Here is a 205,851-nt window from a genome sequence, read left to right as displayed (position 1 = left end):
AATGCGTATTTCTGTTAACATGGTGATTTGTATGAATTCGACCGCAGGCACTAATTTCTATCAGTAACATGGGAAACTGAACACAACATCCTCTCCTACCCCCAATTAACACAATGCTACTTATTCTCGCGGTTCAAACTCCAACCCTCGATGTTTCCATACTAACTTCTGAAGGTACACACTCCCGGTTAATTCTCGCTGTTCTAAATCTAATCCCTCGATGATTCCGTAATAATTTTCCAAGGCTATTAGTTCCCGTTTACTTCCGGATGAAAACAGACAATGAGTAACAAAACAGTTCCAAATAAAATTAACATGTAGTATATTTTGTCTCAGGAGAATTTGGAAAATAAAATTTTGATGCATCTTTTCTACTAATCTGTATACGTATGCGCAGAGATCATAATTCTTACGTCAGTTGCAAAGACGAAGAGATAGGGGCCCCGAGTGGCCGAGTGTTCTAAAGAGCTCTCCGTTACGGATCATTGCCATCTCACCTCTGTCTGCGTGGGTTCGTGTCTCGGATTCAGCCAATGTGGGTATGTGAGAAAGCTTGCCAGTAGCTTCTCGGTGGTTCTTTCTGGGGTTTTCCTGGGTTCTTCCTCCACCATTAATACTGGCCGCCATGTATAGCCTATCGTGTGCTGAAAAATGGCATTAAACCCTACAACAACAACAACAACGAAGAGATATCACTAATGTCAGAGTTGAAGAGAAGAAGGAGATTCGAATAGTAGCCTTTTGGAGAAAAATCATTACTACCAAAAGAGTTCAGCACTGTATAAATAATAATAATAATAATAATAATGAGGACTTTGTATAGCGCCTAATCTTTAGAAGCTCTAAGCGCTTTACAACATTAGACAACACCTATAACATAAAAAACATATAATGATATGATTACAAAAAAACAAACACCATGAAATTAGAAAGCATGAAATCATGCTGAAAATATTTAAGGTAGGAAACATTATTAGGTCTTTAAGTTTGTTCTTGCAGTCGAAATAAGTGAGTTTTAAGAGCACTCTAAGCGCTTTACAACATTAGACAACACCTATAACATAAAAAGAGTACAACTGTGTCTTTGTGTCTAAGTTCAGCGGGCAATTCAGAAAAATAGGTTCATACACGGGGAAAGTTGACTACACCCCGGCCAATCTTGTATTCGCTAGTTACAGCCTGCGGTATGGAAATTTGTACCGATGCTTGTAAAGATTCATTGACAGAATGAACTCATCATTGAAGCAATCACGATTTAGTCGCGCGCAGTACGTATTCTACCGGAAATGTTCTCACTATGTTAAGGTATACAATACACGGAGAAGCCCTGAATAAAAGTGATCATTATAGGGCTCACGGTACTATTTCAGTTCCCACAGTATACCTATGCAAACATGATATTAAAAATTCAGTAGTTTTAAATTTCTGATTACTCATGATCAAACCTATATTTATCAGTATGTATGAAACCTGGATGTCAGATTCTATGTAGAGAAAAGGATATGAGCCACGGCATTTTCTGGACCTGCATGTGTTTGAAACATGTGCTTTCAATTCCGCACCAAAGAGTCAGGTGCTGATTTCAGTAATGAGTGTTTCAAACTCAGAACTGTTAAAGGAATGCAATTCCATCAAGAAAACAATGTCTATTATTTACTTTACAACTAGGATAAGGTCTCAAAAGATTCTTTTTCCTGCAAAATAACTTTCATTATCACCCAATCTTAGCTATCCAAACTCATATATACTCTATTTTATGTTCACCCATTTCCAGGCTGGTTCCCATTTTTCCATACAATTAGTACCGTGTGTCCTATAAAGAATCAGCAAGGCACACGTACTTAAATTGTATATGGGGGAAAGGCTTCTTCTTTGGGTGATGTAAGTTGTGAGCGACAAAATGCGCAGACGTTATACTAAAATTAGTACGGAAACATCAAGGTGTTGGGTTTAAAACCGCGAAAGTTAGTTTCCTTGTGTTAATTGGGAGCGGGTGGGTGTTATCGTTAGCATCTCCTTTTTTAGTGATAATAACTAGTGAATGAATTCAACGTCTAATTTTTGTTGTTGCTGTTGGGGGTGGGGCTGAACGGCGGATAGTCATATTAAGTTAAAACTCCAATGTGCGTTTTGTTACGTATCATATTAAGATGTTAACTCATTTTCATGAATTCTTTTTTCGTAGGGTAGGAAAACTTTGAAAGACCTATTCCTCGGATTGTAAGTAAGGTCAAGGTCGTCATCTCTCTGGGTGATTATGTTTCTCCACTCATCTGTGCCGTATTTTGCTTATCTTTTCGTTTTTGCAGTTGTTGTTTGACAAGGAACTCTACAGTTCAATTCATTAAAAATATATTAGTATATTCTTCTTTAATTTTCTAGTGTGTTATTTCCTTGTAAACTCCCAAATTCTTTATGAAGAAAAAAGTGAGAATTGCACTATCTTGTGTTCGGATCATTTCTGTTGAGATATGACATGGCCTAATTACATGTATAAATTCATCCGCACCAGAGCGTTTATCTTCTATCTGTTATCTTGCAACATTTTTGAAGCAGAAAAAAATCGAGAAATATAGACATATTCCTATCTTGGTATTGGCACATGGGTTCATTATAGAATATTCTACAATCTGCAAGTGGTTGATATGAGCTAAGGTCGTGCAACCACTCTAAGTGAAGCAACTAAATCTGGTCACGGTTTAACTTGTAGTTCCTGAACCCCTTGATGGGATAATAGTGCTTGCTGCTAGGATTCATCTGCACTATTGAGGTCCAAGGTTCTATAATGATTAATTTCTCGGTGATTATTTACAATCACTCATCTGTTATGAAAACTGCAAACCAGTCCCTGTTATCGTCAAGTTCATGTGATCTTGAGTTTGAAGCATGCGACGTTTTGTCTATTACATTCTCATAGGAATGACATGTGGCATATCCATTCCCCCGAGCAAATACAACTGGGAAGCACAGGTTTTCATGTCTTTTAACGCCATAACGACGCTTTCCCTATAAATTGAAGAGTGGTTTCATTGGTTTATGATATTATATCATTTTCTTAGGTAATTGTAATACTAAGATGACGTCACGTTTGAAGTACACATGGAAATCAGTGGACTGTTTGAAACACGCCGTCTGCTTCAGAAGCAGTGTTTCATTATATCCCGTTGTGCTTTAAAACTAATTTGGGTTTGAATGACTACATAAAATAAGTACAGAAAAAATGTTGAGCTCTGGAGAGCTGTCTTTGTAAATTCGTTTGTACAAAGTTTTTTTTTCCGAAATGTATCAGAAATCTATAAAACATTTTCTAGACCCTCTTGTCTCAAAGATCTACGCTAGACTGGTTGAGATCAAAGGTTTCATTCGCAAGTTGCTATTTTATAAAAATAATGTGCGCGCAACAAGGCGCTAAATGTGTTCCTCAGACCATTTAGCATTACATGACTGAAGACTTGAAACGTTCTATATTTGTGCCATTGCAAAAAATAAAATAGATATCTACACTAAAATGCCACGCGTGTATATGGGTACGATGTATCATGGAACTGAATGGAAGGGGGGCTGCGGAGGCGGATAAGATAAAAATTCTTTATTCCGGACTGCATATTTAAATTAAAATGTAAATATAAAATAAAGGTATATTAGTCATCAAAGATCATATATATCTCATGAACAAATATACGGACACATCTATAACAATGGACAGTGTCCATCGTTGTTAAGAATGAAATTATTGAAGACATTTAAAGAGTAATGTTTGTTCCATCAATCTATAATCCGAGAATAATAAACATATGTCCTATTTCCACGGAGGTTTCAACATTTCTTACTATTGGATATTCCGGTCAACATTGAAAACACATACTTTCTCATTACTTCTTTCAAACTGAATACTCTGGAGTTTACAACTAAACTACGTCATTGTAGTTTACCACTAACTACGTCATTATAGTTTACCACTAAACTACGTTATTGTAGTTTACCATTAAACTACGTTATTGTAGTTTACACTAACTACGTCATTATAGTGTACCACTAAACTACGTCATTGTAGTTTACCACTACGTCATTGTAGTTTACCACTAAAATACGTCATTGTAGTTTACCACTAACTACGTTATTGTAGTTTACACTAACTACGTCATTATAGTGTACCACTAAACTACGTCATTGTAGTTTACCACTACGTCATTGTAGTTAGTGTACCACTAAACTACGTCATTGTAGTTTATCACTACGTCATTGTAGTTTACCACTAAAATACGTCATTGTAGTTTACCACTAACTACGTCATTGTAGTTTACCACTAAACTACGTCATTGTAGTTTACCACTAACTACATCATTATAGTTTACCACTAAAATACGTTATTGTAAACTAACTACGTAGTTTACCACTAAAATACGTTATTGTAAACTAACTACGTCATTGTAGTTTAGCACTAAACTACGTCTTTGTAGTTTACCACTAAAATACGTCATTATAGTTGACTACTACGTCATTGTAGTGTACCACTAAACTACGTCATTGTAGTTAACAATTAAACTACTTCATTGTAGTTGACCACTAAAAGACGTCATTGTAGTTCCCACTAACTACGTCATTGTAGTTTCCCACTAAACTACGTCATTGTGGTTTGCCACTAAAATACGTCATTGTAGTTAACCACTAAACTACATCATTGTCAAAGTAGGATTCAGCCGAATCAATAAACGAGAATACTGAGTTTGCGATGTTTGAAACTGAAATACACTGCCTAACATCTGATGTTGTTGTTGTTGTTGTAGGGTTTATTAAACAAGATGGCCGCTATCGCGTGAAGAGTAGTTTCAGTACTGTGGCAAGGGCGATATGCAGATTGTACATTGCTAAAAAGACTGTTTGAATTTAGATGAGATACAAGCTGGGATAGAACAACCTTTTCTAAGATTTTTTTATATGAATGGGAGATTAGAAACTAGGCGGTAGATCTTTAAATCGTTATGGTCTAGTGTTGATTTCTTCAGCAGAGGCTTTACAATGGCAGTTTTAACGCACATTGGAGTTTTAACTTAATATGACCATCCGCCATTCAGCCCCACCCCAACAGCAACAACAACAATTAGACATTGAATTCATTCACTTGTTATTATCACTAAAAACGGAGATGCTAACCGGCTTGAAGCAAATGTTCCGTTTTTTAGTGCCGTTTTCATGATATTTGTGCTTGTTGCCTGTTTTCATCTTCGTTATTGTGTTCATTATGTATTGGCTGTTAAATTCGTATCTGTTTCTTCATCTCCTTGTTTTGGAAACGAGAACAATTAGACTTTTTCTCAGCTGTCTTGCTCCACTGTGTTTAAACAAACCGCCATCACGTGATACTCGCCAGTCAACCCGTTTATGCTACGATGGACCCTCATTAATTGCTTTAAATGATCACTCCTTGGCTCTCCACACTACATTGTGCTCTAGACTAAACGAACTGGGACTATATTCATCATTACCTAAATGTAAACAGAAGCGAAAAAAAAAAAAAAAACGTTGTTTCAAAGCTGGCCGGCTTAGAACAGGAAGAAGAATCCCAGTTATCTCCCTTATTTCGGCACAACCATTTAAAAACAATTCGGCCGTTAATTTACATAACCTAATTCAAATCCCTATTAATTCGTCAACCTTTGTGTCAACTATCCAAGACATACCTCTGCGCATTGCATTGTTCAATGCCCAGTCAGTAGGACCACTGGAAAAGCGTACAGAAATAGTTAATTTTATCAACGACCAGAATGTTGACATATTTTTCCTGACAGAAACATGGCTAAAAACATCAGGCGATGAGCCCAAGTGTGCGGATCTAACACCCACTGGTTACTCCATCAAGTCGATCCCCCGTAATTCTCGCGGAGGTGGAATTGCTGTCATCACAAAGAACTCCATGATAAAACGTCTTAACTACACCACAACATTCAATTTCGACCATACATCGTTTGAACTAGTCCAAACCACACTCACACTGGAGCACAGGTCAGTCCATTTTTTCTGCCTATACCGCCCACCTCCTAGAAAAAAAAAACAAGCTGGCTGACTCTCTCTTTTTGGAGCAGTTTCCGAATCTCCTGGACTATGGAAATTCGATAGGTGGCAACCTGAATATTCTTGGAGATTTCAACTTTCACTTTGACTGTCCCGGAAGCTCAAATACATCAAAACTCATAGATTCCATTAATGTTTTCAACCTCAAACAGTCAGTTAACCCACCCACCCATAAACATGGTTACATTTTAGACTGGATTCTTCATAGACCTGATGATAACATTCTACGGTCCCATGGTATCCCATGACCTTGCATCAGATCACCTCTGCATTATATGCCATCTTGACGTATGGCCCTCCACCTTTATCTGCTACTAAGAGAAACCTCCGTATGATAAATAGAACCAAACTAATGCACAACATCCAAGCTAACCTAACAACTTGCTTACCTCCTACCGCAGAACAACTCGATAACTTTCTCGTTCATTGCTTGACAAACATGCCCCAGCTACCAAGTGCAGAGTATCAATTCAAAAGTGTTCTCCATGGTATAACAGTGTTAGGGACCAGCTTCGCACTGCTAAAAGGGACCGCCGTAAAGCTGAGAGGCTCTGGCTTTCCACCAGACTCACTATTCGAAAGCAAATCTATGAAGTCGCTAAGAAGAATGTCACAAATATAGTCCATGCAGCGAAATCAGCCCACTACACTACTAAGATTATGGAAAGTTTCAGCTGCAAAGAGCTCTTCGAGATTACTAACAAGCTAATGTCAAGGAACAAATCAACACCACTTCCAACTACCTTCTCTCCAGTCGACCTTCCGGACATGTTTGCAAATTTCTTCCGTAACAAAGTACAAACCATTAGAAATAAGCTTGACACCACAATTTCAATTGACTCGTCGTCACCTTACAGTTGGGATACAGAATTTGAGCGGCAACCATTAGCAGCATTTGAACCTGTCTCTATGGATTTCATATGTACAATTCCGATGAAGAGTGCACCAAAGTCATGTGAACTTGATCCAATTCCAACATCACTACTGCTTGAGTGCTTAGATCCAGTATTGCCTTCACTAACTGATGTTATTAATACCTCTCTCTCATCCGGGGAATTCCCATCATTTTTCAAAACTTCCGTTGTAAAGCCTCTGCTGAAGAAACCACCACTAGACCAGAACGATTTAAAGAACTACCGCCCAGTTTCTGATCTCCCATTCATATAAAAAAATCTTAGAAAAGGTTGTTCTATCCCATCTTGTATCTCATCTAAATTCAAACAGTCTTTTTAGCAATGTACAGTCTGCATATCGCCCTTGCCACAGTACTGAAAGTACTCTTCTAAAAGTAGTTAATGACATTCTCTCTGCGTTGGATAGCGGAAAGATTACAGTCCTCACCCTCCTTGATTTGTCTGCAGCATTTGACACAATAGACCATGATATATTACTTCACCGTCTCCAGCATGTATTTGGCATTCATGATACAGCCTTACTGTGGTTCAAGTCCTACTTGGTCAACAGGACACAAATTGTATCTGCAAATGGAATACACTCCAGCCCAGTTGATCTATGTTGTTGTGTTCCACAGGGGTCTGTTGTTGGACCTGTTCTCTTCATTCTGTACACTCACTCGCTCTCAAGTGTCATAGATCATCATCCAGTGTATCACCAATTGTACGCTGATGACACCCAAATATACAAATCTAGCCACCCAACTGAAGTTGATGCTACCATCCAAAGGTGTAGAGAGGTGCATTTCTGATGTGAAATCATGGATGACATGTAACAAGCTGCAGATGAATGATGATAACACTGAGGCCATTCTGATCACAACACAAAGACTTTCTCATTCACATCCTTTACCTCAAACAATAAATATCAGCAACGCCAACATTAAATTCACACAATCAGTACGAAACCTAGGTGTTACTCTGGACAGTACTCTCACATTGCACCAACATGTCATGAACATATGCAAGGCTGCATATCTTGAGGTGAGACGCATCAGCTCCGTTCGCAAACATCTTTCAGTTGATGCCACTAAAACAATTGTGTGTTCATTAGTTTTTTTCAAGACTGGACTATTGTAACTCAATTTTGTCTGGTTCATCTCAATATCTACTCCAGAAACTTCAAAAAGTTTAAAACACAGCTGCTCGGATCATACTTAGAGTACCACGATCAGAGCACACCTCCCCGCTGCTCTGTACCCTACACTGGCTATCCATTCGATCCAGAATCAAACACAAAATTTGTTCTTTGTGCTACGTTTCACTGTCGGACTCTAGTCCAACATACCTATCCGACCTCACCCATATGTACACACCAGCAAGATACTTACGCTCCTCTTCTGTCAATCGTATACTCATTATTCCCACTATGAAAACAATGTCATATGGACAGCGTTCTTTTGCATACCAGGGCCCAGCAACGTGGAATGAATTGCCCACTGAACTTAGACACAAAGACACATTAATCACATTCAAGAGGGCTCTCAAAACTCACTTATTTCGACTGCAAGAACAAACTTAAAGACCTAATAAAGTTTCCTACCTGAAGTATTCTCAGCATGTTTTTTATTTTTTAATGTTTTTCTAATTTCATGGTGTTTGTTTTTGTAATAATATTATTATATGTTTTTTTATCCTATAGGTGTTGTCTAATGTTGTAAAGCGCTTAGAGCTTCTAAAAATTAGGCGCTATACAAAGTTCTCGTTATTATTATTATTATTATTATTATTATTATTAACGCCATTTTTCAGCACACGATATACATGGCGGCCAGTATCAGTGGTGGAGGATGAACCCGGGAAATCCCCGGAAAGAACCACCGACCCTCGAGAAGTTACTGGCAAGCTTTCTCACATACCCACATTGGCTGAATCAGAGACTCGAACCTACGCAGACAGAGGTGAGATGGCAGTGATCCGTAACGGAGAGCCCTTTAGACCACTAGGCCACTCGGGGCCCCTCCTAACATCTAACATTGTATTTCTCATACTGTTAAATGTAAAGTGAAATTCTGGTACACAAGAATTATTAATACATAAACAGAAGATTTAATTCGTATTTCTGCTGCATAAATTCGTACTAACTCACTCTTACAAGTAATGCTATTAAAAACGTGTCTTACACGTCATTAACGAGAACATATGACATATTAATTATGAAAAGTTATCTTATTTAGGATTACCCATTAAGCACACTAAGCACGTACACAGGGCACCATCCCAACAGTGGCACCAACAAAATTCAAATTAATTGTTGATGATAAAATTGAATTTAAGATATATGACCATTTCAATCTGTATGTATGAGAATTCTGATTTCAAATGATGACAACACTGGTATTTTCACACCTTTATAGCTTTTAATATTGTTATTTTTAGTTTCACATTTTGTAGGAAGGGAGGGGGCATCATACTATTTTCAGTGCTTAGGGCCCTGGAAGACCTTAATCAGGCACTGCTTTCATTACACTATCGGAACCCAGTGTAAGTGATATGGGCTTTAATTACACTATCGGAGCCCAATGTACGTGGTATGGGCTTTCATTACACTATCGGAGCCCATTGTATGTGTTATGAGCTTTCATTACACTATCGGAGCCCAGTGTACGTGGTATGGGCTTTCATTACACTATCGGAGCCCAATGTACGTGGTTTGGGCTTTCATTACACTTTTGGAGCCCAATGTACGTGGTTTGGGCTTTCATTACACTACATGGACTCAATATACAGGGTATAAACTTTCATTACACCATACGGGCCCAATATTCGGGGTGTAGATGTTAAATATCAAAAATCTCAAACAGTAATCAAGATAGTTCATTTCCATTGTTGCCTGATTCGGTTGAGTTCTTTCATCATTGCCTAACTGGTTGAGTTTTTAATTCTTTTATTATCGCCTAATTAGGTTGACATGTTTTTATTATTGCCTAATTAGGTTGACATGTTTTTATTATTGCCTAATTAGGTTGAGATGTTTTTATTATCGCCTAATTAGGTTGACATGTTTTTATTATTGCCTAATTAGGTTGAGATGTTTTTATTATTGCCTAATTAGGTTGAGAGGTTTTTATTATTGCCTAAATTAGGTTAAGTTATTTAGCATCACTTGCAGATTATGTTCATTTTTTAACCTGGCATCATGGCCTCCCATGATGCTTCGCACACGACCTCAGGCGCGCACTGTTGAACGGCTGATTCCGGTGGAGAAATTCAAGATGGCGGAAATAATACAAAAATGCATTGGAAATAAAAAAAATAGCATTTAATCAGTTAATTCCACCTTTGTCACCGCCGGTATTTTCGTTGACCCAGTCAAAACTATGTCAGTTCAAGACGTTCTGAGTATTTTATTTAAGTGTCACTTTGTAATAATGTTATTTTGCGGGGTTTTGGGTGGACTTTCTTGTTTCTCTGAGTTTGGGATGGGGGTGAGGGTATTTTATTTAAGTGTCACTTTGCAATAATGTTATTTTGCGGGTTTTTGGGTGGACTCCCTTGTTTCCCTGAGTTTGGGATGGGGGTGAGGGTACAATGAGATGTTGCGCAATTGTATGGCTGTGCTTTAATTGTGTCAGAGATGCCTGATTTAAAAGAAAGTTTGAGGGACTGTGTTTTGCTGTTAATTTATATTAAATATCAGAATGTTCTAGTATACCGACTTTCCTGTTGCATACTTGAATTAAAAGATGCATTTGTTGAACAGATAATGGGATCGGGGTGAGTGTGCTTATGATGGTAATGCAATAGATACCAAATTATGCAATCAGATAAAAAGAGCTTCCCATTTTCTCTATTTCTATTTATCTAATTTGGAAAAATAATATTTTCCCAGTGTCTATGTCATAGCCATGGCTGGAAATCTGGATTACCCCGGCATCTGTATTAATATTGCTTACAATACACGCTTAGAGATTATATCTGTATTAATATTGCTTACAATACACGCTTAGAGATTATATCTGTATTAATATTGCTTACAATACACGCTTAGAGATTATATCTGTATTAATATTGCTTACAATACACGCTTAGAGATTATATCTGTATTAATATTGCTTACAATACACGCTTAGAGATTATATCTGTATCGTATATCACTGGTTTGTTTTGACACAGAAATTGTTAGATTTATGTAGCAAGTAACTAAGCGATGTTAAAATTGTTAAAAAAATATATGTTCTGTTATGAGTTAGATGCTAGGTTTATTATGTTTTTACCGAATACTGCTCTCAGGTAGAAGCTAGGTTTATTATGTTTTTACTGAACGCTGCTGTCAGGTAGATGTTAGGTTTATTATGTTTTTACTGAACACTGCTGTCAGGTAAATGTTAGGTTTATTATGTTTTTACTGAACACTGCTGTAAGGTATATACTAAGTTTATTATGTTTTTACTGAACACTGCTGTCAGGTAGATGTTAGGTTTATTATGTTTTTACTGAACACTGCTGTAAGGTAGATGTTAGGTTTATTTTGTTTTTACCGAACACTGCTGTCAGGTAGATGATAGGTTTATTATGTTTTGACTGAACGCTGATGTCAGGTAGATGATAGGTTTATTAAGTTTTTTGCTAAACACTGCTGTCAGGTAAATGTTAGGTTTATTATGTTTCTTACTGAACACTGCTGTCAGGTAAATGTTAGGTTTATTATGTTTTTACTGAACACTGCTGTCAGGTAGGTGTTAGGTTTATTATGTTTTTACTGAACACTGCTGTCAGGTAAATGTTAATTTTTATTATGTTTTTACTGAACACTGCTGTAAGGTAGATGTTAGGTATATTATGTCTTTGCTGAACACTGCTGTAATGTAGATGTTAGGTTTATTACGTCTTTGCTGAACACTGCTGTCAGGTAGATGTTAGGTATATTATGTCTTTGCTGAACACTGCTGTAAGGTAGATGCTGGGTTTATTATGTCTTTGCTGAACACTGCTGTAAGGTAGATGCTAGGTTTATTACGTCTTTGCTGAACACTGCTGTAATGTAGATGTTAGGTTTATTACGCCTTTGCTGAACACTGCTGTAAGGTAGATGCTAGGTTTATTACGTCTTTGCTGAACACTGAGGAACTTAAGAGATTTTAAAAAGAAATAACCCGTCTTGGAACTTAACCATATTTTCCTTTTTAATGTAGTCAGGCATTAATGATATTTAGACTTCGATATCAATAATACTTGATGTAAAGCAATGTTAACAGTTTTATGCAATTTTGTACAAGGAAAATATTGTATATTGCAGACAGATCACACATATGCCAAATGTACCAATACAGTTACACCATGCCACAACCTGAATGAACACATGCTTCTCTTAGTGCAAATTTATTAATTGCTATCAAATAAGATATACCATAAATGCATCAACTGAAGTACGAGAGCTTCCAAAGACTTAAGGTGCAATTTTCAAAGAAATGTCCAGGGTTTAACCTTCTGTTTACGTATAGATTGAAATGTATAACTGGTCAAATATGCAGGAATCTTAGGTTGTCTATCACCTATTAGAACTGCTGGTTCTTGGAGTCTGACAATGCAAGAGTATATCACAATACTACTAATGCAGCTCTGAGAATTTTCAAGTACGTGCAACTAGTGCCTAATGCTCAGTTCACTGCTTTATTTATTGCTTGTTGTTAAAAAGTGTGTAGCTTATCTTTATGGAACTACCGCTAAATGCGTACCAAAAGGCTACCAATGCATCATACATGCCAAACGGAGGATGTTATCCTCTTTGCGATATTAAAGTGTGTACTTCAATGTTATCAAAATCACTTAACATGAATCCATTTTCCAGTTTTTGCAGGTGCGACAATTTACGTATACAAACACATATATCATGCAAAAAGTATTTTAAAAAATGTAGGCATACCTTATCAAACTATAGCTCAAATAAACGTTGTTACTACCAAGAAAGGTTTCCGAATTCTTGTAATGATCTTTTCACTTCGAGGGTATACCATACACGAAATAAATATTTTTTAAACTAAACAGGTGTTTAATGCTTTGAAGCATACTTATTCCTTTTTTATTGCTTATTTACTTGTAAATTCTTGCCAGCAAAGATTCTGATCAATCACTCTGTACCAAAAATCGTGTTGCATATAAATGCAATACGAACCAAATTCCACTCATTCAAATAATGGGTCTCTGGCACACAGAGAAGCAAAATGCATAGCTATCCGATTTCTCATTCATTCACCGTACGCTCAACACACACACAATGTACGAAAATACTATACTGCATAGTGACAAGTTAAACAAACACTCAACACTCAGCTTCTTTAATTGACAAACTTGTGAAAAATGCAACAACATTGGTGACACAACTGGAAATAACTGATTTATTGCTATTCCTTTATTGTCAATGCATTTAGGTATTACTTCGGCCATTTTAATTTTCACCACCGGTGTCGGTCGTTCAACGCTGCGTTTGCATCATGGGAGGCATGCGTACAAGGTTTCTAAGTTCGTTTGCGATATCAAAGAGTCTCACACCTTACATGTATTATGTGTAGTTTCATATTTTTGAGGTGACAAAATGTTAACATAACACTTTATCTGATTCTGATTGGTCCAGATAAGTCCGTGAAATTCTTGCGCAGTATTCTCATTATTGTTTGACTCCGATGGTGAGTAAATATTCCTTACCCCGCCTTCTGGAACTTTTTGTTTTTATTATTACTTTTCACATTTTGGCCGCAATATTTTTAAAGAAAATATTGCCAAAAGGGAATTGTGGAAAACATCACGTCTTCCTGAATATGGCCCATTGACATCAGATTTGCAAAAGCTGATCATTATGCTACTCGTTTCATATAGTCAAATGATAATTTCCACGTGACATCATAGCTGGAATTCAACCAACCACACAGCGCTATATGACTCGTTTGGGTGGGTGATTGTCTTAGTTTTTATCGTTTTACACCTTTGTCGTTGATCGGAAAGAATATTCTTTTAAGCCTGATAATTTTGTTTTAAAACGAAATACTTTTAACCAATACCATGTTGAAATGTATTCCCAAGATTTTCCAAGATTCATTCGGAGAAATACTATGATGACTAATTTAAACACTTGTAAGGCAAGATGAAGGATAAGACCGAAGTATACCACATGTTTTCCCCTACTGGAACCGGGCTTCAAACCAGTTGTAGCGCGTATGTCCAATTTATCACTAGTAAATCGTTACTCATTTCAGAACCTCTATATATGGCCTAATTAGGCTGATGGACAATCTGTTAACATCGCTCATCGAGCGATGTTGACAGTCAGTAGAGATCACATCAGTCTGCTGATGAAGTCCTTAGCGTAATGACGAAAGCTTCATGTTAGCTTTCTCATGTGTGTGTAATTGAAAAATTAAATACATTGTCAAATATATATATATATATATATATATATATATATATATATATATATATATATATATATATATATATATGTTATAACAACTTCACGTTTTATTTTTCATCTTGTAAGTACGTCATTCTTACGATAACTTGGAAGGATGTATCTTCAAAATACTTTTGATTTCTGTATATTTACATATTTATTTTTTACCGTTTATTTTGTAGCACTTGTCTTTTCATTTGGAAGGGTTTATCTTCCAAAATAGTTTGCGCAGTTCCTTGTACTTACATATTCACCGCTCCGGTGGCCTAGTGGTTAGAGCGTCCGCCTCGGATGCGGGAGGTCGTGGGTTCGATCCCCGGCCGAGTCATACCAAAGATTTACAAAAACGGTACTAACAGCTGCCTCGCTTGGCGCTCAGCATTAATAGGTTAGTGGTGGGACTGGTTGGCCTGGTGTCAGAATAATGTTACTGGGAGGGACATCATGCTACATGTCTGCGGCATGATGCCCCAGTGATAGACATCACTTTAAATTGCCACATTGCAGACATCGTAGCGATATGACTGAATTTGTTTTAAAGCTACGTTAAAAATCCAAATCACATCACTATACGTACATATGTAAAGCTATCCTTCAGTTAGTCGTCATTATGCTGATGTGCCATTAGACCCTAATACCACATAAATCCATCTACCCCACAACTCCGTTTGTACATGGATGGGTGACATCATTATGCAGTAGGGTTACTGACCCGCGTCGCTTATGTTAGAGACTAGTCCTGTCCATTTTCCGCCTTCACTGTTTTCAGAGTGTATGACTCTAGTCATTACAGCGTGTTATAATTTCAAAGAGAACATTCGGGAGTACCTGAAGAATGGGTGTAGGTTAAGTTCATAATGTAGAAGACACACTATGCAGTAAGAAAAGGAAGTTGACAAGAAATTATGTGCTCCAAGTGCAAAAGTTAAAAGTACGGTAATATGATACAATTTAGTAAAATAACTTTCTAGCTGTTTGGTTATAGGTGCTGAGAAGGTACGTTTGTGTTTGGATGGCATTGGGAAGTTCACACTGTAGACGCGAAATACCTGGTTTATGAAGGCTGAGCCTTGTGTTTTTCAGACATTATAATGTAATCACCCATTCAAGATTGGTGAGTTTGTTTTGTATACAAAGTATCTGAACTATTCAATAAAAAAAGGAGTTAGTCAGGTGCATTTACTTCTGTATTTGTCTGAACAGAAAGTGCCGATGTTTGTTTGATTATGGCATGCGGAGCAATCGTCGACTGATATTCCTTTTCTCTCGAATCGACCAAACGGAAATAAGGTCTTATTGTGCCTCCGCTTCCATATTTACCTCCTAAATGTGAGAAGTTTTGAAGCAATAAAATCATTTGTGTCATACTCCTTACACAATCAAACCATTTGTAACACATTCTTTACCCAATAAAATCATTTCTGCCGTACTCATTATCCAATCAAATCATTTGTAACACATTCTTTACTCAATCAAATCATTGGTGCCATACTCTTTACCCAAGCTGTCCACATCATAGCATTACATGAAAATGTTGGCACCCATCTATGGTATCTTCGATCAAAATGTGATATATATATATATATATATATATATATATATATATATATATATATATATATATATATATATATATATATATCTTCGATTTTTTTAAGCTTTACTTCAGACTGTTTCATTATCGTAGATAGCTTTTCTTCTCTGTGCAAAAATAAAAAGAAATGTATTATTCTACACCTATCCTTTTTTCCGAGAAATAAGTTTATTTAAGGAAAGGGAAAAAAAGAAAAGGGAAAAATTTACCCAAGGAATTCAATATTGGATCATCACTTAAAGTTTGAAAGCATGATGTAATTGTTTCACTAGGTTTTTGTTGTTTTGTTATTGCTTTTTACTTGTTGATGTATTGTTGTTGTTTTGTTATTGCTTTTTACTTGTTGATGTATTGTTGTTGCTTTGTTATTGCTTTTTACTTGTTGATGTATTGTTGTTGTTTTGTTGTTTGGTGGGTTTTTTTCGGGGCAGTGGGGTTGCACTGGTGTCGGATATTGTGTTAGCATCTTACGTTCCTTCTCGATACGTTGCGGGTTAAGGCTGCTCAGACCTGAAGGCCTCAATCCGACGTGAAAAGTAAGCTCGTTTATTGTAATCACTTTGTCAGACGCGAAAGTCAGAACCAGATGCGATGACTTATTATAATATGTGCCGATGTTACTGATTTCGTTATCGTTTATGATTCAATTTTACTAAAGCGTCATAATTTATCGATGTGATAATGAATAAAGTATGTGATTTGAAACATCGCCGCATCTATTTGTAAAATGCCTTTCCTAGTCAATATCTGTAATGGATTGAGAGATCTTTTTTTTATTTGTTCAGTGTCCTGTGGTTTCATGAAACTGTATACACGAAATCATGCTTGGAAAAAATTGTCTTTTGTATTCAATACAGTATGTAAACCCGTTAATCTCGTAACAAGAAAACTTACATTTTCTCATCAGGTAAAATATGTTAGCAGTGCAATGGCGACCCTAGTCCGATAAATCCCCCCTCCCCCATCCGTGTTGATACCGATGGACGATAAGTGGGTCAGATGTCCTCTGTTCATTAATGTGTGTAATTTTGCTACTTGCAAATCTTTCCGGAACAAATCTGCGTACTCTTTAGACACATACCGGTGATTGGTAACAGCCGTATCTAGCGCGAAATTCACAATGGCCACGGGACAGATGGTTGTGTTATTTCACATGAATTTAGAAGCTACCAAACATAGGATTTGCTCCGGAAATATAATGCATATAAGATCAAAAGAACCTTTTAGCCGACGGTAGCTCCACAGATGCGAGTAATACCGGTAAGTGTATAAAATGTACACCGATGCGTGCAGTTAAAAATGTTGCAGACTTTCGCAGCCATTAATGAATAGGCGATATCAGCCCTTAAACCGATAATCAATATCATCACGGGGGAGGGACTGATTTATCGTGCTATTGCCACCCATTTCCCTCGTGTGAAGAAGTTCGATAACAGCGTATCTATCCTAAAAATTTAAATAAGATTTGAAACAGCGGAATATTTTCGAAATGTTGTAGAGAGCACACATGATTGTTGTTCGAATCTCGTACTAATACGAAAGCCCGAGAAAAAAATGTTATATAGTGATAATGTATCCATCTGTTAAGTACATGTGAATTGGTTGCGAATGAAGATAAATCTGAGATGGACAACTTTATCCCATTTTGAACATTTGAAAATAATCCTTTTTGCTTCGGAAATGTATATCTAAAAATATGTCTGAAAATTTGTTTTCATTTGTTTGGCAATTGGACTAAAATGATTTGCCCAAAGACATGCCAAGGTAGCTAACCCAGGCTGGTCCTATGGTAGGACGGCATGCTAGCCACTGAGTCAATCGAAGGTTTAAATGGTCCTATGGCAGGACGGCATGCTAGCCACTGAGTCAATCGAAGGTTTAAATGGTCCTATGGTAGGAAGGCATGCTAGCCACTGAGTCAATCGAAGGTTTAAATGGTCCTATGGTAGGACGGCATGCTAGCCACTGAGTCAATCGAAGGTTTAAATGGTCCTATGGTAGGACGGCATGCTAGCCACTGAGTCAATCGAAGGTTTAAATGGTCCTATGGTAGGACGGCATGCTAGCCACTGAGTCAGTCGAAGGTTTAAATGGTCCTATGGCAGGACGGCATGCTAGCCACTGAGTCAATCGAAGGTTTAAATGGTCCTATGGTAGGACGGCATGCTAGCCACTGAGTCAGTCGAAGGTTTAAATGGTCCTATGGCAGGACGGCATGCTAGCCACTGAGTCAATCGAAGGTTTAAATGGTCCTATGGTAGGAAGGCATGCTAGCCACTGAGTCAATCGAAGGTTTAAATGGTCCTATGGTAGGAAGGCATGCTAGCCACTGAGTCAATCGAAGGTTTAAAAAAGGTGCTTAGAAATGATAATAATAACATGCTTCCTGGGAAAACAAGATTTCTTCCGATTTTGTATTAAATTGTAAATTCGGTTTGAAAATTAGACCACCCAAGGGCGTGGGATTTTGTTGCATTAGGGCAATATGTAAATTTATTTTAAAGGTTCCAACACATAAACTTTTTCCAACGATAATGTGTAGGTTTCGAATGTATACATACATACATACATACATACATACATACATACATACATACAGACATGCATACATACATACATACGGTCGACGTGAGTTTTGTTCGATTTTTTCAAGTTAAAACGATCTTGGAAAGAATTAAGAAGATTAATCAACACTTTGAAGTAAGTGTGAAGTACGCATTTGTTTAGTTTCGGCTAGTATTTATCTATGATTTAATAAAACCACGCGAAGTTTCCCGCCAGAGCGGACAATACCGACTCTTGATAGTGAGAAATACAGGAAACTACTTTGTAGGAAATATCGGATCTCTGAAACGTTCGATCAGGGGAGATGTGATAGCTCATTTGGTTAACTCAATTGCTTAAACGTCGCACTGATAATCAAAGTCAAAAACAAAAACAGTAACATTTGCCCTTGTTTCGGTCAATTTTTTTTATAGACAAAATGACTTTTTGTGGTTAAATTTTATATAGTGTAAAACTGTTTGTATTTGTATCGTCTGCGAAGCCTAGATATGGCACGGGCGTTGTTTTGGTTCTTCCAATGATGGTCAAACTTAGTTTACTATGCAGATAGTCAAGAGTCTTTAAACATTTTCATTTACAGTCATGGAAGATTTTGGATACGTGTATTGATAATAATTGATAATATGAGTTTTCGTCGCTGCCAAAACAGGATTGCATTGTCTAAAATATTTGCTTTGGTAATAATTAAACTATCATTGCATGTAGTCGCATTTCTTTAACGCTGGAGAAGGCAAAAATATCTCAGTTTAAACTTTCCGATATTTTTCAAATTAATCACTTCGTTATTGCTTTGTAGGACAACAAAATAAATGTAATTGATGTGGTATTGCCAAGATTTACTTCCTTTAATCTTTTTTATTCAAGTTCGTTTCTTTCATAATATCATCTACTATTTACAACATCGAAATAGTTATTATCTTTACTATAAGTGAGTGAAGAAATATAATATTGATTTATATTGCTTTGCTTCTCATGCTTGTTTATTATTATTATTATTATTATTATTATTATTATCATTATTATTATTATTATTACAAAAGCAACCTTAAATCCATTGGAGAGAGAGAGAGAGAGAGAGAGAGAGAGAGAAAGAGACTGAGAGAGAGAGAGAGAGAGAGAGAGAGAGAGAGAGTCCTCCAGATTTAGACGAAAGCGTGCTTCTTATTATCCAGTAGAAAATGAATAAACGAGACAGATTCCCAGTAATCTACCTCATGTTAAGGAAACAATCTGATGAACTGGACCCCCTCCACGATATTGTATAGATAAATGCACGGGATGCACCTGGTCTATTGATTATAGTGGTACGGCATATAACAGAATCAAACTTCAACTCAAATTGACTTCTCAAAATAACTTAATTTCTATCTTAGTGACACATGAAACTTACAAGTAAAGTCACTTGATGCCCCTGAAACGTTTATTAAATAGAAGCATATTGTTATTCACATTTGGATAGGTAAGAACTGATCTGGAACTACAGTGGTCAATCAGTCAAAAGTTTATGACCAAATGCATCATGTATGCGTTGCACAAAAAGGAAGTCTAAATGGTTTATGCCCAGAATGCAAGAGCAACTATGCGTACTTCCTTTAGCACGATGTCTTAGACGGGAGAAACTGTATTTGCAAGTTTGAGCAAAGATAATGAGAAATATAACCTCTCCAGAAACGAGTTTCGGTACGAACTCGTTTAAAATACGTTCAACTGCAAACAACATAGAACCTGATCGGCCATAGCGTGACGTATAATGAAGATCGGGGTCTTTGATATGTGTTCTACTAATTACTCCTAACAAAACTGCTTATACTCCGATCTCTTCCGGTGAATTATGTGACAGCAAATCTGTGTAATCTGCAGTTGGACTTGTAAGTTAGTACCTATGGTACAAGCTGTAGACACTCCGTTGGATGTAACAAAATCACGGACAAATTAAAACTTAAATTGGACATTGGAAATTCTCATACTTTTGTGTCAGATATTCTGTTGTTTAATGACAGGGAATTTGCGATCTTTTCTCTCTCCTCACATAAGGCAATATCACCGACAATAATTTGTCCCCAAAAGATAAAACTCAGATATGGCAGCATACGGGAAACATCCGCACCTTTAAAACAAATACTATGGCTGATATGTGTAAAACAAAGAAGCTAATTCTAACATCTGTTGCAAATTTATATATGCAAATTTATAAATGCAAATGAAACATAACATATCCATCTGAACGAACTTCTTTGGGAAATCCAGAAAAGTACTGGATTTTCTATTGGAGCTCAACAAACCTTGAGATTTGTGTACCAAACTCCTGGTTTCCGACCAATATAGACTGACTTGTCAAATATAATTAATACAGTTTATTTTATTGCAGTAGTATAGATGATCAAACGCTTAGAAGTATGCTAACAGTCTCATAAACGCCAGTGAAATTCTGCTTTTTCACGGAGTCTAATGGAATTCTGGAAGGTTGTGGGTTGTGGGGCACTCACATCTGTTTTTACAGTTGGAACGAGAGAGAGAGAGAGAGAGAGAGAGAGAGAGAGTATGTACGCTGTAACAATGAAATACCACGAGAAGTATTTATTTTTCTTTAAAAGGAAACGAGGCTTGTATGTATGTATCACATACAAATACATATGTATTGACGGAGTGATTGAATTACAAAACCCCCCGAGTGTGTCCGCTACACAATTTTGTTCTATGCCATTTTTTGGCTATTCACAATCACCTTTGCATATTGATAAGCTGATTTCGTTTCTATTTTTCTTCACATTGATTAAACCAATACAATACACCCTTATGATTTAAACATGAAAGATGGTTTTAATGATGAAAGTAGAGCACTACAAACACTTGGTTAGCTACGCTATTCACATGAACTCTTAGCCATTCACATCCCGGCGCATGGAAATTAATGTGGAATAGAAACTAAGCACAGTGACGAACCAACAAGAGGCAATTAACATATTTTAATGTATTTACATTTGAACTAAATCATTATTCTGCTTTAGGAACAGTACCACCGCTCATAAAACACACACACTCTCTCTCTCTCTCTCTCTCTCTCTCTCTCTCTCTCTCTCTCTTTGGTTTGACTAAACTTTTACACTCATTCATAAGTCCAGAGGCATCGTGGGATGACACAAACGAAAATCTTTTACGCTCGTCATTTCAAAGATTTTAGCCATACGATGGAGACAGAGAGAGAGAGAGAGAGAGAGAGAGAGAGAGGGGGAAGAGACAGAGTTTTTGTGTGACTTGAATTTGTAACGTAGCTTTAAATTTTTTCATTCATGTCGCTACGATGTCTGCAATATGGCAGTTTATAGTGACGACTAGCACTGGGGCATCATGCTGCAGACATGTAGCATGATGTCCCACACAGTCACATTATTCTGACACCAGGCCGACCAGTCCTAACACTAACCTCATAATGCTGAGCGCCTAGCGAGGCAGCTGTTAGTACCATTTTTATAAGTCTTTGGTTTGACTCGGCCGGGGAACAAACCGACGACCTCCATCATCCAAGGCGGACGTTGTAACCACTAGGCCACCGGAGCGGTTCGTCTTTTCATAGATTCATTTTCGCCCGTATCTTGCAACGATGGTCGAGAGAGAGAGAGAGGTGCGGGCTGTCTTTGGAAATTGTCACATTTATTTAATAATATTCTAATTTTAGAACGTTGTAATAGGTTTAAGAAACAACACCACCAACAACAAAACATTAAATACATCATAGTATATGTACCACGTAACCGAGAAATTTACAGTTTAATGTCGACAGGTTTGCAACTTTGTATCATTGATTATATAAACACTATAGATAAATCCCAAGGAAAGCGCACACATACCGTTTCGACGAACCATATTCTCGTAGGTTACTTGGTGTCAGTTCATTTTCAAGGTTTTCATCCAGCCCAAATTCTTTTTCTGTCTCAGTCCAGATTTCTGCGTATTTTGTCCCTTATGCATGAGAGAGGAGGGGCAGTGTAAAGCAGAAAGCATTGCAATGAAATCGTGTATCATATTAAATTCATTTAGAAAACGGAGATTATTAATACTTTTTATTGTTCTTTTCATACGTCACTAGTTAATAATGAGAGGACAGCACACAGTTGCAAGAGCGACGTTACAATAATGTTTATATATGCGTATTAATGCGCCATGGGAGGATCACAATTTGATATACAATAGTATTGTCATATCAAAATTTCTATATGCCAACACTTTAAAAGCCATATATAAACATGCACACAAGCACACACAAAGCAATCGAATACGTATATCAATAATCACACAGAGAAAGCAAACAAGAGACTAACAAGAAGGAATGAAGTTTGCAACAAGACCATTCATTCTTTCTTGGAATTCTATGTGGCAATGTGTTTTACTCGCTAATTAAGGAAGCACTTAGCGTCATTGACATCTGGAATGAAACACAGTGAGTGTCTTACACAAGAATTTTCATGCATATTGATAGTTAATTCCAAAATAACGGAAGCAGATTCATCAATTCCTAAGTACGACATTCGTAGAATTTTCTATAAAATATTTGCAAAGCTTCAATGGGTTCGCATGTACTGCTGTGTTTCTACGAGTGGTTTATAATATATCAGAAATACACATCAATGAAAGAGCCATATTTTGCAGTATGGTATCTGCGGTTGGTTCAACACCTTTTGGTACGATAAGAAACTTTTTTTTTATATAAAACTGGTAGCTGTCTACACGAGTTTGAAAAAGGTCGGACTGAAAACTGACAAATGGTGGACTTCTTGCTTTCCTCCAAACAACTGTGACAAAAGAGCATCCCCGAATATCCAATGAGTTACTGAACTGTACAAACCAGTCTAGTTTACAGGCATAAAGTCGCAGAAGTTGCCTTGCCTGGCAGATTCTTTCGTACTCAGACGATCATGGATGGGGAAATTATGGTGTAAACGCAGTTGCGTAAGCTTTGTTGTTGTTGTTTATTTTACAACGTGCGTTTCATGCCTAAATGCTATAGCAAAAATGATCCGTTTGGACAATGCAGATGGCACAGATGAAAAAGTCACTGTTTAAACCAGAGATCTCATGTTACATCTTAATATGAGTCTAATTTGACGACGATATCCAACAAAAGCCATTGACTATGAGATTTGAAGATACCAAAACACCCATTTGTTATGTTGTTACGAAACATTTTTGATTTGTTCCATCCATACATGACGTCAATTAGCGTCATTCTCATGTTGTCGTTGGTTGGTTTTGGCCTTTCTCTTTAGCTAAAGAAAATAAGCTAAAATGTCAAATTTTATTTAATCTACCTACCTTGGACAAGAAACACTACGTCACAAATATCCGTGTTTTATAACCTATAACATATTGTGTCGCCTCCTGAACAGAGCTGAAAATCACTGGTAAATACACGAGAATCCTGAAACAATCAGAAATAGGCCGCAGATCTTTTCTGTAATTAGTGTGCCACGTTACAATGATGTGGCAGTTCCTGGTCATGGCAGGAATCAAACCAGCAATATTCTGGTTGCAAATCTGGCGTCTTAACCACTATGCCAACGTTCCCAATGAGTAATTCTATTTTGATGACGGGTCAGTTTTTACTATGATGGACAACAATGATTAAAACATTCGCTACGTGTACAAGAGAGCGCCTACTATATTGAAACGCAACGAAATAGCAACATCATGACAGTAACGTTGATTATTAGTCTAATTTTGACAGCAAAAGTGTTCGTAAATTAACGAATTGCTTTCCAGTGTAAACTGATGTATATCACTTTAAATTATTGCAATAAAAGATAACATCAATCGCCTAAGTATTGAAAAAATGTCCACTGTACTCTGATACCTTCTATGACGTTTCTACCGTATGCCGTGGTGACTCTAGCCCGAACCTTTCTTTGTACGCTTGGTTTACAGCATTAAATTTGATTCCTATTTTAAAATACGGAGCACTTCTTGTGTACACAGGATTATCTGCGGAATAATCTACATGGATAAGCTGTACACGGTCTTTTAACGGATTTTAATTGTGCTAATTCTTACTTTCATGGGGTTGTAAGTACGCTTGGAATTACAAAAATTTTAATTACCTCGAGTTAGGTTTACGATCTTAGATTTAATGTTGGCTTGATCATATGCATTTTCTTTAACAGAACTTACTTACCACGCTGGAGAAATTATTTCCAAATTTAAAAACCATCAATTTCGCTACTGCATAGAGTGATGAATAAGTGACTGCGGGCTATGAACATCACAATAAGCTTTTTGTCTGCAAATAGCTCGCACATCGAGTATGGCGTCCTTGTCGACTAATAAGGTGTATGAACTTACAGAGAGAAATAACACGAGAAGAATTTCCAGACGTGAAGCATGCGCGTGAAAATGCTTCTGATAGACAGGTTAATAAATGGAAAGACTTGTTCCCAAATCATTACAATTTTAGTCCGACTGGTATGCTGTCCGTCGTTAGATGTCCGTCCATCCGTTAGCAAACGTTTGCGAAAGCTACTCCTCCTAACCTGCTTGCAGGATTGCTACGAAATTTTACAAACACGTTCATCGCATCGTTTAGTTGGTCCTAGGTGAAATGGCACAGTTTGCACGCCTACTGTGGCGGCTACATCCGCCATCTTGAAAATCTTGTGATGGCTACTCCTCTGGAATGGATGGTCATATCACTTGAAAAAAGAACTTCATACGAAGCACGGTTGGTCCTAAAGGTTGCGCTCAACATATTGTATTTCTGACGGAGTGACAGTTATAAGTCGAAGTTGTTTGCATTTGCAATGTGACTTTTGGAATACCTGTATTCTACTTTCATATACTGGGACAGAAAGTCATTTATATTTTGTACTTGTGCAATCGTGCATGGTCTAAACACAGAGCTAATCCGCCTGTCTGCTTCCATGGGCTCGAAAAATCAGTCTGAACTAGTCGAAAGTAAACTGTCTTTATTAGCAGGTATTAAAATATGTAACTATCGGCTTGTTTTTGTGTCAGTTTACCTTTGAAGTCCAGAAAGTGAAAATGTCCCAGTGGAGCAAGCAGTGTTTTGATAGGTGCACATTTGAAGTAAGGCCAATTTGTATACTCTGTAACCCAACTTACACCAACCAATCATACACCAGAAATAAAGAGAAATGAAAGTTCTTTTACCAAGACCTAAGTCATGCAAGATTTGTTTTTTTTTTTTAAAAAGCCAGGATAACCAGTGAGGAAAAGATGGGAAATTCTTTCTCTTTAAAAACTAAACCCTAAACGAAAGTTTTGCCAGTTTTATGTCCAATATGGCCACTATGACAACCATTTTGTAAATTTTTCTACCTCAATTCCACCTTAATAGATAGTCATATCAACACGGAAAAATAATGTCTTAAGTGGTATGATGTATAGTTAGTCCGAAATGAAAATGTTACTGATATTGGGTCCAGTATGGCAGCCACAATTATGTTACAGCTGCTTCTTCTACATGTATGTTTATATCAATATGGGGTTTTCCCTTTAAGACTTCTTATGATGTAAAGTTGGTCCTGAGTAACAAAACATGGTGCTGATCTGATATTCAATATTGTCGCCACATAGAGGCCATCTTGAAACTTTTTATATCACTACAAATCCTGAGTGGATGGTAGTCGAATCTACGGGATATTTACTATATCTGCTAAGTCCTATATGAAAATGACGTACATCTGTTATGCAATTATGATTACCTGGTCGAAATCAAAATGGCGCTGGCTTGTGGTATAATATGGTAACCATATTGGTCAGCTTGAACATGTTGTTATCATTTTGTTATTATTACTTCTCCTGAATGAAAGGGTCATATTAGCATGGGGATTTCAGTAACAGACTTCCGATAATATTGTGTTGATCTTAAATTATATTGGTGCTAATCTGACGTCCAGTATTGGGCCCATCATGAAAATCTTGTTTTAAAGGGAATGTCATTTTGTCGTGGGACTTGGTCCTACATGAAAATGACTAATCCTCAATATGGCCACCATTGTGGCCTTCTTTCAAATATTGTTATCTCTACTCTCAAATGGGTAGCTATATCAACATGGGGTTTTCACCAATAGATTTCAGATGGTTCTAAATGAAAATGGTGTCAGTCGTAAATCCAAAATGGCTGCCGTGACAGCAGTCGTGAAATTCTTGTTGTCACTACTATTCCTGAAGGAACGGCTATTATGACACGGAGATTTGATCAGAAGTCTCTTTATGATGTCTATATGAAAATGGTCTTAAGTAAAAATGGTGCCAATGTGGCATTCAATATGTCCAGCATAGGAGCTAACTTTAACATCTTTTTAACGTCGACGAATATCAGAGATGGTTTCATCATTCAGCTAATAAAAGGAAGAAATTGTTTTATCTTGAATGGAAGAGCGCTAGCCCACTCAAAATACACTTGTTTAAAACCTTGTTTATATTAAAATCGTCCAAAATATATCGTCTGTGCGTATGTGCATGTGTAAAATTGGCAATATTATGTAGAAATATTACACAGATCCCAGAATCTCTTTAGAATTGTAGATTAAGATGATATTTGTATCATCTCAGAATTGATTAAGAATTGTAGATTAACCGGATATTTGAAGAATCTGATTCATTACCTAGGATCGCAGATCGACACTGAGTACAAAAAGACTCGTAGTGCGTTTGCTGTAAAATATATTGTTTGTTAATTTCCGAGATTTTCAGGTTCCATCTCATTTAAAGATGGTATAAATCTTACCGCCATTAGGAACCTTTCGGTCCATTCATGCCTACAAAAACAGAGATCATTTGAAACCTATCGGTTGATTCATGCGTACAATGATAGCGGCTATTCGGAATCTTTCGGTCTATTGACGAGTATAATTATAGAGGTTATTCGAAACCTTTAGGTTGATTCATGCATACAATGACGGCAGACAGTCCTGACTACTTTATAAGCATCAATAATATCTTAGTTGTTTCGGACTTATTCTTTTGATAGACGATTGTCTGAGTGAAGTGACATTACAATGGTTTCTTTTTTTACGAAAACCACTGGGAAGATGCAAATATGTTAAGCATAAATATATTCATATATATTAAATATATTCATCATGTCACATCAGTTTAAGAGCCCGGCCATTTAATTTTCGGGACGCGGGAGCATGAGTATTCCTTGCGACCAATATATTTTTGATTTTCTCTGCAGAGAGGTCGTTTTTTAACTTGTTGCACAAATCAGATCAAGAGTTGTTTTTCTCTTAGGGTCAGGAAACCTTCCCCACCCACATTTTATTTTATTTTTATTTTTAACGTAGTCTTAATGTTTTAAGTGCCGTTTACACATTCCATCAAACGATCCTAATTATGAGTTAAGGAAAAAGTCTGCAACTCACCTGAAACATCGTCAAAACAACGAAGTGAAATTTAAGAGACTCGCGTCTGTTAAGCAGGTTGCAACCTCTTAGCATATGAACCCAATATTTCAGCCGGTAATTAAATTACATTGCACAATGGCTCATTTGGATTAGATGTTAGTGCTGAGACCTGCATTAGTTACGAAAAATATGTAAGAAATTGTTTGCCAAATCCATGCCCATCCCCTTTTTTGTACGAAGGTTTTTTTTATTTGTAAGCAACAAGCGAACCTATGTGTGTCCATTTACAAAGATTTTGTAAGAACTAGGCAATCGCCATTTAAAAACATTTTGTTCATGATGCAAGACGGGTTGCAGTGATAACTGCTGCAGAAATATGGACCTAAAAGTTGAGAATTTGAACTTTGTACACGAGTCATTAAATACTTATCCTTATACTCACTTGTAAGTCTAATCCGACTGTAAAATGAACCGCTCCAGATTTTCCGTCGTATAATATACCGGCAGATCTGGTTCTATGCAGTTTGTTAGGAGTAATCAGTAGAACCAACAAACAAAAAAAAACATAGACCCTGATCTGCAAGCGCATTATGCAACGGCAGATAAGGGTCTATTTTGTTTGCAAATTTACACGACTTCTAAGAAAACATATCCTGCAACTCGTTTTTAACTATTTTCATACACCAGGTTAGAGCGTCTGCCTAGGATGCGGTCGTGGGTTCGATCCGCAACCGAGTCGTACGAAAGACTTATAAAAATGGTACTTACCAGCTGCCTCGCTTGGCGCTCAGCATTAAGAGGTTAGTGTTAGGACTGGTCAGCCTGGTTAGGGTAATATAACTGGGTGGGACATCATGCTACATGTCTGCGGCGTTAAACTGCCACACATCAAACATCGTATCGATATGACTGAAAAATTGGTAAAGTTACGTTAAAAATCAAAATCACACACACACACACACACACACACACACACACACACAAAACTTTGTCACAATAACATCGAAAGAGTAAATATCAAAATATATTTATTTACATACATGTTTTATAATGAATTATATGTAACGTGCACTACTGTTTCCACTTGATATACGTTTTCAGTCTAGTCCCATCCTTAGCACCATGTAGAAAGCAATGATATATAAAGTCCACACAGGTACACACAATTCTGATGGGTTCACCTAGGCGCCGATATAAGAATGATAACAATCAAGATTCTAAAGCATTCTCCAGAGAAAGACTGCTGCAAACATTAGGCCTAAAGTTATGCATGTTTTATGGCTATAAGATTTGTCCGTTTATCGCATACAAAGTCACAGATGCAGAAGAAAAACCAATTTACTCGGCACTATTTATTTTTCGTATTTGAACCGGACTTTGCACTTTGAAAGGAACGAATTTGTACAACGGACTGGCATAATAAAAGATTTCTTTATGGGCGTATGGCTAAATTAGCTACAAAAAAAGAGATAAAAATGAACCTGGAGACTTGATAATTTACCTACAACTAGAAATATGCGTAACAACAGGCAATTTTTTCAAACATATTTTACATTTTTTTCCCGGTAATTTGTGGCAATTTATTAGAACGCACATTGCCAAAATTAATGTCTCGACTGAGATGTCGGATTGAGTATAGGTTCCTATTTGTTGTGATCTGGTTACAGGAATTGCAACAGTGTCATGAGATACGTTGCAGACTAAAGTACAGAAATAAGGGGAACATCATTTTTACCCCATATTAGTTGATATATATATATATATATATATATATATATATATATATATATATATATATATATATGCAAAAATATTACATTAGAAAAGAGATGGGTATTTTAGTCGAAGGTATCATGACATATTCCCTTGATTATCGCATGTTTGAAAAATTTGTTTAGGAAGATAAAGGTTCTATCTGGAATGCTTTCCACAGTCTGAAAATCTGGAAGGTTAATTTTGTATTATATCTAGAACTCTATACACCGAGGGAAATATTTAAAGCAAAAAATATGCACTTATTCTTCCGAATCGCAACTGCCGACACCGACGTGAAGCCGTTTTTCTTATGTCGAGACGAGTATGAAAAAATATTTTTGTAAAATTAGTTTCCTAATCAAAACCATTATTTGTTGACAATATGTATGTTTTTTTTAATCCGCATCACATAACAGGTTAGGAATAGTTAATTTTTGCGGGCATTTTTCTGGAAGTATGTTTTATTTAAAGTTTTAAACGTATTTCAAAAACTTCGCTTGCCATATAAAAACTAGGATCTCTGAACGCTTTACTCTCAGATATCAGTCGTTTACTTGAATACTTTGTGAAAGAAAATCTTGCCTAATTATTCACAATTTTTCTGTTCTTTAATTTTGCAGTCTAGCTGGTAACACTTGTTTTTCATACTACACACACACACACACACACACACACACACACACACATATATATATATGTATAGATATATTATCACAATTGACTTCGTGCTGACATGTACTTCAAGACCCATTTCATATATTTTACAATCTACTTCATGTTGACATGTACTTTAAGACCCTTTTCATATAGCTTACAATCTACTTCGTGCTGACATGTACTCTAAGACACATTTCATACGTATTTTACAATCTACTTCGTGTTGACATGTACTCGGAGACGATTTCATACATTCTACCATCTACTTCGCACTGACATGTACTCTAAGACCATTTTCATACATTCTACAATCTACTTTGTGTTTACATGTACTCTAAGACCAATTTCATATATTTTACAATCTACTTCATGTTGACATGTACTTTAAGACCCTTTTCATATATTTTACAATCTGCTTCGTGCCGACATGTACTCTAAGACCCATTTCATATATATTTTACAATCTACTTCATGTTGACATGTACTTTAAGACCCTTTTCATATATTTTACAATCTACTTCGTGATGACATGTATTTGATGACCTATTTCATAGATATTTTACAATCTATTTCGTGCTGACATGTGCTACAAAGCCCATTTCATAAATATTTTACAATCTACTTCGTGCTGACATGTACTCTTAGACCCATTTCATGTATATTTTGCAATCTACTTCGTCTTAACATGTACTTTAAGGCCCATTTCATATATATTTTACAATCTACTTCGTGCTGACATGTACCTTAAGGCCCATTTCATGTATATTTTACAATCTACTTCGTCCTGACATGTACTTTAAGGCCCATTTCATGTTTATTTTACAATCTACTTCGTCCTGACATGTACTTTAAGGCCCATTTCATGTCTATTTTACAATCTACTTCGTCCTGACATGTACTGTAAGGCCCTTTTCATGTATATTTTACAATCTACTTCGTCCTGACATGTACTGTAAGGCCCTTTTCATGTATATTTTACAATCTACTTCGTCCTGACATGTACTGTAAGGCCCTTTTCATGTATATTTTACAATCTACTTCGTCCTGACATGTACTTTAAAGCCCATTTCATGTATATTTTGCAATCTACTTCGTCCTGGCATGTACTTTATTTTACAATCTACTTCGTCCTGACATGTACTTTAAAGCCCATTTCATGTATATTTTGCAATCTACTTCGTCCTGGCATGTACTTTATTTTACAATCTACTTCGTCCTGACATGTACTGTAAGGCCCTTTTCATGTATATTTTGCAATCTACTTCGTCCTGACATGTACTGTAAGGCCCTTTTCATGTATATTTTGCAATCTACTTCGTCCTGACATGTACTTTAAGGCCCATTTCATGTATATTTTGCAATCTACTTCGTCCTAACATGTACTGCAAGACCTGTTTCATATATATTTTACAATATACTTCGTGCTGACATGCACTTTAAGGCCCATTTCATATATATTTTACAATCTACTTCGTCCTAACATGTACTTGAAGGCCCATTTCATGTATATTTTACAATCTACTTCGTCCTAACATGTACTGTAAGGCCCTTTTCATGTATATTTTGCAATCTACTTCGTCCTGACATGTACTTTAAGGCCCATTTCATGTATATTTTGCAATCTACTTCGTCCTAACATGTACTGCAAGACCTGTTTCATATATATTTTACAATATACTTCGTGCTGACATGTACTTTAAGGCCCATTTCATATATATTTTACAATCTACTTCGTCCTAACATGTACTTGAAGGCCCATTTCATGTATATTTTGCAATCTACTTCGTCCTGACATGTACTGCAAGATCTGTTTCATATATATTTTACAATATACTTCGTGCTGACATGTACTTTAAGGCCCATTTCATATATATTTTACAATCTACTTCGTGCTGACATGTACTTTAAGGCCCATTTCTTATATATTTTACAATCTACTTCATGCTGACATGTTCTTTACGACCAATTCAATACACATTTTGCAATTTACTTCGTCCTGACATGCACGCTAAGACCCGTTTCATTTATATATTTAATCGCATTCAAGCAGTTCATGTTCGCCCTATTATCCTCAAATAACTGCAGAACTCGCCCATTTTGTGAATTAAACATATGCTCTGTTTTGGCACAGTTTCATTCTTGAATTAAGACAAAAAATCCCACAGATTTGTATTATCTGCCGTTCTCTCGGCGAGAGTCTAATTCCGGGGGAACAAAGCGGTTTTTAATTCCAGGCTCTTGTGTAATTGGAAACTAGAGAACCTGACTAACACGGCACATCTGATGTCTGGTTTGAATTATCCGAGAACGAGTTTTTAAAATGCCCTTCAGATTTCCTGTGATATGTAGGTGTCAAAGCTTACCCTTGTCCATACAATATATTTCTCCACGACATTGGAAGTGGCATATGGTGCTGTCCTTGTTCGTCTGTCTGTCCCTACGTTAACCACGGGTAGGATTTGCGTCTAGGTTTTTACTGGTTATAGATTTTGCAACTCTTAGCGTAAATGCATCTCATAGAAAATCGACCGCTTTCCAACTGTACTTCATCTTTCAGGCACTATGGTTAAGGTGCTATCCGATGCACTGTTCATGAACTTTCGTGTATGGGTGTGCCTTGGTGAGTAAAAGACTAGGAACATACTTTCTAGTAGAATTCTTTGCTTAGTTGCGAAAACTACCCAGCGCTTATACGCGTTAGAAATCAATGCAGAAAGTACAGACTGGTATAAATTTACACTGGGAGTTCAAGATTGGTACAAATTTAGATCACGAGTACAGACTGGTACAAAGTTACGCAATGAGTACAGACTGGTACAAAGTTACGCAATAAGTACAGACTGGTACAAAGTTACGCAATGAGTACAGACTGATACAAAGTTACGCAATGAGTACAGACTGGTACAAATTTACGCCGTGAGTCAAATTTCTACTGATAGAGCTTGTTTTACAAATCGAAAGGAGTTCTATGCTACTGATATAGACTCAATATATCGGACCACACATATAACGAGCAGGGCATAGTATAGCAATACGTAAATCAGCACTGACGATGCAAAGCAACGATTGGTCTAAGTTCTTCACTGTTCGGTAAAAGTGATTTGTGCGGTTAAATTGATATTACTTCCCCGCTATTTATTTTGGAGCATCTAGTGCATGTTTGCTTATACCACATGCACAACTTTTTCATAAGAGATAATGCTTGTCATCGTTCTATACATGTTTCTCGATATGGTCGCTAGCAGACAATCGTTTGCCCATTTTACCTGAACAATGGGCAACCTGGCAGATTATCCTATATGCGACCGGTAGAATTTACACTTACGTGAAGGGACAGATACTACCATGGTTCTATCATTCCTTTATATACATTGTGCCACCTACTCAGTATGTAAATTTGTTGTGTGGTAAAACCGAATCAGGGACGAAATATTTTTTGTATACCTTATACATCCACCCACACAACCCGTCAGTCGAATCATACTAGAACATACATAGACCCAGACACTATTTTCAATTCTTTTGGCTCATTTATTATTCTAATCAGTTGCTTCCAATTATGTCAAGAAATACCCATATCCACTCAAGATGGTATTTGAACATATAAATACGAATTTTATCTACAGGGAAGAGTGCTTTTTCAACACGTGTGGTATCTAATTTGTATCAACCGTTCTTTACCCCCTCCCCCAATTAACTTGTCCACTATATACGTGCCACTTTTAATTTAAAAAAATTGTTATTTATTCTCAAAAACATTTTGTTAGCTTGAAATATTAGTACTTTCTTTACAATATTAGCATAATATCTGATCACCAATTACACTGAAACACCTTTCCTCCACCAGATCCCTATTGGTTGACGATTCACATGTGACTATATTAATTAACCAATCGGCAGGCAGTATTTCCCATTTATCCAGATACAATCTTTCTCTTTATATTGCGGCTGCGATTGATGAAGTTGGTGTAGGTAAGAATTAAACATGTTAAACATGCACATAACATACTTATATTGTGCCAAGCGGCCGATGAAAAAGAATACACTGTCAAATGTTATCAAAGAATTCGTGATGGTTTTTGATAGTTACGCACTGTGGCACCTCGATAAAAAAGACAGACGGATAACACTGTTGAATGTTGAAGGCAATGAGATCATGCGTTGCGTCTTGCTGCGATCTGCATGGTATCCTTACATGGCTATCTTAGATATCCGCATAAATGTTCTCAGCTTATGTATTAATCTATTACGAATAGAATATTGACACTTTGGGTCATTTTAGGTTAAGAGAAACAGAAAAATAGACTGAGAAAATAAGCAAGCGGTTACTGCACGATGGAAGCTCCTCTACGTCGTCATGGTAAAATAAAAGTCAAAAGAAAGTGAATATTTTAACAGGTGGTCGTTTACGCTGGGTAAGGCATAACTTTTTCGATAATATTCTAAATTGTAATTGTACAGTTTATTTCATGTAAATTATATCAAGTGAAATCAGTGAATGATTTTCCATTAGGCAGACCTGGCAGTTGGATAGGGCTGCAGATTTTAAAGAATAAAAATCTGGGATTTTAGAAAAAGTACATTTTGCAGAAAAAGAAACTAGTGCTAATTTATGCCATTATTCAAAGGCTTTGACGATATTTAAAGGATTTGTTTTGTGTAGTTTGGAGTGAAGGCGGCAACCGCAGTCGGGACATTTGATATGATTCAACTTTTTCCAGTTTTCTAGTCTTGTACATAGTTATGTTGAATAGAATCCACATTTCAAGAAATGTTCTTCTTCTGCAGTCCAAAACAATACAAGCAGAATGTTTACAGCACACTCACGCCATGGCTGTATGGACATTAATCATTTGTTTTAACAGGTCTAGCTCTAAGGTCTATGTAGTAAGATAGAGCAGCAGGCATTTGTGTTTATGCAAATTAGTTAAATGATTATTTACAGGACTTATAATTAGTTTTAGATTTTGAAAATGCTGATGATATTAGAGACAAGATATTAGATTCAGTGTATCTAATTAGCCAGAGTACCTTATATATATATATATATATATATATATATATATATATATATATATATATATATATATATATATATATATATATATATATATATATATATTGTCCCTTGAATCTTGACATTTTCCAGCCCTTTCACATAAACTAAATTTATTTAATATTTATATTTTGAGGAAGAGGTTGAAAGTGAGTGTGAGTCTGATCAGATATATTATAATCATGTATATGTTTTCAAATCGACTTCTAGACCACTCATTAGGGAGATATCAAATGTTTATATATACAGAGGCAGAAGATAACCCGATCCGTAACTTTTAGACAATATTTGGTGGCTACAAATCCAAAAGCACCAGACCCAGCTACACGAAGTGGCAACGATAAGTAAAAACAACACCATGTTAAGCACATGACATAACCATAGGGTACCGCTCCTTGGACAAAAAACAACTTAATTAGGATATTAACAAAAGCCAACAAAACGTACACATTTATCTGTTTGAAAATCAAGCGTGAGACGAACAGTTTACTTTTGGAAATAATAAAATTCTTCAAAATTTCAAAAATGTCATACCCTGGACCACATGAGCCACCAGAAGAGGGCAAGGCGCCACCCACACCGGTCCCAGCTCCTCCTTTTCCACCGCCTGACATGAACTACTAACAGTGTGCTGGGAACACATTAAAACGGTATGTGGGTGCTATGCACCCCCACGGTGACTAATTAACAAGCATGTCATACATGCATTAAAACGCAAGTGGATTTGCAGCCTGGTAAACCACTTGAACCCCAAACTGATGCTACCTCTACAGTCTTCGGGGAAATTAAATAGTGCGCTGTGCGTACATTAATTACTAGTAAATGGTCAGTTGGTCGCACACAATGGTAATTTAAATAAGTAAGTATGGCTAGTGCGAGCTTTTGAATTTGTATTTGGTACAGTGAAAAGAAACTTTAAAGAAATATGTAGATTTGACATTTGTTTGTTCGCTCTGCCAGCTAATTCCCCGATGCAGCTGTCGCCTACCCTACATAGCTATAACACAACTCTGACAGTGCGCATCGGTGGTAAAACAATAAATACGTCAGTGAGTGAAATAATATGCCCATATGTGCTATTTAAGAATTTAACTTATTTTACGGAATTCTCAGAGTCATGAAACGTGAAAATCGAATACACACCATGTATGAATAGACTAGAGATGACCTCAGGCACATTATGTTCTCGACTTTCAAGCAGATCGTTCATGCGTGAGTTGTACTTGAATTCGTGCATAGCCTTATTCGACTGTCTAGCAAGTCGTTCATAGTGTGTACTCGATTTTCAAGCCTTAAAGACATGAATATTGTATAGCTTTAAGTTTAGTTCTTATAATTTCAAACAATTATGAACGTAATAATTAATCTCGATCAATAAACAAGAAAACTATATTTAACCGTTGTTCACAAATATTATCAATGCACACTAAAAGGGTGCATGAATACATAAGTAGCTCCCTTTGGTGCTAAGAATTAATAACTACATCGCATTGTGCCAATTTCTTTGTATCCAATCCAAACGCTTGTTACAAATGCAAGGTAACATTTGCACTTACAAAGAGTCGTACATGCTACAGTTTATTAACCTTCATGCTATTTATAGCATATGACCTATGTCTGTTCTCAGTTTGATCGGTATTGCATATTACATGTCTGTTCTCAGTTTGATCGCTGCTACCATTTTATCCCATACTTATAATGATCTTCTAAGAATGGAATATAATAAACACTGGCTTCAGAGATGCAAAATGCTGTTTGTATCTTTCGATGTATTTGATCGACATGTCGGTTATTGGCGTTTTCGTGCACATCATTTATCTTTAAACAACTCACTTAAAAGAATTTTATTTGGTTGTGACGTTTGGCAGATTCCTTCTTGTCTATAATTTTTGCTAGGAAGTATTTGTTATCAGCGGGTGATATCTGCGTTTGATATCAGCGGGTGTATCTGCGTTTGATATCAGCGGGTGTATCTGTGTTTGATAGCAGTGGGGGGATATCTGCATGTAATATTTGCTAGCTTTATGCTAGAACTTCAACTCCATGAACAAAGTGCTGGTTTAGATTGTGTTCTTTTTCATTTACAATAGGGCGATATTTCATCAAACACGCACGTCTAGGCGATAAATAATACTCATTAAAGCTAGAGGCAAAATAGTCGCATTCAGTTTTCTAAAGTCAGAGGTTTTATGTTAGTAGTTGTCAAGTTCCAAAGTGATGGCCGTATCGTTTTATTTAAAAAATGATAATATGAAAGAATATTCTGCGTCAGTGTCAGCAAAGGCAGCATCGTATCCACCAGACTGTATGGCTTCCATACGCTTCCCTCTGCATATAATAGTGAAATTAGGACAATATTTCGGCGATTCCGAAAACAATACTTCATGACTTGAGAGGTACGGGTAAATGTATTTTATTCAAATTATGAGGACTAAGCGATCGGAACTCTTAAAATTTTTGGACCCCCCAAAAATCTACCTTGGAAAACGCTTCGATGGAGTTATGCAGCTTAAGAAGTGTGAAATGGTCGAATACGCAGTCGTAATTCTCCCAAGCCAAGTATTTTGTTCTTTTGAATAAATTAAGGCATGTAAACAAAAACTTTAGGAGAAAATTACCTCAGTTTATAAGGGGGCCCCGAGTGGCCGAGTGGTCTAAAGCGCTCACCGTTACGGATCACTGCCATCTCACCTCTGTCTGCGTGAGTTCGATTCTCAGGCTCGGCTAACGTTGGTACGTGAGAAAGTCTGCCAGTAGCTTCTCGTGGGTCGGTGGTTCTTCCCGGGGTTTTCCAGGGTTCTTCCTCCACAAATTATGCTGGCCGCCATGTATAGCCTATCTTGTGCTGAAAATGGCGTTAAACCCTATAACAACAACAACAACAACCTCAGTTTATACGGTCTTTAGGCCAGAGTTTGTTCGGATTTGGCAATTAGAGCAGGTCTATCTAAGTCGATGGCAGCTGTCAATAAAGCAGCTGGTGGTTGTGGCAGTAAGGCCACGGCATAAGCTAAACTATCGGCATTTACAGAATTAACCTAAGAGAACAGAAATCTGTAGTGATAAAAAATCCATTACCCACAAAGATTTTGTAGCAAAAAAAGGATTTTATTGTTGAGTAGAAACCTTTATACTAGATAAAGCTGACATTAGGAAACAAAGAAATGACCTTTGTTTGCACTGAAGGTCAGTAGTTATTGGGACCGGTAAAGTCGAATGGAAAAGTACACATGGCGGTACTATCTGATTGTGTCTATTAAAGAAATTAACGTCATTCATGACTTCCAAGAACTTGAAAATCGAACTTACACTGCGTGGATGATCGTCGTGAAACGAACACAGGTTGTATATAGTTTGTCATCGATTTTCAGGTTCAAGACTTCATCAGTCATTTCAAGTATGAATTTTAATTTGCATACTTACAAACAATTATGAAAATATTGATGAATCTCTTATAATTAATAACAAAATAGCAAAAGTATAGTTTAGCCATTGTTTCCAAATACTGTCAAAGCAAACAGGAAGAGCACATGATTACAAAAGTATTTATTTCTGTTGTTATGAACTAATACTTGTGTCGGATGTGGAGCGTGATTTTCTAGATGGGGTGTACACATAGGGTGAGGTCAGATAGGTATAATGGACTGAAGCCAGGCAACGAACTGTAGCATAGTGGACAGATTTTGTGTTTGATTTTGGATTGAACGGGTAGCCAGTGAACGCTACAGACCAGAGGAAGATGTGCTCAGTTCTTTGTATTCTAAGATGATTCAAGCAGCTGCGTTTTTAACTTTTTGAAGCTTCTGTAGTTGATGCTGAGAAAAGATGAGATGAGAAGAGCTTATGAGTTGGCATGTTGTCCTTCGTTGAAAATTACCATGAAACTTTACACACACATCAATGCCCTGGTCTCCTTGGTTCAAAATGAAAATTCTCCCGCCCGGACATCCATTATGGCCACCACAGCTGCAACATCTACCATTTTGATAAGTCTTTTGTATGACTCGGCCGGGGTTCGAACCCGCAATCTCCCACATCTAGGTCACGGAACGTCGCAGGTAAAACTGAAAACCAGTGCATATATACTGGATACAGTATGTAATATACTTGCTGTTGTAACGGCTGTTGTAACGGCTACAGTGCAAGTAAACGGAGACGTAGTCACAGTGACGGAATTATCTGCATCAATGACGTCATTACTCGTCCAGGTATTTTTCCAACAATGATTATGTAAGTTTAGACTGTTGTAGTTAACGCACCTTACATATGACACTGTTATAGCTTATAGCATTCCACTGTCCCTTTTATCCATTGTATGTCTCATTGGATCGTGTCAGTCAAAAACAAAAAAAAAAAACAAACAAATGTTTCTTCAAAATAATTACAGTTTGATATACCCGAGTTGGCAAACAATCACAACCTGAAAACGTGATTATATTATATCAAAATAATTTTCATACTGTTTCACTGAGGGAATACTATATTAAGTTGGGATTACTATGTACAACAAGTTTTTGATCTTGTCTCCTTACTTGTAAAGCGGACTGGTTAGAGGTACTGATGGATTACGGTAGATTATCAAAAAATATTAACCCAGAGCATTGCAAGTCATCTTGCTTTTCGTTACATATTCCATTACCGACCACACACCCCGCCCGTACGCATGCCAATCCCCAGAGTGTGACCTAAGTTGGTAATTTGACAAAATCCGTCACATGAACGATGCGCCCGTGTCCAATGAGAGCATAAATTACGTTTGCTCAGAAAATGTTTGAAAATGAAATTGTATTTGAAATTTGTACATATTGAATTTGTAAATCCCTCGTAGGGACCCCAGGGGTTGGAGCTGATCATGATATTCTATCTCGCAAAATGGTCACACAGAGAAAACATTGTTACAACGTTTAGTGAAAATCCATCGAACGGTTTAATAGTGAGTGAGTACGGGACTATCCGGTGGAGTATTTAGCAAAATTCTCAGCTTTTCTTAAAAGTCGGAATATAGCAAGCTCACATTTGCTTTTCCTTTTTTTTCTTTTATATTCCTCAAACACGCATAATTGCACGAGGCCCTTTTCTAACACTCACTGTGCTTAATACATTAATTGTTCGAGTCGGATGAATGATTACTGTGAATTCAAACACAATTGCCAATATAACGGGCATGCTGAATGGTTAACGGTCATAATATACGGTAGCAAAAACAAACCCTACACTGTAAAAATCTTGCACACCTTTGGTACGTCATGACATCCTGTGACAAAGTACCACTATAACGTCACGATTTCTAGTGACTAACTACGACGAAGAATAACATTTTCTGCTTTTGTTTGACCAAACTTTGCCCGAGACTGTTAGAATGGGGATAACAGTCCTACCGTTTGAGGATACGATAACGTTTCATGGCGGCTGTAACATCGCAAATTGAATTTTCCGTCTCCGCTGACTTAAAAAAAAAAAAACGGTGAAACCAGAACAAATGTCTTCAATGCTAAGGCTGTTAAACCATATATAATATTCTTGGTTATTATCTTTTTAAGATCATGATCATTTGAAGATCAATATACTAGAAATTAGTGTTTTTATTTTAAAATAAAGATATATTCAAAGTGACAGCCGATTCAGGCTTGTTGACTGATAAATATTCCTTTATCGAAATATTCGTTTTTCAGTTGATCCATCATTCACGGATCTCTTATGATGAAAATCAATAAGTCAGTTTTTCTTACTTGTTTGATTGGATATCAACAAAATGACCTTCACATTATTGCGTTTACAACGTTTCCATTGCACTGTTTGTCATGATAATTACATTTTGTACGTCTGTACACATGGATATGATTAATTCCTCTTAACCCCTGAACCAGCCAGGTTTCCCTACCTTAAGAAAGAACAACCTTCACGTCAACTGAATTTTGAGATCTAGACAAAGATAAATAAAGTGTAAATTTGTATGTATACATGTATTGTCGAAAGTCTATTGCACTGACAAAGTTAAACAACGTTCTAATTTTGATTCAATAGTCCCAGAGCAAAAATAAAAACGAATGTCACCATCATTCCACTATACTAAATTATGAATGACTCGAGTGTAGTTCAACAGCATTGAGTAACTACATCAGCTTTTTAAAAAAAAATAAAAAGTACTGTTTACAAGGCCTGACAGCATGACCCCATTAATTTTGAGCAAGTAAATAAATTTCATATTTGGATGGCTCTATAACTTCTAGCTGTTGATGGCAGACGTGGAAATTCCTGTAAAATGGATGCCATTTGTACAAGTCATCGTGAGTAGTTTTACGCAGTGCATTATGAGTATGGCCGGTACTGATTTTGTCTGTGTAAAAGTATTCATTGATTTATGTGGTGAAATAGTTAAGTTATAATATGGTACCAGTTTGACCCACAAAGACTTCCAAAAATTACCAACGACTTGAAAAGGTGGTGCCAAGTTAAACAGGAATTTCTGTGTCTGCCATCATATGTCAGAAACTATACGTCTGACTTAAAATGACATTAATTTGCTTGCTGAAAATAATTGGGCTGACTTAAAATGAAATTAATTTGCTCGCTCAAAATAAATTAGTTTTTGCTATGTCAAGGTTTGTACTTATCGTTTTTCATTTAATGAAGATTTGTATTCTTCAGATGTCTCGTAGATATACATAATCGGTAAATCATCTTTCTGACTTAGGCAACGTCATCTTGATCATGCATGCAGTATAAATATCCCGTCATGTAGACGGCAGCGTAATAGTTCCAGTTCGTCCTGACCACTCGGTACCATAGATTCAGAACAAGACGTGATCTCGTTTGCTATTTTTTGAAATAATTTTATAGACATAATATCGATTGCTCTTGTTTGACATTGTTATAGCCTGAAATATGGGTGTTTCTACCAACTTCATGCATGACTTCTATATCTTGGTCTTATCTTCGTACCGTGATTAAGACTCTAGTCTGAAGTACATGTATTTCTACCAAGTTGATGCATGACTTCTGTATCTAGGTCTTATCTTCGGATCGTGATTAAGACTCTAATCTGAAATATAGGTGTTTCTACCAAGTTGAAGCATGAACTTCTGTATCTAGGTCTTATCTTCGTACCGTGAGGAATTATAGCACTCTCGATAACCTGGTGTATTAAAGGTGTTATAGGAACCTCCTCATCCTGGTGTATTAAACTCGTTATAACACTCAACATACTGGTATATTAAAGCGTCATTGCACTCTCAAGATCCCATTTGTATTTAACGCGCTATAGAACTCTGTGCATTCTGGCGTATTAAAGACGGTATAATGATCTCGATATCCCGGTGTTTTAAAAGCGTTAATGTATTCTCTGCTTCCTGATGTAATAAAGACGTTATAGCAGTCTGAATATTCAGGTGTATTAAAAACTATATCGCATTCTCAATACTCAGGTGTATTAAGACGTTATGGCACTTTCGATATCCTGGTATATTCAAGACCGTATAGCACTTTCAGCATCCTTGTGTATTAAAGGTGTTATGTCACTCTTAGCTTCCTGGTGTATTAAAATAATGATAGCACTACCAATATCCTGATGTATTAAAGCCTTAGTTTTGGCGTTAGGGTAAATAAGCCAGATTTTGACATACGTGACCGTTTTGTTTTTCTTTCCCCCAATGTCATTTGGACCTACCGAACGGAAAGACGGCCGCCATATTGTGGATAGTAATAGTTAAAATATAAATAAATGTTCCAACAAGCGGAGCAAGGAAACTTCCCACGACAGCAGATGACCAGCAATGACAATACTATACAAAAAAATAGTTTCGTGAACATATTTGAACCAATCAGACTCTCATAAAGTCATGTTAACATCGTGACATAGGAAAAATATTAAACTGCAAAAACTGTATGTTGTCTAGTTTCTCCTAATGAAAATGATGCAAATTGATTATCAACCTGGTCACCATGCCCGCCATCTTGAAAATATTATTTTCTCATATCAACATTGTGTTTTCACCGGTAGACTTATGATACCTTATTAGCCCTAAATGAAAATGGTGTCTGTAGTACATCCAATATGGTTGCCACGACGAATGCGTTTGAAAATCTTGCTGTCACAAAATTAAAATGGTACCAATCTGACATCAAATATGTCCACCAAAGCAGGTAAGTTTAAAATCTTGTTATTGCTGAAGAATATCAGAGATGATGGTTCCAACATGTAGCAGTTAAAGGGACGAAATGGTCTTATCTTGAATTCCTCAAAATTCGTTTTGCCCAGTAGAGCGCCAATCTCTTCGAGGGTCTCTTGTTCAGAGCTGAAAATCAACTGGAAAAAAAAACAATTGATATCAATGAAATGTTGATATTTTGCAAGAAAATCAACTTGAAGTTTGGTGGTTGAGGTTACAAAGCACAAGCTTCATCACCAGCGATACAGGGTACACTTGCATGGCACAAATATTCATTGTGTGTGCAATATGGTGCACATTCATGGCAATAGTGTGCACTGTGGGAGTAACTGGGCGCAGTAACGTACTAACGGGGCGGGACGGGGCGGGCGGGGCAGTTGTCCCGGGCACCAAAACCACGGGCGCCAGAGGTCATAGGGCTCCAAAACCCCTTTGGGCCTCAACCATCGTCCCGGCGCAACTTAGTACGCCACTGACTGGATATATCATTCTCATCGGATAATAAACCTTTTATGGCGCGCCATTAAGAAATATTTTTTTTTTCTAGTTTCAAATCAGATTGCTTGTCAACATGTATATTGTCATTAATGGTTTTGTTTCTCCATCTCACGCTTTAGTATGCTTCACGGCATGCCAAGATCATATCGATCTTGACACATCCGTAAACATCGAGGCATTTCTATATTTATGTACATTGAAACATTTATGTATTTATGTACATTGAAACAGATCCTGCTCTACGTGTTGTATGAAACATCTCAGGAACAAAGTCTTGATAGTGCTGGCGTTCTCAATGTTTTGATATGCAGTTTAATTGCTTAGTTGGTTTACGCTTGTAATTAAGATGTCGACTGTACTCATGCCAGTTCTTAATATATATCCAGTGGAAAAGCGGAAATTTATCTGGTGTCTCGATAGCACGTCACTGAAAACAAAAGTTTGGCCACCAGGCAAACCTTGATGATCTAGGTTTGATTCCACCTATTCCAGATATATTCGTTCTTATGTCATTATTTGCACATGTATGAGCGCTTGTTTTCTCAGATATTTTTGTTGTTGTTGCTCTTTTATTGAATTGCCGTTTCTGGCAAAGTTGTTATTCTCTGCACTGTATCCTAAAGGGATGTCTCTCAAAAGTCGAACACGTTTGGAGTATCCAATCTGTGACTGGTAAGAATCACTACCCGGTAATGAGCATGGTGTACAGAACTTCCCGTAGCACAAACAATGTAGCCGTGCATACAAAACGCCGACATAAATGAAAGCTGGTATTTTGCGAATATGGTTAACTTTCGTGGACTAAAACGACCACTTATTCATTCGTCCATCGGTACCGTATTTATTACCTTGTCCGTCTACTTTACAAGTGTCCGAATGAAACATGTCATCTTTATCACACACACACACACACACACACACACACACACACAGATGTTTCTAATATCATAATTGTTTGGTGTTTTACGGCACAGCATTTCAAGTGGACTGTTAAGTGCCGATGCAATAGGAGTATAGCATCTTCTCTCTAAGCGCTCAGCATTAAGAGGTTAGTGGTAGGACTGGTCGGCCTGGTGTCAGAATAATGTGACTGGGTGGGACATCATGCCACATGTCTGCGGCATGATGCCCCGGTGCTAGACATCACTTTAAACTGCCACAATGCAAACTTCGTAGCTATATGACTGAAATGTTTTTAAAGCTACGTTAAAAATCCGAATCACACACACACACACACACACACACACACACACACACACACATCATCATCATCATCATCATCATCTTGCTACGCGAGACACCACGGTAGCCAACTCGCGCAGATACAATGGTAGGATTCGAACATAAACAAATTTCGTTGCACGTCCTACGTCCTGCATGCTATTATGCAACCGCGGATCTTGCCTCCATTATTGGCTTCTAACGATGCAGGAAGGCCTGTCAGAATAAATGCGCATCTGCGCAGAATTATAGCGGATTAATGAGCACGTGGATTAATGCGCATCTAGTGGACTAGTGGATTAATGAGCATCTGGATTAATAAGCATCCAATGGATTGATGCGCATCTAGTGGGCTAATGAGCATCTAGTGCCGTGGTTCGCAAAGAGGGCGCCACCGCCCGCTTGGGGGCGGTGAACTTACCGAAGGGAATGCTAATGATGACTAATGCTTTTACGGTATAAGGTAGGGGGCGCTGAGATTAACCGGGGGGGGGGGGGCAAAAAGTTTGGGAACCTCTGATCTAGTGGATTAATGAGCATCTGCATTAATGACCAGCTAGTGAATTAATGATAATCTAGTTAATTTGTGAGCATCTAGTGGACAAATCTAGTTTCTGAAGCACGGGATTATGCCCCTATTTTACCCACCTGCGAGATCAGAGTATCTGGATGTGAACTGCAAAGAGAAACTTGATGATGATGTACCAAATAGAAAAAAATCTTTGATTTTCTGAGGGAATGCGGTTTATATACAAAATTAACAATATGTTGTAAAGACTGTACATACAGTACCTTTATTTCACACGTTTCGACAAAATTTGTATTGATATACTAAGGTATGTAAGGAGCTAAAACAAATTCAGTACGTAGATGAACTTATCTCTTAAATAAGAGACTATAATGAATATAAAGCGAAAAAGAATTGAATAATGTACATGTACCCATTAACACAATTCACTGCACATCTGTTTGTAACTGACAGCTCTTTTCTTAATTGTCTATTGCTTAAGCATTCTATAAATAGTGGCTACTTGAACCACTAAAATAAATGTCTTCCACTTAGCTCCGAAGCTTTCATCTTGTCGTTACATAAATCAACATTTGTTACTGCTTGGTTCAATTGGATGCATCACATTGCTGCAAGAAAGGCAACCCATCTGTATCAGTTCGAGTGTATAGCTCGAATAACTGCATCAGACCACTATTAATTTTCCTATATATTCCACGGAACATTTTATCCATGTTCAGCTCGGAACAAAATCAAACAAAGATTCCAAGGAGGTACATCACCATTGCAGCCTTATTACACACAAAACTTGACAGTCAGACAAACTTACATTTAACAGCTGATCAACATTTACTGGATTAATTAGAACACAAACCTGTGACCACATCACGTACTTACTCTGCCTTTGCATTGTGATTGCAACCAAGAAAAGAATGCATCTCAGGATAATTGTTTCCCAATTATACCATGGTAAAAATAGTTTCCCTTCTGGAAGACTTCACGATGACCGTCGAAATCAAAGAAATCCTCTAAATTTATATATTAATTACTAAGCCGGTTGCTGACCGAGAAGTTATTTCATCCTGGTCTGACCTCAAACAAACAAATCTGGTTAACGCCGCCAGAAGCATGGAAACAATGAAGCAATTGATTCTGCATTTGAATCTCCATTAGAAACAAGAAGGTACTTGCTGAATATGGCACAGATAAGGAGGGTTTCCAATAGAGTTCAAGGACTCACTGTATTAATGATAGAGAATAATGGGAACCAGTCTAGAAATGGCTGGAGATACAATAGAATATTTATGGGTTTGGCTAGCCAAGATTGGTTGATAATGAAAGTAAGTTTTGAAGAAAAGTATTCTTTTAAAAGCTTATTCTAGTTGTAACTGAGAAAATGAGACATTGTTTTAATGATTTAATTTCAGTTCCTTTACAGACTTTAGGTTGAAAGAGACATTACTGAAATCAGCACCTGATTCTTTGGTGCGGTATTGAAAGCACATGTTTCAAACAGATGTCGGTCCAGAAAATGCCGCTGGTCATAACGTTTTCTCTACACAGAAGCTGCCATCACGGATTTGTCTATACTGATAAACATACGTTTGTTCATAGACTCAGAAATGTTAAGTTACTGAATTTTTATTATCATGGCGTTTGCATATGTTTACTATGGGACATGAATTATTACATCGAGTCCTTGAGGATAGTAGTTGTTGTTGTTGTTGTTGTAGGGTTTAACGCCATTTTTCAGCACACGATAGGCTATACATGGCGGCCAGTATTAATGGTGGAGGAAGAACCCGGGAAAACCCTGGAAAGAACCACCGACCCAGGAGAAGCTACTGGCAAGCTTTTTCACATACCCACATTGGCTGAATCTGAAACTCGAATCCACGAATACAGAGGTGACATGGCAGTGATCCGTATCGGAGAGCGCTTTATACCACTCGGCCATTCGGGGCCCCTGGGGATAGTATAATAGCCTCTTATTCTAAGCCACCAAATGTAACTAAAGAAAGATTTACTGCACAAGTACTCTATATCATGTTTCGTCGAGTCTTCGATGGAGTAATGTATAATTTTATGGGGTGCACGAACAACTGTGACAATGTTGGAAATGAAGTAAATCAAAAATATCAGGGGCATTTTTCATTTTTTCGCTTATGTAACTGTTGATTTCTATCATTAGTAATTTAATATATGACACATTGGCGCTCACAAGGAAATCAATTCTCAAAAATACCTCTTGGATGTTATACACTTATATGGCCCTTTCAACGACCCAATGATTCAATATCCGGGCGCTATTTTCTTGGTACAAACAATCTCAAAGTTGTAAGCAATCACGATACTGTAATTAACGAAGCCCGCACGGCCAAGTCAGCTTGTGGTATTATCTTTCGTTCATTGTCGGTCCGTACGTCAACAATTGCATGTTACACTCCTGAGGACATATATCTGGTCTAATTTTGATCAAACATTAAATGTTGGCTTATATTACCAGGATCTAGGAGGAATTTAATCATGAACGCGATCCACCCCATATGAAAAGGGTGTTCTTGCATCTGTTTACCTAAGATTGTTATTACTCCAGAGGCCATAGTTTCTGATGCGATTTTAATTAAACATGTAATATAGGTTTATGTCAGATGAATTTAATAACGAGTCCACACACGTTAATGATGGGATCTTGTATTTGATTGGCCAAGATCGTTACCACTCTGGATGCCATATTTCCGATCCAGTTTTGACCATACTAACAAAATGCACTTATATCAGCAAGATTTTGCTCGAGCTTGTTAACGGGCAAGCACACACGCATATTAATGCTGTGATCTTTCACGTGACTGGCGGAGTTTAATTTCCGATCAGGTTTTGATCAAATTTGATAAATGATTTTAAATCCGCAAGATCTCAGATTCTCAGCTAGATGCAACTTTGAACTATATCCAAGCATAATAAAAATTAATCTTTCATCAGACTGGCTGAGATTGGCATCAGTTTGGCGACTAAATATTTGACCAGATTTTGACTAAACTTGGCTGTAAGCGACCCACGGTCCACTTTCAGATCAGCATCGTTTCTATTTAGGACCAGCTATACATTATTGGAAGTCTTTAGTGAAAACTCCATGCTGATACGACCATCCATGTAGGAGCAGCAGCAATAAGATTTTGATGATGGTCACTGTGATGGACATACTGGACATCAGATCATCCAGGCCATTTTTTATTTAGGACCAACCAGAAACCACAGAAAGTCTTTTAGTGAAAAACCCATGCTGATATGACCATCCGATCAGGAAGAGTAGCAAAAACAAGATGTTCAACATGACTGCCTTGATGGCCATAATGGACCTTGCATCAAGAGGTTTGTGGGTTGGCGGATTGTACCTTCTTTCAAAGTGTCCGCTTAATTTGGTTCTCGTTATCTAGAGGTTGACCGCCCTCGATGTTATTGCCCGGTTCGAGTAAATATAAATATAAATGGTGAAACTTATAGGTGGAATAGATAGAGATCTGAGCAGATATATAGAAAAGACCAACACGAGCCCCCGTACATGTAAACAACAATTTAATCAATTACATAGAACAACTGTGAGAATTCAATACATCAGGAATATACTCTGCTTCTAGAAAGAAAAGCTTTCACCGAATTACCAAAACACATTTAAATAAAGTAGCCGATCTGTTTTACTGATAGATTTAGTTCATCATAGGATCGAGCGAACAATCGAAGTCAATGCCTTGTACAATTGCATAACATGCTTCTCCGGTTCACTCCACTTCCACTGTAGCTGTTCCTTCGACTTCCCTCTGTCTTGCCTCTTTCGGCCCTCAACTATGTGCGTAGCACGTAGATTCACAGATACCTGGATCTCAGGATAATACGTCTCACTATACGTTTCAGAATACGTCTCACCGATAATACGTCACAGGATACGTCTCGGAATACATCTCAGAGATAATACGTCACAGGATACGTCTCAGAATACGTCTCAGAGATAATACGTCTCAGAATATGTCTCAGAGATAATACGTCAGAGGAGCTATTTTCTCCCTTTTAATAGATAAATAGAGACAACCTAAATTTTCTGTTGTTTATGATACAGGGGTTTGCATTATCCCCTCTCGTTATCAGATCTTATTGTCGGTGCTAAACAGATGTCAAGGCTATCAGTCGGCCCCACATGTCTTATAACGACCCTAGTTCGTTTAATGGCTAATTCATCGCGCATTAACATCACATGAGGCATAACGGTTCCGAGCCAGCCTCAATTTACACAAATGAATGAATGAAATACATTGTATGCCTTACTACGTCATGTTCAGCGAATACATACATTCAAGTCTATACATACATGAAATCACGCTTCATTGCTTAAGAACGTTAATTTCAGTCAATACAAACCCAACCTTAATCATCCCTGAAATCTTCTAAATTTGGTGAATTCACGCGGATTCTAGTTACTCACATTAACTAATGTAATGCATGAAATTCTTAGAACCTAATTCCTATGCAAACAAGACGACAAATTCAGACAATTCCTCAAACGTATCTAAAAGATTAATGTACGACTTCATATGCATAAACTCAACACAGATATACTTCATAAAGCAAATTGATATACGAATGTAGCAGATATATTCATGCAAATATAAGTAAATAAATTCAGCAAAGCATTATATATGGGCATCAACAAATTACATGGAATGGTCACAAATACCTTTGAGCTTTTAACGTTCCTCGCTTCTACCGCCAAATTTGTTCGTCGGTTTTCCTCGATAACAGTCCTCTTGGACCACAGTTTTACGATAGAATTTCTCCCAAATTTACCCTCCCAGTCTTGCTACACTTGTAAAATCTTAGACTGATGTGAATTTCGATGAAGACAATATTTAATACCCAACGAGTTTCGTGTGAAAGATGTGCCCTTGATTTAGCGTAACCGATCAGAATCAAATATATCTGCCGCCTTTTTCCCCGAGGCGCCAAAGACGTAGTCAGCTTGACCTTGTAGTTTGAGTAACATTTTTCTGGAATCTTTCAATTCTGACATTTACACTATGGAATCGAAGTTAGCTTTTGTCTCCACCAGTCTTCTGTTGGCTAAATAAACGAATACTTAATTAAGAATAAAATTCTCCCCTCGAAAAGACATTACCGATCATGGCAGTATGGCGATTTGATACGCGCATGGCTCCATAAATATAATTAATTGTTCTCTTTCCCAAGTTAATGTGTACTTCATAGATCGCCAGAAATGTTCCCCTTCATATTGGTAGAGAGGCTTTTTATTTCCAAGGTATCCAATAAGTTCTATTTCATCTTCCACGCATATTCACGAGAGACGGTATTTAAGAATCGACTTTAATTAAGGGTGATAAATGGTCTGGTATGATTAACATGTTGGAATGATTTTATTATGAGACAGACCTTGGCATCTTGGTTAGTTGATAGTGCATCTGATTGACGGAGGTTTTCGCCATTTTTCAGAGAATGTTATTATTGGATTTTGATCAAGCTTGATACATATGCTTATATCATTAATAGGTTGAATTGATTTGATTATTAGCGAGATCCACGCACATAATTGAGATGAGCTTGCATACGATTGGATGAGATTGCATATAAGAGATGAGCTTGCATACGATTGGATGAGATTGCATATAAGAGATGAACTTGCATACGAATCGGATAAGCCTTTCCACACTTATGCAGCTCTATTTCTAAACATTATGGTTACACTATATCAGTTATGATATTGAGTGAGTTTGAGGATCGCACTGTACCAATTAAGATATTGAGTGAGTTTGAGGATCACACTATGCCAGTTAAAATATTGAGTGAGTTTGAGTTTCATACTATACCAATTAAGATATTGAGTGAGTTTCAGGATCACACTATACCAATTAAGATATTGAGTGAGTTTGAGGATCGCACTATACCAGTTAAGATATTGAGTAAGTTTGAGGATCACACTATACCAGTTAAGATATTGAGTGAGTTTCAGGATCACACTATACCAATTAAGATATTGAGTGAGTTTCAGGATCACACTATACCAATTAAGATATTGAGTGAGTTTGAGGATCGCACTATACCAGTTAAGATATTGAGTGAGTTTGAGGATCACACTATACCAGTTAAGATATTGAGTGAGTTTGAGGATCACACTATACCAATTAAGATATTGAGTGAGTCTGAGGATCACACTATATCAATTAAGATATTGAGTGAGTTTGAGGATCGCACTATACCAATTAAGATATCGAGTGAGTTTGAGGATCGCACTATACCAGTTAAGATATTGAGTGAGTTTGAGGATCGCACTATACCAGTTAAGATATTGAGTGAGTTTGAGGATCACACTATACCAGTTAAGATACTGAGTGAGTTTGAGGATCACACTATACTAATTTAGATATTGACTGAGTTTGAGGATCACACTATCTAATTTAGATATTGAGTGAGTTTGATTATAACCAAGATCTTCGTATATTTATGAGGTGGTGTTTTTTGTGTTTTTGGTTTAACGCCATTTTCTACGCATATCATTTATACGCGTATGCATAGCGGTCAGTAAACCGGTGGAGGAATAATCCGGGAAAACCCCGGTAAGAACCACCAACCTCAGGGGAATTAATAGCAAGCTTTTTCACATACCCACATTGGCCGAGCCTGAGACTCTAACAGACGTGGATAGAGGTGAAATGGTACTTCATGTAGACCCTCTAGTATTCACTTAAGCAGACGCCACTCAAAACATGCCGAAAATAAGAATTCCAAACAACCATGGTGGGGTTCAAGTATTTACTTTTAAAACTAGTTTTATCCACAAAATATTCTGTAAAATAATAGTGACCGAACTTCATAAACTGTTTCTGTTCTATATTCTTTCACCCATACAACATTATATGACTCTCACACTCATCGACAAAAGAACACATTTTCGGAAGGGGGGGGGGGAACTTGCTCAAAAGTAGCTCTCTCTGTCAACATAGCCATAATCATGCCTGAAAACGATTAAGAATTCGGGCATTTATTGAAAACCACAAATTAAGTGACAATGGAAATTTGGATACAGTACTTGATACATCTTGCCGATGCGAAACAGTCACGTTTGAATTCAGAAATGAACAAAAAATAAAGAAACAAAATTAATACAAGTAATTTCACAATCATTGATATATTTAGTTTAAAGATGCTATTCTCTGAAATCTGTTGGATGTGACCTTTCTGTGACTGAATCGCTCCGGTGGCCTAGTGGTTAGAGCGTCCGCATCTGGGTTCCATCCCCAGCCGAGTCATAACAAAGGCTCACAGAAATGATACTAACAGTTGCCTTGCTTTGGGCTTAGTATTAAGAGGTTAGTGTTAGGACTGGTTGGCCTGGTGTCAGGATAATGTGACTGGGTGGGACATCATGCTACATGTCTGCGGCATGATGCTCCAGTGCTAGACATCACTATAAACTGCCACGCTGATGCATCGTAACGATATAACTGAAAAATTGTGAAAGCTACGTTAAAAATCCAAATCACACACACACACACACACACACACACACACACACCTTTCTGTGATGTGTATACACCCAATCATTGTTCACGGTATAAATTCGCGCAAGAAATATATTAATGAAAATACAAATATATTATTTTAGTTTGAAAACAGACAATAGTTTTACAGAATACACAACATTTTTAAGCATTATTTGTGCAAGCTATATTTGTAAGAGGTCGCTGTCCTAAAATATTGTCCATTTCGAATCTTCTTTTTATCGAGGTAAGCCGTCAATCTTGTCGGTACAGCACAGGGGAATAACTCCATGCAAATCGACGGTTTTTGCCTTTTCACTCGTGAAGAGGAATTTTGGTCACGGAGTGGCACCACTTGTTTATACAATGTTTCCAACACCAGTTGTGAAATATTTCTTTACATCTACTCAAAGCTATTCTCTGTTGTTAACCGAAATATATTACCAATCTTTTTTATGCTTTCAAACATTAAGTCAATAGAGAACATTCTTCTTCTTAACTTTTAGAAATAGTTCAATGGTTCTATTTTGCTTTGTGTACTTCCTAATGTGAAAGAGTTCTCACCCAGTTTCAAGCGAATTCCGTCTTTTTACGCAGTATCACTCAGTCGATGCATTTCAGAGACGGATTGTTTTTAGAAAAGAAACAAAGTTTTTCCGATTGCAGATATTTTAAACAGGTGGTTAGCATTGTGTATAGTCATCGACGCGATGGCCGCAGAAAGATGCTGGAGAATGACTTTTCCGCACGTAAATTGTATCACACTATAATTGAATATTATTATATCTTATGCCAAATAAAAAAGTCGTGTGGTTCAGGTTACCCGACCGAACCTATTTTGTTCCTGCCGACCCTACCTTTCTGGGCGAAACAAACACAATTTGAAGAAAAAAAGAAACAAACTATTTCGGATGAAAATAATTAGAAAAGGGTTGCAAATACGTTCGAAGTTAAATTTAGGATGCTAATGACGCTTTGTTTTGTAGTTCATGCTTCATTTAGATCCGTCCGAACCAAAACAAACTACAAGGATTTTTAAAAAATAATGGCGTTTGTACCGATTTACCTACCATTATCTTTTTTCAGTGTAACGAGAACCACACATTTTATTTTTAAATTTGGTCTTATCGTATAATCTAATAATTCGCCAGTATGAGGGGAAGAAATTCAGCCAGTTTGACTGATTTGAAAGCCTTAACATTAGTTTAAATTAGCACGACAAAATACTTTGAGATCATCATGAAACGTTTCTCACATTTGGACTACAAAATACTTTGAAATCATCATTAAACGTTTCTCACATTTCGACTACAAAAGGTACTTATCCCGCTTTAAATTGTCTATCCAAATCCTTCTGAAATGAACCTCAGCACGCCTTTTATAAACAATATTCCTCCGCCATTTATCAAACCATAAAACTTAGGAATCTTACGAGTGGCAATTTTCAAATAAACGGTCGCTGATGATAAAACTTGCATGAAAGACCCTATCCAAATTACTGGTTTAAGAAGATCTATTTTGTTTACGCCATTATTTGACATGAATTTATAAACCACATTTCTAAAAGCGTAATGACAACCTAAAGATACAGGTTTTAATAAGAAAGTTAGATACAGGTTGCCAAACACTAGTTTTAGAAACATTGAAGTTTTAGTTCCTTTAAGTTCCTTTGATAAGCCTTCTTAATCTTGTACTGCACTTTTAAACTAATGTACAGTTATCGACTGTGGAAGCTTACAGAGATAGCTGACTGATTTTTGCACTTGCATTACTGTTTGTAGCTATTTATCTTCACGAAGACTGTCATTCAATATACTTAGAGAATTTCCAGTGTGATAAATTCCTGGTAATATCATTTGCACCAGCAGTTGTCCAAGGCCATGGAATAACAAGACGAGAGAAAATAAGAAGACAGTCAATGAAAAAATAATTTACATTTAAATTTTTTTTTTTTAAAGTGCTCTACTCCGTAACGCAAGGGTTCGGTGCTGGTATAACTGTGTTATGTACTAAGGTAGGATGCGTTACCAATCGTCGATTTAACACATTTCATATCATGACTATTTTCTCACTTACATGCATCACTTAACTTATATGGAAGTTGCTTGAGGAAAAGCATTTCTGATTAGACCTTTCTGGTTGAAGTATCTCTTACCTGAAAACCACAGATTAAGGATTTGCCAAGACAGTTACAGTTAACATAGTCGCATTATCTTGGCAGATTATAAAACCAGATTTTAGATGAAAATCGATATAATACCAACAATTCCATATGTAAGGCACGAAATGTAACTTTATGAAAATGTTTAATCACAAAGCATTAAAACATAAAATATAAAAAACACCAATGAATAGGGTTGAATACAAAACAAATCTTCATTAAATGAAAAACGATAATTACTATCTTTCGTTAGATACCACATTTCGTGGATTTGGAATAACGAGCATTCTCTGATAACAAAAGTGCCCTTTCAGAGACCTATGAGTTTGAATAGTGTAGAAAATGTAACTCTTCTCAAAAGAAAAACACGAAAATTTATATTCACGATAAAGATAATATAAAAGATAATGATAGTATTACGTTCATTTTTAATATTATATTAATACTAATTTTAATAATTTGCAAACTGAATAATTTATTGTATGCAAATGCAAAGGATGTCTCGAAAGAAACATGTTATCCAGATCAGAACATCGCTCGGCTACTTCCGTCAGGTCGTGAAATAACCTCGGGAGTAGTTTGTAGGAATATACATCATTTTGATGTGTTTGGTGATTCGCCCCTGACATAGTGCAACATATGTGTTGAGAGTAAAGACTGAGATTGTTCCGAATGTGGTTTTCGCCGCCATATCGTTCTATGAGGAGGAAAGTATTTCAAAACATGGTTCTCAAAGGCGACGAATTACATCCGAGGTTTCTTTTTCAACTAGAAGGAAAATGCAAAGCTTGTTCTGATTGAAGTTATTCGTTACTATTTGGCCTTAGGGTTCGCTCTAAAGATAGTATTTACACAGGGGAGAGTGACAGGTGTAAGGTGAAGTTTTTTGCATTTGCAACGTACACAGTGGAGAGAATGTTTGCCACACCTCTACGTTACTTTCATCTACGATGGCTGAAATTTCTTTGAGTCTCGTGCTTGCAGAAAATGTATCTGTTCTAAGCACACAGCTAACTAAAACGACTTTTCCCATGTACTCATAAAAAATCCCGAATTAGTCTAAAGTGACAATGTTTGGCAGTTATTAAAATAGGGAAAACAAATTTTGCCACACTAGACAATACCAACTTCTCAGAGTACAGTGAATGAAATTAAACCATTTAAAAGTAATAAAGTTATCGGCTCTTTTTATTTTTTACAATTTACTTCTGAAATCCAGGAAGTGAAAAGGACCAAACGGTGTTAGCAGTGCTTTAAGATGTGCACACCTGAAGCAAGGTCACGCTGTATACTCTATTGCCTTAATTACACTCGTCAATCACACACCAAAATAAAGGGATCTCAAGGTTCTAAGATATACAATATATTTTTTAATAAACCGTACAACCAGTGAGAAAGCATGTGAAATTCTTTTGTCTTTAAAAATTTAACCCCATATACGAAACTGTAGGGTGCCACCATACTGACAAACCAATAACACAGGTCTATAACTAGTCAAATCTGTCTCCCGACTTGTCAGTAAGCTACGTCATTCGCGCGGCAGCGACGTCATTCCGATAACGGCTAGTCTGTTAAGTCCCTGCTGAACTGCAGTGATTGACCTGGTACCCTCACATCGACAAGGTGTATCACGGAGAAGAAAGTAAAGAGAACTTGTACTTTTATCACTAAGATTGAGGATTGGTCTCACGAGAACTTGTGTGAAGCAACTGGTGACGAACATAAGATATAAATACCTGATAGAATGTGTTAGATGTTTTTTGCTATTTGTTTTTTGAATCCATACATTGTGATACCACATGCTTTGTTTCAGTAGCATATGTCAATGTGGTCATGTATGCTTATTTATAAAAAATAAATTAAATATTAATTATTGTTCCAAAATTTAATACTAAAATAGATTAACTACTGTCTATTCAGTCCTGGTTGCTAAATGCCCTGGACCTAAAATGTCACTTTCAAAAAATTGCTGACATAAAATTTATCGATCGCTATGGAGTTTTACATCGGTTGCCAGGTACTAAACTGGGTCAGAAAAAGATGACGTCGGACCTATCGTAACATGTAAAAAAATACACATTTGTTTTCAACACACGCTGCATCTATTGTGACATCACAGCGCGCGACATTCAGTCGTGTTTGTACTGGAAAACACCTTTAGACTGACCTCATCCAAAAATGTCTACCTTATTTGATATTGATTTTGCTGTATGTACTTCTTGGAGTGTGTAAAAAATGGCTTCAAATGAATATAGATGTAAAAGGATCCATTTCAAGTGAAAAATTGCCAGTTAAAGGTATGTATAATCAAATTCTGAAAATGGCACTCATTACTCGAATAGACGGTCCAGAGCGTCTGCATGACCTATATGACTTTTAAAAGAAATAAATACTAGCATCCACTTTTATGTAACATATTATGGAAGGAAACACTTTTTTTTACCGATGTTGGTTATTCGGTGACGTCTGATGTGTTGACCACAAGACCGTTAGAATTGTTTATCCTCACATCCACGTATTGAAATAAAAAAATATTTTAGCTTTAAAAGAAACAAAACAAAAATCTGATGACACCATCACTGATCAACATACGTTTGATGTTAATATGACACGTCCACCCCATGTCAATATAACGCGTCCACCCCATGTCAATATAACACGTCCACCCCATGTTAATATGACACTTCCACCCCATGTCAATATAACACGTCCACCCCACGTTAATATGACACGTCCACCCCATGTCAATATAACGCGTCCACCCCATGTCAATATAACACATCCACCCCATGTCAGTATAACACGTCCACTCCATATTAATATGACACGTCCACTCATTTAAACTCAATGAGGTAAGCACACATACATACATACATACATACATACATACATCCATACATCCATACATACATACATACACACATGCATACACACATATAAAACATACATACATTTATCACGCACGCACACACACACATGCACACACATACACAAAAACACACACTTTTATATATATATAGACTGATGTACTGACATTTATATATTCCAAGTGGACTATCTGTGCCGTAGAGACTCGGGGGGTTGGGGGGGGGAGGGTGTAGATAAGCAACGATACCTGACAGATTATGACAGTAACATGCTGTTAACTTCGTCTGTATAAGAAGTACAAACACAAAAAGCGTTTACTGTCGACTATTAGTACATGCGATTGCTTGGTTCACCTCGCTACAGTAATATAAGACGATTTGTTTATCCCTTGGATATGGTACACGTAGTCTTTATATTCTGTCAGTACCTTACTTCCAATAAAAATTAAAATACCCACTTTTACAATTTTACTATAAAAATCCGAGAAATCCCCCACCCCAAAAAAATAACCCAAGAAAAAGACAAAAACAACAAAATATTAACAACAACACAAAGAAACTTACAAACGATAGACAACACTTAACAAAACGGACTGTAAAAAGATGGCCGGTTAATATACATTCATATTTGTAGCTACTGGTTCAAAAGAACTGAGGCAAAGTGAAAGCAAAGATGTCGTTGAACAATGATTGTGGTATTTAAATACTGGTTTTCTGTGCCTTCTAATTCATATCATTCTCTTCATTGTCGATGCACATTTGTAAGCATTAAGCTATGGAACAACACCGTCTGCCATAACAGGGAACGATGTCTTTCCGTTATGTCAAGTTTTCAAGCGTGAAGTAGGATAGAAAGATGTAAGTTCAAACCTGACCATGTCTGTAAAATTTGGTGTCAATAAATAGATAGATACAAACTCATACTTATTTCTTTAGATTGATTATGCAAAGGTTAGGTTATTTGCTGTCTAAAGTTTATATTGTCAATTTAAACTCACTTGCATTTTGACATAATTTTGAAAACGGCGCGTTAAAAGAAACACCCAATCAAATATGTTTCTCTACGTTTTGACATGACGGTCTTCTTCTTGGGGCAACAGAAAAGAACCTACACAAACACACACACGCACACACATATAGTGACACTCGCAGATAACAAATATTTACATTTTGACACGAAGAATCAAAATTATTTAAAATAATGAAACATTCCAAATTTAAGAAGCAGGATAAAACAATAGAAGAATTACACACACATGTCTAAAAATAGATCAAGCATCTGTGTGTAAGACAAAAATGGTCGTAATTTTATGAGTTCATATTTTTGCATTTATTTTGTTTTCCTCACCTAATTTCATCCAGTGTTTAAACTGTTTTGTCTTATCCTCTGATCGACAGAAAATTCATTACTTTCATGGACATTAAGTTTTGTGGTTGTGCGAAACATTGATATATTCGTCATACAAAGTCGTCAGTTGGGGCATGGGGTCTATTTGTTGGCACTAAAGCATCGTCATTTTTTTGTGACGTTAACTTCGTGATTGTAAGCAGCCATGAAATCTACGAAAGTTCGTATCCCATGAAGGAATTTAAGTACTGTACGCAGACATATCTATATGCCCCTATGCATTCAGATATTCAACTGCATTTAAGTTCTTGATCTTTAAACGATACCAAAATCATTTTTGAACGCCTCTATCTTATAAGTGAATTTTTGGCACACAGCGTCATTCTGTAGTAAAGCAAAGCATAGAAGCGTGTGATATTCACTAGATTCATGTCAGAAGTCCATCTCAACAGGAAGAGAACCGTCTCTAGTATATACTTGTATTATATAGGCTGATAGGAAAGAAGTGATTGCGAAAAACTTCACACGCTACGGTCAAGTTTCGGAACCACTCACTGCCTTGCATAACGACCGTCCGTCCATAACCAACTCGGTAGTTTTCCACCTTAAATTCCGGTTTCTTCCCGTGTATGAGTTCCGCAGTGTTTTGTAGAACAACGTGATGTATAAATTCCTTTGTTAACAAAAATACAAAGTCTATTAATTATATTCGTGTTGGAAGTGCCATAAACACCCACTAAAGAAAGAATTGTTCTCCTTAATGAACATTATGTTGCGCTAGAAAATCAGGATAATTTATGCCAGGAGTTGAATGATTGTTTCAGCCGTAACATCAACTGATTACGTTCCGGTATAAAATTCAGATTTTAAAATTCCGGAAAAATGAGAATGTACACTCGTCTCTAGTTTTATTATGTAGTAACCAAACTATCCGTATGTAGAAAAAACTATTCTCTAATCAGGGCCAAGTTCTAATTCTGCGTGCTGGCATAATTTTCCTACTGGATCTACTCCAGCCGAGAGCTGAGCCCATACACGATATAACCTTAATTTAGCCGTTTTGGTCCTGAAAACAGCTCGTGCCTGGATTGGCGACTTTGTGAAGAAAAATAACTTATTTGGCATGAAACAATCAGATCTTTTAAACAAACCCAAGGTCTAAAAAAAATTAGGACTTTTTTATACGCCCATTTCTTGTGTTCGACTCCAGGGATCGAGACGATGTATATACATCTTATATATCTAACAATGGGTTTTATATTGCATTCGGAAGAACTGAGTATATTTAAGCGTTTACACCAAAACATAAGTAAGGTGGATATCTCGGATGGCGACATAAGGCTGTATCGCCAATATGCTTCGGGTTATATAGCCCACCCACCGGCGTATGAATACTAACAACAAGCAGTGGCATTGCATATACTCTTATTTATGACCTGGGTTTTATCAGCTGCTACATAGATACATTTGAAAGCTTTTGTTCATTTGTAAATTTAGTGCTCAAACAGTAGCGTATTAACTAAGGTGGAAGGCGGACAGGGTGGTTGCCCATAGCACCAGATGTCTTGGGGCGCCTAAAATTGAATAGCAGGAAAATTGTTGGCGGGGCTATCATCGTCGCCACGGGCACTATTTACCCTTCGTACGCCACTGGCCCCAAACCACTTTCTTTTCGTTTTTAAATGAAGCACGCCAAAGGAAAAATCTATATCCTCGAACTATGCTGGTCTAAGTGCGGATAAAACAATACCTTTTTCCTTAATGTATGCCCAGAAAAATGAAGCACGTGCAAGAGCTTGCATAAGACAGTGGAAGCAAGTCTAGCATTAATATGACGTATGAGCAGTTAAGCTGGTAAACCAATCACAAACATCCGCGAGGGTGTAAAGAATATAAAGTTTTGTGCTTAAAACTAAATATGAAAATTGGTTTAGAGAATAATCCTCCTTATATATAAATATAGCAACGTGGAATGAATTGCCCACTGAACTTAGACACAAAGACACAGTGATCACATTCAAGAGGGCTCTCAAAACTCACTTATTTCAACTGCAAGACCTAATAATCGTAGCATTATATGTTTTATAGGTGTTGTCTAATGTTGTAAAGCGCTTAGAGCTTATAAAGATTAGGCGCTATACAAAGTCCTCATTATTATTATTATTATTATTATTATAATATATCATCCCGACAAAGTAAGCATGAGAAAATATTTAACATATTTGTCCTCAAATTTGATCGTCTTTTGGATATTTGTTCTGTTTTTAATCTCTATTGCTAGGGTCCGTCGAACCAATTGTAGCTTCAAAACCTGAAATCCTGACCAGTTTTCCAGACTAGCTGGGTTACAATACGTTGAGTTATGAGAGGAAAGCAATTTTTTAATATGTTCTCAGCTGATGACTATCTTTGCCTTGCCGGCGTATAGGGTTTACTTGTAGCTGTATAGTATAAACATCATGGCCCTTGTAGACATTCATGACAGTATGAACGGTATGGCCCTTGTACACATTCATGACAGTATGAACGGCATGACCTTGTACAAATTCATGACAGTATGAATGGCATGGCCCTTGTACACATTCATGACAGTATAAACGGCATGGCCTTATAGCGTGACACCACTTTCTTTTTACGAAACAGTATCCTCAATTTCTTTATTGGCAACACTTTGCTATTGGCGAGCTTGAATTATCCCTACTATCTGTAACAAAAACCCTATTTGTACTGGCTAGCTTGCTAATTATCTCCACTTTCTTATCGGCAACCCGGTTTGATATTAGCCAACCTGCTTATTATGCTTACTGCCTTGATCGGCAACCCTGTTTGATATTAGCACGCTTTTAACCTCAGATTGCACCTGCCGACAATCATGTAGCAAAACCACCAACCTATTGGCCGCAAATCGATGAAAGGGGAGAGAAGAAGAAGAAGAAGAAGAGAGAGAGGATTAATGTTTAAACAGCCCGCGCGCGTACGTGTCATTTACTATACCTTGCAAAAAAGCATGAAAATTGAAATAAAGAGATCCAGACACACAACGCACCGTTTTTTCTTTTTACAGATGACTTCAGGCCTAAGGACTAGATAATGTTCATTTTATCTTTGTCATCATTAATTGGTCACGTAATTAGCATAATATGCAAATTCATTTCCTTTTTCAAAATTGAACACTTATTTATAGTTATTGGTGTCTGATACGTATAAGGAACACATATGACGAAACTAATTTGTCTTGATTGTTAAAAACAGATACTATTTTTGCATATCAGACCATCAATCAAAGAACCAGTTACTCAATCAGTTAATCTTATCCCACTACGGTTCCATCTATCTATGGCTACAGTAGTAGGCTAAGGAAACGCGGGGTCATGAATTGGATCATTTTGGCGGGCCCCGCTGTGAGCATGGCACTCGGAAATAAACGTTTAAACAAGTTTTATATGATATTGAACTTTTTAAAAAAATGTACAAATGAAAAATATTGAGAATGTTTGCGAACTACAAAGCGTTCCTACGAAAGCAATTTATTTTAACAGGAAATGAATGTGAAATGATATGATACAAAAGTGATGTCCTGTGGATGTCTACATGATAAATACTGCCAACTAAAACACGTGTGCAGCTTCTCGCTTGAAGTAAACGTAATTTTATTCACGTCTGTTTAAAATATTATCTACTTTCATTATTAAATTATATTACTGATCTCAGGAAGCACCTTTTTCACACGCACGCACGCGCACACACACACACACACACACACACACACACACACACACACACACACACACATATATATATATATATATATATATATATATATATATATATATATATACACACACACACACACACACATGTGTGTGTATGTGTGTGCGTGTGTGTATGTGTATAATTAAGATTTATGAACTTGACAAGTAGAGAAGTATTTAAAATAAGTAATTATGTAATCTGTAGATATCAAACTGATGTATCAATATTCTGCTTGTTACATCTCTTTTAGCCACAGAATATAATTACCGTGAAAATCGACCGCTCCGGCCTCGGATGCGGGAGGTCGGTGGTTTGATCCCCTGTCGAGCCATACCAAAGACTTATAAAAATGGTACTTACAGCTTCCTCACTTGTCGTTCAGTATTAAGGGGTCAGTGTTAGGACTGGTCGGCCTGGTGTCAGGATAATGTGACTGGGTGGGGCATCATGCTACATGTCTGCGGCATGATGCACAGTGCTAGATATCACTATAAACTGCCACATTGCAGACATCGTAGCGATAAGACTGAAAAATTGTTAAAGCTACTTTAAAAATCCAAATCACATCACATCACACTATGAAAATTACAGGACGGATCGAAAAAGGTCACGCTTATCTGAATTGAATTACAAGAACAAACTCCGACATGTAAGTAGTGAAGTGGGGCACCCTACGTACAATGGAAATTCCACTCAAAACACCCCTGGGTCACTCTACGTACAATGGAAATTTAACATGGCGAAAAATCGTGGGTCACTCTACGTACAAGGGGAATTTAACATGGGAATAAATCGTGGGTCACTCTACGTACAAGGGGAATTTAACATGGGAATAAATCGTGGGTCAATCTAGCGTCAAGGGAAATTGAATATAGGATTTTTTTAAAAAATAAAAAAAATAAAAAATTTTTTTTAAAAAAGGGGTAGGCAATTCAAAGACTATCTCTTTTCGAGATATATGGGGGCCCTGAAAAGGGCCTTTGGGTTTTCTTCTTCTAATTTCTTCTTTTCCTCCACCAACTTCTTATTTTATCTCCAACACTCTTTCTCTTCTTTTTTTTCTCCTTCTCTTCTTTCTTCTCTTCCTCCTCCTCCTCTTCTTTCTTCCTCTTCTCATTTTCCTCTTCTTTTTCAATTTTTTCGTTCCATGTTCTTATTCTTATCTTTTCCTCTTCATCCTCCTTCTCCTCCTTTATTTCTTTCAACAGATCACTGATGATTACCTTCATTTTTCGTAAATTGTTTATCTCCATCTTCACTCGATGGGGACTATATGAATAGTGATCCTCGTTTAGGTTAACCAACATTTGCTCTATCATTCCTAAATTGTCGAGGACGTTTTGCAATTTTTCCATTTTGTCCATTTGGTTAGAAGCCATCTTCTTTGTATTCTTTGCAGAATGGTTTGAACAACGAGCACTGTGGCTTCTTATACGAAAAGCGCGAACGTGAAGGAAAACATCCCCCTAAAACATAAAATGGATCTTACCTAGATGATGACCCAACATCGCGCGAACGTGAAGGAAAACATCCCCCTACTTTCTCATTTCATATAATAAAACCCTAACTATGCTCTTCACATACGCTAAGAAACCCATAATCTACTATTCACACTAACATACCTTAGCTCTTACAAACACAAACACACAAACACACAAACTCATACCCTCACACTATCTAAAATAAGAGTTAGTGTTTATATACACACTACTCTACCTACACACATTGGCAAATTAATAGTTATTTCTTTTCTAGAGTATTGTGTAGCCCTGAAAAGGGCTGTTTTTGTTTGGAACTTCATGGACACCTGGTTAATGGTGGCACCTTCCAGGCCTGGCGCCACATACACATCTTATCCCCCAGTTACTTTTTACCTTTTGGGGGGAGAGAGCAGAGGCAGGATATGTCGCTTCAGAATCCCAATTTTCGCTCTCTGGGATTTTGAAATTTCTTCTCTCCTTTTCCTCCTCCTCTTCTTTGTTTCTTCTTTCCTCTTTATATCTTCTTTCTTCTTCTTTATATCTTCTCTCCTCCTCTTCTTTGTTTCTTCTTTCCTCCTCTCTTATCCTTCCCTCCTCGACAATGGCTTCCGCGGCCAGTTCATTTAATATGCGCCTGGCATATTCCAGATGCACATGAAGCTCCAACAGTTTCTCAAGTCTCGTGTTCATTTTTTGGTGTTGATCAATCAACAAGGGTAGCTGGACTGCCGAACGAGTTTCAATTTATACTGAAAGCGCGGACGTGAAGGAAAACATCCCCCTAATAACATAAAATTCATCTTACCTAGATCATGACCAAGAAACAACAACAACGCGCGGACCTAAAAGAAACACTCACTCACTTTTTTATGCTACCCATCACTATTTTAAAATTTTTTTATAAATCACTTCAATAGACTATCCACATACGCAAAGCAATTCAATCTAACTCCAAATATACACCTCAAACACTAAGAAAATATATCATTTTAATCTACTATCCACACCAATTTACTTTAGCTCTTACTAACACTAACACACCAACACATACCCTCACATTTTTAAAAAGAGTTAGTGTTTATTTTCACACTACTCTACCTACACACACACACACATTGGCAAATCAATCGTTACTTCTTTTCTAGAGTATTGGGGTAGCCCTGAAAAGGGCTGTTTTTTTGTTTGCTATGGCATTCTTTTTTTAGTTTCTAAGAATGCGATGTCCTCTGAGGATAGACTTTCTGGCGATAGGTCTGCTTCTTCGGAAAGAGAAGAAGAACTCTTTGGTGTCGATACGGCAATCGACAAAGCCTCTGTCAGGTTCAGGTTGCTGCTGCTGTTGTTGTTGTTGTTGTTGCTGTTTTTGAAGTCTGTACTTCTCTGTCCATTCTTCTTTCTCCCTGTTCACTTCTTCTCTGAAGAGCTCTTCTATCAGGTCTTCAGTGATTTTTAACATTCTCACATTCTCTATTTCTTCTGGCTTCGGTATCAGACTGTGTCTGACCCTATGCAAATTCACGTAGGCTTCGTTGAGCTTAGCTAGTTTGGAGCACATCTTCTTAGGAGGATGAGTCGACAATGGATGGTTAGACTGGAAACAACCCCGGTTCTTAAAGTGAAAGCGCGGACGTGAAGGAAAACATCCCCCACACGGTTTTCGAGTCGCAACGTTCAGTGATTGTCATGAGAGGGATAGTAAGAAATGAAAGAGCATCAATTCAACATTCTTATAGCTAAACGAAAGACAAAGGCATTTTTTCAAAACACAACATTTTTTATTCAAAAATCACTTAACACTAAACAACAACATTTCTAACATTTTTAACAATAATCCAACACTATAACATCAAATAATTTTTTCAAATCACAAACTTTTTTTCTCAATTACAATCTACTTTAAACAAGGCTGACAACGTTGTGAATGAAATTGTGATTTCCACTGTTGGAAATCATTAGGCCATTGATGGACACTACGTTTCCTAGCTTGAGACAAAAGATAAGCATAATGGTCACAAAACCATCGATCTACTTTCACATCATTTCTAGCAGAAGAACGAGGATCGAAATGAGTCACTAAATGTTCTAAGGAATAGCCCAGGCTGCGATGATGCAGAAAATACACACAGTACTGTCCACACACCAAGGAATCTGTGCCTTGTAATTTCACGTTATTGAATCGGGTGGTTTGAGCATTTCTTCTCATAAAGTCGATGATATCGTCTTCCAAAGGGGGCAATCCGTACGAATCGAAATATTCCACACATCCTTCTTGAGGAAAGTAGACGGCTACCCAGTGGGTTCCTGGGAGATGACTTTCGTCCGTGTTGATCACGTAAGCTTGATGGTCTTTAGGTTTGCGATGAGGGAGTTCATCTTTAGCACAGACGACAGGATTCCAAGAAGCCGTATACGAACTATGGTTCAAAAGGTAATAAAGTTCCCAGGTATCCATTGATTTGTGTTTTTTTTCTTCTTCACAGGTAATAATAAGTCGTCAATTCGATCCTGACTTTTTGCTTGAAAATGTCTGACGAATAAACGGTTATTCGTTCTGTTTCCTCACTCTGATTCAGGAGAGCTTCGATACGATGGATCTCTTGAGTGGTTAATGGTGGACAAGAATGTTCACGCAAGTCTTTATACCACTGGTGCAACACGTCTTTGTTTGAGATGAGACTCCAAGCTTCGTCCAGATACTCGTCCAATTTTTCTTCTTGACTCAACATCAGGCATTTATCGTGTTGAATTTGACTGGGATGATCGTTTTGACATCCATAACAATTTTTCTTGATCAATTCCGTCATTTTGTCGACCAAGTGTTTGGCAAAACAGGAGACTAAATGGGCTTCTTGTTCTGGCCATCTCGACTTCATCATGACAATTTCTTCGTCTTTGTCTTGGGATTCTCCTTCCACGGTCTCCTCACATTTCATGTCCAAAGTTTCTTCACTAGGTAAAGAGGGATAACAGTCTTCCATGGCTTCTAGTAATCTAGAATGACTTCTCTCAAACTGTTGATTTCTATCGTATTGTCAAATTCTGCATACAGGATCACGTTCAACGTTGGATCAGCAGGGTCTCGATTTGCAAACTGAATTTCCACACGAATCTGGCCAGATTTTATAGGGTGGAAATGTCCCTCGTCGCTGCCTTGGTCTGGAGTGAAATCGAAAGCCCACAAAGCGTAGCCTCCTGCATAATCTTCGTACGTAATACCGTGACTGGTATTGGTTCCTAACTGTCCGGTGGCTTCGTACAGGGACAAGTACGATCTCAAGTAATTGTTCTGGGCAAAGTTAGGCTCAAAGGGTCGTGTACACAAGGTCTTGCCGTCACGACTGACTTCGATTTTGGACACGTTAGAGTGTCGAAACTCAAAAGGATTTTCGTTGTGAAGTCCATTGAAAGCTGAATTCCTGACGATACCAACGATCAAACGCTTGGGTAACTGTCCTTGGAACAGATGATCTTCGATCATGGATCGCTGTCCAACAGGAATGGTGAACGTTTTCACTTCCACACGTCGTATGGGATACTTGGCGGTCGTTCTGCTCAACGTCTGACTGATGTCGTTTCCCACTTTAGGTAACACTTCCACACGGCGTACGTAAAGTCTGGCTTCTTGGATAACAGTTTTGTATTCGTTGGCATGGGCCATCAAATCGAAAGCGGCAGTGCTACGATTCAGTCTCAGGCGAATATCAACTCCGTTCAGTAAATACTTTTCTTGTAACCACATGTCCAAATGCAAACGATCCATCAGTTCTAAACTACGTCCTTGCAAAATTTTAGTTCTACGTGTGTTAAACCCCACATTGTGAGGATTGTCATCTTCTGTCAGGGCTGTGTCGCTAAACGTGCCTGCACCTGCCGTGTCAGGTTTCCATACCACGCAAGCATCCAGATGAGTATTCTTGGCTTCTTTTCCGTACGTCAAGAGATTTTCCAAGTAGGCACGATACGGGTAAGTATCCATGCTGCTGCTGACCAGTTTGTTATTCAAGTACAAGTCCACTTCGCTGAACAAGGAATGCATGAAATTGTTGACGGGCGCTACCCTATCATTGGCTCCAGGATTGGTGTTGTCAGTTTTGATCACTTTGACTTTCAAATACAGGTAACTGCTATTCAGATCGATGTAATCTTCGGGTTGTCCTTTGATTTCGAACTCGATGGGAGCGGAATCCGTCAAAGAGGAGACGGGATGAAATTCCACCCACTGGGATTCTTGCATCGTCATCATGGTGGGGGGCATGGCAAACATATCCAGTTCCGTCTTGGAACAAGCACATGACTCTCGGTGCATCATTTTTTCTGTGTCTCAATAATCGAAAACGTCTAAGTCTCGAACGGTTCTTCTTTTCTTGGCTTTTCTAGCTTGAAGTCTGGTGAAAGGGTGTTTTCTTCGTCGTCTCTTTCTGCCTTGTCCTTGCTGAATGCCTGACTCGGTAGCGTGCAGGGCATTTATAGGTGTGTCTCGTCGGCCTAAAATGTCTTTACCCGTTTGCAGCAGGACATTTTTGCCTGCCCTCATGAAGGCTTCTTTAGGGTTTTGTTTGTCGATGATGACGTTTTGGAGAAATTCTTTGCCTTGCGTCAGTGCCGCATCTTTCAAGGCGTGCAATCCGCGTGTCACCATCGGTTTCAACACCGGGGCCACCGAACGAAAGGCCGATTTTAACATATCTCCTAAACCGTGTCCTCGCTGTCGTGCAACCCCTTGGTACACTGGATACATGACTTGCTTACGAATCGTGAGAGAACCGTTTTCGAAAATGGAGTTTCACCGTGACTTTTCCTTTGGTGAATGGAATATTTTGTCCCAAATCTCCTTTTATAGTAATGTTGACCGTGTCCAAATACGACTTGCTGACTGGCAAATAGTGAGGATGGACAAATTCGCGGTGAACGTGGTAAGTGTTTCCACCTTCCTCGTCAGCGTTTGCGGCAGAATCCACTTTGAAAGGAATGACACGCAGTAACGGTACGGAGGTGTGTCCCACCACGTTATACTCCACCGCATCGGAGTACACGAACATCAAATTCAGTCCTTGGTTCAGTTCTACTGGGGTACGAAACAACTTGCTAAAAGACTCGTTGTCGTAAACGATGGGTAATTCGTTGTTCTTGAGTATGCTCATTCTCAGGTTCATGTCTCCGCCCAACATGTCAAACAATTCAGGACAAAATAAAATGGACATGATTTTACTCCGCTCAAATCTCATCGAGAAGCGACGAGCTACTTTGTGGTACTCCATGGTGACACTTATTTTGGCATGCTCCAAAGCTTTCCCAAACACGCCATTAAACTTGGCAGATATGACGTTGACCAAATGTTGACCACTGAAATAATAACCTGGGGGAATGAAAAAGTGGTAGGTCCATTTTTGAGTTTTCTCATTATAGATTTTATTGTCATACATGACTTTCTTATTCAACTCCTGTTGCAATGACTCGTCATGAACTTCCACATGAAAAAAATTTTGATTGGGAAGGACATTGAGGACTTGGGTTGGGTGAATGATTTCCACTAAAGCCACTTCCCAATGGGCTTCGTGATCTAAGGGGATGGCCTGAGGTAATTTGGCCGTGTAACAGCACAACGTGTTGTGGGGAAACACCTCCATGGAACTGTCACTGGGTAAGGTTAAGTAAAATTGGTTTTGGTGACTCATAATTCCAGAGTTCTGTGGCTGTCCGAGGGAATATTAGTGGATGTCAGAGGTGTGTCTCCACCCAAAATGGGGTTCTGGTTGTTGTTGGAGTGGTGACTGGCACTGGCACTGGACACAACGTTCCCGTTCGAGGAGAATTTCAGGGAGGGATTGGGAAGCAGGTAACCGATGCAACTGCTCAATAAAATGGTCCACAATTGTTTGTCTCCTTGTTGCAAACTCAAATTGGCGATGGCTGCCCCGATGACACAATACACCACGAAGATTTGGCAGAAAAAGACGATTTGCGTTTTAGGCACACGTTCTCCACACCACACCCACAAGGGTTGTTTTTGTAAATCTTGCACAGAAGAACTAGGGGAAGAAGGACTGGTCGACGTAGCTGCGTCTGCTGCTGTTGTGTGAAAGGGCATGATGGTCACTTCTTCTTTTTATAGTCGATGACTTGCGAAGCGTCGATCCAAGAATCGAAACTGGGTGGATATCCTTTCCAACGTACTTTGACTTCTTTGACACGTCGTTTGCCAACTTTACGGGTTCTGCGTTCGAGAATGCTTTCGATGTCGTACACGTCGTCTTCTTTTTTGGTGACACGTTGTAACTCGGGCAAATAAAACGTTCCTTTGAGTACTTCTCCGTTCATGTCTTCCAATTTATAGACGGCAGGATGACGGCCATGCACTCGTCCAGTGACGCGAAACAATTCGGTCGTCCAGTTAGGTAAGTAACCTTTGTCGAAAGTGCGTTTGGTTTTGCCAATGCGCACCCAATCTCCTACGGTCAACTCTCCACTTTTCTTGGGGACAGCCCTCGTCGGGGACGTACCAAACAGACGCTCAAACACCAGCACTTCGTTGTCGGGAGTCACGTCTTGCGGGGCACGTCCGATGCTTCGATGGTAAGATTGGTTGTACGCTTGCACTAGGTGCGGTAAGATGTCGATGTACTTCAGAGTGTGGTGATGCGTAAAATATTTCCACATGCGTTCTTTCAAAGTACGTTGAAAACGTTCCACGATGCTGGCTTTGGTTTCGGGATTCTCGGTGGTAAAAAAATGAATGTCACGTTTCTTTAATTCTTTTTGGAAAGCTTGGTTCAGAAATTCGGTGCCTTTGTCCGTTTGCCATCGAAGAGGGCGACGACCGCTTTGTTTCAACACCCGTTGCAGGGCTCGCACTAACTCGCTGCTCGATTTGGAAGTCAAGGGCACGACCCAGGCAAATTTGGAAAAGACGTCGATGACACAAAACAAATATTTGTAGCCGCGATTGTAGCTGGCCAAATGAGAGACATCGGCTAAATCGGCTTGCCATTGATGATCGATGCCTTCCACTCGGGTGCGACTTCTGGCAAACTTGCGTCGAATGGGTTTGTGTAAAGTGTAGGTAGCTTGTTCTTGTAACCATCGTTGCACTTGAGGTAAACGGAGACTTTTCAGTCGAGTTTTGGCAGCACGATACAATTTTTGAACTCCTGCGTAACCTGCAGGATGCGAGGGATCGTAGTAAATGCTGGCTAAGACTTTTTCCATTTTTTGTGTTGGTTGATGTGTTAATAAGGCACCCACTCTTGGAAGAGGCTACTCTTTTTCTCTTGGGGTATTTTCTTGGATTGCAAGGCTTTGCGTGTGCGACCAGCAATAGGTGTCGAAGAGGAGGAGGATGTCTGTGCAGGGGATATCGGTTCTTGTTTCACTTCTGTCTTCACTTTCTTTTTCTCTTGTGATGAAGAAGGGGTGGCCATCATCTTTTTAATCCATCCAATTCTGGAGGTAGGTGGTGTTGTTAACTTGCGTACTTTTTCTGGTGGAGTTAGAAACCCTTCCTCTTCTTCTTCTCCTTTTTCTGTCTTGACCACTGGTACTGGTACTGGTACTGGTACTGGTGATGGTGCTGGACTTTTCATCAAGGTCTTAAAATCTTTCAGAGTGGGTAGAGCTGTTTCGTCTAAAGCTTTCTGGTGAAAGAGTTGCAATCGTTGCAAGAGTTGACCGTACTTTTGCGATTTTTCTGTTTCGGACAAATCTTGGCGATCCATCAAGGACTGCAATTCGTGTTGTAACTGGGACATTTCGCTCAAATTGGGATTGGGAGGTAAATGCGGGGTGCGTTGTTCTTGCCACCGATGGTATTCCATCCATCGTTTGTAAGGCACTAAAGCTAGTTTTCGTCCTTCCATGGGGTTGTCAGGGATGAATTCTGAGATCTTGGGACTTCCGAAGGCCTTTTTATCTTGCTCCCATCAGTCCTCCCAACATGGTTCCCAAGACTCCTTTTAGTATGGGGCCTAACAAGAGAGGTAAAATGCCTCCACGTTGGACCAACATCTTCTTTTTTGACGAATGGGAATTTTCTTTTGAACCATTTTCCGAAGAACGTGACGATGTTTGCCTAAGCATTGTTTCTGGTGTTTGGACAAAGGGATCGTGCCTTTCAAAACGTTCAAACAACATTCGCACACGGTATCGATGACCTCTTTGGAGGCCGTTTGAATGAGTTTTTTTCGTAGGGGTGGAGAAGCTTTGGACAGGACAGATAACAGGTCCCCATGTTTGGCTAAACGTGGTGGCAGTCCTTTCCTTTTTTTTCCTTGGGGTTTTCTGGAGGGTGACATTTTTGCTTGTGGGTTCCGGGACATTCACCGAACAGACACTAACGTCGATGACTTAACGCACACCCTTTTATCTTTTTTTTCTGGGACTATCGCTTTGTCATAAAGGTGACAATGTTTTTCCGAAAATCGCCAAGGAATCCTCCCCTTTGTTGACGCCTCTTTTTCTTGGAACGACTGTGTCTTTTTTTAGGGTAACGTCGATGCTTGGCTAAGCGCTTTGTCGGATGACGCGTCTGCCTTTGTCTCTTTCTTTTGTGGCTTCTTGGAGGTGACATCTTTTACAAGTTCACTGATACCCCCGACTTGGTCACAGGTCTTTTTATACTGGAACTCGTCGCCACTGATTGTCTTTACGTTTTATCAGTTTGAGGACAGGCATGACACGTCGTGCAGGGGTACGTAACGGACTAAATCGAGCCAGTTCTTGCTTGGACAAATCCAGTAAACTTTGTAACATGCCCGATCTTTCATGGACTTTGATTTTGGGAGAAGGTACTTTGTGAGCAGCAGCCACTGCCGCTAAATTGGAAGGTCCTGCCACTGGGGAAGTTCTTTTGGGGGTCATCAACGGAGAAGTTCTTGGTGTGATCAACGTCTCCAAGTACTCTTCAGTTCCTGGTGACATCAACGGAGAAGTGGACAAACGTGAGGCTGCCGGAGACGCTGTGGCAGGTCGTGGCTTGCGAGTGTAAGGTTGCGTCCTGGCCGAAGTGCCTCTCTTGCGACTAGTTTTCTTCTTCTTCTGTGGACTTTTCTTTTTCTGGGGACTTTTTCTCTGTTTCTTTTTCTGGGGGCTTCTTTTCTTTTTCCGGGGTGATGGTGGTGGTGTCTGGTAAGAGGAGGGTCCTGCCACTGGAGAAGTTATTCTTCTTGGGGACTTGGTCTTTTTCTTTTTCTTCTTGGGGCTTCGTTGGACTTTTGTCTTGGGGATAACTTTGGGGGCATTAGGATCCCATCTTAAGAGTGAGCGAATGATGACCCCTCCTAGAGTACCGCTCCCTCCAGGTTTCAAAATGATTTGTTTTTTGGTTTGAGTGTCGATGCGGGGATCGGCCAGTTGGACCAAAGCGACTTTGTTTCGATCGAAAAAGCGTTGGGTTTGATGAGGAATCTGAATGATTCCTTGGAGTAATTGACGTGCCGTCACCGTGAACCATCGTAAGACTTCTTTGAGACTAGCTTCTAAGACACGAGCTCGTGTTTGTGGATCTTTTTCTCGGCTGATGCCATACAAGGCACGAATCAATTTGACGGGAAGATGTGACTGAAGGGACGTCATGTTCACACTGTGTGAGACAGACGAAAAAGGGTCTGAGGTTTTTATAGATTTTTTTCATGGGAGGAGTGAAATGAAGTCGAGGACGGAGACGTGTACAGGACAGGCCCTCCGTCTTGGCACCAGTGGTGAAACAAGTGGGTACGAAATCGCAAATCCTCGGGAGTCGTAGGTTTCAAATCGACGAGTAAATAGGCGTGTGGCGTTTGAGTGGCATCGTCGTACGCCTGAGTCAGCCAAGGCGTTCCTAACTGTTTGGCTAAGACTTGCACTTGCGATTTATCTCGAGGGCTTTTAAACAAGACCACGTAATGCGCATTGAGACTGATGGTGCGATGGGCTTTACTTTGTTGAAACAAATTTTGGGTGATGTAAACGACACTGGCATTACGGTGATGCCCTTTGCGCGTGAACCACAATTTAATTTCTTCTTCGTCTTCTCCTAACATGTCGTCGAAAATGACCAAATGGGTTAGACGGGAGTCAGAGACGATGCCATCGTCTTCTTTAGGAATGCCTTCCACAAACACGATGGAATCGCCTTGACTTTCTCGCAAGAGGTTGTACGCCGATTGCCACTCTTTGTAACACCACACGATCCGTTGAGGGGGTCGATCGATCAAATGATGTTTATGTTCGATCAAACGTTTGACGAATTCGGTTTTGCCTGAACCGCTAGGTCCAGCAATGAGCATGTTAAAGGGATGGCGAAGATACAAAGCCTCCCAACTGGCACGATCTAAGTGTTCGTCGATGACTTTGACAGTAGAGGAAGAGGGAGCAGAGACAGCAGAGGTAGCCATGGCATGAGAAATGTCACTTGTGACACGAAAAAACAAACAAGACAAGAGTTTATATACTTTTTCAGAACACGTTTATTGAATGTTTCAAATATGAACACGAAAGACAAAAATACATACAACCCAAATAGTGATGTACAGGAATATAAAACACAGCAAAGCGATCAAAGTGGAATATAAACAAGTGTCTGTACAACATGTTTTGGTTAACCAAGATGTCCTAGGGACAGTGTGTAATGTTCTTACAGTCTCTACATGAGGTATTGTCACACAAGTGTCCTCCCGGAATGACCTTTCAGGCATGTCCATGACAGTCCTGTCCTGAAGCGAGTGGTTGTTCTCGGTGACGGGTTCTTCTGGCACCGTCACTAACACGGGTTGAAAAGTAACTTTTTTCCTTGAACAACTCTTGTGCATACTGGGCCACTTCTTGGGTCCAAGCCTCAAAACCCCCCTTTTTCCAATCACGAACATCTGTCCAATGAGGGTGTAAGTCACAAGCTACACACACATCGTCATACACGTCTTGGGTCGCTAAAAGTTGACGAATCTTTTTTTCCTGTTGAGGTCGAGAAGTATCCAGATGAAAACGCAAGGCTTTGAACAAAAGGAGTTTTTCGTGACCATTTAAGGCCATGGAGGTGGTAAGTACTGATCGTAAAGAGTCCACAAAGAATCGGCTGGTAAACGAAATCCCAGAAAACAAGTCACTAAGACACACACCACTTGTCGTCCAAAATTGAATGGATATAGTTCTTGTAATAATTGATGGTAATGATCCACGGTTTGAATATGGTCATTGAGTTCCTTCCACGGAATCTGTTGGATGACATGTGACATAAACCGTGGCATGGCAGCCTGTTTTTATATTCTCTTTTTTTCGGATGCAATAGACGTACTTTCTAGCCAGAGATCTTCGTTCTCCAGTAGGGAATCTAAATCTTGCATACTGTAACCGAAACGTCAGAGTTCGTTTAGGTGTTTCCTCTTCCTCTAAGTAGATTCCACGTAAAATATGTTGGTAATCCTTTAACTTGTCTTCCTCAATGTATTGCTGTAGGTGAATCTCGAAGTAACCATAATTATGAACATGTCGATCATTAGCGACCTCAAAGTGTTGAACAATGTCTGACCATTGAAAGAATTTCTGACGAATCAGTTCTTTTATACCATTCAAGTACCAGTGGTTAAAGATCTGGTGACGTATCGGATGCAATTGTTCTTTACGTTTCACTTGTATTTTCACCAGCTCTCGGTAAATGCGTTCTCTCAACTCCACAGGCAAAGCACGAATGTTCTCTTGTAAAGTATCCATGAATAGGTCATACTAAATCCTCTTTGGTCTGACACAAGAAATGTACTCTTTGCACAAACATGGTTTCACTTCAGTGTCGAATTTAAATCGTTGAGTCACTAATCTACACATTACAATTCGTTCAGAAGTTTCCTCTTTCACCAAGTTGACATTGTGTTCAAAAACTTTGTAATTCGTTAACTCTTCCTCTGGAATTCGATGCAATACGTTTACAATGTAGTAACTACAATCGTCCATACCAAACCATTCCTTTTTATAACCAGAAGGTCGTTGATCAATGTCTGTCCAATGGAACACTTTCAATTGAATCAGTCCTTGTATAGCCTTCAGGTACCAGTGGTTCAAACACCGGTGACGTATCGGATGCAATTGTTCTTTACGTTTCACTTGTATTTTGACCAGCTCTCGGTAAATGCGTTCTCTCAACTCCACAGGCAAAGCACGAATGTTCTCTTGTAAAGTATCCATGAACAAATGATTATGGTAAGAAGTTACTTCAATGTCTCGGTCCCACTAAAGGTAAGTAATGACAATTCGGTGACCATCGAGCATGTTCAACGAAGGCCGAATCTTGCGGTTCCCAGTGGTGAAGTGACACACCGCAACTGAAGCACTTGACTTTATCTCCTTCGCCCAAGTAGAAAAATCCGGCTCTGGCTAATTCTTCGGGGGTCGGTCCTCCCAGATACTTTGGCCATTTTCCTTTGAACGATTGAAGACGATTTTCAAAGTCGCAGTATTCCGACGAACGCACAGGAAACGAATATTCGTTTTTCACAGGTTCGTTTCGATGAGGGTTGAGTGAAATGGGTAGGAGTTTGCTCAGGGCTGGATGACATCCGTAGGGAGGTAAACGTGAAGGTCGACATTCCCCTTTAAAACGAAACCCAGTAAAATGTCCAAGAGGACGAGCAGCATCGCTTTCGCATCCCACAGGTTTGACACGCACAGCATCACTTTCCATGACAGGGGTAGGGGCACTAAAGTTCCCATGATGCTTTACGGCATCGCTCAGGTCACAAGGTACAGCATCGGTCCCATCGCAAGGCTCACAATCGCACTCGTCTGCAAACTCCGTTACGCAATTACAATGGTAACCACATGGACAATCGCAGTTTCCTTCCGGACATTTTCCGTCACAATGCATGGGTCTTATCCATCCAATATTAGTCACACTAGAGGAAGATACAACTTTTTTACAATCCCCAAACTGGAACGATGTCTCTTTCAAAGTATTCATCTTGTTTGCTCGGTCTTGGTAGTCACAATGAACTATCGATCTTGCCTAGGGTTCCTTTTTTATATACAGACCAATACCGACGTGACCGTACGGTAAGGTGAAATGATTGGGAAGTCGAACTCGCTTCTGGTATACAATTTGATAGACTTTTTCCAAGGGTCGACTGACGATGTGGTGAGTGGGTAAACGTACAATTTTGTTCGGTTGATAGGTGGTCACTTTAAAGTTTCCATCCTCTCCCGATTGCAAGGCTTCTTTCAATACCCCAAAGTTGACCACTCGACTGGTACGATAATTCAGAGTCAGTCCTTTCACTTTGCACGTCGTGTGCACTTCTCCTTGTTTGTCACGGTATTCGTAGCCGTAATTTTTGGGACCGCCACTGACGAAACTTAGAATCTTGTCGTCGGGATGTTCGTCTGTCCAGGCTCCTAAACGGTCTCCTTCGATGTTAGGGTGATGTTGAATCGGGTGATGGATGTAAATGCAACTGTCCGTGTCAAAGTACAGGACGCGTTCCCCTAACAGTTCTAAAGCTTCGTACAATTTTAAGCGAGCATGGGCTGTCACGTAAGCCGCAATGATGACATTTCCAAAAGGGTCGTCTTGTACAAAGTCCAGATCTTCTTCGTAATTGACCAAGATCAAATTCTCTCGAACGACGTCCACGTGTTTCATGTATTTGGTTTTGTCGTGAATCATCTGGAAGTAGCGGGAAGGTTCTGTCAAATATTCCGTCTTGGGTAAACACGGTCGTTGTGCCATTTTACCCCACAAGCAATTTAACATCACTTTGGCAAACGATCGCCTGCCTTCGTTTTTCTCGATGTGGTCTAAAGTGATACCTTCTTGTTCGTAATATTTCTCTTTGAATTTTATTTGGTCTTGGGGAGTGTGACACCAGGAAGGATAGCCGCTGGCTTCTTGCTTCAGTTTCAAAAAGGCATCCACGTAGTCTGCGAAAATGCCTTTCTGCGTGGGGTCACCCTTGCGGTACTGTTGTGTCTTGGGAAAGTGGCAAATTTCGTACACTTCTAACAGTTGGTATCCCATGTCCAGAGCTTTGAACAATTCCACGCTGACCCAGGTTCCCGTCAAGGCCCGTTCTTCCTGGCTGTGCTGACAAGGCTGGTCTTGGTTGCACGTTTCGGCACAAGTACGGCACAAGGGAAACATCAGTTTGCCTTGACAATGGTGAGGTAAGACGGGATGGTATAGGTTCGTGGGAGGCAAAACTTTGCACTTGATCAAGCCTTCGTATTGTCGAATGTTTTTCAGGTCGATGTGTTCCGTCAGCAATTGCGGGTGCCCTACGGGAAAGCGACAATATTTGCACACGTAGGGATACAGCGAACACACGTCCAAGTATTTGATTTCTTCTCCTTTCTCTTCGTCGGCTTGGTACAGCAAACAGGTGGCATTGGTCCTTCCTCCGTACAAACTATCCCTCGGGTTCAGCGGGTCCATGAACTGGTAACTTTCCACGAGACGTTTAAACTCGGGATCGGTTTTCATACGGTGATCGTACTCGTGTTCCCACATTTCCACCACTTGGTATCCTTCCTGTTCTAACTTTAGGCGTCGCTGACAAGTGTCCTGGTACAAGTCTTCCATGGTTCGTTGCAAAAACTGATTTTTAGTACCACGGTCAGGGTAACAGACGGGACATCCGTGAAATAAGCAACCGTTAAACTCGTACACGATCTTGGGGTTTTCTAAGTCCCAGCCATCGACCGAATATGTTCCGATGGTCTTTTCGCCCCCTCCGTTGCGGGCATGCTGAATCCACTTGTCTTCCTTGTCGCACAAGTAATGTAACCAACGTAGGGCTTTGACCGAGTACTGACGTTTGACAAAGTGGGTCGTTTGAGGACTGATGACAGCCACGGTGTTTTCAGGCATGAATCGTTGTCGATACACTAAGGAACACGCTTTGGCAATGGTGCAAGCTTCTTTCAAAGGATCGACCCCTCCGTGTTCCATGAACAGTTCTCGAAATTTTCCACAGCAACGCCGTAAAATGTCCACGTCGGAACGACAATACTTTAGCATTTCTTCCTGAAAGTCGAAAGGGTCCGAAGCGTGAGCCTGGTACCAAGCGTAGAAAGCTTCTCGTTGTTCGGTACGCATGTTGTCGGGGTCGTAATAGTGAGCCTCAGGTAAATGGGGTAGAACGGCGTGTTGATTGGCTTCCGTATTGAAAAAGTGTGGAAAGTACCCTTTAGCCATTTCTGTCATTCCAAACGTTTTAGGCATTCGACTCAAAGGCATGGCCAAATAGCTCATCGAATCTTTAAACTGTACTTGTCCCACTTGCATGAAAATGATTTTGGCTCCGTTCAAAGTCACTTTAGGACGCTCGGTGCCTTGTTCCGTATAGTACCTCAAAAGAAACTGTCCATCGTATCCGGAGAAATTGTGAGCCATCACCGTGGCATGACGATGACAATCTCCGTAACGTTCGATGTCCTCTTGGCTCCACGTCTTGTCGATGGGGTCTAAGACCCATCGAGCAAAATCGGCTAACGTGTTCGGTCCCCGAAAGATTTTTTCACGTCCTCCAGGAATCTTGCTGCAGTGAGGGCAATGACTGAAGATAGGTTCTTGAATGCACTTCTCGCACGCTCGATGAGCCACGCAAAAATTAGGAATGTGAATGCCGGTCTCTTGCATGCATTCGAAATCGAAAAAGATGAAATTGCCTTTCTTCTTGTGACCGTCCTCTTTCTCTGGTGAGGGTTGGTATTTTTGCACGTAGCATTGGTGTTCCAAGTCCACGATGTGGTGACAAATGTGACATTTTTTCTTTCCTCGACATACGTGTGCCTTGGCATTATTGGTAAGTATGCCTTGTCCACACGCGGGGCACAATCTCAGCAGTTGACAAGCGCATTTCTTCTGTGAACCTTGCGTCTTCAAATGTTGTTGGTAACAGGTAGGGCTGACAAACGTGCGCAGACAAGTTGAACAAGGCACTGGTTCTTCGCTCAGACAGGGTGGAGAGGCCAAACATCCTGAGCATTTCCATCCACAATGTTTGTGTTGCTCTCGATTATTATAACCATAGTCACATTTCTCACAATAATAAACATATCTCAGGAATCCAGTGATACTGGTAATGGTATCGAAATGGTCATCGTGATGATAAAGGTGAATGTATTTTCCGTCCTTAAAATCTTGGCCTCGAAACAATAGAGGCCCGCGCATTTCTTGAGGGTGCACTTTCAAGGTGTATCGTGGAGCTAGGACATCTTGCAATTTTTGCATCTCGGGAATGCCACAAGGTGTGTCTTTGGGCAGTCCGGCTTGTTGTAACAGGAGTTCTGCTTCGTTTCGTTGTTTGGCTCGGTCGGAACGTTGAATAGTGTTCCAGGTTCTTTTCCATTCTACCGTGTCGTTCTTGTTGGCATAGGTTCGTCCCACCACGATGGCACGGGCTAAACACATCTGGTCATGAGGGTTGTTAATTCGGACGAGACTCGTTTTGGTGTTGCGAAGGTCGTCCACCAATAACATCTTTTTGCGTCCAGTCCCTTGAGGAGGAGAGACGTGGGTCATGTCCAGTGTGGCTTTACCATCGGTGATGTCAAACTGATCATTAGATTGTTGTACGTGTTGAATCTTGTCCATGACTTTGGAAGCAGTTAATTCTGCAGGGGTGCTAAACTCGATCCAAACAGGGGATTTCAAACCGTCGTGTTGTATGGAAAGTCTCAAGCGATCGTCTTCTTTGGGTTGACATTGTCGCTTGAGTGCAGTGAGCAAAGAATCCCACACCTCGGTGATGAACCCTTCTGCTTTCTCTAACGGCACTTCAGCCTTGAAATCTTTAAACTTCACCGTGTATTTGTAAGCCGTGGTTCTAAATTTTCTAGAGGAGCGCTTTTCCGTCTCTCGAATGGAATAGTAATTTTTAGGGTTAACTAAGGGTGATGAACTTGGTTTAGAGGGTTCGGATTCTGGTTCACTCATGTCCTCTTCAAAATCACTGGCATGAATTTGTGCCAAGATCTCAGCCCTGGTACGAGGCGATAGATCACGTTTCTGCCTCTTACTTTCTTCTTCTTTCTTCTCGAATGAATGGGATCGTTTCATCTTGAAAGCAAAAAGTCAAATGACTCAAGTTCAAACACCATAAACTACTTTATAGTCATAGCAGACCAGCGTATATAAAAGGGTGTGTGCCTTGTCCTTTCACTATTCATTTCACTCTCGAGCCGAGCACAACGATGGAAGAGACTGACCAGATGGAACGTTTCGTCAGAGCTTTGCGAGGGGTCATTAGAAAATTCTCTTCAGACCAGCCTACGGACTACTCTCCTTCCTTTAGAGATAAAAGTCAAGATACTTGCTATATCTGTCAGAAGAAAGGGCATTGGTCTTCAGAGTGTCCAGACCGTCAAAAAAGAAAAAAAACAGGGGATAAAAGAGACAAAAGTCAAGATACCTGTTATTATTGTAAAGAAAAAGGACATTGGTCTCCAGATTGCCCAAAAGAGAAACAAGAGGAGTCAGAAGAAGAGAGGAATTCTTCAGAAGAAGAGAGGGATTCTTCAGAGGAAGAGAGGGATTCTTCTGAGGAAGAAAGAAGACAGGTGAAGAAAAAGAAACAGGAGAAAAAAAGAAGAAGGGAAGAAAGCGAGGAGGAAGAAGAGGAAAAGAGTGTGACGGTGAAGAAATTCAAAAAACAGAGAGACTAAACAAGGAGAAAAGAAGAAATTAATGAACTTTTTATTAAAGTGTTGTGTTATAAATTGTGAATTGGATTGTAAAAAATGGAGAAAAGAATAAATGAATGATATAAGGTAAGTGTCTTTGAGTTGTGATTTTAAAATAAGAAGCTACACTCACGCACTCATACACAGACACGTATTAAAAGGGTAACATGGGTGAGTTTTTTTTGAGTTATTGGCAAATTGAAATTGTATTTCTTTTCGAGAAATGTGGGTGGCCCTGAAAAGGGCCTTTTTTCTTCATGGTGTAGGGGTGAGTTTAAGCAATCAATTTTAACTGCCTTAAGCCTTTGCCACGGCCAAGGCCTACTTCTGGACTGCGTAATGTTGATGATAATGATTGGGTTGAAATCACTAAGGGTGGTACGGTAGGCTTAGTCACAGGGTTGACATGTTTGGCTCGGGAAGGTCGTATTCTCTTCGGTCGTGATAAAGAAGTCTGATGCATTTGTTTCAGACTTCTTAACTCCGCTAAAATGTCCAACAGTACCGTGACCGTTTGATTTTCACCCTCTTGTTTCTTTGCTGCTACTTCTTCTTGCTGTTGTTGCTGTTGTTTTTTTCTTACCTCTTCTTCTTGTTGCTGTTGCTGTAGGAGAAAAGTCTGTTCCGCTTCCTTTTGTCGTTGTATAAATTTCTCCAATTCTTCTTTCTGTCTCTGTCTAAAATTCTCCACTTGCGGTAATGAAGAAAGTAACGAAGGTTCCGGAACAAATTCTTGCGAGGAGAGAAAATCCACAAAATCCCAATTCACCTCTTCTGAAAGTAAGTCCGGGTTCCCTTGGGCAGTCTCCCCTGCTGGTGCACCCCACTGGATCGTTTTCTGAGTTTCCGTCATGTTGAATCACTGTCACATAGATTGACTGCACACAAGCGCTAGCGAATCTATATTGACTACGTGACGTCACAGACTGCTCTCTTCGGATTGGATGCGAGCTGACTGAATTCTGTAACGCGTGTTCGGATTGGTAAATGAACTCAATCCGTTTCAATCCTTCCTCCGCCTATAAATAAGTGCCGTTCAATGCATTGATTCACCTGTTCTCGTCGCTTCAAGATGTGGACTACAGTTGAGTCATCCACCCTTGTGTCTTCCATGATGTTTCGGACAGACTTGCTCATGTATGTCCGATCGAAGTGGACCGTTGTCCACAGGACAAACACCAGCCTGTGGATACGTAGGATCTACGTCGAAAGACAAGGATGCCTGAAAAGAGTGCTGATGTACGGACCAACAGTAAGACGCAGCCTAAGGACAAGAAGAAGACCAATGCGGTGCCATTTATGTTAATGAATACATTAACATAAAACCCAAAGGCCCTTTTCAGGGCCCCCATATATCTCGAAAAGAGATAGTCTTTGAATTGCCTACCCCTTTTTTAAAAAATTTTTTTTATTTTTTTTATTTTTTAAAAAAATCCTATATTCAATTTCCCTTGACGCTAGATTGACCCACGATTTATTCCCATGTTAAATTCCCCTTGTACGTAGAGTGACCCACGATTTATTCCCATGTTAAATTCCCCTTGTACGTAGAGTGACCCACGATTTTTCGCCATGTTAAATTTCCATTGTACGTAGAGTGACCCAGGGGTGTTTTGAGTGGAATTTCCATTGTACGTAGGGTGCCCCACTTCACTACTCATGTACATTTAGCGATTAATATATTTCCCAGAAAACGTTTCTTAAGGAAATCAGTTTATAAGTATCTGACACAACTGGTTACCCTTAAAACCCGCAAGGATCGTTGACCTTCAACATAAATTAAATATTCAAAGTAGATAATATTTTAAACATACGTGAATGAAATTACTTTTACTTCAAGCGAGAAGCTGCACACGTGTTTTCGTTGGCAGAATTTATCAGGTAGACATCCATAGGACTTATCACTTTTGTATCATATCATTTCACATTCATTTCCTGTTAAAATAAATTGCTTTCGCAGGAAGGCTTTGTATTTCGCATACATTCTCAATAATTTTCATTTTTATACTTTTGATCCACAGAGAAATACGCAGAATTACATAATAATCATCATTACTTATTCTACAACACCGTATGAAACTATTACAAACAAAGGGTCACGGGGTCGATACCCGCCCAGGCCACTCTAGATCGGCTGCCTCTGCGTGTCTTTGGAATAGGCCCGTAGCTACGATTTCCTCGGCATGATATGCCCAGGACTGTGTTTGAAACTGCCGAAAGAAACAAACAGCTTTTGAGTATTAGAATCGGAAGAGTTTTAAATTGCTTTAAATTAACGGTTACAAAACACCACAACACATTACACTACACTACACTACACCAAATTACACTACACTACGCCAGACCACACCACATTACACTACACTACACTCCACTCCACTACATTACACTACACTACACTACATTACATTACATTACACTCCATTCCATTCCACTACACTACACTACATTACACCACTCCACACCACACAGAATCACACCACACCACACTAAACTACACTACACTACATTACACTGTACTACACTACTGAATTATGATATATAAGAAGATCGGAGCAAAACAGTGATTATGTGAAGAATTGATTAAATGTATTTACTTATCGTCAAAGATGGGTTCGTTTCAACAATTAATATGCCTTAACTTGCAAAGAAATGAGATCGGACGAAACATTATTTCAACTTTTCGAGGCTTTCTTCCCGTACAGTAAATATATAATCATCAAACGCAGCAGGGTACTCATTTCCACAAATTAATTATCTATAATGCTATATGCACAAAATGATTTCGATGTAGATTTTGAAGAATATAAAATAATGCTTAAAAATAAGGAGGTGCAGAGGACAAGAGAACAGTTTGGTGAAAAAGAACACTGGAAATGTGAATGAATATAACAGTACTAAAATGACAGGAAATATTTAACATTAAAAAATATGCGAACATTGGAATTGAGAAAGCATTTAACAGTACAAAAACATATGAACACCCGAAATGTGAAAGCATTTAACAGTAAAACAATATATGAATACTGGAAATGTGAAAGCATTTAACATTACAAAAATATGAACACTGGAAGTGTGAAAGCATTTAACAGTACAACAGTATGTTAACACTGGAAATGTGAAAGCACTGAACAATGCAAAAATACATGAACACTGGAAATGTGAAAACACTGAACAATGCAAAAATACATGAACACTGGAAATGTGAAAACACTGAACAATGCAAAAATACATGAACACTGGAAATGTGAAAACACTGAACAAATAAAAAATATATGAACACCAGGAAATGTACTGTTAAATGCTTTCTCAAAAATGTATGAACACAGAAACGAGCAAGCATTTAAAAGCACAAAAGATATACACACTGGAAATGTGAAAGCATTGAACAATGCAAACATGTGTAACAATCTCTTTGTTTTCTGAAGAAAAAGTTGATTTTTTTTAAAAAAAAAAGATATAGCGCTTAGCAATATGTGGATAATCCGTGTACCATTTAATGATCTGACGACGTTGACAGGAATAAATACCCTTATAGACGGACATAATTGGATTCTCTGTTTTTATAATTTGGGAGAAATGGGTTTTCTGCAACACTCTCTTAAATTCCTAAATGAATTTGATAACATCTTTAACAAAAATTTGAAATTGTTAAACCATCTTATATCAAATCTGGTTAGAATACCTAAAACGAACAGGTAATAGGAACATTTCAGTTATATCAATATGATGAGTCTAATGACTATGAAGGTTTACATTATGTAGAATAAATTAATTGTCTCACCTGTTTAATTGATATTGGTAAAAGCAATTTGACTTTTAGCATCATAGTACATGTGTTATAATTATTGTGTCACGTCCTGTTGTTTAAAACGAAGTAAAAGTATCAAGAGAGTACTTTGCGTTTGATAGATTGCCGCCAGGTGTAATCAAGAAAACACCACGAGGACAGTTTAGAAAAGGTACTTTTATTTTCAACAATTTGCAACATTGTTTTCAATCCTTTAAAATTTATGAATTATTGTAGATTTTTATCGAAATATACCATTCTTCTGATTGAATCTAAAGCAGCTATTTCATGTAATGAATCAACATATGCTGTTTTATTGGACAATTGACCCCTCGGGCAAACAAAGAATAATCCGTAATTTAATTTATATGCCTATATCTCTAAAAGTGGCGTTTTCCTCCCTGAAACAAGTTTTGTAATTTACAAAGGACTTATGAAAATGTGGTATAATATTTGATGAAAACTGGGAGATAGACGTTGAAGTTACAGTGACTTGAAATTGTCAGTGTTGCATAGCAAAAGCGGCGTAGTTAACCTAATGAACCAGTTTCGCCTTAAATCATATGCTAATAAAGCTATGGCCTAAAGCCATCGTGTTTTGAAGGTCCTCATTTAGGCCATCCACTCTAATATGTAATACATACTCAGGTCCTCCATTCCAAGATGTAATACATAATCAGGTCCTCCATTCCAATATGCAATACATACTCAGGTCCTCCATTCCAAGATGTAATAAATCATCTATTCCAATATGTAATAATACTCAGGTCCTCCATTCAGATATGTAATACTACTCAGGTCCTCCATTCCAAGATGTAATGCATACTCGGGTCCTCCATTCTAATACGTAATGCATACTCAGGTCCTCCATTCCAATATGTAATAATACTCAGGTCCTCCATTCCAATATGTAATACATACTCAGGTCCTCCATTCTAATATGAAATACATATTCGGGTCCTCCATGTCAATATGTAATACATACTCGGGTCTTCCATTCCAAAATGTAATGCATACCCAGGTCCTACATTCCAATATGTAATACATACCCAGGTCCTCCATTCCAAGATGTAATACATACCCAGGTCCTCCATTCCAATATGTAATGCATACTCAGGTCCTCCGTTCCAATATGTAATACATAACAGGTCCTCCATTCCAATATGTAATTCATACTCAGGTCCGTCATTCAAATATGTAATTCATACTGAAGCCCTCCTATTAGCATTATGCTCCTTATAACCTTAGTTCGATCCTGTGTACTATTCCAGACTGACGTCTTCACACACGCACAACACTTGGATGAAAGTTTGCAAAGATTCACGCCCAGGGGAGATTTGATTGGTCATTGGCTCTTTTAAAGATCTCTTACGCCCTAGTTGATTGGTAGTCGCAGAGTTAGGCTGAGAGGTAATTTGATATAAAACCTAACCGCATTTATTATGATACGGTGGATCGATGACTCTTGCATATATGATTAAATTGATAGAAAGGATACAGCATGACAAATACTAATCGTACGAATCTAAAACCTTTCACTTCTTGCAAGTGTAAACTTTAAAAGATATGTATTTATTTCCCATGTTGTATTGTGCATCACGATACGAGAATGATGAAATAATATACACTTATGTGCCAAAAAGTATGTCCAATTTTTTAAAATCCCATATAGTTGTTTTGTAATTTACATTTTTGAAGTTCCAATGAAAAATAAATTGCGTGTTAGATTATATAAAGATTATATATATATATATATATATATATATATATATATATATATATATATATATATATATATATATATATATATATATATATATATGAAAAGTTAAATAAAAAGAGTAAGTGTCAGTAAAACACCACCACTGCTACCATCCCCCTCCCAACCCAAACATTAAGTCGCGATGAAAATTTGTTTAAAATTTGTTTAGTACTGAGATTTATGATATACTGACTTTTCAGAATTTATTGATCTATGGTTTCAAACACCTTCTCAAAATATAAATTTCAATATAAAAAAATTAAATTGTTTAGAATTCTTTGATTTTCTAAAAACAAATATGAATCAATGTGTCGAACTTTCTAATATGAATATCATATGATTAGTACCTGAAGGAGGTCAAATGACACAGAAGCTAAAAGGAATTTTGCGAAACTGGACAATCTTGTGGCACATGTATTATTTATATCGCTGTGAAAAATATTGATGTTCCAGTTATGTATCATCACAGCTCTAGTTAGCACAAAATATTCCATTATACATTGCCGTATCGTCATAGCTCTAGTTAGCACAACTATATCCCCACTGTGAATTGTCGTATCCTCACAGATCTAGTTAACACAACTATATCCCCATTGTGAATTGCCGTATCGTCACAGCTCTAGTTAACATAATATCCCACTATACATTGCCGAATCGGCATATCCCTAGTTGGCACAACGATATTCCCGATAAGAATTGCCTATTGTCATAGCTGAAGTTAGCACAATGCAGATTTGGACCTTAATCCTCGTGTTTCTAAAGAGACATTAGTGACTTAATGTACATATTTTGGTTTCAGTTTATTACCTGCAACAAAAACATAATCAGTATACATGTATGCTATCAGAGAAACAATTCCTCCTCGCTCAATGCAGCTCCATAGTTTCTTACTTATGATCTTAATGAATTTACTTCAAGTTTAAAAATCGTGATGAATGCAAATTAAAAATATTAAGAATGCATATGACAGTTGTAGGTAAGCACTTTTCTTTGCATATATCTTACCCTTTGTGATACAAGGAAACTTCTACGTTTCGAACATCAACAAATCCGTAGGTAAACGTTTAACTTCATTTATTGAAATGGCACAGTTTATTTGCTATCTGCATAAAATATGAGACAGTTACAGAAATAATCGGATTTTGGATCGTGACCCACTTTCTTTAAACATCTCAAAAATTCTCCCTCAAATCGAGATTTTAAAAAATCTTCGTTTTTATTGTTTGGTTGGTAATAGTGTTTTAATATTAAAAAAGAATAAAGTTTGCAGTATTTTTTAGGGGTGTGGGATGCGGGGTGGGGCCGTTTAGCTCAGCGCAAACTTGTGACGATCCTGCCTGTACCTCTGCCAGTGTTGATAGTATTTAAATCATCAAAATAATGTAAAGCCTTACTTTGTCCCAAAAACTGGAGAGTTTGTTCACTGGACCTGTTCGACATTAATGATGAGAATTTTACCAGTGACGACTGGTGCCAGAACTAATGAGGAATATTTTTTCGTATTTGGTAGGTGTCGTTTGAGTAACTCATAAATAATTTCGTTTTCAGACTCAGTTTTAATATAATTCTAAAAATGACTTGATTCATTTTCTTGAGAAGTAGTGCGTACCTGAGGGGTTTACAATTTCCAAGATATATTCGTGTTTATTGCAAACTGGTAATTCATAAACAGCAGACAACTTTGTAAAGGGAGATAACCATGTTGAATAAAAACGATATTTTCAGATGGTGGGAATGGGGAGGGTTAGGGTAAGGGAGGATAAGTGCTGGTAGAGGGAAGAGGGAGTACTGGAACTTGAAACCGAACCTTAAACGTTGAGAAATGTATTGAGCAACATATAAAATACAGTTGGGGAATATGATGGTATATGTTTGTATTGTTCAGGTCGAAAAGGCGAGACGTGAAATATGGAATCTAATCACATTTTGCATATTCAGCTGTGCGATGTTGCATTGCAATAAACTTTGCTTACACAATAACGGTATCGTATGTACACATAAAACAACTGTATATTGATTGTTCACCATTCAACAGCCAATTGCATCTGTGCCTCCTCTAGTCCCTCCATTAATACCAATCAATCAAGAAGCGTTATCAACATGAATTCGAAATTTCACGTAAAAAAATATAAGCAACATCAGTTAAGATTATGTGTAAAATACAGATATTTTTGATGTCACTAAAGAAGGAATACACAAAACTAACTCGAATAGTGACTTTATTCATCAAAAAGTAGTGCATGATACGTACCTTTTTTGCAAAATGATTCAAGAAATTGTTGCATTTTAGCAAAACAACGAATCTCTGCAGGACGAGACGCTAACAAATTATTATTGAAATAAAACTGAGGTCTGAAGAAAGTTTCACGTTTATTGAAATTTCTTACACTTAAAAAAACCCCACAGTTTTACAGAATTCTACAATCATAGCAGTATCGTTTCCAAAACAACCGAAGAAAAATAACATTTTTACGATGGTTGGCATGTATTGAAGAAAACTATACATTTTGTAGATAGTTGGCATGTATTGAAGAAAACTATACATTTTGCCAGTGGTTAGCATTTATTGAAGATCGGTCGCTGCAGCCCATAACGCCGAAATATATAATTTTGGAATGTGTGCATACCACACAGCGGGGAGTTTTAGTGCAGGAGAAATTATTTTGCGATTCGGCTGCCTCAGGTCGAGATCCCGAACATAAATCTCGTCAGAATTCACTGCCTAAAATATTCTTACTTCTCAAGATCCCAAATCGCTACAATAGAACCCCAGCCAAAATGGATAAATTCCAGTTTTCGGACAAAATCGCCAAAGTTTACGTACACCAAAATGCTCCCTATACGCAGCTTTGGACTATCCAGTTTTATTATTTATTCAGTGTCTACCAGTCATTCATTTTAACATGCATGGTATTGTTATTAGTCTAGCAAAGCTTTTTGGTTCCTGTAATAGCTCTCCGTGTGATAATTATTATGTTGTGAGTTGAAAAAGCATTCTGGAATGAGTCGGCGATAAACAAAAATATTTTTGGTCAAACCTTTATTGCATGACAAACATTTAGTTTTCTTAATAAGAAGTAGGTTTAGGAATGTGTTTTCAACATTACAACCTTCACATTTCTTGTAATATACCTTGCAGTGCCAGCAATGAGGAACTAATGATTTAATAAATATGAAAAAAGACGGAAGGCATGAAGTTACGCTTTTGGGATTCATATTGTTGTGCCACAATCAGGGAATGAAATCTTTCAGGTCTGATGGTCCTGTTGTCAGACAGAAACCCAAATATATTAATCTCATTTGTGATAACTCTTTAATCTGATTCGGTACCATCAGCTGTAATACAGCGTTTGTTTAAAGTCTAATGGCGCAGTCTCGGCACACTCTGCTGTAATACAGCACTGAAGTAAATTCTAGTGGTGCATACTCTGCAAAGTCTGCTGTAATAGAGCATGGCGGTATGTGCAAAATATGGTGTTATAGAGCACAACAATATGGTGTAATCTCTGCAAAGTTGACTGTAATAGAGCACATCAGTATGGTGCATTGTCTGAAACGTCTGATGTAATAGAACACATCATTCTAGTGCAATCTCTACATAGTTTACTGTAATTGCGCGCAGCAATATGTTGCAATCTCTGCAAAGTCTACTACAATAGCGCACAGCAGTATGGTACAATCTCTGCAAAGTCTACTGTAATAGCGCACAGCAATATGGTGCAATCTATGCAAACTGCTATAATGAAAATAGCAGTATGGTGCAGTCTCGGCATACGCTGCTGTTGTAGAATATTGAAGAAACTCTAATGGTTCACGCCCCTAAGTACTGTAGTAACAGAGCATTGACGTAAACTTTGTGTACAGTCCCACGCAATGTTGTGATAGAGCAATGACGCAAACTCTAATAGTTAACAGCCATACACTCTGTTGTAATGGAGCATTGACATAAACTCTAATAGTTAACAGCCGTACACTTTGTTGTAATGGAGTATTGACATAAACTCTAATAGTTAACAGACATACACTTTGTTGTAATGGAGCATTGACATAAACTGTAATAGTTAACAGCCGTATACTCTGTTGTAATGTAGTATTGACATAAACTCTAATAGTTAACAGACATACACTCTGTTGTAATGGAGCATTGACATAAACTCCAATAGTTAACAGTCGTACACTCTGTTGTAATGGAGCATTGGCATAAACTGTAATAGTTAACAGCAAAATATGGTGTTATAGAGCACAACAATATGGTGTAATCTCTGCAAAGTTGACTGTAATAGAGCACATCAGTATGGTGCATTGTCTGAAACGTCTGATGTAATAGAACACATCATTCTAGTGCAATCTCTACATAGTTTACTGTAATTGCGCGCAGCAATATGTTGCAATCTCTGCAAAGTCTACTACAATAGCGCACAGCAGTATGGTACAATCTCTGCAAAGTCTACTGTAATAGCGCACAGCAATATGGTGCAATCTATGCAAACTGCTATAATGAAAATAGCAGTATGGTGCAGTCTCGGCATACGCTGCTGTTGTAGAATATTGAAGAAACTCTAATGGTTCACGCCCCTAAGTACTGTAGTAACAGAGCATTGACGTAAACTTTGTGTACAGTCCCACGCAATGTTGTGATAGAGCAATGACGCAAACTCTAATAGTTAACAGCCATACACTCTGTTGTAATGGAGCATTGACATAAACTCTAATAGTTAACAGCCGTACACTTTGTTGTAATGGAGCATTGACATAAACTCTAATAGTTAACAGACATACACTTTGTTGTAATGGAGCATTGACATAAACTGTAATAGTTAACAGCCGTATACTCTGTTGTAATGTAGTATTGACATAAACTCTAATAGTTAACAGACATACACTCTGTTGTAATGGAGCATTGACATAAACTCTAATAGATAACAGTCATACACTCTGTTGCAATGGAGCATTGACATAAACTCTAATAGTTAACAGCCGTACACTCTGTTGTAATGGAGCATTGACATAAACTGTAATAGTTAACAGCCGTATACTCTGTTGTAATGGAGTATTGACATAAACTCTAATAGATAACAGTCATACACTCTGTTGCAAAGGAGCATTGACATAAACTCTAATAGTTAACAGTCGTACATTCTGTTGTAATGGAGTATTGACATAAACTTAAATAGTTAACAGTCGTACACTCTGTTGTAATGGAGTGTTGACATAAACTCTAATAGTGAACAGTCATACACTCTGTTGTAATGGTGTATTGACATAAACTCTGATAGTTAACAGTCGTACACTCTGTTGTAATGGAGTATTGACATAAACTCTAATAGTGAACAGTCATACACTCTGTTGTAATGGATCATTGATATAAATTCTAATAGTTAACAGCCGTACACTCTGTTGTAATGGAGCATTGACATAAACTCCAATAGTTAACAGCCGTACACTCTGTTGTAATGGAGTATTGACATAAACTCTAATAATTAACAGCCATACACTCTGTTGTAATGGAGTATTGACATAAACTTAAATAGTTAACATTCGTACACTCTGTTGTAATGGAGCATTGACATAAACTCCAATAGTTAACAGTCGTACACTCTGTTGTAATGGAGCATTGACATAAACTCCAATAGTTAACAGTCGTACACTCTGTTGCAATGGAGCATTGACATAAACTCCAATAGTTAACAGTCGTACACTCTGTTGTAATGGAGCATTGACATAAACTCTAATAGTGAACAGTCATACACTCTGTTGTAATGGAGTGTTGACATAAACTCTAATAGTGAACAGTCATACACTCTGTTGTAATGGAGCATTGACATAAACTCTAATAGTTAACAGCCATACACTCTGTTGTAATGGATCATTGACATAAACGCGAATGATTCGGTCTCAGCAAACTCTGATGTGATTTAGGACTGAAGTAAGCCATGTCGTCCTGTTTCAGGAACCTCTTCTGTGATAGAGCATGAAGTAATCACTTTTCGTGCAGTCTCAACAAACACGGTTGTAATAGAGTATTGAAATTATCTCTGATGTAATTAGGCATTGAAGTCTGTGTTGCCATCGCAAAAAGTACTTTTTAAAAACAGCATTAATTTAACTCATCTTAACAATCCCTACTGTAAGTAAGCATTTAAGCAAACTCTAATTGAGCCATCTCAAATACTGTTGCAATGGTTCAATGAAGTAAACTGTAATGGTGTAGTCTAGGCATATTTTGCTATTACTGATAGTTTAAGTAAACACGAATCGCGTAGTGCCAGTAAACTCGCCTTTAACATAGCTTTGAAGTAAACACTATCAAAGCAAGTCATGTTGTAACAGTGCATTCACGTATACGAATATCCAATACAAATTTAAACAACAGTTTGCATATTTGTTAGCGATTAAATATCAAAGTACTTTCAAAGATTATTTTAATATATAGAGGATATTTGCTTTAAACGAGTGAATAACGGATATATTTCATCGAGTGGATGAAAATACTAGAGTTTTTCACCCACGAGATGAAATGTATCCGGTATTCACTCGTTTCAAGCAAATATTCTTTTTGTTTTATGCTCGCATAAGTTGGCTACCTAAAGTTTGTGACACAGTGAATTAGCAGATTTCTTACGGTAATATCAGCTGTTTATCGTACATGTTATGCTGTCTATGTGTACCTGCGCACAAAATTAGTTCCACATCAGTTTGATAAAAATTAACTGATATTTCCAGAATAACAAACTACAAGTTTCAAGGATAATATACAGCGGTTATTAATAAGAAAACAACCACTACATAAAGAAAATGTAGCTCACTGACAGAAAATCAAAGGGAGGTAAATATGTTCTGACCCAAAAAAGTAGTTCCTTTAGTGAAAAAATAGTTATTTTTTCACTACAGTGAAATATGAATATTATTTTAATTAGAAAATCAAGTAATTCACCGCTTAGCGTTATATATATATATATATATATATATATATATATATATATATATATATATATATATATATATATATATATATATATATATATATATATATATATATATATATATATATATATATGTGTGTGTGTGTGTGTGTGTGTGTGTGTAGTCAAACACCAATGAATCGGTCAATAAATCAATCAATATCGTGGTTATGTACCATTAAGCCGACCCACACTAGTGGCTATCACATAAGAATCGTTGTTATGTACGTAGTTCTCTCCCAGGCTATTCCAAACAGCTCACTTTGCGGCAGTTGTGCTCTACGCGTCAAAACTTTCAGGGACGTAATGTTTTGTGTTCTCCAGGAAATTATTTAAGTTTTTGCTTATTGTGAATATAACATGTAAAGCAGAACCTATCTGATATTTTCTTATTACTGCGTTTAATGTTTCGTAGAAAGTAACGAAACAATCAAAGTGGTGGTTTTAATGCTCTACTTTTTCGCAATGAATATCCAAACGAATGTGTTTGATGCACGACGTTTAGGCTGAGATATGTTATAATCCTTTGTGTTGTCTCGTCCTCTTTCCTAACCTTCAATATTGTAAAGAATATCAGAGCAAGTATCAATAATGCTGAGAATTTTCGTGAACCTTTGGCCACCTTCCCCTTTTCATAAACATTGGCCAATATTGTTGGCTCTTAGCCAGTCGGATGCATTTATAAAACTTTTGTGTGTGTGTGCATGGAACGCATATGTTGCACTTCTAGGATTTCTTGCAAATTTCATTGCTGTTTACATGGGAGATATTTTACGCCTATCGACAGACGTTTTTGTTTATGTTTGCCTTTATATACTTTCATTTAGTACTTCCATCGAACACTTGAAAAACACTTGATTTTAGCAGTGATTGCAAACCTTCGAGGTTATATCGTGCTGATGTAAGAATTCCAGATCGCCCGGATGAAGCTGCTACTGGTCCAGGAGATAGAATTGAGCTTTAAAAGTTTGGCTGTCAATTTTTTGTACTTCACGTATCTATTTATTTGAACACCATGCCCCTATTCATTGGAAAACCAGTACTTAGCATTATTGGCCAACCTGCCATGGTTGGTCTGGATAATTTATTGGGGATATAAAGCAGCTTTTGTTATCATCGACTCCCTCCAGATATATTGCTTACTAGATTTAATCTAAATTTGATTAGTTAAATTTTGTACACTGTGTCCTTTTGTTGGTGTGTTTGTTCTGATTTCTCGTCATAATATTCTACTTTTTCGTTTGTTTCTCTCATTGTTTTCGGTGCTTTTTCTTGTTTGGTTTCGGTTCCTTTCCATACTTGTTCATGCGTTTAAGATAGTAACTAGCTTCCGATCCCAACTTTGCAAAGCATGACATGCCTATGAAATAAAGGGAACAATACTTGTTGATAGACAATGTCAGTCTGAATTTGCCGCCTCATAAACTTTTCTTTATTAGTATGTCTGCCGCACGAATCTTAGGCCATGATTGCTATCAGCAGTGCTTAACTCAAGATTTTTATTTCTATGAAATTATAGCAAAGAAAATTTTCGTTCGATATTTGTCTCGGGGATCTAAACTATCTAGCTAATCATAAAGCGGAGTAATTTTTTTTACCTTTGTTCTATAGCGTCTTTTCAGAGGAAAAGTGTTGAAATTTTATTTGAAATATATATTTAAAACAACAGACTGTGAGAGAAAAGATGGAGAACTTTGTACTGGGTGAGACATCGCAGTGATATCAACAAATAAACAATCCTCTGACCATTTCGATCTTTCAGTTCCATATCTAAAATAATGTTCTTGGGATTCAATTCAGTGGTGCATTCGTAAAAATTGTGATTTTTTGTTGATTTTTTTTTATAGGAGCACGGGCTATTAGGCCTAATTTCTGTTTTTCTGTGGTGGGTGTTTACAATAATGTAGAAAGAACGTAATTTCTGATGCACGCTGCAATTATTTGTCACATTGGATAGTGCGAAAATAATACAGATCTGACCAAATTCTGGTTTCTTGTGGAAGTATTTTCCCCGCCAATTTCTATCATTTATATTATTCCTGTATTTATAATCAATAAGAGAGACACATCTTTGCATATAACACGTAATTTGAAACTATTTGTTAGTATACACTGAACGCGTCATAAGATAGCTTTGTTTGATTTATGAAAGATCTCAGATGAAGTAAGTAACTTGGTAATGAAGAGTTGAACGACGCTATTAACAAAGAATAAGAGTTGAATGACACAGACATAAAGAACTATGGATATACTAATCCAGAATTAATGGAATATCCAATGAATGCTTTGCAAGTAACACATGAATTGATACCCCGATTGTATCGACAACAGTTTTGACTGGTACAGTCATTGTACCAATGAGGATTTCGTCATCAGAAAAGGCAGCTCCCCACCCTTTTCACATTTGTTCTGAGAATTGCTGGACTATTTATAGGCATGATGTCACCTATTCATTAAAATGCGCAATTTTGTTGCATATGTATCCGTCTGGAACACACCCGAGTATAGTTTAGACCCTTACGTAATACCTACATGTAGGCACAAAATTCACAATGGCCACAGGACATAGGATATTCATTATTACACGTTGATTTTACAAGACGTCAACCCTTTAACCGGCAAGTGTCTACAATATACACTGATATATTCTGCAAATGATTCGCCAATCTTATGAATATTGCTGCAGGCGGAGAGGCGTTGAAGTCCACCGCCTCCAAAAAAGATCTGTACTTCATCTACGGGACAGTCCCTTTAATTTTTGTAGGAACTGAGGGACTGTAATATTTTTAAACCGAGTATATTTTCGGCCCCCGAATATCGTGAGAAAGTACTTTTGATCTGATTTTAGGCACCTCCGCCCCACTAGTTATTTTAGTTGAAAAAATAAATTATATTGAGGAAAAAATACAAATCCTGGTTATAAAGAAGATCTAAGGTCGACCCCCACTCTCAGAGAATAAACGACCTTGTCATGGTCATGCAGATTGAATTTTATCTGATTAGATAGAGAAATGAAGAGGCCTCTATGACACGTACTCACAGTACATTACAACCATTTTGATGGAATATTTCAGTTCCGGCGATAATGTAAGTCTTGGTGGTTTGATCCGAGAATTCAAATTAGATTAGCATAAGAACAAGGTCTTTGGAAAATAACTGTAAATATGTACACTGATGTAACTAGTAGAGTTGTGTGTCACAGTAGAGTATCATAAAGTTCTCCAGTTTCGTAGGGTAGACGTCAAGGTGGTATTTTATCTCCCTTGCTATACGTTATCGTTATTGATAAACGGTTAAATAGGTAGATCATTCTGCTCAGTTATAGAATTCTGCAATTCACCACCGTATCCTGCTTTGGCAGATGATATGTTCTTCTTATCCTAGTCAAAGATATGTTCCTCTTATCCTAGTCAAAGTCAGTTATTGATTATTTCATGTGTTGTTTATAAGTATACACAATAATGGAGGTTTTAACACAATCCTAATAAAAGTAATAGAAGTAAAAGTAATCGCTAATTTGAGTGCAGATTTCTAATTTGGAATTTGGACAAGAACGTAAAGGAAGCAAACCAAGATCGTTTTAGCCCCATATTTATTTTTATAGTTAGATACAACTAAATACGGAATTATTCCCATTTGAGCAAAAATAATATACCACAATCTTTTAATCCAGCGAGCTCTGTTTGTTTTTACTGGATGTTGTGTTACCTAAGTCATCAGATTCTATTTATCTCTATGTTATTTTGGTGTGACCCAACTCTTCAGAGTTGATTATTCAGTATGTTTTGTGAGACATAGTGAGACCTAAGTTCTCAGATTGTATTATTCTCTATGTTTTGTAAGACGTCGCGTGATCAAATTTCTCAGAATGTATTACTCTGTAAGTTTTGTGAGACACAGTGTTACCGAGCTCCTCAAAATATGCAGACTAATAAAACAAATTTGTTTTGAAGGAATTCTTTTTTAAGTATAATATAAAGTATATCGTATCTTTTCGAACATGGCCGTCAGAAGACAGATAATCAAATGCAGAGTTAAAAGCTTGTATGAAAAATCTTGGAAAAAATTGGCTATGGTGTATCTACATGCACATTCAGAAATAAGGAATTCATGACACGATTGTTCCTCTCTCCTCCCCACCCCCCACCCCCCACAATTTGATAAGTGGGAGAACAGATGCTGTTTGCTCGAAATCTTGTAAATGTCACACCTTGTTCTAGGTGTATGAAACCATGTGTAAATGTAAGAGATGACTGTCTACCTGAATGTTGCTACGTAATTGTTTACAGTGAGAATTTTAGGGAATATATTATTGGTAAAGTTGGTGTATTTGTGTAGACGTATTTTGATTCCTTAGAACCATATAATTTTGTATATTCCTTTCTTGGAAATATGGCATGTAAAATGGTATATTTCTTGTGCAATTAAATCCTTTACTTTCACATTTTATGTTTCAATAAGTGTTTTCAGACCAAAAAAATATAATCATGCTGATTAATATGTGATGTGTGTATGTGTTCTATTCATTATATGTGTGTTCATTTGTGTGTCTTTAGGAGTAGGAGAGCGTTACTGCAACAAAACTGTGCAGACGATTTGGTATGATGTGGTGCCTTATGAATATCAACACAACTAAGTAATTTGGTATGATGTGGTGCCTTATGAATATCAACACAACTAAGTAATTTGGTATGATGTGGTGCCTTATGAATATCAACACAACTAAGTAATTTGGTATGATGTGGTGCCTTATGAATATCAACACAACTAAGTAATTTGGTATGATGTGGTGCCTTATGAATATCAACACAACTAAGTAATTTAGTGCCGAGGTAATTGGAGCAAAATACCTTGCCCAAGAACACACCACTGTAGCTGAATTAGGCTGTTCCGATGGTGGGATTCAAACCCGCGCCCTATCGGTCGTGAGTCTGGCACGACAGCCACTAGACCACCGCGGCTCAGAGTTTAATCGAAGTTACGGTAATAAATGGAACGCTAATATAAAATACACTTAAGTCAGATTGTACCTTGATATCTCTTAAGCCAACAAATGTGTTTACAATAGTAATTTTAGTCCCTATTTGCTATGTAAAACAATTTTACTTGATTATAATATGAACTTATTCGTATTTTGGTTTGTTCTAAAGAAAAAATAAAACAGTATATTACCCATGTCTGAATTAGGTTTGTACTAAGTATAAAATTATATTTGGGTGCTAGAGGAAATGTCAAATATTTTTGTAACCTTGACATGGCATGATTGTAATCACCACTTCACTTTGTGTGTAATCGTTTATTCCCCCAAAATAATACCTTTATCTAATGGCTGTAAGATGAAGAGTACATCTGTATCTTAATTTAATCCATTGTCTTGACAATATAGTTACTGGTAAGATAGCAAAATTTTATTTTTACATACAGAATAGAGATATAAATTCAAATTTTTATTTCTAATTTAATTATCGCTGACGCTTCATCGTAAGCAAAGTAATAAAAAGCAGAAGAAGAAAAAGACATGGCACATCATTAATGTTATTATTATTTTGCGTTTGTTCTTGCTTATCGTTCTTTCGGAAGTATTTTAAACAATGCAGTTAGCCAGTTTGGTTTTCAAAATCCATTTTTATCAAAATTGTTTATTATAGCGGTTCCCACATTGTGGCAACACAGAAACTGGATTATTTTAAGAAGACTGTATTGTCCTCAGTAAAAGGGTGGACATTTTTCGTGTCGTCTGCATATGATTCGGTCTTTCTTTTCATTTTAACTTCTGACAAAGTAGTACCTCGATATGGACTATTTATGCACTATTTTAATTTTTCTTCCGTAAAACCCAACTAGAACGAATGTCGCTACACGTGGTCAGAAGCTTTACCTGGGATTAAAGTTTTCACAATATTCTTTTGTCATATTCCAGAAGACCTACGTCTGATCGTGAAGAGCAAAGAGGAAAAGAATCAAAGTCTTGAGGAAGAAGTACGTGTTCTTGACAAGCAACTAGATGATCTGAGAGGAGAGTTCCACCGGAAGGAGATGGAACTGCTGACGGACCTAGACATGATATATGATAAAAACGAGGTGCGTCTTACAATCAATTTCCAATTCATTTACTTTATTAAACAAGCATAGAGCACATCAGATCATTTAAAATAGAGAAATTATTCGGCAAAGAGATAGAACAATAGGATCCCTTTGTCCCAAAGAATGAATCGGTGGATAACACTTATGAATCCCTTTGTCCCCAGGAAGGAATCGGTGGATAACCTTTATGAATGCGTTTGAGTATAATAGATCTCTTGAATCGATCATGGATTGCCATTTTTCCGAGTAGAGCAAGTGCAAGCGGATACAAAGTTTTATAATCCTGAGAGAAAAAGACTCACAAAACAGAATAAGAGTGGTACAGCTAAGGTAGTATATCTTGCTATTATAAAAACTATACAAGTGAGAGACTCATAAATTCGGAAGTTACCTTTGTCTCGGAAAATGATGAGAAGTTCAGTTTTGTTATCTTTCAAGAGGAGGCGCAGGTTCGCCACAGACAAAATTGACAGTACATTGTACAATCACAGACAAAAATGATATAGGATTGCACAGCCAAAGACAACAATGACTTAGGATCGCACAGCCACAGACAAAAATGACTTGGCATTTGTACAGTAACAGGCAAATGTCTTGGCATTGTACAATCACAGACAAAAATGACATTTCATCGCAGTCACACACAACAATGACTGGCATCGCATAATGACTTAGGATCGCACAGACACAGACACAACTGACTTATTAAAAAATTATATTTGGCTGGTTTTAGCTTGCACTTTATATTTAAGAAGACGCTATGTTTTAAATATGATAGAAAATTTGATCATAAATCCAGTAACAATTTACTGGCGTAATTACAAAGTTAATTAATTTTGTGACCAGGTAAAATACTAGCAAACCTATCAGATTACGAGTTCTAATTAACGAAATTGTAGGATTATATGAACGAACATTTCTTATCTTATTATCACAAATTTTCTTTGATTCAATATTTGCTTTCTTTTGCGGTCTGAAAAACACACACAGCTGCTGAAGGCAGGTGATTACGTGGTTGGGATAACGACTTCAGTACATGTAAATCCGTAATAAATAGTTTTATAAACTCCCTTTCGATAATTGGTCCGATCAGGGCCTGTGTGAGATGTGTCATGAATAAATAGAGCATAAGCCGGAACTACTTTTTCATTTAGTAATTATTTAATTTTGTACAGGGCAATTTTGACTTTAACGCGTATGCATTACGATGAGGAATTCGCCAACACATAAACTGGAATAAAATTAAAGGCTGATTTCATTCTTGGCATTCTAGTGCTGATAGAAACGGCTTTGATGCGTGTGCATAAGCACGAGTTCCCTGTTTTATTACCACGCCTCAAAATATAAGTAGCGTTTATGCAAGTTTAATTGTCCACCCTAACCAGGCGGGCTTCGTTTGTACTCATCCAGGTGAGAATTCTTTGTAATTAATACGTAGTTAATACTTTCGTTCTAATGATATGAGTACATTAGACGCGCAGTATGATGTTACTACATTAGCATTTGCTTGATTTCGGTGACATATTTTCATATGCAATCACCACATTCACCAGGAATGAATATTATCTACCTTGTGTCTTTCGTTCTTTCAGAGGAGAGTTAAACTCCATATCAATGTATAGATAATTTACTTGGATACAAGAAATATTTGGTCACAATTATATTTTAGATTCTTAGCAATCTGCTGGACATTGTAAAGGACAGAGCCGACGCGGCCGAACAAGAACTGGAGAGACTGGCACAGGAAGAACCGGAAGCTTGTATTCCCGAGGCGACAACTCTTAAGAGCCGATCGCCGAGCACTTTGAGTGGTGTCAGTACTGGAAGTGACGAAGTCTTCGACTTAGGATCCTCTTCGGAACGATCACAGGTCATACATAAAGAATGGGAGGTAAAATTGAACAGGTGGATCCCGCGGCACTGCGTGACAATGACCATTGCGTGTTATCTAATTTTATTTCTCGTACGATAGAATCTTCCGAGTAAAACGGCATGAAAGTTTCTAAGATCTTATTTTCGATTTTGTTATCTTTTTTAAATTAAATTTCAAAACTTTTTTCCAAGCCGTGATAATAAATGTCTTGGCGATTTAACATAGTGAATGGCTAAAAAAATCCTCCGTATATTAACACCTGTTCTGATAATTATTATTTTGTTTGGTTTCTGTAACCATGCCTCCCTTCCCTCCCCTCCGTCTCTCCTTACTATCTTCAGTTTACCCGCAGTAAAGCTGGATCCACTGAAAGGCGCATGGGCGGCTATAGCGTCCACTGTCGTGAACGAAGTTATGCTTTACACCGCATATCCTCCGCAGGTTAGCAACAAAAGACGCTATAACGCTGTGCATATATATGATCACACATTATCTGCAAATTGAAAACCAGCTGCATATGCTAGGTGTTAGCAGCATTTTTGCATTGTGGAAACCTATATTGAGAATGTTTAGCATTAGTGTGACAAACAGTTTAGCATTAGTGTGACAAACAGTTTAGCATTAGTGTGACAGAGTTTGTGCTGACGACTTTTTTTAATGAAAATATCAATGAATTCATTATTGCCAAATGTTTGTTTTTTAAATAAACGTTCATTCTTTATTCAAGAAATATTTCCCGCCAGTGTGAGTAAATCGTATGTGTTTTACATATGTTGAACACGGAAATTAGTGTGTTTATTATTACATGATATAATTGGATGATATTATCACATGAAATAACTGGATGATATTATCACATGATATAATTGGATGATATTATCACATGATATGCGACTTGAAACGGGAGGGAAGCGACTTTCTTTAACGATGATTGTACTTAACAAAGACATTTTATTACACGTTTATGCTTTACCACTATTTTGTAAATGGTACCATATTTATTTTGTAACATGTGTTTGTTCCTTTCTGTGTATCATGGCAACATTCAATACAATTCCAAACTTGTCAACTTTCATGCAAAGTCTAAGGACTTTGTAAATACTTCAGTGGATAAATCTTCTTTTGAAACATATCGTGCTGAAATTCGCAGCTATAAAATAATTTTCTGAACTATTTGCTTCTTTCTTTTAAATTATTTGGCAATAATCTTGACCAGATGGCTTCAAATTGTGCCACTCCGATAATTTGGGATTAGTGAAATAATTTTTTGGTTATGGTTGTATTAAGTTACTTATGTCTAACAAACTTAGAGACATTTCTTGGAGTATTATTAATGGAAACTAACTTATTATGGAATTTATGCCTACACAATACTCAAATTTATTCTTTGGCTTAAAGAACTGGGCGTCTGACACTTTTTGCATATTTTACTTGGAATAACTCAGAGAAAGGGACTTTATGAAAAGGTCAGTGATGGGGAATATTTTAGTCAATTATGTGCTGCCAGTTAACGAAACTACAGATTCCAGTAGAACTTTTTCGAATCTATGCCATATCTGTGAGAAAATGTTATGTGCGATTTATGTTCACAAAACACAAATTCACGTTAGAGTTACAATAGTCATTCGGATACCATTCATGTGAATTTCATAGAAATATTCTTTTAAGTAGAAGATGGAGGTGTAGAACAGAGCTAAATCAGCAATACATTGTTAAGATGACAACATAGCTAAATCACCGATATAATGTTCGGATGACAACAGAGCCAAATCACAAATACAATGTTAAGATGACAACAGAGCCAAATCACAAATACAATGTTAAGATGACAACAGAGCTAAATCATCGATATAATGTTAACATGACAACAGAGCCAAATCACAAATACAATTTTAAGATGACAACAGAGCCAAATCATAAATACAATATTACGATGACAACAGAGCCAAATCACAAATACAATGTTAAGATGACAACGGAGCCAAATCACAAATACATCGATAAGATGACAGCGGAGCCAAATCACCAATACAATGTTAAGAGGACAACAGAGCTAAACCACCGATATAATGTTAAGATGACAACAGAGCTAAATCACTGATATAATGTTAAGATGACAACAGAGCCAAATCACAAATACAAAGTTAAGATGACCAGAGAGCTAAATCATCAATACAATGTTAAGATGATAACAGAGCTAAATCACCGATATAATGTTCGGATGACAACAGAGCCAAATCACAAATACAATGTTAAGATGACAACAGAGCCAAATCACAAATACAATGTTAAGATGACAACAGAGCTAAATCATCGATATAATGTTAACATGACAACAGAGCCAAATCACAAATACAATGTTAAGATGACAACAGAGCCAAATCACAAATATAATTTTAAGATGACAACAGAGCCAAATCATAAATACAATATTAAGATGACAACAGAGCCAAATCACAAATACAATGTTAAGATGACAACGGAGCCAAATCACAAATACATTGATAAGATGACAACGGAGCCAAATCACCAATACAATGTTAAGATGACAACAGAGCTAAACCACCGACATAATGTTACGATGACAACAGAGCTAAATCACTGATATAATGTTAAGATGACAACAGAGCCAAATCACATATACAATGTTAAGATGACTACAGAGCTAAATCATCAATACAATGTTAAGATGACAACAGAGCTAAACCACCGATATAATGTTAAGATGACAAAAGAGCTAAATCACTGATATAATGTTAAGATGACAACAGAGCCAAATCACAAATACAATGTTAAGATGACAACAGAGCCAAATCACAAATACAATTTTAAGATGACAACAGAGCCAAATCATAAATACAATATTAAGATGACAACAGAGCCAAATCACAAATACAATGTTAAGATGACAACGGAGCCAAATCACAAATACATTGATAAGATGACAGCGGAGCCAAATCACCAATACAATGTTAAGATGACAACAGAGCTAAACCACCGATATAATGTTAAGATGACAACAGAGCTAAATCACTGATATAATGTTAAGATGACAACAGAGCCAAATCACAAATACAATGTTAAGATGACTAGAGAGCTAAATCATCAATACAATGTTAAGATGATAACAGAGCTAAATCACCGATATAATGTTCGGATGACAACAGAGCCAAATCACAAATACAATGTTAAGATGACAACAGAGCCAAATCACAAATACAATGTTAAGATGACAACAGAGCTAAATCATCGATATAATGTTAACATGACAACAGAGCCAAATCACAAATACAATGTTAAGATGACAACAGAGCCAAATCACAAATATAATTTTAAGATGACAACAGAGCCAAATCATAAATACAATATTAAGATGACAACAGAGCCAAATCACAAATACAATGTTAAGATGACAACGGAGCCAAATCACAAATACATTGATAAGATGACAACGGAGCCAAATCACCAATACATGTTAAGATGACAACAGAGCTAAACCACCGATATAATGTTAAGATGACAACAGAGCTAAATCACTGATATAATGTTAAGATGACAACAGAGCCAAATCACATATACAATGTTAAGATGACTACAGAGCTAAATCATCAATACAATGTTAAGATGACAACAGAGTTAAATCACCGATATAATGTTGAGATGACAACAGAGCTAAATCACAAATACAATGTTAAGATGACAAAAGAGCTAAATCACATATACAATGTTAAGATGACAACCGAGACAAATCACAAATACGTTGATAAGATGACAACAGAGCGAAATCACCAATACAATGTTAAGATGACAACAGAGCCAAATCACAAATACAGTGTTAAGAAGACAACAGAGCCAAATCACAAATACAGTGTTAAGAAGACAACAGAGCCAAATCACCAATACAATGTTAAGATGACAACAGTGCTAAATCATCAATACTATGTTAAGATGACAACAGAGCCTAATCAGAAATACATTCATAAGATGACAACAGAGCCAAATAACCAATACAATGTTAAGATGACAACAGAGCCAAATCACAAGTACAATGTTAAGATGACAACAGAGCTAAATCACGGATATAATGTTAAGATGACAACAGAGCTAAATCACGGATATAATGTTAAGATGACAACAAAGCCAAATCACAAATACAATGTTAAGATGACAACAGAGCCAAATCACAAATACAATTTTAAGATGACAACAGAGCTAAATCATAAATACAATATTAAGATGACAACAGAGCCAAATCACAAATACAATGTTAAGATGACAACGGAGCCAAATCACAAATACAATGTTAAGATGACAACAGAGCCAAATCACAAATACACTGAAAAGATGACAACATAGCTAAATACACCAATACAATGTTAAGATGACAACAGAGCCAAATCATCAATACAATGTTACGATGACAACAGAGCCAAATCACCAATACAATATTAATATGACAACAGAGCTAAATCACCGATATACTGTTAAAATGACAACAGAGTCAAATCACAAATACAATGTTAAGATGACAACAGAGCCAAATCACTTATACAATGTTAAGATGACTACAGAGCTAAATCACCGATATAATGTTAAGATGACAACAGAGCTAAATCAGCAATACAATGTTAAGATGACAACAGAGCCATATCACCAATACAATGTTAAGATGACAACAGAGCTAAATCACCAATACAATGTTAAGATGACAACAGAGCCAAATCACAAATACAATGTTAAGATGACAACAGAGCCAAATCACAAATACAGTGTTAAGATGACAACAGAGCTAAATCACCGATATAATGTTAAAATGACAACAGAGCCAAATCACAAATACAATGTTAAGATGACAACAGTGCCAAATCACTAATACAATGTTAAGATGACTACAGAGCTAAATCACCGATATAATGTTAAGATGACAACAGAGCTAAATCAGCAATACAATGTTAAGATGACAACAGAGCTAAATCATTGATATAATGTTAATATGACAACAGAGCCAAATCACAAATACAATGTTAAGATGACAACAGAGCCAAATCACCAATACAATGTTAAGATGACAACAGAGCTAAATCACCAATATAAGGAGAGGATGACAACAGAGCTTAATCACAAATACAATGTTCAGATGACATTAGAGCCAAATAACCAATATAGTGATAAGATAACAAATGAGTTAAATCACCAATACAATGTTAAAATGACAACAGAGCTAAATCACCGATATAATGTTAAGATGACAACCAAGTCAAATCACAAATACAACGTTAAGATAACAACACAGCCAAATCACCGATATAATGTTAAGATGACAACAGAGCCAAATCATCAATAAAGTGTTAAGATGACAAAAGAGCTAAATACACCAATACAGTGTTAAAATGACAACAGAGATAAATTACTTATACAATGTCAGGATGACAACAGAGCTAAATGACCAATACATTGTTAAGATATATATAGAATCTATGTTAGGGTTTGAACCGAGACAAGGAAATCTCAATCAAGGGTGTATACTATTTGTCTTCCCACGAAGCTTGCCCTCGTGGAGAGACATATAATATAAACCCGCGACTGGGATTTCCTTGTCTCGGTCCAAACCCCAATATAAATTATTTTTCTCACCCAATATTTTCCTTTAAAGTAAAAAAAGAATTCTTCATTAGTGTTCACGTCCAATGTTTACAAGCGGCGCATGAATATAAATATGTTAATGAGGGCTGTGTTGTGACCGTTGCGACCGAAGTACACAGTTTATACGGGTGAGCAAAGAAAAATAACAACACAAAATGTCGCATAATAATGAGGTATTATTGCATTTAATATATGGATGTTATATGAAATTGACAATAAATAATTAATATTTATTACAAGAAACTGTTTTATTTTCATCAGTTCCAATTTGAAAAAGTTATATTGTAAGTAATAAAACGATATTGGCTACTCAGCTCTACTGTAGTTATACTTAGTACAATCTGTAACGAAGAGTAACATCTTTCTTTAGATTAGTCATGGGTAATTAGAGATCTGTGTCACTATTGTATATAACTGTTCTTTTCTTTGGAGGAGATGAAACTGTGTGTGACATACTTGTGTTGTCCTTAATATTGATTGTAAAATTACCCCCGTGTATAATAGACCCTCCAAAAATGGACTCTAGCGGATAACCATGTGCTAAACTTTCAAGTTCACGGATTCTTTGAACATTTATTTTTCTGTCCTGGAAATAATGCAAGTGCTACAGTGAGATTTGCTTATGGATTAATGTGTTGACGGATAAATTATTACTTCTGGTTGGTAAGTACATTATTTGTCATTAAATAGTGTAGGTATATTTTTGATTCAACCAGGGTTTCTTTTTTTAAAGTAGTTCTTAGCACGTGGACACCTTAAATGAGACGATTGGTCTGAGGTGACTAGACTGAGATAGGAAAAGTAAGGTTAGCAAAACAGCTAGATTTCTCTGTCGCATGGGTGAGAAAACAACATTGCTAAATCACCAATATAATGTTAAGATGACAACAGAGCTAAATCACCAATATAATATTAAGATGACAACAGAGCTAAATCAGCAATACAGTGTTAAGATGACAACAGTTCTAAATCACCAGTAGAATGTTAAGATGAGAACATAGTTAAATCACCAATATAATGTGAAAATGACAACTGAGCCAAATCACCAATACAGTGTTAAAGTGACAACAGAGCTAAATCACCAATACAATGTTAAGATTACAACAGAGTTAAATCACCAATATAATAGTAAGATAACAACAGAGCTAAACCAGCAATAGAATGTTAAAATGACAACAGAACTAAATCACCAATACAATATTAAGATGACAACAGAGCTAAATCTCCGATATAATGTTAAGATGTTGAGAGAGCTAAATCACCATTATAATGTGAAAATGACAACAGAGCCAAATCACCAATACAATGTTAAAATGACAACAGAGCTAAATCATCAATACAACGTTAAGATGACAACAGAGCTAAATCGCCGATATAATGTTAAGATGACAACAGAGCTAAATCACCAATATAATCTGAAAATGACAACAGAGTCAAATCACCAGTACAATGTTAAAATGACAATATTTTGGTAGCATGACAAGCTTTCTCTCAATAAACCTAAACGTGTCACCAAAATGTAATTGATACAAACTTGAAATATTTTGCAGCAGTGGAAACCCTGCTCGACAAATTATTCCATAGCTTCCGTTAAGACTTAATACTATATCTTCCGTTAAGACTTAATACTTTATCTTCCGTTAAGACTTAATAATTTATCTTCCGTTAAGACTTAATACTATATCTTCCGTTAAGACTTAAAACTATATCTTCCGTTAAGACTTAATACTATATCTTCCCTTAAGACTTAACACTATATCTTCCGTTAAGACTTAACACTATATCTTCCGTTAAGACTCAACACTTTATCTTCCGTTAAGACTTAACACTATATCTTCCGTTAAGACTTAACACTATATCTTCCGTTAAGACTTAATACTTTATCTTCCGTTAAGACTTAATACTATATCTTGGGTAATATAGTTCTAGTGTGGACATTAATAAAAGTTACGAGTTATAGATGAATATACATCTTTCATTGTAATTCACTTTTGATTTTAGAATAAAATCTGTTTTTTATCATTACGTGTTTGTCGACTAAATTCATATGCAATTCCATTTGCAGAACCATATTTAATGTTGGCTGAAGTTATGAACTATAAAAAGGTCTTTGTTTTATTTGTTTATTTTGTTATTTTTATTTTCTGCAGTTGAAAATATCATTTTATCAAGTCAGTGATACAATTGACAACTGACCATAATAATTAATCACATAAACAAAATATCAACACCTCCTTGTTTACATTATTGTCTTACCATTTTTTGGTACTGATTAACTCTTAAAACTTCAGTCTAGTCACCATATATGAGCAAACTGAAAGGCTCTAGTATTTGTTACATGTTGCTTGATCGATACACGTATTATCACATTCAGCGGGTACTGCGCTTGCGTATTATTTTGTTAAAACGATTTTGCACTTCGCTTCTTAGAAATGCGCATGTATTTTTGTAAGATATATATATAGATACTTCCATGAAATTAATGTTTTCGCACTACACGTTTGTTGCCTTTTTAAAGATCTTTTAAATATATGTGTTGCATATTTTTGTTTTTGCATGCAAAATGATATAATTATAATTGATATAAGAGCTTTCGTTTCCTTTTATATTCATTTTTTCTTTCAAGAAGAAAACGAGCACAGATTTTATCGGTTATTTTAAATTAATGAAATATAAAACATTGCGAAAAATAGAATCATTGAGCTTTGTAACAAGGATTAGGAAATATAGAGACGTATAATACATTTATTTTCAATTATTGTAACTCCGATGACCCTACTACAATTCCTATATTAGGGCTAAAGATGTATGCTACACCTAAAAATGGTTAGACTAGTCAGACTCGAGGTATTATTTTGTAAATTAACCGACAAGACCAGTCAAAATCTGTGTGTGTGTGTGTGTGTGTTTGTTTGTGTGTGTGTGTGTGTGCTTTGGATTTTTAACGTAGCTTTAACAATTGTTCAGTCATATCGCTACAATGTCTGCAGTGTGGCAGTTTATAGTGATATCTAGCACTGGGGCATGATGCCGCTGACACGTAGCATGATGTCCCACCCAGTCACATTATCCTGACATCAGGCCGACCAGTCCTAACACTAACCTCTTAATGCTGGGCGCCTAGCGAGGCAACAGTCAAAAGCTGGAAATATTTCATAAATTAAAAAATTTCCAGATAAGTCACACAAAGACAGTTTGTACGGTTGATGGGCCTTAAGGTTAGCGTTTACCAATAACGAAGCGGTAAAATCGACGAAGCAAACTAGAAACCATATATCGTCAGCAAGTAAACAGGTCAATAAAGTGTGCATACCATACAGATAAATTGTTATCAGTTATTATATAAAGCATTAGCGAGCAAGGACGCTTGGCCTAGTGTTAAATCAGGTGGTTAAAAATCGAAAGGAATCTAGTTCTGTCCTTATATAACTAGCTAAACCAACTTTTCCAAGTAAGACAGATTAAATTGATCGAATGTCGCTGGCGAATAGAGCATGGAATTTATACCCTGTAATTTAATGTAGCGCCGACTAAGTCCCTAGGCACTGATTTGATTCCATTGTCTATTCGCCCGCGACATTCCATCAAGGGCAGTATTTAAACTGCAGTGCATTTTAAATCTCTGAAGACTGTTTCAGTATCTGTACAAATTAATTTCTTCCGATTTCAAAGTTTCGAAATAAAGATTACATGGAAATTCAATTTAGTCTTGTTAGGTGGACAAGGACCGTTCAGCAAATCATATCGTTATCTTGACAGACATTACATGACCACCCCAAACATGTGCGATCAACTACCCAAACTGAGTGTGAAGTAGAAAAGACAATTAGAGCAGGTAGTGGTGTGAGATATAAGAAACTCAATGCCAAAAGCAAAAAACCAGTTAGATTCAGCCCAAGAAAATGGAAAAACAAAAACTTTAAGCAATCACTAGAGACCATATCATAAAGGCAGCAAAAATATAGCTGCCACCATGTTTGACCTCAGAAACCCTTATAACACCACACATAAATAATGGCAATATGAATAATAAATTCAACCTAGCCGCCTACCTATCTTTAAATCCATTTGTTTTTAAAGATATAATCAGTCTTTCTTAAAAAAATGTCCATAGGATATGGATGTAGCTCAGAGCACTGTCAATGTGGGTATGTGAGAAAGCTTGCCAGTACCTTCTCGTGGGTCGGTGGTTCTTTCTGGGATTTTCCCGGGTTCTTCCTCCACCATTAATACTGACCGCCATGTATAGCCTATCGTGTGCTGAAAAATGGCGTTAAACCCTACAACAACAACAACAGAGTACTGTCCCCAATATATGGGTGTAGCCTAGGGTAACATACTATCAATTTTCCTTTTCAACATCAAAATTAGCAACATTGTGAAATCCAAGAACTAACTGTTTATTATATGTTGACGACATTTCGATGTGTTATAGATAAAAGATTATCACATAGTCGCTACACTTTGCATTTAGTATGTGCAGTTTCGTATTTTTTATATGGCATGTTAAAAATCAGTTTATACAATTCTGATTGGTCCAAATAAGCTGATTAAATTCTTGTGCAGTATTTTCTTGACTGATTATCTGCGATCGTGCGAAAATTTCATTACTCCGCCTACTGGAACATTTTGTTTTTACTTTGTCGGTTATTTTATTTTCCGAATCGACTGCCCAAAGAGAATTATGAAAGAAAAGGTCACGCCTGTCCGAACATGACCCATTTACCCCTACATGGGCTCTTTACGCCTGGTATTAATTATCATGCGCTCAAAAATTGCATTATACCCCAAACAAGAACTATAACAACAAATAAAACTAAGAGAATTGGTAAATTGACAGCGTGCGTTTGCAAACGCGTGGGGTAACATGGAATACACCCTATATACACGAGTGGTTTAAATTTTTTACTTATATGAGTAAATAAATTCACCTCTCTTCACAGAAGAATGTGGACATAAAGCGGCTTCCAAACTAAAAGAACGTTGTTTACGCCGTAAAGTAGTTCTAACATGCGCTGCAGTTTTGAATTTGCATAGTGTTATGTTCCAAATCGAAAAATGCAAATATATTCTTATAAATTTGGATTATCTATATCCATAATCATCCCTGCACAACAAATTAAAGGTGGGTTGACTGAGTCAGTATGAATAAAATTATTTCTTCTTCTTTCACTCATATTTCCAATAAAACAAAAACTATGTGATAAACAGAATCTCAAATGGGTAATGACTTAATATTAAATTTATGAAACTCGTTGGACCAAAGCTTGTAAAAGCTGGACATCATTCAACGCGTTTAATAAATCCTGTATTAAATCATTACCCATTTGATATCCTCACTGCATGCATAATTAAATATTAACTTCAGATATACACAAATGCTTGAAATGTAAAACTGTTTGTATATGCTTTTGCCGATAACATCGAATTAATTACGACCCCGAACTCTATCTCTACGGTTATCTTAACCCTGTTGTGGAGGAGACCAACATTCTAGGGTTCATATTTGACCGTAACTAAATTCCTTCCACATATTAGATGCGTCATAGACAAATATATAATATTTAAAAAAAACACCGGATGTGATACCAGTCGTAGCAAATACAGAATAGGAAGCAGACAGTAAGATCCTCCTCTGGTTAAAGAGGTCTTTAGGAAGATCAAAGCTTAACTGTATGGATCATCTTATAAATCATAGATGCTTCATCACCGTACACAAGCAGGGACTTAGACTTTGTCTCGGTTGATTTGAAATCTCCGCTCCATACTTTTATCTCAGATTAAGGAAACTCGCTCTTCAGTATACTACCAAACTAGCTTACAATCCCTCTAATAACTCATGCGATGAAGACTTTAAGCCCAAATGCCAAACCTTGTTCGCACAGAACCAAATTTCGTTCCGCAGTTTGGTATTCGAATTCATACAAGCAAAACTCAATGTTGGAAGATAGTGTAAACTTCTATATTCCATTATCACCATTTCTCCATCAAAATAATATTTGATTTTACCCAGATTAAAGAGTGGTTAAGGAATCATCTCTCATGCTTATATTCCGAAATCTTAAAGAAACGCAATTTGATCACACTATCTGGAAAAATATATCCTGTACCCCTTGCTCTCTAGTCAAGTTAAAATTAAAGGTAATGAAAGAACAAATAAGGCTACACTTGTGTCTTATTGGAAGATTCTCGTAATGAAAGGTCAAATAAGACTACACTCGTGTCTTATTGGAAGATTCTCGTAATGAAAGGACAAATAAGGCTACACTCGTGTCTTATTGGAAGATTCTCGTAATGAAAGGACAAATAAGGCTACACTCGTGTCTTATTGGAAGATTCTCGTAATGAAAAGACAAATAAGGCTACACTCGTGTCTTATTGGAAGATTCTCGTAATGAAACGACAAATAAGGCTACACTTGTGTCTTATTGGAAGATTCTCGTAATGAAAGGACAAATAAGGCTACACTCGTGTCTTATTGGAAGATTCTCGTATATGTTCTAAATAATTAAATCCTAACTTAATGCCTCTATTGGCAAGTTTGTTTTCTTGGAGTATTTTCGTCATTTATGGTTATATCCTTTTAGTTACACCTTGTGATTATTATTAACCATCCTTTTATTGTTGAATCAAAGTTTGCGCTTTAATCCTTCGTCTTTATACGTCCGATCATTTGACCTTTAACCCTTGGCCTATATATGTCCGATTATTTGACCTTTAACCCTTGGCCTATATAGTCCAATCAAGGAATTCTCTAGAGTAACTTTTTCTTGTTTAAGGAAAATGGGATATATATATATATATATATATATATATATATATATATATATATATATATATATATATATATATATATATATATATATATATGTGTGTGTGTGTGTGTGTGTGTGTGTGTGTGAGTGTGTATAACGCCTCTGTGGACATTATTATTCCTTCAGTATCGAAACTTCAGATGATTTGAGCACATATGCATGAATAAACATTCATCTATTTATTTGTCCTTGCTCTCTGACCTCAAGCTTGAAATGCATTTTCTCATTTTCTGTACTATAGTCGTTTAACGGCTGCCCTGATCACACAGACACTACTAAATCTGAAGGGAATCTCTGTCATGTGACCAGTTTGTAAATAGTATAAGTATGAAATGCACATTTCTAGATGAAGATTTCGATATATCGATTACTGAATATATATGTTTGGGATTTTTCATATTATATTCTGTGTTTGGCGGCAACAACAACAACAACAACACCAATAATAATAGTCATAATAATAATAACAACAACAACAGCTACAACAATTTAATTGTTGGTGATGGCATCCAATATGGTTATATAAGCAGTAGGGAATAACGGTATATGGCAGAGTAAAAAAGAATTCGTATGCACAATTCCTGTATCCAATCAAAACTAAGGTAGTTCCACGAACGCGTGAAATCCTTTCAACTGTTAAAGGTTGTTCCACGAACGCGTTTCAACTGTTATCTCTGCAATCTGTATTTGAATATAATCTCAGATCCATTTGAAACCTGTATTTGAATATAATCTCAGATCCATTTGAAATCTGTATTTGAATATAATCTCAGATCCATTTGAAATCTGTATTTGAATATAATCTCAAAACCATATGAAATCTGCATTTGGATATAATCTCAAAACCATATGAAATCTGTATTTGGATATAATCTAAAAACCATATGAAATCTGTATTTGGATATAATCTCAGATCCATTTGAAACCTGTATTTGAATATAATCTCAGATCCATTTGAAACCTGTATTTGAATATAATCTCAAAACCATATGAAATCTGCATTTGGATATAATCTCAAAACCATATGAAATCTGTATTTGGATATAATCTCAGATCCATTTGAAATCTGTATTTGGATATAATCTCAGATCCATTTGAAACCTGTATTTGAATATAATCTCAGATCCATTTGAAACCTGTATTTGAATATAATCTCAGATCCATTTGAAATCTGTATTTGAATATAATCTCAAAACCATATGAAATCTGTATTTGAATATAATCTCAAAACCATATGAAATCTGCATTTGGATATAATCTCAAAACCATATGAAATCTGTATTTGGATATAATCTCAGATCCATTTGAAATCTGTATTTGGATATAATCTCAGATCCATTTGAAACCTGTATTTGAATATAATCTCAGATCCATTTGAAACCTGTATTTGAATATAATCTCAGATCCATTTGAAATCTGTATTTGAATATAATCTCAGATCCATTTGAAATCTGTATTTGAATATAATCTCAAAACCATATGAAATCTGCATTTGGATATAATCTCAAAACCATATGAAATCTGTATTTGGATATAATCTAAAAACCATATGAAATCTGTATTTGAATATAATCTCAGATCTACATGGAAAGCACAAACTGCACTTAATTTGTGCATTTGATACAGTATATAAGCATGTTTAAATTCTAATCCTTCATAAGATCGAGGTCATATTTAAAAATTAAATATTCACAAAGATTACCTGGCGGTCAGTATATCTGCTCGAGAAAGAACCCTGGAAAACCCCGGAAGGACCAACAACCCACGGGAAGCCACTAGCAAGTTTTCTCACATGCCCACATCGGCTGAATCATTTGCTCGAACCACATGGACAAAGGTGAGATATCAGCGATCTGTAAAGGCGACCACCTTAGATCACTCGGCCACCCCCGGTCCCTGTTTCAAGAGCGACCCTACATGACTATCTCGCAGTCTTGCGGTCTAAGAAATTTCCTTATAACTTTGTCAAGGCACGAGTACCCAAGCTGACATTTCATCCATTCGAGGAGATAAAACGTCATTCAGTGATAATATGAAGTTGTAAAGCTTCATCACAATACAAGAGTTAAAATTCTCTATAGGTGTATTTATTACATTGTATTTATTTTATTGTATTAACCCTCCTGTCTACACACAAGACAAAAGTTACAACAAACTGAACAAATACTTGTTTTGTAAAAGTAAAATTTAAACTGAATATAAAAATTTAAATACTTGTTCAATGGTGTTTTCAAAGCACTGTATAGTTTCATGGTAGTACATTTTATGTAATTTAATCGTTTGTTTTTCTTTTAAAAATGCTCGGTCCTTCATTTAGACAAATTCGATTAATATGCTGGGTTGTTCACAGCTAGTATGAATTTAAACCAAACTGCAATCATGGAGACATTGAAAATAATATAAAATTCCTCAATGATTTATACTTTGGACATTTTCTTAAGGTTGGTCTGTAATGGTGATTTCCTAATTAGTAGCTGTTTATTAATAGCCTTGCAGTACTTAAACCCCTGCATGTGCTAGCATATCAATACGTTAACAAAAAATGGCACTGTAATTGTGTGTGAAGCTGTAGATGTTAGAAAGCTCGTCCATTCGAAGGTCTTCTGTTAGTCTTGTGTGGATGACGATGTAATCTGATTTTTGGTAGAGATAAAATGAAGAATTTTGTAGTCCGTGGTAAAGAAAACAATGCAGATTGCAATAATTACTATATTTTATGGCAGCATTGTTCTACACGTATAGAATATATTTACATTTACTTCATATGTTTCAAGCTTTGGTGCCAATGTTAATCAGCCACGCCATTATAAAGCCGCAACGTGCTTTTCGCTAATGCAATTATAAGTAGTAATGCCAAGTAATTTACCGAGTTAAACCAGACGTGCAGAGGTACGTGGATTCAGCCGTCTTGTTAAAAGTCATTAAAGTCAAATTTATTGCGTGCATGTGTGCATGCGTAGGAATTTGTGTATTCCGGTGCAGCCGAGTCAGACTCATGCGGGAAGATGACTAAGAAATTAGATGGAATAGAGAGATGAATTAGCAATTATCATTATCTGGCTAGATGAGAGAGAGAGAGAGAGAGAGAGAGAGAGAGAGAGAGAGCACAGACAAACACAGTATAGTATGTATTCATCATCTTGGACCTTACAAACTAAAATTTTGATGTCTTGTAATAAAGCTGAAAATACAAAGGGGCATTGACAAATATTAACATCATACATACATGCATACATACATACATACATACATACATACATACATACATACATACATACATACGTACGTACGTACGTACGTACATACATACATACATACATACATACATACATACATACATACATACTATGTTAAATTAACATTTGATTCTTTGAAAATATTGGGTACTAGTTGCCTCTGTTTCAGGAAACAGATCCAGATTATAATTGCGTCTTATGAACTTCAACTTATGGTATTCTACTGTTTTTATCAGCATTGGAAATAAGCAGCTTCCGCTATATCTAAATCCCAATGTTTTGTTTCGCAGGATCAGTTCAAGAAGCGGATAGCGAGCCTGGAGTGCCTTCTAGCGGAAGAGCGGAAGAAAACTGCTGCGCTGGAAAAGAGACTGATGCTTGCGGGAAATGAGGCTCTGCCGTCTATGTCAGATGACCTCAAGCTTCACCTTCGAGAAAAGGAACTTCTTCAAATCGAGGTAATTGTAATACATAAGAAACCGAATTGTACGAAAATGAATTCAATAATCTCTACGTAAGAAGCCATTATGAATGTAGTCCCAGTTTCACCCTCTTCTGAAGTGGTTTCTTAGTTTCTGACATCGTTTAATTAAGTTTGGTTTTATGGGTTTAACACCATTTTTTGGCAGGTTATATATGGTGGCCCCTATATTTAGTGGAGGAAAAACCCGGGATAACTCTCGGAAGAACCACGGACATAGGCAAGCTACTGGCAATCTTTTTCAGATACCCACGTTGGCCGAGCCGAGATTCGACCCCACGTGGGCACAATTGAGATATTAATCTGTGAAGGTAAGCGCCTGAGTCCTCTCGGCCCCCTTCCTCATCTCATTTAATAAAGAAAAAATAGTTCAATAGATTAAAATGTTTTCAGTGTTTAATCCTTAACAGTTCCCGAGCGAACCAACGCGAAGAGATTATGCACAAAAATTGCAACATTGAAAACAGGTACTGATCTTTGAAAATAAATAAATACCTCTTTCCATTATTTTTATCCCAATATGGAAAAGTAAACATAATACCATATGTCACTCTGTTGACCTAGTGGTAAAGCGCGAGAGCGTCTCGCTCAACTGTTGGGCGTGTACTCCTGTGATGACGTTTTACTGTTACGTCATGTGATTTGTGATTTTGATTTTTAACGTAGCTTTAACAGTTTTTCAGTCATATCGCTACGATGTCTGCAATGTGGCAGTTTATAGTGATGTCTAGCACTGGGGCATCATGCATCATGATGTCCCACCCAGTCACATTATCCTGACACCAGGCCGACTAGTCCTAACACTAACCTCTTAATGTTGAACGCCAAGCGAGGCAGCTGTTAGTACCATTTTTTAAGTCTCTGGTATGACTCGGTCGGGGATCGAACCCACGACCTCCCGCATCCGAGGCGGACGCTCTAACCACTAGGCCACCGGAGCGGTCCTGTTACGTCATAGTGAGCATAATTGTTGATAACACGTAACTATTAAGAAGCTATCAATTAATCAAGAAAAACAAACACTTTTACTCTGTACATTTTAATTGAGACAAAACTGGTTCTTGTTAGAATGAATCCTTTACGTCCAAATTAAAAGTCATTGGTCTTAATATTACGAACCTTTCCCTGACTAGGTCTAAAGGGGTACGGGTGTGGATGGACCAATGAACGAAGGATATGCATTTTGACAAAAATTTCATTTAGGTCGGTCTAATTAAAAATTTACCTGCGACTGTTTGTACTGGATATTTTTACGATGATTGACCTTGACCTTGAGCAATGCCTTCGATTACATGTTATAAAATACGTTGTCTTCCCTAGAATGAGTACTTTTCTTACATTATTTGTTTCATTGTTATCTGAAAATAGAAACGTGTTTAAAAATGTTTTACTACAGTCCTTGCAGAACACCCCCTCCCACCAAAACGAATATGCTTTTAAGTAATATAAGCAAACAGGACATGGTATATAGGACGCTCTGCAGATAATATATACTTCAGAAAGAATAACGGGTGTAAGGTGAAGTTGTTGGCTTTTTTAACATGCACAATGGAGAGAATATTGACCTTCCTCTATGCTACTTTCATATTCTGTGGCTGAAATTCCTTCGCATGTTGTATATGTAGTAACTGTAAATGAACAAAGAACACATCTAAATATAATGGCTACACCAACGTACTTGAAACATCAGCCCGAATTAGCCTAAAGTACACTATTTGTAGCAGTTATTAAACTAGGGAAAACGAATTTTATCAATGTCCGTAATGCCAAATTCAGAAAGTGCAAAAAATGAATTATGCAATATATAAGAAGTAAAAAATGCTACTGGCTCTTTTTTTACAATTTACCTCTGAAATCCTGGATTGAAAATGACCAAACGGAGCTAGCAGATTTTTGATAGATGCACATCTGAAGTAAGACCAAGCTATATGTTCTACAACCCAAATTACACAAATCAATCATACACAAAAATAAAGGGAATGAAAAGTTCTTTTAAAAATGTCCAATAAATATAATGTCTGTGTTAACCAGCCAACATAACCAGCTAGAAAACCTCGGAATTGTTCTTTTCTTTAAAATTCTAACCAACTGCAAAATGCGAAACTGTAGAACGCCACCACTCGCATAACGCCATAAATTGTGTACATATAATGCCGTATATGGTATAAATCTTAATGAAGGACGTGATATGCACATGATGCCGCACGTGTTATGCACATAATGCCGCACATGGTATATAATTCAATGCCGCACGTGGTATACACATAATGCTGTACGTGGTATACACATCATGCCGTACGTGGTATCTACACATAACTTGTACATAACCAAGAAAGAATACGCTAGGAGGGCATTCGTGCAAAGGCTTTCTTTGAACCCGCAATAGTATGCTATCTTTCAGCAATAGAAATACAATTATCATTTAACCATTCATATTTTACAAAGGATGAAAGAAGCAAATAGCGAACTCGAATCTTTAATTTGAATTGAATCGACAATTTTATGTAACCTTTGAGCATGAACCAAAATTATGGTTTAGGTGTCTTATAAATCCGCAGCAAATACTCCAGCTGTTCTAAATTGATTTTAGGTCGAAATTCATCTGATGTTAAAGAATCAGTTGTTTGCCAGTTTTGAGACGCGCACGAAACATTACTAATCTGAAAAATGAGTATAGTGATACGGTCCTTTCCTATCTCTGTGTTTTTCTCTTCGACCTAATACGGATTACCAGCTATACGATAACGAAGCACACATATTGAAGCATTATCAGAATATCGCTTGCAAGGATAAATATTCCACACAAAAATCAACACAGCTTTGACTCGTAATAGGAAATAGTAAACATTTGCCCACGATTTAATACAAGTAGGGATGAGCGCAAGTCATGCATCACGTGCAAGAGCGTGCAAAGGTGTTTTAAAATAGAAGTGCATAATTGCATCCAATCAACAAATTTACAAATCTGATTACATTTGCCCAGTCTGTAGCATTCCATGACTGGTACTTGGCTCATTCAGTAAAAGGTGACATTCACAGACTTAGCTAATACACCTTTGCCTCTTAACCCACTTTCGCAGTCGCCCGATTAACTTGCAGAAATCACGTAATGGTTTGACTCCGGTTCATTTTCTTTCCTATGGTAGACAAGGTTACATGAACCTTCTGTAACGGGATCTGGCAGTGTTTAAGAAAGGTACAGCATGTCTTATTGGATGGAAAATTATATTCTTAATATAACATTTTAAATGTTAAATCTTTTTTATAGAATAGTTCCTGGTTTCATTAAAATTCTCCAAATTTATCCTCAAATTGAGATTTGAAATAATGTTACTTATGATATCTCAAAACAAAATCAATATTTTTGCCAGAAATATAGATTGTGGAAAGGATACAGAATTACCTTTAAAATTTAACACATGGAAACTTTTGTTATTCTTCAAAATCAGAGCCGAGAAATCCCTCAGATTTGAGTAAATTCTAAAAGGCATATATGTATGTATGTATGTATGTATGTATGTATGTATGCATGCATGCATGCATGCATGCTTGTATGTATGTATGTATGTATGTATGTATGTATGTATGTATGTATGTGTGTGTGTATGTATGTATGTATCTATGTATGTATGTATGTAAGTATGTATGTATGTCTGTCTGTCTGTCTGTATGTATGTATGTATGTATGTATGTATGTATGTATGTATGTTTGTGTGTATATATGTATGTATGTATGTATGTATATATGTATGTATTTGTGTGTGTGTATGTATGTATGTATGTATGTATGAATATTGTTGTAACGAAAAGTTCGTTTCCAGCCATTTGTCAAGAAAAAACTTTGTAAAGATCATGCTTTAAATTTAGAGGAGTTATTTCTCTTGTCATATGGTTGTCAAATCGATATTGGGTAAAATGATTTAAAAAAGCACATCTATATGTTGTATCTGATATTATAATGATTATGTTTAAATATTTTCCTACATTAAAACTCAATTCTTTTCTCGAAATATAATAATCCTCTGGTATGTTTCCGGCTTAAAGTTAAATCACAAGGACCGAAGATGTGAAAAGAACATCACAGGAAGGACAAATACATCGATACAACCGAACATATTTGCCAGAATAGAAGCCATAATGTTACGTTAACAGCGGTATATACACCAGTAGGTACAAAGAAAGGAACAGCTGTTGTGTGTATAAAGAAAGTGCCGCTGAGAAATAAAAAATAACCAAAATCTTTGTAGGGAATATACTTTGAGGCGGGCTCAGCCACAAGAGTTTTTGAGCGCTTGTTTTTAACACGCCGAAAAAACCCGGTTAGTGTACTGGACTCGTACTATGGATAAGGGTTAGATTCCATTACTAGGCCTGTACACTGCCCTGTTGTGGATTCTATGACAAGGCCTGTACATTGCCCTGTTGTGGATTTCATGACAAGGCCTGTACATTGCCATATTGTGGATTTCATGACAAGGCCTGTACATTGCCTGTTGTGGATTCCATGATAAGGCATGTGCATTGCCCTGTTGTGGATTCAGTGACAAGACTTGTACATTGCCATTTTGTGGATTCCATGACAAGGCCTGTATATTGCCCTTTTGTGGATTCCATGACAAGGCCTGTACATTGCCCTGTTGTGACCATAATTACCCACAAAGCGAGATTAGTTCAACCAAGCCAAAAATGTTGCTGTGCTTCTCTAAGGCATACTGACAGATTAAAATATATTAGCTAAGAGATTAGCTTGCTGATTTACTACTGAAGATTACCGAGTTCGATTCCCAGACAAGGCCGGGTGGGCTACTTTCTTACGTTTTTAGGTAAGACACTTTACTGTCATTGTCCAACAAAAACTATAACCACTAGGAAAACAAATTTCATGGGGGTGGGGGATATTGTTATGTCTCTCAGATGCGACAATCAAAGATAAAACATTATTGACCACATTTGCTGTCATAAAGTGTTGTCAGAACCTGAATATATAATTTCAATTAATGTTGTTATAACAAGAGTTGACTTTATATATGTATCGTCTCCCCCATCGCATACATGCCCTGGGAATTTGGAGATGTAGAATGAACCGGATGCAGCATATTGCATGTCGTACAAGGCGACTAAAGGAGGCAAATATTTGCCTTGGGATGCACGCCGGGATGATGGTCCATCTGAGAATATAGTGAGCTTTAGAAAAAGAGTACGGGTTTTATATTTAATGGATTTGTATTTTCATACTTTTATTCTTTCTTTACCTCAATATTCGTTTTCCATTTATTTCTAGGGATACTTACATTTTACTCGGAACTTTATAGCCACGATTTTGCTGATGTGCCACTGCATACATACATACATACATACATACATACATACATACATACATACATACATACATACATACATATATACAATGCATACATACATACATACATACGTTTTTCTTCGTAAGTTTCCACGGCTTAAATGGAAGAAGCTCGTACTGTTTCCAAAAATGTCAAAAGAACAATAAATGAAACAATGATTAACAAATGATATACTGAACAATGATCAACAACTTATTTAGTTCATTAAGAGCAAAAATGTTTTTTATTTAAAGGCAAAGGTGCTTGTATTTAAAGGCACATATGTTATTTTAATTAAAAGATGATGAGTTTTCAGTATGGCTGCGTGGTTTTTATTTACAATCATAAACTAAAACCGGGAGCCTCCCAATAGTGAATTATTTTAACATTTTGAAATTCACTGCAAAATCGATAAACGTTTTATACGCACAAAGCGGCATGATGTTTTACCGTAGATATCAACCAAACTTGGTTCTATCGGATTATTCTGTATGCGTCACAGAAAATGCCTGCAATTATTGTGATTGTTCTGCCTGATGTACAAAATTACTGTTAGGTCTTTTGAAAATATAATGCATGCTCATTTATAATCCATCAAGTTCCAAGATGTAAAATTTACTTACAAATGCCATTTATAATTCCTGCAAATGTGTTAGAAAAAGACTCAAGCAAGTAACGCCATCAAGTCAAATCCATAACGTTTTCCACTTTTTAAGGCACATAATGTAGGTATAAAAATTGTTTGATACGATAAACGAACCTGGCATCAAATTTCGTGTTTTATTACAAGATGGATCATTTTCATACTTTCAAGCCGGCGAAGTTTTTCTAAATCTGATTATTAGGACTAAATTGTTATTTAGTTCAGTTACACGGATTATCTTAGTCAGCTTTATCTTTCTTCCGTATTAGGATTAAAGTATTCTCTAGTACAGTTACAGATATCATCTTAGCTCTATCTTTCTTCCGTATTAGGATTATATTGTTATCTAGTACGGTTACAGATATCATCTTAGCTGTATCTTTCTTCCCTATTAGGATTATATTGTTATCTAGTACGGTTGCACAGATTATCTTAGTCAGCTTTATCTTTCTTCCGTTTTAGGATTAAATTATTATCTAGTACGGTTACAGATATCATCTTAGCTGTATCTTTCTTCCCTATTAGGATTATATTGTTATCTAGTACGGTTACACAGATCATCTTAGCTTTATATTTCTTCCGTATTAGGATTATATTGTTATCTAGTACGGTTATACATATTATCTTAGTCAGCTTTATCTTTCTTCCGTATTAGGATTACATTATTATCTAGTACGGTTACAGATATCATCTTAGCTGTATCTTTCTTCCGTATTAGGATTAAAGTATTATCTAGTACAGTTGCAGATATCATCTTGGCTCTATCTTTCTTCCGTATTAGGATTATATTGTTATCTAGTACGGTTACAGATATCATCTTAGCTGTATCTTTCTTCCCTATTAGGATTATATTGTTATCTAGTACGGTTACACAGATCATCTTAGCTTTATATTTCTTCCGTATTAGGATTATATTGTTATCTAGTACGGTTACACAGATTATCTTAGTCAGCTTTATATTTCTTCCGTATTAGGATTAAATTATTATCTAGCACGGTTACAGATATCATCTTAGCTCTATCTTTCTTCCGTATTAGGATTAAATTATTATCTAGCACGGTTACAGATATCATCTTAGCTGTATCTTTCTTCCCTATTAGGATTATATTGTTATCTAGTTCAGTTACACGGATTATCTTAGCTTTATATTTCTTCCGTATTATGATTATATTGTTATCTAGTACGGTTACATATATTATCTAACTCAGCTTTATCTTTCCTCGGTATTAGGATTAAATTAGTGTTTGGTACAATTACAATTTAGCACTATACATTATTTTTGAATAAATAACATGTTTCAGAAGAGTTTGTTTTATATGTCCTTTGGTTTTAGAAATAACAGTCTTCATTTTAGATAGACCTTGTGACGAAAAGAAGTGAAAAATAATGGTCTCTACAAAGTTTAGATTAAATACAAATAAGTGATTTACTAACGTATGCTATTTGTAGGTCACAAGAAATACATTAAAAAATATACATAGAAAAATGTGATATACTTTCCGTTGCTGTTTCCTTTTCACTGTTCTCATATGTCGTCGTTAATCTTATGTAACGTGATTTAAGATAATATCATGATTATCAGTTGCAAAGTATTGGAAGATGCCATGGGTCTTTTAAACTTTATTTCAACTTTTTCCAGTGATACTTTTATTTTGTCGTGTAAACTTATGTTTAATCTTCTACAGCTTCAGGAGAGCAAGAAGCACGTACAAATCGCTAACGAAGAAGTGCACGTTCTCAGTGAGAAGTTACAGACGTTGGAGGCGGACCTCAGGAAAGAGAGATCAGATCGAGGCAGCGGTAGCTTGACTCCGGTAGATGTCTGTCTTTAGTTTTTAAGCAGGCTATCTGTACTGTATGTAGATAGGAGCGTGCTACACATGCAGTCAGAATGATGCTGGTTAAATTCCCCTTCAGAGCATCTGAGTAGGATGTCTTGGTGCACCCTTGGGCAAGACACTTTACTCCGATTTCCTTCGCATCATACATCTTCAAGTGTTGATTTTTTTTTAAAGCACAAACAAACAATCAAAAACATGTAGACTGTTAGATAGGTAGGAAGAAAAACGTGAAGGAAACTGGTTGGGTTATCAGATCGTGTTATCAGTCAAGAGTCCTATAGACCTTATCAGGAAGTCGAATTTGGGTTTTTCCACGCCAATATTTAACGCATGCGCAATTAATGTAGGGCAACTTTTAAGCGATTGTCATTAACATAGTGTATGTTCGTGAAGAAAGTTTCAAACAAATTTGTAAAGTGTAAAGGTTTGACATTTGTATACCCTTCACAGAAATAGTGTGTTTAAAAATCATGAGTGACTATTTCAGTAATCTGCCTAAAACAGAAAAGTAGATATGAGTACAAAAAGCATCAGAGAGGACTAGAACAGCAGACCGGATGCGGGGGCCCTAGGAAAAATTATCCAGTAGGCCCCAATAAATAACAAATTGAAATAACGGTGGACTCCCTGACCGTTGTGGTCCCCCTGTCCGCTGTTCGGGATAAAACTTACAAGTTGGATGATTCATTTCTGAAAGGAAAGGGGTGGGTGGAAGATTTTCTTATGTGACCAGAATTACAAATTGTACAAATCTACGTGTATTTAGATGACTCTTCAAAACTATATATACTCGCGAAAACATGAGGACTTACAACTCTCTTGGTTGCATATAATGAACTTAATAGTGGATGGATGCATACAGGTGAACACAGCATTATCAATGCCAACGTAATCAGATCCCAAGCCCAATCAGAGAAGCCACACGAGTTACACATAGCTGATAGTACTGAAGCAACTGGCCGTTGCAAATGTATCGCAGGATGAGTTAACTCATCATTAATATTTGTTCACAAAGTTAGCAAACTAAGGAGAGAGAGAGAGAGAGCGAGAGCGAGAGTAAATTCCTCAGCCAATCCAGTGTATCATAAGCAGTTTTGTGATTCACATTCATTCCTATTTAATTTATTAACTAAAAGGCACATCTTAGAGGAATATGCTTAATATGTGATGTGCCGCCTTTGGTATTCATTGTTTGCTGCTAATTAGACAAGTTAACTTGTTTATTTTCGGATTATTCATTAACATGCAGTCATAAGGGAAAGGGGGGGGGCGGACTTAACATGAGAGTCACGATGCAGTAACATAAAAGCAATATATACTCATTTATTGTTAAAAATGCTTGTTTATTATTGTTTACTACTATCTGCGTCGATCTAAAATGGCAAATGTTCTTTTCATGTAAGAAGTGTAGGTCACTCGAATTGCCCTACGTCAAATGCGCATGACCGTACTGGATGCGGCTCTGGGATAGGTTTGGCCAGCTAAAAATAGTATCTGACAATGATCTATAGGAATAAGATGACGGCCAGTAACGAGTAAAGAGGAACCCCAGTATCAAGTAGCGAAATATTATTAATCGTGTTTGAGCTGTATTAGGGTCGCATTTTATGAATTAAATGGTTCTAGATAGAAAAAATAAGTGGTCCTAGATACCAACTGTCATTATTCCAGGATTTTATTGTTTCTAAGTACAAGCTAATGTTGTGTTAAGCGGTAACTTCAGTCCCTGCAGTTTCTAGTTCCATTCAGTACTGCTAATGTCATATGTATGCTAACAAAAGAGGCACTGACGAGTTGACTGTTAAATGCGTTGATTTTGTTTTTCCTTAGACCCAATGTCTTGTGCTGCCACTTGCTGATAATGCAAGCAGCTGCACCAAAGTTCGCTAACAGATCGAAACCGTTTGCCGCACAGTTTGGGCTCAAACCAGACCATTTGTTGACACAGACAGCTAACAGGCGTATTGCTTGATCCAGTTTGACCATTGCCTGTATATATCGGGGAGATGACACGCTGGCTGCACGTCTTCCATTGGTTATTTTCTTTTGGCAGAAGGCTTAAAACACAAGTACTGGTAAAGGTCAAAATAGTTACAATTTCAGCATTGGATTTCTGATAATCTGATCATCTCCAGAAATACTACATGTGCTCTTTTTGGATGCTGCTAGTTCTTTCGGCCTTGATGATTATTGTACAGTCTCCTGTTTTGCTCTATCAACATATCTAATTTCTCTTCGAGTTACTTGTTTAAAACCTCATTAATTTGATTGAACCTTTTCCGCCTTCTCTCAGGGATTCAGCCTCATTGTGTACCTTTGAAGCAGATCCAATTTTATCTCGGCATGCATGAAAACTCCCCATTCAATACCTATTCTAATTGTTACTTGCAACTTTCTTTGCTGATGGTACCGGATTTGAAGTCTTTTTTTCCCCATACATTCTGAACAGCTTATTTAACGAGTCAGTCGCTACAATCGGCCAGGTAATCGGAATATGCATGTAACACCAATCGTCGAATGGTCTGCTCAGTCTTCGGAATCGACTTCGAAGTTGCGTCTCGAGGTATCAGCCTGATTACCAGTCTCGAGACAAGCATCCTGAGCATATCGTATCTTTAAAAAGCCGACTTGGTCAGGCTGAACTTGTAGATCCATTAAGACTCGACGGGCAAACTTCCCTAAGTATGCCGCCAAGAACAGACCTTTCTCATGTTTGGTTTAGCCGTTTTTATTTGCACAATGTTCGAAATGAATCAGGTACTCAAGAAGGAGTTGGATACCGTTCAAAGTACATGCCATGATTATCTCCTTACTTAGAACTGGCACAGAATTTATCTGTTTTTGTAGTGCCCACTTCAGTAATAGGTCCTGATGTGGTTGAATTTGCATTGAGATTACATGTGCTGAAATTCTCATCCAACGTATTGCACAAGCCAATGGTGCTTTACATGTAGCAGTGTTTCAAGCATTCTGACAAGGATAATAACAATAAAAAATTGTGAGTCTCAGTAAGGACTGTCCATGCCCGTCGTCATGCAAACTATCTGTGTGCCAGTTGTTTGTGTTGTGTCTGTGTTCGACTTCTCATTATCACTCACGCACTCCTTAACGGGGCAAAATTTGGAATCTTTGGAATGCGAGTATATTTTCGTCACGATTCCGATTCTAGCGTGTGTAAGGTGTAAAAGTCAAGACAAACTGAACCCCCGTATCAATATGACGAGACCTTCCGGTTTCGCCGCAGTAGGTGTTTTTGAAGGCATTAGTTGTAAGTTCTCAGTGTTCGGCTTTGAAGCTTGTTATCGTTATATAGACCGGAAATCATAAATCACGTGTTTCCTTAGATAAGGAATATTACATAGGTTGCATCAGCTCTTGGCTAATCAACATCGGCTGTGAGCAGATAGTGTTCTGTTATAGCTAGTAGGGTTTAAGGTTAGCAATATTAAAATCAGTTTTCCTTGCAAAATTCTGCAACCCATTTGAATTTGGATTTATGTATGATTCGGCTCGGCTTACGAGAAGACCCCAAGCAATATAAAATAGTTCAAGTCTTGGTTTATCGGCGGATGTGGATCTGTATAAGAAGTAATCAAGATTCCTGTTAAAAAAGTGTTATTTTTTATATAAAAAATTTAAATTATTATCATTGTTACAAAGAGTTGCATGTAACACTATCTTATATTTAGATTAATTAAATCCGCCATTGGTGGCGATTGCCATCTAGGGATGCTGAATTCATTGACAACGCTCTGAGATTAACTCACGCACGAAGAAGCACACTTTATGTTCACTGGTCCTTGTGTCAATTATGGTGTCCTCTTCTCCCGTTAGTGGCACTCATCACATTACTATAAAACCCTTGACTGATAACGAGGCAAGCTTATACTGTAGCAGTTGTGAGATGAGTAAATTTAACGTGAAATTATTGTGGCATGATTGTTTTAAGTGGGTCCATGAGCTGAAAATTTGGGAGGTAGGGAATTTAGTTTATCAAGATTTCAGCTATTGGACTCACGGTACTAATGATATGAAAGAATGAGAACCAGTCTAGAAATACTGTATATATGGGTTTGGCTGGCCAGGATTGGTTGATAATAAGTGAAAGATTTCACTAGAAAGAATCTTTTGAGAGCTTATCTTAGTTGTAACTAAAACAAGCTAAGGCATTGTTTTATTAACGGAATTTCGGTCCTTTTCGGGACTTACGTCTGGAAAAATTATTACCGGAAGTAGCACGTGAATCTTTGGTGCGGAATTGAAAGCACGTGTCAAAGATGTGCAATCGACACAATGACATGGCTCATATGATTTTCTCTACATAGAAACTCAGTGATCTGGATATACTGACAAATATAGCTTTGATGATGAGCACTCTGAAATTTAAATCTATTGAACTTTTAATATCTTGGTGTTTGACTACGTTGCTATGATAATTGAACTAGTACCGTTAGTCATATAAAGAACAACATTCCTACCGTGGTTTTACGTATGCATGTATAATTAACTTCAATATTAATGCAGACTTGTGGTTCCATTTGTGGATAACAAGCAAAATTAATACCTTGTGTATACCCCAGAACTTGTTTCCGTGGGATATTAAACACACTTTCAGATATGGCAACTGTTGCCATGAAAGGCGGAGTGGTGCAGTGTGTAGAGGCTGTACTTTCGCAGTACTAGGTTGAGTGTTTTGGACGTCGGTTAACATCGATGCAATCAGATATATAAAGTTTATTCAATTTATCATTTATAAAGTGTGTACTTATGGTCAGTAATACAATAGTTGCTAGTTACGCATTGAAACATTATGCAGCGATATCATCACTTAGTTATCTTACACTATTCTTGACGGTGATGACCTCCCATGATTTTATTTCCCACACATTTCATTCAGAGAATATTTTGGAACTTCATCGTTTGTATCGTAATTAGCTTTTGCCTACTTTACTTTTGTTTTAGGTTGTATTTGTTCTAGGAAAAGTTTATGTCATTTTTGTTATTTTATCTACTTTTTGGTCGTAATACATGCACATATAGATGGTCACCTTGACCTTTTATTCGTGACAAGACAGGTAAATTTATATTTCACTCTTAAATTTAATAATATAAATGGTGATGGCAAATAATGCAACTCCTGATTAGAGAGATTTATTTCAATATTTTTTCAGATGAAATAATTCTCAGATACTTAAATATTCACTAATGTAATCGTTGATAAGCAAAACTATGTGCAGTGCTTATGTATGCCTTCTGCTGCCGTACATAGGTCTGTCAAGTAAAATCAAGTTTGGATTTAGGACTCGCAGTACTACTGATAGGGAAGGATTGAAACCAGTCTAGAAATGAACGAACATAAAATAGAGTGTACATGGGTTTGGCTGGCCAGGATTGCTTGATAATGAAAGCAAGATTGCAGTAAAATAATATTTCGAGAGCTTATCCTGAAATTAGCACTGAATCTTTTGCACGGTATTGAAAACACATGTTTCGAAAACATGTAGATTTATCTTATACGATTTTCTCTACACAAAATATGTTTGATCATCAATGATATGTCTGTACTGAAAAACATAGGTTTAATCATTAGCATTCAGAAATTTAAAGTTATTGAAATTTTAATATCATGGTATTTACATAGATTTATTTTGGAAACTGAATTAGTACCGTGAGTCTTATAGGCACTCATAACGCATCGGGGATGGGTGGGTGTTTGCATAATGAAGCTATAACCCTCTTTGTAATGGTGGTTGGAAGAGAGCGCGATCTGGCTTCCTAAGTGACTGACTATCTTCCGCTATGAAGCTCTGCGACGAACTCTTCTTTACTGCGTGGGGGCCACCCTGGGGAATAAGTCAGACATTTGAAGTAGGATTATCCATTTACCTTTTGACGTCAACAAGCGTAAAATGACCAGTTAGAGGACTGCTAGACAGGAATAGTTGCCTTAACTATTGATATATTTGCAAAGGTAGATGAGGTCTAGGTTCAGCATGTTTTGCCTAAACACAAACGTATTGCTGTGCTAGCCCTTATGGGGAATGACTCTAACCTCTCCTAGAAGTATCGATTTACCTTTTGATGTAACCAACTGCAATACGACGAGCCTCAGGACCGTGGGTCAGGAACTACCTTAACAGTACGTTTGCAAAGTTTCTCAAAATCTAAGTTCAGTACCTACAGCCTCGAAACTAAATCAATCCTATACATCCAGAAATGGAGCCGATTATGATTGTAATCGTAAGGGCTGTAATGTTAATTATTGATTTCAGAAGCTCTACGGTCCGTCGTTGGCAGTGTAATCGCGTAATGGAATAATGATTACAAAAAAAAATATATTCTTCGTAATTTAAGAATAATACAAGCTTCCATAAACAAGAGACCACGAATGTTGACTATTACAATAAGGAATGGGTAATTTTTGGTGACCAATATACAAAATATTTGTTTCTAAAAGGACACTGTCTTATTTAATTTAGGTGGCGATTTGTTAATTCAAAAATTCATGTTCAATTAGCAACTCTTTCACTGGGTATAGGTTTGCAGTGACGTAGACTTCAAATAACTTTACTTTACTTGGCTTCTGAGCCAAAGTCCAATGACTGCGATGATTATTGAAGCCGGGTACTTTACTTGGACTATGACCAAAATGGTAAGTTTATATAGCTGCAGTGAGAAGTTCCGCATAAAATGACCTGTTGTATTGCCCTTTGTCATTGTTCATTGCAGAGAGATAAGGCTCGCATAAAAAGACCTGTTGTATTCCCCTTTGTCACTGTTCATTGCAGAGAGACAAGGCTCGCATAAAAAGACCTGTTGTATTACCCTTTGTCATTGTTCATTGCAGAGAGATAAGGCCCGCATAAAATGACCTGTTGTATTGCCTTTTGTCATTGTTCATTGCAGAGAGATAAGGCCCGCATAAAAAGACCTGTTGTATTGCCCTTTGTTATTGTTCATTGCAGAGATGTAATCTGACAGATGCAAACTTTGAACGCTTTTTGCTTATTCGTTGTAACAACAGTTACAACTAAAATTGTTGATGGGAATGTGATGTAAACAGTGCTAAATAGTGCTCATTTGGCATGTTAATTTGTATGTAAATAATTGTCAATAAACATTTACATGAGTTAAAATTGTTTGTTTTTCAGTTATGCAATGTATAATACATGCCAAGAAGAAAAAGATAACAAGCAAATACAAAACAATCGTGAGCGTAATCATCCCCCTTGTAATTGTAATCGTAATCATAGTTTCCAAATAAAGTGTAATCGTATTCGCAATCGTACTCGTAATCATAATCGTAATTATCCCCACAGTAATCATGGTTTGCAAGTAAAGTGTAATCGTATTCGCAAACGTACTCGTACTCGTAATCTGGGTTTCCAGATAAAGTGTAATCGTAATCGTAATCATCGTTGCCAAACAATTTGTAATCGTAATCGTAATCATCGTTGCCAAACAATTTGTAATCGTAATCGTAATCATCGTTGCCAAACAATTTGTAATCGTAATCGTAATCATCGTTGCCAAACAATTTGTAATCGTAATCGTAACTGTAACCTTGCTCCTGTAATCGACCCCTTGCCTACACCAACATGACTGGTTTAGTTGGGCTAAGCGTTTTAAGGTGTTCTGCCTTGTGGCTTTAGTTTTATTTCGGGCAATGATTGTCAAGTGTCTGACCTACTGCGCATGGCACTAAATTGGTCCACGATAACAAAAGACTGTGTACTATTAGTTAGCAATTGTTTTTAACTAATTCAGGATGCATTGATAAAAATCTCAGTACTTACTGCAATTTACAAAGCAAAGTGCTCTTGCACTGGAAACTGTCCCTATCATATATATATTTTTAAATGGACATATTTGGCACACACTCCACACAACTCCCTCTAATGGTTTTAAATAATCCCAAAAAGGTCATTATTATTTCCCTTTAATTGTTATGCTTTCGACATAGATTGCGAATCACGTGAGAGTAACATGGCAGGATGATTGATAACTAATGTCTGGAGAATCATTCAGCTTGAAAAATATTTTCTTAGCACCAAATCCACACAAAAATATCCTTTGAGTTTACAAATGTAGATGGAAATGCAAATAGCTGAGAACTACCCACCCACCCCAAGGTTTACCGATAGGTAAGTAAGTAGGCATGGAAACGTGTAAGTTATTCTGACCAGCTGCTGTCTCTTACCCACAATGCAAATCAGTTTATTTTATATCTTTTTATCGACACTGTATATCAGTGCTGACTTTGCCACTTGTAATTTTGTTGACTTTCATTGTGATGCGTCCGATTGCATTTTTAGTTGTTGTTGATGACGTTAAATTATGCTAACCCCGTCCATTTCAATTTTCAGTGTTTAAAAATCATAAAACTTTGAGGTTGGGAACGACAACAATAAGATTCCTTTTTAAGGCAATAAAAACTGACCTTTCACACATTCCATGCTTGGCTGAACTCAGTCACCAGAGTTTTATGATTTCCATGCCAAATATCTTATTGTGGACAAGAGATACAAGGACAATACACTTCTAAGACAAATTACCTGAAGAAAATCTTTACTCAAGGCCTTGTAATTTTAATGGCAGGTCTGTTTGTTTTCTATTATGTTGCGTTTCTAATTATTTTTTTAAACACACTAAGTGAAATGTTTCCCGTGACTGTCTCCATGTATTCATTTTTAAGAGTACACAATTTTACATTGTAATGTACTTGTTTTTAGGAATACACATTTTTACATTCTAATGTGCTTGTTTTAAGAGTACACAATTTTACATAATGTACTTTTTTTAGGAATACATAATTTTACATTCTAATGTGCTTGTTTTAAGAGTACACAATTTTACATTATAATGTATTTTTTTTAGGAATACACATTTTTACAGTATAATATATTTGTTTTTAGGAATACACATTTTTACATTATATTGTGCTTGTTTTAAGAGTACACATTTTTACATTATAATGTGCTTGTTTTAGGAATACACATTTTTGCAGTATAATATACTTGCTTTTAGGAATACACATTTTTACAGTATAATATACTTGTTTTTAGGAAATAAACACTTTAACGTTATAATATACTTGTTCTTAGGAAATAAACACGTTAACATTGTAATATACTTGTACAAAAAGCGACCAAAATTTAAAGAAAACCTTTCAATTGTTTCAAATAAATTAAACATATTACGACGTCATCAGAACTGATTTACCGGTGTGTGTAAATACTTTTATCATGAAATGAGGAGATGATAGTCTAGTCCAACTGGAAACAACATAGACCCTAATTGGCCATGCGGAAAATCCTCCAACAAATCATGAATTATATTTTTTGTTCTAATGATTACTTCGAACAAGATCTACAGACAGATCTGGGTCTATGCAGTTCACAATTGGGCTCGACAAATAAGCGTATATATCCGGTACCTTAAGCATATTTTCTCTTTAGCTAACCAGTACTATCGGCATATCTCAACAAGAAAACGACGACAGTTGCCGTGAAATAAATTCCTTTCCTTTAACTGCTATGAATTAGGTAGATTGTTCTGTCGTGATAGTAGTTACTTTTGATATACGAGCTAGATTTAAGGATAATCCCACCTAATCTCCCGTAGATTTGTTTGTTTACATCAGTCTATATTTTTAATAAACAGTATTTAACAATACTTATCTGTTTAGTTGCACAAGATCTACACTTAAAAGACGGGTTTGCGCTTAATTCACTAGCGGCGTTTAGTCTCGTCTTTGTTTTTAATTATCTTATCACCACTTTGTAAGCTGTGCTTTTTTTAGAAGAAGTTAGCTGCAAGTTAAGATGCATTGCAATGCACTGATCTTCTTGTCTGATCATACTGTTGAAAGTGATATAGAGGTTGTACAAACTATGCTGTTGAATGTGATATAGAGGTCCTACACAGTATGCTGTTGAATATGATATAGAGGTCCTACACAGCATGCTGTTAAATGTGATATAGAGGTCCTACACTGCATGCTGTTGAATGTGATATAGAGGTCATACACAGTATGCTGTTGAATGTGATATAGAGGTCCTACACAGTATGCTGTTGAATATGATATAGAGGTTCTACACAGTATGCTGTTGAATGTGATATAGAGGTCCTACACAGAATACTGTTGAATGTGATATAGAGGTCTTACACAGTATGCTGTTGAATGTGATATAGAGGTCCTACACAGAATACTGTTAAATGTGATATAGAGGTCCTACACAGAATACTGTTGAATGTGATATAGAGGTCCTACACAGTATGCTGTTGAATGTGATATAGAGGTCCTACACAGAATACTGTTGAATGTGATATAGAGGTCTTACACAGTATGCTGTTGAATGCGATATAGAGTTCGTAACTGCTGAATGTGATACAGAGGCTCTACATGCCTTTTTATTTCAGATATGTACGTAATATCCCAAGAATTGTTTACACACAGATAACTGTGTATTCTTAAATAGAAACTTGATTCGTACATTCAGTGTATGCCAAAGACCTAAAATAATGGTGAAGTTGAATTGGTTTAAAAACTTTAACTCCAGCAGCAATGCAGACGTTTGAGCATGACCGATATTGCACAAGCGCATAAACCAACCCTTCTCCCTCCCTTACCCCCCTCTCTGTCTCTCTCTCTCTCTCTCTCTCTCTCTCTCTCTCTCTCTCTCTCTCTCTCTCTCTCTCTATATATATATATATATATATATATATATATATATATATATATATATATATATATATATATATATGCTTTATGTTCCTGTCTTCCTCGGTTTTTTAACGCCGTGTCTGACAGCAGGGCGCCATGTACATAGTGTGTGTGTGTGTGTGTGTGTGTGTGTGTGTGTGTGTGTGTGTACAATATATGTTATCATTCAACCAACTTTTTCAGATTCTTTTCTTTTGAGTATACTTCTGTGTTTTACCAATCATTTCCGTCTGCCAATGAACATAAAATATCTGAGTATTGCCTTCACGTGGCTGCGAACAAGTTCACATTTTACCGTATACCTGCCAGACTGGTAATCAAATCTTCTGTTTGTAGTATTTTCTAGAAAAACAAACAAATAAATAATTATCTAACTAAATTTTAAGTCAGCAAATTGCCACAAAAAAGCATTGATTTGACTCATTTTATAATAAGCTGTATTCATTCTTTGTTTATTTTTGATAAAAATGCTGCGTTTTGTTCGTGGCTCCTAGCATGTTTTGGTAAGAAAGAAATAAACTCGCTATCCTATTTATCTTTTGATGCCACATCAGGTACCATACCGGATATTGTTTTTGCTTTTGTTCTTTTCCCCTCTGTGTAAATCTATAGATTCTTTACGTTCGCCATTTATTCTCACCTGAGTTAGAGATTCATCATGTGCGTTTTGCACCTTATGTCCAAAACGCCATGCACGTGGCCAGTAAAGTTATAAAATGGCGGTGTTTCTAGCAAAAGGAAAATATTACACAAGAAGAAGTACCATTTTATTTGATCAAGGTCATCTCATCTAAACCTGTATCTCGTCGAAACGTGAATTTCACAGAAACTTGAATTTCGTCGAAACTGGGGTTTCAAAACTCGAAATAACTAAACAATTAACTTACCTAGCTGTATCATGTTTGTTCCATCAACGAGATGACAAAGTCTGCCACTGAAGCCTTTGATACAAAGTGAAAGTACCACATGCACTATCTTGTACGCATAATCCAGCTACAACATGCATATTTTAGATCTTCGGGCGCACTTTGTTAGGCGTATTCAGTAGAACAAATAAACACAGACCTTGATCTACTTTCGCATTATCTGAGGGCAAATTAGGGTTTATGTTATTTGCATTTGGGCGCGCCTTGTAAGCAAGTATAAACGGCTATCAACTTGTTATTACAGGAGACAAAAAGAGCAGAGATAGAGAAACTTAGACGGGAATGCACCGAGTACAAGTTAAAAGTCGCTGATCTTGAGTGCCAGGTGAAAGAGGTATTGGATGTTAATTTACAGCAAGAATATGCTCTTCTGCAGACACTCTTCAATCTTCAATATTTGAAAAACAATTTTCGTATGTTCTAACACTGAACCCTCTTGAGAGCATTTAACAATTATATTTAGCTACATTTTTTCCATTCTTCTTCTTTTTCTTCTCATTATTATTATTATTATTATTATTATTATTATTATGTTTGTTGGAATCCTTATTTCTGTTCCGTGCTTTTTTATATCTTAGACACAAAAAAACAGTTCCATTTTTCTATCAAAAAATTAAGAAACAGATATAAATATATTACTATTTTCTCTTGGGTTCCGCTGTCATTTAAGTTTGTAACTTTTTTTGTTGTTGTTCTTTTGTTGTTTTTTATGTAAATGTTTTTCCCTCCACTCCATTAAGAGCTTCATTAGATCGATGTTGCGCAGTAACCAATGGTCTATATGAGGAGTTGATGGTTCATTACAGCCTGTGACCTAGAGTAAACTATATTTAAAAAAAATGTACTTTAGCATTAGTATATAACTGCATCTTCGCTAGCCAAGGTTCCGATATGTTAGCCTATTATTCCCTTGCTGGATCGATCAGATATGTCTGTGTTTCGTGTCTCAGATTTTCATTGGATTCGGCGGCAAGCCACCGCATCCAATTAAAATCAAGTTGTTTAAACCTGAATACTGTTCCATGATGATCGAGACAAGGTGAGCATACAGCTGAAATGGACTCATAATAAGCAGTTTTCCACTCCGGTCCGGGTTTGTACAAATACATCCTTTCACTCAAATACACCTGTAATGGTTTCTCTATGATAAGTAGTCTTTTGCAACCACCATTTTCGGCTCATGCACATACAATTGGTTAGTTGGTATTACATACTAAGAGAAGCAACTCATGAAATCCAATAGATGTAGCTAGGACAAAGCCCTGAAATATCTTATCGATCAGCCAATGTGTAGATGCGGTTAAGATATTGGAACCTTGGCTAGCGAAGGTGGAGATAACTGAAATTGAGTTGAGTGTGGAATCTGTTAAATAGGTTGGATTTGCAATTCAGATGATTGAGTACGGATGATGTTACACTAACGCAAACAAAGTAGCATATAGATATATATATATATATATATATATATATATATATATATATATATATATATATATATATATATATATATATATATATATATATATATATATATATATATATATATATATGTGTGTGTGTGTGTGTGTGTGTGTGTACATAAATGTAAATCAATATTTTCTTCAAATTGATTTATTTTAAATGATCATCAGCGATTTGACAATCATTCGTTACTAACATTCCACAAGGAACACCAATTATTCTCGTTCCTACCATTGCACAAGGAACACCAATTATTCGACCCTACCATTGCACAAGGAGCACCAACCGGTTCTTGACTGTAATAAATAGGTTGCAGTTAAATTTTCCATTTAACTTCATTTCAGATCGTGTACTTTGAGGTACATTCTTATTTCATTGGATCAGTGCAAGCATTGTACTAACGCTTGTGATCAAGTAAATTCCGGTTTTAAAACTAAATTCAGTCCTCACCATGACCATTAGCATGGCAATTCAAGACAATGATTTTCTATCCTCCTGTTTCCCTGGATCATATGAAATGGTTAATATTTATAAATATGGTCATGTATTTTGCAGCCAAGATGGTAAGCATAGTGTCCTATAAAACGTTTTCTTCATAGACAAAAATAACCTTGCTTCATGTAGTACACGTACATCCCGCTTTCATATTTAACAGTATGCAATGATAACAAATTCAATGAGAATCGACTTCGTCTGTAGCTGACGTCATTTAGAACAATTTTAGCTTTAGTGGAAGTCATGCTAGCGAATGTTACACCGAACGTGAGAGCACAATTTCTAAATTGAAAACTTTTAATTAAAAAGCATATTCCAATTAAAGTGATAACTAGATATAAGGCATTTTTAAAAGTTTCAATCGCTCTTTCTGTGGGTAAAATTTTCGCAATTATTACTATGCATAATGTATTTTTGCTTCGATTTTTAACTATATCGTCACGTGAAGAGATTGAACCTTGGTGAGTAATTAAATACGGTGTTTGACTAATAACAGTATGTTCAGACTTCATTTTGGAACGTTTTGGATCCATGGGAAATGTTGATTTTGCCAAAGTATTAAAAGAGTGATATAAACGTTATGTCTAAGTTGGGTACGAACGGGTCCAAAAAGCGTTTGCTTTCTTATACTTTCCATAGAAAGCGTTGAGATCAGTCGTGCCCGTCAGTGTCTTCGTAATTTTCATGTTTGCACGGTATTACCCGTAAATTATATTTTTGCCCACTAAATTTCAGCTGAATGAAATTTGGGTATCCAAGAGCACTGCTTCTGAGAACGAGAAACGCAGCATCGAACAGAAATTAAAGTCAAAGGCAGAAGATCTCCGAAAAGTAGAAGAGGCGTTAAAGAAGATGGCTGCAGATGACAGGAGGAAGGATTCAGTTCTAAGAGAGAAAGAAAGTATTATTAAACGCAAAGAAGAAATCATTCAGGAACAGGAAGATATAATTAAACAAAGAGAAGACGACATGCAATCTCTATTGGACCAAATCTCGCAACGAGAGAAAGCTATTCGAGAACTGAATGAGACTTTGAGGTCACGAGATGAAAGACTCAGAGAGAAAGATGATATTCTTCAGAAACTAAACACAAGTCTAGATGAAAAGACTGATGAACTGCACTTACTTGAAGAGGAAATAAAAAATATGTCTGCAAAATCGAAAGAAAATGTGGAACTTATTTCTCGGTTAAAGGAAACTTTGTCAAAGAATGATTCAGATAAGAAAACGGAGATTGAGACGGAAAATATACGCCTGAACTCAGATATAGAAAATTTGATGACAAATATAGAGAAAATGCATAGTGACAATTTTACGCTTCAGACTGAGTTAGACAAGTCAAAGCAAGCGCTTAGTGAGGCTATGTTAATGTGGGACCGTGACAGGTCTACGCTTAGTGCGGAACTTAACATTGCCCGAGAAAAATGCCGGATGTTTGAGAGTACAGCTGGAAAAAAAGAGTCGCAGGTTAGGCAACAAAAATCATAATTTTAAATTTTTTATTTTTATGTATCATAGTAAATGTTTTGGTACATCCATTGTCAAATTTAAAATAGATCCAGTTGAGATATAATTGATTTAGAAAAAAAGACTTTCCGTAGAATCTGCTTAATGGATAACCGCACATTTTTTATACCTGCAGTATTCACTGACATTTGAATTTAAAGTCCTATATCATTATTTGCATTGCTTAAAGTCCCATATCATCATTTACATTGCCAAAAAAAGTCCCATATCATATACTCATATGATTATTTACATTGTTTAAAAAAGTCACAAACTATTTACATGTTGCTAACAAAGTACCATATCACTATTAACATTGCAAAACAAAGAAACAAAATGCAAGGTATAGAAACACATGAAAGGAGAAATATTGACCGCATGGGAGAAATATATGATCTTCATTAATCATAACATACGCTGTTTGCCGTGGTTTTGAAGTTCTGAATTAGGAGAGACTTGGAAAATACTTAAACAAACCTAGGGTATGTGTTACTTTTGCTTTCGTTCTCGTTTAAAGATTTGTTATATTTTAGGGATTATTAGTTTTGTTTTGTAGAATCGGTATCTGAAAGTTATAAACATACCACAGGTTTGTTACGGTACATACATACATACATACATACATACATACGCACACACACACAAACATACATACAGACAGACTGACAGACATGCACACATACATACATACATAGATACACGTTTTCGTCAGACATCACGAGGATCAGGTTTCTGACGTAGAAAACCAAACAAAAATATAATTATATGGTGATAATATAACACATTTCGTACTAGCGAACACAAGACACCCATAGCCATGGGCGGTGAGGTCACAGAGATTATCACTGCCGACTCTTCAATATTCAATATTCACTTTCCTTATTTTAATCTTCTATAACATTATATAATTCCCTTCTGTTCCGTAACCATTTTTCCAAAATGTATATCTACAAAGATGGTCAAAAGTATCACTAATTAGTAAAAACGCCGTTCGATTTTATATTCTGCAAGTAATGCGGTCATTCTTGTCCACTTTTTAACACACAAATTTGCTTGACTCTAATGGGAATATCGTACCCACAGGCAGTGGCATTGCTACGCAAGGAGACCCATCATATTTTGGAGCAAAAAGAGAGGCTGGCAAACGAGCTGCGCATGGCAAGGATACAGGCTGACGCCGACATCCGGCAGCTGAAGTCCGAAAAGTTTAAGTTGCAACAAGAACTCACGTCCAAGATACGTATGCTGACAAAGGAGATCACAGACAACGATAAGATGTCAGACGAACTGAAACAACTCAGACGTCAGGTATTTGTCAGCTTAAATGAATTGGCGTTTTAACCTTTCAGTGGAATTTAGGAATCATACTTGCTTGATCGTGTTAAAATGTCCTCGAGGGAAACGCCCAAAACCAAAAGATGAAGCCTGGCTATTCACAATCTTTTTCGAGTGTTCTGGGAAACATTCAATACAATCTAACCCTGTATAATCGGTCATTTTTTTCCCTCATACTTAATACTGTAGTAAATAAATAATTTTTTCCCAAATATCCCCAAAAGAAGTAATAAATACGAATAGGTCTGTACTGAGTTTTCTCTTGCAATTCCAAATGCGAGTTCGTTTGATATCATAAAGGAGAAAATCGATAATTGTCGGTACAAAATTCCAAAGCGGGTTCGAATGGAGGTAACACACTTGTGTTTTAGGGCTTGGTGATATTAATATCAGCTCAAAATTGATGACTTAACAAAAAAGTGTATATCAACTTAGTGTACGACTTATCAAGTTAGTTTATGACTTAGCAAATGAGTTTACTACAGTGAAATCACCATTTTATGGGCGCTCACCAGTTATTATGTACTTTTGAGAGAGTGACGTATGTAAGGTGAAGTTGTTTGCATTTAAAACATGAATAGTGGAGAGATTGTTGGCATACTTTTATGCTACTTTCATGTAATGTGAAATCTCTTTGGATATTGTTCTTTTGGAAATTGTACATCATCTAAGCACACTGCTAAATAAAATGACTGCTCCCTTGTACTATAAAAAATCAGCCTGATTAAGTCTAAGGTACTCTATCCATAGCAGCTATTAAAAATAGGGAAAATGAATTTTGCCAGACTAGACAACACCAGCTTCTGAAAGTGCAATGAATGAATTACCAAATATATGAAATGTAAAAAAAGCTATCGGCTCTTTTTTAATACAATTTACCTATGAAGTTCCGGAAGTGAAAATGACCAAGTGGAGCTAGCAATATTTTGAAAGATGCATATCTGGAGTAAGGCCAAGCTGTATACTCTATAACCCATATTACACCCATCAATCATACACGAAAATAAAGGGAATTAAAGGTTCTTTAAACAATGTCTAAGATATAGAAGGTCTGTTTTAAATAGCCAGTATAACCAGCTAGGAAACACTGGGAAATTCTTTTTCTTTAACATTCTAACCTATGCAAAATACGAAACTATAGCGCAAACCCATGAAGTTTAAAAACTGTAGTAAAATGATTGCATTACACATGTACAGCTAAAATATAAATCCCACTTTGTATTGAACTACATGGCGATATTCCCATGATGGTATAGTGTCAAGCAAAAATGAAAATGATTTCATTATAAAACAATAACATTCCCGTCCTAGAGACATTGTCATCATATAAAGGAAACTTGAGCCAACTTTTAAAAGGACCCAATTTTTTTTAACATAAAGAATAACTCCAAAATCATGATTGTGGATTCTAATTTAAGTTAATTGCAACGCATACCATCTAAACTATAACGCTATTGTTACACGAGCCAAAATAAAATTCATAAATGAAAAGGTTCTGCTAAAGATTTTCCAATAATACTTTACTCAAAACAAAAACGTTCTCAACTAAGACATTATATGAATACCGTGCTAATATTGTATGCTAGCAATGTACTAAAATTGAATACTAGTAATATATTGAATACTAGTAATATATTAATAGTGAAAACAAGTAATTTACTAATAGTGAATACTAGTATTACACTAATAGTGAATACCGGTAATACACTAATAGTGAATACTAGTAATGTAGTAATAATGAATACAATTAATGTCCTAATATTGAATAATAGTATTGTACTACTAGTGAATACCAGTAATTTACTAATATTGTGTGTGTGTGTGTGTGTGTGTGTGTGTGTGTGTGTGTGATTTGGATTTTTAACGTAGCTTTAACATTTTTTAGTCATATCGCTACGATGTCTGCAGTGTGACAGTTTATAGTGATGTCTAGCACTGGGGCATCATGCCTCAGACAGGTAGCACGTCCCACCCAGTCACATTTTCCTGACACCAGGCCGACCAGTCCTAACACTAACATCTTAATGCTGCGCGCCAAGCGAGGCAGATGTTAGTACCATTTTTGTAAGTCTTTGGTATGACTCAGCCGGGAATCGAACCCATGTCCTCCACTAATAGTGAATAATAATATTGCACTGATATTGAATACCGGTAATTTACTAATAGTGAATACTAGTCTGGTACTAATATTGAATTATAGTAATGTACTAATATTGAAAAACATTAATGTAATAATATTGTATACTTGCAATTTACTAATATTGAATACCTGTAATTTACTAATAGTGAATACTAGTATGATACTAATATTGAATTATAGTAATGTACTAATATTGAAAAACATTAATGTAATAATATTGTATACTTGCAATTTACTAATATTGAATACCTGTAATTTACTAATAGTGAATACTAGTATGATACTAATATTGAATTATAGTAATGTACTAATATTGAAAAACATTAATGTAATAATATTGTATACTTGCAATTTACTAATATTGAATACCTGTAATTTACTAATAGTGAATACTAGTATGATACTAATATTGAATTATAGTAATGTACTAATATTGAAAAACATTAATGTAATAATATTGTATACTTGCAATTTACTAATATTGAATACCTGTAATTTACTAATAGTGAATACTAGTATGATACTAATATTGAATTATAGTAATGTACTAATATTGAAAAACATTAATGTAATAATATTGTATACTTGCAATTTACTAATAATGAATAATAGTAATGTACTAATATTGAATACTGCTAGTTCACTAATATTAGCGGTTCTACGTTATCTCTTATATAGTGAAACAATTCCTTTATAATGATTACGTTATCTCTTATATAGTGAAACAATTCCTTTATAATGATTACGTTCCTTAAAAAAGGTCTTTAAGACGGTAATACTAGGACATCCTCAAAAGTAAAATCTGGAAAACCATGACTACAAAAGAGCCATAATAAAGTATAAAGATGAAAGATGAATCGAAGGCACCGTCTAATTAAAAAAAAGTGAAGAAGGCCCAATTATATAGTCTAGAGGGCGGATCCTGGGGCCGAGCAGGTCGCTCTGCAACACCTTCCCAACCTTCAAAAAATGGGCGCGAAACAACGGGAACGTTTCCTAGAGTAAGTTTTCTTTGCATTTAGGTAGTTAACATTATGCCCTGAACACGCTGAAAATGCACGAGCTTTAGCGGAAATTCGCTCTCTAGTCCCCCCTTGGCGGTTCCGTTCCTCACAACACTCGCTTACTTGTTTACGCCTCTTCCCCAAACGATATTTCTAGACCCGTGTAGGCCGCCATGATATTGGCGATAAAGTTGATTACATTTAACGATGATAATTAAGAAAATTTCAGTATGGCAGAAAAATGTTTCTACGACTACAGATTAAGGTCATCTATAACAGATGGAAAATAAGACATGTTCCAACAGAAATATCAGGTTTGGTGGTTTACAGCACAACAACACAAGTAGGCTATTTAGTGACGAAGTAATTGGAGCAAAGTGTCTTGACCAAAGACACGCCATAGTAGCTAACCCAGGCTGGTCCGATAATTGGATTCGAACCCCCACCCTTTTGTTCGTGAATCTGACAAAATAAATGTAACGTCTCACATAGGATATATAATATACTGCTAATTAAACCGGTGTATTACAAGTGTATGTAACCTGATTGTGTGGATGTGCAATACAAGTTTTAGAATTGTTCTCTTTTTATTAAATCATTTGCTCACGAGGTAGACTTCTGCAACATGGAACAAAAAGGCCCAATGTACGCATACACAATCACAAAAATTTCGTGCGACCTACTTTAATTAAGAAATGTTACTTACCTGACAATATCGCTATACAATGCTCATTACAATGAAGTGTATCTATATTTTATCCAAGGACGAGATGACGTATCAGATACAACAACACGAGAAGATCCTACGTGCTGAGTACATGGCGATGAAGGTCCGTTACGAGACACAGCTAGAGGCTCTTCAGAAAGAACACCTTCAGCTTTTGGTTGTGGTAGACAGGTAATTATGAGTACGCTTGATATCACTGGTCAACAGTGAAATCATTACTGTCTTGAAAAGGCCCTAATCTGTAGTATTTTGGTGTGCCGAACACGAATATAACCGTGAAAAATTTGTATTGGCTCTCGTTTTGAAGATATTCATATACCTCATTTTCTATGTTTCACTGTGTAAATTTCTCCAGTAGGACTGCAGCAACATCCGGAATAATGATGTAACATTGCATAATACCATCATGCTCACATCATCCACAGTTGATTGCATCATTTTCTGATGCAATGCAATACTAATGCCATGCGGCTGCTGAAGTAAGTTGACTTCAGCAGTGTACTATACATGTGTAGGCCTATTATACTAATGCAGGCGGCTGCTGAAGCTGACGTAAGCAGTGTACTATATAAAGCCCAATCAGATAGGTTCAGCATTTAAAATATTTTAGACGTTGTGCGAGACAGTTCAAGCTACTGTTACATAAAACTTATTATTTTATCCATTTACGTACAATAAAGAACAGTAATGCCTCGAAAGTGTGTTAATACCGCGGACAATTTTTGCTATATTTGTGGGGAAGTGACATTTGCCAACCAGAAGAAAAGTATCAATTCTCAAGTGAAGAAGGCATATCATCTTTACTTCGGATGCAAGGTTGGTGACCAAGACAAGCCTTGGGCTCCGCATATATGCTGTGCTACATGTACAACACAGCTTTCACAGTGGTTGAATTGCAAAAGGTCATCAATGCCGTTTGCAGTCCCAATGGTGTGGAGAGAGCCAAGCAACCACCTAAATGACTGTTACTTCTGCTTGGTTCCTCCTCTTTCCGGCGGAATAACGAAGCGAAAGAAGTCGAGAATAGTCTACCCAAACATTCCGTCTGCATTGAGACCAGTTCCACATGGTGAGGGACTTCCTATTCCAGAACCTCCAGCAGAATATTCTCTTGATTCATCTGACGAAGACAAAGGTGAGTCGACCTGTTCTTCTCCTGGTCCATCAGCATGCAGTGATCCAGATTTTCACTGTGGTGCATCATCAACCCCACACAGAATAACACAGGAAGAACTAAATGACCTGATTCGTGATTTGGACTTATCAAAGAACAAGGCAGAATTGCTAGGATCAAGACTCCAACAATGGAATCTTCTAGAAGAAGATGTCACAATTACTGCATATCGAAAGCGCCACCAGCAATTGGAGCCTTTCTTCAGAAAGGAAAGTAATCTGATATTCTGTTCCGATATTGAGGGCCTCATGAATGCTTTAAAAATCACTCATGACCCACAAGAATGGAGACTATTTGTGGACTCTTCGAAACTGAGTCTCAAGGCTGTGCTTTTGCACAATGGAAACATTCTTCCATCTATTCCAGTAGCGTATGCTGTCCACATGAAAGAGACATACGATAACTTAAGGCAGCTACTGAATTCCATTGAGTATAACAAGTACAGCTGGCACCTCTGTGGTGATTTGAAGGTAGTTGCCCTTTTAATGGGACTGCAGCAAGGATATACAAAATACATGTGTTTCTTATGCGAGTGGGATAGCCGAGCAAGGGAAATGCACTACATGAGGAAGGAATGGACTCACAGGCAGAATGTAGCCATTGGAGAGAAGAATATCCAACACCCAGCTCTGGTTGAGGCTCAGAAAATCTTGCTACCACCCCTTCACATCAAACTAGGTTTGATGAAGAACTTCGTGAAAGCCATTGACCGGACTTTGCCAGCATTCCGATACCTGCATGAAAAATTCCCTCGACTCAGCGAAGCAAAGATTAAAGAGGGAGTTTTTGTGGGTCCTCAGATTCGAGAGCTTTTCAAAGATGACCGGTTCAACAACTTGCTGGAAGGTGACGCGAAACAAGCATGGAATGCTTTTCGCCTAGTTTCTACAAACTTCCTCGGAAATGTTAGGGCAGAAAACTATAAGGAACTAGTAGAAGACATGTTGATGAAGTATAAGAAACTTGGCTGCAATATGTCTCTAAAGATTCACTTCCTTCATTCCCACTTGGATTTCTTTCCTAGCAACTGTGGTATTGTTAGTGATGAACACGGCGAACGTTTTCATCAAGATATCGCAACAATGGAACAAAGATACCAGGGAAAATGGTCCACTACAATGCTGGCTGACTACTGCTGGACACTCCTCGGAGATGCTCCCGAACAGCTGTACAAGAGACAGGCGAAGAAATCTAAGATGTAGTCAATGACTTGATTTTTTATAGGTAGGCTATTACAGTTGACCTTTTACTATTGGAATGCATTTCGTTATGTAAACATTAATTTCTTGCAGATTACAAAAAAACTAGAGCCAATTTTGCAATTTGACTGTCATATTCGTGTTCAGCACATACAAATTGATAAGAATTGACTAATTTTATTTCAGTAACATGACTTTTGTAAAAATTTGTTGTCCAGTGTATCCAGTCCTTTAGTTTGTTTCATTAGGCAAGAATACGTAATATCCATCACTTCCAATAAATATGCCCTGCATCTAACATTAAGTGATGCGCGCTCACAAAAAAAAAAAAAAAAAAAAAAAAACATATGTCGAAGAGAGAGGGTTTCGTATGTTAGTCAATTGAAAAGTAACAAACGAGACAGGCAAAGAAGGTTCCAAGTAACAAAAGGATGGTGTCCATCATGGACGGGGACAAACGAGTTTACCGATATATAAAACCTAAACTGTAACCATGGCGATGAGTGACAAACGGGTTATGTATGACATGTCAATCGGAGTCACTGGTTCCATAGATGAAGGATAAAGCATGCATCCAGAACTTTGATTAGATTATATTATTGTTAGTGATGCGGTAATGCGGCCATTCAGGTACACAGCACCGTACATATTCAGATCTCCACGACACATGGTCAGAACGTATTCGACATGGAGTACATTGATCACAAGGAAGGATTTGTACTCGTACGAAGACGATGTATATTTTTCAAATATTGATAATAGTCTTTTCTTACCTAAATTATAAATAGCGCTCACGCAAATGAGCTGATACCTTGTTTGAACAACCATACATATGTTGATAGATAGAACAATATCTAAAAGGTCTTTTTGTGATATTACTGTTTTGATCAATGTCCTTTCTTCGTCCAATAGCCTTTCTCAGGATCGTTATATGCGCCATCCATACCTGCTTTTGGAAAATATTGAAGCATTTATTACTTTGATTACCGTTAGCAACTGCAAAAGCCACTCACCCACCCACCCCAAAGAAAATAATAATTAAAAAAAAGTTATCACCAGATGAAGGACTCTTGGAATCATCTGAAACGTGATGCGTAGTTGCTAGCTAAACGTATATCGATATTAAGATTCACGAACATGCAGCTACGCGCAAGTTAGAACGTACAAATTTTTATAATTTATCTAGGGGTCAAGATAAATCTATGTAGAGGTCAACGTAAATATTTATCATGAATTTATAGGGACACAATAAATCATTATGACGAATGTATGGTGAACATACATTTTTATCATGAATGTAGGGGTCGACATAAATCTTTATGATGTATGTAGAGGTCAACATAAATATTTATGATGTATATAGGGGTCAACATAATTCATCATCTTGGATGTATGGGTCAACATGCATCTTTATCACGAATGCAGGAGTCAACGTACATGTTTATCAGGAATGTAGGGGTCAATAGATATCTTTATCACAAATGTAGGGGTCAGCGTAAATCTTTATCCTGGATGTAGGGGTCAACATAAAGTTTGGCAAGTTTAATATTGTCAGATAGCATTAAGACGTCCTTAACTTGGAGAGCGTCAAGTTTAATATTGTCAGATAACATTAATACGTCCATAACTTGGAGAGCGTCAAGTTTAATATTGTCAGATAACATTAATACGTGCATAACTTGGAGATCGTCAAGTTTAATATTGTCAGATAACATTAATACGTCCTTAACTTGGAGAGCGTCAAGTTTAATATTGTCAGATAACATTGATACGTCCATAACTTGGAGATCGTCAAGTTTAATATTGTCAGATAACATTAATACGTCCTTAACTTGGAGAACGTCAAGTTTAATATTGTCAGATAACATTAAGACGTCCATAATTTGGAGAGCGTCCCCTTTTTTAGGGATTCTATATAAAGGCGTTAGTTTCTCGAAAAACAAAATAATACAGTTTTAATTTTTGTTATTAATAAGTTGTATACTCTCTGCAGCACTGCATGAACCTTACGTGCGTTTTCAGCTACTTTAACGGCTTTAATAAGCTGTAGACAGAAAATTGAGCAGGTAAAAGGTAATTTGGAAATAATTTTGTAAAATCTCTCTTTACAGGCTTCAGAGAGAGAAACACCTCGACAAGGACATTATTATCGGGGTACAGAAGGGGATGAATTCTATCAAACAAACCTACTCCAAAGATTTATCAAGATGGGTAGACGAGAAAAATATTCTCCAGAGACACATTCAAGAGGTAATTTTTTAAATCTAGCTGTGTCTAGCTCTACTTTTCGTATAATAGATTCACAGCTGAAAGATGGATTTTGTATAGAAAAATCAACGCAGATGGATCTGCGGTGTTTTTGAACAAAAGTCAGTGTTGTTTTTATTACGGAAGTAAAATATTAATCAAGTTAGGTAGTTAGACGCTATTTGAAGTTGTATTATTGAATTTTGAACTACTCGTTCTGTCGATCATTGATATTATATGCATTTGACTGCCATCACATTAACTATGTACTAGTTATTGACTTCTTTTCTGGTTGTACTGTATAGATGAATATGGCTGTACTGTATAGAGTAAATGTTCATTGAAACAATTTCTGCATCACAAAATAATAGAAAAAAGTGGTTTTCAAGAAGAAATACTGAATGCCAGCAGTGTTTTCAAAACTACAGGATCAACTTTCATGCAGCCAAGCCGGACCTAGCATCGTGCAAATTAAGGAATAACGTTTCTGATTTATTTCACAAATCGGTGTCACTAATATTTAACAACTAAAGTGTATCTTGTACAGGATCCATGAACTTCATACTTTAGAGGATCCACGAACTTTATACTTTACATGATCCACGAACTTTATACCTTACATGATATACGAACTTTATACCTTACAAGATATACGAACTTTATACCTCACAGGATCCCTGAACTTTATATTTTACATGATCCACGAACTTTATACCTTACACGTTTTATGAACTACATTTATTACAGGACCATGAGCTTTATGCTTTACAGGATCAATGGATTTTACACTTTACATGATTTATGAACTTTATACCTTACATGATCCATGGACTTTATACTTTGCATGATCCATGAACTTTATACTTTAAACGATCCATGAACTTTATATTTTACACGATCCATGGACTTTATACTTTTCAAGATCCATCAACTTTATACTTTACAAGATCCATGAACTTATATTTTACAAGATCCATGAACTTTATATTTTACAAGATCCACGAACTTTATACCTTACATGATCCCTGAACTTTATACTTTAAATGATCCCTGAACTTTATATTGTACACGATCCACGAACTTTATATTTTACAAGATCCATGAACGTTATACTTTACATGATCCACGAACTTTATACTTTAAACGATCCATGAACTTTATATTTTACACGATCCATGGACTTTATACTTTGCAAGATCCATCAACTTTATACTTTACACGATCCATGAACTTTATACTTTACATGATCCATGGATTTTATACTTTGCATGATCCATGAACTTTATACTTTAAACGATCCATGAACTTTATATTTTACACGATCCATGGACTTTATACTTTGCAAGATCCATCAACTTTATACTTTGCAAGATCCATCAACTTTATACTTTACACGATCCATGAGCTTTATACTTTACATGATCCCTGAACTTTATACTTTAAATGATCCCTGAACTTTATATTGTACACGATCCACGAACTTTACATTTTACAAGATCCACGAACTTTATACCTTACAGGATTCCTGAACTTTATACTTTACAGGATCCCTGAACTTTATATTTTACACGATCCATGAACTTTATGCCTTACATGATCCATGAACTTCATGCTTTACACGATCCGTGAACTTTATACTTTGCATGACCCATGAACTTTATACTTTGCAAAATCCACGAACTTTATATTTTACATGATCAATGAACTTTATATTTTACACGATCCATGAACGTTAAATCTTACATGATTAGTGAACGGTATACCTTACATGATCCATGAACTTTATACCTTACATGATCCATGAACTATATACTTTACAGCATCCATGAACTTTACATCTCACACGATCCATGAACTTTATACTTTGCATGATCCATGAATTTTATACCTTTCAAAATCCATGAACTTTAAACTTTACACGATCCACGAACGTTATACTTTACATGATCCACGAACGTTATACCTTACATGATCCATGAGCTTTATACTTTACGTGATCCATAAACTTTATATTTTACATGATCCCTGAACTTTATATTTTACATGATCAATGAACTCTATATTTCATATGATCAATGAATTGCATACTTTACAGGATCCCTGAACTTCATACCTTACATGATCCATGAACTTTCTATTTCACACGATCCATGAATTTATACCTTACATAATCCATGAACTTTCTACTTTACACGATTCATGAACTTGATACCTTACATGATCCCTGAACTTTACATTTCACACGATCCCTGAACATTATACTTTGCATGATCCATGAACTTTATACCTTACAAGATCCATGAACTTTATACTTTACACGATCCACGAACGTTATTCCTCACATGATCCATGAACTTTATACTTTACACGATCCACGAACGGTTATCCCTCACATGATCCCTGAACTTTATACTTTACATGATCCCTGAATTTATACTTTACATAATCCATGAACTTTATACTTTACATGATCCATGAACTTTATACTTTGCAAGATCCATGAACTTTATACTTTACAGGATCCATGAACTTTATACCTTACAAGACCCATGAACTTTATTCTTTGCACGATCCATTAACGTTATACCTTACTTTATCCATGAACTTTATACTTTACATGATTCATAAACTTTATACTTTGCAAGATTCATGAACTTTATATTTTACATGATCCAATAACTTTATATTTTACACGATCGATGAACTTTATATTTTACATGATCAATGAACTTTATACTTTACGGGATCCATGAAATTTATTCCTTACAAGATCCATGAACTTTATACGATCCATGAACATTACACCTTTCATGATCCATGAACGGTATACTTTACATGATCCATGAACGTTATACTTTACACGATCCATGAACGTTTAATTTAATAAATCCATGAACTTCATACTTTACAAGATCCACGAAGTTTAAACATTACAAGGTCCACGAACTTTATATTTTACATGATCCCTGAACATTATACTTTACGATATCCATGAACTTTATATTTTACATGATCCCTCAACCCTATATTTTACACGATCCGTGAACGTTATACCTTACATGATCCATGCACGGTATACTTTACATGAAAAATAAACGTTATACTTTACAACACCCCTGAACTTTATACCTTACAAGATCCATGAAAGTCATACTTTACACAATCCATGAACGTTTACTTTAATCGTTCCATGAACTTCATACTTTACAAGGTCCACGAAGTTTATACCTTACATGATCCCTGAACTTTATACTTTACATGATCCATGAACTTTATACTTTACAGGATTCCTTAACTTCATACCTTGCATGATCCATGAATTTTATACCTTACATAATCCATGAACTTTCTATTTCACAAAATCCCTGAACTTTATACTTTGCATGATCCATTAACGTTATACCTTAGAAACTCCTTGAACGTTATACTTTACATGATCCATGAACGTTATACTTTACATGATCCATGAAAGTTATACTTTATAAGATCCCTGAACTTTATACTTTACACGATCATTGAACGTTATACTTCAAATGATCCATGAACGTTTACTTTACACGATCCCTGAACTTTATACGTTACAAGATCCATGAACTTTAGACCTTACATGTCTATTGAACTTTATACTATACATGATTCCTGAACTTTATACTTTACATGATCCATGCACTTTAAATTTTACACGATCCATGAACTTTATACCTTGCATGATCCATGAACTTTATGCTTTACATGATCCGTGAACTTTGTACTTTGCAAGACCCATGAACTTTATATTTTACATGATCAATGAACTTTATATTTTACATGATCCCTGAACTTTATACTTTACAGGATCCCTGAACTTTATACCTTACAAGATCCATGAACTTTATACATTACACTAGCCATGAACGGTATACCTTTCATGATACATGATCGTTGTACTTTACATGATCCCTGAACGGTATACTTTACACGATCCATGAACTTTATACCTTACATGATCCCTGAAACTTATACTTTTCATGATCCATGAACTTTATACTTTACAGGATCCATGAACTTCATATTGTACACGATCCATGAACTTTATACTTCACACGATCCATGAACTTTATACTTTACATTATCCATGAACTTTATAATTTACATGATCCCTGAAACTTTTTCTTCACATTGTTCATGAACTTTATACATTACAAATCCCTGAACTTTACAGGGTCCATGAACGTTATACTTTACATGATCCATGAACTTTATACTTTACAAGATCCCAGAACTTTATGTTTTACAGGAACCATGAACTTTATATTGTACAAGATCCCTGTACTTTATACTTTACACGATCCATGAACTGTATACGTTACAGGATCCATGAACTTTATATTTAACACGGTCCATGAACGTCATACTTTACACGATCCATGAACTTTATACTTTACAGTATCCATTGAACTTTATACCTTACACGATCCATGAACTTTATACTTTATACGATCCATGAACTTTATACTTTACAGGATCCATGAACTTTATATTTTACACGATCCATGAACTTTATACGTTACATTATCCATGAACGTTATACTTTACACCATCCATGAACTTTATACCTTACATGATCCCTGGACTTTATATTTTACATGATCCCTGAACTTTATGTTTTACATGATCCATGAACTTTATACTTTACAGGATCTCTGAACTTTATACCTTACAAGATCCATGAACATTATACTTTACATGATCCATGAACTGTATACGTTACAGGATCCATGAACTTTATATTTAACACGGTCCATGAACTTTATACTTTACACGATCCATGAACTTTATACTTTACAGTATCCATTGAACTTTATACCTTACACGATCCATGAACTTTATACTTTATACGATCCATGAACTTTATACTTTACAGGATCCATGAACTTTATATTTTACACGATCCATGAACTTTATACGTTACATTATCCATGAACGTTATACTTTACACCATCCATGAACTTTATACCTTACATGATCCCTGGACTTTATATTTTACATGATCCCTGAACTTTATGTTTTACATGATCCATGAACGTTATACTTTACATGATCCATGAACGTTAAACTTTACAAGATCCATGAACTTTATAATGTACAAGATCCCTGAACTTTATATTTTACATGATCCATGAACTTTATTCTTTACAGGATCCATGAACTTTATCTTTTACACGATCCATGAACTGTATATTTTACATGATCCATGAACTTTATACCTTACATGATCCCTGAACTTTATACTTTGCAAGATCCATGAACTTTATACCTTACGTGATCCATGAACTTTATACTTTGCAAGATCCATGAACTTTATATTTTACATGATCAATGAACTTTATATTTTACAAGATCCATGAACTTTATACTTTACAGGATCCCTGAACTTTGTACCTTAGAAGATCCATGAAGTTTATACATTACATGATCCCTGAACTTTATATTTTACAAGATCCCTCAACTTTATACCTTACATGATCCATGAACTTTATACTTTGCACGATCCATAAACTTTATATTGTACAAGATCCATGAACTTTATACGTTACACGATCCGTGAACTTTATATTGTACAAGATCCACGAACTTTATACTTTACAAGATCCCTGAACTTTATATTTTACAAGATCCATGAAGTTTATACTTTACAAGTTCCCTGAACTTTATACTTTGCAAGATCCATGAACGTTATACCTTACGTGATCCATGAACTTTATACTTTGCAAGATCCATGAACTTTATATTTTACATGATCAATGAACTTTATATTTTACAAGATCCATGAACTTTATACTTTACAGGATCCCTGAACTTTGTACCTTAGAAGATCCATGAAGTTTATACATTACATGATCCCTGAACTTTATATTTTACAAGATCCCTCAACTTTATACCTTACATGATCCATGAACTTTATACTTTGCACGATCCATGAACTTTATATTGTACAAGATCCATGAACTTTATACTTTACACGATCCATGAACGTTATACGTTACACGATCCGTGAACTTTATATTGTACAAGATCCATGAACTTTATACTTTACAAGATCCCTGAACTTTATATTTTACAAAATCTATGAAGTTTATACTTTACAAGTTCCCTGAACTTTATACTTTGCATGATCCATGAACTTATATTTTACAAGATCCATGAAAGTTGAAATCTAATACACACTGCATAACTACCCTAGAGATACAGATTGTTGTATAGTCATAATAATAATAACGAACCTGAAGACGCAAATAACTATAATATGTTTTAAATATTGTTTGTAAATATTGGCAAAGCACACAAGAAGGGCACATGAATACATAAATACTTCCTTTTTTCTTTTCTGGTATTTGGAACTAATAAGTTATATTTTTCGTAGACATGCGATGGGAGTTTTACAAGTCTAAGTGCTTGGTACATAAGGCAAACATATTGTTTTGATACCAAATATTCAGAGATGCACCTAATCATCTTCCAAAGTCATTGAAGTGTAATATTTCGATGTTGTTTTTCTTGCAGGATCAATTTGGTACTGCTGAACATTGGTCAGGGTGATTGATTCGTAGCGTCAAAACCTGTTAGGACATTAATTTTTTGTGTGAAATTAGAATGTTTTTGGACCATACTAACTGTAAAGTATCATATGCATTAAATACAGATTACCCGCTTTTATTTCAGATAGAAGAAGGCAAGGAGATTGCAAATCATCTGAAATGCCAGGTTGAGGAGTTGAAGCGGAAACTGGCAGAGCAGGAATTAGAGAGAGCAGAACTCATCAACAAGATGACGACAGAGAGGGCAGGCTGGGATATAAAATGGACACAGATCACAAGCAGAAATAATCAGGCAGGTGGCATAAAAAAATATAAAAGTGAGACGTATTTCTGTACGCAAAACATGTGTAAACTTTATGATTGATTGATTACCTTTGTAGTAAAATATTCGTATTTTGCAGCACAATTGGCGATGCATTGTACCCAGTCGACGCAAAGCCGATATTTGTACAGAATCCTTCGTCAGGATCTTGTGCTCAGTCGGTGCTGCGCCGATATTTGTACATAATTATGTTCCAGATATTTGAAAGCAATTTTAGTTACAAGTCTGCACCTGAATAAAATATAGACATTTTCGCCTTTTATCAATGCTTTCATTACTTCTGTCTCTTGCTTTTTCTTATTGTTTGTAAGGACATTAAATATAGAAAGACCAGTCAGGGTTTTCTTAGAGGTAAAGGTCATGGCTGATAAAAAACAGTTTCTGCGTCGACAGAATAAATTTCGCTTGTTGTTGGACGTCTATATTTATTTGAAACAAATTCACTAAACGTGGTTGAATATTTAAATGTAACATTTAATATTTAGTAAGTGATTATGTTTTCTTGTTATTTTAGCGAATGGGAAAAATAATGTAAAAACATGTAAAGACACAATATCAAACTTAGATTTTGTTTCATGCTTATATTTCTAGGACATTTTGACTGACACGATACGAGCAGATGCATACAAGTATCGCCCATTCATTTTCGTTAATTTGGAAGCATACTTTCAACATTGCCTTTATAATAAAACATTATTCTTTTCCTTAATGACACGGTAGATGGAATGGAAAACAAAATGTGCACTTCCGATATTTCTTTTTATCAAATGATTTACACTTGGATATTATTATTATCATTATTATTATTATTATCATTATTATTATTATTATTATTATTATTATTATTATTATTATTATTATTATTACATGTGTGTGTGTTTGTATCAACTCTTTTCAATCAGATTGAAGAAGCACTGGCATTGATGGCACAATCGAAATGCAAGTCTCAAGACATTCAGCACAGAGTAGAGTCCACGTGGGAAAATGAACGCGCAGAACAAAAGCGCCTGCTAATGGAGGCACATAAGCTCGCCATTGACCTTCAGAAACAAATGGAAGAACGGGACCAGGCGTTTGCGGAGGAAAGGAGAAAAATGCGCGAGGAAATTGAGGCACATCGTAAAAAATACGAGACTGAAAAGACGGATAAAGAAAAGAAGTCTTTAACGGTATGGTCAAACTGTCAACCCAAACAAAATAAATATAGATAACCTTGACCACCTTTATATAAAATGGTTCGGTGAGTATTAAATTGGCAGCACCTTATGAATGTCACTATCTAACGTCGTCTGGTACAAAACCAAGAATTCATCCCCATTGTGTGATATAGTTCTAAAATATTCCATCGTCGTCTACTAAATCGTCGTGGTCTAGTCATTGTAAATATCGTCTGATCCGTTTCCTTGGCTTCACTGTAATGCCGGTGTTGCTGTCTGTTGTTTTTTTAGACTGAGCCTTGGCCTCTCTAAGCAATTATTGATCATGCATTCTGTGAAATCTATTAAAGAATGCAAATAATCAAGTGTCAGTTGTGCCCTAAAATCATAGGGTATTCAAATAATAACCCTCAGTTACTTGGCACTAAGCAAGTATGAAACTCGCAGATCGATCAAAAGGTTGTCACATGGAAAATAAAGTGGTTGCTGCTTTACAAGCTAAAATGTATTAAGGTCAGACATGATGCAGAACTCTACTTGGCACTGAACAAGGACATGTACTAAATTCGCAGTTAGATGAAAATTATTCTAAACTTGTAAACCAATGAGTAAGCGATGCAGATTGTATTTTTTAAAATTAGAAATAATCATCTATGATCTCGATTGATGGTGTGCGTAAATTCAAGCGTAAGGAATCCACACCGAATATGTAGGGTTGTAGAATATTCTATGTTGATAATATTTGATTCAACAACCATTCGCTGTAAATACGTTTCGCTCGTGATAGTAATTTCCAAACTCTTCTCAGTGCGTTGTAAGGTTGTAAGGAGACTTTTTTTTACTAGGCTGTAGCAACTGATGATTGCCATGAACCAGATTTCTTTTTTCTTTTTTTTTTTTTGTTTTAAAAATTTGCTTCAATTCAGTTCTTGGCCAAATCACTGCACGCTGATCATCACAAAATAGTATACCAACTCATAAACGCCCTCCGCTTCTACAATCTCATGTGATGACTGCACTGCCCGAAAGTTTACTCCACAGATTCTATATCTTTGCATGTTAATCCATTTTTGCAAAATTCTGGACATTGAGTCCATCCTTTGTTCTTTACATCTTATAGATCTTTATCATACTCTAAAAATGTAGTTGGTGATTCCATATATTATAAAGCTGAAGGTATCTCTCTAATTGATTTACTCTTGATGATATTCACTAATGCTACTATATTCATTAATTCTTTCGTTGTTGTTGTTAACGTTTCACTACTCGTTTCACTTTCTTGGTCTTGTCAATTCAATGCCTTCATTTATTCTTCCCCAATATCATATAATGATTTTTTGCCTTTTTTGGTTATAATTTCTAAGTTAATGTGTCATGAGCTACGGATGTGTATTTGAATCATTATATATCCTTTGAACATCTTTAAAAAGTGTGAATTATTAATTGAAGATAAACACCGATTTAGTCTGTTCTGTAACGTCACGCACGCTCCACTGTTTGGATAATCTGAATCTAGCATTGGACATACCAATAAATCATTGCAAATTACTATGCGCATAAATCTGTGAACTTTTTTGCCATTTATATAATTTACGGAGAGGCAAGTAGAATACATTTTCACACAATACTTGCCACAGTCAATATAAAATATGGCTTCACAAAGTGCGATCAATAATCATATTCATGCATTATTTTAGTATCTCAGAAAAGGAATCATCACATATTATGTAGTCACAATCAATAAAAATGCTTTGGCCTGAATGTGGCAAAGTTTGCTTTTCAAAAGCGTTTACGCGACCAAAATGGGTAGAAAATTTTGTTTTCCTTAAACCAATGTTATAGCTATATAGTTGTACCCTTGCTGCTTTTTCTGTGCAAAATCGTTCACACTAGCTTTATTTTTTATTTTTGTACTAAGCTACCTTTTCAACCATACTGCATTCAACTGCGTGTGACGATAGGTTAAATCCTGGTAAGGACAGGAGATGTAAACGGCGTTGAATTTTTTCAGCTACCAAATTCTAATGTGATGTGATGTGATGTGATATGATTTTGATTTTTAACGTAGCTTTGTTAAGTTTTCAGTCATATCGCTACGATGTCTGCAATGTGGCAGTTTATAGTTATGTCTAGCACTGGGGCATCATGCCGCAGACATGTAGCATGTTGTCCCATCCTGTCAGTTTATCCCGTATTCTAAAACGCCTATTATGATATAACTTCTACAAACATCTAATATGTATGTTCGTTATCCTTGTGTGGCCAGTTTCGAAGAGTATACATTATATTCATACATTCAAGCAAAATGGGAATTTTAAACGCTTTAAATTATATTTTAGATACACATGTAGCTCCAGTAATTTGATACGGTTGACGTAATAAGTTACCACAGGTAAAACACTAGTGAAAACCCACCCGAGCATGTGCGTGTGTGATTTGGATTGTTAACGTAGCTTTAACAATTTTTCAGTCATATCGCTACGATGTCTGCAATGTGGCAGTTTATGGTGATGTCTAGAACTGGAACATCATGCCTCAGACATGTAGCATAATGTCCCACCCAGTCACATTATCCTGACACCAGGCCGACCAGTCCTTAGACTAACCTCTTAATGCTGAGCGCCAAGCGAGGCAGCTGTTAGTACCAGTTTTGTAAGTCTTTGATATGACTCGGCCGGGGATCGAACCCACGACCTAGCGCATCCGAGGCGGACGCTCTAACCACTAGGCCACCGGAGCGGTCGCCCGAGCATGTAATAATATGAAGTTTGTAACTTAGTTTATTTCATAAAATGTTTTAAACAATTTCTCTTCTAGGCTCAAACGAATGAAAGCACCATCAAGCACCTGACTGCAACAATTGAAGAAATTAAAGATAAGCATAAAAAAGAACAGGATTCGTGGATGAAAGAGAAAGCAGAACTCATGCGCCGTCTAGCGGAGATTAGAAGAGCTTATAGCCGGGAGCGCCGCAATGTAGAAGATGTGTTGACTGGGGTAAATGAAAATGCAATTCTCTCTATCTCTCTCTCTCTCTCTCTCTCTCAAAATTAATTAGAAGTGCCAGGTTCCGATTTATAAATCTGGTTCTCCAACAAACTAGAAGTAGTATGTTGACTGTATCCGATATTTTTGCACAACAGGGCCGATCTAACACGTTTTTTTTTTTTTTGTTGTTGTTACATTTTATGATGATAGTTTTGTTTTGAAATCAACCAGTAAGACTTAATAGATCTGAATCGCTTTGATTTTCTACAGCCAAAGTTGGACACGAACTATTCAGGGCCAAACTATGTAGACGGAAAATGCGGACGAAACGATCCTTGGGATTTTGATCTACACGATTTCTACATGACGACTCATGCTACAGAAATACTTATCGTTAGAAAATTCATAAATGCTTAATTCGCGCCTCTTTTTGGGGTGTTGTTTATTGTTGTTGTTGTTGTTGTCATTATTGTTGCTGTTTCCTTCCTTTACAAGTGTCAAACTCAAATATGCCTATAATTTCTGAGGTCTATTATTAATGCGCAGTCAGCGCAAAATGACGCATCGGGTATCCCCGCATGTATTTTGAAATTAAAAAAAATAAAAAATATATTAGAAAATCAAGATTACTTAGTCTCAGCGCTGTACAACTAACTAATCTCAATTTAATTAAACTGCATATGAAAGAACGGAAGTCTGCAGCCAAGATGAAAGTAGGCTTGAATTAAAAGCATTGATTAAAGTACAATAGTACTAATTGGAAAAAGTTATCTCATTTTTCACTTTCAGTTGAAAAAGCTGAGAGAATTGGCAGCTATTATTGTCGAAAGCGACACCTCTGATCCATCTGCGCCACATTGCGTGGAGGGAAGGATCGGAGTCACTAACGGTGACGGCGCAGAGTCTGCGTCAGCAGCCGCTACGGATACCGTAGTTCTGGCTGACGTCAAACACAACATCGATCAGGTAACATTGAAATTCTTACATCCACTGGGCCATTTTAGAGTTTTGTCTATGGATTTTGTAAACAATATAATATATATAAAATAAATGAAGGCAATAATTCTACCAAAGTGATAATTCTACTGCCATGATACATGCTAATTCTACCATCATGATTATTCTATCGACATAATTCTAGCTATATCATATTTCTATTGATATGATAATTCTACCGACTTGATAGTTCTGAGTAAATTAAAGTTTGTTTTTTTTCTCTATGAATTTTGTAAATAAAATAATATATAAAGGAAATGAAGGTAATAATTCTACTAACGTGTTACTTCTACAGCCATGATACATGTTAATTCTACCGACATGAGTATTCTATCGACATGAGAATTCTACCCATATGATATTTCTACCGACATGATAATTCTACCCATATGACATTTCTACTGATATGATAATTCTACCGACTTGATAGTTCTGAGTAAATTAAAGATATTATTTTCGATGATTTGTTTTTTTATTTGCATATTCATTGTTTTCACCACGCTATGTTTTTGTGTATTTACATAAGTGCAGGTTTTTATTCAGTTCATATAAATCGGATAGATCGAGCATCATCCTCTCCCTCCTTATTCTTCTGTTTCACCATATTTCTTGTGATTGTGTATCATTTAGGAGTAAGTATTTACATAATCTTGTATGAGGGAAAACGAGTTTTAGAAACAGTCCCTTTATTCTTTTTTCAGGTCATTTTGAAATACATAAAAGAGGTAGGTAGTCCAGTTGGAAAATGAAGATTATGTTTTAGTTTATTGAACAAAAATGTCGATATTAGACATGTTCCCCTACATTACCACCTGACATGGTGTATGGCGAATTACCATAAATTGTTTTGCTTCCTGACCTTTTCGTATATTTGCTTACTTAAACACAAAAACACACATACACACACCCTCATACACATGGAGACACAAATATTGTACATAAGGACACACTCTGTACATAAAGACACAAATATTGTACATAAAGACACAAATATTGTACATAAAGACACACTCTGTACATATAGACACACTCTGAACATAAAGACACACTCTGTACATAAAGGCACACTCTCACACAAACCCTAAGCTGTTATTAGATTGCCTATTGCTTTTTTAAAGTGTGATATGGTTTTCTTTGCAAAGAAAACCCACGAAAACATGTCTTTTAACAAAATAACTTTTAAAAAAAACATTTAGAAAAATTTACAGTAGTGCCCACTTTTTCTTAAATTCATCGATTCTGTTATTCACTTTGGCTACATAATTTTCCAGGGGTTTTATAAGATAACTATACTTGTTATATAATAGGTTCGATTTGGGATACACACTTTGACCTGTATATTCATTATACTTATTCTTATTACATATTTGATCATGAGGTATTCAAACACACCAGTAGAAGAAAAATGAAATCGCCACAGCGGCGATATCATTTTGGAACTACTGTCTTCCATTAAAAATTATATCTGCCTTTATGTATGTTATTCAGACCTTTATTTCCATATTTAGTCCCCTCACTTTCGCTCTCTCTCTCTCTCTCTCTTTCTCTGTCTCTGAGTTCTATTTTCTAGAAAACTACATGAAAACTATTTCCAGCTAAAAATAAAACCATAGTTTTCCTTTTCAATTTCACTTATATATTTGAGAAAAGATAAAAATCCTGTATTTTGTGTTTTTGTTTTTCTTAATAGAACTCCGTTCAAAAAGATGTCCAAGTACATCACCGTTTGTTGTCCACCTTGTGTGTGATTTACAATTATATAATTAACTAAATAAAAAATGTATTGAGGAAAGTATTATTGAATAGTAGATGGTTCATGTTTCCATAATGATAAAGAATAAATATTATAACGTGAAGAAATACTTTTATTGAATTTAAAAATGTTTTTCAATTTAATTTTTTGTTTTAACGAAGCAGTGCAATTATTTTTATTACAAATTTAAATAAATGGTTTTATCTCAAAATTTTCCAAAACATTTCTTCAGGAGCCACTTTTTGCCATAAAGTATCTTCGTATGCTAAAAGACACATTATCCATGAACATTTTATATAACAGGCAAATGACTGTAAAAGAAACTTATTTAATCCCCCTTGTTTAACCCTCTCAATTTCACAGGTCCAAAAGAAATGAAATCTTCAACATCGTTGAATAATTAAGGTCTACCATATTCCCTAATTTCAAGAAGTCTATTCCCAATAATATAAAATTAGACTTTGACCAGTAATATCAATTTATGGACTTATTCTTCAATTGTTTATTTTTTACTTTTTAATTCTAACATTTATTACAGTCTAGACACGTCAACAGGGTAAAATTTGCATGGTCGTTTAAAAGGACAAAGGAGAACCATTTTAATAATAGAAAAACACCCGTAATATACCGCCCTAATTTGAACTCATCTTCATTGTAGAAATGTCTCTAATTCTTTATGTTCATTTTTAGTTCTAGCGCAAGAAATTGAACTTACAGTATAAGTAAAGAATTTCCTTGGAGACGAAATCTCTCTAAAGTACAAGCTGGGATAAATGTCCAAAATTAACGACAGACCTATTTGACTTTATTCAAACTACTCTGACAAACAGATTCTCCAAAGTTAAAGGATTTCAGAGCATTTTCCATAAACTCCCATTCGTCAGAGTAGAAGGATTTTTCAAAGTTTGTCTGTAGGAAAAGAATATAATGTTTTCCTCAAGGTCACAAACCTTGTATTTTCATTAATGAATAACTTTTGCATAAAACCCCTTTGACTTTCAGTAATGATAGAAGGCAGGACTATTGACCTGTTAGCAATATACTCAGGGACAATTATTGTATTGGTCTCCAGTTTGTTAAAAAGTTCACGGTTTTATCTTCTTTTGGATTGTAAGTAATGATTCTTTGAGTCTGAGGTTCTGAAAAATGTTCCATATCGTATCCAGTCTTTAAAGACCTCAAGACAAAACATCTTACATCTTTCCAACAAGAATATGTTAAACTGGACGTTAAGTCCATCGGAACCGGGACTAGTTTGTTTGATCTTTCGTATTTCTAGCTCTGTATTCCTTAACAGTTAATTTAACCTCTAGTATTTTATTTTCTTCTGCAGGTTCTGAAGGCTTTTTGGTAATGGCCAAAAAAGAAATTATGAGTCTGAAAATTGTTTTTATTTTGCTTTTTATTTTGTTTATGTAATTTTTCTTTTCAAGATTAAGAAAAGAATATCTAAATTTCTATCGCACCACCTTGTTTGTGATCTTAATTATATATCTTCCGGCTTTTTCCCTCATATTTTCCAAATATGCTTCTTTTTTGCCATTGCTTTAATAACAGTAGAACCATTATTTTGATTCACTGAAATATTAAAATGTGTAAATTGGTTTAAATTTCCCTGCAATTTTGTTTCTTAGATCGTGAAAACCTAATTGATTCTCATCATATAATCATTTTAATGATTTCCAAATAATTGATCAGTGCAAGTTGTATCCACCGGAAGTGGGTTTTTCATGTCATTTTTGCAATAGTAGTTTTCTACTGGATAAGCTATTCATATTTTTACAAAATTAATAATATATTCATTTTACTTTAATATCATGAAATTGAATTTCCACTACCCTGGGTACATAAGTAATGTAGATATACGCAGCTCGCTGAATGATCCCCGTCGTTGTCAAGTAAATATTCTACTGTCAGGATTGACTGTTCTCCACTGATCTAGTACGTTTAGATGAGTCTTGATGTCGAAGAGTATTCATCATACAAAATATTATAAGAATCAAACTCCATGTCCTGAACAACATTCCTGTCACAACAAATAATAACAGAGAAATTGACAAAATGTTTAATATCCTTTCAAATTCCTTTTAAAAAAAATTATAATACATTATGATAATTATAACTGTATAAGTTCACTGTCCAGGAAGCGGTAGATCTAAAAGAAAGTATATGCCCTATCAATCCCATCAATTTCTGTGAATAATAAATAATAAATTATTTCTAAACAATGATTATTTTATAATTTATACCTAACAAAATACAATTATAACCAATTCTACCTCAAAATATTGTCCAATCAAAACTGGACTATGTGTCGCTTGTAAACATGCAATGGATGCGTTTGTCCGTTTGATCCAGCCGAAACTATCTTTTCTTTATGACTGATACTTTGTAGATCCTATTATTCACTGACAAAACTTAAATCTGGTCATCAATTGTTAAATAAATTATATCTATACTATAAAACTTCCACAAAGTTTATGCAACTATGCATTACACCAGTGGTATCACGAAAAGCACTCGCATGCACCCACAGTTAGGCACACACACACATTGGAATCTCTGGCAACGAAACAGCAGACAAAGTTGCAAAAAACAAACTAGGAGATCAAAACTCTATCAAGCTTAACTATAGCTCTACAGAAGCAATAAGCTTCGCACAAACATATATAGACCAAACATGGCAAGATTTTTGGAACTCCTCCACAAAAGGTAAAAAGCACCATGAAACCCAAAAAAAACGTAGATAGGAACATACAGCTACTTAAGGGTACCTATTTAGAACAGAAAGGCATAAACAGGATAATAACTGGAAAAACTAAACTAGCAAGCAGTTTTGGAAGGTTTATAGGACCCAAACCAGCAACCATTAACTGCTTTAACTGCCACACCACCGAAGATCTACACCACGTATTCAATATATGCCCAAAATATCAATCCGCTAGGAAAATATTTATCAAAAACCAAAAAGAGATTGGATCACCACACACATACTCAGAGTTATTTATGGACTCTAATAAAAATAAACAATCAGCATATAAAAATATAAATCAATTCATAGACTCCGCAGGACTTAGGAACAAAATATAATTACTATCCCCACAAAACCAAAAGACCCAGTAACTAGCTAAATAAATTTAGAAGCCACCACATAAAAAACCATAACATATCATTCAATTTTATAAAAGTATTAATAAATAATTCACTTACGAAGCACCTATAAAAAACTAAGGAAACCTCAAAATCGGATGTCCTAGATGTCCTTAACGAACCGAGTAATAAGCTAGGATTCCTGTCCTAGATGTTCTTAACGAACCGTGTAATCGGCTAGGACTCCGGTCTCTTGCTAAATAAAGTATAAATAACATTCATTCTCTAAAAACATCAATTAATAAATAACTTAAAGAGGTAATATCTAAAAACTTATAAATAACATAACGTAGGAAACATACCCTAAACACCTCGACTAGTAATACCATAATAACCTTGAAAATCTCTCTTCATACATGATATCTACTAAGAACCTCTATAAACAGCATAGAACATCCCCCCTCCTTTTAGAACATTTTGAAGAGAAAAAAAAGAAAAAAAATCTCGAAATAAAACAAACAAAAAAAACAACAAAAGCAAGCAGGACCGTTCCCGAGCTCTCCTTCCCACTAATGACAGCCAACCATTCAACTGTAGGGACCTTTATGGACCCACAGATTGAGGCCAAACTATCAGGGTTCCTTGAATCCATAAAAGCCTGGGGGAGGTGGCACCATCCCCTTCCCCAGGAACAACTAGCAGGCTGCGGTGCAGTCAGAAAAAAGTGGCACATGCACAATTGTGCGAACGCTACTATAATTAAACTCAACAACAACAAAACACACACACACACACACACACACACGTACGTACGTTTATATATATATATATATATATATATATATATATATATATATATATATATATATATATATATATATATAACCGGGGGGGGGGATGAAAATTAAGCCTAATAAGCCAAATAAATTTATTTCGTGAAGGAACCAATGACCTAACCAGGGTTTTTGGTTATGAAAATTAGCAAATAAATTTGACAAACGAATTGTAAGAGATTTTGAATAAATATTTCAGCACCAAACTTTTGTTCTTGAAGTCAAATTACGTGGCATTATATAATAATACAACAGGACAAATAAGAATAATCAAACCTTATAAATTTATATCTACTTCAGCCTATATAATTTAATGTACCGGAACAAATAAAGAAAATTGAAAATTTTGAAGACTTCGCCCACATATTATGTTTGTACAGATATTATGGGGATGTTTAACAATGGTACATATAAACAACAGTAATTATAGACATATTTTAATATGGCGCAGAATAATCAGGCAAACATTTATACTAAATGGCATTAAGAATCTAGCATGGTAGGAACACACTATAAGACCAATACGAAAGTTATATGATCAATATGAAATTCATGTGATCAATATGAAAGTGATATGATCAATATGAAAGTTATGTGACCAAAGTAACAGTTATATGATCAACCTTTCAAAGACGAAATACAATACGATGCATATGTAAAAACAAATTGCTGAAAGTTTATACGTATATTCTTACAAAATACTTGAATTGTTATGCTGTCTTTATTTTACCTTAAGGTGTTTCAAAGATATGGATATGACACACAAAAAAATGTTCGTCCAAACAGCACAACGCTATTCATTAACAGGATTTTAAAAAAAAAAAAAAATAAAAAAAAAAAAAACATTTAAGAGTTGGTATTGACTAAAAAGTTTAGACTCGGGTACATAAGCATAATAAATGGAATTATAATTAAACTGAATATTTACCTCCGTCAGGTTCCAGAATGCAAATGAATCACAGCGAAAGACCGATCGCATGTAGCCACACTTCGGGTTTAAAATCAAATATGTCAAAACAATGCATAGGAACTATTACAAACTATCATATACTTGATTTTGAAAAAAAAAAACATGTTTTCAGCGCAGTTTTGCTTTTTACAAGGTTAGTACTCAGTCTGTTGTCACAATTAGATATTTGTGGATTTCGGACATAATGATAAACAATTGGATCGTTGTACATTATAGTTTCAGAAATGATTTGTCACTAGTTTCGTTAGCGTAAGGTCAACATTTCAAACCTCTATGGTAATTCATGCGTTTCCCTTAAAGTCATATAAGAGTTCATGAGTCGTTCAAGGAACTCAGTATAAACATGAGCTATGAATAACAAGTTAGACCTATGTTCAGAGTTTCTAATGAATCTCGAAATTCTATTTAATTATCCGTAAAGACAGAAATGTTGGTTTTGATTCAGTCCCTGCGTCAGATTCACTTTGCTGCAGAACGCTTGTCAAGACCGGAGGAATACAAAGAAGAGGAAAAGAAAAAACTTAGAAGGTACCCGAATTTTTTTCTTTTTCATTAGATACTCTCATATTTAAATGTCAACATGCGAAAAATTTGAATAATCGAAGGATACTGAGTAAGTGCAGTTTCAAGTTTGCAAGAGATAACACTCTGTTTAAAATACTGCAAATAACTGGGTGTAAATAGGGGAATGCGGCATGTTCCTTTCTTCTTAACTTCATATATGGTTAGTTGTATAAAATATTGGATTAAAATTGCGCTATCATCAGGTATATATTACATCAATGTTATATTATGTTGAAAAATTTAGACGAAGTTGGTAGAGTCACGTGGGCTATGAAGATTAAAGATATGCTCTATCAATATATCTTTGGATATGCCTGATAACACAAGAGTTTGGAGGAATACAGTGTTTATTTCGGAGTTCAAACCAAGGATTAGAGACACCGCATTTCGAAAGTTGGTCAGAGGAAATTACTAATTCCTCAAAATGTTATTACTATAGTCAGTATATATCCGTACTACAATGTGACAAATATCTCTGATGTAATATACCTTTTAATTTAAGAAAACGTTTAGTGCAACTAAGATGTTCAATAACTTTATTATTGAAACAGGGAGATGGGGAAAACAATATATAGAGAATTCATATTTTGTGAACTGTGCTGGAGAAGAGATGTAACTAATAGAGAATGAATTTCATTTTGTTTGCATTTGCCCAGAATATGGTATTTGCCTTGCGTATGGCTAGCAGTGATGTGATTACACTGTATAATTTGTACTTGTACTATAATTTTACTTGTGCTATAATTTGTACTTGTACTATAATTGTACTTGTACTGTAACTGTACTTGTACTATAATTGTACTTGTACTAATTTTTGTACTTGTACTATAATTGTACTTGCACTATAATTTGTACTTGTATTATAATTGTACTTGTACTATAATTGTACTATAATTTGTACTTGTACTATAATTGTGCTATAATTTGTACTTGTACTACAATTGTACTTGTACTATTTTTTGTACTTGTACTATAATTGTACTTGCACTATAATTTGTACTTGTATTATAATTGTACTTGTACTATAATTGTACTATAATTTGTACTTGTACTATAATTGTACTTGTACTATAATTGTACTTGTACTATAATTTGTACTTGTACTATAATTGTACTCGTACTATAATTTGTGCATATACTATAATTTGTACTTGTACTATAATTTGTACTTGTACAGATCCTTATTTAGGAGAGAAGCTCTCTTATCTCCATCGGAATAAAATCATGAGAAAATGTTATTATTCGGAAATGAGTACATGATTAAGTGTAGAAGTAAATAAAGAATTTATATTTCACCTGTATTAAAGATTATATGGCGTTCGAACTATGTATATCATAAATAAAATTTAGTATTATGGGTGGGAGGCCTATATTGCTGAAATAAAGGGTGATTTAATGCAGCCCTACTAGATGAAAACTCGCTTCCCTTGAGCGAATGATTGATGAGGGAGGAAGAAGTTCTGAGAAGAATTTGAAATCTTGATCTGGGAAAGATGCAGGGGTCTGTGGGGGTGGGGGACCAGTACACGTAAAGGTGCTATAAATAGTCCCAACAATTTTTATTGCGCTAAATAAGTTATTCACTAGCAGCTATGAGAGTATACAGACAGCCTGCTCAGAAGAAAGGGAGATAATCGATGTAACTCAATCTGGTTACCAAATGGGATACTTTCCCGTAGATAAGATGTTTGTTTTCCAACTTTGGTGCATAACTTTTTAACCAGACCTAGTGACTGATACCATTGTCTTTTTATAGAGGTTCCAATGTTTTTGGTCTGATAGATTACTGAAAACTCTCTGAATGTTTACGGAAGATAGGTATTGGAGGAAAATATATACTTATCATAGCATTAATATAAAATAATCTTTGTATATGTCTGTGCTGATCAGCAGTATACAATCGTTTTCCTTGAAATAGAAGAAACACAGTTGCATCCTATTGTTGACACATCTTAGCTCCATCCCAGCATATATAGCTGGTTAGAACTTAGAAGTGACACCCTAATCTGTGTTTAAAAGATTTGATTACCAAATTACGATAGAAATGTTGACATGGAATAATTGTTTTTCCTTAATTACATATAATTTTTGCCATATTTTATGCCGATGTTGTTGCTAATTGTGCCGATACTGTGATAAATCTTAAGTTCAATTTAAGGTTGTGGAAGAATTTGGCGATGACAACAGGGATGAAGATTAACCTTGATAAATTTGATATTTGTTATTTTTAAAAACGGAGCTTTTCTGAAACAGTATTACCTTCGAGTTCAGAAAATTGGAACTATAAATGTAAACAAATACGGTTTTTCTTTATTCCCAAACTCATCTGGATATAGGCAAAAAATAATTTGGCAACACAAGCAAGAGAAGAATTAATTACGAGTTACATAAATGAAAGTAAAATTGGAACTTTATGTATTTCTTGATCTTTAAATTATTCGAAACCTCTCGTATTATATGCTACGGGTCAGAATTATGCGAATGTATTTTTTTTTCAAAACAGATTGAAAATGCCCATAACAGATTTTGTACCAATTCTTTTAAATTTTAGCAGAATACCCTTTTCTCCATTTTCTGGAGGTAAATAATGTACCAGATATCATCTTTGTGTTGCATACTTTATGAAACATATTAAGTACTAGATTGAATTAACCAGGATGAATATTCACGGATACCCTACAAAATGTTCCAAAATGTCGGTGATACTTTAGGAAGATGTTCTAGTGAAAGATGTTCTTAAAAGGCATAGGCTGATGATATAGACGTGGCTTTGAATACATTTGATACCAAAAGATGATGGTGAAGGACATCTCTTTATTTTGTTATTAAAGCCATATTTACAAGGCAACTTGTTACAAGAATGGATTTCTGACATATTGGGTTGTAAGAATACACATATTAGAGACATTGTCAGTCTCTGGTAAATGTTGATTATTACCGTAATATTTATATCATATTAAAGCTCAGACAAGAAATCGCGTGTTCTAAACGTAATTTAATCATTGAAAAAGGGAAGATGAGATAAAATACCAGTTCCTGGCATAGCTTGTTTTCATCTCTCTCTCTCTCTCTCTCAAAGGGATCATTTTAATCTTGATAAATTTAATATTTATTATTTTTAAAAACGGAGCTTTTCTGAGACAGTGTTACCTGCGCACACTACAACTTTGCTCACCAGAGTAGATGATTTGTTATAATGCAATGACATTTTACAAGAGGTCTAGAAATATTCTTCAGATATGATCTTAACTACGCCAAGTGTCATCCCTTCCGTATACTAGGCCTGTTACGTGACCATCCTTTACATGACCTTTCCTCCAGAAGTGTAGAAAATAAGAAATATATATCTAGACGTCTGCAGTCAGTTCCACTGCCTGCGTGGCCATTTTCGTAGATATCTATCGCATTTTATGTAATGGCCATACAACCTGCCGTGAAATGTTAGAGTAGTGATTTTTCAAAACGTAAAAGAAAAATACTTTGTTTTGAACGTTATCATGTATATAGATCGGCAGCCTTACGTGTGTTGACCGGACGGTTGAATTTATTTGAAATTATAAAGCAGACTGTAAAAAGTTTTATTGGTTGACAAGAATTATTGATAGTCTTGAATCCCACACTTTATTCCTAATTTAGTTTTCAAGTGTGAGTCTTTATTTTACTGCCACAACCCCCCCCCTCTATTTTTCTTCTTCGTAAATAACAGGTAATTGTCACGGAGGCCATCCAGTTTTCTTTTCCTTGAATCTTCCCTTCAGAAACTCCTAGGTCTATAGCGTCGATTAAGAATTACCAGGACGGAAGATAGATTATTTCCTATGAGAACTCAATAATTTATATGGAGTGTTATTTAGAGACTTATAAAGTTCAAGGTAGGCATTTTAATACCAACCGCATTGGATAGCGTAGCACAATATTTTAATAGGAAATCCAACTACAGATACACTGTTATTAAACTTTGTTCAGTTCTGCTTATCAGCATGTTATTGACTCCTATATTACTTGCACATTCTACCTCTAATTGATACAAGACCCACTTTATTGTATATGCTTTGCCTTTCTGTACATGCAGGAGTCTGTCAAGTTCTGAACTAGAGCTTCTCAAAGACGAGTTTCAGTTGGAAGAACCTGCCGATTCGCGGTCTATATACACGTACCACGAGGTCATTGATGACCTTTCACCATATTCCATGCCGTCTCAGGTAACTGACTGCACAATGAAGAAGGTACAGTATCAACGAAGCGTCATACACGATGGCAGCGAAGTATCTCCAGGCAGTCTCCAATCCAATCACATTGATATGATTGTCAATGAACAGTCCTCTAGCATCACGGATGGAAAAAGCACAAAATTAATGGAGGTCACACGAACTATGCAGCAATTGTTCGCGCATAAATTAAATAAACCACGTACTAGTTGTATCATTCCAGGCTTAAAGTCCAGATCACCATCTCCTAAACCTCAGGAGCATGCACTCCCTGCGAAACCAACAATATCTAAAAGCATTTCAATTGACGTATCTCACTTAAACAGGCTCTCAGCTCCACCATATGGGTCCTCTGATAAACATGTTTCCTCGACGACCTCTGCTTTTGGACATTATAATACAGCATTCATTCCACTTGCCTCTTCAGGTCACCTGAAGGGAGAGTCAGATATCTCAAATTTAGGTACCCCTAAAATAGGAAGTTTAGACAGACTTTCACCTCAAACAGCAAGAAGAAAATTTTTCGAGGAACAGAGTCCTGAAGCAGTCACGTATCTATCACTGCCAGAGAGACACCACAGATCAGCTGCCTTAAAAACGAGACAAAACTTGTCAGACCTTACAGTGGTCAAAGGGAGTGATAGTGATATATCTCCAGCTTTCTTGTCAGAACCATTACCTTGCATTCGCCAAGCAGTGTCTCTGGATGATAATTCATTACATTCAGTTATTGCCACCTCATCACAAGAAAGTCTGTCGGTTCTATCTTCGGAGAGAAAAACTGCTTCTGCAAAAGAAAAACGTAAAGTGTTTCGGAAATCCCAGAGTATGGATAGTTCCCCAGTCAAAAGCACTCTTGCTCGCATTGGGATCAATGTTATGAGCGCAGGAGCTCCTAGTGGCTTCTCCCCATCAGAGGTTTTTGCTGCCTTAAAAAAGAAACTGAAGCCAAACCTTAAAAGATCCCAGAGTGCCAGAGAAACGTCAGTAACCAAAAAGGTTTCGAAGGCTGGATCAGTACCAACAGGTTCATTGGCAAGCAGGGCGGAAATTCAGGAACTCATGGTCCCCGTTGATATACCAGACGATAGAGGCGAGTCCATCCCCAGCCCTAGCTTCGCCGAATCGTCTCGGAGGAACGGTACATCTTCCCATAAGGTAAGTCATTCTAGGTACGGTTCGTCCAGTTCGTCAGTTATTCCTGATAAAAAAGAATATAAGCACTTCGTGCCACGCATATAACGAGTGGATGGATATGAATATCTATGTATTGGTATAGTCATAAAATGTCTAATGAATGGTACGCCCCTGGCTAGAAAAAACACGGAAATTGACTTGATACTTATAGACGTTCGTCAAACAGTACCCTGGTATTAATTTATTATTATTTTGGATTAATTGTAGCGGCTTCTGACTGCCTAGCTTGGAAATGACCCGGCAGCCCTCGTCGGGTACCTGTCATGTTTGGCACGTTTGAGAGAGAGAGAGAGAGAGAGAGAGAGAGAGAGATATCCTTAATGTCTACACCTAACTCAGACAAGTGAAGCCTATAAGAAAACTAAAGAATACGAGTCGGATTTACTGAATATTGGATGTCGCTGCTCATTGATCGCTACATTAAAACATACGTCACCTACCATTTAATATTCGGTTGTTTGTAAAGAAATTTCCGGCTGACTCCCCCGCCCCCCGAAAAAAAAAAAAGCTTAAAATAATGTTCTAATTTGTAAAAATAGAAAATAGAAATAATCTATCCATGATAGTGGCTGGAGAAACAAGATGTCTTGTGGAGAAAAGAAAAATAAATCTCCTGGTTTGAAAGAAAATTTCAGTCTTAATGTGTGCAGTTTTGACTATAATGACAGCCATAGCTCGGAATCAGGGGATTGACAGAGATAAATGATTTTTCTTCACAAGGAACATTTATTGTCCGCGAAATACATGTGTAAAGTCTTACACAGGATGAGCTGTCATGTACTCTATATTCATACTGATCCAGAACATTATAACGACTCAATGACCATGCATGACTGAGCACGAATTCATAAGGAATATGACAGCCAAGCTTGCTGTTCTCCAGACTAAGGACGCCAGAGCGTTTTGTTAAACTAGTCAACGTTATAAATTTCAGTAAAAGTAATAAATTCCCATAAATCTAACCATAAAGTAATAGTTTTCAACATAAAGTAATTTTTTAAAAGTTACTGTCGACCGCGATCGCGGCAACCTTTTGTAATCACTTTGAAAGTTGCTTCAGATGGATTTGGAAGGATCATTAATTATTCTAATAAAACTGCGAAACATGAAACCTTTACAAGACAGCTCTAACCCCGCATGCAAATACTTGTTATTACGTATTAATAAAAACAATCATTATAGTTGAAAAATACTTATAATGATATAAAGGAGCAATTTTAATTACACGATTTAATCTGTTGTTTTTTAAGAAATAATTTCTTCCCACTGAGTGTAATTACTAAATATTGGAAAATTTTGTGCGGAAGATTCTATATTTTGTATCAATGTTGCCTTGTATAAGTAATGTACCAACGATAATATTGTGCTGTGATTGGTTGAAATAAAGACTTGTTTCATTTTATCGCTATTGTCTTAGACTTTAGTGAAGAAGAAATACTTACATGAACCCAGTCTAACTTGAAATCTCAGTCATCAAGACGTTTGACATGCCTCTGGTCATTGAATGGTTTCTTCTTTGTGCATATGCTCATATTCCTAATATTCAAAAGATACAGTCAACCAGTTCCAGAGAAAAACAAGTGATGCAAGCATGCTACTAATTGAAAGTATCTCTTGTTATTCCAGTCGGCATCAACAGCAGTCAGCCCTAGCTCAGTGACCTCTTCGTCTCAATCCAAAGCCCCAAAATTGAAAAAGCGGTCCAAGTCAGTGGAAACATCTGCAGAGTCATCTGGGACCCATCCAATCATAGTGCCTCATTCAACTCCCTCCGGAACAGAATGGCTCTTCAGCGAAACGCGAGTGTAGAGGACATATTTCTTTAAGAAAAGTACATTTGATTATTATAACTCACTTGAGTGCAGTAATTAATATCCAGTCTAAAAACTCTTCAAATTGGATGAACCTTTCCTTCGCTGTGATACTCGTCTTCTTCTTGCAGCATATATTTATTTTATTGTGACCTTGCTGACAAAAGAAATGACGCTAAAGTTGGAAAGTTTGTCGTCAGAGTCTCTAATTTTAATGTCATGTTTGCCCAAAATGGAGAACTATCAATTCAGTTATTCAATGCAATTGTCATTTCATTGCAGTTTATAAAATATACAGGGACTTACATATAAAACCCTTTATTATGCATTTGAACGATAGAGTTTGTGCCTTCAGCAACCTAGAAGTCCGCTAAGTGTTGGGTTTTGTTTACAGACTAAAAAACAGAATTTATCTTGTCGTGTACATGATTCTTTCCCATGATTTTGCTTTCTTTTTACGATATAATGTCCATCAAACAATTTCAGTAGGAAGTAAATTGAACAACTCATTTAGATTTTCGGTGGTAAGCTAATTAATTTACATCTAAATGACCAAACTGTAGCTCAGATATCCGCTCTGACCAGTAAATGATGGTATGAAAGATATATATTAGTTGGCATGATGCGTATGGTTAATTTTAATTTCAAATATATTTTGTCAAGAGGTTTATTCTCCAAATATGTTAAGTCCGTACAACTACCATTTCTCGCATTGTGATAGGATTGTATTTATTGTACATATGCGATGCAGATTTTAAAAGAAGCTGTTTCTTTTTTTACCTCTTTTTGAGAGATGAATTTATTTACCTCCGTTCTTGTTACACCCGCACCGATAATTTTGTTCCTATTATAATTATTAGGACAGGTGTTTCTTGGTATGCTGGTATACGTCCTACATTAATTGACCTAGTTGACATGTTTCACCATTGTACATGTATGTTTGTTTACAAATGTTGATACTAAATGAATAGAAAAGTTTACAAAAAATCGTTACGTTTTCATTCTTTAACGTTTCTTTTTATAAGGTTGATGCATGGGTCATTTAGTTTCATTTTTCATGTTTCACTTGACTGATACTCCTAACGATTTACCAAGTAATGAATAACGCTGAAAAATAATGTGTTTTGTTTTATGCTTGTCAGTCGGTTAGTGAATCTTCCACGAGAAATAAGGTTAATAATTATCAATTTTATTTTTTCACTTCAGAACATTATTTTGATAGACATCGAGAACACTTTTGCCAAAGAATTTAATTCGCTATGTTGTCAATTGCTTGATGCATGATCAGCAGTATGTCACGTTCGAATCCCACAAGGAACATAATATTTTCAACTTTTTCTAAATATATGATTTTTTGCATTGCATAAAGAACGTGAATTATGATGTTACATTTTCTTCTCAAATGTACACAAAATACAACGAATGTAAACAACATGCAACGAATGTACACAAAATACAACACATGTACAGCAGAACAATAGCTATAAACAGCTGTCATGACCTTAAGAAATCTACTATATGTTGTATACTTTACCTAGCGCTCCGGTGGCCTTGTGGTTATAGCCTCTGCCACATATGCGGGAGGTTGTGGGTTCGATCCATGGCCGAGTCATACCAAAGACTTATCAAAAATGGTACTAACAGCTGCCTCGCTTGGCGCTCAGCATTTACAGGTTAGTGTTAGGACTGGTCGGCCTGGTGTCAGGATAATGTGACTGGGTGGGACATCGTGCAACATGTCTGCGGCATGGTGCCGCAGTGCTAGACATCACTATAAACTGCCACACTGCAGACATCGTAGCGATATGACTCAAGAATTGTTAAGGCTATGTTAAAAATCCAAATCACACACAACACGTTTGAGCATAAAACAGAAAGAGAATTTGCTAGATCAGAATGAATAACAGATACATTTCATCTGGCGGGTAAATATATCGACTTATGATAGAACATTTAGAATCATTGGGGTTTAAGTTAAGCCTTAACCTTAACTTTTATAGGTTTCATTTTAACTTGTCCCACAATATGTCCTAAAACTATCACAGAAGCACAGAAAAACACATTTACCTAAATTTATTGTCAGAGTTTTGCATCACTGAGTCTATAAAAGAATCCCCGAATGTGATCGTTCCATGTATCGTTGTATATGACATTTATCTAGACCAGATGTAATCAAGTTCATTATACGCTTGAATATTGCGGAAATATTTTACATACCAAACGGCATCACTTTATATTGATAAGTCCATTTGCAGTTGCAGATGCCAAATTTGTGTTGCTCTTCTCGTGAGTGTAATTTGCCGCAATCATTTCAAAAGGTAAACTTGGTGACGTATTTTGCATTTACAATTTTATCAATGCAGTCATCGTTGCTTGGTATTGGAAATGAATCGGTTCTGCTGACATCTATATGGTCAGTCAACATTTGGAAAGTATTATCTGGTTTCGGCACAAGAATACATTGTGAAGCCTAATTACTTTTATTTGGTTCAATAAAAACAATCTCCAGAAAATTATACATTTCCTTTTGGAGAGGTTTTATTCTGTAAGGATGCTGTTTCACAGGTGTAGATTCTACAAATTGAACATCATGGTAGATTCTTTTGTTCGTGTTGGAATATCTAGAAACATGTGCACACATTTACGTAACAGACAGATTCCAACTTTAAATTCTTCACTGTGTGGGACAGGTGCAACTAAATTAACTGAATTATTAACGTAGCTATCTCTATGATCATACGCCTTTAACATATTTATTTGGCAGAGCTGTTTCTGTTTCCGCCTTTCAGGAGTATTAATGATATAATTAAATTATTTACTTTCATTTCAATCATATAAGGACCATATTATTTGCCTGAAGAGGATGAGGTATGGACAAGAGCCTACATTCTCTATGACCAGGCTGAAAACTCCTTTCTATTGTATTTATGTCATTCTCTGATTTCGGTTTGGACTGAGTAGGGCAAAGATTAATTATTGCTACTTCACAATAGTTTGACTACTCGTATTTGAAATCAGAGACACAGTCAAGAAGATTAATTTCTGAATCTTCGAATGTGATAAATTTTGCTTCTAACAGCTTCAGTATTCAATATTCAACTTAATGATTCTTGAACCGCTTCCTTAAAAGCAAACAACAGCAAATGAACAAGTTCATTCCAGTCTTTTCCGGTATCAACGTAATGTCACAGAATCATATTCTTCAAACTTTGAAATCATTCCAAAGACTTTCAGGGTGAGGCGCAGGCAATTTAAACTGTTGGATGCCTAATTCCTGCATAACTTGCTGGAAAATTCCAGTAACAAAATTTGACCCTTGATCAGATTGGACAGACTTGGGGGGCCAAAATGTGTAAAGCCCCCTCCAAAAAAGCATCTTTATGAAAGCTTTTGCTATGGTAATATTTGTAATATTCCTCAAAGGAATTGCCTTACTTGGTCTAAGGTAAGGTACCTACACAGCCTAACATTTTTCAAGCGTGCCAAGATCTACAGTATATAGAGACATCACTTTTAATTTTCAGTTAAGACATTTCCAGGTCAAGAATTTTCAAGGACTAGGTTAAGAATTTAATGTTGATATGACCTCGGAACAACAATTTGATTGCTCACGGACCACTCGTCAGCAAGGGGTACTACATGTGGTTTCATTTTTCCCAAAAGGACTAAAAATTGTACAAACCTACAAATGTCACATGACTGACTTCAGTTTCACTAATAGCCCTCTGCACAAATAGGAGATCTCAGGATCTTGTTTCTGTTAGACAACTAGTGTAATTGCCACCCTGATTAGAATAAAGAGAAGAAGACGTAAAAAGGGAACCTCTGATCAATACCACTTCAATAATCAATACGAAGAGCAAACGTGACCTCACCAAAAGACTGACCAATGTCAGTTACAGTAACAATTTTCTGATCAGCATCATTCTCAAGAGCTTTCTTTGCCTCAGCTCAGACAATTTGATAAGTAGGGTATAAATCAGGGATTTCAATCTCAGCAGGATCGAGCGTCTGATCCAAACAGGTGGTGTCAGTTACAAGTGGTTTAACTACAACCAGATCTCCAGAGTCATTGCCTGGTAATAAAATAATACCCCCGATAGGTAAAGAAGTCACCGGTCCTGAGACTACGTCTGATGATAAATATACACCATAGACAGTACATTAAAAAAAAAGTTTCGTTCTACTCCCGGAATAAAAATACTATCCCTGGAAGAAAACTTCTCAAATAAAGACAAAGTACCTAACAATCAAAAACTCTGAGAAGCTCCTTGTACCTTAATATTTTAATAGGGATAGGCTTGGCAGAATCACCAGTAAGTGATACAGAAACTTTCGACATGAATGGTTCATTATTCGCTATAGTAAAATCAGACTAGGGTTTGTTTAACCCATCAAATGCATAGCTTTATTACATGGCTGTGACATACGTCTCGTAGATATAAGATCATTTGGAATAGCTCTGTCTTTATTTCGTTATTCTGTTAGGCCTTGTTTCAACCTGTATCCATTATAAAATAACATGCTCTATAATACTGCAATAAGTGCACGTAGGAAGAGGTTAGGATTTCCTGTCAGTCTTATAAGCAGTTTGATTTATAAAGTTGTGCCAGGCTGAGATTTGAAAATAATCTCATGAGACTGAATTGTATTTTTATTAGCGAAAGAAACTGTTTAGATGAAGACGTATTGACAAATGAAACTCTTAGAGTCAAGGAATAATTGTTAGTTGTTCAAGAAGCTTTTTCCAATGTTTCTAATACGAGCTGTCTGAGATTATCGTAATCTTGATCAACCCTCGAAGCTGAACGCCACCTATCAAATAGCGGTTTTCTTCGTCCTTTGTATTTTCGATATGGGTTTGTCCAGTTTCTTTCTTACAATTATTAAACCATTCCGGTATGTGTCGGGTACTAACTCATGACCCTTCATGTTATATCCCTTAACCACATGATCAGCACTCTGTTGTATAGGCATTGAGGTGTTGACGTCAATGCTTTGCCGATAAGTACACTTTGTAATAAGAAAGTCCAATGCTCTTTTTGGCCATTTCAAGTTTTCAAGAGTTTTCACAAAGTGAGGAAAGTATTTGTCTATATCTTTTTCTTTAAAAGAGGATACTATCCTAGTATTATTTATAACATCAAAACCTAAACTTTTGTGTAAAGGGGCTAGAGGTGTTTCCTGCCTGTAAGTTCTAATTCCATTAAGCATTATTGCACTTCCCATTCTTCTCTCTCTCTCTCTCTCTCTCTCTCTCTCTCTCTCTCTCTGCATTTGCTTCTCTTCTCTCTCTTTGTGTTTGTATTTCTTTATCATATAGTTTTCTTTTTGCCGTTGCATGTCCCTCTGATACTCTATTTCTCTGCATTTTCATTTGCCTCTCATTTTCCTCATTGTGAATTTCCAATTCCAACATTTCTTGCTGAAGCTGAAGCTTTGATAATTTAAAATTTAATCTGTTTTTTTTTAAACTGTAATTATTTTAATATTTCCTACCAAAACCAGAGACAGGCTGACTAAACAAACCCAAAGCATCTTCATCCGGAATTTCCAGTCTCGCCAAATATTGAACCAAAATAATTTTAATTCATGCTATTTCTTCCGAAGTAGCTTACTGTCTGGCATGCTCAAGTAACTCGTCCTTTCTCGCAGAATCTAATCCCTTCTGCGAAGGATTTCAAACAAAGTACACTACCTTATATGACATTCTGGCTGCTTGTGGGTTTTGCTAAAGATCTCTTAAAGGTGCGAAGTTAATATGTTTACTAGAGACCGCTCCGGTGGCCTAGTGGTCAGAGCGTCCGCCTCGGATGCTGGAGGTCGTGGGTTCGATCCCTGGCCGAGTCATACCAAAGACTTACAAAAATGGTACTAACAGCTGCCTCGCTTGGCGCTCAGCATTAAGAGGTTAGTGTCAGGACTGGTCGGCCCGGTGTCAGGATAATGTGACTGGGTGGGACATCATGCTACATGTCTGCGACATGATGCCCCAGTGCTAGACATCACTATAAACTGCCACATTGCAGACATCGTAGCGATATGACTGAAAAATTGTTAAAGCTACGTTAAAAATCAAAATCACATCACATCACTGTTTACTAGAGACAATGAAAATTCCGAAAATATATCTGAAATATTTTAAAGAAATTCAATTCCCCGACGAGCTTCCAGTATCTGTTGCGAAACAATGGTCTACATAACAGACAAAGCGATACCAACAAATTTAGTAAAATCAGCAAATAATTTAAATCTCTATGTTGCAAAGTGAAAATATAAAAGGAAGTTACAGTATTGTCACTTAAATCCCCAAAAAATCCGTAACTGACTATCACAAGTCAAAAAGGACAGAGTGTTCCGAATCAATTCCAATATTGAATGCTATGATATACAAATAGTCTTGAATAGGCTGATGCATCAAACATATCGATGTATCACAACGATATAATCCAGGATGTCTTTTAATGAATTAACAATCATCGCAAAATAACGTTTTAGTATAAAAAAGCCAGATAGCACTTTTCCTTCCAAGGAATAATTTAAATAAAGTATGCCTCTCAAATTATATATATTATAACACAATTAAAAGTGATTCCACAGACTTTTGTAAAATAGAAGTTAATAATTAATTTTTACCACAACCACAAATGTGATGCAAGAAAAACTACGCAGGTATAACATTAGTCTAGTGAGTAGGTTCGTTAGTTTCATTAGAGGACAATTACATAATTCACGACTGTTGTCTTGAGGCCCTTCCAATATGATAAACCGTAACCTCAAACCAACTGCATGTAGGTTTTTGACATTATTTGTTCGCTCGAACGTGACGCGCCGTTAAGCCGTGGCGTGATGTAATATATAATTTAGCGATTATCATTTTACTATTTTCTCTTCATATACATCATAATACCTTTATACGGAGAAGAAAACACGTTTTTTTGTTTGTTTTATAATGTTATAATTTGTCGTCCACAAGGAATGTAACTAAGAGTTTAAATCCTCAAGTGATGGTGTTACCCTCCCTCCCCATGCCCTCTCAGTAGTATGCACGGCTCTATTTACCTTCAATATGATTAATTTGAGTCCGATGTAAATCTGAAGATTTTCTTATTATATGTGACTCAGCGAATCACACTTCTTTCTATACTCCCATTTTTACTCTGGCATCCTGAATATATAACGCTTTACAGTGTTTGCACGTATAACAAGTTATCTAACAGATACAGTGTTTGCACGTATAACAAGATGTCTAATAGATACAGTGTTTGCACCTATAACAAGATATATAATAGATACAGTGTTTGTACGTATAACAAGTTATCTAATAGATACAGTTTGCACGTATATCAAGATATCTAATAGATACAGTGTTTGCACGTATAACAAGATATCTAATAGATACAGTGTTTGCACATATAACAAGATATCTAATAGATACAGTGTTTGCACGTATAACAAAATATCTAATAGATAGTGTTTGCACGTATAACAATATATCTAATAGATACAATGTTTGCACGTATAACAGGATATCTAATAGATACAGTGTTTGCAGTATAACAAGATATCTAATAGATACAGTGTTTGCACGTATAACAAGATATCAATAGACACAAATAATGAGAAGTAAGTCATAGAGTGGAAATACACGCTAATAACTTTCTTCAATAATTTTTCAACCAGGATAGAATCAGAAAAGAAATTCATTAAAGACAATCGTTGATTGTGACATTGACCTTTATAAATATGCGTTAGAGTCCGATATGTAAATTCAAAATATAGCTTTCACAATCTGAAATCTTTTCCATCTTTCTATAGAAGGCGACTCATTATTAATGTGTGACATGTCTGAGAAAAACCCAAGTACTAAGTTATGGTGCTCTCTCTCTCTCTCTCTCTCTCTCTCTCTCTCTCTCTCTCTCATGCACATGCCGTTGTTTACCTTCAGTAGGATTACTTTGACACTGGTTTAAAAATTAATATTTTCATATCAGAGGTGACTCAGAATAACCCTTCTTAATATAACAGTATTTTCCTATTAGTATGCCTGTTTGCTCGAGTAGGCATATATAATATATAATAATATAAAATTTGTACGTGCATAAAACGATTTGTAATCGACACAAAGAACTGGTAAAATTAGAAACAGGTTATATGGTGGAAATAAGGACTAATTACATTTTTAGATATGTTTTTTTAAACGGAATAGAGCCCAAAAAGGAACGCATTAAAGAAATTCGTTCATTGTGAAACTGTGATCATAAATAAGCTTTGGACGCTGATGTAAATACATTACAATTGAACAGTTTTACAACCTGAAATAATTTTTATCCTTCTTCAAAAGAAAACTCAACATGATGTGTACGAAATAGATGTAGTTTATGAAACTAGAATTTCCAGAATGTTGGTAAATTTTTACGTTGCTTATAATCAACCGTCAGTATGACGTGATGCGGGTAATACCTTAAGATCTTATCGATCATAATTTAGTATCTTTAAAAATACTCTCTCTCTCTCCTGAATATGTCGAAATTCAGACTCAAACAGACTGACGCCGCCGATTTGGCAACAACATTTATGGATCTCCAGTTGCCCAAAAAAAACAAGAATAAGTCAGGGTCTGTTTATACTCATGCGTGATATACAATCGGATACAATGATATACAATCGGATACAATGATATACAGAAAGATACAATGATATACAATCGGATACAATGATATACAATCAGATACAATGATGTACAATCAGATTACAATGATATACAGATACAATGATATACAATCAGATACAATGATATACAATCAGATTACAATGATATACAATCGGATACAATGATATACAATCAGATACAATGATATACAATCAGATACAATGATGTACAATCAGATTACAATGATATACAGATACAATGATATACAATCGGATAAAATGATATACAATCGGATACAACGCAGATACAATCAATAAAGTATCAGTAGAAATACAGAAGAAAAATTTATTTAGCTTGCAATATTTTCAGTTACAGGGAAAATGGTCATTAAACGCAGAAATTTGAAAGGAACGGTAAGTTAAGCAGCTTTTTTCGTTATTTCGAAATATTATTTTGTGTTTTCCGAAATACATTTCGTTCAACAAAATAGTATTTCAAAATAACGAAAGAGCGAAATAGCATTTCGAAAGATTTATAATACAAACTGATTTTTGCATAAAAGAAATTTCCTAGATAATTTTAAAAAGAGTTTGTTAGAAAATTGCAAAAGGCCTGATTCTCAGTGTGAGGTGAGTGATCTTGAGGATGCTGGGATTTCATTGATTATGAGGGTATAAAGCCTAAGGAAAACATAGGGATCATCCAGAAAAATAATGCAGGGAGCAAGACTGAAGAACAAGGGATTTTGCACAAAAATAACGAGGGTAATAAACACGACGGAAAGGATATTTTGTAGAAAATTGTGAAAGCGTGCATTAAACCCGAGGATGAAAGAAGTAGCAAAGGTCACTCAGGGAAAGAAAGGGGGGACCAATACTGAGAGACACGTGATTTTGAAGAAAATTAAGGAGGAAGGGAAGATGTCAAAAATTACTGATGGAGCAAGTTCTATCTCCACACAAAAAAGTGAACACAAATGTCAGTATTTTGCGAATTTTGTATACATTGTTAGATATCCAGTTTATATACATGCTAGAGAATCCATTATATATATTTGTTCCTGGTTTTGGAAATAAAATATTTTTATTAACACTATTAATTCGTGGATTGGTTTTCATACTGTTTGCACGTGAAGAATCATGGTCTATTGGGCCTTTAAATTCGTTGATTGGTTTTCATACTGTTTTCATGTGAATAGTCATTGTCTATTGGGCTTTTAAATTCGTTGATTGGTTTTCATACTGTTTTTACGTGAATAGTCATTGTCGATTGGGTCTTTAAATTTGTAGACTGATTTTCATACTGTTTTCACGTTAATAGTCATTGTCTATTGGGCCTTTAAATTCGTTGATTGGTTTTCATACTGTTTTCACGTTAATAGTCATTGTCTATTGCTTCCTTTAAATTCGTTGATTGGTTTTCATACTGTTTTCATGTGAATAGTCATTGTCTATCAGGCTTTTAAATTCGTTGATTGGTTTTCATACTGTTTTTACGTGAATAGTCATTGTCGATTGGGCCTTTAAATTTGTGGACTGGTTTTCATACTGTTTTCATGTTAATAGTCATTGTCTATTGGGCCTTTAAATTCGTGGACTGGTTTTCATACTGTTTTCACGTGAATGGTCATTGTCTACTGGGCCTTTAAATCCGTGGATTGTTTTTCATACTATTTTCAGGTGAAGAGTCATGGTCAAGTGAGCTTTTAAAATCGTTGATTGGTTTTCATACTGTTTTCACGTGAATAGTCATTGTCTATTGGACTTTAAATTCGTGGACTGGTTTTCTTACTGTTTTCAGACGCACAGTCATTGTTTATTAGACCTTTAAGTTTATGGTTTATGGCGTTGCCGGAAGCTTCAGCCTCGGGAGCTTTCAAAATTTTTTAAGTTCGCACAGGAGTCCCCGGGCCCTGCGTAGTTTGTTCTGAGATATATTTTATTTTACAAGTGGCTCTTCGTTTAGTTTTATTTAAACATAAAATCCATGTTGTTTTCAGCTGGAGTATGTTTTGATAGAGGGCAATCGGGATTTCCAAAAAGTTGACCAGTGAAACATGTATGTTTCTTCTTTTCTTATTGACCGTACATCATCCTACTAACACTGCATTATCAGTTAGAAACGAAATGATTCATGGGTTAGTTAACCGAATTCCTTTCCAGTCAGAATTCATTAATTTATAGTTTAGTGTTTTGATTGAAGTACTAATCGATTGTCTCTCACTAGTCCCCCTACCCTACCTCCTACCCTACCCCCATTCACACACATTCACACACATAGGTACAAATGCTCTTGAATAGTAATCATGTGTTGTCCAAATAATAGTCATTTTATTTCGCAACTGGAAATTTTCATTTAAGTGTGGGCAACAGCTGTGTCCACATGGGTGCTGAATGGTTGGCTTAATGATTGCCCAGTGCTATCAACCAAACTGACTCGACTAAGGCGCACAGATAATGCGGGTAAATTTTTGCCCTACGGTTGATATACCTGTTGCAAATTATGCGATTCTGACATTTTTGTTAGATGGCATATTCCACTTTTTGTGTACATTTTATTTCGGAATTAATCGAGTGAGGGATTACCTTCCATAAGCATCAATCAAAATTCGTTTGTTTGCAGATTCAAGCAAGATATATGTAAATTAATTAATGCTGGGAGCAGGAATGCATCAATTTAGTCCACGTGGAGAAAAACGAAGGAATGCGATCATTTGCCAACGTGATGTTAAATTGTTTGTGGGGCAAAATGCAAGTAGAGATGAATAAAATCGGGTTTTTCGGGTGACAAAAAGCCAGCAAGCAAGCCATTATTCAGCATTTATACTGTGAAAATTCCTGCAGGCTATTATATTAGCACTATTGTTTTAGCGGAAACATTTGTTGGACACAATTGCTGACAGGTTCGCGGCTGCGGTGTAAAAACTGAGTAAAATAAAGTGCTTGTCGTATACTGATGACATTTCAGGATACCGAAACGTTGTCCATCAGGTTTAATGTAGAATGTTTAAATTTCTGGATGGACTTCTCGACGGTTGTCAGTACAGAATTTGAGCCCGAAGATCAACAGTAACATGGATTTTTACAGGGCTTTTGAATCCCCCGTAAAACTGAACGAAGGACTCAATTTGATATTTGTGTACTCCAATGTGGTGGAGTAAAATGTGGTTGTTGTTGTTGCTGTTGTGGGGTTTAATGCCATTTTCAGCACATGATAGGCTATGCATGGCGACCAGTTATATGGTGGAGGAAGAACCCGGGAAAACCCTGGAAAGAACCACCGACCCACGAGATATTTTGTAGAAAATTATGAAAGCGTGCATTAAACCCGAGGAGGAAAGAAGTAGCAATGATCACCCAGGGAAAGAAAGTGGGGACCAATACTGAGAGACACGTGATTTTGAAGAAAATTAAGGAGGAAGGGAAGATGTGAAAAATTATTGATGGAGCAAGTTCTATCTCTACACAAAAAAGTGAATACAAATGTCAGTATTTTGCGAATTTTTGTATACATTGTTGGATATCCAGTTTATATACATGCTAAAGAATCCATTATATATATATATATATATATATATATATATATATATATATATATATATATATATATATATATATATATATATATATATATATATTCTTGGTTTTGGAAAGAAAATATTTTTATTAGCACTATTAATTCGTGGATTGGTTTTCATACTGTTTGCACGTGAAGAATCATGGTCTAGTGAGCCTTTAAATTCGTTGATTGGTTTTCATACTGTTTTCACGTGAATAGTCATTGTCTATTGGGCCCTTAAATTCGTTGATTGGTTTTCATACTGTTTTCATGTGAATGGTCATTGTCTATTGGGCTAATGGCAAGCTTTCTCACATACCCACATTGGCCGAATCCTAGACTCGAACCCACGCAGACAGAGGTGAGATGGCAGTGATTCGTAACGGAGAGCGCTTTAGACCATTCGGCCACTCGGGACTCCGTACAATGTGGTGGGAGACGCCTCCTCATCGTTAATATGTGTCATTCCTTTCAAAGTGAATTCTACCACGGTCACTGACGAGGAAGGTGGAAAAACATATCACGTTCACCGCGGATTTGTACATCCTCACTATTTACCCCTCAGTTAGTCGTATTTTGATACTGTCAACATTGCTATAAAGGGGATCTGGGACAAAATATTCAATTTTCCAGAGGGAATGTCACGGTGAAACTCTATTTTCGAAAACGATTCTCTAACGAATTGTAAGTTACGGATCCAGTGAACCGAGGAGTCGCTCGACAGCGAGGACATGGTTTAGGAGATATGTACAAATCGGCCAATCGTTCGGTGGCTCCCGTTTTGAAACCGATGATGACGCGAGGATTGCACTCTTTGAATGAATCCGCATTGACGCACGGCAAAGAATTTCTCCAAAATGTCATCATCGACAAACAAAACCCTAAAGAAGCTTTCTTGAGAGCAGGTAAAATTGTCTTGCTTCAATCGGGTAAAGAGATTTTTGGTCGACGAGAACCTCCTATAAATGCCCTGGACGCTACTGAGTAAGGCATTCCTCCTTCACTGACGCCACAGGAAGGACATGATAGTAAGAGACAACGAACACAACCTTCCAGAGGCCTTCACACCCCAGAGCTAGAAGATTATACAAGAGTCTACACGTTGTTGGCTTTTGATTTCACTACAGACTAAGGCAGCAACGAGGGACATTTCCACCCCATAAAATTCGGACAGATTCGTATGGAACTTTAGTTTGATAAAGCTCTACCTGAGACGATGACGGTCATCCTGTATGCCGAATTTGATAATGCCATAGAAATCGCTCGAGAGAAGTCATTCTATACTATTAGATGCAATGGAAGACTGTAATTCCTGTTTAAATAGTGGAGAATCTTTGGAAATGGAATGAAAGGGCACCATGGAAGCAGAACCCCAAGACATAGACGAAACAGGACATAGTGAAGAAGTCCAGATGTCCAGAACAAGAACAACATTTAGTCTCCTGTTTTGCCAACATCTGGCGGACACAATTACGGAATTGATTAAGAAAGATTGCTATTGATGTCAAAACGATCATCCCAGTCAAATTCAAAACGATAAATGTCTGATGCTGAGTCAAGAAGTAAATTGGACTAGTATCTGGACGATGCTTTGGGTCTCATCTCAGAAGAAGGCGTGTTGCACCAGTGGTATAAACACTTACGTGATTTAGAGAGCCATCACATCGATGCCATGTTGGTTAAGAGTACGGAGGCGAAGCGAATAAATAGTTACTTGTCAGAGATTTTTAAGCAAAACGTTCGGATTGAATTGATGACTTATTATTACATGTAAAGCAAAAAACAAGAAGAAGAAAACAACAACACAAAAACGGATACCTGGGAACTTTATTACCTTTTGAACCACAGTTTGTATACTACTTCCTAGAATCCAGTGGTGTGTGCTAGAGATGAATTGCCTCATCGCAAACCTCAAGACCATCAAACTTATGTCATCAACATGGACGACATTCATCTCCCAGGAACCCACTGGGTAGCCATCTACTTCCCTAAAAATATTTGTGTGGAGTCGCATTGACTATCACCTTTGGAAGACGACATCATCGACTTTATTAGAAGAAATGCCCAGACGACACGATTCGATAATGTGAAATTACAAGGCACAAATTCCATGGTGTGTGGACAAGACAGGAGTACAAAGCAGTGGGGCAGACATCAATGATAATATTGATCAGAGACTAATAACCAATTACATTAGTGCGTTACATAAACGAATTCAACAAATCTCCAACAACAATCAAATAAAAAACAAGACTTCTTTCAATTACTTATCCAATTAACAGGAATATTTCCCCCAATACCAATTAAACTCACCCTAATAACACAACTAAATAAACATTAACGAATAGTGATGGATACAAACGCTAATATAAATTATGAAAGCAAGCTACTCCTTTGACAATGGAACTGTGGAGGACTAAAACAGAATCATGGGGAACTAGTAGCAGCCATCACCAACGCCAAACAAAAACCTAGTATCTTATTTATGCAAGAGACACATTTAAATAACACAATCAAAGGTATACCCAAAACAAACGGCTATGATACTAGATTCTTTAAGAATAGGAGTAATGGTATTAGGTGCGGGGGGTTAGCCATTGATATCCATAATTCTAGAAGCCACCGAAGTTAACCTTAACATATATATAAATGGGAGCTACATAGAATACCAAACAGTCAACATCAAATTAAGGTATAAAAATTATCCATCTATAATATATGTGATCCAGGAAGTACAAGTGCAAACCCCATGGAAAGTTATATAGAAAAATTTAAAGAATGCGGGTCAAAACAGTTTTATATGTGGGGACTTCAACGCGCATAATATGGAATGGGGAAGTGACCATGTAGATACTAGAGGGAAAATCTAGAAAAATACGTCATGGAACACCAACTAGTTATTCTAACCACTGGTGCTCCCACCAGACTGGACCCAAGCACCAGAAAATTAAACGCCAATCGATTTGACAATTGCCATACCTAGCATAGCTCTCATCAGCGAATGGGAAGTACTTCAACAAAGCACACTCGGAAGTGACCACTTCGCAATATGTCTTATACTCTACACACACGCCAAGGTGGAAAACACAATAACCTAATTTGAACGAAAACTAGGCAAGATACAATTGTCAGACCTACATAACAATGACGCCAAACCGGTACTACAACTCAGGCAATCAATGAAGTGGCATCAAACAGCATACCTAAAACGAATGGAATATATATATATATATATATATATATATATATATATATATATATATATATATATATATATATATATATATATATATATATATATATATAAAACTCCCATAAAATGGTGGACAGATGAATGCCGTATAGCAATCAAGGAAAAAAAAAAGCCCTAAATCGATTCAAACACACAAAATTAGCTACTGACGTTTTCGATTACAAACACAAAGAGGCCATAACTCGGACCGTAATAAAAGAGGCAAAAACCAACTAGTGGCGCAAATACTGTTTCACACTTTACCACAGCAGTAGCTCTAAACAAGTTTGGGGAAACGTTAAGGCAATGAAAGGAACAGTCCCAATATCACTACCATGAATATCCGGAGCTCACAATAACAAAGACGAAGCCGAACAACTGGCTCTACACTTTTCCAACTGCAGCAGTAACAACAACCATTCACAAAATTATTTACAAATACGACATGCATTGGATAATGTATTCCCTCAGCTATTCAAAGACCAAATAAACATCAAAGACACACAGCTTAACGATCAATTTAGCGTAAATGAATGGAGAAAAGCACTACACAACAAAAAGTCCACATCCCCAGGCGAAGACCCACTAGGTTACGATACATAAAAACATCTACCCGTTAACATGGAGGCAATAATACCCAATCTGATTAACTGATATGGCAAACTGGAAACATCCCAACATCAAGGAAACAAGCCGTTATTATTGCCCTTCCCAAACCTGGAAAAGATATCAGAAATATCAGTTCATACCGACCAATCTCCCTGACCAACACCATATGTAAAATCATGGAGACCATGATAAACAGCCGCCTCAAACATCATCTAGAACAATACCATTTATACCAAGGCGGATTTAGATCTAGACAATCTACCATATATCAGCTTGTCTGATTAGAGGCTAGCATTAAGCTTGCCTTCAACGCAAACAGGAAAAAGAATAGACATCTCATTGCGATCGTTTTAGACCTCGAAAAAGCCTTTGACCTGGTTTGGACCAACGGCCTAATCTCTAAACTAAACCAGTACGGTATAACAGGTCGCATGCATCGCTGGATCTCCAATTTTCTAACAGGGAGACAAATTAAAACTAGAGATGGGGACGCACACTCTAATACATATATATTGGACAATGGAACACCACAGGGAAGTGTTATTAGCCCCACCCTATTCAACATCATGATTAACGAAAGTAGTGAAGGGGGACACTTTACGTACAATGGGAATTAGCATTAAAAACACCCTTGGGACACTTTACGTACAATGGAAATTTAACATGGAGAAAAATCGTGGGACACTTTACGTACAAGGGGAATTAACATGGAGAAAATCGTGGGACACTTTACGTACAAGGGAATTTAACATGGGAATAAATTGTGGGATACTATACGTACAAGGGGAATTTAACATGGGATTTTTTTTTTTTTTAAAAAAGTTTTTTTAAAATTTAAATTTAAATTTAAATTTAAAAAAGGGGTAGGCAATTCAAAGACTATCTCTTTTCGAGAAATATGGCTGGCCCTGAAAAGGGCCTTTGGGTTTTTTCTTCTTCTTCTTTTAACTTTTTAACTTCTTCCACCATCCTCTTATTTTGTCCATCATTCCTTTCTTCTTTTTCTTTTCTGTTTCCGGCAACCAGTCCGGGTGGCCCATGGCCCGGAACTTCTCTTGGATTTTCATCCAGTTTGTGTTCAGTTTTTCAAATTCATCCCTTTTTTTTCTATTTTCTTCTTCTTTTCTTTCCTTTAACCACTTTTCTTTGATCTTCTTGACCTCTTCGGTCAGCACATTCCTCATTAGTTCTTCAGCTTTCTTAAGTTTTTCTAACCCCCACTTCGCGAAACACCAATCTGTCCATTCTGCAATGTCTTCTAGAAAGCACCTTGCACTCGTCACATGATCTATCGCTTCTTTTAACTTACCCACTTTGACATACGGTGGGTTAATTAAACCTCTGATTCTCTTCTCCTCATCATCTATCATTTCTTTTACAATATTTACGGATAAGTGGAGGCTGGTTACTTGTCTTGAGACGAAGTCTTTTGTCACTGCATACCTCCATTCCTGTTCAACCCTTTCTACTACACTCAATCCATCTACCATCCAATACCAACTTCCCATAAGATCGTTGTATAAAGCTGAAGCTGCTGGCATCTTCTTGTTTGCTTATTCCGTAGAATGGGTTCCAATGGCCAACACTGTTAGTTTTATACTCAAAGCGCGAACGTGAAGGAAAACATCCCCTAAAACATAAAATGGATCTTACCTAGATCATGACCCAACAACGCGCGTACGTGAAGGAAAACATCCCCCTACTTTCTCATTTCATATAATAAAACCCTAACTATACTCTTCACATACGCTAAGAAACCCATAATCTACTATTCACACAAACATACCTGAGCTCTTACAAACACACAAACACACAAACGCATACCCTCATATTTTTAAAGAAAGAGTTAGTGTTTATATACACACTACTCTACCTACACACATTGGCAAATTGATCCTTATTTCTTTTCTAGAGTATTGGGTAGCCCTGAAAAGGGCTGTTTTTTGAACTCCTGATGCACCTATCTAATGGTTGCACCGTCCTGGCCTGGCGCCACACACGCATCTTCTTCCCCAGTCTTCTTTCACCTTTCTTCTGGGGAGCGCAGAGGGAGGATGATTCGCTTCAGCACCCCAATCCTCTGTTTCAGGAATATTAAACGACATCCTCTCTTCTCTTTTCTTTTCCTCCTCTTCCCTCTGTCTTCTCTCCTCTTCTTCCTTCTTTATTCTTGCTTCTTCTACTATAGCCTCCGCTGATAGTTCGTTTACTATCCGCCTGGCATATTCCAGGTGCATCTGGAGTTCTAACAGTTTCACTATTCTGCTAGTCATTCTTCTGGCTGTGTTGATCAATCAACAAGGGTAGCTGGACTGCCGAACGAGTTTCAATTTATACTGAAAGCGCGAACGTGAAGGAAAACATCCCCCTAAAAACATAAAATTCATCTTACCTAGATCATGACCAAAAAAAAACAACAACGCGCGGACCTAAAAGAAACACTCGCTCACTTTTTTATGCTACCCATCACTTCAATAGACTATCCACATACGCAAAGCAATCCAATCTAACCCCAAATATACACCTCAAACAGCCCAAAAAACCAAACATCATTTTAATCTACTATCCACACCAACTTACTTTATCACTTACAAACACAAACACACAAACACATACCCTCATATTTTTAAAGAAAGAGTTAGTGTTTATTTTCACACTACTCTACCTACACACATTGGCAAATTAATAGTTATTTCTTTTCTAGAGTATTGGGTAGCCCTGAAAAGGGCTGTTTTTTGTTTTGCTATGGCATTCTTTTTTAGTTTCTAAGAATGCGATGTCCTCTGAGGATAGACTTTCTGGCGATAGGTCTGCTTCTTCGGAAAGAGAAGAAGAATTCTTTGGTGTCGATACGACAATCGACAAAGCCTCTGTCAGCTTCAGGTTGCTGCTGTTGCTGCTGTTGCTGTTGTTGTTGCTGCTGTTGCTGCTGTCTCTGAAGTCTGTACTTCTCTGTCCATTCTTCTTTCTCCTTGTTCATTTCTTCTCTGAAGAGCTCTTCTATCAGGTCTTCAGTGATTTTTAACATTCTCACATTCTCTATTTCTTCTGGCTTCGGTATCAGACTGTGTCTGACCCTATGCAAATTCACGTAGGCTTCGTTGAGCTTAGCTAGTTTGGAGCACATCTTCTTAGGAGGATGAGTCGACAATGGATGGCTAGACTGGGAACAACCCGGTTCTTAAAGTGAAAGCGCGGACGTGAAGGAAAACATCCCCCACACGGTTTTCGAGTCGCAACGTTCATGAGAGGGATAGTAAGAAATGAAAGAGCATCAATCCAACATTCTTATAGCTAAACAAACCACAAAGGCATTTTTTTCATAACACAACATTTTTTATTCAAAAAAATCACTTAACACTAAACAACAACATTTTTAACAATAATTCAACATTATAACATCAAACAATTTTTTTCAAATCACAAACATTCTTTTCTTCAAATACAATCTACTTTAAACAAGGCTGACAACGTTGTGAATGAAATTGTGATTTCCACTGTTGGAAATCATTAGGCCATTGATGGACACTACGTTTCCTAGCTTGAGACAAAAGATAAGCATACTGGTCACAAAACCATCGATGTACTTTCACATCGTTTCTAGCAGAAGAACGAGGATCGAAATGAGTCACTAAATGTTCTAAGGAATAGCCCAGGCTGCGATGATGCAGAAAATACACACAATATTGTCCACACACCAAGGAATCTGTGCCTTGTAATTTCACGTTATTGAATCGGGTGGTTTGAGCATTTCTTCTCATAAAGTCGATGATATCGTCTTCCAAAGGGGGCAATCCGTACGAATCGAAATATTCCACACAGCCTTCTTGAGGAAAGTAAACGGCTACCCAGTGGGTTCCTGGGAGATGACTATCGTCCGTGTTGATCACGTAAGCTTGATGGTCTTTAGGTTTGCGATGAGGGAGTTCATCTTTAGCACAGACGACGGGATTCCAAGAAGACGTATACGAACTGTGGTTCAAAAGGTAATAAAGTTCCCAGGTATCCATTTTTTGTGTTTGTTTGTTTTCTTCTTCACAGGTAATAATAAGTCGTCAATTCGATCCTGACTTTTTGCTTGAAAATGTCTGACGAATAAACGGTTATTCGTTCTGTTTCCTCACTCTGATTCAGGAGAGCTTCGATACGATGGATCTCTTGAGTGGTTAATGGTGGACAAGAATGTTCACGCAAGTCTTTATACCACTGGTGCAACACGTCTTTGTTCGAGATGAGACTCCAAGCTTCGTCCAGATACTCGTCCAATTTTTCTTCTTGACTTAACATCAGGCATTTATCGTGTTGAATTTGACTGGGATGATCGTTTTGACATCCATAGCAGTTTTTCTTGATCAATTCTGTTATTTTGTCGACCAAGTGTTTGGCAAAACAGGAGACTAAATGGGCTTCTTGTTCTGGCCATCTCGATTTCATCATGATCACTTCTTCTTCCACAGTCTCCTCACATTTCATGTCCAAAGTTTCTTCACTAGGTAAAGAGGGATAACAGTCTTCCATGACTTCTAATAATCTAGAATGACTTCTCTCAAACTGTTGATTTCTATGGTATTATCGAATTCTGCATACAGGATGACGTTCACTGTCTTGTCCAGTGGCTTTGCAAACTGAAGTTCCACACGAATCTGGCCTGATTTTATAGGGTGGAAATGTCCCTCGTCGCTGCCTTGGTCTGGAGTGAAATCAAAAGCCCACAAAGCATAGCCTCCTGCATAATCTTCGTACTCAATGCCGTGACTGGTGTTGGTTCCTAACTGACCCGTGGCTTCGTACAGGGACAAGTACGATCTCAAGTAATTGTTGTTGGCAAAGTCAGGTTCGAAAGGTCGGGTACACAAGGTCTTGCCATCACGACTGACTTCGATTTTCTTCACGTCGAAGTGTTGAAAGTTGAAAGGATTTTCTTTGAAGGCTCCGTTGAAGGCTGAATTCAGGACCGTACCAAGGATTAAACGCTTGGGTAGCTGTCCTTGAAACAGATGATCTTCGATCATAGAATGCTGTCCAGCAGGAATGGTGAACGTTTTCACTTCCACACGTCGTATGGGATACTTGGCGGTTGTTCTGCTCAACGTTTGACTGATGTCGTTACCTACTTTGGGTAACACTTCTACGCGTCGTACGTAGAGTTTGGCCTCTAAAATTGTGCTTTTAGGAGGCTTAGTAGGATCAGCAGCTATCAAATGGAAAGCGGCACTGCTGCGATTCAGTCTCAAGCGGACATTCACCCCGTTCAGCAAATATTTCTCTTGCAACCACATGTCCAAATGCAAACGATCCATCAGTTCTAAACTTTTCTTGTTTATGATTTTGTCTGCTCTTGCCTCAAAGCTGGAATTGGATGTATCTGTTTTTTCTAACTTGCCCGCTTCGTCAGCTACCCACAGCACACAGGCATTGAGATGACTATCCTTGGCATCTATTCCGTACGTCAAGAGATTTTCCAAGTAGGCACGGTAAGGGTATGTATCCATGCTGCTGCTGACTAGTTTGTTATTCAAGTACAAATCCACTGAGCTGAACAAAGAATGCATGAAATTGTTGACGGGACCTATTTCGTCATCGTCTTTTACTGCATTACCATCCTTATCTAGAACTTGGACTTTCAAGTACAAGTAACTGCTATTCAGATCGATGTAATCTTCGGGCTGTCCTTTGATTTCAAACTCGATGGGAGCGGAATCGGTCAGTGAGGAGACGGGATGAAATTCCACCCATTGGGATTCTTGCATGGTCATCATGGTGGGGGGCATGGCAAACAGATCCAGTTCCGTCTTGGAACAGGCGCAAGACTCTCGGTGCATCATTTTTTGTTGTTGCTGTGTCTCAATAATCGAAAACGTCTAAGTCTCGAACGGTTCTTCTTTTCTTGGCCTTTCTCGCTTGAAGTCTGGTGAAAGGGTGTTTTCTTCTTCGTCGTCTCTTTCTGCCTTGTCCTTGCTGAATGCTTGACTCGGTAGCGTGCAGGGCATTTATAGGTGTCTCTCGTCGACCCAAAATGTCTTTGCCCGTTTGCAGCAAGACATTTTTGCCTGCCCTCATGAAGGCTTCTTTAGGGTTTTGTTTGTCGATGATGACATTTTGGAGAAATTCTTTGCCTTGTGTCAGTGCCGCATCTTTCAAGGCGTGCAATCCGCGTGTCACCATCGGTTTCAACACTGGGGCCACCGAACGAAAGGCCGATTTTAACATGTCTCCTAAACCGTGTCCTCGCTGTCGAGCCACCCCTTGGTACACTGGATACATGACTTACTTACTTACGAGTCGTGAGAGAACCGTTTTCGAAAATGGAGTTTCACCGTGACTTTTCCTTTGGTGAATGGAATATTTTGCCCCAAATCTCCTTTTATAGTAATGTTGACCGTGTCCAAATACGACTTGCTGACGGGTAAATAGTGAGGATGGACAAATTCGCGGTGAACGTGGTAAGTGTTTCCACCTTCCTCGTCAGCGTTTGTGGCAGAATCCACTTTGAAAGGAATGACACGCAGTAACGGCACGGAGGTGTGTCCCACCACGTTGTGCTCCACTATATCGGAATACACAAAGATCAAATTCAGTCCTTGGTTCAGTTCTACCGGGAAACGAAAATACCTGGCAAAAATATCGTTGTCGGAAATGACTGGCAATTCGTTTTTCTTTATCATGACCATTCTCATCTCCGTGTCACCGCCCAATATGTCAAACAATTCAGGACAAAATAAGAAAGACATGAATTTTTTGGACCCCTCAGAAAATTTCATCAGAAAGCGACGAGCTATTTTGTGGTATTCCAGGGTGACACTTTTTTGGACATTACTCAAAGCTTTATGGAACACGCCATTAAACCTGGAAGCTATGGCGCTGACCAAATGATGACCACTGAAATAATAGCCTGGGAGAATGGACAAGTTGTAGGTCCACGTTTTAAGTTTGTCATCATAGGTTCTATTGGTAGATGTGCCAATCTTATCCAACTCATCTTGCAATTGTTTGTCATGAACTTCCACCTTAAACCAATTTTGCTGGGCAATGATATTTTGGACTTGGGTTGGGTGAATCATTTCCACTAAAGCCACTTCCCAATGGGCTTCGTGATCTAAGGGGATGGCTTGAGGTAATTTGGCCGTGTAACAGCACAACGTGTTGTTGGGAAACACCTCCATGGAACTGTCACTGGGTAAGGTTAAGTAAAATTGGTTTTGGTGACTCATAATTCTAGAGTTCTGTGGCTGTCCGAGGGGATATTACTGGACGTCAGAGGCGTGTCTCCGCCCAAAATGGGGTTCTGGTTGTGATTGTTGTTGGAGTGGTGACTGGCACTGGCACTGGACACAACGTTCCCGTTTGAGGAGAATTTCAGGGAGGGATTGGGAAGTAGGTAACCGATGCAACTGCTCAATAAAATGGTCCACAATTGTTTGTCTCCTTGTTGCAAACTCAAATTGGCGATGGCTGCCCCGATGACACAATACACCACGAAGATTTGGCAGAAAAAGACGATTTGCGTTTTAGGCACACGTTCTCCACACCACACCCACAAGGGTTGTTTTTGTAAATCTTGCACAGAAGAACTAGGGGAAGGAGGAGTGGTCGACGTAGCTGCGTCTGCTGTGTGAAAGGGCATGATGGTCACTTCTTTTTATAGTCGATGACTTGCGAAGCGTCGATCCAAGAATCAAAACTGGGTGGATATCCTTTCCAACGTACTTTGACTTCTTTGACACGTCGTTTGCCCACTTTACGGGTTCTGCGTTCGAGAATGCTTTCGATGTCGTACACGTCGTCTTCTTTTTTGGTGACACGTTGTAACTCGGGCAAATAAAACGTTCCTTTGAGTACTTCTCCGTTCATGTCTTCCAATTTATAGACGGCAGGATGACGGCCATGTACTCGTCCAGTGACGCGAAACAGTTCGGTCGTCCAGTTAGGTAAGTAACCTTTGTCGAAAGTGCGTTTGGTTTTGCCAATGCGCACCCAATCTCCTACGGTCAACTCTCCACTTTTCTTGGGGACAGCCCTCGTCGGGGACGTACCGAACAGGCGCTCGAACACCAGCACTTCGTTGTCGGGAGTCACGTCTTGCGGGGCACGTCCGATGCTTCGATGGTAAGATTGGTTGTACGCTTGCACCAGGTGCGGTAAGATGTCGATGTACTTCAGAGTGTGGTGATGCGTAAAATATTTCCACATGCGTTCTTTCAAAGTGCGTTGAAAACGTTCCACGATGCTGGCTTTGGTTTCGGGATTCTCGGTGGTAAAAAAATGAATGTCACGTTTCTTTAATTCTTTTTGGAAAGCTTGATTCAGAAATTCGGTGCCTTTGTCCGTTTGCCATCGAAGAGGGCGACGACCGCTTTGTTTCAACACCCGTTGCAGGGCTCGCACTAACTCGCTGCTGGATTTGGAAGTCAAGGGTACGACCCAGGCAAATTTGGAAAAGACGTCGATGACACAAAACAAATATTTGTAACCACGATTGTAGCTGGCCAAATGAGAGACATCGGCTAAATCGGCTTGCCATTGATGATCGATACCTTCCACTCGGGTGCGACTTCTGGCAAACTTGCGTCGAATGGGTTTGTGTAAAGTGTAGGTAGCTTGTTCTTGTAACCATCGTTGCACTTGAGGTAAACGGAGACTTTTCAGTCGCGTTTTGGCAGCACGATACAATTTTTGAACTCCTGCGTAACCTGCAGGATGCGAGGGATCGTAGTAAATGCTAGCTAAGACTTTTTCCATTTTTTGTGTGGATTGGTGTGTTAATAAGGCACCCACTCTTGGAAGAGGCTACTCTTTTTCTCTTGGGGTATTTTCTTGGATTGCAAGGCTTTTCGTGTGCGACCGGCAATAGGTGTCGAAGAGGAGGAGGAGGATGTCTGAGCGGGGGATATCGGTTCTTGTTTCACTTCTGTCTTCACTTCTGTCTTCACTTTCTTTTTCTCTTGTGAGGAAGAAGGGGTGGTCATCATCTTTTTAATCCATCCAATTCTGGAGGTAGGTGGTGTTGTTAACTTGCGTACTTTTTCTGGTGGAGTTTGAAACCCTTCTTCTTCTTCTTCTTTTCCTTTTTCTGTCTTGGTCACGGGTACTGGTGGTACTGGTACTGGTACTGGTGATGGTGCTGGACTTTTCATCAAGGTCTTAAAATCTTTCAAAGTGGGTAGAGCTGTTTCGTCTAAAGCTTTCTGGTGAAAGAGTTGCAGTCGTTGTAAGAGTTGACCGTACTTTTGCGATTTTTCTGTTTCGGACAAATCTTGGCGATCCAGCAAGGATTGCAATTCGTGTTGTAACTGGGACATCTCGCTCAAATTGGGATTGGGAGGTAAATGCGGGGTGCGTTGTTCTTGCCACCGATGGTATTCCATCCATCGTTTGTAAGGCACTAAAGCTAGTTTTCGTCCTTCCATGGGGTTGTCAGGGGTGAATTCTGAGATCTTGGGACTTCCGAAGGCCTTTTTATCTTGCTCCCATCAGTCCTCCCAACATGGTTCCCAAGACTCCTTTCAGTATGGGGCCTAACAAGAGAGGTAAAATACCTCCACGTTGGACCAACATCTTCTTTTTCTGACGAATGGGAACTTTCTTTTGAACCATTTTCCGAAGAACGTGACGATGTTTGCCTAAGCATTGTTTCTGGTGTTTGGACAAAGGGATCGTGCCTTTCAAAACGTTCAAACAACATTCGCACACGGTATCGATGACCTCTTTGGAGGCCGTTTGAATGAGTTTTTTTCGTAGGGGTGGAGAAGCTTTGGACAGGACAGATAACAGGTCCCCATGTTTGGCTAAACGTGGTGGCAGTCCTTTCCTTTTCTTTCCTTGGGGTTTTCTGGAGGGTGACATCTTTGAGTCTTTAGGAGCACCTAAAAACACTGATACCCTACTCGGTCACAGGCCTTTTTTATACTGGAACGCGTCGCCACTGATTGTCTTTACGTTTTATCAGTTTGAGGACAGGCATGACACGTCGTGCAGGGGTACGTAACGGACTAAATCGAGCCAGTTCTTGCTTGGACAAATCCAGTAAACTTTGTAACATGCCCGATCTTTCTTGAACTTTGATTTTGGGAGAAGGTACTTTGTGAGCAGCAGCCACTGCCGCTAAATGGGAAGGTCCTGCCACTGGGGAAGTTCTTTTGGGGGTCATCAACGGAGAAGTTCTTGGTGTGATCAACGTCTCCAAGTACTCTTCAGTTCCTGGTGACATCAACGGAGAAGTGGACAAACGTGAGGCTGCCGGAGACGTTGTGGCAGGTCGTGGTTTGCGAGTGTAAGGTTGCGTCCTGGCCGAAGTGCCTCTCTTGCGACTAGTTTTCTTCTGTGGACTTTTCTTTTTCTGAGGACTTTTTCTCTGTTTCTTTTTCTGGGGGCTTCTTTTCTTTTTCCGGGGTGATGGTGGTGGTGTCTGGTAAGAGGAGGGTCCTGCCACTGGAGAAGTTATTCTTCTTGGGGACTTGGTCTTTTTCTTTTTCTTCTTGGGGCTTCGTTGAACTTTTGTCTTGGGGATAACTTTGGGGGCATTAGGATCCCATCTTAAGAGTGAGCGAATGATGACCCCTCCTAGAGTACCGCTCCCTCCAGGTTTCAAAATGATTTGTTTTTTGGTTTGAGTGTCGATGCGGGGATCGGCCAGTTGGACCAAAGCGACTTTGTTTCGATCGAAAAAGCGTTGGGTTTGATGAGGAATCTGAATGATTCCTTGGAGTAATTGACGTGCCGTCACCGTGAACCATCGTAAGACTTCTTTGAGACTAGCTTCTAAGACACGGGCTCGTGTTTGTGGATCTTTTTCTCGGCTGATGCCATACAAGGCACGAATCAATTTGACGGGAAGATGTGACTGAAGGGACGTCATGTTCACACTGTGTGAGACAGACGAAAAAGGGTCTGAGGTTTTTATAGATTTTTTTCATGGGAGGAGTGAAATGAAGTCGAGGACGGAGACGTGTACAGGACAGGTCCTCCGTCTTGGCACCAGTGGTGAAACAAGTGGGTACGAAATCGCAAATCCTCGGGGGTCGTAGGTTTCAAATCGACGAGTAAATAGGCGTGTGGCGTTTGAGTGGCATCGTCGTACGCCTGAGTCAGCCAAGGCGTTCCTAACTGTTTGGCTAAGACTTGCACTTGCGATTTATCTCGAGGGCTTTTAAACAAGACTACGTAATGCGCATTGAGACTGATGGTGCGATGGGCTTTACTTTGTTGAAACAAATTTTGGGTGATGTAAACGACACTGGCATTACGGTGATGCCCTTTGCGCGTAAACCACAATTTAATTTCTTCTTCGTCTTCTCCTAACATGTCGTCGAAAATGACCAAATGGGTTAGACGGGAGTCAG

General features: G+C 36.8%; 1 protein-coding gene across 1 annotated transcript; it reads left to right on the top strand.

The window, feature by feature from the left end:
* Positions 1–49,125: 49,125 nt before the first annotated feature.
* Positions 49,126–179,467, top strand: LOC149771461 (uncharacterized). The gene is made up of 19 exons (XM_089948429.1): positions 49,126–49,165; positions 51,553–52,188; positions 101,019–101,179; positions 102,852–103,073; positions 119,040–119,207; positions 126,898–127,026; positions 138,950–139,039; positions 141,397–142,128; positions 143,251–143,475; positions 147,411–147,544; positions 151,858–151,996; positions 158,696–158,863; positions 159,796–160,062; positions 162,868–163,047; positions 163,828–164,004; positions 164,736–164,759; positions 171,126–171,208; positions 175,317–176,610; positions 178,276–179,467. The coding sequence occupies exons 1-19, from the start codon at positions 49,126–49,128 to the stop codon at positions 178,456–178,458; spliced, it is 5,052 nt and encodes a 1,683-aa protein (XP_089804555.1). The 3' UTR covers positions 178,459–179,467.
* Positions 179,468–205,851: the final 26,384 nt, after the last annotated feature.

The sequence above is a fragment of the Sinohyriopsis cumingii genome, unplaced genomic scaffold (assembly GCF_028554795.1).
Source record: "Sinohyriopsis cumingii isolate HCF-2022 unplaced genomic scaffold, ASM2855479v2 utg001837l, whole genome shotgun sequence".
Lineage (NCBI taxonomy): Eukaryota > Metazoa > Mollusca > Bivalvia > Unionida > Unionidae > Sinohyriopsis > Sinohyriopsis cumingii.
This window is presented reverse-complemented; position numbering and strand designations above follow the sequence as displayed.

Excerpts from the sequence above, each read along its gene's own strand:
- LOC149771461 (XM_089948429.1), top strand. The coding sequence starts at position 49,126 with ATGACTGCCTTGATGGCCATAATGGACCTTGCATCAAGAG. Across the intron at positions 151,997-158,695 it reads TCCAGAGACACATTCAAGAG|ATAGAAGAAGGCAAGGAGAT; the intron begins GTAATTTTTTAA and ends CTTTTATTTCAG. Across the intron at positions 176,611-178,275 it reads ACGGTACATCTTCCCATAAG|TCGGCATCAACAGCAGTCAG; the intron begins GTAAGTCATTCT and ends TTGTTATTCCAG.